The sequence below is a fragment of the Rattus rattus genome, chromosome 9 (genome assembly GCF_011064425.1).
Source record: "Rattus rattus isolate New Zealand chromosome 9, Rrattus_CSIRO_v1, whole genome shotgun sequence".
NCBI classification, from domain to species: domain Eukaryota; kingdom Metazoa; phylum Chordata; class Mammalia; order Rodentia; family Muridae; genus Rattus; species Rattus rattus.
The window spans coordinates 85,482,765-85,738,668 of NC_046162.1; the positions used below are offsets into that span (position 1 = coordinate 85,482,765).

Here is a 255,904-nt window from a genome sequence, read left to right on the forward strand (position 1 = left end):
TACTGATGCCTGTGAGCTAACCTGAGGTGGTGGGGCTCAAACTTTGTTCTTCCAGAAGAGCAGTCAGTGCCCTTAGGCATCGAGCTTTCTCTCTAGCTCCTAACACATCCAATTTTGTTTTTTTGTTTTTTTTTTTTTGTTTTTTTCCGGGGCTGGGGAATCGAACCCAGGACCTTGCGCTTCCTAGGCAAGCGCTCTACCACTGAGCCAAATCCCCAACCCCCAACACATCCAATTTTAAGGCAAAGAATTCAGATGCTTTCTCTCTCTATGATGGGAACTCATAATTAACCATAGTTGAAAACTCACATGTTTGGTGTGGTGGTGAACACTTTTAACCCCAGCACTCAGGAAGTAGAGGCAGGAGGATCTCTGAGTTCTAGATCAGCCTGGTCTATATAATGACATCCTGTCTCAAATGTCTCAAAATACAAAATAAAATGAAAAAGGAAACAAGAAAACCACATCTTTCATAATGTACAGGATTAGCATCTCAGGAACATTTTTAAAGGATTTTAAAAATTATATCTATGTTTTTTTTTTTTTTTTTTTTTTTTTTTGAGCTGGGGACCTAACCCAGGGCCTTGCGCTTCCTAGGTAAGCGCTCTACCACTGAGCTAAATCCCCAGCCCTATGTTTATTTTTTTATGCATATGTATGTTTGCTTGCATGAGTTTATGTGCAGCAGCATGTGCATGTAGAGAGAGGCCTGTGGAAGCCAGAGAAGGCACTGGATTCCTTGGGGCTGGAGCTGTAGGTGGTCATGATCTGCCATGTGGATGCTAGGAACTGACCTCAAGCTCTCTGCAAGAGGCACAAGTGCTCTTAGCCACTGAACCTTCTCCAGCCCCACATCAGCAATGTTTTAGTGCCAGGCTTGGTCTTAGGATATCTCTGTGTATGGTATTTCCTGGCAAATATGAAGCTATCAGCTATTAAGGCTTAAAGGTAATTTGATGAGCTATACATTTAGCTTTGTAACATAAAGCTTCATCAAAACATGTAGCTTAGCAGGCCTCTTCTGTACCCCATGGTTCTGGAGCAGGGAACTACAAAATTCTAGATCTTCTGGCTTGTCCCCTCTGGTTGTGGTCTTTCTGATTCATGTATCTCATCCTTTTTTCTTCACTTTCATCTCCTAGATAAAATCCAAGGATGTTACTATCACATATAAGCCCCTTTATGAGCTGGCCCCAACCATCAGGCCCCTTATCAGGCAGATTCTATGCTACAGTCTAAAATATCAAAATCAGCACTGCATTACTATTCGCATTTGTTGGGATCTGGGGATTGCTGCCTAAACTACTCAGACACTGATCTCAGTTAAACAGAGCTGGTTTACTGAATTCACACCACAGGACTGATTGGTCAGACTGGGGAACTGAACTTCCAATCTGGAGCCAAGATTCTACAGAGCATGTAAGCCTGAAATCTACAAACATCTGTGCCAATTATTCCACCAATCAGGCTGTAAGGATAGGAGACTTCCTTAGGAACATGTCTTTGTTGAACATTTATCCTGCTCTTATTGGTTGGGGTATTCAGTTGTGGCAGGGGACTTGCCTTGCCTAACATTCATGTTGTAACTTGCTAACCAGGATATCAGTTACCCATATACATGGATGTATATGGGATGTCTGTTCCCAGGGAGGTCTTGGGAATTCAAACTTTATTTGTCCTCTATGCAAAATGGAAGTTTTACTCCAAATGGCTTCTTAGGGCTTGGTGCAGGTATCTCTCTTATGTTGGGTGTCCATCCCAGGGCCAGCTTCCTTCTTAAGGCAAGAAACCATAAAAGCTCACACATAAGTGCATAAAGCGCTGTTGGGGAGTTGCACTGGGCCAAGCTTATTGTGGCTAACCATAGAAAGAAAGCAATTCTAACTGACTTCTATTGTGATTGATTTCCAAGAACATCAAAGCACAGACTATGACAGAATCTGCAATCAACCCGGGCATGAGAAAGTTTTCTGGTAACAGCCCATGAGAATGAATGGCTAGATAGGCAGCAGTTACCTAGGCCTTAACAAGTTCGAAGCCTTGTTCTGATAGATCTTATACATCCCCTGGGGAACAAAGTGTTTACTCATTTGCTAACAGTCCATTCTAAAAACTGCTTCATTTCCACTGAGTTCTCTCTTTGGTCAATTCTTGGGGGCTCAAGCCTGCAAATGAATCCTATGGAGTCACTGGCCTTCTTTAGTTCTGAAGCCTCTATATAGTGTCCTGTGAGCTATGAGAGTGTCGGGGCATTGAAGCTGGGTCCTCTGGAAGAAGTCCGTTCTCTTACTGACTGAGCCATCTCTCTAGCTCCTGCAACTCTGTAGATCCTCCTGCCTTTACCTCCTGAGGGTGTGCACCACCACTACTCACCCCACTGGTGACCCAGGCTGTGTCCTCTTGACCAAGGCTCTCAAAGACACCTCATATGTTTTTAATAACTTTGTTTCAAATCTGTAAAGGAATCAAGAAGTCTCTTCCTAAAATAAAGGTGGCGTTCAAATCTAGAGCCTTGTGCATACCAGGCCCTAGCTTCACCACCAAGCTACTCCTAACTCTATTTTTAAATCTCTAATTTTGACTATCAGCATCTAAGATTTTACAGGGATGGCGATGGATATGTTTGTCTGACACCCTCCATCTACTCACAGAATCTGTGTCCCAGTTCTGATTCTGACTAAATATCCTAAGGGATCTGCATTCTTTCATGCATCCCTTGAATGCAGATGCTGGGTAAAATATAGCTATTCATTTAAACTGGAATTGCAGATAGATAATAATGTTTTTAATATGTCGTAATGAATAGTTATACATTTTTATACGAAAGGGCTCCAAACATATATTTGAGCTTGGAAATTAATGCAGGATTTGCTAAAGGAACTTTGTTTTTTTTCTTTTTTTCTTTCTTTTGTTGGTGTTTTGTTTTTTGGCACAGAATTTCTCTGTGTAACCCTGGCTGTCCTTTGTAGACCAGGCTGGACCAGGCTGGCCTTGAGATATGTGGTATGTGCCACCACAGCTCAGCGGAACTATGTTCTTTATGACTCCAAAGGTATAGGTAAAACTACATCATGGCTCACACATTTTATTTTTTTATTTTTATTTATTTATTTTATATATAAGTACACTGTAGCTGTCTTCAGACACACCAGAGGAGGGCATCGGATCCCATTACAGGTGGTTGTGAGCCACCATGCTGGGAATTGAACTCAGGACCTCTAGAAGAGCAGTCAGTGCTCTTAACCGCTGAGCCATCTCTCCAGCCCTGCTCACACGTTTTAAAAATGTTCAACTTGACTGCAGGAGACTGTAGCCCTAGCTTGAGCAGACTGAGACAAGGCTGCCTGTTCTATGTCAGGCTGGACTCTAAAGCAAAACTCCAGATCTAATTCTGACAGATAGACAAACAAACAAACAAACAAAAACCCCACAAAACAAAACAACAAAAATTTGAGTTCACTTCTATCCACCTGCCCCCACACCTATCCCTTGTCTTGCAAGTTTAAATTCAAGGCAAACAAGGTGTTGTTCCAGGCCAGTCATGCCCATAAGTGGGACCCTGACTCAAAATAATCAATCAATCAGAGGGCATTTTTGAGGTTTCTATGTAATTTTTTTTTAACTTGATAAGTCTGTTAACCCTATTTTGAGGCTGACTACAGCCTTCCCAGGTTTGTCAATTGTAGAATAAGAAATCACGAAGACTGAAGAAGTTTAAATGTGTGTTATGATTAATTGGTTTCACTGGATTTAAAGTGCATTCCTCCATTTGTTTGGCATGCATTCTCAGACGACTAGAAGAATTTGGTAGGCAAGCCAAAACATAAATACAATTACTAATTTTTTTTTCAGTGTGAAACGGGGCTTGAATGGTTGCTCAGTGGTTAAAAAAAAAAGCTTGTGCTCACGAAGTGACAGCTTTGGCAACCATCTATGATCCTAGCACTAGCAAGGCAGAGGCAGCTGGATCGCTGTGAATTGAGGCCAGCCTGGTCTACAGATAAAGTTCTAGGAGAGCCAGGGCACGTGAGACAAATGTTGATTGACTGCAAAATTTTTTTTTTACTTCTTTAAAAAAATAAATGAACATGCCAAAAAGCTACAATGTTAAGTGGTTTTACAATGAAATTCAAGCTTCCCCTCCCCAGTGACCCCTAGCTACAGTACAAGTCGCTTAATAAAATTTAAATGGGGTGTGAGGGCTGGGGGTACTGGGCCTAAGGAAGGATTTGTAGCGTTAAGTGAATTCCTCGAATGTGTAATTTTTCAATATTCAGACTACCATGCATTTCTTTTCTCTTGAGACCAGGTCTCACTACCGCCCAGACAGGTCGGGAGCTCACAGAAATCCACCTGCCTCTGGAGTGCTGGCATAAAAGTGATGGACCTCCACATCCCTCAATACAGATTTTCTTTGCGACCGTGAACTCAGGAGATAACCCTGCCTCTGCCTCTTAAATGAGAGTGCACCACCACGCCCGGGCCCCTCTGTGCACTTTTGTGAAAAAGATCAGTTCTAAAGTTAGTTGATCTAGGGGCTGGGGATTTAGATCAGTGGTAGAGCGCTTACCTAGGAAGCGCAAGGCCCTGGGTTCGATCCCCAGCTCCGAAAAAAAGAACCAAAAAAAAAAAAAAAATAAAGTTAGTTGATCTAAAAGATCAATTCTTAAAGTTGAAGAGAGCTCTCGCCTAAAAACTCATTGAAAAGAGGCTGTGCTGGAAAGCCACAGCACAGTGAGTATGCCATCCCAACTAACGCCAAGTCTCCTCAGTGCCTCGCCCTTTAGGAACTCGCACCCAGTGCCTCCCCGGCGGTCCCGGCTCTTTCTCCGCAAGTTTTCCGCCTGCCGCATTCCTTCCCGGGCGCGTCGGCGCGCGCTGACGTCACGACGCCGCACACGCAGCCCCGCCCATGCAGAGCTGAGCGCCTGGACGGAACTGGGCTCGTTCTTCTGTTGGGAATGTGAGGCTCTCGGTTCGGTCGTGCTCTGCGTTCGTCCGGATCTTCCCTGTCCGCCGCTGCCGCGCCACTGCCACCGCTAGCACCGTCTGCCCGTAGTCCGCGCGTACACGCGGAGGCCGGGCAGCCGGGTCCGAGAGGCGCGCGCCTTCGTGGTCGCCGCCCCTCGGAAGCCTCCGGAGCCTCACACGGGTTCGCTACGGAGGGAGGCGGAGGCCTGCGGGAGGAGGCGGAGGAGGAGCGAGGGAAGATGGCGGCCGTGGAGCTCGAGTGGATCCCGGAGACGCTCTACAACACCGCCATCTCCGCTGTCGTGGACAACTACATCCGCTCGCGCCGCGACATCCGCTCCTTGCCGGAGAATATCCAGTTCGACGTTTACTACAAGGTACGGCCGATCTGCTCGATCGGACCCTGCTGCGGCTCCCGGGCCGCACCCCCTTCCACGTCCACGTCCCGGCCGGTAGCCCTCCAGTCAGGGTCCGCTGAGGTGGCCGCTTTCCGCTATCCCACCACCCTCCACCCTCGCGTCTGCCTCCGGATCTGTGTGGCCCGGGGGTTCTTGTGCGAGTGCTACTGGCCATCCCCTTCGGGGCCCCACGGTAGGCCTGCGGGAAATGCCTGGCCCGGCCCGGTCCCACCCGGTCCTCTTGTCGCTGGGGTATTTTCTACCCTGTCCTCTCTAGGGTTAGCATCAGCTGGACTTTTTTTGCTCCGCTTGACTCTCAGTTCTCCCTACTTTGTCATCTCGGCGGTCCTCTTTACCCGAGTAACTGCTTTCTTCTTCTTTTTTTCCTTCCCTTCACTCTTCGGAGTTCCGTCCTTTTTCCTTTCTCTCAATCCTAAGTGATAGTTAGGGATTATTGGAAGTGGTCTGTGGGCTTCATTTGCATACCCTTGAAAGCTTTTGTGTGGTTTCGGGTTTTGTTTTGTTTTGTTTTTGTTTACACTTTGTGTTGGATTGGGAATTTTGTTAATAGACTGGCTCCTTAGAAAGGACTCTGGGAAATTTTCTGAAAGCAAGAAGTAGAAATCTAAATTATGCCCATGTGTATGAAAAGTGCGATTTTTGAGTCGCTCCCCCTCAAAAGTCTGAACAGAAAGTCTTAAGTTGCTCTCCAAGGAGTTTCAAGGGTAAGTGTCCTTAGACGTGGACAATTTTTGCAGTGTTCTGAGAGGGAGGAGAACTTTATGGACTCGGAGCCTCCCTTTTCCTCTCCCCCACATTTGAGTGTGAACACTGGCCTTATTCAGTGATCCTTGCTTTGAGTCAGCGAGAACTTCAGTTTCCAGTAGCCACTTTTGCAAAATATGACCAGTAAAGGTTTTATTTTATTTTTAGATCTTTAGTATTACTTGATTAGTTAGTTGTCTCCCAAAAGTGTAATTTGATATTTAGCAGATTTGTATGTGCTTATATTTGTTTGGTGTTTTAGGGCGTTTGTTTTATTAGAAAGATTGTCTGCTTTTTCCAGCTTGAGGACATTTTTTCAGAATTAGCAACTGACATACTGCAGTCTATAAAACCCTGCTGCTTTGCACCAACTCTTAACAGGTAAAAATCAGTCCCCTCCTAAATATCTGGAGAAGATTCATTTTGACAGCATGTGTTAAAATTTTTGGATGTAGAAGGAAACTTCCCACCATTCCAAATGGTTTTGATACATTGATCACTTGTGTGTGACTGATGTTAATTTTATGTCTGTAAGCTACGTTGGTCCCAAGGACAAATTAATTTGCTTTTCTCAACCTGGAAAACTGCTGCAGTATATGCTATTTCTGTCGATTTTATTAAGTCATATGCATACATAGGCACCTTCTAGAGCAAATCATTGGGAATCTAGCCAGTAAAAATACCCTTACTCTCTGAATTCTGTCAAAATGCTTTTAGTATCTTTTAGTGCCTTTCACTAAAATTCAAGGTTTCCTTTGAAGATTATAGTTAGTGAATGTGAAGTTAGTGTTTTGGACGTGTGTTCTGTCTCTGTGTAGTTCAGAGTTTTCATACTGCTTTTTTGGGAACATTTTGTTTTACAGTCAGATACTTGATGTGAACCTTAGTGGGGGGGGTTGGAGCTGTGTTAAGTACTGTCATCTGTTACTTTGTTTATAACTAATTCACCATAAGGTAGAGTGTAACCCTGCTAAAACTTTATTTCCTTTTCCTTTTTTCTTTTTAAATAAGAATTATTTGTTTTATTTATGAGTACACACTGTCACTATCTTCAGACACACCAGAAGAAGACATCAGATTCCATTACAGATGGTTGCGAGCCACCAGGTGTTTGCTGGGAATTGAACTCAGGACCTGGAAGAAGTCAGTGTTCTTAACCACTGAGCCACTGAGCCATCTCTCCAGCCCCCCCCCCCCTTTTTTTAAATGCTTTTGCTGTTCTGGAAGTTGAAACTAGAATTTAGCTCATGCTAGGCAAGCATTCTAGTACATCCCCAGATTTTTCTTAACTTTTTTTTAAAAGATTTTTATTTATTTATTATATGTAAGTACAGTGTAGCTGTCTTCAGACACACCAGAAGGGGGCATCAGATCCCATTACAGATGGCTGTGAGCCACCTTGTGGTTGCTGGGAATTGAACTCAGGACCTCTGGAAGAGCAGACAGTGCTCTTAACCTCTGAGCCATCTCTCCAGTCCTTCTCTTAACATTTTATGTATTTACTTTGAGACAGGATTTCAACTCCGTGGCTGGCCTGGAACTCTGTGAAGACCAGACTGGCTTCGTGACTCAGAGAGATACAGCTGCCTCTGCCTCCCTCCTGGTACTGAGATTTAAGCCTGTGCTACAGGGGCTTAGCGCCAGACAAATCTCTGAGAGTTGAGGCCAGCCTGGCCTATATATACACGAGGAGTTCCAAGCTAGTCAGAACCTTGTTTTAAAGGGGGGTAGGGGGAGGGCTTGTTTTAAAAAAAATAAATAGGAGATGTAATCCTAAATTCAAAGAACATACCCTCAGTCATACCTGAAGTGAGCAAAAGATTAGATGGAAGCATTTCTGTTCTCTGATCCCTATACCCTGGGTCTCCTTGACCAGAAGTACAGTTGGGAGCAGCTCCCAGAGCTGCTACAACCCTTCAAGATGGAACCATACCCGGACCTCCAGGATCAAAAGATCATGGCCACCAGACTTAAACTAGAGAAGGAGCAAGTTGAGGCTTGGTTCGTTCAGCGATCCTTGGAGCAGGAAATGTGCCCTCCCTTGGCCAGGCTGCAGCAGTCTGGGATGATACCTCTTCTGCTACCCATAAAGCCCTCTGCTGCCAGCCGCCAAGCTAGAAGTAGAGGCTCATTCCCATCAGTCCGCCTGAGTGCTCAACCAGCTGTAAGCACAGTTGCTGATCCTCCTTCCCCATGGGGCCACTCCAACATGCAGCACAAAAACCTCCCTCACAACACTCCCTCCTTTCCAGACTCCTGGCTGCACCAAACTCACCAAATGGTGGATGCATTCTAGAAACCTCAGGGTCAATGTTTGAATACCTGGGTGCCCTGACAGATGGCATTGGACAGAAATGGTGTGCCAGATGCTGAGTCTCCAACTGGGGCTCCTTTAGAACCTGCAGGGCCACACCCCACAGAGGTCCATCTCTGGCTGAAGCCTATACTTCCAATTCTTTTAACAGCCTCCTCTCAAAGATGGTATACTTCAGGCAGCTATCAACTCAATTCGTAGCGCAGTATGACACTGACTTCTCGCCTCCTTTCCCATGGCATGTTTACAGACTGATATATACTGCCAGAACCACCATTGTCATGAGATTACTAGTTAAAAAGGCTAGCTTTTTTTTCCTCCATGACTTTGATCATTCATTTTGTGCCAATAAGTATTTTATTTGTGTGTGTGTGTGTTTTGTGTGTGTGTGTGTGTGTGTGTGTGTTTTATTGGGGCTTCTGAGGCACCTGCTTGAGGATTTAGATCTGGGAGTGGCTCATTGATAAAATGAAATTGTTGATGAATAAAATTGATTTTAAAAAATAAATAAAAATAAAGGCCTAAACCACTACCATGGCAGCTTTTTATTTTGATACGATCGTTCATGAAGTTTCCTGGTATGGCCTTGGATGAACTCAGTAGTCCTATCAGGCCTTGAAATGCTTCCGACTCCCAAGTAGCTAGGCTTACAAACATGTACCACCATGTCCAGTTTAGGTGGCTTTTTAAAATAGCGTGTATTCTGGCTGTAGAATGGCGAAGTGGTTGAGAACCATCTGTGGTGTTGCACTGAGTCTTTAATCCTACACCTGGACTGGGAGGCAGTCAGATCTCTGTGAGTTCTAAGCCAGCCTGATCTTAGACAGCAAGTTCCAGGACAGCCAAAGTTACACAGAAAAACCCTGTCTCAAAACAAACAAAAACCCCAAACCAACCAAATAAAAGATTTTACTTAGTATAAGAAACATTGGGGGGTTGAGGATTTGGCTCAGTGGTAGAGCACTTGCCTAGGAAGCGCAAGGTCCTGGGTTCGGTCCCCAGCCCCGGAAAAAAAAAAAAAAGAAAAAAAGGGCGGGCTGGATCTGGGGTTGAGGATTTAGCTCAGTGGTAAAGCACTTGCCTAGCAAGCACAAGGCCCTGGGTTTGGTCCCCAGCTCCGGAAAAAAAAAAAAAAAAAAAAAAACATTAATTTTCTTGGGAAAATGAACCAAGAAAAATTTAAACCATCGTGATTTGGAGCGTGCACTAAGATAGCGGAGTATGCTGGAAAGCTACATGTTAATTCTCAGTGACACTGGCATAGTCACAGTTAGCAAGAGGTTGAGTATATAGGACAGCCCAGAAATAAACAAAAACAATTTGAAGTTTCATAACATAATGAAGACATATGTTATATTTCAAATCAAATGGGAAAAGATTTTTGAGATGCTGTATTTAGATAACTTGCTGTTTGGTAAGTTTGACAACTACCTCAGATCATGTACCAAAGTGAACACCATGAAGTTATAGTTTTAAATATACTTATTAGAATCAACAGAATAAGTTATGTCAGTATCTTACTAAAATTTATTTCTTAAAGTAATTTTAAAGATAATTTACAAATTAAAAAATATCGCATAAAAAGGAATGAAAGGTAAAGGTTGCTTGTCTTGCCAACACTGCAGTGCCATCTTGGCATGGAGAAGACTTTTCTAAGTGTGAAACCAGAAGAAGCCTGGAGAAAGAAGTGTGAGGACCTGAATTCAGCTGTCGGAATAGACAGGAGGGTTTTCTGCAGTAACTGGCCAGCCAGCCAAACCTAACTGGTGAGCTTCAGGCCAGTATAGGACCCTGCTTCAAGAGAACGAGGTGGCCTCTGTGTCCCATGTGCACAATTAAAACTTAAGAGAAAAGAAAATTAATAGAAGCCACTAGAGTGTTTGTGGAAATACAAACTGACATATCTTTTTGTTGTTGTTGTTGTTTTGAGACATGGTTTCATTGTGTAGCTGTCCTGGAACTCACAGCTCGACTTCCCTCTGCCTCCTGAGTGCTGGGATTAAAGGCATGTGCCATCACTGCCTGTCTGGCAACATACCATTTTTAATGTTTAAAGTCTATACTTGTGTGTGTTTCATGTATCCATATGTATACCTACATATGGAGGCCAGAGAACAACCTGGGGTATGTTCAAGATCAGCACCCATCTCTTGACACAGTGTCTCATTGGCTACATTGAGCACAGTGTCTCAGGGATCTTACTGCCTCCACCTTCCAGTGCTTCAAGTATTCAGCAGAGGGAGGTCCATACGTGGATGCTAGGATTTTCTCTGGTTCTCATGCTTACAAAGCTAGCAAGCAAGCATGCAAGGAAGCAAGCACTTTGTTGATTGAGCTAACTCCCCTGCCTCCATTTCTTTCCTCCCTCTGCTCCCCTATCTTCCCTTCTCTTTCCATTCTCTGATATTGTTGATATATGGTCTCCTGTAGCCAAGGCTGCCCTAAAACTCATGAGCTGCTAGCCCAGTGGTTCTTTTTTTTTTTTTTTTTCTTTTCTTTTTTTCGGAGCTGGGGACCGAACCCAGGGCCTTGCGCTTGCTAGGCAAGCGCTCTACCACTGAGCTAAATCCCCAACCCCTAGCCCAGTGGTTCTTAAACTGTGGGTTGAGATCCTTTTCCGGTTTCATAGCAGATATCCTACATGTTAGATCTTTACATTATGATTCATAACAGTAGCAAAATAACAGTCATGAAGTAGCAACAAAAATAACTTTATGGTTGGGGTCACCACAGCATGAGGATCTGTATTAAAGGGTTGTAGCATTAGGAAGGGTGAGAACTGCTGATTAGCCGTCTCCTCCTAAGTGGTAGGGTTATAGGCTGATTAGCCGTCTCCTAAGTGGTAGGGTTATAGGTACATGTACTATGCCTGTTGTTTTTAAGAACTTTTATTTACATTTATTTGTTTTAGAGAGGTGAGTGTTTTCTTGCACTTGTGCATTTGCTCTTACGCCATGCCATTTGTGCACAAGCCAGAAGGACAACATACTGGAGTAATTTCTCTTTCCACTCTTGAGCTCCAGAGACCAAACTCTGGTCAGGTTTGGTGGCAAGTATCTTCACCTGCTGAGCTGCATTGCCTGCCACACTTCATTCTTACTTTACTTTTTAAATGATGTGTGCATGTAGGCACGCTTGGAGTGCAGAAGCATGGCATCCCCTGAAGCTAGGTGTTAGGTATGGTTATAAATGAACTCGTGTCCTGGGTAAGAACAAGAACAGTGTGTGCTTCTAACTGCTAAGCCATCTTCAGCTCTCCTTCCCTGCTAGAAGTAGAATGCTTGCTAGCGTGTGGAGGTCCTCTTTAGCTAGATCCATAGTACCATAAAATAAACTTTTCATGTTAAACACACAGACAAATAGAATAGGGTGATGGATGGAGCTGCATTTATCTTGCACACAGCTCTAAAAGTGACCATTTCTTATGTGCATGTAAATACATATATACACGTTTATTTATTGTGTGCATGCGCATGCGGAGATCAGAGAAACCTTGACAGTGGTTGGTTCTCTCCCTCTACTGTATGTGTTCTGAGGAATCAAACTCAGGTCCTCAGCCTTGGCAGCAAGCCTTTGCCCACTAAAACATCTCGTTAGCACAGAGGAACCATTTCTTTTCTTTTTTTTTTTTTTTTTTTTTTTTTGAGCTGGGGACGAACCCAGGGCCTTAAACCTAGGCAAGCGCCTCTACCACTGAGCTAAACCCCAACCCGGAACCATTTCTTATAATCCAGCATGTAATCCTAGCAGTCAGGAGCCTAGGACGGGGTGGGAGTCAAGGAATTAAAGGCCACCCTGGTAGCCTGTGGTGGTGGTGGTGGTGGTGGTGGTGGTGGTGGTGGTGGTGGTGGTGGTGGTGGTGGTGGTGTGGTGGTGTAGTCATGTCCAGCCAGTTTTATTATAGAACCTAATCTCTCACCCATTTACTCCTTCTTTTATTTGGATACAAATCGAGATCATATTTCACCTGTGATATTTTAATAACTAATAATCTGACATAATGCACATCTGATTTCAAATTGCTTGTTTCAGGACCTTGAGTTCCACTACGTAGTGGTGGAACTTTTTTTTCTTTAAATAGATCGTGTAAAATTTTTTTTTTTTTTTTTAGTTAATCATTCCATTCGTTTATATCTCAAATGAAATCCCACTTCCTGGTTACCCCTCCACCAGCCCCAACATCTGCTCTCCCCCCTACTCTTTGCCTGTCTGAGAGTGCTCCCCCACCCATACTCTCTCACCCCACTGCTCCAGCATCCCCCTACACTGGGGTATCAAGACTCCCCAGGACCAAGGGCCTTCCCTCCTGTTGCTGTCAGACAAGGCCATCCTCTGCTACATCTGTATCTGGAGCCATGAATCCCCCCAGGTACACTCCTTGGTTGGTGGTCTAGACTCTGGGAGAACTGGGTGGTCAGGCCAGTCTATGTTGTTCTTCAGTGGAGTTGCAATCCACCTCTGCTCCTCCAGTCCTTCCACCAGCTCCCCCACCAGGTTCCCTGAGCTCCATCTGATGGTTGGCTCCAAGCATCCACATCTGCGTTGGTCAGTTGGGGACTTCCTCAGGACCTGCCACACTAGGTTCCTATCAGCAAGCACCTCTTGACCACGGCAACAGTGTGGGGTTTGGTGTCTGCAGACATGATGGATCCCCAGGTGGGACAGTCCGTGGTTGGCCCTTCCTTCAGTCTCTGTTCCATTTTTGTCCCTGTTCTTCCTTTGGACAGGAGCATTTCTGGGTTAAAAACTTTGAGATGGGTGGATGGCCCCATCCCTCAATTGGGGGCCGTGCCTGTCTGCTGGAAGAGGACCCTACAGGATCTATCTCCCCCTTTTCTGCATATTTTGGCTAAAGTCATCCCTGTTGGGTCCTGGATGCTGCTGGTGGCTAGCGCCACCCCCCAACCACCCCCGCATATTTTTGTTCGATTTTCTAACCTTTTACCTCTCTCACATCTCTCCAGTGGTGAAACTTTTTGGAGACAAAAATCTCATATAGCTATGGTGGCCTTGAACTTCCTTTGTGGCTAAGAATGGCCCTGTTCTGATCCTTCTGCCTCCCACTCAGTGGGATTACAGACCTGCACCACCACCATATGCAGGGCTGCAAGCACTCTCCTCAGCTATATCCCCAGCTCCTCTCAGTGGTCCTGGAATATATCTTTTTGTGTGCCTGTGTTGAATGTGTGTAATGATGTGTAATGTATGTGCACTTGCACACATATGTACACCAAGATTAGAGAAGACATTGGGGGTCCGACTTTATCACTCTGCCTTATTAGCTTGAAAATTTGTCACCAGACCTGGAGCTAGGCTATAAAGCAGCAAGTTCCAGTGGTACAGCTGTCTATGCTCCCACAGTGCTGTGTTATACTCACATGTGGCCATGCCCAGTCTTACGTTGCTGATGGGGATCTGAATTTAGGTCCTCTTTCTTGGGCAGCAGGTACTCTTCTCCACTGAGCACTCTCCTCAGACTAGATATATCTCTTAAGTCTCTTTTTAGCTGTAACTTCATTTTCCTCTTTTTTCTTTTCATTTTTTTTTCCTTTAGAAATGGGTTATTTTGTTCTGTGACCAGAATTTTATATAGTCTGGAATTTTGATGGTCTCTGTATGAAATATCATTATCTCTCCACCTGGGTGCTTTTGTATTTGTCTCTGGGAACTCTGTGTGTGTGAGTGTGTGTGTGTGTGTGTGCGTGTGTGTGTGTGTGTGTGTGTGTGTGTGTGTTTTCACGCAGTGGAGGCCAGAGGTCAACCTTGGATGTTAGTCCTTAGGCTCTGTGAACTTTGGTCCTTTTGTTGTTGTTTGTTTCAGACAGGGTCTTACTATTTAGACCAGGCTGGCCTTGAACTCATAGAGATGATGCCTGTCTCTGCCTCTGCATGCTGGGTTTAAAGGTACATGTGACCATGATCTGCTCCAACTTGGTTTTTGAGAATGGGTGTCTCTCATAGCACAAGTGTATGGATGTGTACTTTTCTTGCATATGTGCTTGTGTAAGTGTGTGTATGTGTGTTTCAGACCGGCTAGCTAGAGCTTCATAGTGAAATCGTGTTTCAAAAAGGGAAAAAAAGTAGGGGAAATGGGGCTAGTTGGCCAGGAGCTCCAGCCCCATCCCCCACCTCCCTGCCTCCCTGGTGCTGGGATTATAGGAGAGGATGCCTTCCCTAGTGTAGATGTTGGGCATTGAACTCAGGTCAACATACTTGCTCTACAGCTGTTTTTGATGACTAAGCCATCTCTTTAGCTCCTTTTTCAATTTTTTTGTTTCTGTTTTTTTGAGACAGCATTAATAGTTTGCAATACTATTAGGCTAATACTAGGCATAATAGTATGCCTAGGATTCAGAATCTTTTCACCAGAATTACAGATGTGCACTACCACACTTAACTTTCAGGCCAGGTTTCTGTTTTGTAGCTCTGACTCTCTTGGAACTCACTATGTAAAACTCAGAGATCCATCTGCTTCTGTCTCCCAGGTGCTGAGCTTAACCATTACCAGCTCAAGTTTTACCTTCTTAATTTTTGGCAACTATAGATTTTCTGCATTTGAAAGCTTCAAAGTTGAGGCCAGCCTAGTCTACAGAGTGAGTTTCAGACAGCCAGGGCTACACAGAGAGACCCTGTCTCGGGAGGAAAAAAAAAGTAAACACCTATTTTTGTCTATAAATTAAATCAGCCATATTCAGATTTTGTTCTTAAGTTTTCCATTTCCATTTTTGTTATTCTCTATATTCTGTCGTAGAAAAATGAGGTTGCTGTTCCACTAGCTACTAGCACTTTGCTCTAAAAAAGTTACTTAGATCACATATGGCAGTTAACAGGGACCCACAACTGGTTATGGTGCAGAGAATAAGGCTGTGGGATGCTTAGCATGCTCCTCTTCCCAAGACTCAGGGCTCATTGCAGAGTAAGGAACTTAAGCCGTAAGGGTCAGAGGAAGGAGACAACCACAGTGAGACAGCAGGGCACCTGCACATGTGGACTTGCAGCATCTGTGACAGCATGTACAAGTCCTGCTCGAGCCAGACTGCATTTCCAGCACGATAGCCACTGGGCGAAGAGTCACTTCTCTTTAAAGATATGTCCCTTGGAGAGCAGCCCATGCACCAGTGGATGGACTACAATTACGAGGATGTAGACAGTGCAGACTGGATTCTGGTCTTTTTTTGTTTGTTTTAATTTTCTTTGAAGAGGGCACAAAGTTGTGTTGGCAAGGAAGGAAACTGGATATGGAAGAAACTGGGAAAAGGATTGAATAAGATCAAAATACATTGTATAATAGTTTCAAAGAATTAATACATATTTTTAAGGGGGCTAGAGAGATGGCTCAGTGGTTAAGAGAAATTACTGTTTTTGTAGAGGACCAAGGTTCAGTTCCCAGCATCCACTTGGTGGCTCAGAATGGCCTGTAATTCCAGTTCCGGGGGATATGATGCCACCTTCTGAGCTCTGTGACTCCCCTATGGATGTAGTTCATATATATACATAGTCATGTAACCCAGATAAATACTTTTTTAAAAAAGAAAACAATAAAGCTGAGTACTTAGAAAAATTTGAAAGTTACTGTGAAAAGTTAAGCATGTAAGATTTACTGTTAAATCTTATAAATGTGTCCAAAGCATGGTTGGGATGACATATCTATGTGTAGATATTGTGGTTTTCCTTAGGATCACATTTCCAACTTCTAAACTGTTTAAAAAAAATAATAGCAGTACTGAAAACTTGGTTGCTAACTATAAGCTATAGCGCAGACTGTCTTGAGTCTGTCTCTTCTGAGTTTCAAGTTCATCCAGTGGTGGTAACTACCAGTTTACGTTATTCATTCCAGAAATTTAAATGCATATCTAGTACCAGGAATCATGCTAAAGATTGAAGATACAATAGTGACTGAAGCCACTTCATAGATTGTAGAATGTTATGGAGTAATGATTGTTAACAATGCCTTCCCCCATTTATTCTTTGAAATATAAATACACGTTTTTTCTTTCTCTATCCCCACTTCCCTTCTCTCCCAGATCAATTCCTCTGCCCCCCCCCAAAAAAAAAGAAAAAGAAAAAGAAAGGAAGGAAGGAAGGAAAGAAACATCAGGCCTGCAGGGACCTCCGCCACACAAGGTCTAAAAAGATACAATGACTGGACACAAACCCTATCACAGCTGGGTGAGGCAACCCAGGAGGAGGAAAAGGGTCCCATGCACAGGCCAAAGAGTCAGAGACACCACCTCCACCCCCATTGTTGGCAGTCCCATAAGAACGCCAAACTATTCAGCCGTAGGGTATATACAGAGGACCTGGCTCAGACCCATGTAGGGTCCCTGTTTGAAACTTGATTTTCTGTGAGCCCCTATGATCCCTGCTTAGTTAATTTAGTGGCTTGTGTCTGTCCTCTGGCTCCTCCAAGCCTTCCTCCCCCTCTTCTGAGGGCTTCTCCTGTTTCTGCCTAGTGTTTGGCTGTGGGTCCATGCATCTACTCCCATCATTTGCCTCTCTGAAGACAATTGGGGAGAAGACAGTACAGTCTGAGTATAGCAGAGTATCGTTAGGAGTCATTTTTGCTACTTGTGTCTGTTTCTATCCTGAAAAATACTCTCTTAAGTTAATTGCTTGTTTGTCTTGAGCCTGCTTCTGCAAGAAGAACACTGCATCATGGGAAAAGTAGAATGAATGGGATCTGAATTGAGAACTCTGAAAGAGCTCCACAAGGAGTGTTAGTAGAGACAACGTGAGTTATAAATTAACCAAAGAATTCTGGTACTTGTTCTTAATGCAAGGCAGTGGCGTTTATACCCAAAAGGCAGACCTGAAAGAGCTAAGGAGGTAGGGATGTAGGAGCCTAGGCCAAAAGAAGGAAAAAAGGTGAAGGCAGATGACTTTAGCAGTTGGTTACATTCAAGATTTTGGATTCTTTCTAAAATGCATAGGGAGTGCAATTACAAGGAAGATTTAAAATGGGAATGGCATGTTTAGGGTGGTTTTGTTGTTGTTTGAGTTAGAGTCTCCCCATATAGCTTCAACTGGTTTGGAACTTGCTGTGTAGACTAGACTGGCCTCCAGCCTCTGTCCTCTCAGGTGCTGGTTTCAGACCTATGCTACCAGGCCTGCCCAGTTTACGGGTTTGGATGTTAGTTTTGGGGTTTGTTTTTGAGACAGGGCCATACTAAGTAGCTCTAGCTGGTCTCTAACTCACTGTGCCCACCCCCATTTGCTGTTAGTGTGATTGACAAGGAGAGTTATGGAGGGACCAGATCCACCAGACTGTTAAAGTAATGGAAGTAAAAGAAGGTGGTGGAGGTGGAGATTCTAAAATACAGCATCACTGCAGATACGTAAACTGTTTAATGTATTTGTTTAGTCTTAGCCAGATTCACGTACACACGGATGTATTGCGAATATATTCACTTTTACCATTATCCACCAATTCTGTTGTCCCCATGTGGCTGAACCTCTGAAGGAAATGGGGGGAGTGGTGTAGGGAGATACCAGCTTTTTATTGAAAATTTCTAAGTTTTATGTATGCATATATATTGTATATATGGTTAGACACAGCATTCAAACAGAAGTGACATTACTCCCAGTTTGGGAGGGTGGTTGGGGGGCCTCAGAGAAAGTGTGGTAGGTATGTATCATCAGGCACCTGCCAGTGGGGTAAGGAGGCTCCCTGTCGTGTGTGTTACCTTGTCCGTATCCCCTCAGCACCTCAAGGGCGGAAGGATAAGAGTTGCTTTGCTGGATGATAAGGTCACCAGGATTGAAATTGAAGAGGGATCAGAGAAGCGAGCATTTACTGAGGAGCCGAGACACTACAGTTCATCAAGGAAACTGTGGACCTAGGTTTCTAGGAAGGAGAGCCTTGAATCAGGTGCTGACTCCAGAAGAGCCAGGTGGCGTTAGGTGTCATCTGGAGATTGGATACCTTTGTGCAGGCATGAGCTTTGATGTTGGAAAACTTGAACTCTGTATAGTTGGGGTTCACTTGCATTACTATTTTATAAAAGAAAGTCTAAGTCTAAGGTTGATAAGCCAGTCATTTGGAGCAGGGGCTTAGGGGGAGCATACTTACGTATGATGTGCATGTATCAACCCTCAGTTGTGTGTGAGTGCATGTGCACATGTGCCATGGAACACTTGTTGTGTGTATGGAGTCTGAGGATAACCTCCGGCAGGTGTCGGTCCTCACTGTCCTTCTTGTTTTTCTGCTGTGTGCTATTTTCCGTTTCCACCTCCTGTCTTCCCCTTAGGGTTGCTGTGATTACAGCCTGGGGATTCAAACTTCTCATGCTTGTATGGCTGATGCTTTACCCACTGAGCCATTGGAAGCTAAGATGTTTGGGGGATGTCAGTATCTTGGTTTGTACATTTTTGGTTCTGCTTTACATTATTTTGCCCATAAAATTGGAATTTGGTTATAAATTCTCAGCTTTATTTTTCCTTAATTATTCTGTAATGCCTAATTGCCAAGTAAGTATAACTGATGATTGGTACTAGCTCTTATTTTTTTGTAGTACAAAAGTCATTTCCAGGGGCTGGGGATTTAGCTCAGCGGTAGAGCGCTTACCTAGGAAGCGCAAGGCCCTGGGTTCGGTCCCCAGCTCCGAAAAAAAGAACAACAAAAAAAAAAAGTCATTTCCAAGAGTAGCAGTTTCCAACTTATGAACCAGGTTTTAGTGGTAATTTGAACGTCATGATTCCACAACATCACAGTTCTACTCCCCTTCCTGATCATGTGGTCCCTCTCCTCACCAGCACTTGTGGGGTCTGTAGAAATGTGTGCACCTGTTTTCACTTTTTTCTTTCATGTTGGAGATGGAACCTAGGGCTTAATCTGACCTTTTTGTGTGACTGATGATCTTATGCCCATGAGTATGCTTAATTTGTAGTTTGCTTTCCTGCACAGAGTAAACTGCCTTCCTCTTTTTTTTTTTTAAACTAATGTTCTCATCAGTTGAGTTAAATATTAAGGAGCTATAAATACAAAGTGTACTAAGATGATAAAATTCTCTTATGTTTTTGTTTTGTTTTGTTTTTGTATGAGTGTTTTGATTGCTTATATATCTGTGTACCATGTGTTTGCCGGGTGCCAAGGAAGCCAGTAGATTGTGTTATAGCCTATGCCATTGGGGTTACAGACAGTTGAGAGCCACCATGTGGGTGCTAGGACTCAAACCTGGGTCTCCTGAAGAGCAGCCAGTCTAACCGATGAGGCTTCTCTCCAGCCCTTCTTCATATTTGTTTCTCTTTAAAGATGTTACTGATTAGTTTGACTGTCTGTACGTTTATGTGCTTATGTGGAGCTCAGAAGACAGTTGAAGGAGTCAGTCCTCTCTTCCTACCCTGTGAGTCCCTGTGCCTGAGCTCCTCTGGTCAGGCTTAGTGACAAAGCTCCTTACCCACCTTGGCAGTCCCTAAACTGTTCTCGTAAAAACCAGTTCTAACAATTCAGACTATATGTATCCTGTCATCCTGGATCTATAGTAGCTGTACATGTAAAGTTAATATCTGTGGGATATATGCAGAGCTAAACTGAGTGTTTGAAATGGGCTGAAGGCCCCATGGAGCATCTCGACAGGCTCTGATTTCTAGATGGTGTCTTTGCTGTTAGTGACTTACTTCCTGCTACTTTACCAACTTCCAGTTGCTTCTGTGAACTGTTTTCACAGTAGTAGTCCTGAACAATTATGTACAATTGTTAAAGTTTTTATATGTCACAGAATTTATTCTTAAATCTTTCTTTGTGGAGCTGGGACACATTGTAAATGTCTTAATTCTAGTATAGGCAGATGGATCCCTGATTTCAAGGCCCACTTGGTCTTGACTTGAGGTCCAGAACACCTAGGACTATATAGACTATATAGACAGAAACCCTATCTTAAAAAAACAAACAAAAAACCTTTATTACAATCCAGTTTTTTTTTTCTATCACAAAGTTGAAAGTTAAATTAAAAAGTTTGAAATAATTATTTTTCTTTTTTTTCTTTTATTATTATTACAGCTTTACCAACAGGGACGCTTATGTCAACTGGGCAGTGAATTCTGTGAATTGGAAGTTTTTGCTAAAGTTTTGAGAGCTTTGGATAAAAGGTAAATTTTGTGTTATTGTGTATAAGCTTGCTTGCTTGCTTCCTTCCTTCCTTCCTTTCCTTCCTTTTTTCCTTTCTTCCTTCTTCATCTCATATGGCTCAAAATGGCCTTGAACTTGGTTAAACTTCTCATCCTCCTGCCTCTATTTGAGTGCTTGAATTACAGATAAGAGACAGGGTCTCGCACCACCACTACAACAACAAAACCAAAAACCTATTAAAACATATAGAATATAAGATTTGCCACTGATATTATTTTAAAATGTATAATTCAAGGACTAGAGAGGTGGCTCAGTGGTTAAGAGCACTGGGTTCAGTTCCCAGTATCCCTTGCCAGCTCACGCCTGTCTGTAGCTCCAGTTCTAGGGCTTCTGACACCCTTATGCAGACATACAAGCAGGCAAAACACCAATGGACATAAAAATAAATTATTAAAAATTGCATATAATTCAATAATATTAAGTTTACTTACTTTGTTTAACCATTAGTAACAGACATTTCCAGAATGTTTTCACTATCAAAACAAAACTTAGGAGTAGACAGAAGCCCACACTGAATGCTATGATAGCAAATTCCATGGTGTGGGAATTATAGCTCAGTGAAAAGTCTTGATAATGACAGCCATGCTTTTTATATCATAGGAGAGATCAGAGAACATGCTTTTACTTTATAAATACACAGAACACTTACTGAGGGCCAGGCGGTTTGGTTTGGTTTTGAGGCAGGGGCTTGTTTTTGGGTGTTGAACAATATCTCTCTCAATGTTCTCTGCTACATTTGCCAGACTAGCTGACCCTGAGCCTCCAGCAAGTCTGTTGTTTATGCCTCCCATGTCCCTCCAGGGTACACTGGAATTACTGCTGTTGTGTTGCTGTGTTCAGACTCGGGTTGTCAGGCGTGTGAGGCGAGTGATAAGCCATCTCCCTGTTTTTTTTTTTTTTTTTTTTTTTGTTTTTTTTTTACAGACTTAGCCTCACTCACCTTATTCTGTTGAGGAAACAGATACATCTCTCTATATGTATTTAATAGGTATATTTAATGGAAACAGATACATCTCTCTATATGTATTTAATAGGTATATTTAATGGAAACAGATACATCTCTCTATGTATTTAATAGGTATATTTAATGGAGCTAGCTCTAAAGGGAGATACAGTCAGTGGCCTCTCAAGAACCACCTTTCTCTTTTCTGCAGACATTTGCTCCACCACTGTTTTCAGGCCCTGATGGACCATGGTGTTAAAGTTGCTTCTGTCTTGGCCTACTCCTTCAGTAGACGGTGCTCTTACATAGCAGAGTCAGACGCTGCAGTCAAGGAGAAGGCCATCCAGGTTGGCTTTGTCTTAGGTGAGTAATGGCAAAGGAGAGGGGCGTTTTACTCTGAGTGGATTTGTAGTTAAACCTTCTAAGTAATTAGAAGGTTTCTTCCAAGAATTCCCAGTCTGTACAGGCAGGTTGTATACAACTCTCATACCTCCATGTGGCCTACTCAAGTTCACTCTGTAAGTCCTAAACCTTTCTGGCATTCTAGCCCAGGGACAGTAATGACAGCATTTACATATGAGGAAGTAGACTTGGGGAAGTTGAGTGAGCGGACCAGCCCATAGCTTTGAGCGAGCTGTGCTCAGCATGAGTTACGTCTGCCGTCCCAGCATGTCTTTCTGCTGTGTCAGGCCATCACCAAATTATTATTATTTTTTTTTAAGATTTATTTATTCATTTATTATATATAAGTACACTGTAGCTGTCTTCAGACACACCAGAAGAGGGCATCAGATCTCTTTACAGATGGTTGTGAGCCACCATGTGGTTGCTGGGAATTGAACTCAGGATCTCTGGAAGAGCAGTCGGGTGCTCTTAACCACTGAACCATCTCTCCAGCCCCATCACCAAATTCTTTAGCTACTTACTGTTCACTGAATGCGGTGGCAAGAAACATAAATCTTTTTCAGGGACCTGTTTTGGTTTTCAATTCCAAAAGTAGTTATTTTTAATTTTGGGTGAGATACTACTGTAAGGACAGCAGAAACATCGCTTTATAATATCCTGGAAAGATTTATACATATAGAAAAATATTGTTTGATAATTTTGTAACGAGTAGTTTCACAACTGTATACATTAAAACTATGTTTTAGGCAATTATTTGTTCAAATTATTATTTCCTCCTTCTGTACCAGAGATTAGACTTTTTTTTTTTTCTCGGAGCTGGGGACCAAACCCAGGGCCTTGCGCTTGCTAGGCAAGCACTCTACCACTGAGCTAAATCCCCAACCCCCGAGATTAGACTTTTTAAAAGTTAACTATATACGATGTAGTATTATGGAGTTTAGTTCAGTTGTTTTATTGTAAGTGTGTCGCTGTAGCAGTTAACTTCAGGCAGTTTATGAGTTATTGACTGTCATTGCTTTTGTTCTTCAGGTGGCTTTCTTTCTGATGCAGGCTGGTACAGCGATGCTGAGAAGGTTTTTCTGTCCTGCCTTCAGTTGTGTACCCTACATGATGAGATGCTCCACTGGTTTCGAGCAGTAGAGTGTTGTGTGAGGTAAGCTGATTAGATCCTGTCATTAAGTGCTACTTAGTTACACTGGTACTTAGTGCTAGTGTACTTAGTACTAGTGCTTTGGGCTCAGAATTCTGTCCTTGTAACTAACAGTTGATTAAATATGTCATGGTTTCATTAGTCCAATCTCCCATCACACGCATGCAGAGATAAGAGTTTTTCTATGTAGTCCAGGCTGGCCTCAAACTCTGCCTCCCAAGTGCTGGAATTAAAGTGTCCAACACCACACCTAGCCTATTTTGTTTTTCTTTTTAAATAAAGTAAAAACTTCCTTGCATGTTGGGCAGGAAACAACTTGAACATGGACTTAAAGAGAATCAGAATTTCATATTTCAATTTCCTGAAGTCCAAAGGTAAATAGAAATGAGAAGCTGAAAGGAAATAGTGGTATCTCAGTGTTAGGAAGAAAATAGTATATATATACCTCACTGAATTTTTAGGACAAAGGAAAACATTTTTCAATCTACCAAGACCCAGCAGATCCTAGTGTACACTAGTAGATACCCTGCGAGTCTTACAAGGCAGAGCCCGAGCCTTTGGTAGCTTCTGAGTCAGTCACTAGCCAGGGGAATGTCATCCCTATTCCAACACTGCTTTAAGGTAGTCAAAGCATTCCTACCTTCAGTCCTGTGCACAAGCTGTAGGTGCTTCAGTGAGCGCAGGCTCTGTCATCAAGCATAGAGAGAGCTGACTGTGTGCTACATCTCTTAGTGATCTCTTTTTTTTTTTTTTTTTTTCTTTTCTTTTTTTTTTGGAGCTGGGGACCCGAACCCAACCCAGGGCCTTAAACTTGTTAGGCAAGCTCTACCCTGAGCTAAATCCCCAACCCCTAGTGATCTCTTTATTAGCTTAAATCCAACTAAGTGAAACAGAGGGAAGAAGTCAGAATTGAAACATGGCTGGTACCTTCTAGAAGTTAAAGCCATAAGGGAATCTTATGGAAAGTTTTACATTATCAATTGGAAATTTAAAGGATCAAGTTTCTAGAAATGCACAAACTATCCAAATGATGGTAGAAAGAAATCAAACATCTCAACAGACCCATAATAAATAGAGATTACAAGTTTCTATTAACAAGTAGAAATTCGGGGTTGGGGATTTAGCTCAGTGGTAGAGCACTTGCCTAGCAACCGCAAGGCCCTGGGTTCGGTCCCCAGCTCCGAAAAAAAAAGAAAAAAGAAAAAAAAACAAGTAGAAATTGCAAATTTTCTTATATCAAAGAAAATCCAGGACCAGAAGGTTTTGCCGGTGAGTTGTTTCAAGCATTTGAAGTGTTAGCACTGGTCCAGCTCAAACTTCCCAACTCATTTTATGAAGTCACTATGACCTCTTTAATAAAAGCCCGGGAAAAACATCATAGGAAAAGACAATTAGAGACCAGTACCTCCTTAAATATAGATCAGAAATCCTTAACAGAATACTAACAAGTCAAACCTAAAGGAATAGCTAAAACAATTTATATTGTGATCTTAATTAAAGTGAGATTTAAACCAAGAATGCAAGAGTACTTCAACATAAAAAATCAAACAATATAATATACTGTTATAATAGACTGAATGAAAAGTATAATTTTTCAACCATGGATGTTGAAAAGTATTTGACAAAATCAGCTGTCCTTTTTTAGTAGAAGCATTCAGAAAGCTAGGACTAGAAGAGAGCCTCCTTGCTATGGCAAAGAGCATTTATGACAGACCTACAAGTCCTGTAACATGTCTCAGAGAACCAAATAGGGTGGTACTGTGCGGAGGCGCTGGGGAGGGACAGAGAAACAAGGGTTAACTTGATAATACACTGGATGGTTTTTCTCACTGGATCAAGAGGTAGGTAAAGGATGTCTTTTACTAGAGGTAGTCAGTATTGGAATTTTTAATCAAAGTAGGAAAGAAGAAAAAAGAGCATCTGAGTTGGAAATGGAAAAGGACTACATTCATTGAACTCAGAGACCTGTGACTGGGACAGTATCAAGACAGTGTTTTACTTTTGTAATCTCAGCACTCAGGGGACACAGCAAGGTCCTGTCAGTTTTCTTTCCTGTCTGTGCACCCAGCTTGTTCTTACTTATTTCCTTTCAGATAGGGTCTCAGTATATATCCAAGGCTGGCCAGAAACTCAGTTCTTCTACCTGAGCCTTCTGAGTGTTGGTACGGGGTACACCATCATTCTCACTGATTTTGACTCAATAAAGACAGCGTGCAGAATGGAAAACAGGATTTGCAAATCAGGTATTGGACAAGGGTCCAGTATCCAGAGTGTATCAAGAAGTACAATTCAACAGCTAGTGACTCAAGTTTTTAAATAGACAAGGGATTGTGTAGACCCTTCCCAATGAACCTGTGTAGATTGCTGTTGTGCTGTGAGGAAATGTTAGTAACAGAACTGTAAGTCTGTAACTTAAGGGAGCTGTAAGTCAAACACATGAGAAGATACCACCTCACATGTACCATGGCCTTGAGGGTTTTGTTTTAAGGAGCTGAGATGTTAGCTCAGTGATAAGAGCTTTGCTCAGTGTGTCTCACATCCTAGGACGGATCTCCAGCAATGCCAAAGCAAGCAGAGAGTTAGTGGTATGGAGGGTGACGAGAAATTGTGAACTTTGATGCAGCTGCGCATGACACAGTTTAGCAGCTTCTAAGAATCTAGGCAGGGAATTACCATGTGACCCAGCAGTTGCATTCCAACGTGCATATTCAAGAGTGGCTGGTGATACCGACGTGGCTAAGAGCACATATTCGGGGTTTTGGTTTTTATTTTTTGTTTTGTTTTTTTGAGACAGGGTTTTTCTTTGTAGGTCTGGCTATCCTGAAACTTACTCTGTAGACCAGGCCAGTCTTGAACTCAGAGATCCACTTGCCTCTGTCTCCTGAGGGCTGGGACAAAGATGTGCTCCACCACTGGTCAGTTTATATTTTATTCTTGTATAGGGCATGAATTTGATCCTAGAACCTCCATCAGATAGCTCACAACTGCCTGTAACTCCAGCTTTAGGATCTCACAGCTCTCTGACGTCACACATGGGTGTGCACATGTACACATAAATAAATGATAAGAAAACAAGCAGAGCCTCGAGATTTGTATCCTGTGTCTCAAGGGCTAGAAGTCTCTATCTGCTGATAAAAAGATACTTGTTCTATGTATGCATGAGATCACTCCATTACCCAGGATGGCCTTCAACTCATTCTGTAACCCAGGCAGGTTATTGTGAAAGACTTGTGCCAACAGTCCCATTCAAGTGTCTGTTGGTTTTTACTCATGTATGCTTCTTCATACTTGAATTCCATGCTCAAAAACAAGTCATTCCACCTACCATTCTAGAGCAGTGCGATTAATTAGCGCCCCCCCCCCCTTTCTGCAGAGTGCTAGGGAGTGAACATAGGGCCTCACACATGGTAGGCAAAGGTTCCACCGTAACCTACTTATGCCTGCCTCTTAGGTGGTTTTGTTTACTTTTAGGCAGTTTCATTATTTAGGTCTAGCTCTGTGTCTAGAGTGCTGGTATAAATGCCCTGCTTGGTTTTCTTTGAAATGTCTTTCATGCTTTTATTGCCTCTGGGTTCTAAGCATTTTCAAAAACATGTATTGGCCCTATAGGTGATTGTGGCGTTCAACCAGCAATGGACTAGAATTGTTCTAACGACCACTCTTCCTGCTTCATGTAGTCTGCATATGTCTACTATGCCTAGAGTTTAGTCTGATCTAAAGCATGTTGGTACTTGTTCATAATTTGATTGTCAGTAGGGTGCACTTCATTTCGTGTAGTGTACTCAGGATTTTCTGCCGTGGGGTAGAGGACAAATAGATCTCACAGTTGTGTCATTGAATTTGCCTTAATGGGCCAGTCAGCAGAAATGAGCGTGACTGGGAGCAGTGGCAGCTGCTGAAATTATGATACGGGCAAGAGAGTAGAAAAGTAATGGCAGGTGGAGCTGGGTCAGATTCATCTGTCCTCACTATCTTCTGTGTTAGATCTAAATTTGGAACAAAAGGGTTTTTTTTGTGTGTGTGTGTGTTTGCTTGGTCAGCACATGTTGAGTACACAAAATATTTGAATATTTAGAGAATGCAAGAAATTGGACAAGATTAATCACAAAAAGCTTTCAGCATTATTAGTGCGCCATTAGTTAAAATGGTCCTTTCAAATGCAGAAGTGCAGCCTGGCTCTCACGTCTCCTGCCTTGCGTTGTTTAGGTGCTGCTGTATCATTTTAAGAGGTTCTCAGTGTCACTGTCCTGGTGGCACCAACAGTAAAGGACTTTGTCTTTTGCAGGTTGCTTCATGTGCGAAATGGAAATTGTAAATATCACCTAGGTGAAGAGACATTTAAATTAGCTCAGACGTACATGGACAAGCTGTCTAAACATGGCCAGCAAGCAAATAGAGCTGCTCTCTATGGAGAACTATGTGCGCTCCTGTTTGCAAAAAGCCACTATGATGAGGTAAGTTGGCTCATGATCCTTCTGTTTCTGCCTCTTGAGTGCTTCAGTCAGGTTAAAGGCCTGTGCCACTGTTCCCGGCTTTCGTGTATTAGGTTCATATAATAGATTTTATTGCAAAGTGGAAAAATACTTAATTTGCTAATGAAATATGTAAAAATCAAGCAGGAGTTTGTGAGGTGGACCTTAAGTATTGCAAGTGAAATATAGGGCTTTTAAATTTTTTGTACAGGTGTTTATCTACTCAACTTGTTTTAACAGAAATTCTGATTAAGATTGAATTTTTTTTTTTTTTTTGGTTCTTTTTTTGGAGCTGGGGACCGAACCCGAACAGGGCCTTGCCCTTCCTAGGCAAGCGCTCTACAACTGAGCTAAATCCCCAACCCCGAAGATTGAATCTTAATCAATGCATTTGGTTATGTGTCATTCTGGGTTAGCCATTTAAACATGAGTTCCAATATAAGTATTTAATTTGCCAAGCACCCTCCACCGAAATGTTTGAAAACTTCCTTGTAGTTAACATAGTTCTAGGGGTTGGGGATTTAGCTCAGTGGTAGAACGCTTGCCTAGGAAGGGCAAGGCCCTGGGTTTGGTCCTCAGCTCCGGAAAAAACAAAAAACAAAAAACATAGTTCTAAAAATGTTCTTGTACTACTTTGAAACAAAGTTCGCAGTCCTGGTTAGCATTTCTTTTGTGGAGATAAAATGCCATGAGGGAGAAGCAACATCAGGGTAAGAACTCAAGGCAGAAAAAATCCTGGAGGCAGGAGCTGCTGCAGAGGCCATGGTGGGGTGCAGTTGGTTGACTTCCTCTCCATGGATTGCTCAGCCCTCTTTTTTGTAGTGCTCAGGTCCTCCAGCCCAGGGATAGTCTCACCCATATCAATCATCAATCAAGAAAACACACCGTAGACTTGCCCACAAGCCAGTCAGGTGGGGCATTTTATTAAAGTTCCTTCCTCTCAGGTACTCACCCGTGTCAAGCTGACATAAAAACTACATAGCACAGTCTCTTAAAATTGTAAAGCAGGGGCTGGAGAGATGGCTCGGTGGTTAAGAGCACTGACTGCTTTTCCAGAGGTTCTGAGTTCAATTCCCAGCAACCACATGGTGGCTTACAACCATCTGAATGGGATCCGATGCCCTTTCTGGTGTGTCTGAAGACAGCGACTGTGTACTCATATACATTAAATAAATAATTAAAAAAGATGTAAAGCAGGTTTTGGGGTCCAAGTCTGGTGAAGTTAAAGATTTCTTCTTACTTACGTATTTACACATGTGTCTATGTGTTGCTATGTGCACATGAGTACAAAGATTCTAGAGGAGGCTAGAAGAACTTGTTGGGTCCCTGTTACAACAGGCAATGAGCAATCTAATCTGAATGCTGGGAACTGAATTTGGTTCATATGTAAAATCAGCAGGTGCTCTTAACCACCATGCCATCATGTGTGTGCATGTTTAGTGTGCATGAGTGTACATGTATATATTCACGTGTGTAAGAGCATGTATGTGGGCAAGTATATGTGTAGATGTGCAGGGTTTAGACAGGAAATCTCAATCCCTGTTCTACCTTGTGATGGGGTCTCTCAGTTAAACCCAATATTTATCAAAATGGGTAGTCTAGTCAGTCTGATTGCTGGCCAGACAGGGATCCCCTGTCTCCACCTCCTGAGGCTAGAATTAAGAGGTGGGTCCCCCCGCCCTCCTCCAGCACTTAAGACAAATTCTCTTACAGGTGCCTGGTGCTCCATGACCAGGCTCAGGTAAAGTACTCTATACGTCTCTTGCTTAAGTGCATACCACCTCAGCTTTATGCCTGGGTTTTAGGGATCAGACCCTCAGGTCCTCAACTTGTGCAGTATATACTTTACTGAACTATCTCCCTTGTCCCCTTTTGTTTCTCGATATAATAGCAATTGTCACTATCAAGGATAATTTATTTTGCCTTTATTTTTAACCTGCTAATCACTAAGAAAAGGTCATTTTTGTTTATTTTGCCTCATATTACACAGATGCTAGCTCATTGCCTGCCACTTGACCTTTATGCCAGGCCTCTCCGTCATCCTGGTTCTCTTGAAAGAGCATGGACAGGGGCAGGAATTGGTCTTATGAGAAGTTAGTGTTGCCTTTTAATAATAAAACAGTTACCTGTCTCAAGTCTAAGTCACTTTGCCGCGGTAGCTGACCCACCTGTCTTGAGTTCCTCTGAGTCCAAAAATTGCAGAGTCTTGGTGTTTAGCACCTTATCAATAAACAATGGGGTATTAAATAGAGGGTTAATTGTTAGGATTTTTTTTTCTTGTCCAGGGAAGGTTTGGAGCAATAAACTTTTATTGAACCAAGAGAAGAAGGAAATTACAGAAGGAAAAACTTTTACACAAGTAAATATGCATAAACTCACATATACAAATTTGTGAATACATACTCATACACCTTTATGCAATCCAGTTGGGTTTGGCTACTTAACTTATCTCACAATTACTTACACACACATCCATACCTACATGTGCATGTGGAGCCAAAGGCCAAGCACCAGTGCAGAAAGAACTCGCTCATTCTGGATGAAAAATGAGTGAGCTCCAGTCTTTATTGTATAGACAAAGAAAAGCTTCTACCCTTTTTTACTAAATGAGTCAAATTGAAGTCTATAAGAAAAAAGCTTTGTCCTCTTTAGTAAGACTAAGCCTTCCTCGCTGTTAAGAAGAGACCTGTTCTGTCCCTGAGGGGAGAGAAGCTGGCCTGCTCTTTCTGCCTGCAGCTTCTTTTCCCTCTTTCTCTTGCATTCTGCAGATTACTCTCTTCTGCTCCTGCTCTAATGTCCTCTGTTTTTAAGGGAAGTAAAAGGGGGAAAAATGTACCAGGATATATGCTATCTAAATTTCTAAGTTACTTTTTAATTTCTGCTGTCTTCTCCTTCCTCTTAATGTTGTAATCTCCTCCTGCTCTGATACAATAATGCCATGCAATGTAATTGTACCCTTTCTAGGAGAGTAGATCATATGGTTTTTTAGTAAAAGTTAGCTGAAAGTTCAAACATAAATTCAAATCATAAATTGAATAAGAAATTTACAACAGAGATGTATACATGTGTTTATATTAAGACTAAACATGGTCTCACTAGCTTCATACGTTCATGGAGAATCTTGTTTTTTGTATCTAAGTTGACACTGAAGTTTTGTATAGATAAACTCAGTCAATATTTTCTTCTGTCCTTGTACTCACAATAAATTGATAGTTCCCTTTTATGATATTTGGTTAATTGTTTTACAACCTCTCCTAAGTTGTAAATGCCTGCTTTCTATCTCAGAAGCAATTAACTCTTGACACTTGTAGACCATTAGCGTTCTAATTGCAGTATTCATATCAGAGAAGGCTTATAATAGCAGTCCTATTACAGAGGACTTAATAATTACTAGTATAATTTTAGGAATTCTTATAGGATCATTAAGAATTAAGAAATCTTCTATTTGTCTAAGTAGCATCACTACAAGTCTTTACATCTTCATTAATCTATAGAAATCTGCCCAATAGGGTGAGCTAACACCTAGGGGTTGTCATATATATTTAATAACAGGGAAGGCATAGTAATAGCAGGGATCTTCCCTAAAATATGGCACCCATTGGAGTGTTACAGACCACAGTGAGACCCTCTCAGGAAGAACATCTCCTAGTTTTTAGACTCTTCTAGATGTCTCCTGGCATCTCTCTACCTCAGGTTTGTTTTTGTTGGTTTTTGTTGGTTTGGTTTTTTCTTTGTGCAACCCTCACTATCCTGGAACTCACTGTGTAGACTAGGCAGGCCTCAAACTCAGAGTGTGGGGACTAAAGGTATGAGCACCACTTCTAGCTGCACCTTAGTTGTTGGGTTGTTTTTTATGTTAATAGTGCTTGTCATGATGCTTTGGTATTAGAACAATAGCATAAAGGAGGCATACTAGACAGACATAGAGAAGAATAGCTGGGTCTAATAGCACACACCTTTAGTCCTGGCATCTGGGAGACAAGCCACCCATCTTGGATCTCTCTGAGTCTGAGGTCAGCCTGGGCTATATTATATAGCAAGCTCCAGGCCAGCTAGGGCTACATAGTGGACTCTGTCTCAGAGAGAGAGAAGAGTGGACACGGGTAGGGGAGAGAATGATCAAATGTTACAGAAGAGAGGGAAAGGCAAATACAGGAAACAGTCCAGGGCTGTAGATGAGCTTGATAGACTAAAGTGCTAGAAGGGAAATGTTTCCTAAGGCAGTGGGGGAATCCTATATACAAAAACCTCTGGGAAAAATAGAATATGCCTCATTTTCTGAGTGTGACTGTAATATTGTGATTTAGAAAAACTGTTTTCGAGGGGGAGTGTTTGATAGGACTCCTAGTCCTAGGCTCATCTCCCCTGAGCTCAGGAAAACCCTCCTGCCTTGACCTCCCTGATTCTGGAATTACAGGTGTGCACCACCACACTTGCCTTGAGAAAACCTGTGGATGTAAAAATAAAATAGGGTGATCAGCTCATACTTCCAAAAAAATTGTCTCAGAGAATTTCATTTGTAAATATTCTGTGTGTGTATTTAAGTAGTTGAAATCTTGTGGGGTAACTTCACAGCTTCATTAACTGCTGTCACTTACTGTGTTGCCGTTTCTTTTCTTTTCAATTCTTTCAAAGGCATACAAGTGGTGCGTTGAGGCAATGAAGGAGATTACAGCAGGCTTACCAGTCAAAGTTGTGGTGGATGTTTTAAGACAAGCTTCTAAGGTAAATGATGTTTACAACATTAAATGTATTATAAAACTTATTTGACTTTAAGTAGTTAATCAAGTCTTCACAATAACTTAGTTGATCTATTAACTTAATCTGTTTTCTAAGCTTCTCTGCTTAGTTTTAGAAACTTAGTTTCTAATCAAAACTGTCCCATGGCTGTCTCATCCCAACACTTGGGAGGCAAAGGCAAGTGGGTCTCTGGGGTTAACGGTTTACATAGTGAGTTCCAGACAGCCAAGGCTGTATAGAGAAATCCTATTTCAAAAAAGAAACTTAAAACTATCTCATCTGTTTTATCTAATTTTCCTTTATTAAAGAAACCTGTGAAAGTAATTGTTTTGTCTCACAAAGTTTTCATGACTGTAATATTTGATTAATTTGGCTTGAATGATTGTTTTTCCTAAATCTGTTGTAGTAACCTCAATTTCTTATTCAGAAATCATGTGGGAGCTGATGACATTTCTGTTGGCTGAGGGCGGGATGTCTAGTGTATTTAGCTTTCTCCTAGGATTTCACTCAAGATAGTTTGTTACATTTGATCTGTTAGACAGTCTTTGGGTTTTTTCCCCCTTCTAGCTTCTTTTTCTGTAAATAAGTATATGAACTTTTTGAAGCTATTTAAAAGTTACTGCTTCGGGGTTGGGGATTTAGCTCAGTGGTAGAGCATTTGCCTATGGCGCAAGGCCCTGGGTTCAGGGTCCCCAGCTCCGAAAAAAAAAAAAAAAAAAAAAAAAAAAGTTACTGCTTCAGTATGCACAAGCCTTAAAGCTATGAACTTTCACACACACTGTTTTGTCACACACACTTGATTATTCCATTTTGGTTGGTTTTATCTTAGTTCAAAATTTTGGATTAGAAGACACCAGTGTTTTTGTGAAATACTAAAAAGTTGTTTATTGGTCTGTAACCTTGGCTAGCATTCAGCTTGCTACATAGTCATAATTGCCCTCAAATTGTAACCTTCCTTAGGTTGCAGGCATGTCCATCATTCACTTTAGAGGAGGAGAATTGCAGCATACTCAGATAGCATCTGTATGAGAAAGATATTAGCATGTTTAATTTAAACATTAAATTTGTGTTTGCATGAAATAATAACATACAGATTTTATATATGCACATGATACTAGAGTTTAAAAACTGGTAATCCTCATGGTTCAACTTTTTAAATAGTTGAAAACTGGAATTTCTTCTGTACATATAAAAATTATCATGTGAACCTGTGGCCACGATAGCTTTATGTCCCAGATCTTGTTTGATCTTGTAAGCTAGCGGGGAAAGCCCTGAATAGCACAACCTGTAACCAGCAGGTAGTATTTAGCTAAAAGGTCCAGTCAGATGGCTCTGTGATGAAGACATTTATTTGCCTCTGAGCCAGGCAATTGAGTTCAGCCCTACAAGACTCATGTGGTAGAAGGAAAGAACCAGCTACTGTGAGCTGTCCTCCGACCATCACAGGTTCTGTTCAGTTGTGCTCATGTGCTGTATGCGCTCAGCAGTTAAGCACTCTCTGCTTCTCCAGGGGACCCAGATCTGATATTCAGTACCCACGTGGCAGCTCACAGACACCTATAACTCCAGTTCCTGCAGCTCTGACATCTAGTATACTATAGGCAAAATACCTACACATATAAAACCTCCACACACACACACACCTATAAAGAAAGTGAAAAAAAGTTTATTAGAACCCATTCCACAACTGAAGTGTGTGTATACACTTAAAGATACTATGCTGAATCCTCCCCACGACGTTTTATTTTAATATTATAAAAGGGGTGACCATGCACTAGCATGGGATTACCTTTGTTATAACAGGATTATTGGTTTGGTTTGGTTTGGTTTGGTTTGGTTTTTTGAGGCAAGTTTTCCTTCCTGGCCCCAGCTGTCCTTGGGCTTGCTCTTTTAGACCACTGTAGGCCGGGCTTGATCTGAGAAGTCAGTCTGTTTCTGCCTTCTGAGTGCTGGGACTAAAGGTGTGCACCACCATAGCCCAGCTATCGTAACTGATACTGGAAATGTCTATCAGAATTTCCCAAATCATTTATAGATCTGTTCCTTATAAAATTATTAGAGATGTGGAAAGAAATTACAAATTGAAAGAATAGTTGAAGTTTTTTTTAAATTGTTAACTATTGTAATGTGAACTCAAACTGTAGCACACAATGAAGCGTTTGAGAGTTATTTAATAATTTCCCTCTTCATTTTTAGGCTTGTGTAGTCAAACGTGAATTTAAGAAGGCAGAGCAGTTAATTAAACATGCAGTGTATTTGGCACGGTAGGTGATTGTTACCCAAGGTGCTGTTTTGATGCGATTCTCAATTTTAGATATTAATACTCCTGTATCTTTTCATAGAGATCATTTTGGATCCAAACACCCAAAATACTCCGACACACTGTTAGATTATGGGTTCTACTTGCTCAATGTAGACAATATCTGCCAGTCGGTTGCAATTTACCAGGTATGTTAGTGGTTATTTCTCTCTGCTTTAACCTAAGTTTGTTTACCTTTTTGTCAACAGTTAACAATACTGGCTGCTCTTCCAGAGGACCAGGTTCAATTCCCAGTACCCACATGGTAGCTCACAACTGTCTGTCACTGCAGTTACAGGCGTCTGGGTCTGACATGCTCACACAGACATACATGCAGGCAGAACATCAATGCATATTTTGAAAAAGCAGTAGCAGACCAATTTAAAAAAAATAAATAACTCTTTGAGCCCTGCTTTTTCCTGTAGGCTTCACCATTACTAAGTGTTCCTCCATAAAAGGCTTAAAGTCAATGTTTTAGGAATTGAAAAGAATCGTGTAGGAGTAAGACCATCAGACTGTGGGTCTAGGTTCCACAGTGCTTCCTTACTATAATTTGCCCAGATGATGGCTTAACTTTTCAACTGTCGATCTAGCCATAATTTCAGATCTTGCAACCGTTATTTCAGGTAGAAGTCCTCTACCATGACACTAGACAAGATGTCGCTGACTTTACAGTTGTTTGAAAGAAGGGTGTAGACGAAGCTGTTAGGGCAGAGGCAGAGGTGGCGCAGCTTGTGGGTTCTCTTCCGGCTTGACTTTCCAATTTGAAATGTAAGGGATTAGGTGCATAGAGTGTTAGGTGCACACCGTATTGCTAAATGTCTTTATGATTCTTTCAGGCAGCCCTCGACATTCGACAGTCAGTGTTTGGTGGCAAAAATATTCATGTAGCAACAGCTCATGAAGACCTGGCTTACTCTTCGTATGTGCACCAGTACAGCTCTGGAAAATTCGACAACGCGCTGTAAGTTCCACCTTCTTCTCGGAGGCAGTTAATACTACTCTCTAGTGTAGTCTTCCTGCTGGGATAAAATGTTTTTGAAGTCATTTCAAAACCATCCCAATTTTTAAGACATCCATTTATGCTTCTCTTGGTTTTATATTAAGATTTATATATTTCTGTATCAGAATGAACCTCTGTGTCAATGGTAAATTTAACAACTTACAAACTTATTGCTGAAAAAAACCCACTAGTGGGTCAGACACACTCACTGGTTTATTCCTGTCCTGTGGCTGTCTCATGCCAGGACAGCAGAGTTAAATGGCTGTGAGAGAGTATTGCCAATGTTAACAGTGTTTACTGTATAGCCCATAACAAAGGAAACTTTCTGGATCTGATTTAAAAAAAAAAAAAAAACCTGTAATATTTTGGAGGGAAATTAAAGCCAAAAGTAGGCCAACCAAAAGTTGCCTGTAATCCCAGCCCTGGTGCTGGGTCTGGAAGATTCCTCCTGCCAAGCACGACAGCCTGAGCTCCATCCCTGAGACCCACATGTGGAGGAGAGAACTGACTCCAGCCAGCTCTCTTCTAACAGGGTCAGTCTGGGCTGCACAGTGAGTTCCAGGCCAACTGAGGCTACACAGCAAAACACCTTTCTCCAGAAAAACCCAAACATTTCCAAAGGCAGACTTGCCTTTTTTTCAGGAATTCTAGCTGTCACCAAGGCTGACCTTATACTCTACTTGCTTCCTTTTGAGAGCTGGGAATTTTAAATGAAACAAGATAAAAAGGATCACATTCTTGTGATTTAATCTGCTTATGTCCAGAGTGACAAATTTAGAGACAGAAAGGGAATGATTGATTCTCAGAGCAGGGGTGTTGGAAGGATAAGATAATAAAGATGTCCTAAAATTGATTGCAGTGGTGGCTGTACTCTGAATATACTAAAAAACTAGCGCTCGGGGTGGGTGGGGGAGAATTGCCATGAACTTGAGGCCAGGCTAAGCTACTAAAGAAAATCATGACTCAAAGAAAGAAAGCAACAGAGCTGAGGAAAAGACGTTGCCGTTAGACGGTGTAATTAATAACTAAAGTTGATTAGTGACTTGAAAACAAGTGGAGAAAAGAAGTTTGAGGAGCTAGAGAGATGGTTTGGTGGTTAGGAATGAATAATGTTTTTTCAGAAGACCTGAGTTTGATTTGCAGCACCTTTATCTGGTGACCTACAACTTCATGGAACCTGTGCACAGGAAAAGTGCAACACCTCGCCTCTGCGAGCTTCTCACATGCACATACTCACACTCAGATACCTAATTTTAAAATGTTAAAAATGCTTTTATTTTTAAAGAAGTTTGAGTTGTAAGGTATAACAGGCAAGCAGTTTACCTTTTGTTTCGTGGGCTGGGCTGTGAACAAATAGGCAGATGTTACTCTGCACAGAAAGTTAGGTGAGGGTTGGGGGACTCCATGTGCACTGTTTAGTGACCACCCGCACGTGGAGGGGAACATACCACAGAGTAAAGAGCAGGTGCTGGAGCGAGCACGGGCTCATCCAGTAAAGGCCAGGCGTGTGTGGTGGGGGGCTAGGAGGGTTGCTGTGGGGATGGCAGGGAATAAAGTCAGGGAGGTGGCAGAGAGAGATTGTGTCTTGTAGACCATAATAAGGTCCTTTATCTTGAGGGAGCTGAGAATACATTGGGTGTTAAAAGTTTAATTCACGGGTTGGGGATTTAGCTCAGTGGTAGGCAAGCGCAAGGCCCTGGGTTCGGTCCCCAACTCTGAAAAAAAGAAAAAAAAAAGTTTAATTCACAACAAATTGAAGTTTGGGGGCTGAGTTTGAACTTTCGTCGTCGTCCATCAAAAAAAAAACCTTTTTTTTTTTTTAAAAAGATATATGTGTATGTATCAGAGAGAGAGATTGAGATTGAGAGAGAGTGAGAGATTGAGATTACAAGTACCCACAGAGGCTAGAAAATGGTGCCATCCTCTGGAGCTGAAGTGACAGCCATTTGTGAGCCACCCAATCAGTGTGCATGCTGGGACCTGAACTTGGGTCCTGTGGAAGAGCAGCAAGTGCTCTTAATTGCTGAGCCATCTTCTGACCCAAAAACTCTTTGATTCTTTTTTATAGTTTTATTAGTACTTTCTGTTAATGTCATAATATGTGTTACTACTTTTTTTAAAAAAAGAATACTTTTAACTAAAGAGAGACACTAAACTATGTGTGTATTGCAGATTTCATGCAGAAAGAGCCATTGGTATCATTACCCACATCCTACCTGAAGATCATCTTCTTTTGGCTTCTTCAAAGAGGGTGAAAGGTACCCTAGACTCCAATGATTATAAATTGATATGTGGCATAAAATAAGGCTGTTAGAGTGTATGGATTATGACTAACATAGTTCCCTCAGCTCTGCTTCCCCTCTTTGACACAGCATTGCTGTTTAGTCATGTGTCTTCTTCCCGCCCTCCATCCCTTTCCTCTGAGTATTTGTGTGCAGGTGGCTGAGTCTAGCCCTAACTGTGGGTTACCTCAGTTCAGTTGAACACTAACAATTAAGTTAGTGAAGAGAAAGAGTACAGTTACCCAAAGCCTTATTACTACTGAATCGCCATCTGGTTGATTAGTTTAGTCCTTTCTTTCTCTACATAAGTTAATGAAGGAAGGTCCAGTGAGATGGCTAAGGGGTGAGTGGACGGCCACCAGACTTATACCCTAAAGTCGGTCCCTACCACATCCAGGCGACAGGAGAGAGCTGACCACCTCCTTGGCTTCCTCACCTCACACACACACACACACACACACACACACACACACACACACACACACACACACACACGTTGGGGGAAAAGTTAGTGACTCTTCCAACTTTATAACCTGATATTTTTCACCTCTTCTATCTATCATGAGTGTTTTTCCATTGTGATGCACATAGGGGTCGTACTTTTCCTCTACGCTCCTTAACCTGCTCTCTGATACTGAAAGCGTTTTTTTTTTTTGGTTCTTTTTTTGGAGCTGGGGACCGAACCTAGGGCCTTGTGCTTCCTAGGTAAGCGCTCTACCGCTGAGCTAAATCCCCAGCCCCACTGAAAGCGTTTTAAACAAATGCTGCCATGAGGTAGCTTTGTGTTCATTGCCTTTAAGCAAGTCAGTGCTAAGAAATAAAATTAGCTGATAATATCTATATTCTTAGGGTTCTGTATTGAGTTTGAAATCCTTGAATGGAACTTTGAAATTAAGATGTCTGGCCTGGGGGTTGGGGATTTAGCTCAGTGGTAGAGGCTTGCCTAGGAAGCGCAAGGCCCTGGGTTCGGTTCCCAGCTCCGGAAAAAAAAAAAAAGATGTCTGGCCTGACTGAGGTGGTTGAATGAGTAAGAGGAAGGGAGCCAGGTCTTGTTGTTTGTTTGTTTTTCATTATGTTTGTTTAGAGATTGTTTTATAAAGGCTGGTTGCAGAATTGTCCTAAGTGCTGAAGGCACTCCTTGGCAGTTGGATAACTTTAACGTTCACATTCCTATCATTTCACTCTGTTTTTTGTGTATTTCTTTATTTGTTTAGTTTGGTTTTTTTGAGGTGAGGTCTCATATAGTCTAGGCTGCCCTTGAATTTGTCTTGTAGCCAAAGCCCCCAGTCCTGCTGCCTTGGCCTCCCAGTTGCTTACATAGGCATTCACCACCATTCCCAGGTGACCATTTTCTTTTGAAAGCAAATTTCCATCTATAAAAGGTAGCAGGCTAATACAGTAGAAGCCGATCCTGCAAAATAATTTAAGGTACACCATTTCCCTTTAATTTAAATGTATATTCTCTATGGATAGAACAACTTTCACAAAAGTGTACTGTTGAAAGAGAGTCGTGGGGCTGACCACAGCTGCACACATGTGGAATCGCAGGCTAGAAAGAGGTTGAAATATGAGACTTGCTATGAATTCAAAGGAGCCCAACTCAAAGAAAACAAACCTCACAAATGTGGAAAGCTTTGCCCGTGGCCAGTTCTTAACCACTGTCAGTTACACAGTACTTAGTATTCAGTACTCAGTAAGCATTACAGTTATGAATTTTCAGTTAAAGGTCGGGCCCTTGGGAAGTGGATTCGAGGTTTGTTGATGTGTCGCTTAATTTGTTCAGCACTTATATTAGAGGAGATTGCAATCGACTGTCATAACAAGGAGACGGAGCAGAGGCTGCTTCAGGAAGCACATGACTTGCACTTGTCCTCACTGCAGCTAGCTAAGAAAGCATTCGGAGAATTTAATGTACAGACTGCAAAGCACTATGGGAACCTTGGAAGACTTTATCAGTCAATGAGAAAATTTAAGGTAAAAAAGGTTTTATATTCTTTATCTCTGAATAATTAGTAAATTTAAAGAGATAAATCTTCAGTAATAAAGCATACAATTACTTTACCTCACCCCAAAGGCGTTGAGAAAACACCTGTATGTAAACCCTGTGGTGAAATTATAAGTGAGATTACAGAGACAAGACCATGAAAAGTTTTCAGATCCAAAAAGCTGATACTATCGTAGACAGGCTCAGCTATAGCTCTTAGCTCTGAGTGTTTCTGTTTAGCAGAATGTCTGACCTGTAGTGAGTATTCAGAAATGCCAGATTCCAGTAGTGACAGTAGAGTTAATTCCATAGTTACTAAGAATCAGGAGCTACGGGGTTGGGGATTTAGCTCAGTGGTAGAGCGCTTGCCTAGCAAGCACAAGGCCCTGGGTTCGGTCCCCAGCTCCGAAAAAAAGAAAAAAAAAGAAAAAAAAAAAGAATCAGGAGCTACAAAATCTAGCAATACACTTACATGAACTTTTCTTTTGAAATTTTCAGTTCTAGTTAAAAGCAATAGTACATTACATCCCTTTAAGTTTAATACTTGGAAGGCTGAGGCAAGGGGATTATTGGTTTGGTGCCAGTCTGTGTGGTGGAGGAACTCTAACACTCCTCCCCCACTGTCTCTCTAGAGCACCACAGCTCATGCATGTCATTAAGCAGTGAGAGCAGAGAACATCACAGGCCTTTTCTGAAAGCTGCTGATGACAAACAGGACTGGTTTTGGTAAATTGCACCAAGTTGATGGCAGTCCGAAAGCCTAGGGTAATAGAGGTAGAAATTATATGACATTCCAAGCTAGATGTGGGGATACATGTCTGCACATATGTGTGCATGCACATGTCTGCATTAGTCAACACCATCTTAAGAAGTTTAAGTTAATTTTGGGGATGTGGTAACTCAAATTATTATTATTTTGTTTGTTTTTTTCAGACAGGGTCTCACTGTATAGCTCTGGCTGTCCTAGAAATCACTATGTAGACCAGGCTGGCCTCAAACTCAGAGACTGGTTTGTGTCTATGCCCATCTACCCATTCATTTCAGGAAGCTCTTTTTTGTTGTTTTTGTGGCAGCATTTTCTCCATATAGCCCAGGTTGGCTTTGAACTGTCAGTCCTGCCTCTGCCTGCCTGCTGTTGGAAATAGACATGTATCCCCACACCTAGCTTAGAATGCCCCAGGCTTTCGGACCATCACTGCCATCAACTTGGTGCAGCTTACCAAAACCAGTCCTGGGGTTGGGGATTTAGCTCAGTGGTAGAGCACTTGCCTAGGAAGCGAAAGGCCCTGGGTTCGGTCCCCAGCTCCGAAAAAAAAAAAAAAAGAACCAAAACCAGTCCTGTTTGTCATCAGCAGCTTTCAGAAAAGGCCTATGATGTTCTTTGCTCTAACTGCTTAACGACATGCCTGAGCTGTGGTGCTCTTTAGAACAAATCCTTAATTGAGTAGAATTGTCCTAAGGAGAAGTGCAGTCTAACGTTCCACCTGGCCTGTTTTCCAGGAAGCTGAAGAAATGCACATAAAAGCAATTCAGATTAAGGAGCAGCTCCTTGGTCAAGAAGATTATGAAGTGGCCCTTTCGGTGGGACACCTGGCATCTCTGTACAATTATGACATGAATCAGTATGAAAATGCTGAGAAACTGTACCTTCGGTCGATAGCGATTGGTACGTTACTTTTCTGCTTTCCTTAGTTGGGGTCTAGAGAGCATGCTCTTAGATCCTGCTCACAAGTGAGGGCCACACGAGGCAGCCAGAGGTGAGCACAGAGCTCCCTGCACTATTCACGTCTTCCTTGGCAGCATTTAAGGGGTTTGTCCTGGTACTGCCCCTGTGCCTCCTGCCACGTGGAGGTCTTACATCTTTACCTGAGTGCATTGTGCCTCAGTCACTTGGTTACTGTGACAGTAGACTCTGGAGGAGTCGGATGGACATTTTGATACAATGAGTCATCCATATTCTTCAGTTGCTTTCCAGATCATACTGGAATCCCATGTGAGAACAGAACTGGGGAAGCAGAGGCTGTGAGAGATCTTGAGTTTGAGGCCAGCTTGATCTGCATAGTGAATTCTAGAACAGGCAGGGCTACACATAAAGATTCTGCAAATCCCCCATATTATTTTAAAGAATCCTTAAAACATTAGTCCTAAACCTGAACTTTTGGACTGGTAAATATGGGTCATCAACCTCAATGACTTGAATACTTTGGTGAGAACTCACGTGATAGAAGGAAAAGAGATTCCTGAAAGGTATCCCTAGGCCTCTACACACACATGCTGTAGCTGGAATACGGGAGCGTACACACACACACACACACACATGAATTAAGTACAAACTTTCTTTAAGCCTGTGAAATTCATTTTTCAATTCTAGTAAAGCCAATTCCTTGAAGTTTTAGAGATGTTGCACGGATGAGAGTAGTTAAGAGGCAACGATAGTGGGATTGGATCTGTTTCCTTCCATAGGACTAAAACCAAGCCAGCCTACTTACAAACCTGTGCCAGGTGGTGGTGGCACGTGCCTTTAATCCCGGCACTTGGGAGGCAGAGGCAGGTGGATCTCTTGAGTCCGAGTTCGATCTGATCTATAGAGTGAGTTGTAGAATGGCCAGGGCTACACAGAGAAGCCCTGTCTCAAACGAACAGATAAGCCACTTGTATTGAAATGTGACTAGAAAGGTATTGTGGTTACTTGCTCTAAGTGTTTCATGCTGCTCTAGGGAAGAAGCTGTTTGGCGAAGGCTACAGCGGGCTGGAGTATGACTACCGTGGCCTCATTAAGCTCTACAACTCCACTGGGAACTATGAGAAGGTGTTTGAGTACCACAACGTCCTGTCTAACTGGAACCGGTTGCGAGACCGACAGTATTCAGTGACCGATGCCCTTGAAGACGTCAACAGCAGCCCCCAGTCCACTGAGGAAGTGGTGCAGTCCTTCCTGATGTCTCAGAATGTTGAGGGACCAAGCTGCTGAGGACAGCCTCAGCTAACAATTACCTTTTCCCAGATTCCAGGGAATTCATACTGTGAAATCAGAACCATGTTGTTTTTAGGGCTGGCATTTGCATTGAAACACTGGTCCAGTCCACAGAAGACCCTGTTTCGGGTAGTCCTGCATTGCAGTTCTGTAGAGTAAGCGTGTCTTGTTATGTCAGCATGTGCCGCGTGTAAGTAGTCCCACACTCTCACCCTAGTAGAACAACAGGAAACGTTTTTTTTTCTTTTTAAAAAATAATTCATTTTTCAGAAAGTCTGAAAGAAAAAAAAAAGAACCCCTAAATAAAACTATTTAAGAGTTTAAAAGAGTTGCATTCTTATTATGTAAGGATGATTTCAAAAACTTTTTAACATATAATTCTTCCATGTGGAGGCATTCAATACTGTATTGTAAGGAAATTTTATGGAAAACTCTTTATATGCAGTATGGAAAAGTAACACAGGTACTAATAAGGGGGAGGGGCACCCTGACATAGATTTGGCCATCTTTCCCAGATCAGGGCATGCAGCCATTCCAGAACTGTTTCAGTGACGGACTGTCAGATTCATCTGACTGGACCAGTGTTGATCTGTCAGTCTCAGGACACCAGCAGTTCTAACTGTTTTTGGTACCATGGTGAGATGCTCTCAAGTGTTTGCTGACAGGACCAGAAGGATCTACGAGGACCAGGCAACCGTGGAAGGTGTTCATTGGACCAGCGGCTTTAGATTGTTACTTTAGTGACTGCACTTGCCTTTTTCAATAAAATGATTTCATTTAGGTAGAACTAGAACGCACAGTACTAATGCAGGAGTTTTATTTGCATCGTAGATACCAAACTGTGGGATGTGGCAGTGTTGGTGGCAAGTCTTTAGTCATGGTACATAGATGGCAGTGTCATAAGCACGTCTGTGACCATCTCCGCAGCCACCCCCGTTTCGTCTTTGCCCTGATAGTCCATGTTGTTAGCAAGCACACTGGCTAAGAGTCAGGAAGTGAGTCATGTTCAGATGAGACTTTAGGCTTACTGTATGGTTTGTGGGGATTAAAACGATGAATGCACACAAAAGAAAGTCTTAGAAAATTCATTACTGTTGAAAATAATAGTACAACTAGTCATTTTAACTGACATCCAGGACTTCAATGGAAAAATCCTCCAGTTACAATGTCTGTTTTACTGATTGGGGCTTTTGGTTTTTCTAAGTTTTTAAAGCTAGCCAGATTATTTAATGTGGAGCTAACACTCAGTTCCTAAGTTGTGACATGTAATAAAAAGAAACAAAAAGATCTTCTGCTGTTACCTCAATTCTTAGCACAGTGGCCCACCTGGTCTGGTACCTCTGTGGTTAAGAATCTGGGTTTCCCCCTATTTTCAGGGGCTTCTGACTTGGCTGTTAGATGCACTGCTCCTGGTATTGCTTGGAGTGGTGGGTGAGTGGGTGTGTGTCGGTCAGGCTTTGTTCTCTTAGCATGCTTGGTGGGTGAGGGGAAAGAAAGTTATCATGGAGAGACAGAAACGTTAATTTAAAGACTTAAGAACTTATCTTAAACATTTTTTTTTACTTCCCAATTTTACCTTTGTCTGAAATTCTCTTTTCAGTCTTAGTGATAGGCCAGTGGGTTAGGCCTTAGAAGGGACCTTAGTGGGGTGTCCCCCAGCAGGTGAGGCAAGCTCTCACCCTGACACAGCAACCTGGGGTTCAGACTTGAATTTACTCCTCGAACCGAGCTTCCTTTAAAATTCTTCAAAGAATTAAATTTGGCAACGCTTGCAGTTTATGCAGCTGGCTCCCCTCCCTCCTAATCACAGTCTTGTCAGAGTCACCTTTATTACCAAGTAGTCCGTGTGACCCAGGAGTTGCATTTCTAAGTGACTCAGCTGGAGCCTCACAAGCCTATATATTTAATACCTCCAAAGACAGTTTCACGATAGGCTTTTTGTATACTTTTATTTGGATATTTAGAGTCCTGTGGTATGTTTGTGGTATAGGAATGTCATGGTAAATTGTTTCTTAATAAATATTTTAAAACAAGTTTCCACATGGATTATTTTTATTTAATCTGCATCTTTGGTGGTGTGCACTTACAGCATTTTGTATAATTTACACTCATCTTTCATAGCTCAGTCAACCTTAACTCATCCTCAGTGATAAAGTAAAATGACCCTGTGCTTACAGGGTGACAGTGTCAGGTGACAGCCAGCCCCACCCCCACCCCCAGCCTCATTGTCAGCTGCTCCATCTGACCATTCCTTAAGTACAGTTTTCTGTAAGTTAAGTCAATCTAATGCCTACACTCTAGCACTCTGTCTGCTTAGTGATATGACTTGATATGTTCTGATTCTAGTGAAAGTAATGCCCTAATCATTTCAAGGTGGGATTCATCCCTCGGCAAGGATGATGTGGTGAGAAGAATGCCACCGTAATTTTATTTTGAAAAATTATTAACGCAGAGTGTGGTACATACCTATTATGTCAGTATTCAGGAGGCTGAGTGATGTAAGATGTTGAGTTTCAGGCAGCCTGGGCTACAAAGGGAGATTGTGTCTCCAAAATCTCAAAAGGAAAAACTGAATAAAATTTACCTCAGAATAATCAGTAGCTTGCATGTAATTTTAAGTAAGGGCCTATGATCTCACCCTCCCCTGAATTCTCTTATTTCTAAAGTCTGGTGCTATTCCATTTGGGGGCATGAGGGAGCTTGTGCATGTGACCCAGGTGAGCCAACAGTTTTTAGTGTACAGTATTTATGGGTCCTCAAACTAGACTGCCCTGAGGCTTTAGATCTTTCCATCACTTTGCATTCTTTATAAACAACTCACCAGCACCCTGCCCAGGTATTGCTGCTCATGAGAATCGATGATTTGAATAAAGCCCTTTGTCCAACCGTGGGAATGACTCCTATGTGAGCATTCAGTTCAGGAAGCTGCATGTGCTGGCACAAGGTAATCGCAACTCCACAGGAGGCCAAGACAGGAGTCACTTGAGATCCCCCAGGACAGCCTAGTAAGACCCTGTCTGAAGAATGCAGGAAGTCCTGAAGGCCATGGACCTTGTCCTAGTAGCACCAACAGCAGAGGCTAAACTTGATGCTAGCTTTGGCCAAAACTCCGCAAATTCATGGTTTGCTAAGTAACAGGTGTTGTTACTACCACCTTTTTTTAATATTTGTTTTCCCCTAGAGTTTTTAGCCTTGCTGCTTCCAATCTTCTTTTTCTAGATGACAAAGTTACTACTGGAAAAAAGTTATTTATAATTACTGAATTTTAAGAGTTTTATTTTGTTTTAAAAATTAACATTTTTCACCTCTTGGCTTTAGAGGACTTCAGATTAGCTGGAAGGCAGATTTATTTTGTGTAGGACATTTGGGTTAGTGTACAGATCTTAACACAAGGAGTTCTTTTGTCCCCAAATCTCAGGAATGTTTTAGGCAGAAAACTGGCTTTTCCCATGATGGCGATTTGAGGGAGAGTGCTTTAGGATTTATTAAATAACACTATTGTTAATTGCAGTCTAGGTATCTATAGCATGAGTGGCCTTAATGAGTTTGTTGAAGTGCACATGTTTTTCAAAAGTAAAATTTAAGATTAAATATATATGCTATATATAGAGATATCTAGGAAACTTGGTTGTGGTGCACAAAGTGTGGAATCACTGAATCGCAGGTACCATTTGTATAACATTGCTCGTTTCTGTATATTCCTTTTATGGGAAAATATGTTGCCATGGTGACTAAAACTTTTCAATTTAGTTTTACTTTTATGTGAATGAATGCTACATTTTATTAAATAATACCAGGTCAGTACTATTTTTATACCTTATTAAGTAACAGGGGTTTTAGTTTAATAGGCTCAAAATAAAAAGAAAAACCCTTAATGGAATAATTACAAACGAATCACTATCATTCTTTACAGGAATCCCCACTATCGTGCCACAGTAATTTCTATAGTAGAATCTCTGGTCATTAATAAATCCTGAAGACAGTTCACTGGGTCAGAACAGCCTTTCCTACCATCCCCACTTGTAGTGCCCGCCATTATTTGTAATATTAAACCACACTAAGTATGTTTGTAACCAGCATTGTGATATATTCTGTACTTGTATTGCTAAATGAACTATTGACCTAATAAATAGTGTTCCTGCATTCCTAGTGTGTGTTTCCAGTTGAGTCGTGATTGCTTTGGGTTCGGATTTTAGTTTGTAGACTGAGAAAAACCTGAAGCTGGAACAAAAGTGCTCCTGCTCAAGAGATGGAAGTTGGGCTGCAGGGGCTCATGGCGGCAGATGGTGGTGCCATGCTCTTGGCAGCCCTGGAAGTGACAGCTTTGGAGGAGAGTAGCCATCACTGTTCAGTGGCCTTCGTGCTACAAAAAGTACAGTTGAAATGATGACAATTCTCCAGTTCCCCCATGTTCCAACTGCCCCTCAACTGTAAGACCCTTTTTTCTACACATGAAGTAGATCTTTCAAAGAGAACTCTACCATGAAACAACCAGTCAAAAGAATAACAGGAAATGAGGCCATGTTTTAAACGTTTTGAGATGTATGTGCATGCAAGCCACCTGTGTGCAGAAAGTTATGTCAGGTACCCTGGAGCTGGATGTCCAGGCAGGTGGTTGTGAGCCATCATGATACGCCGTGAAGATGCTGGGCACCAAACTCGAGTCCTCAGAAGAACAGTTTCTTACCTACTTCACTACTGTGGCTGTCTTCCCAGCCCAAAGGCCTCAGTGTGAAATAATGTGAAGCCAAATTAATACCTTAGACAAAAACCTGCTCTCTACCTGCACGTCACTGCTTCTTCCTCTGCAGTATTAAACTTTCAAGTTTGTCTTTAATTGTCACCAGTGCAGCATGTCACTCCAAACTTTGTTCAAGCACTTCCTATGTGGTCTCAGTAGCTGGTCATATTCCTGACATCTTTATATTTTAGCTCTAAGTGTATTAGCAAACTACAGATCTTCCCATACACAGATAAACTCAACATGGTCTGGGTGTAGCTCACTTAAATGCATGAGGCTCTGGATTGCATCCCGAGGCACTGCCTCCCGAGTGAATGTCAACATCTTGTTAGCAGAGCTGTCTTAAAACGAGTGGTGAGGATATGGAGGAATTAGGTCCTGTGCACCTAATTCCTGTGGGAATGTGAAATGGTCACTGAAAACAATACGGAGGATCCTCAAAGACGTCTGAATATATTTGCCGGGTGATCCAGCGATTCTACTGGAAGGATTTCAAACCACCTTTACATCCAGGTCTATAGCAACATTAACAGTCAAAGAAGGGCCTCAAGTATCTGTTCCTGTATGAACAGATAGAATGTGGCATCCTTAAAGTGAAAGCTACTATTTAAAAGGTTAAAGAGGGGCCTGGCAGGATAGCTCAATAGGTAAGGATGCTTGCAACCAAGCCTGATAACTCATTCCAACTCTGAAGACTCTCAAGTTGTCCTCTCGCTACCATGCACCTTGCCACACCTCCCTCGCACCCATACAATATATAATATATTGCATGGACTTTAATATGCTAAGAAGCCAAACAGCTAAGCAAGAGTCAGAGGCATGAGGATCAGTCCATGATCATCCTCGGCTATATACCAAGTTGGAAGCCAGTCTAGTACATGAGACCTTGTCTCAAAATGACAACAAAGCCAAATAAAATTACCATATAATTTTAGTGTTATGTTCACAAAGCTGAAAGAATGAAGATTTGTCAGAAGCTGTGGGGAAGGGAAAATGGGAACTGGTTGCTTAACGGTTTTCATTCACACCATGAGGAAGTCCTGGAGATTGGCTGCACAGAAAACGGAAATGTAATTACAATAAAAATGGTTAAGACGCAACTCAGGAGAGGCAGGAGGTAATACGGTAAACTGTATGTATGCTTAGAACTTGTTTTTATACATTAAGATTTTTTTTAAATGCTTTCCGTCTTTCTAGGCAGGGCAGGCAGAGATGGTTCGTGGGTACAGTCTGACCTCCACAAGCATGGCCTTGTAAGTGTGAGCGCGCAGTCAATGAAGTACAAAACATTCCTCTTACAACTTGCCTGGCAGTTAAGTCAACCATGATCCATTTGGAAGGGCAGCCGTGAGGACCAGGAGCAGGTATGCACTCCCGTTGAGAAACAGGAGTGGGGTGGGCGGGGTCGGGTGTTTATGCCAGCTTTGGCCACATAGTTTTAGTCCAGGCCAGAGCTACGCACACTAATAAATGCAAAACAACAACAACAACAACAACAACAATCATTTTCTTTCAGAATCTGTTACAATTTTGTTAGGGTTTGTGCTCATTCCTTTTCATTAAGTTTCAACACAAAATACAACTAATCCACAAAATAGGACAGAAATTTCGAGAAATAGACCCAAGTAAGCCAGGAATTTGATATAAAAGAGCTACATCTAAAAATGGTCATAGAAAAGATGGCTTTGCCCTAAATGCTACAGCCTATAAATACACTCTCTCACCCGTGCACGAGTGTTCATCTGATTGAAATGCACACACGCTGGATTCTTAGTGCACGTTAACCAAAATAAGTTTGGTAAGCCAGAGTTTAGAGTAAGCACTGAAACTGGAAAGCCAGGAGAAAATGTGGATTTTAAATATTCTCAATGCAGACCTCCTTTCAGAGAGACCATAAAACAAAAGACATACAATTTAACTATAAAAAGGGCAGTGGTGTGTGTGTGTGTGTGTGTGTGTGTGTGTGTGTGTGTGTGTGTGTGTGTGTGTGTGTGTGTGTGTGTGTGTGTGTGTGTGTGTGTGTGTGTGTGTGTGTGTGTGTGTGTGTGTGTGTGTGTGTGTGTGTGTGTGTGTGTGTGTGTGTGTGTGTGTGTGTGTGTGTGTGTGTGTGTGTGTGTGTGTGTGTGTGTCCAAGAGAGAGGAGGAGGAGGCACTAAAAGCTTAGAGAGTTGGGAAACCTTGACGGTGGGGTCCTGTCTCAGCTGTGCCAACCCTGTCTGCCATGGGGAAGTCTGGCTCACGAGTTGGACGCAGAAATCTGATGAGGAGCAGCACAAAGCAGCCCTCCTTCTCCTGAACGACTGCCAGTGTGGACGAAGAGTTGCTCTGGAGAGACCATGGAGCAGCCATGCTGGCTGGGTCAGCGTGGGCGGGGTAGTGATGAGCCACCACAGTTCTGGCTGGGAGGCTTCTCCTCTCCCTGTTAGGGAGGAGCTGGAGATTCAGCTCAGGTGGAATAGTGTGGGCCTAGCGTTCATGAAGCCATACGTGTGATGCCTTTAAGACAGAACTGGAGAGATACGGCGGGATGATTGAAGTTCAGGTTCACTCTTGACCACTCGGGGAGTTCACGGTCAAACAATTGCAGGTCAATCCGCTTGGGAGGCTAAAGCAGGAGGACCATTTGAACTAGGCTGTGAAAGGCTGGTCTGAATAATTAAACCAAAGTTCACTCCCACCTCCACCCCCAAAAAATCCTTTGGAGAAGCCCTCTTCTCTGGAAGGTTCCCTCTTGAGGCCTGCGGCCAGGACACTGGTGAAACCTTTTTGTTTTCTGTGTTTTCTCCCTTGGGATTAGCTTTACCATAACAGCACAGAGCAACATGTTAACAGCTAACTCTTCTTCCATACAGTTCCCAACCTACTCTCGGGCATCCTTACTGCTACCACTTTGAGTCGGAGACACCTTAGCTGAGAACATGCAACTAACTTTAGGAATAATGCATTCAAGTGCTGAAGAAGTGGCTTGGCAGTTGGGGGCACTGGTTGCTCTTGTAGAAGACCTGGGTTCAGTTCCCAGCTTTCACATAGCGGCTGACACCTTAACTAGTTCGTTCTAATTCTCGGGGATTTGGCGCCATCTTCTGGTCACTGGGGGCACCAGGCACACACGCCTTGGGCTTAGATTCAGGCCCACAACACACATCCACTTCAACCAACCAACCAACCAACCAACCAACCAACCAACCAACCAACCAACCAACCAACAACCAACCAAGCAATCAAAATACATTAGTCTCCCAGTTGTTTACATGTCATGAAAAATGTCGGCTGGCTAAGATCAGGAGTTACAGTGTCACTATGTGCTGCTGTTTGCAGCCAGTAGGTCATCAGCACCAAGCCCTAGTCCCTACACCGATTTCCAGTACAGAAGACACCACCTTTGTTCTTGGGGCTTTCTTTTCTCCTCTAAACAGTAGCTGAAAAAGTTGGGTATGTCCTTTCATTTGTTAATTCAACAGAATTTTAAGTGACCGATATGGGCTGTGCACTATTATAATTGCTTAGGCTATGCCGATAAATAAATCAGTTGTCTTCTGGTCACAAGAAAATAGAATTTAAAATTTTAAAACTGTCCTCTTTGTAAGTTTATTATATCAGGTATTTTGTCACAGTAATATAACATTGAAACGGCGACATGCTTGACGGGTTTGAGAAAGCAAGAGTTAGAACAGCTGTGGGAGTGGATCAGAGACGATCTAGCAGACAACTTGGGCTTTCTTTGAATTGTTTATTTTGAGACAGGCTAAATTATGTTGCTCACGGAGTTCTAGAACTCCCCATCCTCCTGCCTTACCTCCCCATCACTGAGATTAGAGGTGTGCACCACCAAGGCAAAGCTGACACCGACTTCAGATGAATTGAGGAACCTTGGAGTTTTGAGCAGAGAAACCTGTGATCTGCCGTTTTAGATTTCTAAGACCGTACTGAGTTTGAGGAATGAGTTAAAAGGACACCAAACCCAGCTTCCTCTATTGCCTTTAGGGAGAACTCCCCAGCCCAGAGACTTTTGCGTGGGGCAGCCAGGTTGGAAGGGAGCGTTACTCCTCACAGTTCCTGTAGGTGGCGGTGCCGCCCCACGCATGATCAGCGCGCTCTATTTTTCTGGGAGCCCCTCAGCATCACGCAGTTTCCGGTAGGCGCCCCTCTCTCCCAGGTCCTCCTGCTTTGTCAAAATTGTTGTGAACCAGCGGGGCAAGGGATCCCGCGGCCCCTTCTTGAGCTTAGGGGGAGCACTGGGTTAAAGGAAAGGTGCGTGTTGCGCCCGCACCATGTGACCCTCCTGCTTCACAGATTTACCCTGGCCCATATGTTCCCATATGCTGCTGCCTTGGGCAGGGTCCTCATTAACTTGTCGCTTATGTTTACAAAAAAAAGAGAGACAGAAGGGAAGAGAAGAACAAAATAAAAAGGAAAGCTGTAAGTGGCTCATGCCTTTATTAACAGCACTGGGGAGGCAGAGGCAGGCAGACCTCTGTGAGTTCGAGGCCAGCCTGGTCTACAGCGCGTCAGGTCAGCCAGAGATACACAGGGTTTAGGCCCTGGTTTTGATTTCCAGCACTATAAAACAAAAGAGGACTGACAAGATGACTTAGCAGGTGAAAGTGCTTGCCATCAAGCCTGACCATCTGGGCTCCATCTTGGGACCATGTGGCAGTGGAAGGAAAGAACTGATTCCCTAATGTCCTCACCTGGTCCTCACAGTGTACACAGCCACACTGGGAGAAGCACACACACAGTGAATAAATAAAATGAGAAAATGAATGAATGAATGAATGAATGAATGTAGCAAAGTATGTTGGAACCTACATAAGGTCTTAAGTTCATCATTCTTGCTGCACACCTGTGTTGCTTCTGTCTCCTTCAGGGACATCAGATACTAACGGCCCCAAGAGTGGCTCAGGTGGTGTAGATGTGCGAAGTCCTCTGTGCAAGGTACGAGGGTTGGGAGGAGACACTGGTAAACTCGGAAGCCGATGCAACTGCTCCTGGCGGCAGCAGCCCTCACAGGATACAGATTCAAATGTAAGCAGCTGTATGAGAAGCTACAATGTGACTTTGCATTGACTGGGAAATGACACGGTTATAACATTGGCGAGTAACATTTTTAAAATGATGTTTGCAGGTGGGACTCCTTGTTGGGAATTAAATCCACTAGTAGCTGCCAATTTTTGACCACTGACCCAAATCACCATTCTGCTAAGACTATTGATATTTCTTCTTTTTTTTTTTTTTTTCCGGAGCTGGGGACCGAACCCAGGGCCTTGCGCTTCCTAGGCAAGCGCTCTACCACTGAGCTAAATCCTCAACCCCTTGATATTTCTTCTTTGAGATTCTGTTTCTAGCCTCTCTCACTCCCTATACTTGGCTCACGGCCATCTGGAAATCTTCCCAATACCCCAAGGGCATCAGTCCATTCCATTGTACCTCTTCCCTTGTCACCATCTGCCGCATGCTATCCATGGGATGAAGTCTAGATGATTCCGAGGCTGCTAGACTTGTCACTGGCTGGCTCCATTCAACCAGTTACCCCATCCTGGGCTTTCCTATGGCTGACATCAATAAAATCCTTTGTTCTTTCCCTCACCGGACTCTGATAATCCTCCACACAGGTGACCACATCTATTTACTTTGCAAAGATAGGCGACCTGCCACGTAGGAAGTGGCTCCAAATATTTTTTGGTTTCAGACAGGGTTTTATTGTATAGCTTTGGCTGTGTAGACCAGGCTGGACTTAAACACACAGAGACCCAACTGCCTCTGCTGAGATTAAGGAGTGAGTGACCACCAAGTCTGGCTTCAAATATTTTTTTTTCTTTCTTTCTTTTCGGAGCTGGGGACCGAACCCAGGGCCTTGCGCTTGCTAGGCAAGCGCTCTACCACTGAGCTAAATCCCCAACCCCGGCTTCAAATGTTTTTAAGCAAATAAAAGATGAATGCGGTTCAGACAAGTAAAGTTCAATTGTCTCAAGGATTATTATTTCCCAACCCATTTATTTATAATTAAAAATTGAGTATCCTTTTGATAAAGTAAATTGTCTTTACCCTCTTCAACCCCCTCCTTCTCCAGAGTATACATGCGAGTGCTCAGGGAGCCAGGGGAGCTGGCCTCCATCCCTGTGGATCTTCCTATGAGTAGCTCTTGGGAGACTCTGGTCTTTCCTTAATCCTCTTTTTCTTCAGCTTTGGTTTTTGAGGAAGTTTCGTTAAAGAATCTGAAACAACAGAAGCCAGAGAGGGGCCCGATGACACCACAGCTTATGAGAAGCCTCGGTAACATCTGCAGGGTAGAAAGGATAGTGATAAGGACATTCTTCTCACTGCCGATGTGTCCCTTGTTCTTGCTTTCCACTGAGATCTGGGAGGTGGAGAGATGGTATCGCCCTCAGTTTACAGGTGAGGACGCTTGCCCAAGCAAAGAGCAAGGCTGCAGCAAGTCTGACGCTTTATAACAAGCTAGACCCGAGGTCAGGACCAAACCCAAGTCTGCTTGACTTCCCCTGCGCCCCTCTCAGTTCTCAATGCTAATTGCAAGTGATTTGAAAACACAGGTCTGCTGGAAGACGACACTGCCATGTTTTAATCAATAACTGGTTTATGAACACAGTGCCAAAGAAACATGTCTGTCCCTGTAGGTAGACCACAGATGAAGGGCCCTCCTCATGTAACGTGGGGAGGGGAATTCCATACCATTTCTAACCTCTAACATTTTCATTAGCCGTGTGCGTGTGTGTGTGTGTGTGTGTGTGTGTGTGTGTGTGTGTGTGTGTGTGTACTGGGGATTGAACCCAGGTCTTCACATATACTACAAGCATTCTACTACTGAGCTATGCCCACAACTCCCATCTCCAAGCTCCAGCACTAAGAAACACACTTTGTCCCCTCCCCACTTGGCTACATATTTTAAAGATTCTATAGTGAATATATCTGGAGAGGAGCCAAAATTGAAAAGAGACTGAAGGGAAGGAAAGGACAGAGGGAAGGGACAGTAGACTGGAAGGAAGAGAGCTGCCAGGCTCACAGAGGAGGCTCCACCCTCACTCTCTTCCACAGCCCCTCGTTCAGGTAGTGGGCATCACCTCTGGAGCAGTGTGAGGACCTTGACTCATCCAGCAAGATAGCCTCTTGGCCAGGGGCTTGCATCTTGGACAACCTCTCCTTCATGCCGCTGATATTTCCATGCAACCCCCAGGCACTGCAGAGCCTGGGGAGACTGTCCTCCTGGTTGGCGAGCAAAGATCTCTCTGGTGCATCCAAGGGGCAGAGCGCGACCTGAAATTGGGTCCATCGTTGAGGAGACACTGGAGAGGATCACCCAACCGCACCCCCAGCTGTTGAGGTAAATATTAAAAAGTCTGAACCTTTTATCCTGCGCTGATGCCAGCACCATTGGGTCACATGGCACTGCAGGGTACTTTTATCTCAGCAGCTCCACGCTGCCCCCAATTACTCTCAGACCCAGGTGGTCCCTACAGTTAGTTCTGGCACGGGAGAGCCATATGGAACTAACCATAATTATCTCTGGTCACTATCCCTCCCAGCAGCTCTCTACTAGCCGCGAACTCTCTGGTTCCAGCTTCCCGGTAAAAGCAGGGCTCTAGAAGTCCAGCAGTGGCTGGCCTATCACGGTTCCCTGCCACGGACTCTGCCCACGCTCCCAGCAACCTCCCCCTGGTAGTTAAGGTGCAAACTCCCAACTACCCAGTGAAATCATGACTTAGTAAGCTGTAATTTATCAATCAGATTTATGTGTTAAATTCTCTGTCCACGGGGTTGGGGATTTGGCTCAGGGGTAGAGCGCTTGCCTAGCAAGCGCAAGGCCCTGGGTTCGGTCCCCAGCTCTGAAAAAAAAAAAAAAAAGAAAGAAAGAAAAAAAAATTCTCTGTCCACAAATACAACCACGCAATAAATTCACAACCAACTAATAAAGCCGAAAACCTCCCACCTAGATAAGATACATTTACTTATAGAAATCCATCCCTTAACAAATATACATAACCACCTAGGGCCATTTAAGACCACCTGGATCTGGGTCAGGCTTCTCCGTCTCCATCTTGATTCTTCTCTCCCTCCTTCCCCTTCACTCCTGCCTTACAAAAGCGTTGTCCCCGCCTTATTTTTTACTGTCCAATCACGGGCCTTGACCTGGTTTGTGCCAGCCCTCACCTACATATAGACATCAACCTGCACCCAGCTGCTGAGAACTATGGGATCTTTTTGCTTAGCCTAAAGAATGAGGTGAGAGTCACAGAGACTGATGATGTGGGTGGGCCAGGCTGCCACCTGTGTCTTCCGGGTGAGGCTCTCCGTGCTGAGTTGTCTAAGCACAGCCCTCCCGTGTCCACCCACAGAGTGCAGTGACCTCGGCACCCAGGTGCATCTCTCCCTTTGCTTCCTGCAGTGCTGAGGGTGGACACCAGGGCTTCACGTGCCAAGCAAGTGTGCTGCTGCCCTCACAGCCAGGTCACCTTTTATTTCATGGCCGTACCTTCCATTTCTTTTGAGAGTGACGTGTCTTACTTCCTTATTGTAACGAGACAGTTGTGCTTGTTTTGTTTTTAAAATAAAAAGGTTTTAATTTAAACTGAGAACCTGAAGATATATTTTTGAAGTTTTTTCTGGCCAACGAAGCCAAGAAATCCAGGAGTCACTATAATGGCAACTTGTGTGTGGTGTGTGTGTGTGTGTGTGTGTGTGTGTGTGTGTGTGTGTGTGTGTTGTTGTTGTTGTTGTTGTTTGACACAGGCTTTCTCTGTGTGGCCCTGGCTATCCTGCAACTTGCTCTGTAGACTAGGTTGGCCTTGATCTGAGAGATCCACCTGCCTCTGCCTCCCAAGTGCTAGGATTAAAGATATGGACCACCCCACCCCCACCCAGCAATGGCAACATTTTATAGTTAGAAAAGGAACTACTAGAGCCAGAGACATGGAGTCAAGTCACCACTCAAGCCCAGGAGTGAGAGTCAGCCTGGACAACACAGCAGGACCAGTGCCCTTCTCTTAGAGAAAAGATGGGGCTATGTAGGTAAATCCGAAGTGGCATTTGCCTACTTGTGGGAGGCCCTGAATTCAGTCTCAGCATTGCAAAAATAAAAATAAGAGGAAAGAAAAGAAAAAGGATTAACAAAACAATCTAAGCATTCATGTTCAAGAACAGCAGAGATGCAGAGATGGGGAGGGGCTGGCAAAGCAGGTTAGAGCAGACAGCCATACAGGCAGCCTGGGGCTAGGGCAGGCAGCCATACAGACAGCCTGAGGCTAGGGCAGGCAGTCACACAGACAGCCTAGGTTAGGGCAGGCAGTCACACAGAGAGCCTAGGCTAGGGCAGGCAGTCACACAGGCAGCCTAGGCTAGGGCAGGCAGTCACACAGACAGCCTGAGGTTAGAGCAGGCAGTCACACAGAGAGCCTGAGGCTAGGGCAGGCAGTCACACAGAGAGCCTGAGGCTAGGGCAGGCAGTCATACAGACAGCCTGAGGTTAGAGCAGACAGTCATACAGACAGCCTGAGGTTAGGGCAGGCAGTCACACAGAGAGCTTGAGGCTAGGGCAGACAGTCATACAGACAGCCTAGGCTAGGGCAGGCAGTCACACAGGCAGCCTGAGGCTAGGGCAGGCAGTCACACAGGCAGCCTGAGGCTAGGGCAGGCAGTCACACAGGCAGCCTGAGGCTAGGGCAGACAGACACACAGACAGCCTGAGGCTAGGGCAGGCAGACAGTCACACAGGCAGCCTGAGGTTAGGGCAGGCAGTCACACAGGCAGCCTGAGGCTGGGGCAGGCAGTCATACAGGCAGAGCAGACAGTCCACACAGACAGCCTGAGGCTGGGGCAGGCAGTCACACAGGCAGCCTGAGGCTAGGGCAGGCAGTCACAGGCAGCCTGAGGCTGGGGCAGGCAGTCACACAGGCAGCCTGGGCTGGGGCAGGCAGTCACACAGGCAGCCCAGGCTAGGGCAGGCAGTCACAGGCAGCCTGAGGGCTGGGCAGGCAGACAGTCCCACACAGGCAGCCTGAGGCTAGGGCAGACAGACAGTCACACAGGCAGCCTGAGGCTAGGGCAGGCAGTCACACAGACAGCCTGAGGCTAGGGCAGACAGTCACACAGGCAGCCTAGGCTAGACAGACAGCCTGAGGCTAGGGCAGGCAGTCACACAGGCAGCCTAGGCTAGGGCAGGCAGCCATACAGGCAGCCTGAGACTGAATCCTGGCAGTCTCCCACTTGTGTGCTCTGGCACAGTTGTCTCACCTCTCTGTACTTGGATGTTTCGTTTATGAATTGTGGGTAATAATTCTAATTGCTACTTAGAGTTACTTGTGAATATCGCGGGAAGGAACAGAAAGTGCTTGACACAAAGGCCACTTACAGTGTTGTCATGTAGGGTGTTTATTCGAGTGTAGCCTTGCTTGTCACAAGTAGGCAAGTGCACACTGCAGTTTTACCTACATAGCCCCATCTTTTCTCTAAGTGAAGGGGCAAGGGGTCCTGCTGTGTTACCCTGGTCTGTAGACCATGCAGACCTAGAACTCAGAGCTCAGCCTGCCTCTGCCTCTGGAGTGCTGGGATTGAAGGTGTCAGCCTCCAGGCCTGGCAGGCTTCTTTTGAACCAGAGTCTCAAATCAAAATCCGTACCGAAGCTTTGAGAGAGGCCTGGAAGTGAGGTCTGTTTAACATGCAAACGACTGAGCAGTGGATTCTGAGGAGACAGGACAGAGTTCATTAGCAGAGCCCTGCCCAGGTGTGTGTTGTACCACCTCAGCGGTGAGAGCTCCAGGAAGGCAAAGCTGTGAGTCACTGAGTACAGCAGTTTGCCAGGAGCTCTCAGGAAGCAAGAGGCTCACACAAAGCTGGGGAAGGCTACCTACTCTGGAAGACACAGTGATGGTAGGACATCCACCAAACACATATCAAACCCCGTGACAGGAGTGGGGGGTGCTGCATGCCTATAACCCCACCGCTTGGGAGCCTGAGGCCAACCAGGACTCAACAGCAAGATCTGTTTAACATATAAAAAAAAGGGGGGGGAGCTCACAAGCCCTCGCCCCCTCCACATACAGAGAGAGAGAGAGAGCAGGAGTGAGCTGAGAAAGGACCACTTGGAGAGTGCTGATCCGAGAACAGTGTGGAGAGTGAATATGATCAGAGCAACAAACCTCGATGTATCATTAGCATGTTAATTTTGTTAATTTAAAAAGTTTTAGAAATTAAATAGAGACTGAAGAAAATGTACAGCATGATTACCAAGTCGTAATGTAAACAAACGAGCTGCCATCTCTGGTAGGAATCTATCGATGTCTCACTAGTGTTGACAAATGTGCCTAAAGACAGGCTCTCGGGATGGGGAGGAGCTTCATATTGACTTTATATTCCTTTAAAGTGGTTCTGAGTTCATTATCACTAATGTTGTTGTTGTTGTTTGAGAAGGGGTCTGTGTACTCCTGGCTGGCCTGGACCTTGTTATGCAGACAAGGGTGTCCTCAAACTTGTGGATCACAAAACTCTGCTGGCTTCTGCTTCTCGGTGCTAGGATTGAAGATGTGACCAGCCTACCTGGCTAGAAGTCTATTTATTTTTAGCTGATCAGAGTAGCACACTCCCTGGATCCTAGCACTAAGCCCAAGGCGGGCAGACTGCAGATCTGACGCCAGCCTATGTGATACAAAGTGGGTTCAAGTGAGACCTTCTCTCAAAACAAATAAACAAAGTCTATTAATTTTTAAAAAAGTTTATCAATATGGTTCAAATTCCACGTCACAATTAAGAAACTACTGTAAGTCATATTTTTGGAATGACAGCAAAGAAGAATCTCTGTTCTTTCCTACATAAGAGACGGACCACTGAGGCTGACCTGCGAATGCAGCTGCCTCCGTGAGCTGGATGCTAGAGAAAGCTGCAAAATATAGCACGACTACTTTCTGAATTTTTTTTTTGAAAAGCAGTTACTTTTTCATAAATATTTTTCATAGAATATCTGTTTATAAAATAGTTATTTTCATTTTCAGGAATTTAGTAAATATATGCTTAAGATTTCCTTATCTATAATCTCTAGTAAATATTAATAGCTATAATATAATCTAATCACATCTTTTGAAGTTCTTTCTGATTTCAAGAAGTAAGCATGTCCGCATGTCCAGGAGCAAGGGATCTGAGAGCCACCGAATGAGGATTGAGCTAGGGTCCTACCCTCATTATCTAAGAGCACACTGACCAAACTCCTACTCAGAGGAGTTTTCTGGGATGCCTCACCAGGAACTTGGCCGTCTGGTTCGTTTTGGTGTACTTATAGAGCCGGCGAAGCTGCTTTGCTTCCAGTTCCGAGAAGAGGGAGACAAACCGCCAGAGCATTCTGCAGAGAGAAACCAGAGGCCAGGCTGAGAGAGGCTGGCTGGAACCTTGTCTCCCTATGCTCTGTCCTATGACCGGGATCTACCTGGCAGAAATAGGCTACAAGGTGCTTCCTCAATTTCAGTTTGAGGTGCTAAGGATGGAGACCAGGACAGAAATGCCATGTGCTGGTATCAAACGCCTGCACCCAGCAACTCTTCACCCAGAGGGGAAAGGGCTCTTCTTAGGAGAAGCTTAAAAATGTGTGTGTGTGTGTGTGTGTGTGTGTGTGTGTGTGTGTGTGTGTGTGTGTTTGCCACAGTGCATGTGTGGAGGTCAGAGAGCAACCAATAAGAGTACATTTCTCCTACCACATGAGTCCAAGGGCTGGACCTCAGATCATCTGGCTTAGTAACAAATGCTTTGCCCACTGAGGCACCCGGAGGCTCTCCGGAAAGGCTTCTGTCTACTGTGTGTACAGCTAAGGTACAATCAGTGCTACCCTGACGGCTAGAGGACTTGTTCTTTAAACATCAGTTATCTCCCAGGATCTCAACCCTCTCCACACTTGGAGACTCTTGGCAATAGCATATCTTAAACAGAGGTGGGATAAGGCGAGTGAGCTGCCTACTTTTTCCAGTGCTTGATCTCCCAGGCTCGGCAGTAATGCTGCAGAAAGGTGTTGATGTGGTCCCCTAGGGCCTCAAGGCTCTGCTTCGTGTACTTTATCCTTTTCTTCTGGGGAAGGTCCTTGGGCAGGTTCAGCTTTCGAAGGAACTTCTTCAGAGGCCTCAGATATTCTTTACACTGAGGAGGTCACAGGCATGGTGAAGGGCTGAGGGGTATGGAGAAAGGCAGGTGGACAGACCCAAGTGCCTGACAAATTGGCCTAACGGACCACAAAGGGCTGTGTGGTCACGAGACTCTGGTGAATTTCCCACCCCATTTCCATCCTGCCTGTGACAGCTCAGGTGGTGGGATATACAGGTCAGAATCCTCCTGGTTCCTCCCAGGCTAGGGAAACAAGGTTTCAGGCTGGCTCCTTACAATTTTGAAGGTATCCTGGCTCAGGCCCTTGGCATGACGGACCAGAACATCTCCGGCGGGCACGGTGCTGGAGCTCCTCTCTAAGCAGGGAACACTCCCCACCTGGAAGGAGGTGGCACAGTCAGAGAGGGGCATGGGCCAGTGCTAGGAAGATATTGGCAAATGACACCCAAGGCCTTCTTCTTTTTTTTTTTTTTAATTTATTTTATTTATTATATATAAGGACGCTGTAGCTGTCTTCAGCCATACCAGAAGAGGGCATCAGATCCCATTACAGATGGTTGTGAGCCACCATGTGGTTGCTGGGAATTTAACTCAGGACCTCTGGAAGAGCAATCAGTGCTCTTAACCACTGAGCCATCTCTCAGCCTCCCCCACCCCCAAGCAATATTTTGAGAGACAAATCACAGGAAAATAAAGAAGGGCTTGGGGCTGGAGAGATGGCTCAGCAGTTAAGAGCACTGACTGCTCTTCCAGAGGCCCTGAGTTCAATTCCCAGCAACTTACATGGTGGCTCACAACCATCTGTAATGGGATCTGATGCCTGTGTGTCTGAAGACAGCTACAGTGTATTTATAATAAAAATAAATAAATAAATAAATAAATAAATAAATAAATCTTTTAAAAGAACATTGCTAGGTCAGTGAGCCTGACTCCCCTCAAAACAAACAAACAAATCAACAAAAAAAAAAAAAAAAAAAAAAAAAAAACCTTTGAAAAACCTCTGCTTGGAAAACCTAAAATATTTTATCTATTTTTTCATAATAATTCTTGGCTATACTGGCAAACTTTGTAAAGCTCCTGACAAACACTTACTAATTAATTTTCTTGCCCACAAATTCTGTGAGGTTAGCTATCATTACCTCTGCCTATAATTGAGAACTCTGAGGCACTAAAAGAATTCTGTGACTCCTCAGGGGGATGGGCAGCAGTCACTTCTGTCATCTGTACCTACTGAGGTGCCAGGCCCACGTCTATGCTGCTCTAAATTTTAGCATCATGGCGTGCACCCCGAAGGGCACTCAATAAAGAAAGGCGGTCGTGATAACAGGGGTCTTGTGACACAAAGTGAGCAAAGGGAACTGAAAGTTGGTGGTGACGAAGTGTCTGAAATATTCCTGACTTAGAGAGCACAGTGTTATTGGACTGGTGTCACTGGGTTTGAAACTTAACATTTTCCTTTTTCTTTCTTTTTTTATTTTTGTTCGTTTATGTTTTGGGATTTTGTTTGTTGTTAGGATTTTTTGTTTGCTTGTGTCCCCGCCCCAAAACAATGAAACAACTTTCTCTTTGTAGCCCTGGCTGTCCCTGAACTCACTCTGTAGACTAGGCTGGCCTTGAATTCACAGAGATCCATCCACCTCTGCCTCCACCTCCTAAGTACTGGGATTAAATTCGCTCGTGCCCCACATTTTCAAAGCCTTTCAGAACGATTGGATTACTTGCCATTTGTGTTCAGGAGAGGAAGACCCGCATTCAGAGCACGCTGAAGGGAAGCTAGTGGAAAGGGAAAGACGGACGACAGGTTCCTCCCAACTGTGGAGAGTGTGGACCCTGGCTAACTCCATAACCACAGCCACGGAACTGTATGCAGGCCATAACACATATGTATGCTCACATGGACATGGGTAAGCCTTTATAACTAATGATCAAATGGGACTTCTCATCATCTTGGCAGAAGAAACACATCTTTGATAAACATGTCTACTACTTATCCCTGCTTTGTGGTTCTGGGGAATGAGACCCAGGACTAGGGCAAGCTCTCTACTACTGAGCTATACCCTAGCTTAACTGTTTGAAGAAATTGTGTTCTCTTGTTCTTTGGGGCCCTTGCTAACTCACACAAACTACCATTTTCTCTTCTTGTCTCCTTCCTTGAATTTCATGTTCGTAGCTTCCCAAAACCAGCCCCTTCCTACCTCCCTCACGTCCCAGCCTCACTTCACCTTCTCTAGTGGCTTATCTCCTTCACCCACTTGCCAGTCTGAGGCTTCCATCTCAATAGCTGGGCCAGCAGACTCCAGGATAGCACTCCTCAGGTCCCCCGCAGACTTCTAACTTACTGCTTCTGTGACCTGAGTGCCCCAGGTAGTGGGCAGGTTGGCTCCAGAACTCGGAGCAAAACCATGGCAACTGCCAACACAGAGCTCAGGCCCCTCTCTACCCTGTCCACTTATGCCTCAGGGTGGCCACCAACCATCTCCTTCAGCTGGGATCTGGGCTGGGTGAGTAAGTGAGCCAGGTGTGCTGCCCCCACCCCATGTTTTTTGGGGGTCAGTGCTCACAGCTGACTAGGACCAAATGGCACACACGTCTGGCCAGAAGCTATTGATTTTAAACCCCGGTAAAGTTTCTCAAGTCATTTTCCTGGATAAATACCACTCTGTAGGTAATCCGGAGGCTTATTGAAAGTGTGTGTGTTGGGGGCGCGGTAGCGGGGAGGGGAGAGTTGTAACAGTCTTTTCCAGAACAAAGGACTAAAGGGTGTGCTGAAAGAGCGAATGGAATATAATAAAAGTCTACTGAAATACACTGCTAGCCCCCTGTAGCCACCGAGTTAATAAACTGATTTTGCTCAGGGATGTTTGCTTTAAGGATATTTACAAAAGTACCAGCCGTCATGTATTTCATTAATCTCACCAAAACCTTCCTGGGAGTAGGCGCCAAATGGTGACCTTGTTTCGTAATGAACCTGGGTGGCTGAGGTCCTACCACTTGCCTTAGGTCAGTGGCCACTGAAACAGATGCAAGGCTTTTGGTTGGATTCGGAGCGCTCTGTCTTTTCCTGCATGCCAGCCGGAGGCCTGGGCGGTATAGCGAATAGGAGCAGCAGCGTCTTGATCCGTAGGAATGGCTGGTGGGCACTCAGATGCTCAGTCAGGACCGCTTCGTCCCTACCGGGGCACCAGCGCCCCCTCGTGTCTTTCATCAGCTAGCGCAACGAGTTGCCCGGTGCAAAGACCGTTGCAGCTGCAGTTTACTCATTTAAGACATGTCTTCCCTGGAACGCTGGATTCCGTCACCCGGACCTATTGCCTGTCGCTCAGTTTGATCATGTTCTCTCTCTTCTTTAGTGGCCTCTGGTTCGGCCAATAGAACTTCCCTCTGCCCATCTAGCCGCACAGGACAGGGCATGGTAGCTCTTAACAGCTCTAAGGCTGGAGGCCAGGAGGCCCTGGGGTTTTGGTGAGTTCCTTTTCTGTCCAGAAACTCTTAAACTATTCTCTGTACTATTATGTTTAGCAAATTGTGGGGAGGAGATGGGGACAATCAAAGCCCTCACTTCTCTGCCATAACTTTGGAAGACCTGCTCCCTGAGGATTATCTCACAGCTGAGGACAATTATGTTGGTAAGAGGAAGGCAAAAGAAAGCCTCCTAGATACTTTATAGAGAATAGTATCTCGGTAAACAATGTGTTTGGAAATGGGGAACATGCATCGCCCTGTCCATTCTAGGGATAGCCTCAAGGAGAAAAAGATTTGATAATCTGGCATTCTGGAAACTATTCTGGAAATGTCAATGGATAAATAAAATGTTATGTCACATATCTGTCACACATGTTCAAGTGCTAGTCTATGGCTAACCCTCCTGATCTGTGAGAAGCAGCATGTGTGGCCCAGTTCCTCTTTTGGATATGCACTGAAAAAGGTGTTAGAGTGTACGCTTCAAAATACCCAAGAGGATTTTTTTCATTCTGCTTCTTTTTTTTTTTTTTTTTTTTTTTTTGTCCTTATAAGCTGGCCAGGGCAGGGATCTTGTAATAGTAGTGTTCAGGAAGGTGGAAGCAGCAGGACTGTTGCAAGTTCAAGGCCAGTCTGGTCTACACAGCAACATTCTGTCTCAAAAGCCAAAATTTAAAAATATATTGTTAGGGGGTTGGGGATTTAGCTCAGTGGTAGAGCGCTTGCCTAGGAAGCGCAAGGTCCTGGGTTCGGTCCCCAGCTCCGGAAAAAAAAAAGAAAAAGAAAAAACAAAACAAAACAAAAATATATTGTTAGGAAGAGACAATGGGGAGACTGGAGTGGGAGGACAAACTGAGAAGGGGATGGAAGAGAGGGGTGAGGGAGGGAAGATGGAGATGAACAATTAAGACCCACTGAAGGCCGTATGAAAGCCTGCTACTGTTAGAGTAAAATACGTACATGAAAGGAATCTAAATGGAATCACTAAAAAGTGGGGGAGGCAGCACTCTAACTAGACGTCTTTAAAAAAAAAAAAACTATGCATGAGAACTAAATAGCATTATTAAAAGGTTTAAAACCTCACACGGGATTCAGGAAGTCGCTCAGTTAGCACAGTGCTTGCTTATCATGCAGAATGTCCTGGGTTTCATGCCCGGCACTATGGAAACCAGATGCGCATGCCTGTGATCTCAGCTCTCTGGAGGAGGGAGGAGGAGGACTGGTACAAGTTCAGGTCCAGCCTGGCCTATATCGTCTGCACAGACTGAGCTCTAGTCAGGCTATATGGATATTGTCTCAGAAAAAAGAAAAGAAAGAAAAGAAGAAAGCCCCAGACCACAAACACAAATTGTCACACACATCATCCTAAAAGTGACATGTAATATGAAGTAAACTGAAAAAAAAATCTTAAAAGATTTGAATAAGCACATACATGTGTATATTGCTTGTGTGTGCATATGTGAACACACAAACAGACATCTACATTTGAAAAGAATCAAAAGTTTTAAAAATAAAAGGCTTAGCCATTGTGGTCTCTTCATTCATTCTCACCTCCCTTTCACTCCAAAGGCCTCCAGCAATGGCTGCCCTGCTCACACAATGGTTTTATTATCAAGCACGGGGCGTAGCCTGAACAGACAATTGATAACAGCCAGAGAAATGGCTCAAATACAACAGTAAAACCAAACACAAATCCAGTGCTTTTGGGAAACTTTCTTCAAAATTCAATTGATCAGAATAAAATTACTCTGTAGGGCAAGTTAACTCATCTAGCAATGTTATTCATTGCAACATATATTCCTAAAAGCTATAAATCATGGGATGGTGAGATGGCTCAGTGGATAAGGGCTTTGCCTCCAAGTCTGACAGTCTGAGTTTGATCACTAGGACCCACATGTGGAAGGAAAGAATCAACTCTCAAAACTGTCCTTTGGCCAGATGGTGGTGGCACACGCCTTTAGTCCCAGCACTTGGGAAGCAGAGACAGGAGGATCTCTGAGTTTGAGACTAGCCAGGTCTATAAATGAAGTTCCAAGACTGCCAGCACTGTACAGAGAAACTCTGTCTCAAAAAAACAAAACAAAACAAACATGTCCTCTGATTTATACACACACACACACACACACACACACACACACACACACACACACACACACACACACACACACCCTCCCCCAAAATGTTTTTTTAAAAGCTACTCACCATGTTTATTAGATATCCATGAGGTGGGTGTGAGAGCCGAGGCCCATTAGTTTCCTGCAGTTCACTTTATGCAGGCTGGCATCATCTACTATACAGACTGGTCTCGTAGTAATTGTGTGCCTCCTTACCATAGGTCCACAAGGCAGAGCTTCCAATTCCCTTGTTATATTATTTGAATTAAGCATAGAAAGCAGTTCTGAGTATCTTCTTGAACTTTGCCTTACAGATCTGAAGATCTGTTTCTCTTCTTATCTCTGAGTGGCACAGAAACTTTGTATTCCCCCAAAGAACTCTCCTCTATCCCTTTCCTTGGAGAGAAACTCAGGGGTATATTTAGACTTGCTAAAGAAGGTGTTTTGATTGTAAGGAAAACTATTCAATCATGTAACTAAAGTTTTATCAAAACCCCTAGAGAAGAAAGGACATTCAATTCCTATCACAGCTGTAGTACTGTGATCAGCAAACAGTGCTGACAGCTCCCAGATGAGGCCAAGGCACCCTTACTCCAAGGTCACCAGGGTCTGAATCATTACTTAAGATAGGGCTTGAGGGAATCAAGAAAGCTCTGAAACTGTATGAGAGAACTCATTAAAGACTTTAGGAAGCAGGCCACAACAGCTATAATCTAGGTGAGTGCACTTTTCAACAGTGGTTTGGAGGGTTTAGGTAGGTCTTAAAGACTAAGTCATGGAAGCCCTCAAACAGAGGCACTGGGGAGTGCCCCACGCAGGGCTAGTGTTGAGAGGACAGGTGCAGGGGAAGACAGAAAGATTGGCAGTCTAGCTAGCCATATTTCAGGCTCAAATCAAGTATCTGGGGGATTAAAGTAAGTCCGAGCCTTCATGACCACATTCAGTGAAGTTCAAGTGCTATGGGGCTTTCCCTGGCGGTGTTGGGGGAGGGGGATTGGTTTTGCCTGGGCAATCAAGGAACCCAGCCAGGCCTGTCAGAACAGGCATAAGGCTAGGGCCTTACCTCCCTGGCTGACAGGATAGAGATCTTTCCAAGCACACAGAGCATAAACAACTCTTTATCTCTGATGCTGCTGCTCTCCGAACAGTTCTCACAACATATTTTGTAGTTGTTTCCCCTGCTTTTAGCTGAATTTTTGCTGTAGTTTTTCATTTAATGAAGGTTCACTTAATTTCACTTTTTTGTCATAATGTTTTTTTTCTTTTTTTTTTTTTTTATTAACGAGTATTTCTTATATACATTTCGAGTGTTATTCCCTTTCCCGGTTTCCGGGCAAACATCCCCCCTCCCCTGTCATAATGTTTTAATTTGGGCTCCTTGCTCTAAAAATATCTTGTTAGGGTATCAAAATGACATGGCAGAATGACAACCTCAGAACTTCAGAGCATGTTTCTAAATATCTAATAAAATGTATATGTCTAGGGTGCTGTCAAACTGCTGGGCCTAAAGATTTCTAATTTCCTTTTACAGGAAGATTTTCTTTCTTTCTTTTTTTTTTTCTTTTCTTTCTTTCTTTCTTTTTTTTTTAAACAGGGGAGAGCGCGAACGATGTCCCCCACTACCACAAATTATGCAGTCCAGTTTCCCGCAATTGGGGAAATCGCAGGGGTCAGCACATCCGGAGTGCAATGGATAAGCCTTGCCCTGGGAAAACCACCTTCGTGATCATGGTAGAAGATTTTCTTTCTTAAGATGAGGTTTTTTTTGTTTTTGTTTTTGTTTTTTTTATTTATTTATTTTTTTTTGGAGATGAGTCAGAATGAGTCAGAATGAATGCAGAGTAAACACTTAACACTTGAGTTGGGAATGATTTTAGAGGGAAAAAAATCATCTACAATTTTGCAAACATTTCCCCCAGGAAAGAGTTTGCCTCCTCTCTTCCAGGGTACTGGATTTTGCCTACCAGATTAGTGGTTCTACGAGCAGTGTTAATATCAAAGTTTTCTAGACCGTGAAAAAGAAATTACCTTGTAGACCACGGCAGGAGAATCCTGTTTAAATCAGCAATCCATGATACCAGTTTCTAGCCCAGAGCTCAACAAATATTTGTTGAATTGAATGAATGACTGAATGGATAGATGTTCCTGGTATTAATGAAGAGAAAGTTGTTAACCGCTGGTCCCAGAACTCCTTGTAGGAAGTAGCTTCAAAAGCTGCTGAGGCAGAAGATACCTGAGGCTATTGCCAAAGAGCGTCAGTTGAACTAATCCGAAGCAGAAAATCAGAAACTGGGCTGGGTTTTTTAATTTGATCTGGAAAGTTTCCAGAAGAAACGGAAGCTAGATGGGCTCTGTAGAGATAAAAGATTTCAAAGCAGACAGGATGAGAAATGTCGGGGAAGCTGAGCATAGGTTGGGTAAAACACTCCTGGGAGCTGGGTAGCTGAACACATTATTAGTGTGGATTGTATGTGTTTACTGTGTGATAGAAGATATACCATTCACCACAATCCACAAATGTCCATTTAATTCCCAGTCTAGTGGAAAGCCTTGGACATGTGTTTGGTTTGGAATGGGATGAATTAACTTCTATCTGAGAGATAAAAAGGTAATGTTGGGGGAGGGGCAGGAGACCTCTATAGAGGAGGACTGCAGGGTACAGACGGTATAAAGGGGCAAATGAAACAATGGGAGGGGCTTTAGCTAGGGAATGAGTGCAATATAGAAGAGGAGGACAGAGCAATAAATAACACTGGGTGTTTGGAAAAGCCATAGAGGAACATATTATTTAATAAACAAGTGATTATATATGTTACATATATAACATAATATATGATATATATATACTATATGTTATACATGATATACATGTATATATATGTAGATGGCTATCAGTAGTCAGGCCCAGCATAAAGTCTATGAAGAGTAACAACCACGAGTCCAGCAAGACACCTTCAATGGTGCTTTATCTTGAGGATGACCAAGAGTTGTCTACCTAGACGACAGGCCCACTTAATAGGAGGGAGTTCATGTCTGGCATTATTAGCCTAGTTAACCATCCAGAGCTGGAGAGGTCATGGACTCTGTTAGAACTGCTGGTTTCCTATCAGTCCATCCTTATGTCCACAGATTAGTGTGGTACTGCCTTTCACCAAGGAAGCTTCTTTTTGCAGCAGATAGAGATTATTATAGAACTCGACAACAGGTCACAATAGAGAGTAAGTAGCCAGTGGGGATCTTTAGCTCCAAATGTCAGAGTGCAACCATGACACTTAAGGTTCCGAGGGCAGAAAGAGCGTATGAGCCAGAGGACCAGGACTCCTGCTGCTAGAGTCTCCTACTCATACCAGGGAAACTGCTCTCATGAATCTCAACAATATGGTTCTCTAAAAGAGACTTGCACAATGACTTTCCAATGTTGGTGGGAAACTTAACGTGGCCCAATGCCTTTAGATGAAGAGCTATTGTGAAATCAATGGCTGCTGAGAGGAAGAATCAGTCTTCTCCAAGGGTGAGTCCTCTGACAAGTTATCCAGTCCCAAGTTGTCATCCGCAAGCTATAGGAGCAACACTAAATGGATTCAGTAGGTGTACATATCTGTCTATCTGCCTGTCTGTCTGTCTGTCTACCTATAAAGAAGAGGGAGTCATGAATTTGAGAGGAAGTAGGAGTAGATGCAAGAGAAGTTACATTAAGGGGGGTAGAAATAATGTATAGTAGTAATATAAGGAATACTAAAAAATTAAAATTTAGAAGGCAATAAAAGGACAATGATAAGAAATGGTGGTACAGAGCAAAACAATGCAGGCATCAAAAAAACAAAAACAAACAAACAAAAAAAACTAAAGCAGGAGCAGGAAGCAATCGAAGACACCGTCATAATGAGATAAATTTCTAAGAATTTAGAGACACCTTGAGAAGCACTTTAAGCTTCCATGATCTATGGGTTGGTGGCCCAACTCAACTTCTCCAGAATTTAAGGAGCTGGGAATCCAGGAACTAAAAGGTTACATTTAATTATCTTGTAATTTTCAGAGCTATATAATGTTCCATTGCTTAACCAGTGTGCATTAATACACTTTGGCCCATTCCTTTGTTCAATGAGAGGATTCTTTGTCTTTCTGAACTCCGGGTATGAATTAGGCATGTCTTGAGTAAATCTATAAACCCGAGGTCATCATAGGGTCAAACAGCATTCTCCTTTGAAATTGCTTTTGATACCCACCAAAATCTGATGTTGGGCTGTGAGTTTGAGGCCAGTCTGGTTTATATAGTGAGTTCCAGGACAGCCAAAGCTACACAGTGAGAGCCTGTCTCAAAAAAACCAAACCAAACCAAACAAACAAACACCCAAACAACAACACAAGTCAGAGCTATATAGCACCTGTGGGCACAGCTCAGTGGTGGAGCATATATGACACCCAAGTATAAGCCGGACAATGGTGGGGCATGCCTTTAATCCCAGCACTTGGGAGGCATAAGTAGGTGGATTTCTGGGAGTTTCAGGCCTGGCTGGTCTACAGAGTGAGTTCCAGGACAGCCAGGGCTACACAAAGAAATCCTGTCTTAAAAAACCAAAACTAGGGGCTGGAGAGATGGCTCAGTGGTTAAGAGCACTGGCTGCTCTTCCAGAGGTCCTGAGTTCAAATCCCAGCACCCACATGGTGGCTCACAACCATCTGTGATGAGATCTGATGCCCTCTTCTGGTGTGCATGAAGACAGCTACAGTGTACTCATATAAATTAAATGAATAAATCTTAAAAAAAAATCCCAAAACTAAACCCAAAAGAACAACAACAACAACAAACTATCTGAATAGGAAAAGGGAAGGATGGTGGTAAATTTTCAATTGAGAAATGGAAAATACTACAGCTACCAAGTGATAGAGGATAAATGCCAACCATATCTTTTGGTCACTCTGTACTCACAAAACGTTCAAACACGGATGAGGACACCTCTGCCCTAGTTGTCTAAAGACACACACACACACACACACACACACACACACACACACACACACCCTAAAACCTAAATGAAAACAAAAACCATTGCCCTAGTCTAATTATGAGAGAAACATTAGATTAAACACAGGTTAGGAGATAGCCTGGCAGTCCTACTTGAAACAATAAAGGACATAAAAATAAGAAAAGAGAATAAATTGTTGCAAAGAAAAGATAGGGCAACACAATGGCTAAGCTACAAGGCAGAACCTTGAAGTGGAACAGAAAACAAACATCATAGAAAAAGCTGTGAAATCCAGAAGAATCCTGAGTTACTTAATAATATATCAATGTGGACTTCTAGCTTTAACAATTGTATCGTGATACTGTGTTAACAGTGGACTAAATGACTAAGGCATATTATTACAGGAACTCTATATAATCCTTATACTTTCCCCCCAAAAACTCTTAGATGTTTGTAAATCTAGGATTATTTCAAACTTCAAAAAGAAATTGGAAATGAAAACTAGCTGTGTCATATAATCCAGCCACTCCAGTCCTGGGGGACATCCAAAGGAATAAACCCAGCTTGTAATAGAAATGCCTGCACACTGATGACAATGGCAGCCCTGTTCCCAATGGCCGAATGGTGCAGTCAGCCTGCATACCTATCAAGAAATGAATTGGTAACAAAAATCTATACATACACAATGGACTATTTCTCAGCCAAAATCCCATATAGAAAAATGGATGGAACTGGAGATCATTGTATGAACAAGATAAGGCAGACTCAGAAAGAAGCCACATTTCTCTCACATGTGGAATCTTGATTTAAAAAATAGTTCCCACCCACATACACATACATTCCTGTGCATGCATGAGTAGAAGGGGAACTACGAAAGGAAGGGACATAAGTACAGTGGGAGCAGGATGCGATCAAAGCATACTATATGCATGTAGGGAAATGAATATAACATCACACAAATCATTTTTTAAAGATTTATTTATTTATTATATATGAATGCACTGGTGTAGCTGTCTTCAGACACACCAGAAGAGAGCATCAGATCCATTACAGATGGTTGTGAGCCACCATGTGGTTGCTGGGATTTGAACTCAGGACCTCTGGAAGAGCAGTCAGTGCTCTTAACCACTGAGCCATCTCTCCAGCCCACAAATCCATTTTTATGTATAATTAATATGTGCAGTTTAAAACTTTTACAAGTTTGGGATTGGGTTCAGCTCAGTGGTGGAGGGACTTGAATTCATGTTCAAAGTCCTAGGTTTGATCCTCAGCACCACAGAAACCCAAAATAAAACTTGAGCTGTATAGCCTTTGGTCAGGCTCAGAGAGGACATATACTGTATGACCTGAACTTTCTGCTTTAAGGGGCGGTACACTAATCTGGGCTATGTAGCAGAGTAGGTTTGAAGGAATCTCCATTGACAAAGATTCTCAGGTTACAAAAATATTTGGGGTTCAGGGTAAAGCCTAGAGGTAGAGTTCTTGCTCACCCATCTAAGGGTCCTAAGCTTGATCTTGAGTGGAGAAGAGACAGAGAGAGGAACAGAAAGAGGGAGGAAGGGGTGTTGCGTCTCTGTGCCAAGGAAGATGCTCTTTATTTAAGGGGTTAAATCTGGTCTCCTTGCTGCACTATGGAGGAATTTAGCCATAGAAGTTTTCTGTGTGTATCAATTTCATATTGAGGTAGCTTACAAAGCTGTAACTCTGCCCAGAATAGTTGAACAAAAAGAAATTGATGGGCTGGAGAGATGGCTCAGAGGTTAAGAGCACTGACTGCTCTTTCAGAGGTCCTGAGTTCAATTCCCAGCAACCACATGGTGGCTCACAACCATCCGAAATGGGATCTGATGCCCTCTTCTGGTGTATGTGAAGACAACTACAGTGTACTCATATACATAAAATAAATAAAAAGATCTTTTAAAAAATTTTTTTAAAAAAGAAAGAAATTGGTGTACTAGACAGAGGCAAACAGGCTCCATCTGGGGGAGTTTAGAGTTAGTGGAAAGTATCATAATTACATATTAATCTATTATGATACAAATGCATGGTATAGTTAGAAATGTGAAGTCCTTGTGCCTCATGTCAGATGGATACAAAAGCCTGGGAGAAGGACAGCATGGAGGTTGAAGGGTGTTAGCCAAGGATGTTTTTCTAAAATAAAACACAGAGCAGCCAAATTTGATAGGATGGGTTGGCAAGGAGCAGGGAGAACATGATCATTTCTCTGGTGGAAGGAACGGCATCATTACATTACAGAGGTGGTGTGGTGGGGAAGAATGGTGTCGAGGAAGTGGAATCTCTGTATTTTCACTGGAGTGGAGAAACCAGATCAGAAAACAATAAGGTCAAGGAAGGAGGTCCCCAAGCTAAGTCTTAGTTTGATCTCTAAGCTGACTCCATGGGTTAGAGCAGAAAGATAGTGTATGGAAGAAGTGAGAAGGCTAAAAGGAAGGAGATAAAAGGAGCACACACAGTACACAAGTGTGACAGAGTTAAGTGTTTGGAGACAAAAAAAAGTTTCCATCGCATTTGATTCCTGGAAAGGTTTTTTTTTTTTTTTGCCACTTGGGAAAGGAAACGGACTTTGTTTAAAAGCTTAGTCGGGACCTTTTATACCTTGGAGAACTCACTCATCAAATATATATTGACTGAATACACACTAAGGATGTAGGAGTGAGTGGCAAGCTGTTATTTGAAACATTTGCCCCTGGAGGAAGGAGAGAGGCTCCTAAGACTCAGGAAACTAAGGAAACCCATCAGGGTTGGGGATTTAACTCAGTGGTAGGCTTGCCTGGGAAGCGCCAAGTCCCTGGAGTTGGTCCCCAGCTCGAAAAAAAAAAAAAAAAAAAAAAAACCCATCAGGCTCAGAGAGCTTGTGGGACTCAGAGAACCTTATAGGACTGGGGTAGTTACAGGAGCTTCAAGGGCAGTCTCGAGGCCATGTAGGCATTGTAGCGATTGCTGGAAGAGAGGAGACTCTGAGTAGAGTTGCCGACACATTGAGCAGGGAGCTTCAGGATGGTAGGCGTGAGGGTTATCTATGCTGGGTGATGTTTTTGGTGACAGAGCTGCCTTTGAGTCACACATGCTAAAATGACCCCTTGGTGACGTTTGTGTAGGTGACCTTAGTAAGTTTGTTGGCTCATCAGGGTAAACTTCAGTGAACTGTTTCCTTGTCTGACATTGCTCTCTTTCCTGGAATGAAGAAGATTTTCAGATCTCCCAGGAAGTGTCGAACAGCTGTCACCTGACAGAGAATGACAGAAGAGGTTGTCGGGGAGCATGTGCATGGCACTGTGATGGAGATGAGGCATGGAACTGAGGCCGGTCTGTCTCGGGTAGAGTATCAACGGGGGTAATTTCAGCACAGCTACCTTTCCTCCTGTGGTATGGGATGATGTATGTGTCCCTGTTGTAGTGGCACTTGCACATTCTCTGGAACATGTAGCAAAGGCTGAGTCATCTGAGAATGGAGCATCCACAGGGTGTCCATTTTTCTCTACAAGCTTGGTGAATGGGATCTGCATGGGAGTATGGGGATGCCCTGCAATGGCTGATGGGATAGTGGATATATTACAGTTTCCGGAAGCAGCGTGGATAGGATGGGATGAAATCATTAGCAGGCTGTGGCAGCAGTTGTGTGGCCTTTGCTGTGGGTAATAAGGCATGAAACTGTGGCCCCGACATCAGTCCAGAAAGCCCTTTCCTGTAGAAGGGAGGAATCACAAAGACAAAAGGACAAATGCTAATATCCACATTCATCTTTGATTTGGCAGGAAAAGGGGAGGATGAAAGGGAGGTGTTGGCTTGACATTTCTCATGGCTTGGCAGAAGTATGGAAAAGAAACTACAAATTAGATCTACAAAGTCCTTCCTGAGATCCAAGACTTAGAACCCGTGGGAAGAATCAGGAGGAAGCACTAAGTAGAAATGATAGGAAATCTCCCTCAGGGCTATCTTTAATGGAGGAGGAAGGAGAAGCATGACTTAGCAAACGCTGGGGGCTGCAATAAGGGCCCAGAACAGGAAACCGTTGTAATCATGGAATGTTCTTCAGCTGAGAAATTGGGGAACAAGGGATCCAAGAGCCTTCACTGCCTGGTTTGTGATGCTGTGGGACACAGGGTGAAAGACCGAGTGTCTCCTTGAGACAAAGGTTACATAATCTGAGGTAGTATGAGGATAATCAGTACCTGATGAGCTGGCTCAAATGAGACCGTAGGGATACTGGGTTATCAAGAGCTGAGATCTTTGTGGATGTTAAGTGTGACAGGAAGTCACAAGACAGTAAAAACAGGCCCGGACATATAAGTGGGAATGTTTGATCCCTACTTCACCAGAACTGGTAGGATCATATTCACAGAATAATTAAGGAAACTTGTTTCAGCATGAACTCTGGGACTGGCGTAGGACTGCAGTGGCTTTGCTGGGTCCCATGGTGGGACATGATCTTTATGAGGTATAGCTCCAGGAGATTTCAGTGACTTCGATGGGCAAATCAAAAGGGCTCATAAGGTGCTAAACATTCAAGAGGTTATAGGGATGGTGGAAAAGGCTGAACAGACAAAAAGATATCTGGTTCATTCAAAGGCAAATGGAGTAAAATTAGCGTTGAACTAGAGTTTCTAGGATTTGTGAAATAATTCAGAGCCTGGACAGCAGTTCACCAAAGGACTGAAAGGAGTAAATGATAGAGGTATAGAGGAAAGGATTTAAGATTCTTACAGTTAGACATTCAGACTGTGCTATATACATTTCTCTCCTGCAAGAGAGTATACTGGGGACAGATATTGTTCATCAGCCAAGTGCCCTATGTAAAGCCAGGTGTGACGGATAGAGACAGGGTAACCCTTGCACAGGAGCCTATTAGACCCCGGAGCAGGATCTAGCAACAAGCACAGTAGTCACAGACATAGCCCTGCCCCCTTTCGGCCCTGGGCCAGACCAAGCAGTGTTAGCAGGCTGTGGTGACATCATTAGGTCTGGGGGACTGTGCAGCAGCTGCAGAGCCGTGCTCCAGGGTGAGGAAGCTGGATGACTAATGTAAAATGACTGTGAATGGTGGAGGGCCTTGTAATTTAAAAAACATTCCCTCCCCCAGCTGATGAATTCCAAGATCAACCGGCAGTTACTTGGAACTTGAAAACATTATTTATGAATTGTGTGTGCATTTTATGTGCGGGCATTCATGTGCCACAGGGTGTCCTGTGGCCAGAAGACAGCTGAGGAAGCTGACTCTCTCCCTTCACCGTGTGAGTTCTGGGAATTGAATTCAGGTCATCAGGCTGAGGGCGTGGAGGCAAGACCTTTACCTGCTGAGTCATCTTACCAACCCTTTCCTTGGGAGTTTGAAGGTGGGCCACACGCTCTGTAAAAAGGTTTCAATGCTAACCCTTGATTTCTTATAGATTTGGAAAAACATCTGAAAGAACTGGTGAAAATACCAGTTAAAGATTTTTAAAGAAGATGTCATGCTTGGATAACAAAACAAAACAAAACAGAAAACTCTCAGGAGCCATAGATTATTGAGTACAATCCAGAAAGGAAGAACGTCCAGTGCAGAAGTTCAAGGGTTCTTGAGATGACCACAGCAATCGTCTATTGCCACTGCTGCTGCATAGCAGACCTAGAGTGTTAGACTCAGTTTCTGAAGATACCACACTATATACTTTGGTTATAGAAAATGGAGAGAAGAAGCCGGGACTGAGCTGGAAGCTCTCTCCCCTGTTGGCTGGCTTCCATGGACTGGAAGGTGACTGTAGGCTGCTGGGAATAGTTGATGGCAAACCTCGGTTATGAACCCTGGATTCTCTCCTCTCAAGCTTCTAGGCAAGGTGTGCTTAACTGACTGGCTCAACAGTGCCACAACCACTATGGATGTGACCACCTAGTTTTCCAACTGGACCTAAAGTTCATTCATGCCATAGGAGGAAAATTATGATGAAAAATTGTGCTAGAACACCATGACCAAAAGCAACTTGGGAGTGGGGGGAAGGGTTTATTTCAACCTCTAGGTCCCGAACACAGTCCATCATGAAGAAAAGTCAGGACTCAAGGCAGGAACCTGGAGTCAGGAGCTGATGCAGAGGCCATGGGGGAGTTCTGCGTACCAGCTTGCTTCCATGGCTTGTTCAACTTGCTTTCTTGTAGAATCCAGGACCACCAGCCCTGAGGTAGCACTGCCCACAGTGAGCTGGACCCTCCCACTTCAATGGGAGTCAAGAGAATGCACTATAGGCTTGCCTACAGAACAATTTGCTGGGTGTAATTGTCTAGTTGAAGTTCCCTCTTCCCTAATCACTCTGACTTGTTGACAAAAAAACTAGCCAGGTACTGTAAGCCAAGACAAAATCCTGTAACTGGGAAGGTCATAGGTCCTAGTAGTGAAGTTTACTATTGTTGTTTTGCTTAACAGATATGGTATGCTGTCAAATTATCATATATACGTATATATAGGTATAATATAGATATATATGGATATATATAGTTATAGTTATGCCAACAGATTACTGCTGCCATCAGATTTGTTCATAGAGAATAACATTTCACAGTGGTTGATGGTTACTACAGAGACTTACAACTGGGCAGTCTATTGTGAACAAGTGACTATTGTTATGACACAGGGGCACAATGCATAAACCTTTATAAATGAAGAAAAATATTCAGAGATTTGTATCATGTCCTCCGGGGGCATAATATAAGAGGTGGCAGACAGAACAAAAGAGCTGGAAGGAAGGGTAGAGAGTTGTATCGCTATTTCCTACAAGTTGAAACAGTCCCTTCTGAACCAGGTGCCGGGGACATTATTATAATCCTGGAAGGAAGAAGCAGAGGGCCAGGAATTCAAGGTCATCCCCAACTACACAGTAAGATTGAGACCAATCTGTGTTAGATGAGATCAGGGGGGCAGATATGTGAAATGGAAGGGAAATGAAAGGGAAGGGAAGAAAGAGAAAAGAGAAAAAAGGTAAGGGAAGAAAGAAAAAGGAGGAAGGGAGTCTTTACAAGACTCGGGAAGCTAAAGAAACAGGATCAAGAAACTTTTAGAACTCTCAAGGTAGCTAGGTGTGGTGGTACACATCCTTTATCCTAGGCCTTGGGAGGCAGAGGCAGGCAGATTTCTGAGTTCCTGGCCAGCTTAATCTACAGAATGAGTTCCAGGACAGCCAGGGCTACATCAGAGAAACCTTTACATAAGAAGTAAATAACTGCTGGGAGAGAGGAGACTCTCTGGTAGAAAGAAGCTGTCTTCAGGGAGAGCAGAGAGGACCAGGGCTGCAGTTTTTGTGAATCATCACACATGCTGTGGTGGGGCTTTCTAATGAATCTACCTCTGAGTTGTGTTTGCTTCTCTAACCCCAATAAACTCACTGGCTTGGGGAGATAATTTCTTTGGTCTGACACAGGTGTTTTAACCAGAACGAACAGACATTTGTTCATGCCTCAGAAGCAGTCACACAACACAAGTCTACACAACACTAGTCTTTGTTCTTAGAGAACTGTCTGTCAAACTAGAGGAGAGAGACGAGGCTAACTACCTCAGAAATTTGTGACTATGAGAAGCTATGAGTCATATTGTAGCTCAGTTGGTAGAGTGCCTGCCCAGTAAGCAGAGTATTCTGAGTTTGATTCTCCAGGACTGCCTAAACCCGGTGAGATGGTACTCCTGTAATCCCGGCTCCCCAGTGACAAAAGACTCAGCAGTCATAGGAAGGAGGGTCAGAGGTTTAAGGTCATCCTCGGTCATCCTTAGCTCTAGAGAGAGAACAATGCCTTAAAAATAAAAGTTAAGGGGTTGGGGATTAGGCTCAGTGGTAGAGCGCTTGCCTAGCAAGCACAAGGCCCTGGGTTCGGTCCCCAGCTCCGAAAAAAAGAAAAGGAAAAAAAAAAGTTAAATACAAGATAGTTAGTTTCTTTCACAGGATATTTTTCATTATTTTTGGTTTTTTTTAAAGATTTATTTATTTATTACACTGTAGCTGTCTTCAGACACACCAGAAGAGGGCATTGGATCTCATTACAGATGGTTGTGAGCCACCATGTGGTTGCTGGGAATTGAACTCAGGATCTCTGGAAGAGCAGTCAGTGCTCTTAACCACTGAGCCATCTCTCCAGCCCTACTTTTGGTTTTTGAAACAGGGTCTCCCTGTACAGCCTGGGATAACCTTAAATAAACAATTTTCCGGCCTTGGCCTGTCAAGTGTTAGGATGTGAGTTTAGCTGTTTTGATTTGTTTTCAATTTTTAGAAAGTCTTTTTAGAAGGTTAAGGCAGGATGATAACTTTAGTCCATTCAGGAGCTCAAGACTATTCTGGTCAACAATAGCAGAATCTTATGTCCAGAATAAATAAAATGAAAAAAAAATTAAGTGTAAAGATCAGTGGGATATGCACACAGGCATACATACATACTTACACACACACAGACACACACACACACACACACACACACACACACACACACGTACGTACATTTTGAACAATGTCTCATTTATTCCAGGCTGGTCTTAAAGTCATGTAACTGAGGATGAATTTGAAATTCTGACCCTTCTGCTTTTACCTTTTGGTGCTGGAATAGAGCATCACACCATATCTAGTTTATGGGGTCCAGTGGATCAAGCCCAGAGCTTCAGGCATGCTAGGCAAAGCGGTGGTTTTTTTGTTTTGTTTTGTTTTTTAAGATTAGTTTTTAATGTGTGTGGATGTTTTGCTTGTATGTTCTGTGTAACCAGGTGTTTCTAGTGCCCTTGGAAGACAGAGAAGGGTGATGGGTCTTGTAGGACTGAAGTTAGAGACTCTCAGTCTGCCATGTTGGGTGCTGGGGAACCAAACTTAGATCCTCTGGAAAACCAGTGTTCCTGACCCCTGAGCCATCTTTGTAGCCCCAAATTTTCCACTGTTTGAGCCACATCCCTGGATAGCACTTATTCCTATTTTTGAAATAGGGTTTCAAATGTTGTGTAGGCTGTTTCTAGAGCAACTGAGCCCAAGGCACACCTGGGTCAGTATTTTAAGTGTAGAGCTTAGTGAGTTTTAGCAAACATGTATTTATAATTTGAGCAGTCACAATCAAAGTGTAGCGTGTTCATCAGTCCCCAAAGTTTTCTCCCCTTTCTCTGCCCTTCTGCTCGCAGCTCCGTGTAACCTTCACCTTGCATCTCATTATTCTAGGTCAATTTTTTTCTAAAAGTTCAGCTGGATAAACCAAACACAATAAACTTTTCCCTATCTGATTCATTTTGCTTTTGGTTTTTGTTGTTGTTTGTTTGTTTGAGACAGGGTCTCATGTAGCCTCAACCTCTTCATATAGATAACACTGACTTTGAACTCCTCATCCTCTTGTTTCTACCTCTTAAGGGTTAGGATAGCAAGCAAAACTCACTAAGCCTGCCTGGAGCATAATGTGTTTGACATTCATCCACGTTGCTCATGATCATTTAAGTGTCCTCTACTCTTGTTTCAACACAGGATCTCTTCTAACCCAAGCTGGCCTCGAACTTTGTAGTCAAGGATGACTTTAAACTCCTGATTCTCCTATCTCCACCTTCCAACTGCTGTGCTTATAGGAAGGTGCCACAATATCCAGTTTTAAGCAGTACTAGGGATAGAACCCAAGTTCTCATGCATACTAGGTGTACTGGCTGGTTTCGTGTGTCGACTTGACACAAGCTGGAGTTATCACAGGAAAAGGAGCCTCAGTTGTGGAGATGCCTTAATGAGACTCAGCTGTAAGGCATTTTCTCAACTAATGATCAATGGAGGAGGGCCCAGCTCATTGTGGGTGGTGCCCTGGGCTGGTGGTCTCGGGTTCTATAAGAGAGCAAGCTGAGCAAGCCAGGGGAAGCAAGGCAGTAAGTAACATCTCTCCATGGCTTCTGTATCAGCTTCTGCTTCCTGACCTGCTTGAGTTCCAGTCCTGACTTCCTTTGGTGATGAACAGCAATGTGGAAAGTGTAAGCTGAATAAACCCTTTCCTCCCCAACTTGCTTCTTGGTCATGATGTTTGTGCAGGAATAGAAACCCTGACTAAGACACTAGGCAAGCATTTAACCAACTTACACCGCAAGCCCCTCTCTTTCCTTATTAACATCATTATTTTGAAACAAGTCTTGATCTGTGCTCCATACTGGTCCGGAGCTTACTTTGAGCAATTAAGTCTGGCCTCAGCCTCCTGAGGTATGAGTCAACATGCTTGGCTTAGATTATAAATACACACAAACACAGGTGTGTACACACACACACACACACACACACACACACACACACACGGCTAACTAGCTGCTCCAGAGCCTTTTCTTGAAGACAATCTTGTATTTGCTATTTACTGTTAGGGGACAGATCATTTAGTTTAAAACAGTAATTTTCCCATGGCAGTGGCTCAGCTTTGTGACTGAATTCAGTGTTGCTTTGACGTTGCAATCAAGATAATAGCCTGAAAGGGGGGAGGGGCAGCCATCTGAAGGTTGGACAGGATCTAGGCATCCACTTCCAACGTGCCTCACACACATGCCTGACAACTTACTACTGGCTGTTGGCTGGAGGCTTTAGTTCTTTACTACACTGCTTTGTGCATAGAATTTATTCCAGCGCCTTCCAGCACTACAGCCACGCCAGGTTTCTAGAGAAGGTAATAAATTGGTTGGTGGCAAGCCATCGAGTTCGTGGTACTTTATCATTCAGTAGACAACCAACGCACTGGATGGGATGTAGCTCAGTGGTGGAGTGCTTGAATAGCATGCCTGAGGCTCTGGGTTTCTTCCCCAGCACTGAAAGAAACAATAAAATGTAATAGCCTAATGCCACAAAAGGTGTGTCCTCATCTTTTCTCCTCTGTGGGCACTTGCTTTGGGTGAGAGTAACTGCCACACTAAAATTTTCATCTCATATGATGTAGTTTTCTTTTTTAAAGATTGCTATGTTTATTTTACTTAGCGTGTGTGTGTGTGTGTGTGTGTGTGTGTGTGTGTGTGTGTGTGTGTGTGTGTACATAGGGAGATCAGAAGACAACTTGAAGGAATAGATTTCTTTCCTTCCATGTGGGACCTCAGGTCCTCAGGCTTGGTAGCAAGCATCTTTACCCGCTGAGCCATTTTGCTGGTCTTATGTATTTTTTTCAACTCTAAAAGCTTTCTTCTTTTTTATGTCTTCTTTTCTATACTTTTAATACTTGAATATAAGAATTGCCCACTGATTATGTGTCTCTTTCTGTTGATTGACTTTTCTCCTTTTAGTTTTTGTTGTTATCTTGCTTCTTGGCATATATAGTATTTTATTTATTTTTTAGTATCTGCTAGAGTGTGACACAATTAAGGGTCTGTACTCTATAGACTTGTCTTAAAGACTATAGGTTTTGTTGTCTTTGTTTGATTGAGACAGGGTTTATACATAACGCTGGTTAACATGGAACTATGTAGGCTAGGCTGGTCTCACACTCTTGCTAACACACCTGCCTTAGACTCCTGAATGCTATTACAGGAAGGAACTATTGTGTTCAGGTTTTGCCCTGAATTTTATTATTTCTGGCTACTGCTTTGGGGTTTGGTTTGTTTATACTTTTCTAAGACCTTGAGATGCATCACCAAGTTATTTTTTTTTGAGGTCTTAACTTTTTCTTTTTTCTATTCTCTTAAGACAAATTCTCATGTAACCCAGGCTGGCCTCAAAGTCCTTATTGTAGTTGAAATTGGCCTTGAACTCTTGATCCTCAAGGACCCTACCTCCAAAGTACTGAGATTACAGGTATGCACTACCATGCCCAGCTTTTAACTTTTTAATAAAAAGCATGCATATACTAAACTACCTGTGCTGTGCCTGAAATGTTCTGATAACTTGTGCTTTCATTTTCATTTGATTATAGGAATTCTTTAAAATTTTTTAAAACAATATTTATTTTTTCTAAGGATTTATTTATTTATTATAAATACACTGTACTGTACACTGTAGCTGTCTTCAGACACACCAGAAGAGGGCATCAGATCTCATTACAGATGGTTGTGAGCCTCCATGTGGTTGCTGGGAATTGAACTCAGGACCTCTTGGAAGAGCAGTCAGTGCTCTTAACCACTGAGTCATCTCTCCAGCCCAACAACATTTATTTTAATTGTGTCTGTGTATTCAACAGAGAGCACAAGCGTCAGATCCCTCAGGGCTGGATTTATAGGCAGTTTTTAAGTGGCCAAATGTGGAGGCTTGGAACTGAACTTGGGTTCTCTACAAGAACAATGTCTGCTTTTATCAGCTAAGCTATCTTTCTCCAGAACAGATTCTGTGAAATCTTAAAATGTCTTCCTTGGGTTTTTCAATCACCCAGTGTTCATGTAAGAGTCTACTGTTCACTATCCAAGTACCTGCTCAATATTTGTGGTTTTTCTTATTGCTGGTTTCTAGTTTTATTCCACTGTGATCTGATAAGAGATAATACGTTATTTTAAGTCTGTATTTGCTAGATCTAAACTATGATATATTTTAGGGAAAGGTGCATGTGCTACTGTTGCCATGTATTCTTTAGTTGTTGGATGGAACTTTTTTGTACCTATGTGTTAAGCCCATTAGAGCTATGATGCAGTTCAACTCTGAAGTTCCTTTGTTGAGTTTAAGCCAATGCCTATCTGTTAATGAAACTGCCTACTATTTTATTACTCCATCAGGACCAATATGTTCTTTTATGTACGTTACATTTTTATCAGGTTGAAGCTTCAGTGTTTGGTCCACATATATTTACAATGTTATGCAATCTCTCTCTCTCTCTCTCTGTCTCTTTCTCTTTTTTTTCTTTTTTTTTTTTTTTTTCCGGAGCTGGGACTGAATGGCTAACCCCGATGGCTATGTATCTTAGGCTGGTCTTCAACTCAGGTCAATCTTCCTGTCCTCAATCTCCCAACTATTGGGATTGAGTTACTATTCCAGCATTGTAGTATCTTCATTTTTCCCAAAATATTTAAATTATGCGTATGTCTGACAGTATATATGTCATGAGTGCAAGTGCCCATGGAGGCCAGAGGCACTGGATTTGTAGCTATAGGCAGTTGTGAGCCTCCTGAAGTGGATGTTGGAAATGGACTCAGGGCCTCTGGAGGAGCAGTACATACAACTTTTAACTATTGAGCCATCTCTCCAGTCCTATATTATCTTCTTCATGAATTGTTTCTTTTGTTAGTATATACTGACTTTTTTTTTTTTTGGTTCTTTTTTTCGGAGCTGGGGAGCTGGGGATCGAACCCAGGGCCTTGTGCTTCCTAGGCAAGCGCTCTACCACTGAGCTAAATCCCCAACCCTATACTGACTTTCTTTATGTCTTCTACTAATTTTGTCTTTGTCTAATTTATTACATCATCTATGCCAGATTGCTTTAAGATCCATTTGCTTGGTAAATTTTATCTCAATCTGTCTTTACCAGTGAGTTGAGTTTCTTAGGAACAATAGATAAATGGACTTTTAAAATCCAGTTGACTAGTCCTTTTTTTTTTTTTTTTTTTTTTTTGGTAGCATCTCATCAGGTAGGCCCATCTGGCTTGGAACTTGCTATGAAGACCAGGCTTGCCTCAAAGTCAGAGAGACCTACCAACCTCATACCTGTTTGTCTTTTAAATATCGAATTAAGACCATTTGGGGTTGTTATTTACCGTGTGTATTAATTAATTAATTTTGCTGAGATAGAATACCCTGACAAAAAGCACTAAGGGAAGAAAGGGTTTCTTTTGCCTTCTATTTTCAGAGGTGACTGTCAACCATGGTGGAGTAGGTGTGGCAATAGAAGCATGAGGCTTGCCTAGCAGTAATGAAGCAAATCATTACATTTCATCAGCACACAGGGAACAAAGAAAGAGAACAGGAAGTGAGGTGAGGCTATAAAACCTCCAATCCATCTCCAAAGACATAGTTCCTCCCACAGGGCTCCATCTCTAAAAGGTCCCATAACATTCTCAAAACAGTGTCACCAACTGGTAACCAGGTGTTCAAATGCATGCCCCTAAGGAAGGATGTTTCTCATTCCGACCACAACACAGAACACAGCGGTTTGTTAATGCCCGCAATGTTCAGTTGTCCTTCTGGTTGGTTGGATTGTTATTATCTTTCCCCCTATTTGTATTAGGGGTTAGGTGTTTGTTGGACATGATGGATTCTTTCCTAGTTCTCCTATTCAACTATGTTCTTTTCATGAAATGTATTCTTTTGTGTGTTCTATGATTAAGATTCTTCTCCTGTTTAGGATGCCTTTGTGTATTTTCTGCATTGCTGGTTTGATTACCAGAAATTGTTTTAGTTTATGATCATCTTAAAATTTCCTTATTTCTCTGTCAATTTTTAATTTTTTTGAGGTCATGTTATGTTGCCCTGACTAGACTGGAACTCAGTCTGTAGATCAGGTTGGTTTATAACTCACAGAGTTATAAACCTTTGTCTCTTGAGTACTGTGATTAAAGCACCAACCACATGGAATTTTAAATGTTTAAAAAGTGTGTGTGTGGGTTGGGGATTTAGCTCAGTGGTAGAGCGCTTGCCTAGGAAGCGCAAAGCCCTGGGTTCGGTCCCCAGCTCCGAAAAAAAAAAATAAATAAAAAGAGTGTGTGTGTGTGTGTGTGTGTGTGTGTGTGTACGTATGTATGTTTGTACATATGAGTGTGGATGCGTTGTAGGCAAACACCATTCACCCAAAACAAACTAAACGGAGGACATGAAAATGTAAGAGATATAACAGCAGGAATTATTGGGGGCCTGGAAGATAGATATGATCAAGATAAATTGTACATATGTACAAAATTATCAAAGAATAAACAAAAATGTTATAAAAAGATAATCTTAGGGTCAGTGAGATGGCTCAGCAGATAAATCAAACCTGCTGACCAGAATTAATCCCTGGGATCCACATCGTAAAGGGGAAAGGAGACTTCTGTAAAACTGTTCTCTGACCTTCCCAGGAGCACTGGGCAGGAGCATGTACCTTTCCTGGCTTCCCTGACATCAGGTACTAATGTGGAGTACCAACATTAGTGTATGGGTGTACATACAGGTAAAATAGTCATAAACAAAACAGTATCTTAAAACTATTAGGATTGGGGATTTAGCTCAGTGGTAGAGCACTTGCCTAGCAAGTGCAAGGCCCTGGGTTCGGTCCTCAACTCCGGAAAAAGAAACTATTTTTAATGATGTACCCATGTGTGTATGTGCATGTGAGTGAAGTCCCAGGGAGAACAGAGGTGAGGTACCAGATCTTCCTGGAGCTGTAGTTACAAGTAATCTATGTGGATGTTGGGACCTGAACTGTGACCTTTTACAAAAGCAGTTGAACTCTTTAGATGCTGAGTCATTTCTCTAGCCCCAATAAATGTTAAAAAAGATTTATTACTGCCGGGCATAATGACTTTAATATCAGCACTGGGGAGACAGAGGCAGGTGGACCTCTGTGATTTTGAGACCAGCCTGGTCTATACAAGTGAGTTTCAGAACAGCTAGGGCTATGTAGAGAAACCCTCTCTCAAAAAAATTTAAAAAAAAAAAAGACTCACTAATAATGAAAAATACATAAACAAAATCAGGTAAATCTAAGAAGTGGAATAAAAATTTAAAACAAAGCACTTAAATATAAAGTCAAAACACTACTAGAAGTTAACATAAAGAAAATGGGAGATGGTAAGGGAAAAAGATTACTCGATAATGATAAATATATAAACAAAATTAGTTAAATAAATGTATGAAGGGAAATAGAAAATAAAAATATAAATCCTTTACAAATATCAGATTGAGCCGGGAGATGGCTCAGGGGATAAAAGTACAAATCATACAAGCCTGAATACTTGAATTTGTTCCCTAAAACCCAAGTAAGAAGCCAGATATAATGTCATGAATCTGTAATCTTAGCAATTCTATACTGAGATGGGAGGCCGAGACAGGAGAATTGCCAGCATACCACAGCAGCAAAAACAAGAGAGATCCTGCCTCAACAGAGGAAGGTGAAAACCAATTCCCACAAGTTGCTTTGTGACCTCTACAAGTATGCGGTGGCATGTAGGTGCCTGTAACATACATACACATTCATCAAAATAACATTTCAAACGGTCAAAATGTTAGCTAGCATAGTATAAGAGGGTAGGAGGACACAGGCACAATAAAAATTTAAAGTGTCCTTCTTTCTGGGTCCTTGAGAAGTAATGGAGGCTTCATGTGTGTGATTGAATTTGGAGGCTTTTGTCTATGCTGAGGCTGTATTGGGAAGTATCCAGTTCTGTCTTCATTTTAGTCGTCTCCTCTTTACTGGGGATATACCCGATCACACTTAGCTTTGCAGTCTATTGGCTGGATTCTCCAACTCTCCCAGACTGGCCAGTTTGAATACCCTTGGATGGCTTTAGGTTCTAGTCCCAGTCTGACAACTGAGTACATTGAGAGTACAGGAAACAAACATATACTGAATTTGGTACCGGAAGACTTGTCCTGCACTTGGAAAATGCCCTTAGCTTTAGATACTCCATCAGATGAATGACAGTGTGATGTAATGGAGCCCACTGGAGCTTCAGGGTTCCCAGTCTTTACAGCAGTGAGCTTTGCAGAACATAGGTAACTCCAAGAGGCCTCTGACTAGGACTACCCAGTTATTCCAAGGGTGGGACTACCTCTCCCTACGTACTTTACTTCTTGAATCAATCCTTTGGCCTCCTGAACTAACACTAGTCAATATGTGGTTCTCCCACTCCCCATGACTGACTCCCAGAGCTATCTTTTACCCAGGGTTGAGGCAGGTTGACTTCAAGCTCCTGGACTTATGATCACTCCTTATTCTTATACCCAAGTTAACTCAATGTTCAATGAGTTCTCTCCCAAGATGGCACCAAGCTACAGTCCTCTGAGACATGGTGAGTGACAAAATGAAGAGCCTCTGGCTGGACTGGAGGCTAGAGAGAGCCGCAGATCTGTACTCACTTTTTGGGCGAGGACTCTGTTCCTCTCTTCCTAGGAAGGGAGCTATGCAGCTGGACCCTTATCTGCTTCCTTATTGTTGAGTGGCCCTGCTTTTTCTCCCTCGGGAGTTTTTACCTGCTCTATCCTTTCGTGAATTTTCAATGTGCTTCCTCTGTTTCTCTTTGGAATAATAGTCTGTGCTGTTGTCCTGTCTTCTCATTTCCTGTATCACATGGAGTTGGCTTCTAATTTGCCATCTTACCTGAAATCTCCTATTTTTTTTTTTAGAGAATACCTTTGATGTAAGAGTAACCATATCAAAATAATCAGCCCCCCAACTCTCCACTCCCATCAAGTGCCTTTTAAAGATAGTAAACATTTATAAATTGAAGTTTTTAGTGGTGCTAAGTCCTTGTTTGGGGATTGTGGCACTAGTTAAAAAGATTTATTTAAGTATGCTTGAACTAAAAATATGAAGTTGTATCTCAGCAGCTAATATTTTTGAGACTTGAGGGCTGTGTCTCTGTTCCTAGGCAGGGAGCTAATACTAGTCTACTTGCAAAGAGGACGACAGTTTCCTTCTACAACTCTACAATTTCACTAGCTAAAGCAAGATTCAAGTTGTCTTTACTATTTCAGGTAATTAGGAGTACTGTTTCAATCTAGCCAACTTTTTCCTCTCTAAGAACTGTTTCCAGAATGGGACATTTTCTTGTGTACATATTTTATATACAGCTGGTAAAGTGCCTTCTGTTAATCCCTAATGTTAATATGAAAGCCAAGTCATAATTTGACTCTGATTTAAAAATATGAAAATACTGATATTCAGGACTTATTTCATGTCCTTGTGATGGACAAGAACTTTTTGTTTGGAAAGAATGTGGTTTATGGGAAAGATGCAAGAGAACAAACCAAAGAATGCATGTCCAGATCCAAAAGAACTAACATTTTCTTCAATTATTTTTTTCTTTTTTTTTTTTTAGGATCTGGGGGACCGAACCCAGGGCCTTCTTGCTTGCTGAGCAAGTGCTCTACCACTGAGCTAAATCCCCAACCCCCTTCTTCAATTATTTTTACCATATGAGTTCTCTCTTGGTATACATTTACATACACACACACACACACACACACACACACACATATATATACATATATATATATATATATATATATACACACACACACACATATATATCCATTTGACTAACGCCAAAAAGTCTTGCTCAATTGGAGATTTATAAGCAATATAAGTGTTATTGTTTTGTGTGTGTGCAGCAACGATGAGTCAGAATATCACAGAGAGTCACAGATATTCTCATTTATATGAACAAAGAATTTTCTATTAGAATGTGATTTTGATTTCAGAGGCAAGATTAAGTTGGGTGTTGCTATTTATGCCCGTGATCCTAGCACTTGGGATGCTGAGACAGAAAGGCTGCCCTGCGCTTGAATCTACTCAGTATTATAGAGACCCTGTGTCAACAAACAACCTAAAAGGTTAAAAACTAGTGCTGCAGCATTGAGGATGAAGGAGACTCTGTTCATCTATCAGGACATACGCCCCTTCTGAGAGTCAGCTGCCAGAATGCAATGTCTTTAGACAGTGTTTGTATGAGAAATTTGAGTTAATAACTGTATACATTGACCTCTTAACTACAATTAAAGCAGGTCCTTTCCCCCATTATGTATGTATAGAAACTAGATAATTTGGAATAATAGAGCAACTTTTAGCAGAAAGAATACCCATGGGGTTGGGGATTTAGCTCAGTGGTAGAGTGCTTGCCTAGCAAGCGCAAGGCCCTGGGTTTGGTCCCCAGCTCCGAAAAAAAGAAAAAAAAAAGAAAAGGAAAAGAAAAAAGAAAAAAAAAAAGAATACCCATTAGGAAAGTGTCTTAGTTAGGGTTTTTTGCTTCAACAATATATTATGACCAGAAAGCAAGTTGGGAAGGAGAGGGTTTATTTATATAAAGGCTTACATTTGCAGATCATAATCCATCACTGGAGGAAGTCAGTAAGCAACACCCCTCCATGGACTCTGTATCAGCTCCTGCTTCTGGGTTCCAGGCCTGCTTGAGTTCTTGTCCTGACTTCCTCCAATGATGCATTATGATCTGGAAGTATGTGCCAAAATGAGAGTATATGGTCAGAGCTCCTACGCTGGGCAGTTTGTTTTGGTGGGGGATATTTGAACTCTTTCCTTAAGGACTTTTTGGGATAATATCTACAGGCTTAAAATTTTTGAACGGAGTGGGTTATGAATGCCTTGCATTAATGTATGCAAAAGCTTGAGCTTGAGTTATAACAATATCTTCTAGTGACATCTAGGTTGAAGTTTGTGCATAGTGAGTATGTTAGATGGTTTTTTTTCCACAACTGGTTGAAAACTGTTATATCACACAAGTTATTTTTTTTTTTTTTTTTTTTTTTGTGCTGGGGGCCTAACCCCGGGCCTCTCCCTTTTTTGGTGAGCCCCCTCTCACTCTCCTATAACCCCCACCCCCCAGCTTTTTTTTTTTTTCTTTTTTTTTTTTTCGAGCTGGGGACCCGAACCCAGGGCCTTGGGTGCTAGGTCAGCTCACCCTGAAAAAAATCCCTAACCCCCACAAAAAAAAATCTTAAAACAAACAACCTAGGGCTGGAGAAATGGCTCAGTGGTTAAGAGCACTGACTGCTCTTCCAGAGTCCTGAGTTCAATTCCCAGGAACCACGTAGTGGCTCACAACCATCTGTAATGGAGTTCGATGCCCTCTTCAGGTGTGTCTGACGACTGCAACAGTGTAGTTACATATATAAAATAAATAAATCTTTAAAAAAAGTATTTGTAAAAAAACAAACAACCTCTTAAATTTATTAAGTAGAGAAATTTTTGGTAATTATCTGTACATTTATATTTTCTCGTAATTTTTGGGAGGGAGTGGTAGTGAGACAAGGTCTCATGAAGCCTAGTCTGGCTTCAAGCTCCTTATATAGCCAAAGCTGACCATGAACTGCTTGTCTTCCTGCCCTGTCTTCTGAGTGCTAAGATTATAAGCACATCAATCACTATGCTCCATTCTATGTAACTTTACTTTTATGCTGTTCCAATGGTCTTATGTTCTTCAAGGTCCCCTAATTTACCTTAATAATGACATCACTACTGGTAAAGCAACCTGAAAGGGTAATTTTAATATCTGTTCTCTGATACAGCAGGAGTTTATGTTCACTGTTGAATAAAAAGACATTAAAGTTTATGGTAATAACCCTTCCTCAATGTTTCCACTTAGGTGACAATTTTTATTGGTCTCAGCCCCAATTTTCATCAACAAGAATATACTTCTATGAGTTCGCCTTGCTGCTCCTAAAGATGGCATTTATTGCAAGTAGCATTACAAAATATGTGACCTATTCTACCATACTTAGATATGAGTGAACCTGGGCATCTTACTGTCTTACTCTTTTTAAAAGTCTTGTGTGTATGTGTGTGCTCGTGTATATGCATGTGTACACACACACACACACACACACACTCTCTCTCTCTCTCTCTCTCTCTCTCTCTCTCTCTCTCTCTCTCTCTCTCCATGTATGTGAAGGTCAGAGGGCAACTTGGTGGGAACCAGCTCTCTTTTGATCTTATGTGCATCTTAGTATTGAACCCATGTCATCTAGGCATTGGGGCAAGTGCCTTTACCAGCTGAACTATCTTACTAGCCTAGCACCTTACTTTTTAGAATGACATTTAGGGTGTATACTATCCCTAGGACCTGTCAGGTGCTGTCATTTACAGATTAAATATCACAGCAAAACAGAAATCTGGAAAAAACCAATGAAATACTTGAAGACTAAAAGCATTCAACTACTTAGAATTCTTAACAAGTGTTAAGTATACCTTGCTGGTTAATAATGGACTTTGTTTTATGAGTTGTTTTAATGGGTAGCTTTGATTTTTGTCTTTGCCAAAGGCATCTATGATGATAATAAGCTTCTCTGAGTTCTCTTTTATATCCTGAGCCTTCACTCAAAATTTGTTTTTCATGGCATGTTCTTACCCCATGTTTGTTTTCCTACCTTACGGGTTTTGTCTTCTCAATCTTCTTTCTAGTTCCTTACCTTCTAGGATTCTGGTTGTTTTATTTTATTGAGACGGGGTCTCTCTAGGTAGCTGTGGCTGTCCTGGAGCTATGTACACCGGGCTGGTCTTGAACTCACAGAAATCCACCTATCTTTGCCTCTCAGGGCTAAGGTTAAATGTGTGTGCCACCAAGCCCAGCTCAGAACTATTCTTGTTAAAACATCCAATTACCAGGTTAGTATGGTGGCTCCCACCTGAAATCCCAGCACTCGGTAGCTGAGACAGAAAAACTAATGAGGTTGAGCCCAGTCTAAGCTATGTAGTAAGTTTCTGGTTAGCCTGACCTAGACTGAGACTCTGTTTCATAAAACAAAAAAAAAATCCCATTCCTTTGGGAGAAGACTATGTCCTTTGAAACCTTTTAGACAGATAGACATCTTTAAATACCATCAACCTCTAATGACTTCACTCATATCTCCAACCTGGACTTTTTCTCACTTCACATTTAAAAATCTAGACCTCTGTGATTTAAAGGACAGCCTGGTACACACACACACTCATACACACACACACACCCCACAGACACACAGACAGACAGACACACATACACACAGGGTTCTAGGACAGCCAGAGCTACACAGAGAAACTGCCTTGAAAAATAGAACAAACAACCCCCCAACAGAACAAACACCCCCCCCCGCAATACTCTATTTAAAATCTCGACCTGGATGTCTAATAGTATCTAATAGTAATGGAAGAGCCATTGAACCATAAACTTTCTCTTCCCATTGTCTTCCTTCCTTCAATAGCAATCCTATCCCTCAAATTGCTGACACCATCAACTTTGGAGTAATCCTTGGCTAATCACCCATCTCAGTCTATACTCTGGACACATTCATATGGCATTTATGTGTATGTGTGTACTAATGCACAGAGGCCAGTATGTGTCTTCTTACTCTCTGTCTATTCCTTTGAGGCAGGTTCTCTCTCTGTACTTGGGGCTCACCTTTTAGCTAGGCTCAGAAGCCTAAACTCTATCAATCCATGTCTCCACTCATTTCAAAGTTGGGATTACAGGTTTGCACATGATGCCTGTCTTAGTATGTGGGTTCTGGGATCTGAACTCTGATTGTACAGCAATTACTCTTAACCACTGAACCATTATCTCCAGCCCAGTTGGCTTTTAGTACAAAATATCTGGAATACAACCTTTTACCCATAAACCTCATTGCTTGAAGAGAGTGGAAATGACATCCTAATCTTGTTCTTTTTCTTCTCATTCCAGATTCTGTGTGTTTGTGTATATGTACTAGGAAATATATTCTTTTAAAATATCTGATCTGTGGTTATAGTTCAATGATGAGAATGCTTATCTACCATCTGAGTCTTGGGTTTGATGTCCATCAATATTTAAAGAAAAGTATGATATATTTTTCATTGGAAATCTGCAATAGCACCCTAGTTTCTAGAGTAAGAACTGAAGTCTTAGAGGAATGGCTGCTATTCATTTTCCTTGCTGCAGCCATGCTTGCTGCTTTGTTGATTACACCTGTCGGAGATGTTTCACTGTCTTCCCTGGGCCATCTACAGGACTTTCCTGTCTCCTTCATACACCCAGCCCATTCTACTTTACATTGTAACTCTCAGCCCAACATTTTCTGTCTCCTCTGGAATTTTTTCCATAGCATTTAACTGACTTCCTAACCACTATTAATTTTCTATGACTTCTTTTACTACTAGAGCATAAAATCCATGTGGGAAGTTCTCCCTCGCTCAGTTCTAACAAATAACAGGCACTTTGGATTTGTTGGCATGAATGAAGGGCTGATTTCTTATTGTTCTTCAAAGAGTCACATTCCACAGGCTTTCCTCCTTTACCCCACTCCTTTAACTTGAACTAATACCTTTGACTACTGTAGGTTCCCACACTGCCCTATACTTATCTTGGTTATAGTAATTCCAAAGACAAAACAATATACACACATGCACACGAACACACACGTATACACCTTCTTCTGGGGCCGGTGAGATGGTTCATTGGAAAACGTACTTGTCAGCAAGCCTAACGGCTTGTTTGATTCTGGGAATCCACATGGTAGAAGAAAGATCTGACTCTCGAAAGTTGTCTTATGACTGCAACAGACTCAACAGGTGCACCATGGCAGAGTCAGGCTTGCACACACACATACATGCACACACACATGCATACATGCCCACACAAGATTAAACCAGAAAACTTTTTTGTATTCATTATGACTTAACATACGAACATTTCTTTATACATATTAAAATGAATTACTTTCAACATTCATACTAAATGTTAGAGCAGTGGGAAAATACTGAGTAGGTACAAGTGAAGGCCCAGCCAGCATCCTCTTTTTTACATTAATTTCCTTCCTTCCTTCTAGGAAATCCGCATTTGATTCTCTCCTTTACCTTTACTGAAATACTAAACTTACACAGAATTGCCAAATCAATTTTTTTGTCCAAATGCTATTTTCTATTTGTTTTGAGACAGGGCTTCTCTGTGTAGCTTTGGCTGTGTTGGAACTCACTCTGTAGATCAGTCTGGCCTGGAACTCAGAGATCTGCCTACCTCTGTTCTCAAGTGCTAGGATTAAAGGTGTGAGCCACCACCACCCTTTTTTTTTTTGTTTTGTTTTGTTTTGTTTTGTTTTCTATTTTCTAGCTTTAAAAAATCTACTTAGAGGAAAATACTAGGATCGATTGGGTTTGGGATATTAATTGTTATCAAGCAATGCTATCAATAAAAAATTCACCTATTATGTAACTTAATTTCCTAAGTCCATTAGAGTCCTGTAATTTTTTTGTCTTTACTTTCATTGGAGTTACCTGGCAGTTCACAAATTATAGCACAACCACTGGCTGTTAAATGCCTTTTTGTAAGTGGGAACATAGCTGTCTCAGTTTTTTTACATGTGCATGTGTGTATGCCATATGTATAGGTGCTGGTGGAGGCCAGACTCAGGTCCTCTGGAGAGCAGGAAGTGCTCTAAACATGAAACCATTTTTTGTGGTCTGTTTGTTATTATGTCCTTGAGTATCAGGTTGTTGTTTTTGTTGATATCTTTGAGACAGGTTCTTACATACCACAGACAGGCCTAGAACTGGATATGTAGCTAAAGATGACCTTGAACTCCCCGTCCTCCAACCTTGACCCACCATGTGCTGGAATTTTACAAGTATATGTCACATACTCCACAGAGGAATAGTTACTAATCAAAAGGAGATTCAGTCTAAGAAGGAAAGATAATTAGAAAAAAACACATGTACTGGCTTTTTATGCATGTTTAAAAGATTTACGATCTAAAAAGAACTAGAATCATATTATAGAAAAAGTTTGAGATACAGGAATGGATGAAATAAAAAAACCCCTCAGTTCAGTATGTAGACTAGGGAAGGTGTAATAGTACAATATTATATACATGGAAAATATGGTGTCTGCAATCATGGAAAATACCTACCTTAGTGAGTAAGACTCAGTGAAGCAGTGCAGTTTACATTGTAGACACTTGAATATCAATTTAAAAAGTTGTTTTTGGAGATAAGGTCTTGCCATTTTGTTATGGCTGGCCTGGAACTTGGAATTCGGCATACCTTTGCCTCTTGAGTGCTGGGGTTAAAGGTGTGTGCTACTGTACTCGGCAGAAAATATTTTTTGAGATGTATTATCTACATAAAATAGCTGAAATGCTGTACTGCAAATACAATTATAATATGAGTGTCTTCATCTTCAAGCTGTGTAAATTTTAAGGTAACAAGTCCATAATACTGAAAATCAATTCACTTACTGGATAGTCAGATTTCATAGGGCACTGGCCTGAAATTACTCATAGAAGAGATTGGTCTGCCCCTCTTTATTGTATTGGCTTATCTCTGTTGTAGCTATGCTTCTTTGGCAAGTACTAAAATGACTCTGTCCTCCTCTTATGTCATTCTCCAGGAATACAAACTAAGGAACGTTGTCATTTAGGTTGTCCGCTCACAAGCACAAATGACATACTAATCTCCCATGCTTTAAATCTTTGTAGGGATAACCTTTTCACAGGCATGTAATTATAGCTAAAGGAATGGTTTCCTAAGTACAACTTAATACTTAAAGTGGGGTAGCTGGCTAACTCAATGGATTAAGTAAAATTGAACAAACTAAATGATTAATAGAATTTCTTCAGTGAGACAAGATGACTTTATATTTTCTGCATCATCAAACACAAGTACTGTATTAATTTTAAGTTATAGGGAGATGTTTTAACATTTGACTACATGACCTGTGATACAAACCATAGGCAGGTTCTTATTTCAGCTTAATGTTTAAAATTCTCATCAGACATAACTATTCTTACTGCTTTCTTCAATGATGTGTAATTTAATTCAAAGGGTTTAATCCATAATGGAATGAAATATTTTTTATTGTATTTGGGAGAAGTCAGGTCTGAACTCTAAGAATAAAATCTTTTTTGTACATATTATTTTGTGTTTTGAGGCAGGGCATTGTTATATATACAGACTGGCCTTGAACTTTGTGATTCTCTTGCCTCTGTGGCCCAGGTCCTGGGATTATAGGTGCAAGCTGACACTCCCAGGAAAGGACAAAGTCTTGAAAGTTGCTGTGTGTTAGCACTACTTTAAATTTAAGTTTTAATCTAGTCTTCTCTGATGTTTTTGTGGTAATCATCTCATAAGCCAAATTCTAACAACAGTCCCAGTTTTCAAGTGGGGTAGTGCCACAAGAGGAGGAAATAATTTGCTCTGAATCCACTGTAATTCAACTGTGCATTTATACACCCAGACCCATGCTTAGTGAGATTACCTTAATGTACTATTTGGAAAAGTGGTAATGCAAACTGTATCTTGCTCCTCAAATCTGAAATCTTTAGTTTCCCTTCAAAATAAACTAATTCAGAATTCACACTGTACAGGATGACTGTTTTGTCTGAGGACACACTGAACGGATGACATGGAAATTAGAGGGTTTGGAATGTCCCCAACCTCCTGATTCATGGGCTCTTAGTAATACAACTAGTCTCAGGTCTTATTAACTGCCTCAGAGAACTGGAAAGGGCAGTGTTGTGACTAAGACTGTCACGCTGTAGATCTGGTCTTCCAGGAAAGGTAAGTAGAGAAACACCTTTCTCTGGCAGGGCATGTGACAGTCAGTTGGCTTCAGAAACTTTTGCTGGCCCTAAATGATCTCATTGGCATCTCTAGTCTACTGTAATCCAAATAGTTATTTTTTTTTCAATTTTGTTTCCTTATTGAGAAGTTTCATTTTATAACTTTCATGGTGAAGATATATACAAATTAAGAGTTAAAATGAAAGGAAATGGAAACCAGGTATGGGGCACATGTATTCAATATCTGGAAGCAGAGGCAGGATTGTCACAAGTCCCAGTCCAGCCAACTTCTAGAACTTGTCTCACTGACCCCCAACACAGAAAAAAAAATGGAAAAATTCTATTTATTTATACACATTTTGTTTACTAACTTATGACATTTTAACCTTTTGACTATTGTATATACTATTGCTATAAATGTTCAGTGCATAAATAGTTGTTCACATATCCCTTTAAAGACATAATTTGAGATCACATACTCAGAAATGGAATTGCTGGATCATATGGGGAAGCCTGATAAGCTATAACACAATGAAATAAGCCAATCACAGGAGAAATATAGTTGTCTTGAGGAACTAGCATTATTGTTGAGTGAAAAGTTTCAGTTCTCAACTAGATCAAGTAGTTGATGTAAATGTTCTTAATGCTATTACATTCATATATATAATATGCATTTTGAACTGTTTTATTTCTAGAGGGCAAGTGTTAGGCTGAAGCATGAAGGAGGTAGGGCCTGGTGTGGTGGTGCTCCTTATAGGACCAGTACAAGGAAAACTGAGGCATGCGACCCTCCAAGTTCGAGGCCAGACTGAGTTACAAAGCAGATCCCTGGGTCAGAAACAAACACCCAACCCAACCGACCAAAATGACACGAGGTGGCTTAAAAAATTGGGGGAGGGAGGCAACAGGTTCAGAAGGAGATGGGCCGACATAGTGGCTGGGACTCTGAAAGAAAAGCTAAAGCAGCTGCGTCCGGAGAATGGGAAGGCGCAGAATGTAAAATAATTCTGTGACAAGGTTCACTGTCCTGTCTTTAGGATCCATCTACTAGATGGAAAAAAATGGTATCTTCTCAGAGAAGCCTTGAGATTCTCATCTTCCACTTCTCCCAACATCCCCTGAACGTTAGGGGTTCCCCGCCTGCCCGCTCCTCTGTCGCCCGCACCGCTTCCCTCAGACCCCGGCTCCCTAACATTCCCCGAATCTTCCAAGGTGGGTCTCGGCCGCCGCAGGACCAACCGTCATCGCTCCGGCCCCGCCCGTCAAACGCCAGAACGTGGGGGCGGGAAGAACCGTCCTCGGGCGCCCCGGAAGTCACTGCCCTCTTGGCCAGCGGAGCGCTGAGGCGGGATTCGAGGCTTAGGATTGGCGGGAAGATGAGGATGACGCGTTACGTGAGGCGAGGCCGCCCCGCCCCTGCGCTGCTGCGCGCTGTTAGCGTAGGGTGGGGCGGAGCGTGGCCCCGGGCGGCCATTACCCGGAACAGTCCTGGGCCTCGGGTCAGGTGACCCGCGGCGGTGCTGGCGGGAGGGGGGGCGGAAGGGAGGAGAGGAGGAGTGAGGAGAGACGCGAAGGGAGGAGAGAGAGGAGAAGGGCGGAGTAGGAGGGAGGGGTAGGGGGCGGGGTGGGAGCGCGTCACGTGACTCGGCATGGAGGAGGCGGCGGCGGTCGGGAGGAGTCGCTGGGGCAGAAGCCGCACTTGTTAGTGTTGGGGGAGGAGGGGGCCGGGGACGCCGACACCGTCAGCCGGCGACGCCGCGAAGAAGGCGGGAGGGGGGTGGGGGCGAAACCAGGCTCCGACCCCCGGCCGAGGGGATGAGGGGAGCATGGGCGCCAAGGAGTCACGGATCGGATTCCTCAGCTACGAGGAGGCGCTGAGGAGAGGTGAGGGGGAGGGGTCGAGTGAGCTGCGGGGAGGCCAGCGCGAAGCGCCCCGGGGTGGGTGGCCGGAGGGAGGGGAGGCTGGGGCGTGGGGTGCTTGGCGAAGGACCGAGAGGCCAGCCGTGGGAATAACGAGGGCAGGGAGGTGGAAGGGGGAGCGGTGTTTGGGAATTGGGGCTCTAGGGGAGGGGGCGAAGCTTTTGCAGTGACGGGGTACCGGGCGCTGGCTGGCCATTGCCGGTGCGCTCGGGTGGCGTTGTTATCTTGTGTAGGTGCAGGGACGCCCTGACCATGGGTGGCTGAACCCTTCCAGGTCTCCTCATTTTTCTGTGCCATTTTCTCATATCACTCTTTCATTAAAAAAAAAAAAAAAAGCCTCCGACAACATCCTAATCTGATTTCCAACAGCTTTGGCTGGAGAAGAGAGGACAGGGCTTTTTCTGTTTTGCTCCTGGGAGTCCTTTCCTGGGAACCTCTGGTTTTCCCAGGGTCTTTGCCTCTGATGAGGGCGATGACCATCCTTTCATTTACTACTGCCACCCTTCACCCTTTGAGTGGTTGACTTTGATTAAGAACGACCTGAAGTGAAGTTGTGTTTAAGGTGAGACGAGACTAGACAGCTGATGTTGCCGTAAAACCTTGTCTTAGGTTTCCTCTCCTCAGACATTGATCAGACGGTTTTAGTACACTTGATTCCCAGTTCCTACCCTCTCGCTCCCTTAAAATGGCATTCAGAAATCCAGCATTGTGATACTGTGTTACAGCTCCCTTCAGAGAGACTGGCCTTGCTGTTAGTCCTAGACTACTGCTGCTCTTGGCTCTGATTCACAGTGTTGTTAATAGCCCCAACCCCCTACCACTTACTCTGATATGGTTGTCGGTGTAAAGCCCATGCTAACTGGAAGTGTCTTGCACAGTTTATGGCCGGAATGTGACTTAATTTTTCATGACTGAGATTTGAGAGTGTATCTGTGTGGTGCTTGTAGTTCTCTTTGATTTTTAATGGATTTTCTTGGTAAGAAGTGAAAAACATTAAGCAGATTAGAGGCCAGACATTATTGTTAACAGATTTCTAAGATCTAAATAAATAAATAAATACTCAGCCACTCGCCAGGTGTTTTTAGTAGCTTGGGATAGAAAATTAAAATGTGGCGAAAAAGACATTTTAAAGTGAGGATTTAGAAGTGAAATCTAGTTCATATACAAGGAGAATTAAGTTCAACTACCTAGTAAACAGAAACTAATGCAGTAATACAGAATTGTAGCTGCATCAATTTTGGACTGAGCAGAATAGGGGAAACACGCCTTTTAGTGGTACTTTCTTACCAAATCATCGTGATGGTTATTCTTAAGTGCAATCTTACTTGACCTTTTTCTGTCTGTTTCAGTATGAAAAATATTCCAAATTCTTGATTTATTTCCAACCCTAGTAGACCAGTCACTTCCTGAATGCTGTTGAGCCTGACAGGTCTGGGGGCAACTAGTCTTTGGCTTACTTGACATGAAATAGGGCACAGTCAAATGATTTACAGCTGCTCAGAAGTGTTCCTTAAGTTTAAGGGTGTGAATACCAGTGATATACCTGGCGTTAAGAAATTCTAAAATTAAACTTTTATTCTAGCTCTTGTTGATTTACTTTATATCAAATTAAGGTTGTATATTTTGTTTTTTCTTTTTTGAGGCAGGGTTCCTCTATGTAGGCCTGATTGTCTGGAAATCATTTTGTAGACCAGGCTGGCCTTAAACTCATAGATTCACCTGCTTCTTCCTCCCAAGTGCTGAGATTAAAGGCATTTGACACCATGCCCTGCAAGACTGTACATTTTAAAATATAAACAGAATTGATACATTTATAAATGATCCAGTGAAAGTTTTTTGTTTAATGTGTTATGAAATGTGCCTGTGAAAATTTAAAATGCTTCTTTTGAAGAAGTAGCAAAGTATGAATTAAAGTCTTAGTGAAGGTTGTTTGGGTTTGTTTTTGTTAGTTTTGCTGCAGGAAAATTAAACCAAAGAGGAACAAGTTGATAAAGTAGTTTCTAAGTGTAAGCTAGGGTATGTTTGAAATGGGCAAATTAGATGTCAAACTTCAAGGTAACTACAGAAAGATTTTGTAAGCTTTTGTTGGAGCTACTGAATGGTTTGAGAATCTTTTGGGGATGTCTGAATAAACAGGTGCTAATATCTGCATCAGTTTTATTTATCTGTTTACATTGCGTAAGGTAAGTTGGGGCAGATAGGATTTGTCAAGTAGAGAACAAGCTTCACAGAACCCTTTGGCTTTAATTTAAATGAGCAATGCCTACTACCTATCCATAATTACACATTTAAAAAAGTCTGATGCATTAGTGCAAACAAGAAATTTCAGGCAGTTTATCTAGTAAAGTGGGGCCTTGAATTCAGTGTTAGTGACAGATGACAGTGGACCTGAGTGGAAGGCCAGTGTAGTAAGCTATGTTGAGGTTCTAGAAATTATGATGAGTTTTGGGTTTATATCCTGTTTTGCCTAGATTGTCAATTGTTTCAACTTTTACTTCTCTGAAAGTATGCAGCTTTAGACATTTTTCAGAAGATGGGTTAGTAAGTAGCTTTTATTTTTAGCTGATATCATAAATATCTTGAGTAGCATACAAGAGGCTTGACTTTTTATTAAATATTTATAATTATTTGTATGTGTTTGCTTGCCATAGTGTATGTGTGGAGGTCACACGACAATTTTTGGGACTCAGGAGTCAGTTCTCTCATTGTACACTGCAAATCCCAGGGAGTGAACTGAGGTTATCAGGTTTGACAGTGAGGACCTTTATTCTCTGATCCATCTCACTGACCCAGCTTAACTTTTTTTCCCTTAAATTACTTATTTTTATTTTATGAGCATTGTTTGGTGTTTTGCCTTCCCTCTTCTCTTAAAGAATTCATATGTTATCTAGGGAATTAATTATGCCTGCTTTCATGGATGCTGAGAATTTTAATGTCTTTGCTTGACATGTCTTTATTTTACCATGTTACATCAGTTTAGAACCTTTGTGTGTGCTAGGTATGTGTATTGTTTTAGACAAGATCTATCTATGTAGCCCTTTTCCTCCTGGAATTCACTATACAGACCAGGGTAGCCTTGAACTTTACATAGATCTGTCTGCCTCTATCTGCTAGTGCTGGGATTACGGGTGTTTACCAACAGAACTGGGTTGTAGTTTATACAGTCTCTCTCTCTCTCTCTCTCTCTCTCTCTCTCTCTCTCTCTCTCTCTCTCTCTGTGTGTGTGTGTGTGTGTGTGTGTGTGTGTGTGTGTGTGTACTTGGATGGATAGATAGGCTAGAGGACAATCGTGAATCTTCCTCAGGTGCCATTCATCTTTTTCTGCCTTTCACACCAGTTTGGGGCTCAGTGATTAAGCCAGTTTTCAAAAGTGTCAGCAGTATCCACCTCCCCAGCACACAGGCTACCATGTTTAGCTTTGTTACTTGAGTGTTGGGGATGGGTCCTATACTTTCACGGCCAGCACTTTACCACCTGAGCTACCTTCCTAGCACTTGAAGCTTGTATATTCTTTTTGGAAGGAGATAGGGTCTCTATGTAGCCCTGGCTGTCCTGGATTGCTATATAGACCAGGCTAGCTTCAAACTCACAGAGCTCTTCCTGCCTCTGCTAAATCCTAATATTAAAGGTGAAGCTTGTATGTTATTTTAGTCGTTTGTTTTTTGAAGACAGTTTGTTTGTGTAGCCTTGGCTATCCTGGAATTCATTCTGTAGACCAGGCTGGCCTTGAACTCAGAGAGGCCTGCTGTGCCTCCTTAGTGATGGGGGTCAGAGGTCTGTGCCGCCGCTACCACCACCACCATCACCACCGGGCTAAAACTTGTATATTTTTAAAAAGTATGCTAAGTCCTCAGAGCACAATTAAAAAAACACTGGATGAGGATTGGGTATAGTGGCATATGACTAATTCCAAGCACTCAGAAAGCAGAAACAGATCTCTCTGAGTTTGAGCCAGCTGGTCTATATAGTGAATTTTAGGTTAGCCAGGGCTTCACAATGAGACCCTGTCTCAAAGAAAAGTTGGGTGATAAACATTTTAGAATTCAAATCAAAATTAAACATTTTCCATAATTATTTTTTCTCTGTACCTCCTTCCTTTCATCTTTGTGGAAACAGGATTATTTCTCCCCATTTTATTCAAGAATTGACAGATTTAAAACATTCTTAACCTGGGTGGTGGGGCTTGCCAGCACTTGGGAGGCAGAGGCAGGAGAATCTGAGTTCTAGGCCAGCCTGGTCTACAGAATGAGTTTCAGGACAGCCAAGGCTAAACAGAGAAACCTTGTTTTTATTTTATTTTTTTTATTATTATTATTTTTTTTTTTGGTTCTTTTTTTCGGAGCTGGGGACCGAACCCAGGGCCTTGCGCTTCCTAGGCAAGCGCTCTACCACTGAGCTAAATCCCCAACCCCAGAAACCTTGTCTTTAATTCCCCCCACCCCTCAAAAAAAGCTTTTGATTGTATAGAGAGTATTGATTTCTTTTTTTAAATATTTATTTACTATGTATACATCATACGGCTTTCTGCCTGCATGTGTGCCTGCAGATCAGAAGAGGGCATTGAATCTCAATACGGATGGTTGTGAGCCACCATGTGGTTGCTGAGAATTGAACTCAGAACCTCTGGAAGAGCAGTCAGTGCTCTTAACCACTGAGCCATCTCTCCAGCCTGAGTATTGATTTCTTAATTCTTCCTTTCTCAGTGTTGGGACTCTAACCTGGGGCCTTGTGCATCTAGACAGGGACCTATCCCTGAGCGACTCTTCTAGCTCTGGCTTTTTTGATACAATCTTACTATGTAGTGCAGATTGAACTTGAATTTGTTATGTTATCCAAGCTGACCTCTAGTCTTCCTGCATAACTAACCTCTTGATTGCTAGGATTACAGAGTGAGCCACTGTACATAACTGCAAATCACTTTTTTTCCTTCCTTCCGATCCCATTGCAGATGGTTGTTGTGAGCCACCTTGTGGTTGCTGGGAATTGAACTCAGGAACACTGGAAGAACAATCAGTGCTCTTAACCACTGAGCCATCTCTCTAGCCCTTAAATATGTTTTTTAATTGTAATAGAATTGTATCATTTTTCTTTTTTCAGACCCTCGCACATTTCCTTTACTCTGAAGTTCATGGCCTCTTTCTTCGATTTTTGCTGTTATGTATATGTGTGTATGCATGCATGCATGCATATGAGCAAATACTTATCCTGTCAAGTTTGCTATTGTTTGTATGTGTATAGTTTCAAAGCTGACCACTCTTCTTTTTTTTAAAATTATTCTTTTTTTTAAAGATTTATTTATTTATTATATATAAGTACACTGTAGCTGTCTTCAGACACACCAGAAGAGGGCATCAGACCTCATTATAGATGGTTGTAAGCCACCATGTGGTTGCTGGGATTTGAACTCAGGACCTCTGGAAGAGCAGTCAGTGCTCTTAGCTAGCATCTCTCTAGCCCAAAGCTGACCACTCTTTATTGAACCAGTAAAAGGGCTTGTCCCTGGGAGAGGCTAATTCTCCTCCCAGCAGTCATTAGTTACCTGTAGTTCTTTGTCTAGGGAGTAATGGGGGAGGTAGGACAGAACCCTATGAAATTTTCTCCCTTCATGTTAACATTGATATTGCCATTGTTCTGGTATTGTTTATGCAGCCATTTGTAGGAATGACCGTTTTACAGCTGACTTGCTTATAGTCTTTCCCTTTCTCTCAATGCTTCCTGAGCCGTGGATGTAGAAGCTATGACACATACGTTTGGACTGGGGTCCCGATGATCTGTTGATCTCTGTATTGTTTTCAGTTGTTGTTTTCTATGTTTGTCTTCATTTGCTATAGAGAAAGGGTTTCTTGATGAGGAATAGTAGCTACACTTATCCAAGAATGGTAACTCAGCACAGATTGACATTTTAATGTTCCTTTGCCCATTCATTTTATATATATATATATATATATATATATATATATATATATATATATATATATATATTTTTTTTTTTTACTAAGTCACTCTCTGTAGGATTAAATGGTCTGGGTCAGTAGTTTTCACTAAAATGGATATGTAACATATCCAGAGGTCCTGAGTTCAATTCCCAGCAATCCCATGTCTCATAACTATCTATAATGTAATCTAATGCCCTCTTCTGACATGAAGGTGTACAGGCAGATAGAGCACTCACATACATAAAATAAATCTAAGAAAAAAATCTATAAGGAGTGGGAATAAAACATCAGAGCTTTAGTTATAATTTGAAATATTTAGTAATGTACATAATTATTAAATAATATTTGCATGTATCACTTATAAACTACTGATATATAGTATCTTTAGTACTAGAGAGAGGTAGAATGTGGGTAAATGGCTATAATGGCTTGGAAGTACCACGGCGTTGTACTCATTTCCTAGTATGTGCTCAATAATGACCTGTAAAGAATTTACTTTCCTAGTCTCGTAGAGGTTGGGTTTGTAGACAATGATTTAGCATGGAGTAGTTGAAGTTCGAAGTAAGATTTTGGTTGCTAGCTCTTTGTTCTCTTCCCTGCTCGTCCTCTCTTCCCTGTCCCTTCTCTCTACCCCCACCCCTTCCCTCCACGTGCTCATGGCCGGCCTTTCCTCTCCTCTACTCTTCTCTCATTAAACCTCTCCACGTGGGGGGGAAAAAAAAAGATTTTTGTTGCTAAACTTCTCAGTGTTAATTGTAAACTTTTACTAGATTAATACTACCTATGATTCAATAGGTAGTTTGCCATAGTACATTATTCTGTAAGGGGAAACTGAATTTCATACCTTGGTACCTTCTGTAGTGTACTAGTTTTTGTTTGTCTCTTTGCATTTGTATGTTTGAGACCGGGTCTTATGGCCTGGAGCTGAATATAGCTAACTAGCTCAGCCTGGCCTTCTGCTTCTGCTGGCCACACGCTGGGATCCCAGGTGTGTGCCACCACAGCTGGCTGTAATGTACAGTTTATTCTCCTCTCCTAAAGCACCAATCTTTCATCACCTGAACTTGTTAAATTCATTAGCAAACTCTTTGGTGTTAGCATTGTAAAAGAAAAAAATAGAGCAGTTTTAAATTAATGTGCTTCTAAAGCACTCTCTAAGGAGTTACAGAGGGTGCTTTTCCCTTTACAGTCTCAGTACATTTGGGATATGTGAATGACAAAGAGGAGATAAATTCACTGATGAAGCCACAGTTTAGAGCATCAACAGAATGATGTGACATTACTTGCTGGTCAGTGACCTTCCCATTTACTAAACTGGACAGCTGTTATTTGTTTTTTGTTTTTCATTTTCTATCTTAAGAGTTTATTTACAGTGACAATACTCAGTGTTGCTTTTCAAAATGATGGGTAATTTTTTTTATTTTTATTTTTTTTTTTTTTAATTTTTTTTTTTTTTGGAGCTGGGAACTGAACCCAGGGCCTTGAGCTTGCTTTGCTAGGCAAGCGCTCTACCACTGAGCTAAATCCCCAACCCCATGATGGGTAATTTAGAGTTGGGACCGTGATGCCTGACTAAAAGCCAGATAGATTCTTTCTCTGGAAAAGGGAGATTTTTGGCACTTGATTATATGCTAGATCATAGGAGAAGTTAGGGGATTTATTACTATTATTGAAGCAACCATAAAAGATCTGCTATCGCTTTAGAAGTATTGATACAGGCTGACAGTTTGGTAGTTGTAATTTTAAGCAGCTGCAATGGTGAAGGGATTTTTACTTGTGAATTAGAAGTTGGTGGTTTGAACAGAAACAGTGGTACAGATCTTTAATAGTCCTCAGGAGGTTAAGGCAGAAAGTACTAAGTTCAAGATTAGCTTGGCTCACATAAGCAAGATCCTGTTTCAGGCAACAGTTTAGTGGTTTATAGTGGTATTTAAAAGACCAAGTAGGACTGGCAGGTTTTTTTCATACTGTATCTAGGAAGTATGACTTCTCTTTTCAGGACTTACTTATGCTTCTGCTTTTCACATTTGGGCCTGTGTATTTGTGTTTAGATTGAGCTATTCCATCTCTTTTTCTGAATGCCAATCAGTGTGGACCTTTACAAAGTTAGTGATAGGTAGTTAATTATTGACACAGAAGCCTGATAAAGCTAGGTTCTTCAGTATGTACTATTATAATTAGAGGCCTAAATGTTCTAAGACCTATTCAGAGATAACCAGTACTCAAGTCCTGCTCTTACTGCCTTTCTTTATTAGGAATTTAATAATCACTAATATGAAACTTCCAAGCTCACTTTCAAGTTTTGATCCTTGATACTAAATTGTTTTAAAACAAAATCATACAGAATGTGGTTTTGTAGTAGAGGTTTTATAGCTTTTCCATTTTTGAAAAGGAGGTGGTTGTCTAGTTACCTTCTATCTGTGGGAAAAGCCATTTAATTCTGTTTCTTGTGGTGTGTCAAGGTCGAGAATTGGACTTGCTTGACCTTTTTTTTTTTTTTTTTTTTTTTTGAGCTGAGGATCGAACCAGGGCCTTGGCGCTTGCTAGGCAAGCGCTCTACCTCTGAGCTAAATCCCCAACCCCTTGCTTGACCTTTTATATCTGGGCAAGTGTTCTACCACTGAGTTATACCCCAGTGCTTGCTTTTTGAAACAAGCTCTCGTGAAGTTGCCTGGGTTGCTGTCCTCTTGTCGAATCTTCTGAGCTATGGTATTGGTGTATGTTGTGATATCTGGCAGAATAAGTCTTTTAATATTCACTGTGGTTGACTTTTGATAATGAAGTATGAATGGTTCTGGAGAAACTTCCTTTGTGGAAATGATTTTTTTTAATTAAAATAAGCTTCTTTTAATCTTTCGTGACTATAAAGGGTATCATTGTCCCCACCCTGTTGTGTATGGCCAAAGTATAGACATGCCTGCATATCTTTAGTTCCTCCCTGCTCATCTTGTTCATTTGGTGTCCTCTCTGTTCATTTCTGCCCAACTGTCCTCTCCCTCTCTCCCTCTCACTTTCTCCCTCTCTCCCTCTCCCTCTCCCTCTCCTCTATCTAGTCTCAGCTGCCATTGTCTCTTACTTAAGTTACACAATAGCCATTGTGCTCTTAAAATCCAAGTCTTGTAATCCCTTCCCTCCTGCCTTTTTTTTTTTTTTTATTTTAATGTATCCCCAGTTAGTTTTGAATTTTGAATTCTGCTTCAGTGCTGGGGTTATAGTCTTGCACCACAATAACAGATCATAAATTCTTTATTTAAAGCTTGTTTGTTGTTACTTTAGGGGAAATAAATATGTACCTCTTATAATGATCTACAAGACCCCCCAAATATTCAGTTTCTGCTTCAAATTCCAGCCTATTCAGCCCCCCCAACACACACCCACACACACACACACCCACACACACACACACACACTTTTGAAACATAGTTTCACTTTGTAACCAGGGCTGGCCTGGCTCTCTTATGGACTAGGCTGACCTGAACTCACTGCTTGAACTCACTGAGATCTGCCTGCTTCTGTTTCCTGAGTGCTGAGAGTGGTAGCGTTTACTACCACTCTTGGTCCTAGTACTTTCCCATTTACTTATAAACACTATGGTTTTCTTTTTGTTCTTAAAGATAGTTCAAGCTTGCTGCCTTTGTATTTGACACTGTTAGATAGGAAAGGCTGTTGTTTACTTTTGTAATTGTTTTGAAGCAGTTTCTCATGTCACCCAAGATTGCTTCTTTGAGAAAGACATTGGACTCCTGATTCACCCTCTCCCTTTTTAAAAAGAAGTGATGAGAATTCTTCTGAGTTGGTTATTCCTGGAACTCACTCTGTAGACCAGGCTGGCCTTGAACTCTGCCTCTTGAGTGCTACCACCACCAGCTAGTGCTTATTAATGCGTATGGATGTTTTGCTTACGTGTATGTCTTTGAACTATGTGTGTGCCCAGTGCCCATGAAGACCATATAGGGTGTTGATCCCCTGGGACTGGAGTTATAAACAGTTGTGAAACATCATGTGGGTGTTGGGAATTGAACCCTAGTCCTCTGGAAGAGCAGCCAGTGCTCTTAAGCTTTGAGCCATTTCAACCATCCCAGGAGGTAAGGTTTTGTGATGCTTTGTTGTTTTGTGACTGGCTTGAGACTATATTGTAAGACCCTGTCTGTTTCAGGGAAAAAAAAATCTCTGTTGTCCTCAAAAACCATCATTGCATCTATTCTTGTGAATGTACACATGGTAGCATCTAGTAGTCTTTACCGTATACAAGAGAAGTGTTTTGTATCTTTTATGAATTCAGAAACTTAATTTGTTGTGAGGGCCTGTGGTTTTTTAGTGTTAATGGTTTAGAGCCTACATGGAAGTTAAGAGGAGTTCTTAATGATGCAGATGACATAATTTCCAAAATCTTTTGCTTTAGGCTTGCCTCAAATTTGCAAGATAGTTGAAGAGGACCTTGAGTCATTTTGCTTCTTCCCTAGAGCTGAGTTACAGAATACTGCCCGATCTTAAGAGTTCTGTTTTATTTTTCTGTTTCTGATGCTTTGGAGTGAATCTAGGGCTTTACACTGCTAGGTAAGAACTCTACCAGAGTTCTATCCTCAGCTATAAGAAGTGTTTTTAAAATATGTAACCTTTTGAATGTAGCCCTTTGTGTAACAGATTTTATTATAGTGATGTTCTTTGTGTGCTTTATTAGAGATTGTCAGATGTTCTTATATTGTTCCAGTTTTTATCTTTCACATTTTAATACATTTCTTTATTTTTTGTGTCTATGCACATATAAACAAGAGTGTGGAGGTCAGAGGAGAGCATTCCAGAATTGGTCCTCCTTCCACAAGTTGCTTTTGAAACCTGAGCACATGTTGTCAGTCGGGGTGACTGTGAGCACCCATAGCTATGTGTGGGCCCAAGCTCTTCATTTTTCTTTTTTCTTTCCTTTCTTTATGTTCCCTTCCCTTCTCTTTCCCTCCTTTTCTTTTATTGCTGGTGATAGAGCCTTTCGTACAAGTTAGGAAAGTATTCTGCAGTGCACTCAGCTGCATTTCTCCCAGAAGTTTCTGTTTCTTGGTAGTAGGTGCTTTACAGCTTCATGTATTAGAGGAAACATTTTCTGCACTGTGGGCTGATATGCCAGTGTGTGTGTGTAGAAAACTTTGCACACATTCTGAACATTGTTTGAGTGGCTTTGTTTAATAATGGATTAATACTGTGTATTAAGCATTAATGTTTAAGCCATTTCAATATAGGACTATTACAATAAAAATTTCCAGAGAAGTTAAGATTTTAATCATTTTTTAGAACATGTTCCTTTTCGTAAGAAACCAGGTATAATTGGCAAAAAATTGGGTGTATGTGAAATGCAGTACATACTCTGATTTATTATTTTTCATCACATGTATCAAATTAACTTAAAAATTAAATATTTTTTGGAAAAATTACAGTATGTAAAAATAAATGTTTTCTTTTCTAGTACTAGTGATTGAATCCAGGGCCTTTACACATGCTAGGCAAACACTACCACTGAGTTACTTCCTCTATTTACTCTTTTGCTTTTCTGATTTTGTATTTTTTTATGTATGTATGTATGTATGTATGTATGTATGTATAAATATGTGTATATGTGTGTGTGTGTGTAAACCAATTCTAACTGACACACTAAACTTAATCTGGCCTCAAGTTTGACTTTATATACTGGAATTAGGATTTACTTAGCTCTTCTACACCTCAAACAAGAGGCACATAATATTAACAAAGATATTTTCTATGCATACTTCTTGGGTTTGCATATATGTATTTAATTTTGTAATAAAATCTCAGCATTATGCTATATGTTTCATAGTACATTTGTAGATAATCCCTCTACATGGTCAATAATAATAAAAATGTTAAATTACTAAGATGAAGAGTAAATCTCCAAGTGTGATGATGAGCATCTGAAATTACAGTATGAGGAAGCTGAGACAGGAGGATCTAGTGTTAGAGGCCAGCCCGAGTGACTAAATAACTAGACTATCTCAACAACTAGCAAAGTCAGGCCATGACAGGGCTCAGTGGGAAAAGCACCTGCTGCCAAGCCTGAAGACCTGAATTTGTTCCCTGAGCTCACACAGAGGAAGGAGAAAAGTGATTTCTGAAATTGTCCTCTGATTTCCATATATGTACTGTGGCATACACGTTCCCAAACAAATAAAATGTAATAATTAAAATAATTTGTGTAGACAGTTATTGATTTGCACAGTAGTGTGGGACTGTATAAAGGATCTTACAGTGTGAGGCCATTCAGACTTATAATAAATGGGAAAAATTACTGTTATCCTATTTTTTAAAAGCATTAAAGCATTAAAAATGTCTAGAAGTGTTATATATAGGGAAATTAATTTTTTAAGGTTTTTTTTTTTTTTTCCTTTGAGATAGGTCTCATTGTGTAGCTCAAGTATTCCTAGAACTGACTGTGTATTCCAGGCTGTCCTGGAGCACAAAGTAATACTCTTTCAGTCTTCCCCAGGACTGAGAATGTAAGCCTCCATACCTACCTTGTGTGTGTTTGTCTTGAAATTCAAAATAATATATACTGAATGTCTTTTCTGCCCATGTACCTTTCTACATTTAGATTAGCTTTTTTTTTTTTTTTTTTTTTTTTCCCTTTTCTTTTTTTCGGAGCTGGGGACCGAACCCAGGGCCTTGCGCTTGCTAGGCAAGCACTCTACCACAGAGCTAAATCCCCAACCCCTAGATTAGCTTTTAAGATTAATACTTAGATTTATTTTATGTGTATGGAAGCTTTACTTGCATGTATGTATGTGAACCACATGTGTGCCTAAAGAGGACAAAAGAGGGTGTCAGACACCAGAGAACTGCAGTTACAGATGGTTGTGGGTACTAGGAATCAAACCAGGTCCTCTGGTATAGCAATTGATACTTTTAGTTATTGAGCCATCTCTCTAGTTCCAAGCTTTCATTTTCACTTTCAGTGTTGCAAAATACTTGTGACAGTTCCTTTAATGTTGTTTGTGCCAACATTGCTACCTCTTGTCACCTTCATACTCTTTTCTCACCTTCCTTTTCTTTTAACCACAGACCTCACTTATAACAAGATTACCTTTCATCAAGTCCCTCTGGTTGTATACTAAGAGTCTTGGCTTTCTTGACTGCATTTTTCATGTTCGTTGGGCTATTCCCTTTATTTTTTATTTTAAAATCACATTGTATTTGTGTATATGCCACATGTACATGGGGAATGCAGAGGATGCTTGCAGGAATCAGTGAGTGGGCACATTAACCCACTAGGTCATGCTTGCCCTCTACTTTGTCTTTTGAGGTAGAATTATTCGCTGGCCTAGAGCTTATCCAAATAGAATAGGTTGTGGGGATCTATCTGTCTATCTCCACCTCCCTAGTTCTGGGTTTATAAACTTATGCTATCTGATGGCACTAGGCCTTTTATCATAGATTCTAGGGATTGAGCTCAGGTCCATATGCTTGCTGACAAGCATATTCCTGACTGAATCTTACCCTTTTTTTTTTCTTTAAAGAAAAAAGTTGTGTGTTTATGTGATTAATTTTTTTTTGTTGGTTCTTCTTTGTGTGTGTTTCTGTGGGATTGTTTTCCTTTTGTACATTTTGGGAGTTTAGTTTTTTGTTTGTTTTAGACAGAGTCTCTCATGTATCCTTGGCTGTCTTGGCACTCACTATAGTTTGGCCTCTAACTTCTGCCTCTGCCTCCTTCTGAGTGCGGGAATTAAAGTTGTGTGTCGCTATGCTTGGCTAACATTTTTTTCAGGTTCGTACATGCATACGAAGTTGCATGTACATGCATATTTAAGAAGTTGTGTATAAACTTCTTAAATATTTGTTGTAATGTAAATGAAAAAAAATTTAAAAAGTTGAAAACATTCAATATGAGTTTATAGAACTATTTGGTAGCTCTTTGATTAGTGTGTAAAGGATTTATCTGAAGAGTTTAATATATTTTAAGCTTATCCTTAAGGAATTCTAAATATTCTAACACAGATTTGAAAAATACTATGCCAATCTTTGTTCTACAGAGAAGTCAGAGTTTATATTTAAACTTTTTGGTTTTTTTTTTTTTTTTGGTAACAGGGTCATTCTGTGTGACTTTGGCTGTTCTGGATCTAGTTCTATAGATCAGACTGGTCTCAAACACTGCCTCCTGATTATTCTGATTAAAGGGACATGCCCCAAAATACTATGCTTAAAATTGCATTTTATTTATTTTCTGTATCAGGAGGCAATGGTGTACCTGAGCATTAGCACATGTTTGACTGTCAGAAGACAACTTGTTAGTTCTCTGTTTACATCATGGAGAACCCTAGGTCCTCAGGCTTGGCAGTAGATGGATGCCTTTACCCACAGACCTATCTTGATGGCTCCAAATACTATTTTTAATCAGTATTATATGTGTATGTAAAATATTAAAAATAAACATGTTAATAATAAACATATTAAACTTAAAAGATTTGTTAAATGAGGGCTAATAGAATGGTCGCCTGGGTATAAGTGTATCAGTGCATGCTGGGTGACCTGAGTTCTAGCTCTAGAACCCACTTAGAAGTGGAAGGAGAAAACCAACTCCACAGAGTTGTCACTAAACCTCCTTAGGCTCTGTTGAGCATGTCTCCCTTGCCTATCATAATACACAGACACATACAATAATAATAAGTTTTTAAAAAACGTAGAGTACCAGTTTTCTATATGTCTTGGCATTTTGTCCCTTCTGAGGAGACTATTGTATATTTTGATAGTTGAACTTTGAACTATTCAGATTTAGGTATATTCTGTTGATTTATCACTTTGAATCATAGCATAAAAATAAACTTACATTTCTCTTGACCCTGCACTACTTCCCTCCTTCCTTTCCCTACCACTTCATTCTAACAATGGTCGCATGGTGGCTTTAGTTAAATATTCATCGTTGGCCTTATGACCACGTGTATGGTATATACAATGTGATTCACATGTGAAGTTATGTAGCAAGCTATGATTACTTTTTTTAGATCATCCTTTCTTTCTCCTGGAACTAATATTTGTTGTGGTTTTATTTCTTTTATTTGGTATTATTTCTAACTTACTCGTCACTCCTTCTAATGATGTCTTATGATTTATAATCCCAGCACTCAGGAGACAGAGGCAAGCAGTTCTCTTGAGGCCATCCTGGTTTACATAGCCAGTTTCGGGTCAGTCAAAACTGTATAGTAAGACTTTGTCTCAGAAAAACAAAACCAGAGCAAACAAACAAAAAAACAAAGCAACCAAAACAAAACGAAAAACAAAAACAAAACAAAACCCAACCCCAAAAACCTAACAAACACCTACCTACAAAAACTATTATTTTATGTATATTGGTGTTTTGCCTGCATGCACATTTATGAAGGTGTTAGATCCCCTGGAACTGGAGTTATGGATCCTGTGAGCCTACATGTGGGTATAGGAATTGACCCTGGGTCCTCTGACAGTGCTTTTAAGCACAGAGCCATCTCTCCAGCCCCTACATACTAGTTCTTATTCTGCAACATAAATTCTGACATTCGTTTGCTTATTTGAGAGAGGGTCTCATATAGTTCAGGCTATATTGAAATTTATGTGATTGAGAATGACCATGAATTTCTAATCTTTCCACATCTACCTCCCAAGTGCTGAGTGAAATAGGTGTATGCCATCAAGTCTAGTTATGAATTGTTTTTCTATATATAGTCTTGCATCAGAAACTTGTGTTTTTCTCTGAGAAACTTGTCATTGCATCATTTGAAGTCCATACTTCCTTATTTTAATTATTTTGTTCTGCTTTGGTTGTTTGTGAAATGTTTATACAATTTTACTTTAATCATCATTATCATCATCATCATCATCATCATCATCATCATCCATCATCATCCACCACCACCACCACCACCACCATCATTTGAGACAGCATATTACTGTGGCATTAGCTGGCTTACAACTTACTCTGTAGACCAGGCTGGCTTCAAACTTGAAAATTCGAGTTCCTCTTGTCTCTGCCTCCCGAGTGCTGGGACTTAAGGCTTGTTTACATGATTTGGCTTTTATGTAATAGAACTTCAGAATGTTGTCATCTTGAGGTTGTGTGTAGAACTATGTATAGGTATGAGGAAATTGTTGACAAGCACAGAATAGTATATGCAGTGAAGACTGTAAGTCCCTAGACTTACTATGCTTTTGGTAGCAAGATTTAATTCTTGAAGTTTTTCTGTTTTTAAGCCATGGTTTTTTTTTTCTTGTTTTGATCTGCTCGTATGCTAATACACACCTGTGTTTTTGTTCACTGAGGGCAGAAGAGGATGCTTAGTGTTCTGCCTTTTCACTTTTAGCCGTATTCCTCTAAGATGGCCTTCTACTGAACTGGAAACTAGAATGGGGCTGATCCCAACCATCCTCCTGTCTGTCCACCACAGCACTAAGGTTACAGATCTGAATGTGGCTAAGCCCAGCCTTAGTTTGTTGATTGATTTGTTTGAGACTGAGGCTCATTGTGTAGCCTTGGATAGCCTTAAATTCATATGTTCATATTCAGACTGGCCTCAAACGCCCTTTTTAAGTGCATGTGCCACCAATCCCAGCACCAAGCCCAGCTTTTTTTACATAGGTGCTGAGATCTGAACTCAGATCCTCATGCTTGCATAGCTGAGGTCTTACTGAGCTGTCTCTACAGCCATTTTCTTTTTTCTTTTTTTAAAGATTTATTTATTTATTTATGTGCGTTTGGGTGGGGATTATTCATACTAAGGTGCCTTAGCACATGTATGAAGGTCAGAAAATGACCCCCAGGAGTCTGTTCTGTTCTTCTACCATGTGGGTCCTGGGGATTGAACTCAGGTTACCAGGCTTTGTGGTACTTGACCTGTTGAGCCATCTCCCTGGTACCAGTCCCCCCCTTTCCCCTTTTCTTTAGGTTTTTCTTTTTTAATCATTTTATGCATTTACATTTCAAATGATATCCCCCTTTCTGGTTACCCCTCCACAAACCCCCATCCCATCTCCCGTCTCCCTCCTCCCCTTTGCCTCTATGAAGGAGCTCCTCTACCCGTCCTGCTTCACCCCTCTAATATTCCCCTACACTGGGGCATCAAGCCTCCCTCCCCTCCCATTGGTGTCAGATAAAGCCATCCTCTGCTGCATCTGTATCTGGAGTCGTGGTTCTCTCCATATATACTCTTTGGTTGGTGGTTTAGTCCTTGGGAGCTCTAGGAGGTCCAGTTAGTTGATATTGTTCTTCATATAGGGTTGCAGTCCCCTTCGGCTACTTCAGTCCTCCCCTAGCTCTTCCACTGGGGTCCCCGGGCTCAGTCTGATGGTCGGCTGTGAGTATCTGCATCTATCTGTATTGGTCAGGGGCTGGTAGAATCTCCCAGGGAACAGCCGTATCAGGCTCCTGTCAACAAGTGTTTCTTGGCATCAGTAATAGTATGGGGGTTTGATGGGGTGGATCCCTAGGTGGGGTGGTTTCTTTTTTTTTTTTCTCTGTCTTTCCTTTGGACAGTAACATTTCTGGGTTAAAAATTTTGAGCTGCATTAGGTGACCCCATCCCTCACCTGGGGGCCGTGCCTACCTACTGGAGGTGGTCTCTACACGTTGTATCTCTCCTTTGTTGGGCATTTTGGTAAAGTCTTCGCCATTGGGTCCTGGGAGCCTCTCTCTTTCCTGGAGTCTTGGCCTTTCTAGTGGCTACCCTCAGTTCTATTCCCCACTGCTACATGTTTCTACTCAATTTCCTGACCCTCTGTACTTTTCTCCTGTCCCTTCCAATACCTGTTCCTGCCTTGCCTTTTTTTTTTTTTTCCTCTCCCCCTCCTCTCTCCTTCTTTCTACCTCCTGTGATTATGTTGTTCTCCAGTCTATGTAGGATTGAAACATCTATACGTTGGTCTTCTTTTTTCTTTTTTTTTTTCTTTTTTCTTTTTTTCGGAGCTGGGGACCGAACCCAGGGCCTTGCGCTTGCTAGGCAAGTGCTCTACCGCTGAGCTAAATCCCCAACCCCGGTCTTCTTTTTTCTTAAGCTCCATATGGTTGTGGGTTGTATCATGGATATAATGATCTTTGGGGCTGATATCCACTTATCAGTTAGTACAAACCATGTGTGTTCTTTTGTGACTGGGTTACCTCACTCAGGATGATATTTTCAAGTTCCATCCATTTGCCTAAGAATTTCATGAAGTTGTTGCTTTTAATTGTGTAAATGTACCACATCTTCTGTATCCATTCCTCTGTTGAGGGACATCTGGGCTCTTTCCAGCTTCTGGCTATTATAAATAAGGCTGCTATGAACATAGTGGAGCATGTGTCCTTGTTATATGTTGGAGCATCTTTGGGGTGGGTATATGCCTAGTAGTGGTATAGCTGGGTCTTCAGGTAAAACTATTTCCACTTTTCTGAGGAACCACTAGATTGATCTCCAAAGTGGTTTTACCAGATTGCAGTCCCACTAGCAACAGAGGAGTGTTCCTCTTTTTTCACATCCTTGCCAGTATCTGCTTTCGCCTGAATTTTTGATCTTAGCCATTCTGACTGGTATAAGGTAGAATCTTAGGATCATTTTGATTTGCAGTTCCCTAATGACTAAGGATGTTGAACATTTCTTTAAGTGCTTTTCAGCCAGCCATTCTAGATGCCTCAGTTGAGAATATTTTATTTAGCTTCATACTCCATTTTTTTTTTTTTTTTTTTTTTTTTTTTTTTTGGAGCTGGGGACTGAACCCAGGGCCTTGCATTTGCTAGGCAAGCGCTCTACCACTGAGCTAAATCCCCAACCCCCATACCCCATTTTTTAATAGGTTTCTTTGTTTAGACTTGACTGTCGTAGAATTAGCTTTGTACACCAGGCTGGCATTGAACTCACTGAGATCTGCCTCCTTCTGCCTCCTTTTGCCTCCCCAGTGCTGGGAATAAAGGTGTGCACCACCACTGCCCAGCTCTAGCCCCTTTTGATTTTTTAACTGGGATTTATTTCTTTAGTGTTTTTTAGTTTTGTTTTTATTTTCCCTTAACAACACTATAAGCAATCTCCAGGACTTTTGAATAAATACCAGGTTTTGCTCTGGTAGAATTAGATCTCCTTTTCTTTTTTTGTTTGATACAGTGTTTCACTATAGCTATGCTAGCCTAAAACTTACTATGTAGCCCAGTCTTCAAACTTGGCTACACAGCTGAAGCTTGGCCTTGACCTTTATTCATATCCTTCTGCCTGTGCCTCTCAAGTGCTAGAGTTACAGATGTATGCTACCATACCTAGTTTCTCTTGGGTATTTATATTGGATCTCTTACTAGCTATAATTTTATACTTATGAAAAATAGTTATTTCATTTTGTCTTTTTTTTCCCCCAAGAGCTGAGGACCGAACCCAGGGCCTTACCACTGAGCTAAATTCCTAGTCCCAAATATTTACTTCATAAAGGAATAAAAAGTGTCCTGATGTTTATAATATAACGAAAGGGTGATTCTTTTCTTTTTCTTTTGTTTTGTTTTTTTGAAACAGGGTCTCATATATAGGCCAGGTTTTGAATTTGATATAAAGCCAAGGTTAGCTTGAATGCTATTGATCCTTCTGTCTTTGCCTCTGAAATTCTGGGATAATTGTTTGTCCATCCATGCCCACATTCATTTTTTTTTCTTTTTGTGTGTGTGTGTGTGTTGTGTATATAGGTGTGTGTGCGTACACACATGCACATGCACGTGTATATGTATATGTCTGTGTCTGTCTGTCTGTGTCCACGTATTCATGCCTGGCTTTTTTTATGAAGGTGCTGGGAATTCAAATTCAGGTACTCATGCTTGCATAGCATGTGCTCTCCTGAGCCATCTTTCCAGCTCATGTTTCCTTTTATTTTATTTAGTAATATGTTCTTAATTGGAATAGAATTACATCATTTCCCTCCCCCTTTTTCCACCAGTCTTCTCAGGTATGCTTCCTCCTAACTCACCTCTCAATCCTTCCAAGTTAATAGCCTCTTCATCGTCGTCGTCATCATATATATGTTTGCATAAGTTTGTTTCAGGTTGACATAAAACTAGCTTGTGCATCTATATTTTCAGAATTGTAGATACTAGGAATCATAAAAGACTTAACAAATCTTAACAATCATGATCAGATCATGAAGATAGAATTGTCACAAATAAGGTGATGCATTTTGAACTTTTGATCCTCTGCCTCTATTTCCCAAAAGCTGAGATTATAGGCATGAGCACAACACCTGGCTTGGAATGCTTTTTAAAAAGTGAAAAGGTAAGTTAGGTGTAACTTTTGTTATTAATTCTGTTCAGTAGGTTAAAGACACTGAAGACATCCTATTTCACATTTCAGTTAGATTTATAAAGGAATTTGGGCTACTAACTGTTCCCTTCCTCTCTGCTGGAGGAGGTGAAGATACTTGGAAACATAATGCTGCTGAACTGATGAATGTTATGTTGCTGATAGCTTCAGAAGTTTATGGACCAAGAAAATGATAAATCATGTATTTGGTTTGAGAAACTGCGGAAAGCAAGTGAATAAACTAGAAAACGTATCAACATGTTTAATAGTCATCTTGTTGTATTGCAGAGAATGAGTTAATGAAGACTTAAGGACATTTTTTTCAGTCATTTTTTAAAATTCTATTTTAGTACCTAAGCATACAGCAAATTTCCTGTGACTGTTAACTAAGTTAGGTCTTTTTTGATTTATGTTCTGCTCTTATAGGCAGTTTTCAAAGATACGATCTTCCTCAGAAATTATTTTAAGTTAACTTTATAGTGGCATATTTGACATGTTTCAGAATGGGAACTGTCACTCTTATAGAAAAAAATTGTACAGCTTGACAATGTTTCTTTCTGTGCCCTAAAGTTTGCTATTACTATTTCAATTCATTGACAAAGTAGCTTGGTTTTCTGACACAAAGTTCCTAGTCTATATTTTTTTCTTCACATTTTTATACACTAAACAGAATTTTGTAACAGGAACAAGGAAGCCAAAGTTTCTTTTAGATTAGTTCAGTTTTTTTATATGATATAGGCAAGCTCAGACCATGCTTGGGAACAGAAATAGAGGCAGATGGATGCTGATGCTCTGTAAGGATGGCATGGCTGGCTCTTTTCGATTACAGATTCCAGTGGTCTGAGAGGTGAAGATAGGGAGCCACAATCCATTCACAGTCGACACTAACCATGTGTGCTGTGGTAAAGCCAAGAGCAACTTCATTTGTCAAGTAGCGAGCTACTTTTAGTTTCCTAGTACAAAGTTTCCTAGTATATAACAACCCTGGCAGCTCTATCTTTGAACATTGAGGCCATGCTATAGAAACTGCTGTACCTTAATTCCTTCTTTGAATTTCAGATGATTTGCTCTGAAATGTTAACTGGAGTGTAATACCAGTGGACCATTTTTACCCTTTTTCAAAAATAAAACAGCTCCTTCCTCCTCCTCCTCCTCCTCCCTCCCTCCTCCCTCCCTCCCTCCCTCCCTCCCCTCCCTCCCTCCCTCCCTCCCTCCCTCCTTTCTTTCTTTCTTTCTTTCTTTCTTTCTAGATTTATTTTTAGCTGGATGCTGGTGGCGCATACCTTTAATCCCAGAATTTAGGAGGCCCAGGCAGGCTGATCTCTGAGTTCCAGAATAGCAAGGACTACACAGAGAAATCCTGTTTCAAAAAAAAAACAACAACAAACAAATACTTACTTTTAAATTTTTATGTGCCTGGATACTTTGCTTCTGTGTTAGTCTGTGTACCACTTGCATGTTTGGTGCCCTTGGAGAGCAGAAGAGGGTATTGGGTCCCCTTGAACTGGAGTGAGTTTGTTGCCAGTTGTGGGTGCTGAGGATTGAACCTGGGGCTTAATGAATGCTGGGTAAGTACTTTACCAACTGAGCAACATCCCCAGCTCTATTTTATTTTATGTATGTTGTGTGTTTTGCCTGCATCTGTCTGTGCACTACAGGCAAAAAGAAGGTGTTGGATCCTCTGAAACTGGAAGTTACAGAGAGTTGTGAGCAGTTGTATGGGGGTTTAAACTGAACAGGGGCCAAAAGAGCTCTTAACATCTGAGCCATCTCTTGCCGCTGCCCCCCCCCCATTTCAGTGGGTGCTACAGTGCTACAGATTAGAACTCAGGACCTTATGCTTACATAGCAAGTATTTTACCAACTGAGTCATCTCCCTAGCCATAATATCTTTCTTTATAAATGTTTTTTTTATTTTGAAATTGTGCTTTTGCCCTTTCTGTAAAAACCTGTGACTATAGAGAAATAACTCAGTGTTCAGAGCATTTGTTGCCTTTTCAGAAGACCCAGACTCAATGCCTAGAACTAACATGGTGGTTTACAACTGTTCCAGCACCTTCTGGCACCAGGTACATACATTCATGGTACACAGGTATAGAAAATATACATATAAGCAGAATACCCATATACATAAAATGAAAAATATTTTTAAAATTATGAGAAAACTATTAACTTTCTTTTTCTTTATCTTTCAATTTCTTCTCCACAAATAACATGGCTGTTGCCTTATTAAGTAGTATACTTCTTTATGGAACTAATTAAGTACGGGAAAAGATTCATATTAATATATTATTATCATTATTTGGATAGGGGTTTCTTTTGCAATAAGTTCCTAAAGAACTCATATAATTTCCTTTTACAAATCCTGTCATGACAGCTTAGATATCTAAGTACTGAAGATAATGGTACTCTGCAAAACAGTAGTGCTATTGCAGAGGGCTTATTAAAAAGAGTTCAACTGTTGGGGTGGTGGTTGTGCATGACTTTAATTCCAGTACTTGGGATTAAACTCTGTGAGTGAGTTTGAGGCCAACCTGATCTATAGAGTTCCAGGATGGCCAGGGCTACACAGAAAGACCCTCAAGGGAGAATGGGCTTCCCAGGGATATCAATCAAATAGCCAAACTCAGTAAGACCAGGCACATACCATCACATCAAACAAGGCCAGGAAGAGGCAGCCCCAGTAAGAGAAGTGTCTGAAAGTAGGCAAAAGAGTCAGAGATAGCCTCTCTTCCATTGTTAGGAGCACCTACAAGAGCACCAAGCTACTCAGCCATAGCATACATGCAGACGTCAGACCCCTACAGGCCCCCTAATCTCTGCAAGCCCCCACAAGTCCTGGTCAATTGATCCTGTGGCCCCTGTTCTTGTAGCATCTGTGACCTCTCTGGTTCCTCCTATTCTTCCTCCTGATGTGTGACTGTGGAACACTGCATCTCCTTCCATCAGTTGCTAGATGAAGTCTCGGGTCTTTGATAATGATAATGGTAGATTCTCTAGTGCAAGGGAAACTCCGTGGAATCTATGAGAGTAACTCTAGCAGAGATTCCTAGTAACGAGGGACACAAAGCCTGAGCCAGCTACTTTCTGTATCAGGCAAAGCCTCAAGGGGAGGGACAAAACCACTCACAAAACCCTCCACCTAGGGGACCTAGAGAGGTGGCTCAGTTAAGAGCATTGGCTGTTCTTCTGAGTCCTGAGTTCAATTCCCAGCAACCACATGGTGGCTCAAAACCACCATCTGTAGTGGGATCTGATGCCCTCTGCTGGTGTGTCTGAAGACAGTGACAGTGTACTCCTATAATAAATTTTTTTTTTTTTTTTAAAAACCTTCACCTACAGTTTGTCCTGCAGAATGTTTTTGGTGTTCAGCTTTTTAAAGTGGGTACTGGAGAATCTTATTTAGACCCTATGCTTGTGCAGCAAGCACTTTATCACTGAACTATCTCCGAAACTCCTCCAAATCCTTTCTTGAAGCAGGTCTTCTTTGTAGCACAGAATTCTTTGCATTAGCCTCCAGAGTGCTGGGATTACTGGTATCTTATCCCAGTTTCCTTCATATCTTTTGTTTAATGTTTTCTGTGCATTGTTTACTTTTTAAAACTTCGTTAAGTTTCTTAGCTTCTGTTTTCTTTTGGTAAAACATGTTCTAGAACAGGAATCCCATTGAATTTTTCTCTTTTGTTACCAGAAAATGAAAAGAATGGGAAGTAGTGGATTCCTTACCTCTGTAGGCTTTCTTTTTCAAAATGTCAACTTTTCCATTATGGAATATTTTATATATCTATGAGCATCAAACATTTTAATAGAACATAAAAGTAAGATTTAGTTTTTCTGTAGGTTCTAGAGTTATTGAAAAAAATTTGGTGGGAAGGGACAGGGAAGAGAGGAAGGAGGGCAAACTGTGGTTGGGATGTAAATACGATTTTCTGTTGTCTGTCTGTTTATTATGACAGGATCTTGCTACTTAGTGCTTCATGTTCTCAAATTTGCTTTGATGCTCCTGCCTCTGGTTCCCTAGTGCTGAAATTACGATTTGCACGACTAGGCCAGGTTTTTCCCTGTTGATTTATAAAAAATTTTGTCATGTGAGTTTCCATTTTCCAAGATAGTTTCTTCATCTGTATTCCCTTTGCACTTTGCATTATGTTCCTTATTACTTTGTATAAACTTGTGTTATGTTACCATGCATTTGAACTCTAGTGCCCTTCTTCTAGCAGACATGTCCAACCCACTGCTCAGGATAGCTGTGGATGAAGCCCATCATGAACTTGTAAATTTCCTGTAAAATTATGTTTTGTGAAGAAAAATCAGTTGGCAACTCTAATGTGAAGTTCTTAAGTATGACCTTTGTATTGTTTGGTTGGGGCAGGGGTGTTGGACATCAGTTCTTTTAGATACTCATCAGGTGATTGTCATTGTATAGCAGGGAAAGATCTATTGAAATAGTTGTGGTCATTTCACAATGTATGCATACCTAAAGAAAAGGGGAGCTACTAGACTAAAGAGATAAAGGCATAACAGTGGCTGATTTGGAATAAGACTCAGATTATCGACATTTATCTTTGTAGCTCCCATAGCATCCAACATACTATTGCCAATTATGATTTGACAAAATCTATTCATTTTTGTGGTATCTAGGCTACTCTGAATGTAATTTAGTTTACTTTTTTTTTTTTCTTAGATAGGGTTTCACTCTGGCCCAGAGTGGCTTTGAACTCCAGATCCCTCTGTCTGTAATTTCCCCAATGCTGGGATAACAGGGATGCACTACCATGTCTGGCTTGAATAACTTTTGTAGCAGAAATTATCTGACTTCAAAATTGTGACGTGCCTTTAGGAAAAAACAAACAAAAACAAGGTCTTACAATGTAGCCTTGGCTGTTCTAGAACTCTTTTAGGTACTCATCAGGTGATTGTCATTGTATAGCAGGGAAAGCATTGTATAGCAGGGTCATTATATAGACCAGGAAGGCCTTGAAGATCTGCCTGCCTCTACCTCCAGAGTGCTGGGATTAAAAGCATAGACTACTAAAATTTAAGACCAATGACCTCTTCTTTTCTTCTTTGATGCATGTTAATTGCTTGTGGTAGTTTTTTGTTTGTTTTATGGTGTTGAGAACTGAACCTAGTGCCTTTGATAGCTTTCCTAGATAGCTTCTCTACCACTGAGCCAATACTAGCTTGTAAAATTTATTTTTTAAAAGGTTTATTTATTTATTATATATAACTACACTGTAGCTGTCTTCAGACACACCAGAAGAGGGCATCAGACCTTATTACAGATGGTTGTGAGCCACCATGTGGTTGCTGGGATTTGAACTCAGGACCTCTGGAAGAGCAGTTAGTGCTCTTAACCACTGAGCCATCTCTTCAGCCCCGTAAAATTTATTTTTTCATCTTTTTTTTTTTTTTTTTTTCCGAGCTGGGGACCAACCCAGGGCCTTGCGCTTACTAGGCAAGCTCTCGACTGAGCTAAATCCCAACCCCGTAAAATTTATTTTTTTGAAGGAGATTCATTTACTATTTTGTGGACTGTTAGTTTTTGTTTAGTGTTGTGAGTGTTCAATGATGCAACTTAACTGTCTTTTTTTTTTTTTTTTTTTTTTTGAGCTGGGGACCAACCCAGGGCCTTGCGCTTTTAGGCAAGTGCTGTAAACACTGAGCCAAATCCCCAACCCCACAACTTAACTGTCTTTACAGCACTCTTGTTTAAATCTAAAATGATGAATTCATTCTTTACAAAACTTATGATGTGTGTGTGTGTGTGTGTGTGTGTGTGTGTGTGTGTGTGTGTGTGTGTGCAAACATTCAAGGAGGCCAGAAGAAGACTTCGGGTTTCCTGTTCTATCACTTTCTGCCTTGTTTTCTAGAGATAGGGTTATACTCATTGAACCTGGAGCTATCGAATCTGGAGCTCCACCAACAACCAGCAAGTCTCTCAGTCCCTTTCCCTACCTTGGTGCTGAAAATACAAGTGATGGGTAGTTATGCCTGTATTTTTACATGGGTACTGCAGATAAAAATTAAGTTCCTCAGACTTGTGCAATAAGTGCTCTTATTCATTGAGCCAATGCTGACTCCTTCCCTCTTTGTAAAAGTAAGTTTTTATTTAGTTACTATTGCGTGTTTGTATATATGATGCATGGGGTGCAAGGGTTGTGCACACATGCCATTTGCATGTGGAGATTAGAGAACAACTTCATTGAATTGCTTCTTTTCCTTCCACCATGTGATCCTGGGATTGAACTCAGATCATCAGGCTTGGTGGCAAATGCTGAGCCATCTCACTGGACCCTGGCCTTTCTCTTTTTGATACTCCTCTTTTGCTCTTTCTTTTTTTTTTCCCTTTCCTTTATTTCAGTGTTTGTTTTGAGGTACTGCTGTGAATTCAACCTACATTCTTATGCATGCGAGGCAGGAGCAATTACAGACTTAAATTCTGAATTTCAAGCCCTAAAAATTATCTTCTCAGTCCCTAAATGAATGTTTGTTTGTTTGTTGAGACAGGATCTTGTTTTATATTCCTGACTGGCTTAAACTGTCTGTAGACCAGATTTCTCTCAAACTCACAGAGATCCACCTGCTTCTACCTTCTGAGACCTGGCATTAAAGGCATGCACCACTATACCTGCCAAACCAACGAACATTTTATGCATTTTCTGTCTGTTGATTGATAAAATGTTTATGTCCAATTTTTGTAAAGAAAAATGTAATTTTCAATGAATTTGGATCTATGGCAACATTTTAGTGTCTGTAAAATATTTTGAGTACATCCAATAATTTATTTGATCTTTTTGTTGATGGGACATTATTTGCTTATTATAAACACTTTAAAAGGTTTCTGTATACATTTTATTCTCCATTATTAGTGAATACATTTGTTATTCATCAGTTTGATGTCATCAACACACAGTGGGGGTTGAAACCAGGGTCTTTAGAGTACTAGTTAAGTACTCTATTGGTAAGCTGTAGTCCCATCACAAGCATGCTGATTTTTGAACAGAAACTAATAGCTTTTCAAATAATTTTTAACCAACAATAGACAATTGCAGTATTATATTCTAATATAATATTCTAATTTATTTTGTCTCCACTAGATCAGAAGCAACTTAATTTATTACTAAAGCCATTGATGAGTTAGATAGCTTGAAGAAATATAATAGTTCTAGTAGCAAAGTTTTCTAATTACTATAATTAATGAGATGAGTTTTGTTCTATAATCTGTTTCCACATCTAGAAATAAAATACTGAGTTGGTGTTGTAGATGCTTGTAGATTTGATTCCTGGTGAACTACAGTTTGGAAATTATTTGAATTATATTGGCTTTTTTTTTTCCTTTTTTAATCATTGTGTCACATGTTGTTGAACCTGGAACCCTCCCTGCATATGACAAACATTTATTGAGTGATTAGCTGTGTGCCAAGCCCTTTCCATCTTTATCTTGCTGGCCATTTCTGCCTTGGAACTGCTTATCAGGAACTTCTTTCTGGCCTTTGGAGAACATGTTTTTAGGATCGCTGAACTTTTCATTATCATTTTGCCATTTTTTCATTTCCTCCTTTTCAGACATTGTAAATTTTGGTTTCTTTCAGTTTTATGGTTTTTACCCAGTGTTTTAGTTATCTTTATGCCAAGGACAACCAATAAACCTTTCTAACTTTATACTCAAGGAATTGAAAAGCAAATGTAATTTCCCAAAGTTACCATAGTCTTTCCCAGAGGTGCCTTTTTAGTTTGACTTCTTCTTTTGCCTTCCTTCAAGTTTCCAAGGGTGGAAACTTAGTGTTGCTCTAGACCGCTTCTATTCTCAGAACAAATTTTCTGTCTCCTCTTCTAATAATGGTCTGTTTTTTGCTCTCTTCTGCACTGTTTCAGAGCGAAAGTTCTGCACTTCATGCCTTGTTTCCAGTTGTTTTAGAGTTTGTCTGAGTCGTATCCCTCCCTCTTAGTAAAGTAACTGTAGCTTGATCTTCACGGTTATAGACATCCTCTCCCTGCCTCTTTTTCGCCTCCTCCTCCTTCTTCCTTCCTTAGCCCTCCTCCTCCTCCTTTCTTCTTCCTCTTCCTTCTTCCTCCTCCTTCCTCCTCCTCCCCACTCCTCATCTTTATTTGCTTAAGCCTGCCTTATGTTGCCATAGTACAGCATATGGTATATTCCACACAGTAATGTAAAATGTTCCCTCTGTTTAGGATGCTCTTGACCCTTTTACATGGCTTTACTTTAATCCTCTTCTGCATCTAGAAGTCTTTGTTTCTTCCGATTTGAGCCAAAGGCAACCATTTTTGTATCTTTATTGGAACTGTTACACATTTCTCTTTTAATTAATTCATTTTATTAATTTTTATTAATTTTTTTTGTCAACTTGATTCAAACTAGGGTCATCTAGGAAATTCACTTCAGAAAGTGCTTCTGTTCTTTTGGCTTGTGTGCAAGCTTGTGGGGAATTTTCCTGATTAATGATTGATAATGATGATATGAAGGCCCAGCAAACTATGTAGGTGGTGTTATTGTGGACAGGTGGTCTTGAGTTTTATAAAAACTGAGCAACCCGTGGTTGGCGAGCCAGTAAACTGTGTTCTTCTGCCTCAATTCTTGCCCCCAAGGTTTCCTGCCTTGAGTTCCTGTCCTGGATTCCTTAGATGATCCCGTGTAAACCAGATTAAACCCCTTCTCCATGTTCCTTTTGGACATGGTATTTTATCATAGTAAGAGAAACCAAACAAAGACAGTGCCAGTGCATGATATGTGCTGGCAGGCAGTCTGTGCTCCACATCTTGGGTCAAGGTCAGAGGACAACCTTGTGGAGTTGATTTTCTACTTCCACCTTTATTTGCATAATTGCAGAGCTCTAACTAAGGCTACCAGGCTTTTGCAGTGAACACCTTTACACAATAAACTATATCACTAGCCCTTCTTTGTTTGTTTAGACAAAGGTTGTGGTATAACCTAAATGCCTTAAATGCCTAAAGTAATAGGATGCATAATTTAAATAGACAGACAGACAGGTAAGTAGATAGAAATGTGTGTGTATGTAATATATGCCTATTTGTATTAGGAGTGCTTACCTCTTTTTGTGCCAGAGGAGAGTGTCAAATGTCCTTTTCTCTCACTTCCTACTTTCTTATTTTGCTCTAGGGTCTCACTGAACCTGAACCTCACATTTTTCTGGCCAGCAAACCCCAGTGATCCTTTGTTCTACCCACCACAGTACTGGGGTTACAAAAGTATTTGTATATAGGTGCTGGGATCTGAACTTCCTCTTAATTGTTTAGCAATGCTCTTAACTTTTTAGACTAGTTCTGAATATATATTCATTATATATTTATAAATAATATATTAATATATATTCATAATTAGATTAAAAGAATTTTTAAAAATTATTATGTGTGTAGGTTTGTGCATGTGAGTACAGGTGTGTCCAAGAAGATCAAACGTTTTGGCTCTCCCTGGAGCTAGAATTACAGATGGCTATGATTCACCTGACAAGGTACTAGGAACCTTTATATGTTCTTAACCATTGAGCCATCTCTCCAATTTTAAATTATTAGTATCATCTGTTTATAACTTTTTGTGTATGCATGAAATAGCCAGAATCTAAATTGGAGACTGTTGAAATAATACACTATTCTTACAAAGGAAATGCGTATGTTGATGCCCAAAAGTATTGACACTAGAATCAAATGCTTGTTTGTGTGAAATATATGCTATTTTTTGTTTTCCCTGGCCTGAAGATTCTATGCATTAAGTTTTGTCTTCTTATTTAAAATAAAAATTTATGTGTATGGGTGTCCTCTCAGACCGGAATTATAACTTTGTGGGCCGCCATGTGATTGCTGGAAGTTGAACTCAGGACTTAATGGAATAGTAGACAGTGCTCTTAACCACTGAGCCATCTCTCCAGCCCCACCCCCTTTTTAAAAACATATTTTTATTGTTTTTTTGTTTTGTTTTGATGTAGGGTTTCTTTGTGCAGCTCTAGCTTCCAGAAACTCATTGTGTAGGCAGGCCACACTGGCCTCAGACTCAGATCTCCTTTCCTCTAGGATGAAAGGTGTATGCTGCTATGCCTACTCCTGTTCCCCCACGCCCCCTTTTCAAAAGACATTCTATGTAGCTCGAGTTGGCCTCAGACTCCATTCTTCTCTCAGCTTCCAAGTACTGGGATTATAGGTGTGTGCCCTCATCTGACTGTGAGGAGCTGGGTTTTGAAAGCCTTTTTTCTTTCTGGTTTCTTACCCATCTTCTGTTTCTGATTTGTAGTTACAGATGTTGAGCTGAAACGACTCAAAGATGCCTTCAAGAGGACCTGTGGACTCTCATATTACATGAGCCAGCACTGCTTCATCAGGGAAGTGCTTGGGGATGGAGTCCCTCCTAAAGTTGCTGAGGTAATCTCTGTGGTGCAACCTTTCTCTCATAGTTGTCCACCAGCTTAAATTTAAGTGGTTTTTTTTTTTTTAATTTCAGATTATTTTACTTCTTCTCTGATATTAAATGTTTTGTATTGAGAGAGGGTCTGGTAACTCAGACTGGCTTCCTACTCACTGTGTAGCTAGGGCTGCCTTGAACTTGTTATGCTCATGCTTTCATCTTCTGAAGCTGGGTTTACAGGTGGAACCTGCCCTCCCTGTGTTCTTGTCCTTTCTGCCTTTAAAATTCTGCAGGAGTCTCCTCTTAAAATATTTCATCTTCCTTACAGTTGTTTTTCTTGCTGGGTGGGTAAGAACTAAGTCCTTGTTTAGATGTGTTTTATTCTTGAAGGTTAAATGGGAACCCTCTACAGCCAGCCACACTTTTGTTTTTTTGGTGCTTTTGCAACTGATAAATAATTATATGAATTGTTTATATGATTGTTTTCTTTTTTAAATGTCATCTGTGACATTTAACTTTTATGTTGTATGTTTTACAAATTTTGTATTGAATAAAAAGTTGAGTCCTTAAATCTTGTAAATAAAGTAAGAACTTATTAGAACATACTTAAATTCTTATTTAAATCGTAAAATGTTTAAATAAAAATAAAATAGGCTTGCTGGTGGTGATGGCACATGCCTTTAATCCCAGTGTTAAGGAGATAGAGGCAGGGGGCTGGAGAAATGGCTCAGTGGTTAAGAGCACTGATTGCTCTTCCAGAGGTCCTGAGTTCAAATCCTAGCAACCATATGGTGGCTCAAACCATTTGTTATGGGATCTGATGCCCTCTTCTGGTGTGTCTGAAAGCTACAGTGTACTTATATATAATAAATAAATAAATGTAAAAAAAAAAAAAAAAAAAGAGGTAGAGGCAGGCAGATCTCTGTGAGTTTGAGGTCAGCCTGGTCTAGAGCATTAGTTCTAAACCAGCCAGGGCTATTTAGAGAAACCCTGTCTAAAAAAACCAACCAAACAAATAAACAAATAAGCTAAGCTTGTAACCATTCTCTTTCTACAAATAATATTATTTTGTAGTTATGGACACAGCTACATTGTTAATTCTAAGTATGACTAAGAATAAAATTTATAAAACAATAAAAGTTATAATAGGAATTTTGAGCTTGATATAACATGGAACTTTTAATTTCTGCTATTTTTTTGTTTTTAGCCAATTTTTTAGGTTATTTTATTTTAGGTATATGAACATTTCGCCTGAATGTATATATGTATACTATATGTATGCCTAGTGCCTATGGAGGCCGGAAGAGGATGCTGGGTTTCCTGGAACTGGAGTTATAGGTAGTTGTCAGCCACCATATGGGGGTTGGGAATTGAATCCAAGTGTTCTTAACCATTGAGCTATCCTTTCAGCCCTTTGCTTTTAAAATAAACTTTGTTTTTTAAAACAAATAAATAAATAAATATATTTTAATTAAGTAACATTTATATTTCTAAACTATGTTCTATACTTTGGTCATTTAATAGATTATTACATTTGGTTTTTATTTTGTTTTTAAAGATTTTTATTTATTTTATGTGTATGAGTACACTGTAGGTGTCTTCAGACACACCAGAAGAGAGCATTGGATCCCATTACAGATGGGTGTGAGCCACCATGTGGTTGCTGGGAATTGAGTCAGTGCTCTTAATTGCTGAGCCATCTCTCCAGCTCTAGTTTTTGTTTGCTTGCTTGTTTGTTTATTTGTTTGTTTTTAATGTTATGGGGTTTTTTGGTTGAGGATATATGTTGTTTTATACCTCCTTACATGTTTGTTTATTGCATCTCTTTACATTGTTTATTGGGTTCTGTTTTAGTATGGGTTCCTATAGCTCATAGTCTTGCTTTCTTTTCATAAGTTTGTCTTGAGTACTGGTATAGTACAAAAATATTGACAAGCAATTTAATATTACAGTATGACCTGCCAACTAGAAAAAGGGACATAGCCAGGTATGGTGGTGCCTGCCTTTAACCCTAGTACTTGAGAGGCAGAGGCAAGTGAATTTTTTGACAAGGACAGCCAGGCCTACATAGTGAAACCGTGTTTCAAAATTAAAACAAAATAATGAAGGGACTTAAAGTTCATAGTAATGAATAGAAAATGTTTCCAAATTCAAAGATTGTTTAGCTGTTTTTCTTCTCAGCTCTTTTGCTTAAAATCAGAACTGTCTCATGGTGCTGGGAGAAATTTAGGTCACATTATACGATTTCTTTGGATTGTGTATAAACATCTATCTGTATACATACATATGTACCTAAAAGCAGATTCGTGTCCATTTTTAAATTGGATTGTCTTTTTATTGGAGTATAAGACTAAATATAGTCTTTTTTATATATGTTGATTGCAGACATTTTCTCCCATTCTTTAGGTGATTTCTCATTCTCTCAGTGGTGCCTTTTGAATCGCAAAACTTAAAATTGGTGAAGTCCATTTATTACTTGTGCTGGTTCTTTTTTGTTTACCAAACCATTGCTTTACCTAAGATCTACTCCTGTATTCCTTAAGCGTTTTATGGTGTTAACGTTCATGTATTTAGTGCTAACTTTTGTATATTGTGTAAGTCCAAGTTCATTGTTATACATGTAGATGTGCAGTATCAGGACTCCTTGTTGAATAGATTATTCCTTCTTCATTGAATTGTTCTGATAGGGTGGGTGAGATGGCTCAGCAGCTAAACTCACTTGAATTGTCCTGATACACTTGGTGACTCTCAATTGACGGAAAGTATAAACTAAAACCTTTATGAACTATAGCTCTTGTTTGTTTTTTCAAAATCTTTTACCAGTACTCCATTGTCTCCCTGTCCCCACACAATCTTGGTAATGGTAATTTTGTAGTATGTTTTAAAATCAGAAGGAAAACATCATTCTTTCAACTCTATTCTTGTAGTGAAAGATGATTTTGCCTATTCTGCATCCCTTGCATTTCCATAAGAATTTTAGGATCAGCTTACAGTTTCTGCAATACTAAATTACTAAAGATTAGGGGCTAGATGTTATATTTATATTGTAAAATTTCCATATGACCCTTTATATCTTCTTTCTATGATGTGACATTCATCTTCCTGCTTATTTTAAGAGTATTTGCCTTAATTTCTTTGGCCATGTTTCTGACAGACTTTTTTTTTATTAACTTGAATATTTTTATATACATTTCGAGTGTTATTCCTTTCCCGGTTTCCGGCAAACATCCCCTTCCCTCCCCCTTCCTTATGGGTGTTCCCTCCCTGACCCTCCCCCCATTGCCGCCCTCCCCCAACAGTCTAGTTCACTGGGTTCAGTATTAGCAGGACCCAGCGCTTCCTTTTCCACTGGTGCTCTTACTAGGATATTCATTGCTACCAATGAGGTCAGAGTCCAGGGTCATTCCATGTATAGTCTTTAGGTAGTGGCTTAGTCCCAGGAAGCTCTGGTTGTTTGGCATTGTTGTACATATGGGGTCTCGAGCCCCTTCAAGCTCTTCCAGTTCTTTCTCTGATTCCTTCAACGGGGATCCTATTCTCAGTTCAGTGGTTTGTTGCCGACATTCGCCTCTGTATTTGCTGTATTCTGGCTGTGTCTCTCAGGAGCGATCTACACTTCTGCACTTCTTTGTTTCATCCATCTTGTCTAATTGGGTGGCTGTATATATATGGGCCACATGTGGGGCAGGCTCTGAATGGATGTTCCTTCAGTCTCTGTTTTAATCTTTGCCTCTCTTCCCTGCCAAGGGTATTCTTGTTCCCTTTTTAAAGAAGGAGGAAGCATTCACATTTTGATCATCCGTCTTGAGTTTCATTTGTTCTAGGCATCTAGGGTAATTCAGGCATTTGGGCTAATAGCCACTTTATCAATGAGTGCATACCATGTATGTCTTTCTGTGATTGCTTAGCTCACTCAGGATGATATTTTCCAGTTCCAACCATTTGCCTACAAATTTCATAAACTCGTTTTTTTGATAGCTGAGTAATATTCCATTGTGTAGATGTACCACATTTTCTGTATCCATTCCTCTGTTGAAGGGCATCTGGTTCTTTCCAGCTTCTGGCTATTATAAATAAGGCTACATGAAACATAGTGGAGCACGTGTCTTTTTATATGTTGGGGCATCTTTTGGGTATATGCCCAAGAGAGGTATAGCTGGATCTTCAGGCAGTTTAATGTCCAATTTTCTGAGGAACCTCCAGACTGATTTCCAGAATGGTTGTACCAGTCTGCAATCCCACCAACAATGGAGGAGTGTTCCTCTTTCTCCACATCCTCGCCAGCATTTGCTGTCACCTGAGTTTTTGATCTTAGCCATTCTCACTGGTGTGAGGCGAAATCTCAGGGTTGTTTTGATTTGCATTTCCCTGATTACTAAAGATGTTGAACATTTCTTTAGGTGTTTCTCAGCCATTCGGCATTCCTCAGCTGTGAATTCTTTGTTTAGCTCTGAACCCCATTTTTTAATAGGGTTATTTGTCTCCCTGCGGTCTAACTTTTTGAGTTCTTTGTATATTTTGGATATAAGGCCTCTATCTGTTGTAGGATTGGTAAAGATCTTTTCCCAATCTGTTGGTTGCCGTTTTGTCCTAACCACAGTGTCCTTTGCCTTACAGAAGCTTTGCAGTTTTATGAGATCCCATTTGTCGATTCTTGATCTTAGAGCATAAGCCATTGGTGTTTTGTTCAGGAAATTTTTTCCAGTGCCCATGTGTTCCAGATGCTTCCCTAGTTTTTCTTCTATTAGTTTGAGTGTGTCTGGTTTGATGCGGAGGTCCTTGATCCACTTGGATTTAAGCTTTGTACAGGGTGATAAGCATGGATCGATCTGCATTCTTCTACATGTTGACCTCCAGTTGAACCAGCACCATTTGCTGAAAATGCTATCTTTTTTCCACTGGATGGATTTGGCTCCTTTGTCAAAAAATCAAGTGCCATAGGTGTGTGGGTTCATTTCTGGGTCTTCAATTCTGTTCCATTGGTCTATCTGTCTGTCTCTGTACCAATACCATGCAGTTTTTATCACTATTGCTCTGTATACTGCTTGAGTTCAGGGATAGTGATTCCCCCCTGAAGTCCTTTTTATTGTTGAGGATAGTTTTAGCTATCCTGGGTTTTTGTTATTCCAGATGAATTTGCAAATTGTTCTGTCTAACTCTTTGAAGAATTGGATTGGTATTTTGATGGGGATTTTTTGTATTGAATCTGTAGATCGCTTTTGGTAAAATGGCCATTTTTACTATATTAATCCTGCCAATCCATGAGCATGGGAGATCTTTTCCACCTTCTGAGGTCTTCTTCAATTTCTTTCTTCAGTGTCTTGAAGTTCTTATTGTACAGATCTTTTTTACTTGCTTGGTTAAAGTCACACCGAGGTATTTTATATTATTTGGGTCTATTATGAAGGGTGTCGTTTCCCTAATTTCTTTTCTCCGCTTGTTTCTCTTTTGTGTAGAGGAAGGCTACTGATTTATTTGAGTTAATTTTATACCCAGCCACTTTGCTGAAGTTGTTTATCAGCTTTAGTAGTTCTCTGGTGGAACTTTTGGGATCACTTAAATATACTATCATATCATCTGCAAATAGTGATATTTTGACTTCTTCTTTTCCGATCTGTATCCCCTTGACCTCCTTTTTGTTGTCTGATTGCTCTGGCTAGAACTTCAAGAACTATATTGAATAAGTAGGGAGAGAGGGCAGCCTTGTCTAGTCCCTGATTTTAGTGGGATTGTTTCAAGTTTCTCTCCATTTAGTTTAATGTTAGCAACTGGTTTGCTGTATATGGCTTTTACTATGTTTAGGTATGGGCCTTTGTATTCCTATTCTTTCCAGGACTTTTATCATGAAGGGGTGTTGAATTTTGTCAAATGCTTTCTCAGCATCTAATGAAATGATCATGTGGTTTTGTTCTTTCAGTTTGTTTATATAATGGATCACGTTGATGGTTTTCTGTATATTAAGCCATCCCTGCATGCCTGGGATGAAGCCTACTTGATCATGGTGGATGATTGTTTTGATGTGCTCTTGGATTCGGTTTGCCAGAATTTTGTTGAGTATTTTTGCGTCTGACAGACTCTTTAAAGTTCTTGTCTAATAACTAGAGTATCTGTGTCAGCAGTTTGTTGGTACCTGTTATTATTTCCTAAATGGCTGTAAATTTTCTTGGTTCTTTTATATTGAGGAATTTTGAATTACAGTCTAGACATTTGGAATGTTTAGAGACTCTGGTTCTTGGAAATATTAACACGTTTTATCAAAGTATGATGACAGTGGACTTAGGCTGTAACTTCTTGTCATCATTGTTTTTTGTTTTTTTAAATAATGTCAGTTATATTTCAAAGTCTATGTGTCCCCATTTGGATTTATCTCAGAATGGCTAGTATAGATTCAATTTTAGTTCAGACTGGTTTGCCTTTTAGGATTTAGTCAGAGCCAGGAGTTACAAAATCATCTTCTCACGCTTCTTCAGAGAGATGGAGACTTATTTCTCTAGCTTGTTGTGCTACATACTTGAGTTTGTCTGTATTCAAGGAGGAGGTATAGGAGGAAAGAAGACAGAGAGGAATGAGGAAACAATGGGAATTCTCCTTATTCTCTTGGAAGTATAGCATCTGTTTTTAGAGACTATGGTAGACTAAATAATGTCTCCCAAAGATTTCCAGGTCCTAGTTCCTAGAAGTTGCATCTAGTGTGTGTCCAGAATTCTGGGGGATCTTTCATGTTTGAGAGTTTGAAGTTTTCTTCTTACTCTATGTGAAACATTTTTGTTTTTGTTTTTGTTTTTTTAAGAATCAGAGAAACACCTTTTTAGCACTATAAGTAGATTCTTGAAGCCACGAATGCTTTGTCATTTGCTTAACTATCAGTTTGAGATATTCATCATACTACTTTGAAAATTTTTTGGTGGGTACATTATTCTGCTGCTAATACTGAAGATAATTATTTACCATCTCTTGTGATGAGTGAAGCAGTATAGTTGCTCTTGTGATTGAATCAAATAAAACTCTTCTGTTAATAACTGGTATATACTGTCATAAAATTTATTAAGTCTTGATTTTCCTCTTATATATATTTACTTAATAGTTGAGTAATACAATGTTTAGATCAGTACAAGATACTTAAGATTCTAGGTAAAGCTATGAGCTGGTGTGGACTTAGAAAGAACTTGGCTTGAACTTGCCTGCCTGTTACTTTGGAAGGACAGGTCAAGGTAGTAACTACAGTGCACTGTAATTTGCTTAATGCTTGTTTAAAGAGGACAGTTTTGAGTATATTTTGACTCTTGCTTGCTATAAATTTTACATTTAAGAAAATAAGAACACTGAGGGTGTAGCTTAGTAATTAGAGCAGCTTGACTTACAGATATAACCTCCTGTGTTCTCCTCCCAACACTGAAAGAGAAGGTAGGGGAAATAGTATGCCACTAGATCAAGTATTTTTCTGTTCCAAGGGCTTGTGAAAACTTAAGGGAGTAAACCAGTTTACCTTTAGAACTGGGAGGATTATCAATGAGATGAGGAAAATAGTGTGAAAATGTGGGGGTTGTTTTGGTGGTAGTAGTGGTGGTGGTGTGGTGCTAGTGGTTGGCTAGCTTTTAGATGTTTGAAACTTAATATATGGCAAGATGTGACCTTGAACTACTTACTGCTGATCCACTGCCTTCTGCTTGGATACAGACATCCACTACAATGCCACATTTTCAGAAGTCTTTTTTATTTATGTACTTTTAAAAAGATGTATGAGTGCTCTGCTGTATGAGTGCTCTGTCGGTATGCCTGCATGTCAGAAGAGAGTGTCTGATTTCATTATAGGTGGTTGTGAGCCACCATGTGGTTGCTGGGCAATTGAACTCAGAACTTGTGGAAGAACAGTCAGTGCTTTTAACCATTAAGCCATCTCCAGCCCCCAGTTCTCCCTCCTCCCTCCCCCTCCCTCCTCCCTCCCTCCCTCCCTCCCCCTCCCTCCCTCTCTCTCTCTCTCTCTCTCTCTCTGTGCGTGTGTGTGTGTGTGTGTGTGTGTAGGCTGTATGTGCATATATTAAGTTCTATACAGTTTTTATAACTCAGTCTATGTCTGAACTTCATAGTTTTTATAATCTGTTTTCTGTTGAAAAGTGTAGGTCTCTTAGTAGAGTGGTTTGCTACTATTCAATCATTGCTTTTCTCCTAGCAAAGTTCTTTTGGTTTTTGGTTCTCATTGGTGTTGGGTTTAGAATACTTATGAATGACACTGTTTTGCATGTTGGAATTTCCCATCTAAGTATGTTTGAGGATTCTTCTGTTTGAATATCCCAGAAGAGCCACTAACAACTTTTTATCAATTTTACTGATACTTTGAAGGCTATCTATTAAAAAGGATTTGTTGTTGTTTTAACATACAACTGACATAATTTCTACTACTAATTTTCATTGAATTTTCCCCTCTCCCATCTCATTTTTGAAGCTTAAGACTATCTTTGTAATAATTCCTAGGAACAATATTAAGTTCTTACCAGCCCATGTGTTTGAAGAACAGTAAAATATTCATTTCATGTCTTTGAGCTGTTTGCCATTAGTGACAGACAATATTAGTTACTTTTCTTGTTGATGTAACCAAGGACCTGATAAGCAACCTAAGAAAGGAAAGTTTTTATTTTGGTTTATAATCAGAGGAGGCACTGGCTATTATAGTGCAGAAAGTATGGCAGCAGGAGTATGACAGTGTTGTTTACATTATGTCTTGGGTCAGTAAGCAGAGAGACATGAGTACTAATGATCAGTTTTCTTTCTTTTTATTTAACACAGGTCTCTAGCTTATAGGATAATACAGATAAGCCCAGAAATATCTTCTAGCTAATAATAAATTCATCAAATTAGCAATGAAGACTAACCATCATGCTGCATTTTATCATTAGATTTATATGTTTATTAGTTTTATTGGCATATATTAATTATATCAATAATAGATTTTTATTCTCACATTTTTATACATGTATTTAATGATTTTGACCATTCATTCCCCATTATCATCTCTTTTCCCCTGCCATACTCTTAGATCCCTTTCCTCTTCCCAGCTAGTCTTCTTATTTATTTATTTTTTATCAAAAATTTTACCTTTTGTTTGTGTGTGTGTGTGTGTGTGTGTGTGTGTGTGTGTGCACACTCGCGCGTGCGCGCGATTGTTAGCATACACACCTGTGTGAGTTTTAGTGCATGTGGAGGCCAGAAAAGGGTGTCAGGACTCCCAGAGCTGGAGTTATTGGTTGTTGTGAGACATCCAACATGAATGGTGCGAACAGAACTTGAATCTTCTGTGAGAGCAACAACATCTCTTAACCTTAGAGCTGTCTCTCTCCAGCTTTCAACCTTAATGTTTTTTGGCTTTGTGAGCTAGTGAGTTTGATTAGGGCTACCCCCAAGAACGTTGGCAACTCGACAGTGGCTGTACCACTGAAGAAAATGACTGTTCCTCTCCCCAGTAAACTGTTAATTGCATACTCTGAATCCCTTCGCATCTCTAATGATGGAATGTTGACAGACACAATCTTGTGTAACATCACAGTTACTGAGAAAGTTTTAGGCTGTGTCATGACCAGAAAATGTGATATATATTCTATTCCTTCCTCTGGATCATGTGTTCTTTCTGCTTCTTTGCAATGTTCCCTGGACCTTGGAGAGGATGATACTGATACACATTTATGACTGCATTATACCAGTCACTTGTTCTCAGTGTTACACACTTGTAGTAATTGCACTGCAACAAGAATCTTCTCTGATTAAAGCCAATTATAGTACTGATTTATGAACATAAAATATAAATATTTAGAAGCTAGTTTGATGGATATATCGTTTAGCAAAACAGCAGTAGTAGATTCTCTACTGGGGCCTATGGTCTTCTTAGCCATACACTTTTTATTAAGTGCATGGTTTATAGTACCACCTACTTAGGTCTTCAGAGAGCATCATACTAAAATAGCCAAGGTAGTTAGTTTTTTCTTCTAACAGCTAATAGCAGTTAAATTCAAAACTGACGATAGCATAGTTAGCAGATGATATAGGAAGCTCAAGCAAAAGCAGTTTACTTGAAAGTGAGCTTTGGACCTGGGGTCATAGCACCTGACTTGTAGCACTTGAGAGACGAGGGGAAAGGCAAATAATGTTCTCATCTCTCTGCCTCCTGAATCTTTGGATAACTAACTGGTTTGTGCCCTCATGCCTGAGCATTCCTATACTTACTCTCAAACTTAATTAGTTTATATTATAGTGTCAGGAGCCATCTAGGAAAGGCTAAAGGCATGCAGGTAAGTTTTCTGGAGCTGGCCCACCATTTTGCATGACTTCGATGGGTAAGCTCTGAACTGTAGGGCCTTCAGAGATTTTTATCCCAGGATTGTTTCTTGCTACTGATATGCCTTTCCTGTCACTGTTACATAGCCTAATGAGTCCTAGGTACTAGCCCACCCTATTGGGAAGATTTTCTACAGATCAATGAAGATGTACTCTCATGCTATGTAGACAAATCGATGATTCCAAAATTTCTAATAATGATTCTATAGAATTCCTAAATCTATACAAGTAATTTTGAGCCCTCTGTAGTATGTAAGCTGCAAATAGAGCTCTGTAAAACTTCATGTGTCATGGCTAACTGCACTAGGACAAGAAAGCAGCTTGGAACAATTTACAATCAGGAAAAACATTCTTTCTAGGTTAGCTGTGTGATCACTGTCTGGTACCTGAAGGTCATAAACTGGGAATGGATAATTTATTGTAGGTGCAAGGACATAAAATAAAATATTGACTTGCTTATATATACAAAACTTCCAAACTAATGAGACACAAGGAAGATAATCTATCTCCTGGCAAAATCATACTCACTTATGAATAAGAATTACTGCTTTAAACTTTTAACAAATATATGGAGCTACTAATAGATAATGAATATTTAGTCAGGTACTAGTCTTAATGGAACATATGTAAACATTTCTGCTGTAAATCCTTATATGACTTGAATTAGTGTCTTAAACTTGCTATGTAAACTTACAGAGCTTACAGAATGTAAAGCTGCTTGGAAAACTATGTGATCAATTATCCTGAGAAAGTATAAGAGCTAAGAATGACATTAATGGAAAGTGTTTCTTTGTCTCAGCAATAAAAGTTGGAGTAGCAGCTGCTGCCCTCCTCCTCCTCCTCCTCCTCCTCCTCCTCCTCCTCCTCCTCCTCCTCCTCCTCCTCCTCCTTCTCTTTTTGCTTCATTCAGAATAAGTGAGTTTTTCTTGCTGCGAGTGTGACTTTCTTTTCCTTATTCTTTGGCTCACAAAAAAATTAATGAAACATTGAGCCTGTAGCTGATCAACTGATCAACTGTGGCTCCCATGTAAATGAACAAAGAGCCTGATTAAACTAATTCCTTTTCTTAACCCCTTAATCCCTTGCTGCTGAACAGCAGGAGTTAATTATCAAAAGCCAGCAGCTTCTTACCTTAGAATAGCAAAGAGTTAAAGAAAGATAAATATTACCAAAAATAAACAACTTTTAGTTTTGTCCATGAAAACTACCCATCTCTACTTTCCTTAATAGAAATGGCACTGGGCTAGTTCCCAGCAATATTTGTGAAAATACATACAAACATTTGTAGTAATATGCTTTTAAATCATCTTATAATTATTATTGTTAGTTACTCGGTATTTTTGTCACATTATAATTCAAATAGAATTTTGGGGTTAGCCAGGGGAAATCTAATTATAAATGATTAAAAAATGTTTCCTGTATTTTAGTCATTTTAATAAATGACTATGCTTTAATAAATTAGTATGGTTGTAAGTTGGGAATGGTTGTTTTTTTATTTCAAATAATTAGAAAGATTTGTGAATTACTTTGGTTAATGCTTGCTTTTGCTTTTCAGTCGTTCTGAATTATTGAAGTAATTCCATGAGTCCATATATTTGGACAGGATGAAACTGACATACAGTCACTTCTTTTTATAGGGACTACTGAATTTCAAGAGGACAGAGAAATATACCATGTAGAATGTTCTATTTCTAAAATTTGAAAACTTTGTAAGTGCATTTTTCTTTCCAAAGCAAAGTATACACTTACAACAGTTGATTGACATTTTTGTATGATGTTATTTAATAAATGTAGAAATAATTCTCCTGTCCCATTTTAAATGTCCCAGATTTATATTCATATAACCAGGGTTTTTTTTTCTGTTTGCATATTTCTTTCTAGAAATATAATTATCAAGATTAGACACTGGAGAAATGGTTCAATGGTTAAGAGTACGTCTGCTCTTCCAGAAGACCTGAGTTCACTTCCCCACATCCACATCACAGCTGCCTTTATCTCCAACTCCAGGGATCCAGCTCCCATTATGGCTTCTGTGAATACACACACACACACATACACGCACGCACGCATGTAGATCTTTTTTTTAAAAAAATCAGATACTATAAAAATATTTTTTGGGTTGGGGATTTAGCTCAGTGGTAGAGCACTTGCCTAGCAAGCACAAGGCCCTGGGTTCAGTCCCCAGCTCCGAAAAGAAGAAAAAAAAATATTTTTTGAGTTTAATAAATATAGGCATAAATTTTTTGCAACCTACTTTTAATAAGGTTTAATCTTCTCCTCTCTCCCACCACCTAGCAGAGGCAGTGGAAGAAAAAGGTTATTAGGATATGGGGAAAGTGAACCTGTTCAGCAATAATTCTTTGACAACAGTTCACTCCCACAGCAAACACCAAATACGATTCTGCAGCTGCTGAATCTAATCCTCTAGTCAGGCAGACACCAGGCATGAACTGGCAACTACAGTATAGTCCTTAAGAAGCCTCCAGGCTAGCCAATTGGGCTGAGGTGAGACCACAGAAGCAAGCTGCAAGCTGCTGCAGGAACTTCAAGAGTAGTTCTTGGGCAAGTTTCTCTGAGGTGGTGTTATCACAGTCGAGCTCAACAATGCTATGTAAGGCAAACCAATACAAGCATATCTTTGAGGACAAATAGTGAAGTGGAGCAAACCAAACCAAAGCTTAGTACTTGTCTCCCACTGTCTGTGGGGGTCATATTTATACTTCTTCACCCAGAGTCTTTCGAGTGTTTGCTATGTCAAAACATTCTTTCACCTATTTACTTTAGCAAGATACCCTTTCACCTGTGTGCCCAAGCAGAACATCATTTAACATAACTTTCCAAAAAACCTAGAAGTTTCCACTTCAAGTAAGTCTTTTTGTTTTCCACTTACCTATTTATTTATTTATTTATTTACTTTAATTTACATCTACATCCCAGTCAAAGCTTCCCTTCCCTCCTCACCTCCTAGTCCCTCCCTCCCATATCCCCCTGCCCACTTCTCCTAAGAGAAGAGGCAGTCCCCCCTTGGGTACCCTAGGACATCAAGTTGCAGCAGGACTAAGTACATCCTCTCCCACTGAGGCCTGACCAGGCAGTCCAGATAGGAAGAGGAGATACAACAGAAGTCAACAGAATCAGAGCCAAGCCTCTGCTCCAATTGTTAGGGGACCCACATGAAGACCAAGCTACTTCATTCATATGCTACAAATGTGTAGGGGCCTAGGTCTAGTGCCAGCATGCTCTTTAGTTGGTGGTTCAGCTTCTCTGAGCCCCATGGGCCTAGATTAGGTGACTCTGTAGGAGTCCTTGACCCTTTTGTCTTGTTCCATCCCATCCCCAATTCTTTCACAAGACTCCTTGAGCTCCGCCTGATGTTTGGCTGTAGGTCTTTGCATCTGTTTCCATCAGCTGCTGGATGTAGCCTCACAGGAGACAATTATGTTAGGTTCCTGTCTGCAAGCGTAGCAGATTAACATTAATAGTATTGGGTTGGCTCTCTCCCATGGGACGTATCTTAAGTTAGGCCAGTCATTGATTGTCCATTCCCTTAATCTGCTCCATCTTTATCTTGCACATCTTCTAGGCAGGACAAATTTTGGATCTAAGGTTTTGTGGGTGTGTTGTTGTACTCCTCTCTCCATTGGAAGTCCTGCCTGGTTACAGGAGGTGGCCACTTTAGGCTCCATATCCCTGACTGTTAAAAGTCTCAGCTGGGGCTGGAGAGATGGCTCAGTGGTTAAGAGCACCCGACTGCTCTTCCAGAGGTCCTGAGTTCAATTCCCAGCAACCACATGGTGGCTCACAACCATCTGTAAAGAGATCCGATGCCTTCTTCTGGTGTATCTGAAGACAGCTACAGTGTACTTATATATAATAAATGAATAAATCTTTAAAAAAAAAAAAGTCTCAGCTAGGTCACCATCATAGACTCCCTGAAGCTCCCCAATCCCAGGTCTGCAGCTAGTCCTAGAGATGCCCCCTACCAATTTCCATTCTCTCTCCTAGCCCTCTCCCACCTCCCCTCTCACCACACCTGATTCTCATCCCCGGTCCCCTATCCCCAATCCCCAGTTCACTCCCTCCATCCACCTCTGATGTCTGTTTTATTTCCCCTTTTAACTGAGATTCATGCATCTTCCCCTGGGTCCTTCTTATTACTTAGTTACTTTGGGTCTGTGGATTGTAGCATGGTTATCCTGTACTTTATGGCTAATATCTCTTTATAAGTGAGTATCTTTCTGAATCTAGGTTACCTCATTCAGAATGATATTTTCTAATTCTATCCATTTGCCTACAAATCCATGATTTCATTATTTTTAATAGCGGGGTAATATTCCACTGTGTAGATTACCACATTTTCTTTATTCATTCTTGAGGGACAACTAGGTTGTTTCCAGTTTCTGACTGATATGAATAAAGCTGCTATGAACATAGTTGAGCAAGTATCCTTGTGGTATAGTGGGGCATGTTTTGGGTATATGCCCAGGAATGGTATATTTGGGTCTTGGGATAGAACTGTTCACAATGTTCTAAGAAACTGCCAAATTGATTTCCAAAATGGTTGTACTAGTTTGAGCTCCTACCAGCAGTGAAGGTATGTTCTCTCTGCTCCACATCCTCCCCAGCATGTGCTGTCTGTTGAGTTTTTGTTCTTAGCCATTCTGATGTATATAAGATAGAATCTCAGAGTTGTTTTCATTTGTACTTCTCTAATGACTAAGAAATTTTCTTGTATGATTTTGTTGACAATGCTTTCTGGGCCTTGTAGCTGGGAATCTTCTCCTTCTTCTCTGTATTATTTTTAGGTTTGGTCTTTCCATAGAGTCCTAGATTTCTTGAATGTTTTGTATCATGAATTTTTTGATCTAGCATTTTCTTTGACTGATGTAATGATTTCTTCAATCGGTTCTTCTCTGCCTGAGAGTCTCTCTTCCATCTTCTGTATTCTCTTGGTGATGCTTGCACCTGTAGTTCCTGTTCTCTTCCCTAGACTGTCCATGTCCAAGATTCCCTCAGTTTATGTTTTCTTTATTGCTTCTATATCCATTTTCAGTTCTTAGTTTTATTCATTTTCTTCATCTGTTTGTATTTTCCTACATTTCTTATTTTAAAAGATTTATTTTATGTATATGAGTGCTCTATTTGAATGTACACCTGCATGCTAGAAAAGGGCATCAAATCACATTATAGATGGTTGTGAGCCATCATGTGGTTGCTGGGGATTGAAGTCAAGACCCGTGGAAGAGCAGACAGTGCTCTTACCTTCTGAGTCATCTCTCCAGCCCCTTCCTGTGTTTCTTTACAAGATTTATTTATTCATTTCCTCTTTAAAGGCCTCTATCTTCTTTATAAGATTGAATGTAAGGTCATATTCTTGTGCTTCTGCTGTGTTAGGATATCCAGGGTTGCTGCAACAGGATAGCTGGGCTCTGGTGGTGCCATAGTGCCCTGGCTCTTGTTGATTGTGTTCTTAGTGTCCTTTAGCCATATGGTTGTCCTTGGTGATGGCTGAATGTTCTTGGTGCCAGCAAGAATCCTCTGAGAGGCAGGCAGAACCTGACAGTGGATCTCAGGGAGCAGGACAGTGCTCACATTTGCTGGTTATGCCCCAGGTGGCCTGGTGGGTAGGGATTGTCTGGATAGGGGGTCTAAAGTGGATGCTCCTAGAGGCCTCACAGACCTCCTTGGAGAAGCAGGACACTCCTGGGGTCCCACAAGTTTCCTCCTGATGGCAGGACCAGAAGATGGAGGTCTAGGGACAGCACACAACTCACCTCTGCTGGCTGTGCCCCAGGTAGACCTGGCTGGCTGGAGATTGGTACAGGGAGAGGTGTAAGCTGGATGAGTACCACAGACTTCCTCTGGAAAGCAGGGAAGCCATGGGCCAAAAGATGGAGGTCAGGGGACAACCTGGTACTCAACCTCTGCTGGCTGTGTTCCCAGTGGACCCTACTTGTGTTTAATCAGTCTTATAGCAGTGACATCTAGTACAATAATTGAGCTAGAAACATGTGATATCACTTCAGTTATAAGAAATCTGGGCCTCCATAGGCTTGTTCAAACACATGAGTCTATGGGGACCTTATCTAACCATAGCATAATAAAAAGTACATTAAAAAACAGGAATCTGGATTTATATCTGAAGGTATTTATTAGGATTAAGAGTATTTAATTTAATTAAGAGTTCAAAATAAGAGATATTTTCTCTTTCATATTTTATTGAAAATAGGGGGGCAGTTTGTACAATATATTCTGATCATAGTTTGCCCTCCTCATCTCTTTCCAGATCCTCCACACCTTCCCAGTCTTCTAATTCTATGTCTGTTTATCTGTTTAAGGAGAACAAACAGGCAGCTGGGTAGCGGTGGCACACACTCCATTAATTTCGGTGTTTGAGAGGCAGAAGCAGGAGGAACTCTGAATTTGAGGCCACCCAGGTCTACAGAGTGAGCTCCAGGACAGCCAAGGCTACACAGAGAAACTGTCTCAAGAAACAAAACCCATAAGAACATAAAATCTAAAACTAGTATGCAAGTAAAGGACCAGTAAGATATAGGGGGGAGGAGGAAGAAACAGAGAAACAGAAACAGAGAGGGCAGAGCACCCAAACAAAGCATTATGAGACAAACAGACAAAAACAAACAAACAGAAAAGCTCTAAAAATACCTTAGAGTTCACAACCTTTGGCTGTCTACTGATGGGCATGGGGCCTGCTCTTAAAGTATTGTTTGTATACACAGTGAGACTCCCTTGAAGAAACTAATTTTCCCTTTGAGAGTGGTTGTTAATTGGTGGTAGTGCCTTGATTGGGAATGGAAGCTTGTGTCTACTTCCCCATCTCAGTGCCGGGACACCCATTTAGTTTTGGATCTGTGCAGGCCGTAGTACAGTCTTTGGGTTTATATGTGTGTGTGTGTGTGTGTGTGTGTGTGTGTGTGTGTGTGTGTGTGTGTGTGTGTGTGTGTGTGTGTGTTGGGTGATGGTAGTGTTATGAGTACCCTTTGGCCAGCTGCCACAGTCTTTGAGTTCATATGTATATCAATTTTGTTTTCTCTGCAAGATAATGTTTTCTTCTTATCATCTATCTCCTCTATTACAATCTCCAGCTTCCTTATTTACAGACTTCTCTGTGCCCTGAGGGGAGAGTTTGGTTAATGACATCCCATTTAGGACTGAGTGTTTCAAGATCTCTCAATCTCTGCACATTGTCTAGTTGTGGGTTTCTGTATTAGTTCCTGTCTACTGCAGCAGGAAGCTTCTTCGAGGATGGCTCAGTGAGACAGTGATCCTATGTGTATAGCAGACCATCACTAGGTATCATTGTTATGTACCTTTAATACAGAAATAGTATTTGGTTTTCCCCTGGGTCCATGGCCTATCTAGTTTCAGATTACTGCCACCTGAGCAGTGTCAGGCATTATTTCCTTCTGTAGTGGCCCTTAGATCAATCAGATAGTGGTTGGTTACTCCCACAATGTAGGCCAGTATTACCCCAATGATCACCCTGGTACATGGAGGATTTGTTGCACAGTTGGTATTACCTTTCTGCTCTGGAGAACTCATGTCAGTAGTGGGTAAAGACTCTAGTTAGGTACCATCTCAACTTGTTCATGTTCAATGAAGATGTGTCATCTTCAGTAGTAGGGCCTTCCACAAACTTAGGTAATAGCCTAAGTTGTTTTGGGAGTTTTCTATGAGTACCGTTCAGCCAACAACTCAATCAGATATAACCCATTTTGAGTACTTGGTGGTGAGAGATGTATGGTTGGGGCTTTTTCACCCTGTTATTTGCTGGCTCCATTTAGATTTCTTTCATAAATGCTTTCTCATAATTTAGTTCATTATGTACCTCTATGAGCCTTTGAACATATGCAAGTTATTTCTTTGTGAAATATTAGTCTTTCAGGGCATAACAGCCACCGCCCAAAAAGAGAGCATCCTCTTTGTATTAGTGCTCTTGTCAATAAAACTCTTAGCCTTCCTAAAAACACTAACTTAATGGTCAAAACTCTGATTTTTATGTTAAACTGCAATATTTCAATTCTGTTTATAGGGGTACATAATCAGAAATTTTTTCCTTGATTTGAAGGTAAAACTATAAAATTCTTTGGAATTTGAAGTTAATGTCTCAGGAGCTTATTGTTTTCTTTCCTAATTGAACTATGATGCTTTTATTGTTTTTAAGAATCCATAGTTAAGACATGATATTGATAAAGTAATCCTTCTTTAAAATGTACAAGGACTAGATAAATGGTAAGAAAGCTTGATGTGCAAGCACAAGGACAAGAGTTCAAAGCCCACTGCCCATGTTTTTTTAATTTAATTTATTTATTTTGAAAAAAGGGGGGGAGGCAGACATGGCAGCATGTGAGCCTGTAACCCTAGTGCCTTGGGGGAGGAGAGAAAGTGATTGCTGCCCATCAACCTGGCTCCAGGTTCAATGAAAGACCCTTCTCCAGGGAAAGAGGACAGCAGAACATGCCACCTAATGCCTCTCTCTAGTCTTTGCACACGTTTACACATACATCAAGCACAAAAAAAAATTATGGAAGCTTTAAAATGTTGTCTTAGTTTTTAACTTTTTTTTTTTTTTTTTTTTTTTTTTTCTTTCTGAAATAAGGTTTCTCTTTGTATCTCTTGCTGGTCCATAGACCAGCCTGGTTGGGGATTGGCTTACCTCTGCCTCCTGAATGTTGGGACTAAGGATGGATGTGAAACCACTGCCCAGTTAATTTTTTACTATTCTTACTCATACTCTAGTTTTGTGTGTGTGTGTGTGTGTGCGTGTGTGTGTGTGTGTGTGTGCGTGTGTGTGTGTGTGTGTGTGTTTCTAAGACAAGGTCTCTCTACATAGAGCTGGCTGGCCAAGAGCTCAGGCCAGGTCACCCTTAAACTCACAGAGATCCTCCTTGTCATAATCAAATACAACAAAACTTTAGAAGTGAGTAATTTCTTACCATTCTTAATGTATAGTTCTACCATATTCCCATAATTTTTAAAGAAGTCCTTAAGCTTTGATTTGTCTATCTCATGAGACAGGTTGCCAATGAAAGATCTCTTGAAGTTCCTCAGGAGCCAATATCACCTTTCTCACCAGCCTCATGGTTTGGTCTGGTCCCCTAGGAGATGACTATTTATTGCTCTTGCACTGTTTTGATATCTCTGAGGCCTCTGCAGTGGAATCTGAGTTTTAGGCTTAGATTCTGTGCTGCTTTAAAAATCATGAGGTAGGTTCCCAGTCACCAGAACAACACTATTGGAAAGAAGGCTCTTAATGGTCACAGAGGCCCAAGATGTCCTCAAATCTTCATGTACTTCTTGGGCTATCTTTCTTAGTGCTAGAGAATAGCTAGTAGGGAATATTTCTTTTTCCTAATGTGCTTGTGCGCTCGCTCGTTCACGCTCGCGCTCTCTCTCTCTCTCTCTCTCTTTTTCTCTCTCTCTCTCTCTCTCGTGTGTGTGTGCGTGTGTGTGTGTGTGTGTGTGTGTGTGTGTGTGTGTGTGTGTGTAGTTTATTTTTATTTTTGAGACAGAGTTTCTCTGTGTAGTCTTGACTGACTCTCTGTAGACCAGGCTGACCTTAAACTCAAAGATCCCCCTGCCTCTGCCACCCAAGTGCTGGGATTTTCTGTTTCCTTTCCTTCCTCCAAATCTTGTTTATGAACTTCACTGTGTCCACAGACTACACCTGCTAGCTTTCAATTTTAATCTAACCCCTTATGGATACAAAGAGTTCTTTTTATAACATATTTGCATTTTGTCACAAACCCTACCCATTCAGCAGAGGACTAGGCTTCTTCATGACCATTGTTCTGGTTAATTCAACCTGAGTGAGGGAGAAATAAGCTTTGTGTATGAAGGATGGCAGGAACCCCTCATACAACTCTGCCTCTTAAAGCTTAGTATTGATTAGGTATTTCCTGAAAACTCATTTCTTCATTCAGAAATTTAGATTTGCCTGATAGGCTATTTCTCCACCTCCGCCGCTGATGAAATGAGCCAATCCAAGCCAGATCAGATTATGTTAAAGGCAGGGAAGGTGCTTTTGGGCTAGTGAGTTCATTGGTCCCAGGAACCGAGGGGAGTCGGGGTAGGGAGAAAGAGAGAAAAGGCATGTTCACAAGGGAGAGGAAAGGAAGGAAGGAAGGAGGGAGGGAGGGGGGACGGGAGAGAAGAGGGGAGGAGAGGCACAAAATATCTGAATATATAGGGAAGAACCTCCTCTGGGGAAAGAACAGCCTAGTTCTGAGCTGGAAAATTCAGGGTTGGGAGCAGGGTATGCCAGGTAGGGACTGAGGGATGCTGGGAGAACCTGGAGGCCAGGTTGGTCTGCTTTGGTATATAAAATATGCACTTTAGTCCCTTGTCCCCCAAACACTGCCAAATTTGCTGTGAGAAATTGATTTAATAAATTAATATTTGCAAAAGATTATCTAGAAAAAGGTTTTGTAGATAAAAATGAATTGACAGATCCCATGTTCACTAAAAATTTAAATGGAAAAGTATTCTTTTGAAGATTAAAGTTTTGAAAACATCAACTATTTAATTTTCCTTCAATATTAGGGACTGTGCCAGTGCCTTGACCATGCCAGTCTGGTGCTCTTGATAAAGTTAAGAGATATATAATATATATATTATTAATATTAAAATATAGCTTGAAAAAATATATATCTCCAAGGCCTGTCGACTTTTAGCCAGGTGCTTTAAAAGATATTTTAAAGTTTACTCAGAAAACAGTATTTTCTGAGGCAAAAGTCATGAATATAAATTTATATCCCAAATAGCGAGATTATAGGCCTGCACCACCATGCCAAGTCTTGCTCGTTTTGTTTTGTTTTGTTTTGTTTTGAGACAGAATCTCACGTTTATAATTCTGGCTGGCCTAGAACTCATTATGTAGACCAGACTAGCTTTGAAACTCGTAAAGATGTGCTTGCTTCTGGTTATTGAGCATCTGGATTATAGACATGGCAATACGATATTTGGTCCTTGTTTGTTTTCCATGTATGGCCATACCATGGCACACATGTGAATATTCAGAAAACTTACAGGAGTTGTTTCTCTCCTTTTGCTTTGTGGGTTTCAGGGATTAAACTCAGGTTATCAGGCTTAGTGGTAAGCTCCCTTACCCACTGAATTGTCTCACTGGCCCATAAATAATTTTTAACTATATACGTTTTTTTTTTTTCCTTTTTCTTTTTTTCAGAGCTGGGGACTGAACCCAGGGCCTTGCGTTTGCTAGGCAAGTGCTCTACCACTGAGCTAAATCCCCAACCCCAATATATATAAGTTTTAATAATGAATGAGTAATGTAATAATTCTAAGTAATTTGTAGTCATTGCTGATACTGTCCCTTTTGTGTCTATAGTTTTTATTCTATTATAAATATTGTAATAAATTTCTATTAATAAATGTTTTTTGTTGTTTATTATTCTGAACATTAGGGAATGTCTTTCATTCTAATCAAAATAATATATGTGTAAGTTCGGCCGAAATTAAAGGACACTCTATAATACAAAATTTTAATCAAACTATTGCAGCTATTGAAGGGAGTTTTGTTCCCTCTTTTGAGCCTTGATAAGGATCCAAACAAACTAACTAGTCAGACATGTCATCCTGTAAAGTGTGTGTATATAGGGTAGGTGGATATATCATCTGAGTGCTGTAATAAGGTACAAAAGAAGAGAGAGAATTGTTAATGGCATTTTAATAAATGTTTGTTGCAGTTTTTCTCATAACCCAGTTAGTTCTCAAATAATGGAGACTGGAGTAGTATATTTATCAAGTTCTAAGGGCACAACAACTGAGCAGAGTTATTCTTTTTTAATCTATGCTAATCTGGCTACCTCCCAGACAAAATCCTTAAAATATTTGCATTGTATGGAGTTCTCTACACTTGAGCCTTTGTCTCCTAGATTCTCTACCCTTGGCAATCCCAGCTTCCTCTCTCCTGCCACCCACTCCCCCAACCCCTGGCAGGGAGGAAGTCCAGCATTAGCTGATCAACCTCTTTATTGACCAATCAAGCAAGAATTAGGGAGCAATGTTTACACAACATTGAGACAGGAGATTTCAGAATAAGGATTGCAACCAGATGTGGGGGCACAGAAATCAACATTCAAATAATTATACAGGGAACAATAACATGCCTACAGAAAGTCATTATATCACTAAAATTAATCAGAGCATTGTCTATAGGTGGAGACAAGGCTAGTTTAGTTAAGAATGATGACACCTCATATTTTTGTTAACTGAGACATCTCTTAAGGTTGGCTTTCTCTCGTTGTTTCTTCAGGTGATTTACTGTTCTTTTGGTGGAACATCCAAAGGGCTGCATTTCAACAACTTAATAGTTGGACTCGTCCTCCTTACAAGAGGCAAAGATGAAGAGAAAGCAAAATGTAAGTTCTTCTTTTATCTCGAGTGATAATAGTATCACATGTGTAGAATAATCAACCTCAAAATCTAGAAATCCTAATGGCTATTACTCCAAAGATACAGTGACCAGTAAGCACTTGACAATGTGGCTATTCACATAGTGAACTAAAACTATTGTGATATCACCTTTTAAATTAAATGTAATGACTGTACTGACAAGTATTTATAAAAATTTCAGTCCTTAATCTTTTGCTGTTGAGAGTGTAAAATGACAGTGCAACTACTTTTAGGGCTTTTTTTGGTTTGTTTGTTTGTTTCTCCACTTATTGTTTGTTCTGGGAATTAAACTCACGGCCTATCTGGATGAATAAATGTCAATTTTTGCACAGTAAAACCTTATGTATAAGGAAAGGAAGTAAAGTACTGATCCATGTTTAAACATTGATAAGCCTCAAAACTATTTTACTTGAGGAGCTGGAAAGTTGGTTCAGCAGTTAGGAATAAGTGTAGCTAGCTCTTCCGGAGGACCTGAGCTCAATTTCCAGCACCTGTGCAGCGAGTCTAACAACTGCCTGTAACTGTAGCGCTGGAGTATCTAACATCATCTTCTGGCCTCTGTAGGTGCTAGCCTTCCCATATTTTTAAAACATATGTGTACATATTACTGAATAATGGGTGCCATTTAGAGTAGATCACACATTATGATTATAGTTATGTAATGTTTCTAGAATAAGCAAACCAATAGAGGCAGAATATAGTAGATGATATTGTCAAGGTACTTGGTGGACAGGGAAATGGAGAATGAATAGCTCCTGGTGGGTATGAGAGTTTCGGTTTATGTTTTTGCTTTCTCCTTTCTGTGGTATTGGAGATTGACATGCTATGAAAGTGCCCTGCCACTCTGCTCTATTGTTAGTAGGTATAAAATTTCTTTTTAAGTTGATGAAAATGTTCTGAAATTAGTGGTAATTGTTGTACAACCTTGTACATATACTAAAAATTACTAAAGTATACTAAGATATATGTTTTTAAAGATTAATTTTTCAGAATGTTACCTATATCACTAAGGCTATTAACATTAAAAAAAAATATGGCTGGGTGCGGTGGTATATGCCTTTAATCCCATCAGTTGGAGGCAAAGGCAGGTGGTATCTATGAGTGTGAAGCCAGTCTGGTCTATATCATGAGTTCCAGGATAGCCAGGGCAACAAAATGAGGCCTTGACTCAGAAAACTTAAAACAAAACAAAATCAATCTCCCCCCTCCCAAAACAATCAATAAACCTGGGGAAAAAGAAGGAAAAGAAAAAAATGGGAAGATATAAACTTAGTAGTCTGTTTTTCCCTTACTTTATAAAACCAAAAGTTAATTTATTTCTGTAAATTACCTATGGTCAGAAAGTGTAGGTCTTCCTTTCTGTAAGTTTCATTATGTAGCCTAGATTGGCCTGGAATACTCATGTATCAGCCTTCTATCTTTCCAGGCTAATAAGGATTTAAAATATAGAGAGCTAACCACATATGGAGACACATACTGTCATTCCAGCACTGGGGAAGCAGATGCAGGAGAATGGCTTAGCAGTCTGGGCTATCTAGTGAGACCTAAGTTAAAACAACAACAACCACAGAAAACACAATAAAGATAAAACAAATAATGCTGGGAATGTGGCTCAGTGGTAGAGTACTTGATATGTACAAGGTCCCTGGTTTTTATTCCCAGCAGCAGAAGGGAAAGGTCTAATATACATAAATTATATGTAAGTACTGTACTATTTTATGTATTTAGGTACATTTTGGAATGCTTAAAAGGTCTTAGAACCAAGCCCCATGATCCAAGAAGACTAGAACTTCAGTTCACCTCTCTTTGGGACAATGTTCAAGCCCTAACAATATTTCAGTAATACATGAGATGTGTATTTTCACCCAGCTTATTATTTTGTAAAATTCCGTCATCTGCATCTGACATCTTGATGTTTCAAAAAGGAAACAGTTTGCTCTGTTTGGTAGCACAGTTGGGAGATAGTGGCAAGAGGATTGGATTAGCAGTACTTCAGGGTTATCCTCAGCTACATATCAACTTGGAGGCTATGTGACACCCTATCTTTAAAAACAGAACAACAAAAAGAGAAGAATGATGTATTATCCTTAATTCTACAAAATCCCTGAATTTCTGCCCTTCTCAGAGATAGTATTCTAAGAGAGTAAATGACCTCCTTTATCTTTTACACATTTTTATGTATTTGTATTTTTATTTCTGTAAGCATATCTTCAACAGTTCGGCAGGTTTTGAACTTTTAAAATGGCTTATAGTTATTTTGAAATTTGTTTTTCTCCCACTGAATATATATTTCTTTATGTTTACTCACCTTTAAGAACATACTCTGTTTAACTGCTGTATGGTATTTCATTATATGTACTCATACATCTGTTTATTTTGTTTTGTTTTTTGAGACAGGATTTCTTTGTGTAGCCATGGTTGTCCTTGAACTAACTCTATAGACCAGGCTGACCTTGAACTCACAGAAATCTCAATTTGTTTCTTAATAAATATTTATCTTCTTTCTAAATTTTGTTACAAATAGTAATTAAATAAACATCTTGGGTTTTGTGCACAGGTGTTAGCATCTCTGAATGTTAAAATGGTATTGTTTAGAAGTAGAGTTTCTGACACACATCTTTTTCTAGATTTTTGACAAATATAGACTGGTTACATTTATTTATATACTCATCACATTTTGTAAGAGATCCTGGCCAGGGGCTAGTGGTGCCTTTCATCTCAGCACTCTGGAGGCAGAGGCAGAGAGAGGCAGAGGCAGAGAGAGGCAGAGGCAGAGACAGAGAGAGGCAGAGGCAGAGAGAGGCAGAGGCAGAGGCGCAGAGGGGAGGCAGAGGAGAGGCGCAGAGGCAGGAGGCAGGAGGCAGGAGGCAGGAGGCAGGAGGCAGGAGGCAGGAGGCAGGAGGCAGGAGAGGCAGGTGAATCTTTTGAGATTAAAGCCAGAAGCCAGCCTGATCTATAGAGTGAGTTTCAGGACTACCAGGGTTACACAGAGAAGTCTTGTCTTGAAAAAAACTAAAAGGGGTTGAGGTTGGGGGCAGAGGGAGGGAGGGAGGGAAAGAGGGAGAGAGAGAGAGAAAGAGAGAGAAAGAGATCCCATTTTTCCTGGTCTTTGCTAATATTTGGTATTAACCTCATGTATGAAAAAATACTTCAGTTATGCTGAAGACTAAATTAAACAGACAGGCGTGGTGCACACACTTGTAATCATAGCTCTCAGGAGACTGAGGCATCAGAATTGAGTACTGTGACCCCAGACCTGGGTTCTGTAGTACTAGCCCAGCCAAGACTGTAGAACAAGACCATCTGAGGAGGATGAAGAGGAGGAGGAGGAGAAAGAGGAGGAAGAGGGCCAATGAAAATGACAACAATAACAAAGTGTACTTATGAAGTGCAATGAATTGTGCCTTTCTCTTCTCTTTCTACTTGAACTAAACTGTACTTTATATAAAGAATACTTTATTTTTCTTTCTTAGATATTTTTAGTCTTTTTTCAAGTGAATCTGGGAGCTATGTTGTGCGGGAAGAAATGGAAAGAATGCTCCATGTGGTGGACGGTAAAGTCCCAGATACACTCAGGAAGTGCTTCTCGGAGGTACGTTTACAGATTTATATTTCATTTCTTTGTGTTGATGAAGTGTTAACACTTTCTGATAAATGTGGCTATGATGGGTACTTATATACAGAGTGCTCTTGGTATTTTTTTATTTAATGATTAATATTTCAGGTATTATGTATTCAATAAAGGTATGTGATGTATTCAATAAAGAATACTTGTATTATCTAATAGTCCTATAGGAAAAGAGACTAGAATGAGGAAACTGGAGAAGAGTCAGTTGAGTATTGCTTTTTAAGATAATTAGGAAAATCTGTCGGATAGAGTGAAAATCAAGAGTTCATGTTTCTTATTAGTTCTATGTTTATGAATAAAGTTTCTGATTCTGGGACCAAAGAGATGGCTCAGTGGCTAAGAGTTCATGTTACTCTTCCAGAGGACTCTAGTTTGGTTCTTAGCACCCAGTTAAAGTGATTCACAGCTTCACAGCTGCAGTGAACCTGACAGTTGTACTCTCTGGGGCACCTGCCCTCATACACACATACTCATACGTGTGCATAATTTAATAATAATAAAACTGAGGAAGAAAAGAGACAATCCTCAATTAATAAGGGCTATTAATTTTTTATACTTATAATGTTACACTTTCCCACACAGGTACACTGGCACCATTGTACACTCAGGCTCCTGAAGAGATATAGGTGTAACACCACAATAGATCTATTTAGTGTTTCTATGTGTTAGGTGCTAAAGGATAGACTGCCTATATTTTTGGTTCTGTTATACTTACTTGAATTTGCTGTAATAGTATTTTAACATAAATTGGGCTATACATTGTTTTTCTGGTAACAAAAAGTTAATGGTCAGGAAAAAAGTCTTTGCAAATCAAAGTAATGGATTTTCGCAAAGATAGCAAATGCATTAATATTCTGTTCTTTTTTCAGAGAAAATATATAGTCTTACATTTAAATAAGGCTTATTTAGACATTCCTATTTTGTTGATGGGAACGAGAAGTATTTGACTACGTGTTTCTTCAAATTATTGGTAGTAGTGATTAGTACTATAAGGAAATTAAATGGACTGAGAGGTAGGTGCTGAGTCATCTCTCAAGCACCCCTATAGTGACAATATTAGAGTTTTGCTTTCTTTGAAAAACACAAAAATATTATAGGAATGTATTTTCATTTTATCTCGGATATGGCGATGTGTGACTGCTTTAGACTGTTCACAGCAGCTGACTGTGATTTGTTTCATACTGTAGTAGAGGTGTGGTTTGCCCCCTGCAGATAGTTTCTGTGATTGTGTGATGTTTGGAATTCTGGGGACTTTTCAGAGGGTGTATAAATGCTAGGCCCCAAGAGGCATGGTGAGTTGTTGGTTATTTTGGTTGCTGTTTGTTAAGTAATTGTCATAAAGAAGAAACAGGAAGAAAAAGAAATCACATATCCTGACAGCAAAGATCAAACTTCTCCAAGGAACTCAACACCCCTAATCATCGAGAAGTAGTCTAACGATAATGTTGCCCCCTTTCTGATTCCTGACTTTATTCAGAGATCTCTTTTCTTTCTTCTCTATCCTCCTTTCTCTCCATCTAGTGATCAGGGATAAAATGGCGGAGGGTGAGGGGGATAAAAATAAAGAGTAGGCAAAACAACCCACAAGGTAGCTAAAGGACAGCTACACATTCCCTTTTGGGTTTTTATAAACGTTTCATAGCCATGATTGATTACATGACCTTTGGTGATGAATGTAGCCTTCCTCCTCCTTCTTCTCTAGTGTTTGGCAGAGGAGCTTAAAATTAATTATTATTCTCATGTACTAATGCTGTAATCAATATTAGTGAAGCTACTCAGTGGCTGTGAGCTGTCAGCCTAGTAACACACATTTTATAAAGCTCAATAATGTCAGGGGAAAGGAAGGAAAGCCAAGTACAGAACTGTCTTTTTAAAAAGCTTATTGTAGAACTTCAAGACTCTGAAGAAAGAAATTGAAGAAGATCTCAGAAGATGGAAAGATCTCCCATGCTCATGGATTGGCAGGATTAATATAGTAAAAATGGCCATTCTACCAAAAGCGATCTACAGATTCAATGCAATCCCCATCAAAATACCAATCCAATTCTTCAAAGAGTTAGACAGAACAACTTGCAAATTCATCTGGAATAACAAAAAACCCAGGATAGCTAAAACTATCCTCAACAATAAAAGGACTTCAGGGGGAATCACTATCCCAGATCTCAAGCAGTATTACAGAGCAATAGTGATAAAAACTGCATGGTATTGGTACAGAGACAGACAGATAGACCAATGGAACAGAATTGAAGACCCAGAAATGAACCCACACACCTATGGGCACTTGATTTTTGACAAAGGAGCCAAAACCATCCAATGGAAAAAAGATAGCATTTTCAGCAAATGGTGCTGGTTCAACTGGAGGTCAACATGTAGAAGAATGCAGATCGATCCATGCTTATCACCCTGTACAAAGCTTAAGTCCAAGTGGATCAAGGACCTCCACATCAAACCAGATACACTCAAACTAATAGAAGAAAAACTAGGGAAGCATTTGGAACACATGGGCACTGGAAAAAATTTCCTGAACAAAACACCAATGGCTTATGCTCTAAGATCAAGAATCGACAAATGGGATCTCATAAAACTGCAAAGCTTCTGTAAGGCAAAGGACACTGTGGTTAGGACAAAACGGCAACCAACAGATTGGGAAAAGAGCTTTACCAATCCTACAACAGATAGAGGGCTTATATCCAAAATATACAAAGAACTGAAGAAGTTAGACAGCAGGGAGGCAAATAACCCTATTAAAAAATGGGGTTCAGAGCTAAACAGAGAATTCACAGCTGAGGAATGCCGAATGGATGAGAAACACCTAAAGAAATGTTCAACATCGTTAGTCATAAGGGAAATGCAAATCAAAACAACCCTGAGATTTCACCTCACACCAGTGAGAATGGCTAAGATCAAAAACTCAGGTGACAGCAAATGCTGGCGAGGATGTGGAGAAAGGGGAACACTCCTCCATTGTTGGTGGGGTTGCAGACTGCTGCAACCATTCTGGAAATCAGTCTGGAGGTTCCTCAGAAAATTGGACATTGAACTGCCTGAGGATCCAGCTATACCTCTCCTGGGCATATACCCAAAAGATGCCCCAACATATAAAAAAGACACGTGCTCCACTATGTTCATTGCAGCCTTATTTATAATAGCCAGAAGCTGGAAAGAACCCAGATGCCCTTCAACAGAGGAATGGATACAGAAAATGTGGTACATCTACACAATGGAATATTACTCAGCTATCAAAAACAATGACTTTATGAAATTCGTAGGCAAATGGTTGGAACTGGAAACTATCATCCTGAGTGAGCTAACCAAATCACAGAAAGACATACATGGTATGTACTCATTGATAAGTGGCTATTAGCCCAAATGCTTGAATTACCCTAGATGCCTAGAACAAATGAAACTCAAGACGGATGATCAAAATGTGAATGCAGATCGCTCATGAGAGACACAGCCAGAATACAGCAAATACAGAGGCGTATGCCAGCAGGAAACCACTGAACTGAGAACAGGACCCCTGTTGAAGGAATCAGAGAAAGAACTGGAAGAGCTTGAAGGAGCTCGAGACCCCATATGTACAGCAATGCCAACCAACCAGAGTTTCCAGGGACTAAGCCACTACCCAAAGACTATACATGGACTGACCCTGGACTCTGACCTCGTATTGCAATGAATATCCTAGTAAGAGCACCAGTGGAAGGGAAGCCCTGGGTCCTGCTAAGACTGAACCCCTAGTGAACTAGACTGTTGGGAGAGGGGCAGCAATGGGGGGAGGGGGGGGAGGAACACCCATAAGGAAGGGGAGGGGGGGGATGTTTGCCCTGAAACTGGGCAAGGGAATAACACTCGAAATGTATATAAGAAATACTCAAGTTAATAATAAAAAAAAAAAATAAAAAAAATAAAAAGCTTATTGTAATAAATGATGCCAGTACTATTTAGACTTATCCCAGTATCTTAAGAGTTAACTGTGTAAATGTGTACAAATCTGTGGACTTTATACTTCTACTTTATTTTTAGACAAATATGGATAGAGTATGAATAGGATAGAGTCCTTAATCTACAACATGTTTGCAGTATCCTCTTGTATCCCTGTCTCCAATTTGAGACAAGGCTGTCAGTATTGTCTCCATAGTTTGCATTGCATTGATGCTAAGTGTTCTCAAACTAGTAGGCTAAGCATATGATTGTACTTAGTAGGATCCTGCTGAACAATGTAGACAGTGTTTTATGTCTTTTAACATTTCTGTTAGGGTTGGACTTGTTAGGTCCCTGAATGTCAGTCTTTGTTACATTTCCAAGGAGTTGTTTTTTGTTTTTTTTGTTTTTTTTTTCTTTTTCTCAGAGAAGTATCTATTCTTTATTAAACTTAAGAGCTGCAAGGCCCTGGGTTGGTCCCCAGCTCCGAAAAAAAGAGAAAAAAAAAACCAAAAAACTTAAGAGCTGTTGCTCAAGCAGAGGGCTTGTCAGTACACTTTTTTTCAGCCTAGATAGTTCTCTTCTCTAAAGATTTAATAAAACAAATATTGTAATGATAGAATTATAAAGATAGAAGTTGAGAAGAGTATATGTGGAGAGGATTTAGAGAAAGTTAGAGGGGTAAGGTAGGAGATCAGGATGATCACATTTTATTTCTTAAGAGGAAAGCAAAAGATGAAAATGAAATTGTTTCTTTAGTGGGGGGTTGTTGAGATGTGGTTTTATTATGTATTTCTGACTGTCCAAGGACCTGTCATTCCTGTGTAGACCCAGGCTGGCCTAGAACTCATAGAGATCCTCCTGCCTTTGTACTGGGATTAAAGACCTGTATCTCTAAACCTGTCTAGTTTGTTTGTTTTTTAACTCTAATTGATGTATGGAATCCTTATTATCTATTCTAGGCAAGACTTCTGAATAAATTTTTAACTTGCAAATGAAATTTAAATGTTTTAATTTAGGCAACTTTAGTTAAAATATACTAATTTAGATTACAGAGTGCTGATAGATAAGGGATAAGTGAAAATTTGGACTAATTAAATTTTCTTAAGAATAAGAGAAACAAATTTTTTTATATTTTTATTTTATGTGTATGCCTCATTGCCTACATGCATTTATGTGTTCTACATGTGTGCCTGGTTCCTGAAAAACTAAAAGAAGGTTTTAGATCCTCTGAAACTGGAGTTAAGAATATTGTGAGCCACTGTGTAGGTGCTTAGAATTGTGCCTGGGTCCTCTGCAAGAGCAGCCTGTATTTGTAATTATCAAGTCATTCCTCAAGCAGTAGGTTTACTATAAACTGAAACAAATATAAATAGAGCCTTCGGATCTCAGATATATTATAACAAATAAAATGTAGTTTATAATTGGCAGTTGACTACCAAATTGATAATAATTTACAGGTAGCACATAGGTTTTATGCATAGATGTTAACTGAAGTACAGCTGTTTTATTTTTTAAATAACAGTTTGCTTTCCAAGTATGTGTGTTTTGTGGTGTTATTTTAGTAGCGCTTAGTTTTAGGTAGTAGATGGGAAAATGCCAACCACTAATAAGTTTTAAGTTGTTCGGGTTCTAAGTACTTTACCCTAAAATTGTACTAAAAAATGTTTTCATGTTTCAATTTTAGGGTGAAAAGGTAAACTATGAAAAATTCAGAAATTGGCTTCTTCTCAACAAAGATGCTTTTACCTTCTCTCGATGGCTGTTGTCTGGGGGTGTATATGTGACCCTCACTGATGACAGTGACACTCCTACTTTCTACCAAACTCTGGCTGGAGTCACACATTGTAAGTAATGACATTGTATTGTTTCCATTCACCTTTAATAATTTGCCTGATGGTAACAGAATATGCTTATAAAGACGAAAGGGGTTGGTCACTGCTTGTTTCTTCCAGTAATCATTGAGATGCTGGAGCATAGAACGTATAGCCCTCTACTGATTGTCCTTAATAAAGCTGTAGTAGTTTCTTGAGCTGTTTGCTGCTGATTAGCACGATTTATAAACCAAAACAAGAGAGAAATCTAGTATCCAGGAGTTCCCCTGGTTGAAAGGATTCCTGGTAGAGGAAGAACTCATCTTCCTGCCTTTAGTAATCCTAAGCGTTCCTTATCTGCTTCTGGTTTTTGTTTGTTTTGTGTTTTTGGTTTTTTAAGACAGAGTTTCTTCTGGTTGTCCTGGAACTCGTGCTACACACCAGCCTGGCCTGGATCTCAGACATCTGTCTGTCTCTTCCTCCTGAGTGCTGAGATAAAAATTGTGCGTCACCATTGCGTGACTACATGGCTCTTTTAAAAATACGGTTTTAGGATTGAACTCTGGTCCTCATGACTGCACAGCAAGCACTTCACCAACTTAGGCATCTGACCTAGCAGAAGGTCATTTCTTCTCTGTCAAGTTTTTTTTTTTACTTTTTAATTTTATTTATTTACGTACGTACACACCATACCACATTTTTATTACAAAGATGGAAATATGTTTTTACAGGAGGTTAATGAAATTTTTTCAAAGTTAAAATCAGTTAATGTAATTTTTTTGTGTTGAATTTTTTCATTTTATATATTTATTTTTAATGTGTATTGGCGGTTTTTTGCCTATACGTATGTTGGTGTAACTGATGTGTGCCTGGTGCCCTTGGTGGAAAGAAATGGGCATTGGAGCCCCTGAGACTGGAGTTACCAACAGATGTGAACCATCATGTGGGTGCTGGGAATCAAACCCAAGTCCTCTAAAAGAACAGCCAATGTTATGAAATTTTAAAATCATTATGCAAAGTAATATATGCTTCATTGTGGCATATTCGTACATTTTATTTCACTCTTTATCTTTCACCTTTATACCTCCCCCCATCTCTCATCACTTCTCCCCTTCCTTCCTCCAGATAGCCCAGTCTCTACTGCCGTGGCAAATGGAAAATACTGTCTTATTGTTGTTTTGACATAGGGTTTCTCTGTTAGCCTTGGCTGTTTTGGAATTCACTCTGTAGACCAGGTTGGCCTCAAACTAAGACATCCACATACCTTTGCTGTGATTAATGGTGTATACTACTATGTCCAGTTAGGAAGCAATATTCTTAAGTAGAAGTTTTGTGTTTTAAAAATAGTTTTCTTTCCAGTGACTTTTACAGTGTTGTCTCCCCAAGAGGTTATAATGTGCAGTGTGTTTGCTGTTTCCTTAAACCACCTGCTCATGAGTTATGGTCCAGCTTGATTCCTGAAATTCTCATAAAGATGGGAGGAGAGAACTGGCTTCATAAAGTTGTCTTGTGGCCTCAACATGCACTCCTTCTACCCCCATATACACCTACCAATAATAGCAATAATAAAATTAAAGATAAGAAACCTAGGGGCCCAGTTGGTTAAGTTCTTATTCCATAAACATGAATTCAGATACCCACCACCCATGTGGTAGTGCATGTTTGTAATCCTAGTACTGGGGAGGCAGAGACCGAAGATCCCTAGAGCTTATTGTCCAGTTAATCTTGCTAAATTAATAAGTTTCAAGTTCATGGAGAGAGACTCATTTAAGAGACCATGTCTCAAAACATAAGATGGAGGAGGCTAATGAGATTGCTCATTTGGTAAAGTACTTTCTGTACACACATGGAGACCTGAGTTTGGATCCCTGGTACCCACTGAACAGACAGGTGCTGTGATACAGTTCTGTAACTCTGGTGTTAGTAGGAGAGGGCAGAGACGTGAATTCCCAGGGACTCACTTATCACCCAGGCTAGCCAGAAGGCTTAGCTCCAGGTTCAGTGAGAAGGCTTGTCTCACAAAATAAGATGGAGAGCAGTAGAGGAAGACACTTGGCCTCAACCTCTCCATACATGGACACAGGCACCTACATGCATATGTCACACACCCAAATGTACATAATTTTTTTAAAAGTTATCTGATAGTTTCATATATTTATATATTAAATTTTAATCATTTTGCCATTCCTTCCACAGTTCTGTGACTCGCGCCCTCCCTCTTATTTGAACTCTTCTTAACAACTTTCCTGCCTACTTTTTTAAAAGATTTATTTATTATTTATACAGTATTCTGCATATATATATATATATACATACACACACATACATACATATACACACACACACACACACACACATATATATATATATATATATATATATATATATATATATATATATATATATATATATATATATATGCTGGCCAGGAGAGGGCATCATATCTCACTATAGTTGGTTATGAGCAACCATGTAGTTTGCTGGGAATTGAACTCAGGACCTCTAGAAGAACAGCCTGCACTCTTAACCTCGGAACCATCTGTGTTTCATGCTAGGAAGTAGGAAACAGACAAATACTTTTACTGTCAAGTATAATAAAGTAAAATAACCCCATAAGCCAACTTATCATGCTCCTTTAAGGCCACTGAAGACATGCAGATGCAAAGAAATCTGTAAAGAGCAAAAGCTGAGCTGCACGTGAGTGGCGCTTCCTAAGCAGTGTGAAGGGATGTAGGAAGCTTCCATCTGAGAGCAGACGCTGACCTTCCAGGAAGGCGAGGGAACCATAGCTCTGGCTAGGAGGCAGAGAAACTTTTCTCGGATTTGAGTTTGAAGAAACACCAAATGGAGAGACTATCCTCTCTGCTCATTTAGTCTCACAATTAGAAACATTGCTGTAACTGGATTCTGTCTAAAAACTAAAAAAAGACATCTTATGGGAGAAAAAAAAGAAGCACTTTCCCAGGATCTAATGGGGAGGAAGGGTAAGTAGGAAGAACACAGAGGATTCATAGGGAAGTGTAAAGTAACTCTGTGATTGGACAGGAGTAGATAATATATCATTTACCCAGACCAGTAGATACACAACACAAAAGAAGTCCAAGGTAAATATGGACTTGGAGAGAAATTGTATCAGTCAGTGTATTTTCAGCAGTTATAAGATGTACCATGCTGGGGGAGGGGGGTGTCACAGTCAAAGTGTATGAGGATAAGGGTATGTGGGAAATTGCTACCTTTACTCCATGTTGCTGTAAACCCAAAATGTCTCTCTAAAAAGATAAGTCTGATTTATAAAACAGAATGACCTTGCAATCTTACAGTTTCAGAATATCACAATTTTAAATTTAAACTTTGTCTCATGACTTCATGGTTCTAAAGTCTAGATGTTTTATGGTGTCTTACAGTTTTACAGTCTGCAGTTTCAAAGACTTAAAAAAAAGACTTACCAAATATTTTATTTCTTTTTGCTTTTTGTTTTTTTTTTTTTTTTTAGTGATTTATTGTTATGTGTACTGATTGGTGTTTTGACTGCATGTATGTCTGTGTGAGGGTGTTGGATCCCCTGGAACCGAAGTTACAGACAGTTGTGGGCTGCCATGTGGTTGCTAGGAATTGAATCTGGGTCCTCTGGAAGAATAGCCAGTACTCTTAACCTCTGAGCCATCTGTCCAGCCCCTCAAACATTTTGGCAAATATTGATAAGGTTGTTCATAGGATCTCTGTGGCAACCTAAAAGTTTTCCTGTTGTTTTCTATGTGTTTGTGTGTTCCATGTTCTTTTCTGTAGATATTGATTAAATTAGTGTTTCTCTTCTATCTGAAGAATGTCTTTGGTATTCATTTTTGTACACTTCTGTTATTGTTAAATACTGTGTTGTCTCACAAAGCCCTCATATTTTCTGTATTTTTAAGAATGATGTTGATAGTTTTTGTTGTTGTTTTTATTACTTTGCCTTTTTACTTCTTGCCCTTTTTCTTTGAAGCTATTTATCTTATTTTCTTTGCTTATTTTGTAATATTTATTTTGATTTTGTTACTATCCCCTCCCTAGTCTTCTTCCCAAGAGTTTGCTTTGTGGAGCCCTAGTTCTCACTCTGGGAATTTTCCTTTAGTTCCTAGGCAGGTTTCAGCGGGTTTCATTCACTCTATCTAACACACATTAGCTGCCAAAACAACCTACAGCTGTGCAGGTCTCTGGACTTCTCCGCACAATGTTTTCATCATGTTCTTCTCCAATGTTTCAGCTACCTCAACCTCCTTGCACTGACCTCCATTCGTAAAGAGTGAAATCTCTGTATTGAGACTCCTTACCTTTTGCCACTGTGAAGATGTAGGCACAGGCAAAAGCAGGACAGTAGATTGCTCACCTGATATAGTAGCTTCTTGATCTCAGGATCGAAGTCCTGCACTGCCTGCTCTCGAATTCCTGTGACTGCTTGATTTATATAGTTGTGTAAATAGTTGCTAGCCATTTATGGACAGAGGGCAAGTCTGAGGCCAGTTGATATTTCATTATGGCCAAAAGGGAACAGTCCCAGAATTATATTTTAGTAATATAACTTTGAGTACCATGCTTCACTGAGAATACAATATTTGCATGCTTCCTAAATTTTATTTTAATTGCTTGGGAGGGAAACAGAAACATTTAAAATGAGCATTCACCAGGAGTGATAGCACATGCCTCTTAATCCCAACATTCGAGAAGCAGAGTTCAAGGCCATCCTGCTCTGCTCTACAAAGGGAGTTCCAGGACAGCCAGGGCTGTTATACAGAAAGATCCTATCTCAAAAAGCAGAAGGAAAAAAATAAACAAAAGTAATCATGCTTGGAATTTGTCTCTTTTCATATTCATCCTTTCATGATGTTACTGTTTGATATTGTGCATGTTGTGTTAGCTGTGCGAATTAAATGTGGGCCCTGCTATAGTTACCATCTGACCAGGAGAGAAGATAATGCACACAAAATTTAAATCTAAGATGGAGTTTGAAAATGACTGGAATGGATTAGTAGTATATGATTTTAGATTTTAGTAGTCTGTTTAATGAGAAATTATAGTTTATATTTCTCTGAGTTTTAAAAGTCTCTTGCTTTTGTTATTTTTATTTCATTTTCTTAAAAATTTTAGTTATGATTAAGTTTATTTTTTTAATGTGGTATTTGTTCATAATTGGTTTTAGTAGTTGAATTGAAAGAATATGCCCTTTAAAGATATATCAGGATAATAAACTAATGGCCCAAAAGGGCGTTCTGAGTTTATAACCTTGTTTTATTTGCTTCTTAGTGGAAGAGTCAGACATCATTGATCTGGAGAAACGCTATTGGCTACTGAAGGCCCAATCCCGTACTGGACGTTTTGACTTAGAGACCTTTGGTCCATTGGTTTCACCACCTATTCGCCCTTCTCTGAGTGAAGGTAGGAAATGTTCCTTGGTTTTGTTTTGTTTTGTTTTGTTTTGTTTTGTTTTGGTTTGGTTTTTTTGTTTGTTTGTTTTTTGCTGTTTCTGTTTTTTTTTTAAACAAAGCCCAAATGTCCATTCAGTAAGTAAATAGACTGAATCAAGTAAATAACCTGAATCAATCTTATTTCTAACCAAAACAAATTTAACTCTCACAAACTATATTCCTGTAGATCTCATAGCTCTTTGCTTAATAGTGTAGTGATGAGGAGAAACCTAAGGTCATTGTCCTTAGCTTCATATTTTACTTGTGTGATCTTGCCTAAGTCAGTTAGCCCTCTGTCCTTCCATGTACAGTTGATGTAACCATGCATCAGTAGTATGACAGTGCTCTACTAAAGAGTGTCAGTGGGTGGGATGTGCTCAGGTTTCCTCACATGATCTATTTCTTCCTCAGCCACCTGTTTTCATTCATATAAGACTTCACTGGTCTTCCTGTCCCTGAAAAAGAGAATAGAAGCTTCTAGATAAAAGTATCTTTGAGGGACCCAGCTAGGCAATCACTCAGGCTTCCCCAGGCTAGAGAGTGCCGAGTATGGAAAGCCATGTCTGGGGTGGCTGCAGCAGTGGAGGAGGATGGGGGGCGCTACGACAGAGTGAATGACATACATGGCCTGGGGTACTCTTTTGATGAGCCTGGCCAAGGCCCGGGGTCTGTGTGAAGAGGACTAAGGATTAAGTAGGATGTCAACTGAGACAGAACTTCAAGTAGCTGTGAAAACCAACAATAAGAAAAGACTCCAGGAAGAAAGTTCAGGAGCACAGTGAAGCCACTTTGATAAAGAGATTTAAAGGCGAAGTGATCCCATACAAAGCCAAGCCAATTGGGATTGATGAAGTGTCTGCAGCTCGGGGAGACAAGTTATGCCTAGAGGAGAACATAAACAGAAATCTTTTTTACCATCTTCTTTGGAGGAATCAAAATCTCATGCCCTTCAGCATCACCATACTGTTCACAAAATTTCCTACATTGTGAAGGACATCACAGATCACCAGGCTTTTGGATCTGTTTGAAGGAAGGAAGGAAGGAAGGAAGGGAATCACAGATTTGTGGCCATCCAAACAGCCCAGGTGGCTGAACCTGTTATCCTGGACTTGAGAGATCTTTTTCAACTCATCTGTGAGCTGAAGCAAAGAGAAGAATTGGAAAAAAGGCACAAAAGGATAAGCAGTGTGAATAACCTGTGTACCAGGTTCCCACCAGCCAAAAGAAGGAAGGTGTTTATGATGTGCCAAAAAGTCAACCTAATGGCCAGCTGCTGGCAGATTTCAAAGTGCGCTTTGCTGCAGCCACGCAGAACGGAAACCTATTAGTGGGCTTTGATGAGCTTCTTGAGGCAGCCAAGGCTGTGACCCAATTAGAACTTTTTGGAGACATGTCCACCCCTCCTGATATAACCTCTCCCTATTCCTGCAACCTAGGTAATGCCTTTCTCTCATTGTCATCCCAGGTGCTTCCAGGGAGTGCAGATGGGTTTGACTCTATGTCTTTCGGCGCTGCTGCCATATCCTCAGGTTATGTCACTATGGGCACTGTGCTCCCATCCTCTGGGACCAGCAGCCTCTTGTTCAACAGCACATCACCATGAGTGCTCAGCCACCCATCACTCAGGTGATACCAGGAGCTCAGCCCATCTCGTGGGGCCAGCCAGGTCTCTTTCCTGCAACCCAGCAAAGCAGCCCTGGCCAATTGTGGCTGGGCAGTTCCCACCAGCTGCCTTCATGCTCACACAGACTGTTATTCCTTTACCAGCTGCCATGTTCCAAGGTCCCCTCAGCCCCTTGCAACCGTCCCAGGCACGAATGACTCTGCCAGGTCAAGTTCACAGAGTGACAAGCCCAAGCAGAAAATGAGGAGAGAAATGTTTAAGGATTTCCAGATCCAGCTTCTACCTGTACCCTCCCGAAACCCTGACCAGCCCTCCCTGACCTGTACCTCAGAAACCTTCTCTAGTTACTTCAATAAAGTCAGGGTGGCACAGATACAGACAACTGTGATGACTTTGACATCTCCCAAGTGAGCTTATCCCCTGTGACTTCTACTACACCATCTACCAACTCACCTCCAACCCCAGCCCCTAGGCAGAGCTCTCCATCCAAATCATCAGCATCCCACACCAGTCATCTGGCATACATGACATCTTTGAAGAAGGCTTTGAAAGTTTCTCAGCCGGTTGGGGATTTAGCTCAGTGGTAGAGCACTTGCCTAGCAAGCGCAAGGCCCTGGGTTCAGTCCCCAGCTCCGAGAAAAAAAAAAAAAAAAAAAGTTTCTCAGCAAGAGTGAAGAACAAGAAACTCCTGATGGATCACAGGCCTCCTCTACCAGTGATCCATTTGGGGAGCCCAGTGATGTGCCAGCCCAGTGATGATAATATAAGACCACAAGACAGTAGCTAGATAGCGTAGGTTTGGGAGCCAGAGCCTCTCTATGTGCAGATCAACAGACCTAAGAAATAGCTTCATGACTGACATGGGAATCCACAGTGCAACAGGCTCTCCTTGGTCTCTCACCTCACCTCATCCCACAGAAAAACTCACAGTTGCCCAGTGAAACCACCAAAAGAGGGAACAGAGTGTTTTTTGGTAACCAATGGCAAATACTTATGGCAGCACAAAAAAAAAAAAAAAACACCACCACCAACAACAACACCCCACAAAAGTACTTTTAAAAAAAACCAACAAACAGAACCCAACATTAATCACAAGTCAAGCCAAAGCTTAACCAACAAATACCTTGAGCTCTCTCAGCCAGGTCTAAGACGCCCCTGGATTTGAAAACGTTACTGTGTTTTCCTTTTGCTACCTGTTGACCACTGTAGAGACCACAGATTGGGAGTGGCAGGCATCAGAGAATTGAAACAAGGTTGGCACGGACTCAATTTAGGCCAAAGCAAGGGCTCCTTTGTGACCACAGTGTCATCCTCCATATGTCTTTCGGTTGTGGTGACGTGTACGTGGCGTCTCTCCACAGGGCCTAGTCTGCTTTTAAGAATTAATGGATGTACAAATTTTTGTATTGCTTTTGATTTTTTTAGAAATGGGTGAAGAAGTCTAAATGGGGGAGGGAAAGCCTCTTATGAAGTGAATTAACTTGAAATCACAAGACAATTAAGTGGTTGGTGATTCATTATGATCAAGAAGGTTCCCAAAACAACTCTTTAGTGTCTTGCATCCTGGTGAAGAAAGAAGGCTTTTGAATACAAACTTCATTCTGGGGGTAGGAAAGGACGTCAGATCCCATTGATGAGAAAGATGGACAATGCATCCAGTTTCCTCAGAAAGTCTGACCTCTTGAGGACAGTAAAACGATGTCTTTATTTTTCTGATAAAAAAAAAAGAATATCTCTGAGATCTAGTATAGCTCCAGTATTTTTTTTTCCTTTTAAAAATAAAATAAGGAATATTGGGTGTTGGTGGTACATGCATTTAATCCCAGCACTGCAATGGGATCTCTGAGTTTGTGTCCAGCCTGATCTACAAAAGGAATTCAAGGACAGCCAAGACTGCACAAAGAAACCCTGTCTTAAAAAATCAAAGAAATAAAAAAATAAATAAAAGAATATAAAGAACCATTGTGGATGACACTATAAACATCATATTTGAAATCTGAATATTTGGGTTTTGCTTTTGATTATTATGTCATTTTAGTTTTTTACTTCTTTTTCACTTATATTTATTATGTTATATAAGTTTTGCCTGAATATATATGTATATGCACCATGTGCATGCCCGGGCCTCTCAGATGGGATCCTCTGAAACTGGAGTTACAGCTGGTAGTAGCCACCATGTAGGTGCTGAGAATTAAATCTTGAGTCCTCTGTAAGAACACAATGCTGTAACCAGATGAGCCTTCTTTCCAGCCTAGTTTTTAACTTAAATTTTTGAACTCTTCTTGGGAAATTTATCTTTATAATTTTATTATTTTGTTTTTGTTTTCATTTTCTTGTATATGGGTGTTTTGTCTACATGTATATCTGTGTACCGTGAATGTGCCTGGTGCCTTCACAAAGGTCAGAGGAAGGCATTAGATCCCCTAGGACTGGACTTAAACATGGTAGCTATGAATGACCATGTGAGTGCTGGGATATAAGCCCAAGTCTTCCAGAAGTGCATTCAGTGCTTTTAACTGTAGAGCCGCCATCTCCAGCCCATTTTTGTTGTTGAGACAGGAACTCATGTGACATAAACTCACTTCAAACTCAATATCTAGCTAAGGATGATCTTTAACTCTGTCTCCCTAAGTGCTAGGATTATAGACATATACCACTGTGCCTGGCTTACATAGTTCCCTGAAATTGAAACTGAAACAGTAAGTTAAATAGATTCTTGAAACATAGGATCTACCTTTTATTTTTTTTTTTAAATACCTAGGATATTTCAATAGTATTCCTTAGTAGAATACTACACTCTTGGTCTCTCTCTCTCTCTCTCTCTCTCTCTCTCTCTCTCTCTCTCTCACACACACACACACACACACACACACACACACACACACACACACACAGAGAGAGAGAATGAGTGTGTGTGTTTGAATTTTCACTTAAGCATGTGCACACACATGCTATGGTACACATATGGAGCTTAGAGGACAGCTTGTTGAGAGCAGGTTCTCTTCAACCATGTGGATTTCAGTAATCTAACTCAGTGATCTGGCAGCCTTAGCTTCCTCAGCCATCTCTCTGGCAAGTACCGAGGTTTCTACCCATTCAACAATGTAGTTCTATTTTTATCTTTTGAGAATTAGGTGATTGGTGTGTTGGATTGTTGATGTTCTTGGGGACAGTGTATGTAGAGAAAGGTTGGAAGTGGATATAATTAACATATATTGTTTACACATATGAAATTGTCAAAATAAGCTAAAATTAAATTCTATTGGAAAGAAACTGGGAGATTTATACATAATTTTATTTGAAACTGTACATAGTTTATTTTAAAAAATGAAAAATCAGAAGATGAAATTTTAAGTTTGTGTCTTTTTCTGAAATTTAAAATACTTACATGTGAAAGATTAAGTTTTATAAAAAAAAGGTACTATCGTAGAGTTTCTCATAGTAATGTATTTGCTTTTCCAGGAAAAGTTTTATGAAAGTTTATTAATGATGCAGTAATATATATTTGAAATATTCACATAATATGCTCAATTTTCTCTCTCCTTTTGCTCTTTTCTCCTGTCTTTATATGGATAATTGTTACAATTTCTGACCTTTCTGTATTCTTAATTTTCATTTGTCACCTTTGAAAATGTAGATGTCTTTAAGCTATTAGATAATTTGTACTAGAGGAAAAAAACAGACACAAGCAAGTATTAAAGGAGTGTAGGGGTTGGGGATTTGGCTCAGTGGTAGAGCGCTTGCCTAGGAAGCGCAAGGTCCTGGGTTCGATTCCCCAGCCCCGAAAAAAAAAAAGAAAAAAAAAAAAGGAGTGTAATGTGTCCTGCTGGGGGAATGGGTTTCAGTTGTAATTATACTATAGGAAAAAGAAATGTTTCCTTAGAAAATTGGAAGCTTTTGTTGTTGTTGTTTGTTTTGTTTTGTTTTTTGTTGTTGTTAATGTAGCTACTTGTCTTAGGGTTTTATTGCCGTGAGAAGACACCATGACTACAGTAATTCTTTTTTTTTTTTAAAGATTTATTTATTATATATGAGTACACTGTAGCTGTCTTCAGACACACCAGAAGAGGGCATCGGATCTCCTTACAGATGGTTGTGAGCCACCATGTGGTTGCTGGGATTTGAACTCAGGACCTCTGGAAGAGCAGTCGGGTGCTCTTAACCGCTGAGCCATCTCTCCAGCCCGACTACAGTAATTCTTAAAAAGAAAACATTTCATTGGGGCTGGATTACAGTTTCACAGGTTTAGTCTGTTATCATCATGGGAGAAAGTGTGGCAGATACAGTGCTGGAGCTGAGAGTTCGACTTTTTTTTTTTTTTTTTTAAAGATTTATTATATATTAGTACACTGCAGCTATCTTCAGACACACCAGAAGAGAGCATCAGATCTCATTACAGATGGCTGTGAGTCACCATATGGTTGCTGGGAATTGAACTCAGGACCCCTGAAGAGCAGTCAGTGCTCTTAACCACTGAGCCATCTCTCCAGCCCTCAGGTTCTGCATCTTGATCCACTGGCAGCAGCAGGAGACTGTGTGACACATTGGGCATAGCTTGAACAAAGGAGACTTCAAAGGCCATACCATAGTGACACAGTGACATAGTGACAAGGCCAAACCTCCTAATAGTGTCACTCTCTATGAACCAAGCATTCAAACTCATGAGTCTGAGGACCATTCCTATTCAAAACACTACACCATACATTCTTAACTTCATAAACATGTTTGCATAACATTAGGAAGTTTGTTGACTGTGATTTATACTATCTTTATTTTTATCATTTTATAGGTTTATTTAATGCTTTTGATGAAAATCGTGACAATCACATAGACTTCAAGGAGATATCCTGTGGATTATCAGCCTGCTGCAGGGGCCCCCTGGCTGAAAGACAAAAATGTAAGTGTGTTAAACAGTGTCTGTGAAGTGTCACATTATGATGTTCTGTAAAGACAGAATTAGCTTTCATCCATTTAACATTTGTGAGTTAAGGATTGAGTTCCTTAACTCTTAAGTTGCCAAATAGTGATCTTGTAATTGGTGATTAGTGAGTTAAGTCTAAGGAAGCATCAACATAGTTTGGATTCTTTTATGTTATTAATAAAATCGATTTTCCTGCAAAATCTGTAATTCATAATAAATTACAATAAATAGGAAAACAATTTTTTTTGAGACAGGGTCTTACCTTGGGCTGCTCTGGCACTCTTGACTTTCCTCTCTCTGCTAGAATACTAAAATTGAGGTTCAAGCCACCATGCTAACTGAAAATTTTAAATATTAGGAAATATGTTGTTAGTCTATAGAGTATTTTGTTTCCTGCATAATTTGAAACATAGCTCATTGTATTTCATTTATGTACATTAATATTCTATTCACAAGATAAGTTTGTAATTGGACATAATTTTCTCAAAATCAAAAAAAAAATCGGCATCTTTTACCTAACAGTCTGAAAGCATAATTTATAAGCATAAATATATATTATATTAAATAAATCATAACCATTTTGAGGGATTGTGACAATTTACTTGGGATTTAGCATAAATATATTTTCAAAGGTTCTTTTTGATTTCTTAAAATGGAGCTTCACAAATATCTGTTTTGGTATTGTGTTTGATATTTTTTAGATCTGTTATAGTAATGTAACCTGAATTGATTTACTATAATAATTACATATTAGAAGGGGTTAAAGAGGCCTCTTCTTTGCTGGGGGGTGAAGGGGTGTTGAGACAGGATTTTTCTTTGTAGTCCTGGTTGTTTTGGAACTCTTTTCTGTAGACCAGACTAGCCCTAAGATTTGCTTACCTCTGCCTCCCAAATTCTAAGATTAAGTCATATACTACTATACTGAGTTTATGAAGGGATTTCGTTGTTTTTGTTTTTGTTTTGTTTTGTTTGAGACAGAGTTAATCTAAATAACAGTCTTGTCTGACTTGGAATTTGCTCTGTAGACCAGGCTGGCCTCGAACTCGGAGATCTACCACTTTCTGCCTTCCAAGTGCTGGGATTAAAGATGTACAGATCTAGGGTTGTTTTTTTTTTTTTTTTTTTTTTTTTTTTTTCATTGTTCCAAACTGGTTTTATGGAAGATGGTTTCTTATTAAAATATCTGTATTTACTTATTTGTTAATTTATTCATTTGTTTTGTTGAGATGAAGTCTTAACTATGTAGCTCAGACTGACCTTGAACTCATAAAAATCCAATTTCCCAAGTACTAGCATTAAAGGCATATATTAACATACCCAGCAAAATTTTTTTCATTGAAATTTAATGTCTTTAAGAAATTAAAACCTCTGTTGCTCACTTGATGTTAATTATTGCCTCTCAAAATTTAAAGTTTTGGGTCAGTGAAGTGACTTGATGGGTAAGAAAGCTCACCACCAAGTCAGACAACTTGCATTGGATCAGAGGGAACTTCCCACATGGTAGAAAGAGAGGACTGACTCACACAAGGTGTCCTCAGACTTCTATGTACACTCAAATACATACACTAAATAAATGTAATTTAAAATAGTTTTTAAATTTTAAGTCTTCTTTGGTGTTTTGTTTTGTTTTTGCTGGTCAACTAGAAGTTGACAAACCATAGTGATTTATGTAGAGTTAATTAGTTATGTGGTAATTGTCTAATTCTTTCCATATAAAGTTTGTACATAAACTTTACTAAGGAATTGAGATTACACCTTACAAAATATTAAATGTAAATTATATTCTCTAGACAGATAAAGTAGAAGTTGGGAGTCTAATTCTCAACGTAGATGGGAATTTCAAGCATAGAAGAAAAAGATCTTCAATGATCAGTCTTGAGTGAGAAACTAACTTAAGGGAGGAAATACAACTGACTGAGTGTAAAGACTAACTTAAGAGAAGGGTGTGTAGCTGAGTGTAAAGAAAAGAATATGCACAGATGTCCAAGTCTCGAGTTTGATTCAGCAACACCAGAGAGAAATTCAAAGATTTATGTTGCCTCTTGAAAATGTAATGTTTCTTATAGAATGACTTAGCCCTTTCTTTCTAGTGTATAAGAAAGGTAGCTCTGGATTTGGCTGATAGATAGGTCTTTTTAACCTGGGTAGGGTAGTCATGAAGTCTGATCACAGTTCCACATGTTACAATAATGCTAATAATATAATGCTATATATAGTATGGCCTCCTCCTGATGAGAACTGCTACAGTACATACTGGCTTAGAAAACTAAGTAATTGTACAGAGTAGCTTCTAATGAAATGCATCGTATTTCAGGATCTAAAAGTGATTTCCCTTCATAAGAGTTTCTTGTCATTAGTTTGTTTCAAGGTGTTTGATATTGACCGTGATGGAGTTCTCTCCAGGGTTGAACTGAAAGACATGGTGGTTGCTCTTTTAGAGGTCTGGAAAGATAACCGCACTGATGATATCCCTGTAAGTTCTGATTCTTTTTGTTTGTTGGTTGGTTTTTGAGACAGGGTTTTAATGTAGCTAAAACTGACATGTGCTATGCCCCATGTCCTGCTAAGTTCTGATTTTTCGATAGATAGATAGAATGAATGTTTGAAAAAAAAAAAGGAAAAATGAATTGTTTTTTATATATGGGGGGACTAAAAAATATACATTACTCTTTTGAATTTCTTTTTAAAGGAATTACATATGGATCTATCAGACATTGTAGAAAGAATATTGAATGCACATGATACCACAAAGGTGAGACTGGCTATAAGTAATTTAATTTTTCTAAAAATACTATGTATGCTAAATCAAGATGTATAGTTTAAACAATAGTCAAATGACTCTTTTGCATTATCACCACTTACCTGGTCCTGTGGTAAAATACATCCACATAATCTCTAAAAATAGAGATCTATTCCATCTTAAGCAGCAACTCTATGAAGTCTAATATATGAATTAAGTAGACTCCTCCCTTGACAGCTTTAGTTTATAGTCTTTATTTCTTCCATTTAATAAATTATGCTAAGATTAGCTTTATTATTGAATAAAGGAAACCAAACAGTATCTGTTACTTAACTCTATTATATCAGATTTAAAAACAGAAGGAAAGCTAACAGTGGCAGAAGCTGAGGTTGGAATTTCTGGGGTGAAGAATCTTTTAGATGAGGCTGTGAGACTGTGAGGCCAAGGAAGTTTATTTACAAACAGTCACTCCTTGGAATTAGTTAGTTTGGTAAGACTTATTGGTAGCAGTATCATAACAGACTTACTTCTGTAGCCTGAAAGTTTTATCTGTCTCTGAAAAATTGAAAATTATGTGAAAAAAATATGTGAAGTACATTTGAAGTAATTTAAATCTTTTCATTCAAATACTGACATGTACTTAGTAGCAGGCGAGTAAAGAATAGGCCATAATGGTGTTGTATAATTGAAGTTTAGAAAAAAATTAAGTCAGTTTTCTTGTTTGTTTTGCTTTTGTTTTTTGAGAGAGGGTTTCTGTGTGTATCCCTGGATGACCAAACTGGCCTTGAACTTAGAGATCTGCCTGCCTCTGCCTCCTGAGTGCTGGCATTAAAGGCATGAGCCACGACTTCCTGGCTTTAGTATTATACTTTTATGTTAAATGGAGTTTCTCTTTCTGGCTCCAGTGACCATTGGGATTGTTTAGGGACTCAAATTGCCATGTAACCATGACAGTTTAGAATATGACTTGGATATTTTACTGACTCGACTGGTGCTATACTATACACTGTGCCAACGATATCTCACAGTTTATCTAAAACATCTATTTTTTTAAAAGATTTATCTATTTATTATATTTTAGTACACAGCAGAAGAGGGCATCAGATCTCATTACAGATGGTTGTGAGCCACCATGTGGTTGCTGGGATTTGAACTCAGGACCTCTGGAAGAGCAGTCAGTGCTCTTAACCACTGAATCAGTAGCTCAGGTTGATCTTTGCTCTGGGTAACCAGAAGTGACCTTGAATTTCTGATCCTCCTGCTGCTTCTCCAACTATAGGAATTGCAGATTTGTTTAACATTTTATCACTTGTAAACTCATACTAATTTTGATACTTCTTATGTGAGCCCATCGTATCTTCTGTACATTATGGTTTGCTTTTTAAAATATTTTATTCCTGTGCTATATAGTAATTGACATTAATGACAGGCAGTCAATTTGAATGTCCCTATTTTAGATGGGCCATCTTACTCTCGAAGACTATCAGATATGGAGTGTGAAAAATGTTCTTGCCAATGAGTTTTTGAATCTCCTCTTCCAGGTATGTTTAAGGCAAATGACAGATTTGGAGAGGGTAATGGTATACTAGTGATTCTGTGTCTTCCGTCATGTGCCTGTGTTAGCACATCCAGATTACAGACCATGTCTTATAAAACACATAAGTTCCATTATCTTGAATTTAATGATTATTTTCATTTTTAAAATTTTCTCTTTTAAAATGCTGTAAAGATCATAATGGTTAGGTATGTTTGTATTTCTTATGGTTTATGGTTTTCCATTTTTAATGAGGGATAACTTCCATGTAAAACAGTTGTGTGAATAAATGGTCTCTTCTTGATAGCTAATGTCTAATTGTTATAGATCTAAAACATATACTACTCTGCTATTGGAGATTTGGAAGTTAGCCTCCATTTTTAAAAAAGTTAAAAACTACTCAACTAAGATAAATTTTCTTCAGGTATTAATTAGTTCATCAGTTATGAGATTCCCATCTAAAAAGTAGATTTCAGGTAAATAACATCAAATATCATATGGTTTAAACATTAGCACCCCCAGTAAAGTGTGATTATCCTTTTGTTTTTCTCTAGGTATGCCACATAGTTCTGGGGTTAAGACCAGCTACTCCAGAAGAAGAAGGACAAATTATTAGGTAAGTTTATCGTTTCTAGGTTTTTTATTGCACAGCTAAAATTTTTAACACTTGAATACATTAGTTACTAAGGAACAGTTTATCTTGCTTTAATATTACAGTAAAGCTGTTTCTAAAATTACATTTAGAGACCAGTATGTTGGCTCATGCCTTTTTTCTCAGCACTTGGGAGGCCAAGGTAAATGGATCTCTGTGAATTCAAGACCAACCTGGTCTACATAATGAGTTCCAGGACACTTACAACTATGTAAAGAGACTCTCTCTCTCTCTCTCTCTCTCTCTCTCTCTTCTCTCTCTCTCTCTCTCTCTCAAAAAAAAAAAAAAAAAAAAAAAAAAGCCGAGTATGGTAGTAGGGACTTTACATCTTGAATCTCAGCACTGGCATAGCAGAGATTAGTACATTTTTGCATTGGAAGCCAACCTAGTCTACCCTTGTGAGTTCCAAGAGAGCCAGGGCTACACAGAGAAGTCCTGCCTGAAAAACAAACATTAGAAGTAGAAAAAAACCTTTTTAATTATATTCCCAGTGGGTTGGCAGTATGGTGCAGGCTTTTAATCCCAGACTGGGAAGGTAGAGGCACAGACAGATCTCTGAGTTTGAGGTCAGCTAGCCAGTCTAAAGAGCAAGTTCGAGTACAGCCAGGCCTACATAGAGAAATCCTGTTGGGAAAAACAAACGAACAAATAAATAACTCCCTAGCTAAGAAATTAGAGTAGCTTAAAAGTCACATTATGTTTAGCATTGAAATTGTACTGGGGATGTCTCTCAGAGGTTTAAAAACAAAACAAAACACTCAAAACCTAATAAAATTACCAAAAGAATTTTCAGAGCAGAAAGAAAAAAGCAGTTTGTCCTAGTAGAAGAACTTCAGTAAGAATAGCCAACGTTTTCATCAAAAGGCATGGAACTAAGAAGGATAGAAAAAAACAACTAAGAATTTTATATTTAGCAAAATTCTTTAAAGTGATTTGGACAGGAATAGGGGAGGAGATGAAGGTCGGTAGGAAGGAAAAAGAAATGATTTAGGTTTCCAGTTGATTTTTAGATATGTTTCCAAAAGCATTTGCTTACAAAGTAACTTAGACTTACAATCTAAAACTTCTGTATCTAAAAGACAACCTAAAAAATGAAAGTTAATATTAACAAACTGTACCATCCATAATTCTTTAATAACTAGAATGTATAAAGAACTGCTATAACTCAACAACAAAAAGATAAGTGGTTAAAATATAGACAACAGGAAACACCATTAGCAGTTGCCACCACTGGAGACAATCAAAAATATCTAGGGGAATACTGTATGGGGCAAGTGACTTCTCTTATTTTTGTTTTGAATGTTATTCATATAACACGTGTCTGTGTGAGATATAACTAAAAAAAAATAGAGAACTACCATGGTTACATAATGTTTTCATTGCATTAGTGGATTTTTTTTTCCATCAAAAATGTTCAAACGCTGTTCACCTACTAGGATGGTTTTAAATTTTTGTTATTTTTAAATTTATTTTTGCTAGCATATAATGAATTAGGGTTTATTATTATGGTATTTTTCTTTTTTCCTTTTTTTTAAAAAAAAACAAAACAAAACTTTTTCTTGATTATTTGACATCATGCACCCCAGTTCCACTCTTCTCCCTGTTCTTCATATCCTCCCTTCACTCTTGCAACCTCTCCCCCAAAATAAGAAACACACAAATGAACAAACAAAAATTAAACAAAGCAGAATAAAGAATAGAAACCATCTCATCAGGGAAGCTGTAGTGTGTCCATGTGTCCTACAGTCTACCCCTCTGTCCACACATCTTCACTTGCAGATGTTCATTGCAGTGAGTCACTGGTCTAGTTTGAGGTCTCTGGCTTCGTGACTCCATCAGTATGCTCCCTGGGTTCCTCATTGGGACACATCTTGGTTATCCTGTTCTTGCCCTCTGTCATGGAGATCCTGTAGCTTTGGATCAACAGGACCTGTCCTTTCATGCACCCCAACAGTTCACAGATGATGTGGATTTTGGGGTGGGCCAACTCAAAGCCCTGAATGCCTGGGTGACAGCTGAGCTGATCAGCCCTCTGGGTCTCCCTTATCCACACCACCAGGGTGAGCTCTCCCTCTCTCATGCCCTCAGGGCCAGCTCAGCCCAAAATGTGCTTGCAGAGCCAGCTCTAGTCAAGCCGTGAAGCCCACTCACAAGCACTCAGCCAGCCAAGTAGAAAAGGGGAGAAAGACTGATCCTGGTAGAGGCTTTCCAAGTCTCAGTGCCCACCCCAATGACACACCTCCAACAAGGCCATACCTCCTAATCTTTTCCAAACAATTCCATTAACCGGGGACCAGGCATTTAAACATACAAGACTGTGGGAGCCATTCTCATTCAAACCATTGCAATCATCCATTGGCTACACCGTTTGCCTGCAAGCTCCAGGAATCTACCTATTAAAACCTTTGTGCTTGGATTTTAGGCATGCACTATTCTGAAACCTGACTTTTCTATAGTGCTGGAGATCCAAAGTCAGGTCCTGGTACTTGTTTGTTAAGTACTTTATCCACTGAGCTATCTTTCCAGCCCCAAATTGTATGTGAATGGTATTTCATAGTGGCCTATAACTATTTAGATTGACTTACTGGTGGAATAGTGTTCCACTCCACTAATTGAAGTGGTGGCAGTTTCTACTGACTTCATTTTCTTGTTTTGTTTTTCTATTTTGAAATGTCTAAGGAAAGAGAAAAGGTTTCTAGTGATAAATTGCAATCTTGCATTCAGTTTCAAAATTTTCTTCTCATGTGTTGGATTTCTTTTGTATGTGCAGAGGATGGTTAGAACGAGAAAGCAGGTATGGTCTGCAGCCAGGACACAATTGGTTTATCATCTCCATGCAGTGGTGGCAACAGTGGAAAGAATATGTCAAATACGTAAGTTAAATTCCTGTATATATACACTTTAAGATTTTTGAACTATAACACTGTAGAACTACTATGCCAACTCAGACCAAGATTTCAAGGAAAAGGAAATGAATATTTATGAAAATTGCTATGGGGCAGGCTCAATGTATGCATTTTTTCACAGATTTTTCTCGTCACCAACTACATGAAAAAGATAGTGCCTATTTATGTTACATGTTGTTTAGGTCATTTAATTCTCACATCTCTGTGAGGAAGAGGATATATTCATTGTACCTGTGAGGAATTTGGTACTGAGAGAAAAAGAAACTTGGGTATCTTCCTCAGTGTAGACCTGGGATCCAGTATCGGAACGGGTTTTTAAAGTTTATATTGTCAACACATCATTGATATTGTTTTTCACTTTTTCCATTTAAAAAATTGAGGTAGAGGTTGGGCCATGATGCCCCACACCTTTAAATCTAGCATTTAGGAGGCAGAGTCAGGTGAATCTCTGTGAGTTTTAGGCTAGCCTGGTCTATGTAGGGAGTTTTAGGGCAGCCAGAACAACATAGACCTTGTCTCAAAAAACAAAGTAAAAGGTGATGGTATCCCACACCCTTAATCCCAGTACTCAGGAGGCAGAAGCAGGTAGATGTCTGTGAGTTCAAGGCCAGTCTGGTGTACAGAGCAAATTCTAGGGCAGCCAGGACTACACAGAGAAACCCTGTCTCAAAAAATAAATAAATAAGTAAAAATAAAAGAAAGAAAATAAGTTAATTGTTGGAAATTAGTAAGTGTTGATTGATTTCTTATTCAAGTCTTACACTCTTATAACTCCTGTTTGTGGGTCTGTGTTTAGATTTCATGCATTTGTGTATTTTTTTTTCTATTTGTATTGCTGTTGATATTCAGCTTTAATCTGAGGCAGTCAAATAAGATGCAGGTACTATTTCAGTTTGCTTTCTTCCTTTGTTGAGACTTGCTTCATGTTCCACTATGTGATTGGTTTTGGAGACAGTTCCTTGGGCTGCTATAAAGAAAGTATAGTGCTTAGGTGCTTATAGTATGCTTGAGTGGGGTGCTCTGTAGATATTTGATAGGTTCATTTGATTTGTGATATTGTCCAACCTCTGAGTTTGTGTTTGGTTTTTCTCTGGATGACCTGTCTATTGGAGAGAGTGGGGCATTGAATCAACCATTGTCATTGTATTAGGCTCAATGTGTTATTTTAGATCTAATATCTAATAGTGTCTCTTATGAAATTAGGTGCCTTGTATTTGTATATAAATGAATTGTATTATCCTCTTAATGAATTTTTCTTTTAATGACTATATAGTGTTTTTTTTTTCCTATCTCTTCTATTTAGTTTTGATAAAATAGAAGTCTGTTTTATCAGATACTAAAACAGCTGTGCCTACTTGTTTCTTAGTTTTGTTTGCTTGGAATACCTTTTTCCATTCTTTTTCCTCTAAGGTAGTATCTGTCCTTATGATAGAGTATGCTTCTTGGAGACATAAGAAAGATGAATTGTGGTTTCTTAGCCAATCTGTCTTTTTGTTAGGGAATTGAGGCTATTAATACTCAGATTTTGTTGAACAATGTTAATTCCTGCTCTGTTGCTGTGGTGGTTTTGTTTTGTTTTTAAGACCTCTTTTGGTTAAATGTTCTGAGATTATTTCTTTTGCCCTCTTAGAATGGTTAACCTTCTCTTCAGACTGAAATAGTCCTTCTCGTGTCCTATGTAGAACTAACTTTTTGGACATAAATGTCTTAAATTTGTTTTTATGATGAACTGTTTTTCTTCTCCTTTGATTGTGACTGTTTTGCTGTATGTAATATTCAGGGCTGACATCTCTAGCCTTTTAGAGTTCGTTTATGTGGTACAGTGTACTGATGAGTATATGTGACTATGTTATATGAATAGATTGGGGGCATTGTGTATCTATATGTATATACACATACTCATTCCTCCCTTAAGGAAGTATCATTTAATTATATAGCAAATGGCTTTAGCAACTCATAGTGATCAAATAAATAGATATTTATGATATTTGTTGTATTAAGATTAATCCTTTGAGAGGCTGGGAAGATGGTTCGGTAGTTAAAAATACTCTAACTCCTCTACCATAAGACCTAGGTTCAGGGCTGGAGAGATGGCTCAGCGGTTAAGAGCACCCGACTACTCTTCCAGAGGTCCTGAGTTCAATTCCCAGCAACCACATGGTGGCTCACAACCCTCTGTAAAGAGATCCGATGCCCTCTTCTGGTATATCTGAAGAGAGCTACAGTGTACTTATATATAATAAATGAATAAATCTTTAAAAAAAAAAAAAAAAAGACCTAGGTTCAATTCCTACGTCCCACAAGACAATTTACAACCATTTATAATTCCAGTTCCAAAGGATTCAATATCCTTCTCTAACCTACAGGGGCACAAGTGTTACACAGACACATAGAAGCAAAACAGCCATACACATAAAATATAATAGAATGCATTTTTTAAAAAATTAATTCTTTAATAGCTACATACTTGTCAGATTGTTAAATTTGGGTTCTCTGTGGTTTTAGGATGCCAACCCTGTTGTAATTGAACCATCATCTGTTCTAAATGGAGGAAAATTTTCATTTGGAACAGCAGCACATCCTATAGAACATGGAGAAGATAGAATCAGTAACAACCTTAGTTATATGAATACCACAGAAGAAAAATACTCAGACAACATTTCTTCTGCATCTGAAGCCTCAGAATCTACTGGCAGTGGTAAGTATAGCTTGGCTCCCATGGGTCTCAGTAATGTTTTTGACCCAGATTCTCATATAACCCAGACTAGCCTTGAACTTGCTCTGTAGGAGGTCCTGAGGTCCTGCGGAGGATCTTGAACTTCCGAAACTCCTACCTTTATTTCCTAAGTACTGGGATTACAGGCATGTACTACAATACAGTACTCATGATTATTCTTAGCTGATCTATTTTTGTGGTTAAGAGTATTGAGATCACGCTTCATTCAAAGAAATATGTTTTGAAAGTATTACAGCTTTTTAAGTAAACTCATAATCTCTCAATATGAAAAGTCTTCACCTTTCATTAGCCAAGGCCTATTGCTATTTAATCTGCTTTGCCAATAAATTCAGTATAGTGAAAACATATTTTAAGGAAATAAAATTACCAATCTCCAGAACTCTTTAACCGTAAACATGCCTTCATTAGATTCAGATCTTCACAGCAGACTGGCTCAACACCTCAGTCCAGAATTGTGAAGGTTTTTTTTCTAAAATACCATACTGTCATCTGTACTTACCTGAAACTTAATGGTTCTGTACTTACCAGAAAGATAATTTGGTACTACCGAGATACATCCAATTGAGAATGATTCCTCTTAATTGCCTATAAATTAACAAAACTCTCAAACCATATCCTGCCTTTATTTTCTCTTCTGACATTTTTTTCTCCCCTTTTCTGTGGGAGTAGTTAGCAAACTGGCCAAGCTAGCATTCTCCTTCATTCTGAATAGAGTCTTCTGTCTACTGTTTCTCTTCCTTGTCTGACACTACAGAAATCATTTAGCACTTCTAGAAGTATTGTGCTCTGCTTTAACACCACATTTCATCCTCATATTTTCTCTTCATTTCCTGATTCTTTTCCTTCCACTTTTGATGCTAAGAATTGAGTCTGGGGTATCAGATGTGCTAATGACTTCATGCTCTACTATGAATCTTACTAGAAACCTTAGCTCAACTTCTAAAAGAAACAAGATTATTTCTTAACCCTGTCTAGGTTTCTGTCTGATACGTATTTTATTATATAGCATTGCTACCCACAAGTAAAAGTTTACAAAGCAATTGATAACTAGAATGTTTACCAAAGATTAACATGTAGTTGAATTGAAATATTTTATGTGAGTACACTGTAGCTGTCTTCAGACACAGCAGAAGAGGGCATCGGATCCCATTACAGATGGTTGTGAGCCACCATGTGGTTGCTGGGATTTGAACTCAGGACCTCTGGAAGAGCAGTCGGTGCTCTTAACCGCTGAGCCATCTCTCCAGCCCCGAATTGAAATATTTTAAAATATCAGGTTCAGACTCTGCCATCATTAGTCATTTTTCTCTGTGTTTTCCTATTATAACATCTTTAATCCCAGCACTTGTGAGGCAGATGCAGGCAAATTTTTATTAGTTCAAGGCCAGCCTAGTGTACAGAGCAAGTTCCAGGACAGCCAGGACTACATAGAGAAAGAAAACCTGTCTTGAAAAACAAAAACAGGGGTTGGAGATTTAGCTCAGTGGTAGAGCGCTTGCCTAGAAAGTGCAAGGCCGGGGTTGGGGATTTAGCTCAGTGGTAGAGCGCTAGCAAGCGCAAGGCCTGGGTTTGGTCCCCAGCTCCGGGGGGGGGGGACGGGGGGACAATAAGAAAATAGTGTGTGTGGTGGCACATGAACCCCTTTAACAGGAATAGTAGGCAGGTAGATCTCTGAGTTCAAGGCCAGCCTGGTCTATATAATGTGAGTGTCAGGCTAGCTAGAGATACACAGTGAGACCTTGTCTCAGATAAAGGGAAGAGAAGAAGAGGGGTTTAGAGGTCTCCTAATGCTGTTTTCTGCCAAGAGTATTTGGAGTAATGATTGCAGTAGAAGGCTTTTAGGGCCTGCCTGCCTTCTTTCCTTCCTTTTCTTCCTTCCTCCCTCCCTCCCTCCCTCCCTCCTTCCTTTCTTTCCTCCCTCCCTCCTTCCTTCCTGTCAGGAGATATATAATTCTCATTATGAATTACATATTCTAGGAAGGTGGGCAAGTATTTGCACTTGGTAACATTTTTGAAAACTCTAATCCTGTTACTGTCTTTTGTCTAGTAAAGAATACATCTGTCCTTTCTATTGACTGTGTATTTATCAAAATGTAAAACTTTAGTGACATTCCAGGATAATAACATTAACACAGTGCATTGACATCTGAATTTGTATTTTCAAACCTATGTATATATAAAAACAAAAAATAAGAAACTCCATCATTGTTGTTTTGTTTAAGAAACTCCATCATTGTTTTGTTTTGTTTCTTGATAGGATTTCTGTATTCTGCCACACCAGGGGCAGATATGTGCTTTGCAAGGCAACATAACACTTCTGACAATAACAACCAGTGTTTGCTAGGAGCCAATGGGAATATCCTTTTGCACCTTAATCCTCAGAAGCCAGGAGCTATCGATAACCAACCACTAGTAACTCAGGAACCAGTAAAGGTAGGTGTTTGATATCAAACCTTATTTTCTCTTGCAAGTAGTCATTAAATTTCAGAAGTTTTAGCATAAAGGAAGGCATTGTAGTTTATCTAGTTTTACCTCTTGTAGGTATGATGTCTTCTCATAGTACACCTCTATGAGAAAGAATATGCTATAGAGCCCTAGTTGTCCTGGAACTTGCTGTGTAGACCAGGCTTACCTGGAACTCAGAGAGATTCACCTGCCTTTGCCTCCTAAATGCTGGCACTAAATGCATGTGCCATCATACCTAGCCCAGCGTTCCCTTTCTTACATAGTCTATTGGAAAGTAAAACCTGAGAAAATCCCATTTTCTCAGGGTTGGGCCTGGGATGTAGCTCAGCAGCAGTTACCTTGTTTACAGTACAGGATCCACTAAAAACTGAAGAAAAAAAAGTATTTTTCAGCAACATTAAACTAGGAAGTAAGATGAATTTGTTCTATGTCTAGTTTTTTGGGGTTTTTTGATGTACAGGAAACTATGAAATTAAAACTCAGTTTAACCCAGCCCTGGAAAAAAAAAAAAAAAAAAAAGAAAGAAAAAAAAAACTCAGTTTAATTTAATTCTTTCTAAGGCTACATCATTAACACTAGAAGGAGGACGATTAAAACGAACTCCACAGCTAATCCATGGAAGAGATTATGAAATGGTCCCAGAACCTGTGTGGAGAGCACTTTATCATTGGTATGGATCAAACCTGGCCCTCCCTAGACCAGTAAGTATAGCTAATAGTGCCTTATATAAGAAATAGTCATAGAAGAATGTGCATGGGTGTGTGTGCTGTATGAAGACCAGAGGTTGATATTTCTTTTCTCTGTTAATTTTCCTAGTTACAGTTCAGTTCTTACTTTATGGTAACAGAGTACTTGAAGCATGTTCAAATTATTTGAACAAAACCTGTAGGTTCCTTTACACTTTATTTATTCAGTTAGCATTTAGGTAATATTTAAGGTTTTAGAAGGGTATTAAAATATAGCTATTTTCCTCCACCCCCTTTTCTTCCACCGACACTCATTCCATCCCAATCTCTGGGCCTCTTTCTCGCCAATTGTTATTTACAGACATGTTCATCTTAATGCATATGCACACTCAATTACGCGAGTGTGAATGTGTCTTGCTAAGTACATTTAATATTGCATTGCATGATTTCAGAGCTGACTACTTAGTGTTAAATAACCAATTAGCAACCTCCTCCATGTTGGAAAACTTTTTTTCTCTCTTTTAGCATGATTTTGTTGCCTATAGTTCTTTTGTCTAGGGGTGGGGATGCTTTAGTTTTTCCCTTTCATGTTAGCATGTCTTGGCATTGTTGTCCTTAGTCAGGCCTTGTTTAGGCACCCGTATTGTTGAGGTGTCATGAGCAGTTGTGAATTTTTTTTGTAATGATCTGACTGTTTTGAAAAGAATCTTTGAGGGTTGGGTGTGTTGCTTATATCTGAGATTTGGAGGTGGGTTTTTTTGTTGTTTTGGGATGGAAGGGTTCTAATAATTCTTACTTTATGTGTATCAGTGTTTTGTGTGAAGGAGTCAGACTCCCTATAACTGGAGTTAAAAACAGTTGTAAACTGCCGTATGTGTGCTGGGAATTAACCCAGGACCTCTGGAAGAGCCGCTAGTGCCTTTAACCACTGAGCCATCTCTCCAGACCTGCCCCCCTTTTTAACTCTTAATTTTGCTTACAAATGAAAGATGGGATGGAAATGTCTACAAATTCTAATCTTGAAAGATTAATTTAGGAGCAAAAACTTGAGCATATTCAAATCTATATAACTTAAATGTATTAGTAAGCTACTAAAATATAAGGAGTAAACTCGTTAAATATTTTAAAATTGGGGTTGGGGATTTAGCTCAGTGGTAGAGTGTTTGCCTAGCAAGCGCAAGGCCCTGGGTTCGGTCCCCAGCTCTGGAAAAAAAGAAAAAAAAATTAAAATTAGTATCAGAGCTTAGCATGGTGACACCTGACTATAATACCAATACTTATGGGTCAAAGATTCAGGGCAGGCTACTATATAGAGCAACACTGTCTTTAAGAGAATCATAGGTTAAAAGCTAGAAATATATCTCAGTGTTTCGAGCAATGGCTCTTAACAAAAGAACTTGGGTTTGCTTCCTAGCACCTACATGGTAGCTTATGACTATCTGACACTTCAGGTTCAAGGGATCTGACAACCTCTTCTGGCCTCTGTGGGCACCAGGCACACATAGGATACATTTATGCAGGCAAAAAAAACCCATACATACATGGGGACAGGAGTGATGGCTTACTGGTCAAGAATACCAGTTTCTTGTTCTTCTAGAGGACATGAATTTGATCCCAAACATCCACATGACTCAACCAGTCTATAGCTCCAGCTCCAGGAGATCCCCTCCTCTGGGCCTCAAGGGCATTGTATTAATGTGGTGAACAAGTAAACACCATACGCACAGAATAATAATTTAAAAGACCTTTTGGTTGGGGTAAGGTAGAGTCTTTTTACGTAGCTCTGGCTTGCCTGGAATTCCCTCAGTAAACTAGGCTGACCTCTTAACTCATGTGGATACACCTGCTTCTGAGGCCTCTGCCTCTGCCTCTGCCTCGAGTACTGGGGTTAAAGGTATGAGCTACCATACCTACTTAGGAAACTTTATCTTAAAGAATATATATATTTCTTTTTAAAAATACTCATAAAATAAAAATAGTTTTTAAAAACTGCCAAAGGGGCTAGAGAAATGGTTCAGAGTTTAAGAGCATTTACTGTTTTTTCAGAAGACCAGGTGTGTTTCCTTAACTACATGGCAGCTAACAGCCATCTGTATCTCTGCTTCCAGAGGATCTGATGCCTTCTTCTGGCCTATGCATGCACCAGACTCACATGTAGTATACATACATACAGGCAAGCAAAACAGTCATACACATAAATAAATCTATAAAACTTTTTAATAGAGGCTTAAGTTTGATTAAAGGGTTTTATTTCTTTTAGAGTCATCACTACTTTTTTTCTTTCATACAAATAGGTAATCAAGAATAGCAAAACGGACATCCCAGAACTAGAGTTATTTCCTCGCTATCTTCTCTTCCTTCGACAGCAGCCTGCCACACGGACACAGCAGTCTAACATCTGGGTGAATATGGGTATGATGAGCCTGAGAATGTTTCCTCAGCATTTGCCTAGAGGTAATTTAAGAATGCAGCAAGAATACCATGCATTTCCTTTAAAATAAATGAAAAATCACATTGCTCAAAGTTTGGTGCCACTATGCTAATATGTGCCCTCTGCTTTCATACAGAATCAGTAAATCACTTGTGAGCTTAGATCTGTGGTCATGCACAAGATTGGATGGGGATAAAGACAACCTCTTAGGAGCAAATTAAGACAGAGAGCCAACCTTCCTTCCTTTCTTCTTTCCTTCCTTCATTCCTTCCTTTTTAGGTTATAAGCTTTTGAAAATAGATAAAATAGATTTACATACTTTGTTGGTTTTGAGGTAAGCCATTGTAAATTGTCATTATAACTAAGCTATAGTTCACTGATAATTGGTCTTTTCAGCCTCACTCTAATTTATTGAAGTAGTTTCTTCTGAAGTTTTATTTTGACAAAATGAGAAACATTTCTCATGCTCTAAGAATGTTTTGTAAGAGGCATATTACAGAGCAAAAAAGTTTATTTCAAAATGAAAGTGATACATTTGTTATGAATTTTGAGAGTCCAGTTTTGTGTTTTGGTTAGTTTTTTGTTTGTTTTTGTCATTTTTGGTTTTTTTTGTTAAATGTTAAACCCAGGGCCCATGTATGCTAGATATCTGTCTATCACTTAATCATATCCCCACTTAGCCTCATACTGTGGCTTTGAAAAGTGCCATGCTGTCCCTCAACAAAGAAGGGGAGAGCCCTAATCAATCAGTAGCTCTCTATCTCTGTCTCTCTGTCTCTTTTGTCTCTGTCTCTGACAAAACATACACCACACCACACCACACCCCACACACACACACACCCAGGAGGTCCAGTAGCACATACCTTGAATCCCAGCAAATTGGGAGGCAGAGGCAGGTAGATCTCTGTGAGTTCAAAGCCAGCCTGGTCTATATACCAAATTCCAGGCCACTGAAAGTCATGTAGTAAGGCCTTTAATATATGCCATTCATAAGGTTCCCCTTTGATTTTGAGCTAAAGTTAAATTTTATTGATGAAGAATACTTGTATACTTTTCCCTTGCAAATATTTGAAATTATTCTTCAGTAACAAAACATTAAAAAATTTGAGCTGGCTAGATGACTCCATAGGTAAAAACATTTCCCACCAAGTCTGACAATCTGCATTTGATCCCCAGACACACATGGTAGAAGGTAAAAACTAACTTTTAAGTTAGTTTCTCTGACCTTTACATGCACACCTGGTGCAGTTGAACACACATAGATACATACTACGTAAATAAATGTAAAATAAAAATTTTTAATTAATTCATCAATTCACAGAATATTAGGCTATGCTTAATGTTGTTAGAATGTTTTAGCTGTCTCTAAACTTAAACTACCACTCCTGTGTAAGTACTAGCTCTCCTATGATTTTGAACAAGGTTATTTTCCTGAAAGAATTGGAGAGATGGCTCTGTGGTTAAAAGCATATGTTGTTCTTGCTGAGGACCCAGGTTCAGTTCCCAGCACTCTCACGGTGGTGCCTCATAACCATCTTTAACTCCAGTTATGAGAGAGCTGACACTTCCTCTACTATCTACAAGCATCAGGTACACATATACATGTATACATAGAAGTAAACCATACACATAAATAAATCATTCAGATAGTACATGAAGATGATTTCACATATTGTTTGGTAACAACTAGAACAAAACAGTGTTCATTATCTAACTAAACTTTGGGAACTTCGACTTTGGGAAAACTGTCAGAACAATGAAATAGAATTTATGAGACATTCTTAATTTAACTTTCTGATAAATTGAAATGTTAGCATACCTTCCATGGCATCCATGGCTTGTTTTTTTGTTTTTTTTTTGTTTTGTTTTGTTTTGTTTTATGGTTTTTTTTTTTTGATTCTCTTTGAAAGATAACATGAAAGGCAAGATGCGTTGTTGCATTTTTAGTAAGTATTTATAACTCTTGTGCTGATCCTAGATTTTTGCTGCTTGTGTAAATTCCTGATTTGCTGGTTTTCTTCAAAAGCAAAAAAATAAGCATAAGTGGCTGCCTTGCTTAATGAGCTGAACTGTGTAGACTCTAGAATTCAGTGTTTCTTTCTGTGCCCTAGGACAGTGGAGTTTGGCTGGGCACTGTGCTTGCTGGTGCTTCTAAATCCTAGAGTTGGGGTAGTTCTGATGCTCCAAATTTCTTAATTTGAAATTTTATTCCTGACTAATTATGAAATCAAAATTAATCATTTTGAATTTTATAAAACTGCTTTCTTGCTGTAATCTTAAAATTAATCCTCTGATGTATAATTGGAGAAATCTGTTCTTTTGTTTTAAGAGTTATTCTTTGCTTGCTAATAGACAAAGATTTGCTTTGCTACATGTTTAAAAATCATGTTTAAGTTTTTTTTTTTTACATGATATGTATATTGGTCAAATACTTAGTTATTACTTGTATTTACTGGGCTTTTTAAAAATCACTCCTTTCAAAGTAAGAAGTCTGCAAACCTTTCCATGGCTGTGTTAACTTAGGTAGGATAAGTCATTCCTTAGATGGCTTTTCAGCCTCCTAGCTGAGTTAAGTTCTTCTTGGAAGATGTTTTTCTTTTTTTTCTTTTTTTCGGAGCTGGGGACTGAACCCAGGACCTCTAGGCAAGCGCTCTACCACTGAGCTAAATCCCCAACCCGGGAAGATCTTAAAAAGAAAATGATGCTTAATAATTAAGGACTCACTAGAAACATATTACATGAGAAGAAAAAAAAAATAATGAATGGGTAAAAAATGACCTGGAATGTAAACCTGTACTCCAGCAGGGCTACATTGACATGTTAAGTTTGTACTTTTGCTTGGAGTTGCTTAACAAAATCTAGCCCCTTTCAGGCAGAGATAGCCATTGTAAACTCCAGCTTTTGTGTAGGTTTCCCAGACCTAATGTATTTAGTGCATATGTATGTAGAGTCCTAACCTCAGCCCCTCTAAGAGTCTGAGAGGCAATTAATGCCAGTCTTTTCATTTCTATTTTGAGCACTTCAGGGATATAAGGTCATCGTGTTGCTACCATATTGGGTAGGCAAAGATGATTTCCTCCTATTTTCCAACAGAATAATTGTTTAGTCACAAAAGCTTCTTGGCTTTATTTAAAAATACTATCTGGCCATATATAACCTGAAGCAATTTCTTTTATATATGATTGCTACCATATAATTGGGCCACTCAGTGATAGAGAGTGATGAAATTAGTAATTCTGAGTTTTAAAATCTAGATCAAGTAAATTTAGCTAACTGTGGAGTTCAAATTCCATTGTTTTTTAGCCACTTTTACTCTTCATTTTATTTTCCACTTCTGGGCATTAAGCCCAGGTCTTTTATACATGTTAAGCAAGCATTTTACTTCCTGAGCTAAATCCTCAGCTCCCTCCCAATTCCTAAGTAGAATTCTACTTTATTTTGCTATTGAGTATGACCAAATTGAGGACAGCCATATATTGATATCAATTTTTTTATCAGCATAGATTCTTGGGATCTAATTTAAATTATTTAAATATCTATGCTATTATTTTTGTTCTTCCAGAATTAAAGCTTTGAGATACTTGGGTCTCCTATTTTCTCAAACAGCCCCCCACTTTGGTTTTTTTGAGACAGGGTCAGACTGTCTTTATGTAACTGAGGATGACTCTGAACTCAATTCTCTTATGCTGGTATTATATGCCCATCCATGTTCAAGTTTTTATATTATTCTTTATTTATAAAATTTTTTAAATCTATACTACTTAATTCTCATCATTTCCTAAATTGCTATGGTCACTGTTGCTGAGGCCGATATGTTATGTTTGTTTGTCTATTTTTTTTATGTCTTCCTTTTCCCTTATGGTGATTATTATAACTATAGGAAATGTACCCTCTCCAAATGCGCCTCTAAAGCGGGTGTTAGCCTATACAGGCTGTTTTAGTAGAATGCAAACCATCAAGGAAATTCATGAATATCTGTCTCAAAGGCTTCGTATTAAAGAGGAAGATATGCGACTGTGGCTATACAATAGTGAGGTAAGCTTCTCAGAGTCATGAAAAATCTGATGTTAAAATCATGTCGAGGATATAGGCCAGTGGTAGAGCATTTGTCCACTATATACTAGGCTTTGGGCTTTAAAAAGAGTTAAATCATATTCCATAAATATGAGAGTTTGTATGTAGTAGTTATGCTAAATGCCATGTCTGGGGTATCAGTGAAAACTTTGGACTTTTAAGTTGTGCACATATACATGCAAACATTTGTCTCCCAAGATCATGACTGTTGATCAACATGAGCTGTACCATCTTATAACATTGCTGGTGCATTATAAAGTAAGAGCAAGTTGATTTTACATTGTGTTTTACCTGCATGTATGTCTGCTACATGCCTGATGCCCATGGAAGCCAGAAGAGATGGTCAGATTTTCTTAGAGTTATAGAGGGTTGTAAACCATCGTATGGGTGCAGGAAATGGAACCCTGGTAATTCGCAAAGAAAAACAAGTGCTCTTAACCACTGAGCCATCTCTTTAGCCCAATTTTTTTTTTAAAGGTAAATAGATTTCTTGTTAGATTTATTTTGAAGTTGCAAGTACACAGTAAAAATTCTTCATTTCCATCTCTGACCTTTGTCTTCCTCAGAGGCAATGCTACAAATGCTTTAATGTTTTTCCCATTATTTCATTATTGCATATACTCTGAAGCTAGTTCAAAAGTACAGTTTTTCCCAGTTCACTGTCCCATAGAACATTATGTCCTGCTTTAGTCATCATTGAGAAGCATAATCTTACAGTAATTAAGGGAACAGTTTGTGTGACCAAGAAAGGAAAATGTGGATAGCAACAGGTAAATTCAGTTGCAAGTTACAAAGTTACATTGCCAGAAATTAAATTCAGACTTTGCCACTTTGTGTAACTGAGGCAAGTCACTTAATGCTCTATACCCTGGTTTTCACAGAAAGGAGAAATGAAGATTTCTGCAAGTTCTGTAGTCTCTGTGAACTTCAGTTCGGTCTTTGATGACCGGTCTACTCTCTCCACAAATTACATATGATTTTGTTTCAACAACATGAGACCATTTGTAAAATGGTAGAACACATTAGCATTCCTTCACTTTGGCACCTAAACTATAGATTTGAATAACTAAATATCTGTAACATGAATTATGTAAGTGCAAAGGAATAGTAATTGTCATTCATTTTTATTATTGGATTTGTTTCAAAATAACAAAAACATTCCCCCCTCTACAGAACTACCTGACTCTTCTGGATGATGAGGATCATAGGTTGGAATATTTGAAAATCCAGGATGAGCAGCACCTGGTAATTGAAGGTACAGAATGGAAATGCACATCTGTATTAGACTGGGGAAACAGTTGTAGTTACAGTACTGTATGTGGGGGAGGGGTTGGTTTTGTTATGGGATTTTTGGTAGGTTTGGTTTGGGGTTTTTGGTTTGGTATTTATTTTTGTATTTTTGAGATAGAGTAGCCCAGGCTGGCCTTGAACTTCACAGATTAGATGAGGAAAATCTTTGACTTCTGATCCTCTTGCCTCTGCCTCCAAATGATGGCATAGAGTTTTAGTTTAGGGTAAGACTTGGAAATCCCATCTTAATTTTTTTTCTTCAAAATAGTATTATATTTTTTTATGTTAAAGTAGACCCACAGAACTTCTAGTATCTATTACCTGCTAGATTTTTTTCAAAAGAAGAATGGTCTGTCCGTCTGTGGCCTTAGGCTGACCAAGAAAGGATAATGTGGGTGGCAACAGGTAAATTCAGTTGCAAGTTAATGAAGTTTTATAAAATTTTTAGGCTACTACTTTAAGTTTCAGTGAATATATCAATATTTTCCTCCCATACTGGAGATTGAACCTAGGATCTCATGCGCGTGAGGCGTCCCACTGTGCTATGTTCTGAGCTCCTCCCTTAGACTTCCATTATCCATCAGCACTGGCCCCTCACCAACAGTGCAATTTCTGAATTCAGCCATAATTTACACATGGGCACATTCATGTTTTTGAAATTGTGGTAGCTTTTCCCACAACATCTCATGAAGATAACTGCTAGGTGCATCTGACCAAATTAATGGATTACCTCAATCAGTGATTGTAAGTTTAACAAAAAGGTTTTCTTATTTCTGATGTTTTAAGTTTGGGAACTTTTACTTTATCTAAGCTTGAATTAGTTTTGTAGATGGTTAATGTTATGGGTTGTATGTGCTCAGCCCAGAGAGTAGCAGAATTAGAAGCTGTAGTCCTGTTAGAGTAGGCGTGTCACTGTGGGTGTGGGCTTTAAGACCCTCACTCTAGCTGCCTGGAAGTCAGTCTTCCACTAGCAGCCTTCAGATGAAGATGTAGAACTCTCAGCTCCTCATGCACTATGCATGCCTGGATGTTGCCATGCTCCTACCTTGATGATACTGGATTGAACCTCTGAACCTGTAAGCCAGCCCCAATTAAATTTTGTCTTTTATAAGATTTGCTTTGGTCATAATGTCTGTTCACAGCAGTAAAAAATAGAACTTTTCGGGCTGGAGAGATGGTGACTGCTCTTCCAGAGGTCCTGAGTTCAAATCCCAGCAACCACATGGTGGCTCATAGCCATCTGTAATGAGATGCCCTCTTCCGATGTGTCTGAAGTATACTCATATACATAAAATAAATAAATCTTTAAAAAAATAGAAAAAAAATAGAACTTTTCTTTAAGTTAGTAGTACATTATAATTTTAAGATGCTCAGAAGAGGGGTTGGGGATTTAGCTCAGCGGTAGAGCGCTTGCCTAGCGAGCGCAAGGCCCTGGGTTCGGTCCCCAGCTCCGAAAAAAAGAGGAAAAAAAAAAAAAAAAGATGCTCAGAAGAAAGAGTAACAGTGAACAAACTATAATAACATATATGTATGAAGATGCCCTGATAAAATCCACCACTTTGTATACTAACCTTAAAAAAAAAATCAATGAAAAAAAAAAGTAATGTTGTAGCTCAGTTAGTAGAATACTTGCCTAGCATGCACGAATTTTACTGCTGCACCATATAAAGCCAGCTGCGGTGGTGTGTACCTATAATCCGAGCATTCAGGAAGTGACGTCTGGTTAACTTTGGCTACACATAGCAAGTTTGAGACTAGCCTGGGCTACATGAAACACTCAAAATAAAAAAAAAGGCTTGCAATGGTTTCAGAGCTAGTTACTAAAATATTCTTGATTTTTTTTTAAAGTTATGACTTAGCAGTAACTTTTATAACGTAGAACTTGAATAAATATGAATTGTTTGAATAATACATTCCAATCTGTCTTTTTAGTTCGCAACAAAGATATGAGTTGGCCTGAAGAAATGTCCTTTATAGCAAACAGTAGCAAAATAGATAGACATAAAGGTAAGTCAGTACATCGTTCTTACAGTCTTATTTGTTGTAGTTGCAGATGTTCTCACTGTGTCGTCTAGGCTAGGCTTGAACACTTGGTCCACCTCCTGCCTCGGAACAGCTAAGGTACAGGCGTTTGCCACCACACCTGGCTTAGAGACAGCGCTAAACTTACTGTCTTGTTCTTGTTGAGTAAACTCTGTCAAGTTACTTTTCAAATTTCTTTCTGACTCTGCAAATAAATAATTTATATACCAGATGATATACTTTTGGTGGTGATATACTTTTGTAACCCTATCTTTTGAGATGAAGCAGCATTCTAGACCAGCCTAGACTCAAAGTAAGACCCTGTCTCAAAACAAAATTAATAAGAGCCAAGAAGGTATCTCAGATGATAAAGTGTTCAGCATACAAGTGTGAGGGTCCAAATTCAGATCACTAGCACCCATGTAAAAATTCAGGGTGTAGTATACCCTTTAAATCTCAGCAGTGGGGAGACAAAATTAGGAGTCCAGCCAATCAGTGAGCATAATTTCTGTGACCCTGTCATAAAAGTGAAATGGAGATGCTATTGAGGAAGAAACCACATCAACCTCTGGTCTTCAAGTACCACATATACACATACAAGTAATTATTCACATACATATTTTTTGTTGATTTGTTTTGTTTTAAAACAGTGTCTGTTAGGAAATATTAAAGTGGTTATGACCGGATTATGTTGTTGTATTACATGCATGAAATTCTCAAAGAATAATTTTTTTAATTTTTAAATTTTACTTTTTTTTTTTTTTTTGGAGCTGAGGACCGAACTCAGGGCCTTGCGCTTGCTAAGCAAGCGCTCTACCACTGAGCTAATCCCCAACGCCTAAATTTTACTTTTTTACTTGATGTGTATGGGTGTTTTGAATATTATGTCTGTGTACCACAGGTGTGCCTGGTACCTGCAGGGTTCAACATTAGTAGATCCTTGGGTCTGGAGTTACAGACAGTTGTGAACCTCTACATGGGTGCTGAGAATCAAAACCAGGTCCTCTGGGAGAGCAGCAAGTGCTCTCAACTATTGGACTACCCCTCAGAGAATAAGTTAGGTAGTTTGTTAGTTGCTTGGATCACCCCTCAAAGTTAGGTTGTTTTGTTTTGTTTTGTTTTTTTTTGAGACAGGGTATTTTTTGTGTGTCCCTTGCTGTCCTGAAACTCACTGTGTAGGTCAGACTGCCTTGAACTTAGAGATTAGCCTGGCTCCATTTCCCAAGTGCTGTGATTAAGGCACGTACAATCACTGCCTGGCTTTAATTATTTTAAATTTCTTTTTCTTTTTAAATCTAAGATTTTACTATATGGCCTAGAGTACATGATTTTTCCAGAGAAACCTTCCTAGTACTAGGATCACAGGTGTGCACAGGTGTGCTAGTGCCCAGCTTTAAAACATCCTTGGAGAACTTAATTCTAGGGTCTTTTTCTTGTTGTCTTAAACAGGATCTCATATTAAACTCCTACTCTTCTTGCGTCCACCTCCCAAGTGTTGGGATTATGTGTGTGCTGCCACAATTAGCATGGATACCAGCAGCCACAACAATAAAAGCATTTCGAGGTCACAGCGAACAAGGATCATCCTGCTTGGCAAAGAGACTCTGTGAAAAACTTACCTAAAAGACCCTGATTCGATATATTTTAAATGATTAACACCATTTATCTGACTAAAAGAATTTTTTAAATCACCATGTTGAAAAGTGTGATAACACAAGCCTATAATGCCAGTACATGGAAGGCTAATTCAGGAGGATTCCTAGTTTGAGGCCAGCTTCTACTATTCAGTAAGTCTCTGTCAAAAAAAAGAAAGGAAGGACGGAAGGAAGAAAGAAAGAGAGGAAAAAGAAAGAAAGACCAGAATAACTAAATTGAGTACAAATAACCATCCCACAGCATGTTACTATTGCTAGGCTTATCTCGTGTTATTTGTTGCAGTTCCCACAGAAAAGGGCGCCACAGGTCTGAGTAACCTGGGAAACACATGCTTCATGAACTCCAGCATCCAGTGTGTTAGTAACACACAACCACTGACACAGTACTTTATCTCAGGGAGACATCTTTATGAACTCAACAGGTAATCTTTTGATCCACTGGCAGTTTACCTTCTGTAGCTTTAATCTGAATCTAGTATTGATTAAATCTCGTCTTCCTTTAAGGAAGAAATGTTATGCCATTGCCCTATCAAATATGAAATAAGGGTCTATCTCTTAATAGATAGTTTTTGTGCCCACATGATTGTGAATTATGGAGAACCGTTTGGCAACACATTTTTCTCTCAAACTTCTAGGACAAATCCCATTGGTATGAAAGGCCATATGGCTAAATGCTATGGAGATTTGGTGCAGGAACTTTGGAGTGGAACTCAGAAAAATGTTGCCCCGTTAAAGCTTCGGGTAAGCAGACTAAATAAAATACTATGAAAATGTGTAATTACTTAGTAGTTCTTGTATTATTCTTATTACATTTTCTCTGTTTAGCTTTTTTAATATCTTTTTTAATCTTTCACTAAGTGTAACCTAGATACCCAGTAGTTGTATGTGTTCAAGTAAATGGAAAATACTGTTGTGAATGTAGTTAACAGGAAAAAAAGATCAAAGAAATAGTTCCTCTTTGAAATACTGTTCATTTTACAAACTTACCAACTGCTTTACTTGTATGAAGAGAAAAGCCCTTTGGTACTCTTTGCCTACTAGCATTGCTAAGTTGTTTGTAAATCCTGAAAGTTACACACTATGCTCTTAGGCCTTTAACCGTAAAAGCTGAAACAAGACAAGAATAGGTAAATAGAAGAAAACATTTATATAGACTAGGAACTCTTTCAGTGTAAGGAATTGCCATTATTACTTTTTCTGTTTTTTTTTTTTTTTTTTAAACCAGAGTTGGTTTTTGTTTTTGTTTTTTTTTGTTTTAAGATTTACTTATTTTATGTGTATGAGAACACTGTTGCTCTCTCAGACACCAGAAGAGGCATCAGATCCCATGACAGATGGTTGTGAGCCACCATGTGGTTCCTAGGAATTGAACTCAGAACCTTGGGAAGAACAGTCAGTGCTTTTAACCACTGAGCCATCTCTCCAGCCCCCATTTTACTATTTCTATAAATACAAATTCTAAATATAAATTAAATATCTGTGGGAATGAAAAGCTGTTTGCTTCAGTAGTGTCTTAGGGTTTTATTCTGTGATATAAATTAAATATCTATGTGAATAATGAGCTCTGTGCTTCATTGGTGCCTTAAGGTTTTATTATTGTGTTGAGACATCATGACCACAACAACTCTTACAGAGGGAAACTTTAGCTGGAGCTACTTTACAGTTTAGAGGTATCAATCATGGTGGGAAACATGGTAGCCTGCAGGCAGACATAGTGCTGCAGAAGGAGCTGAGAGTTCCACATATCCATAGGCAGCAGGAAGACAGAGCAGTATTGGGCCTGGCTTAAGCTTCTGAAACCTCAAAGCCCACCTTCAGAGACACATTTTCTACAACAAGGCCACACCCCCTAATAGTGCCACACTCTATGGGTTTATGGGGACCATTTTCATTCATATTACCACAGATGGTATCATTGGTTACTTGAGATTAAAGTTAGAATAAACTCTTATCCAGAATTTGTTTGCTGAAATAGAGGAAAACTTAATATTGTGCCATTTATTTTCTTTTTGATGCTTGTCTATGATCGAATTATGGAACATGCTCATTCCAAATTTTATAGGATAGGAAATAGTTATAGTTACTTCTCATTTTTATAGTGGACCATAGCAAAATATGCTCCCAGGTTTAATGGGTTCCAGCAGCAAGACTCCCAAGAACTTCTGGCTTTCCTCTTGGATGGTCTCCATGAAGATCTCAACCGAGTCCACGAGAAACCATATGTGGAACTAAAAGACAGTGATGGCCGACCTGACTGGGAAGTGGCTGCAGAGGTTTGTTAGTTTTGAGTGTTATTTGTTATTGTTTTTAAAAAGTTTTGTGTTCTACCTACTTAGCTGGGCAACTCTTTCTTTCTTTCTTTCTTTCTTTCTTTCTTTCTTTCTTTCTTTCTTTCTTTCTTTCTTTCTTCCTTTCTTTTTTTTTTTTTTTCTTTAATGCCTTTTGGTGGGCAGTGTATATGTGCACCAGCAATGTAGAGACTAGAAGTTTATGTTGGATGTCTTACCTATGCCCCACCTTATTTTGGAGATGTGTCTCTCACTGAACTTCACTGCTTTGGCAGACTGGCTAGCCAGCAGGCTCCAGGGATCCTCCTGTCTCTACGTCTTAGCACTGATATAGACATGTACCCAGATCCAAGGTTAACATGGAGTCTGGTTTTTGTTGGCCAACTATTCCTGAGTGTGCCTGCCCTGGAATGTAGTTAACATACCCAGTGTCAATAACTAACTTTGACACTTCTAGTATCTATCAGCTGCAAATAGCTTTTTGATTGGGGGTTGGATTTTATACCCTAACCCTTCTCTGTGCTAGCATGTTATATCTTGAACTTGCACAGGTCTTGTATGTACAGTCACAATTTCTGTGACTTTTTATGTGGATCCAGCCCTATTGTGTCTGGAAAACACTGTGTTTTTTAAGTTCATCTTTCACCTCTTAGATCTCGTAGCCTTTCTGCCCTATCTTCTTCAAAGATTCCTAAGGCTTGAGGAAAGGGATGTGATAAAGACATCCTATCTAGTAATGAACTCTTCAGAGTCTCTTACTCTATGCATGTTGTCTAATTATGGATTTCTGTCTTAATTCTCATCTGCAAGAAGAGGCTTCTCTGATGAGGACTCAGTAAGACCTTCTATGGGTATAATAACAGTATGTTGGTGGGAGTCATTTTGCTATGTTCACTTAATAGAAAATTATAGGTTTTTCTGTAGGGCCTATGACCTATCTGGTCTCAGATTCTTAGCCCTATTGACAGTGTCAAGTATGGGCTCTATCTTATGGAGCAGACCTTCTATCCAATCAAAAGGTAGTTGGTTACTCCTAATATATTTATTCCACTATTGCATAAGTTGGTGTATCTTGCAGGTCACTTACAGCTCACAAGGTTCATAGTTGAGTAAGATTAAGTAAGATTAATGTTTACTTTTCCTGTAGCTTTTATAGTGCCTTCCAACACTGTAAACACAAGTCAGTAAAGGTGAATGTGGTATCTCCAGCAATAGGGTCTTACCATCAGGTTGTGGAGGGTAACCACTAATAGTGGCAACAATGTATAATATTTGGGGGGGAATCAATGGGATAACCTTTGGCTAACAATTCAAAAAGATAAAACACATTCCTGTAATTTATTTGGTTTTATTTAGTAATATATGATGTGTAATTGGAGCTCTCCATGAACCCCTGGCTGTCTGGGAACTTGCTGTGTAGACCAGACTGGCCTCAAACTCACAGAGATCTGCTTGTTCTGCATCCAGAGTGCTAGGATTAAAGATGTACACCAGCCATGCTCTGCATGGTTTTGAGTTTCTTATAAAAAGCAATAAATGCAAGATTCTGACCACAATTATATGTGGCACAATTTATATTTGAACAAGAGTGTTCTGTGGTTAGAGTTTCAATTCAATATATTTAACCAGTACTTTTAGATTGTATTGAAAGTCTTATCTTTTGAACTTTGAAAATAAAATTTTATGATTCTTTCCTTGATAGGCCTGGGACAACCATCTAAGGAGAAATAGATCAATTGTTGTTGACTTGTTCCATGGTCAGCTAAGATCCCAAGTCAAATGCAAGACATGTGGGCATATAAGTGTTCGATTCGACCCTTTTAATTTTTTGTCTTTACCACTACCAATGGACAGTTACATGCATTTAGAAATAACAGGTAGGTCACAGAGTTCAGAAAAACTGAATCATTTTCTTTATTTGGTAGCCTGAATTCATAGTTAATATATTTGCAATGAGTTTTCATAAATATGAGAAGTCAGCATGTTATATATAATCCACATTAAGGTACTATTTCAGGTTTCAAAGATATGGAGGCTGTTGCTGTGATCATTGATGCTTTTCTTAAATTCCAGAGATGGAAAAAACTTTGAAAAGCTTGTAAAGCCAATCAGACTTCTTTATCAGATAAACATAAAGAAATTCTTGTATTATTCAGAATTATTCCTAAGTTTTATTTTAGTGTTTATGTAAAAAAATTGTAAGCTTGAATGTTTTGCTGTTTGCAAGTCAGATATATCCATTATGTAAGGCTTTCATTGTAACCTGCATCTTACTAATATAAGGTTTTTTTCTTTACTAGTAATTAAATTAGATGGTACTACCCCTGTACGATATGGACTAAGATTGAATATGGATGAAAAGTACACAGGTTTGAAAAAGCAGCTGAGTGATCTCTGTGGACTTAAATCAGAACAAATCCTTTTTGCAGAAGTGCATAGTTCTAACATAAAGGTAATATCAATTGTTCTTTCTAGGAAATCTAAGTCTAATCTTTGAAGATAGGTTTCTCAATGATTTCAGTTATAATGTTAATATCTTACTCAATATTCTGTTGCTGAGTTCCTAAAGTCCATGTTAACCTCAGCACCACTGTCTTCCATGCTCCTACTAGAATGGCCCATTAAGTGGTCAACTGCTTTCCTAAGACCTAAAGTCTACATTCCACCAACAAGCAGCATGGTTAGGTTCCACACCTTGGTTCAGCTTCTGTTTTGATCAGTGTTTTGTTTTGAAGAAACACCATGACCACAGTAAATCTTATAAAAGAAAGCATTTTTTTTTTCGGAGCTGAGGACTGAACCCAGGGCCTTGCGCTTGCTAGGCAAGCGCTCTACCACTGAGCTAAATCCCCAACCCCCGGTTTAGTCCATTATTATCATGGCAGGGGCATGCAAGCAGATGTGTTGCTGAAGAAGTAGCTACTACATGATCAAAAGACAACAGGAAGAGAGAATAACAATGGACCTGGCTTGGACTTTTTAAACCTCAAACCCACCTCCAGTGATACACTTCCTTCAGCAAGGCCACACCTAATGCAGCAAGGCTACACTTTCTAATCCTTCTCAAGTATTGCCACTCCATAATCTCTCTCACACACACACACACACACACACACACACACACACACACACACACACACACACACACACACACACATATATATATGCCATTTTTACTCAAACCACCACACTTAAATAATCAAGGCCAGTGAGATGGCTGAGTGGCTAAAGGCCCTCAAGTCTGATGACCTGAGTTAATTCTCTAGGGCCCACATAATAGACAGAAAGAACTGACTCCTGAAAGTTGTCCTCTGACCGACATACATGGGCTCACACACCTAAACCAGAACAAAAAATGTGTATACCTGCCCCCCCGTCCCCCCTTCCTTCCTTCCTTCCTTCCTTCCTTCCTTCCTTCCTTCCTTCCTTCCTTCCTTCCTTCCTTCCTTCCTTCCTTTCTTCTCTTTACTTTCCTTTTTTATCTTGAGACAGAGCCTCACTGTGTACCTCTGGCTGTCCTGTGCTGGCTATGTGAAACAGGCTAGCCTTGAACTCTTAAGAGGCCCACTTGCTTCTGATGAGATTAAAGGTATTCACCATCACACCCAGATTGTATACCATTTTCTAATCAAGAAATTTGAAGTGTTGTCTACCAGAAAGACAAATAATAAAGTGATGGTGAAATTTTGAGAGAAGGTTATAATCTAAGACTGCTTATATGAAGGATAGCTATTACAGTATAGTGTTATTCCCCCATCAACTGTCACTAGAATTTTTCTTCAGTTATTTTCTATACTTTAAACAATTTTATTCCTTTTTCATGTTATTTTATTTTAAATTATGTATATGTATGTATGTATGTCTGTGTAGGTATGTGCACTTGAGTGGAGATGCCTTCAGAGGTGTCCCAGGAACTAGAGTTATCTGATATGATTTCTGGGATTTAAACCCAGGTCCTTTGAAAAAATATGACTCTTAACCACAGAGCCGTCTCTATGGCCCTTTTTCTTTTTGATGTATGGGTGTTTTGCCTACGTGTATACTACAAACAGTTGTAAGCTGCCATGTAAGTTCTGAGAGTCAAACTTGGGTCCTCTGAGCCATCTCTAACTCTTCATTTATGAATATGTATTTGTAAACATAAATCATCCCTTTACACTAGAAGCCTTTGTTTTAGTCTCTTACTTAGTCACAGATCAAAGATAATTTAGAAAATAAAATGCTGCATTGAAACATGTCTAGATTTTTTTTCCTTGTCATTACTTCTTAAACAATAGTCTTTATTTACATCATGTTTTTTCTATTAAGTATTAGGTAATGGTAGAAATGGAGTACATAAGCTTTATGCAATAGTATTCCATTTTATAATGGACTTGCATCTACAAATAGTACAAGGTCAGCAGAGGGCATTGAATCTCCTAGAAGTGCAGTTCTGGTGATTGTGAACTGCCATGTCAGTGCTAAGGACCAATTCTGGATTGTCCATAAGAACAGCATCGTTTTTAACTGCTGAGCCATCTCTCCAATCCCCATCGACTGTTTTACTTTTCAGAATGCTAATGAATTAGAAACTAAGTAAATTCACCTTTCTCCTACTTCAGCCTTCTAAGAAGCTGTGATTACAAATTTCTGTCCTCTGAACAGAGCCTCACCAAGTTGACATTTTCGTTATTGTTATTTTTTTGAGACAAGAGTCTCACTCTATGTAGACCAGGGACCTTGAGTTCACAGAGATCTCCCTTCTCTGTTGGGATTAAAGGTTTGTCATCACACCCAGGATACGTTGATTTTCTATTATTATTATTATTATTATTATTATTATTATTATTATTATTATTAAATATAAAGAGATCTGTCAGGGTTTGCAGTTTGGATAGTTGAAACACAAGGTAAAAGTTACAGTCACCCACAGCATACTTTTTTCCGTGGATGGAGACAAGTGGGGTTTTTTTGGCAGGGAGGTGAATTTTAAGTTATTTTATCTAGCATTCATCTTCAGTTAACCAGAGAAGATTGTTTTTACTAATGTGGCTCACATTAATCCCAGCAGAAGTAGAGGTAGGCAGATCTCTGTGAGCTGGAGGTCATCTTGGTCTACATGGTGAGTTCCAGAGCTGCATAATGAGAACTTGTCTCAAAAAAAATTGCTATACATCGCAGAGATAATTTTTCTATTTTATATAAAACCTTTTCTTTCTTTCTTGTTTATTTGCTTGTTTTTGTTTTGTTTCTTTGTTTTTCTTTCTGTAGAACTTCCCTCAGGACAACCAAAAAGTTCGACTCTCAGTGAGTGGATTTTTGTGTGCATTTGAAATTCCTATTCCTGCATCTCCAGTTTCAGCTTGCAGTCCAATTCAAACAGGTAAGACAGAACTAAAGTTCATTCTCATAAGTGCGGTGTTAAATGTTGATCTAGGGCCAGCAAAATAGCTCAGCTAGAGACTTGCAGCTAAGCCTGATGAGTTTAGACCTCAAGACTTCTAAAGGAGAGAACTGAGTCCTGCAAACTGTTCTCTGACCTTCACATGCATGCCGTGGCATGTGCTTATACATACATATGTGCATACATATATAAATATAGTAAACACTGGTCTAAGAATTAAAATCTTTTTTTTATATAGGTTGTGCTCAAAAGAATTTTTGAGTCCAGAAGAAACCTTTGACAGGAGATTTTTCTAAGAATTCTAATAACCATTTAACTCAGATTTTTCTTTTGATTGATGGGAAATCTAAAATTCAGAAATAGTATAAAAAAATTAACTAAGTAGCTCTTAACTCATATATATACCATTAACATTCAGATCTCTTGTAACTCTTTGTAATGGTAAAATGGCACAGATGGTATGAAAGGAACCTACTATCAGAAAATATAAACAACACATTTAGCTAAATAGGAATTTGTCATCCAGTTATTACACATGCTTTAATATGATTGGTCACTCAGTCCTTTTGGCTTCATAAACTTTGTCCTTTTGTTGCGGTGCTAAGGGTTTAACCTAAGGATTTAGATATCCTAGGACAGTGCTGTGCCTCTTGGCAGCCTGTGGTGTAAGAGTATTTTCCCAAGAAGATGCAAACAACATGCACATGTCTACTTACCCCAAAAAGTAAAACCATGACAGATCAAAAGTAATGACAGCACCAAAGTCCAGTTTGGTGAACCAATAAGTTTTTATTGGTGTTACTACAGGACTATTGGTAAGGGGTTACTTACAGGAGCAGGAATGATTCAAAAAAGCAGCTGCATCATCAAGAAGCCCACCTTAGCCCTAGTGAAGACTCAAGAAATCCGTATCTGGAAGCTCTCTGCACAGCTCGAGGCTGCTCCCAGAGTCTAAGAAATCTCTACACTCAGGAGATTTGCCTTTCAGTCTCCTTCCCCAAATTTACTTACTGCTTCTGCAAGGCTGCAAAGGGGCCTTCAAGAATATCACAAGTTTCCACTTTGTCACACATATGACATTTTGTTTGTTGCCTGATCTTCTGGGCCTCTTGGAAGAATGTTTCAGTTAGGAGGAAAAATGCTATACAACATGATCTTAGGTTTTTGAGACAGTGTTACACTGTGTATCTCAGATTTACCATGAGCTTATGATCCTCCTTCCTCTGTCTTCTAAGTGAAGAGATTACATGTATAAACCATCACACCCAGGGATTCTTCCTTGACAACTTATCATTTGGTTGATTCTCCTACTATAAAGTACTTCATAGAAAGTGAAGCTGGCATGTGACAGTTACAGTGAAGGTGAGTCAGTAGGTGATTTCATGTTCTCTTTAGCACATCACTGTTGAATGATGGAAACTATCATCTCTGTTCTCCAATACAGTGTCCATCAGTTACATAGGCTGTTGAGCATTTGAAAGGTAGGTAGCTATTTAGACTGAGCCTTACTCACTAAGGGAATGCATTTTTATCTTTTTTTTTTTTTTTTTTTAGCATGTATACCAACATGCCCAGCAGCTTCAGAAATCTTTTTTTTATTTGTTTTTTTATTTATATGAGTACAATGTAGCTGTCTTCAGACACACCAGAAGAGGGCAGCAGATCCCATTACAGATGGTTGTGAGCCAAAATGTGGTTGCTGGGAATTGAACTCAGGACCTCTGGAAGAGCAATCAGTGCTCTTAACCACTGAGCTATCTCTCCAGCCCTTTATCTTAATTTTCATTTAAAAATTAACAACTGGCATATAGCCAGATTGGATAGAATATTTTGAGAGAATTGGAGAGTTTTAAAGGAGAAGAAAGGGCAGGTAAATGGTAGAGGTGTTTGTGCATCACATACTCATGGGATTGTTGAAGAAGCTCTACCACAGCTGGAGAAGTTACCACAGTTCTTTTGTTGTCCTTTAATCATAAGCATGAGTTATGAAAATAAATTCTAAACTTTAAATTTGCTAATAAATTTAGAATTGTTAATTGGTCTATGCATTCTCTGTCCTGAATTAGGAGAGTGAACACTATCAATGTTCAAGACTCTCAAAATACTTGAAAAAAGAGCAAAGTTATAATGATACAAGGTTATGATACTGTGCATATCTCTGAATTTATAGATTGCTCCTCTTCTCCATCTACAAATGGACTGTTCACCGTGACTACCAATGGGGATCTGCCTCGACCTATATTCATCCCCAATGGAATGCCAAATACAGTTGTACCATGTGGAACTGAGAAGAATGCCACCAACGGAATAGTGAATGGTCATATGCCACCTCTTCCTGATGACCCCTTTACAGGCTACATCATTGCAGTCCACCGAAAAATGGTTAGTTAAATATTACACGATTTACTATTGGTCATGTCAGCTATCAATGGTGAAATGGAGTTATTTTGTTTCTTTCACATGTTTCTTGAATATACATTATATGATATATGCTTATCCATAGCCTATGTGATTGCTGTTATAAGAAATGACATTCCTTACTGTACGTTAAGAGGCAGCAGAATGCTGGGTGAGAGGTGATGTCCACCTGCAATCTTTTTAGCATTGGAAAGACTGAGACAGGAGAATCGTGAGTTGGAGGCCAGACTGGCTTGCATAGCAAGTTCCAGGCTAACCCAAGCTAAATATTAAGACTGTGTCTCAAACGTACCAAAACAAGAGAGTGCTGGATAGCCACACACAAGTAATGCTTTTTCTCAAATGTGTGTTGCACGTGTATAAGCTTATGATGTCTCTGCCATGTAAATGTGAGTCTCTTTGTTAAACACTTTATTATTACCATTGTGTGGTTTTTGGAGGATACAAGAATGTTCTTTGAGGGTTGGGGATTTAGCTCAGTGGTAGAGTGCTTGCCTAGGAAATGCAAGGCCCTGGGTTCGGTCCCCAGCTCTGGGGGGGGGGGTGTTCTTTGAGGGGTTGGGGATTTAGCTCAGTGGTAGAGCGCTTGCTAGGCAAGCGCAAGGCCCTGGATTCGGTCCTCAGCTCCGGAAAAAAAAAAAAAAAAAAAAAAAAAAAATAAGTTTTTTGTAAGTTCTCCCTTGCTAAACTAACTCCTTCCATTGAAGGCTGATTTTTAAAAAAAAAAAAAAAAAAAAAAACAAAAAAAAAAAAAAAAAAAAAAAAAAATTAAAAAACTTGAGGGTGAAACTGAAGAGACTGTTCATTAGTTAAGAGCACTGACTGCTCTTCTACAAGACCCAAGTTTGAATTCTAGTATCTACATTGCAGCTCATAACCTGTAGTCTAGTTACAGAGGATCCATTGCAGTCTCTGGGCCTCCATGAGCACTGCATGCATGTGCTGTACAGACATACATGTGAGAAAAACACCTATATACATAAAATAAAAATAAATCTTTTTTTAAGGTGTGAGAAGGGGAGGTTGGTGAGATGTCTTAGTGGTTACAGCACTTGCCAGAAAACCATGAGGACAAGTTCGAGCTTGGATTCCCACAACCTGTGTAAATGCCAGCTGGAGAGGTCTTGGCCAACTTGTCATTCATTTCAGCTCAGGAGACAGAGACAGGGAATTCCCAGAGCAAACTGGCTAGTAAGACTGGCTGTATCAGCCAATTCCAGGTTTTAAGACAACCTGCCTGAATTCCTAGCACTTAGGGAGCAGAGGCAGGCAGATCTCTGAGTTTCAGGACAGCCTGGTCTACAGAGGGAGTTCCAGGACAGCCAGGGATACACAGAGAAACCCTGTCTCAAAACAATACAAAACAAAACAAAAAAGAACCTGCTTCCATGAACAGGTGTAAAAGTGATCAAAGACTGTTTCCACCATCAACCTTGGGCCTAAATGTGTAGCACACATGTAAAAAGGGGGGGGGAAAAGACTCGAAAATTGGTCAGAAAGTAATTGGGACTTAGTGGCAACTTAGAAAAAGAGAGTGAATGCCAGTAATTGCACAGACTGTGCTGTAGCTCTAATTCTGCTACTGGATAGTCAGTTGAACCCCTTAGGTTTTGATATCAGCATCTTATAAAACAAAGGAGTTGGAGCGATGTACACATTTAATCCAGCACTCTAGAGGCAGAGGTAGGTGAATATCTCTGAGTTTGAGGCCAGCCTCATCTACACAGCAAGTTGCAGGCCCGCCATGGCTACACAATGAGACCCTGTCTCAAAAAAATAAAATTAATAAAAGAGTTGAGTTGCTAGGTAATTTCTAAGAGCCATTTACCCCTGCCACTGTTTAGAATTCACTCTTTGGTTAAGGGGTATTGTTTAGTAGTAGAGTATTTGCGTAGCACCAAAAAGTGGGGAGGAAACAGAAAAAGAGAACTAATCATATCCTTATTTATTATATTTATTGGCTAAAATATACCCTGCTCATATAAGAAGAAAATAAAAGTCATTACATACCTCTAATCTCAGCACTTAAGTTGCTGAAGCAGGGTGACCTTGAGTTCCGGCCAGCCATGGCATACATAGTAAGACTCTGTTTTGAAAAAAAAAAAACAAAAAGAAAAAATTTCAGAGGCTGGAGAGATGGCTTAGTGGTTAAGAGCACTGACTGCTCTTCCAGAGGTCCTGAGTTCAATTCCCAGCAACCACATGGTGGCTCACAACCATCTGCAATGAGATCGATGCCCTCTTTTGGTATATACAGACACTCAAGTACATAAAATATAAATGAATTTTTAAAGAATAATTAAGATGCTCTTATAAAGGGTAAAACATAAGTGAAGCTACCAATTTAAAATTTATTTTATAAGCTAACATGTAAGTGTGATATTAGTGTAAAGTGGGACACAATTCAGTGCAGTAGAGTGTAAAAATCAAAAAGAACCTGTTTTCAAGCCCATGGAACTCTTCTAGCCTCAGTCTCCTGAGTGCTGAGATTATGGGCGTGAGCTACTACCATGCCCAGCTTGAAATAAAATCTTAATTACAATTATGTATTGTAACTAAGTGTAAGTGAATAGTGGGAAAATAAAATACCTGAGAATTACATAACCTATAATCTCTTCATTTAAGAGGTGGAAACAGGGGATTTAGCTCAGTGGTAGAGCCCTGGGTTCGGTCCCCAGCTCCGAAAAAAAAAAAAAGAGGTGGAGACGGAGGATCTGGAGTTCAAGAACATCTTTGGCTGCATACTAAGTTGAAGCCAACCTGGCCTACATGAGACCCTGTGTCAACAATAAGTAAATAGGGCTGCGAGATGGGTCAGCAGTTGGGAGTGCTCATTGCACAATCATGGGACCAGAGTTTGGATGTTTGGATTGTAGTATATACATGACAGCTAGGTGACCTACATACAGCTGTGGCCCCAGCTCTGGGGACAGAGGAGAGTAGTGTCAGAAACAGGAGAATCTGGGACTTGCTGGCTTCCAACCTAGACAGGAAAGCACAGGCCCTAGATTCAGGAGAGAACACCTGATGTCTCCACTTTTGTGTGCCCAAACTCAGATGTGCTCAGACTCACACATATATTCATATGTAAAGTATTTTAAATAAGTAGTATAGGGGTTGGGGATTTAGCTCAGTGGTAGAGCACTTGCCTAGCAAGCACAAGGCCCTGGGTTCGGTCTTCAGCTCCAAAAATAAATAAATAAATAAATAAATAAATAAATAAATAAATAAATAAATAAATAAATAAGTAGTATAACAGATCTTTATTATTATATATTAAGGACAAAATAGAAACAAAGTAGATTGACAGCTAAGTATAGTTGGGTGTTCATGAGGAAGTCTTTTACAAAATACTCTAGATCAACAAAAGACCACCCTTGAGAGTTCTCCAGGATGGTTGGGTTTTTTCACAGCTGCTTTCTCCAGTATCCTCCCTGCCTATACTAGTGATTATTTTGGTCATTGCCACCATGGGGAGGCTTTTACTTACTGGTATTTTTTAAAAAGAATGAGCTATGCAACTGTGAATACTCTTTACGTATGATTCATTGTGTATGAGATTTATCTGAATTCCTGGTTTGATAGTTAATAGGTAACTCTGAAATGAGCAGTACCTCAGCCTTTCAATGGGTCTCCACTTTACATAATTTTCTCTACTGGTAATGGTGTCATACTTTTAATCTCGGTATTTGGGAGGCAGAGGCAGAGGCAGAGGCAAAGGGATTTCTGTGAGTTCAAGGCCAGCTTGGTCTACAGAATGAGTTTCAGGACAGCCAGACCTACCCTGTCTTGGGGCAGTGGAAGGGGGAGAAAATGGGTATAAATACATGTTAATTGGCAGCCTGTTTTGTTACCTCTCTTCTCTTGTTTGTACACATAGATGAGGACAGAACTGTACTTCTTGTCATCTCAGAAGAATCGCCCCAGTCTCTTTGGAATGCCCCTGATTGTTCCATGCACTGTGCATACCCGGAAGAAAGATCTCTATGATGCAGTTTGGATTCAAGTATCTCGATTGGCCAGTCCACTCCCACCTCAGGAAGCCAGCAATCATGCACAGGATTGGTAGGTTCTGGATAAGCTAAGTCCTGTGATTTCTTTCTTTTTTTTTTTTTTTTTTTAAGATTTATTTATTTACTTAATGTATATAAGCACACTGTAGCTGTCTTCAGACACACCCAACCCCAGATGGTTGTGAGCCACCATGTGGTTGCTGGGAATTGAACTCAGGACCTCTGGAAGAGCAGTCAGTGCTCTTAACCACTGAGCCATCTCTCCAGCCCAGTCCTGTGATTTCTAAATACTAAGAGTAACTTTTATGAATATGTTGTGATAAAAAGATCTGTTTTATATATCAACTAACCATCCTAGTATCTGATGACTTTTTTCATTTTTTTATTCTTACCTAAATCCCTCCTATAGTGCCTCAAGTAATATCCTTATCTTTTCTTGTTGTAAAAGTCAAAAGTATGAATTCACCAGGAAATTTAAATCATCTCAATCCTCTGAAATTTAGAATGGTGGTGACATATCTAGAAATGAACTCTGAAAAAGACTCGTGCCATAACATGATTCATTTGGGATATGTCCACACTTTGCCTTTTCAACAGAAAATATCATAAACCTAGCAGAGAGTGAACCTTTTTCTGTTTTCTTTGAACTCTTTTTGTTACCGTTCTGTGAGGTCAGCATTCACTTAGAGCAATCCTTGAGACTCGGTGTCATCTATTAAAGTTGAATTGCAGCTCTTTTTTTTTTTCCTGTTCTGGCAGTGAAAAATTAGCCTCTGTAATAACAGTTGAAAAAAGTTATGTTCCTTATGATATATTCCTTTTGATATTTGCATACAAGGTTAAGGTGTGTCTTCAACCTGTGAATAAATTCATAAGCAAATTAGTTAATGGACTTGTTTTAGTAGAAGTGACATCTGGATAGGATCAATTTGAGTGAAGGGACTTCTGGGTGAAGATGTTCCTGGGTTTACTACTGAAGTAGATGTAGGTTTGCTACTGAAGTAGGAGTGGGTTTTGAGGGAAAGGGTGGCTTCCAGCATGAGCAGCAGCGAGTAGATGACCCTGTCCTTGTGAAGTGAGGGGACTCCACAAGGGGCAGATCTTAGCAAGGACAGAAAGCAAATTAATTAGAGATAGCTGTTGTGCATGTGGGAAGCGAATTGAAATGTCCTTTGCTGGAGATACAGATGTCAACAACAAGTGGAGATAAAAAGCTCTGTTAGCTTCAGAGAACCGGATCCACCCATTCCGGCTGCTACTGTGCCATGCGGTCTGCAAGCCACTGGACTCCTGGCTGTCTTTCTTTTAGCTGCTCTTCATGCAGTCCCCTAGGCGGTAGTTACCATGCCTTACACACGCACATCTCGTTCTCTGGGCCCTGAGCTTTCTTACTCCATGCAGGCAACAGAACCAGATCCACACACTCCAACTGCCTCTCAGCCATTTCTTTCACATACCATCCTCTTTAGCCCAGTAGAATCAAAGTCCTAGAAACTTGTAATTTAGCAATTAGATTTACATGTTAAATCCTCAATCCGCAATTCATCCACACAATAAATTCACGGTCAGTTGATAAAGCTATAAACTGCCAACTTAGACAAGATAAAATAGATCTAAATCTGAACCATCCTCCTCTGTAGACTCCATCTTGATCACCCTCCTTCCTCCCTCTCCCCACCTTACAAAACTTTGTCCCCTCCCCACTCTCTGCTGTCCAGTCATGTATCGCTTTGGCATCAACCTACACAGTAGAAGTTAAGAGAGGAAGGAAAAGGAAGCATCCAGTAATGTCTGATCAGTCAAGACTAAATGGTTGAACACCTTTAATTCCAACAGTCAAAAGGTAGAAGCAGAAGGATCTGTGAGTTCAAGGCCAGCCTGGTCTACATAGCTAGTTCCAGGAGAGCTGGGACTACATAGAGAGACCCTGTCTCAAAAAAGCAAACAATCAAAAGGAATAAATGGTTAACCAAAAGAAAATGACCAATTGTTCCAAGTCAGAGAGACTGAATAAGAAGACGACTGAACACTACCCACTGTGTTATTCCCACTGAAAAAGAGTAAAAACCACTGACCCAAAATTTTTTAATTTAATTACACAAGCTTTATTTTCTGTCAGACAGGGCTATCTCCCTAAGGTGGGATTTAAGAAAATAGCGTCAAACACAGGAGAATGTGGGATTTATATTAACACTAGAACTGCAAGGCTGGAGTTTTTCAAGGGTTGGGAGATTTCAGGAGGAATTTGGTTATATAGGAAATTGGCTGAACATTTCAGAATTATTTTGCAGAAAATTTGCCTGTCTCTGCCCCTCCAGGGCTGGGTTTAAATTAAAAGCATGTGCCACTATATACCTGAATAGCTTTACTTTTCAAGAGTATCTGTAAGAAAATATATAGAGACAGAAAATAGAGAAGCAGGATCTAGGGAAGTTGAAGGGCTTCAGCTACAAACACATGAGCTAACAGAGTTTAAAGAAAGGTTTGTTTTGGCTCATACTTCTGAGCTAGTCCTAGTCCATGATCAGTGGCCTCAGTGCTTTACATCTCCTGTGGTATATCTTGATGGGGAGTGTGCATTGAACAACTTGCTTGCTTCAGTGTGGCCAAGAACCAGGAGGATAAAAAAGAACCACGATCCCAATATCCACTTCAGGATATGCGACCAAACTTGTTCTTCAAGGCCCAAAATCCTAAAGGTTCCTCTGCTTCTCAGTAGTGCCACAGGATGGGAACCAGGTCTTTAATATATGGTCCATTAAAGGACTTTGTGAACATCTCATATGAAGCTAATCCTAGTAACTCATTCTCATGATTCCAGCTGCTCCCCAGACTGAGGTAATAGGATAACGATCTTGAGTCTTTCCTCTACTGGAGTAAGTTTGCAGCTAGCCTGGGCTCATAGTATGAGACCCTATGTCCAGATAAAAATGAAAGGAAACCTAAAGATACAGCTCAGTGATCTGGTGCCAGCCTAGCAGGCACAGTAGCCTGGGTATAATCCCTTCTGCTAAAAACTATCCAACTGTAACAGGAGGGAAAGGGCTGTCTTAGCTTGATATCTACTCCATCCTCTGTTATGGTGCTCCTTGATCATTTTTATTCCTTTCTTTGGATACTTGGATGTCTTGGTTTGCTGCTCACTTGCTTTGAACATGCTAGTAGATGATAAGGTCCATTAGTAGTTATTTGGGTTATACAGAAAGAGCTTCTTTGCCAGAAACTCAGGAGGCAATAGCAAGTGGATCTCTGTGAATTCGAGGTAGCCTGATCTACAAATCAAGTTCCAGTACAGCCAGGGCTATACAAAGAAGCTTGAAAAACAAAACAAACAAATTGGACTATTAAAGACTTGTGGGTGGGTTGAGGATGTAACTCAGTTGGGAAAGAACTTGCCTGACAAACAAAAGACCTAGGGTTCACTCCATGACATTACTTAAACCAGGTGTAGTGGTGCACACCTGTAATCTCAGCAGGGGTACACTACTGTGGAAAGTACATCTTCCTCAGAATAACTTTAAGACTTCCAAACTAGAAATGCTTCTTAGACTTTGGTATGTTTCTTCTTCCAGTGATGACAGCATGGGCTATCAATATCCATTCACTCTCCGAGTTGTACAGAAAGATGGAAATTCCTGTGCCTGGTGTCCATGGTATAGGTAAAGTCACCTGTAAAACCAGTCTCATAGAGCCAATTTCAAACAGTACTTTATTATAAGATTTCTTGATTTAGAATGTAATCATGAATAATGAGAAGCTTGATATAAAAATGAGAATTGTCCATCTCTTCTTTGTGAAATCCAGAGTACAAGTTTGTTTTTCAGACATGTAATTTTACAAATTACATTCCACCCCGAATTCATAACCCATGATAAGCATTTTATTCTTTTCTTTAAAGATTATTTATTTATTATGAGTACACTGTAGCTGTTTTCAGACACACCAGAAGAGGGCATCAGATCCCATTACAGATGGTTGTGAGCCACCATGTGGTTGCTGGGAATTGAACTCAGAGCATCTGGAAGAGCAGTCAGTGCTCTTAACTGCTAAGCTATCTCTCCAGCCCCATGTTTTTATTCTAAACTTTGTCTTTTTGTTATTTTGGTTTTTTTGTTTTTTGTTTTTTTTTTTTTGGGGGGGGGTGGCCCTTTTTAAATAGAGTCTCATTTGTGTTGCCCAGGCTGATGTCAAACTCCAGTGCTCAGCCTCCTGAGTATTGTGGCTTGAGTCATACACACATGTTTATTATTAGTCTAAATGTTCTTTCTAGGCCAGTAGACCATAATCTGTTCGCTAACCTGACTGGTAATCTTTGCTGAGGTTTTACAGGTCTTTGATAGGTCACTGCTCTTACAGTAGGGACAGTACCTGATGGTACTAAAGTCAGCTTGCAGGAAGCTGAACAGATATAACAACAAACGAAGTGCAGTAGCCATTGGAGCAATGGCTGTGTCTTGTCCTTGTACCTGCTTCCATAAATGTGTCTACATATTTACTTAAGATGCAACTTTACAAGAGATAAGCATTGTTACAGCACTCATCTTACAGCATTATAGAAATGAATTTCTAACTTCCTTCAAGTCAGTGTATATCAAATACCAGCTAGTTTCAGTATTATTTTACTTAACATGAAACCCGTATCTTTCTATATATTAACAACTGTTCTGTGCTTTATGAAACCAAAGACTTTGAAGTTATACACATGATTCCTGAAATTCTTAACTTATGTTACAGCATTTATCAGAAACTAGAATTTGACAGATTAAGCCAAGAGACATATTAACAGTATTCCTAATTGAGAAAATTTAATTCCTTATTATTTATTCCTCTGTGAATGCTTTCCCCTTTTAGATTTTGCAGAGGCTGTAAAATCGATTGTGGAGAAGACAGAGCTTTCATTGGAAATGCCTGTATTGCTGTGGATTGGGACCCTACAGCCCTTCACCTCCGCTATCAAACATCACAGGAAAGAGTGAGTGCTGGGGGTGGATATAAGGTGGTGGGTTTTATATGGAAAATGTTCCCTAGTTTAACTGTATCATAACAAACTAAAGTCAGAAATGCAGCTAATTACATTCTCTGTTGTACTTGATATATTGGCGTGTTCGCTTAACTCTCTACCCCCAACTTCTAGAGTCGATTGTATTAGGGTATTAAATTGCAGAAATATTAATAGCAAATCTTGGAACAGAACAGTATAATTAAGAAGTTTATAGGTGGGGTTGGGGATTTAGCTCAGTGGTAGAGCGCTTGCCTAGCAAGCACAAGGCCCTGGGTTTGGTCCCCAGCTCTGTAAAAAAAAAGGGGGGGGGGAGTTTATAGGTGGTACTAAAGAAATGGCTCAACAGTTAGGAACACTTTTACTCATGGAGAGGACCTGGGTTTGGTTCTGCAAAATTTGAAAGGGGAAAGCATTCACAGAGGAATAAATAATAAGGAATTAAAACATCAACTAGGAATACTGTTAATACAGAATCTACATGCCAGCTAATAGTAGGAGTTTGCAACTCCTGTTCCAGAGGGTCCAATACACTCTTGTAGCTTCCAAGGGTACAGCACGCACACAGTATACAGCCCTACATGCCAACCAAACCAATGCACATAAATAAATCTTTTTTAAAAATTTAAGATTTTTAAAGGAAGTTCCTGAGACTAGAGAAATGGCTCAGCAGTTAATATTTGCAGCATTCACAGAAAATCTGGGTTCAATTTTGGCACACACATGAGATGTTTCCAACGCCTTTGTAAACCCAGCTTCAGTGGATCCAGTGCTCACTTATGGCCTCTGTGCAGATACTCAGCCCAAGAAATACATATAACACATAAATAAATAATATTAAATATCAATATCTCTTTAGATTATTAAGTAATACACATCTGTAATTCCACTGTGCATGAGCAGACCTCTAGATTAAATTCCCAGCATCGTAAAAAAAAAGGAAAGCCCAAAAAGAATTTAGGGAGATGTGTAAACAAAATCAAAGGGTTTTCTAATGGATTGTACTGAGTTTATTATACGCCTCTTAACTTGTCAGAAATTTACTTATAAAAAGCATTTTCTTTAGGTAAGTTAATAATAGTAACTGATTTTTCTGACTCTTATTTTTCTTCTGTTTATTTATTATTTCTTGGTGGGGCATATACATGTAGATGTCAGAAAACAACTTGAGAGAACATCTTTCTCCTTCCATGTAAGTCTTAGAACTCAGGTCCTCTGGCTTGGCAGCAAGCCCCTTTATTTTCTTTTTTTTTTTTTTTGGTTCTTTTTTTCGGAGCTGGGGACCGAACCCAGGGCCTTGCGCTTCCTAGGTAAGCGCTCTACCGCTGAGCTAAATCCCCAGCCCCAAGTCCCTTTATTTTCTGAGCCATCTCACCAGCTTTACTTTTTTTTCTGACTTTTTATGCTGTTGAGGAATGGGAGGATTACCAGTTCCAGGCTTACTTCTTTATTTAGATCCCCAAATTATTTACCACCACAAACCCAGCTCTTTGTACCCAAAAATGGATGGATGTACTGTGGATTTTTCCTTTTTTTTTTTTTTTTTTTTTGTTTGTTTGTTTTTTTTTTTTTGTTTTGGTGTTCAAAGCAGGATTGCAGGATTTTTCGGTGTGGCCTTGGCTTTCTATATGTATTTAGAGATAAAGTTTTACGGTGTGGCCCTGGCTGTCCCGGAACTCATTCTGTAAAGCAGGCTAGCCTTAATTTCAGAAATTAACCTGCTTTTGCCTCTGGAGTGCTGGGATTAAAGGAATGTATCACTTCCTGGATACCATAAACTCTTGCCAAACAAACAAAAGGTCTTTATGCTCAGCTGGACAAGGTAGTATACCCCTATAATCCTAGCACTCAAGAGATTGAAGCAGGAGGATCAAGAGTTCAAACCCTGGAATGAATATACAGCAAGTTCAAGGCCAGCCAGGGTTGCATAAGATCTTGTCTCAAAACGAGGATAGAGGAAGAAAGATACTAGACTAAAAGCTAAGGAAAATGTGAAAAGGCATTATAGGTCGGCTCACTGTAGCAAGACATTTCAGAAACTTTAGCCATGCATTTTCTGAAGGAGGAAAATTTTAGCACTGGATGATTTACAAGTCTCTGTCATCACAAATTATAACAGGACATTATCCTAACAAGGTCCCTATCAAAGATAGGAATTTCTTAGCCTTTTTAAACTCTTCCCCTTTTTAACAAGCCTGTTGTGCAATCTGAGAGGCTGTGGAGGACATCACTGACAGGAAGAGCCGACATGTGACCTCACCCCACTCCCACATTCAGTAATACAACATAGTGGAAACTCTGGAGCTATTGAAATATCTCGCTTTACTGGGGAATGGAAACATGACTAATCTGGGCTCTTACTAAATGCAGTTCCTGCCCCTGCTTAGCAGGTCATGTAAGAGTGTGGTACACAATCGGGGTTATTACTCATTTGCGTTATATCTTTTTTTTCAGTGATTTCCCATCGAGGAATTTTCCTTGGGAAATATTCTGTGCACTGTGTAGCACTTTTTAAAATAGTAAATAACTAGAAATGTGTTTGTTCCATATTAGAAGTATAGTTAAATAAAGTATGTATTCTTTATATAAATTATTATGTAGTCACTGAAAATGATTACTGGTTTTTTTACTACATGATATCAGCTTTCTAATTTTGTAAAATATTAAAAATATTTTATTCATTGATAATTTCATAGATGTATACAGTGTATTTTAATCATATCCACCTTCAATTCCCCTCTTTCAACTCAAGACTTCCTACAACAGGTCTCTTGTTCTCAACTTTGTGTTCTCTGTCTTTTTTTTTTTTTTATGCATTTAGATATTTTACCTAAATTTATGTCTGTACACCACTTGTGTTCCTAGTACTCACGGAGTTCAGAAGAAGTTCCTTGGAACTCAAGACCGTTTTGAACTGCCATGTGGTTCCTAGGAATTGAACCCCAGATCCTCTGGAAGGAGCAGTCAATGCTCTAACCTGTTGAACCATCTCTCCAACCCCTTTTTAAAGTCAGTGTGTCGTCTGTGCATTCAATGGCACATGTTACAGTCAGAGGACAAAGCTCAGGAATTAGTTTTCTCCTTCTATAGTGTGGGTTTCGGGAATTGAACTCAGATAACAGACTTTAGATGAGATGGCTAGTGCTTTTACCCACTGAGCCATCTCATCAACTTATGAGTGAGGTTTTGGGTTTTTGTTTGTTTAGTATCAAGCAGTTTGTTTGTTTGACTGGTTGTCTTAGTTAGGGTTTCACTGCTGTGAACAGACACCATGACCAGTGCAAGTCTTATGAAGGACAACATTTAATTGGAGCTGGCTTACAGGTTCAGAATTCAGCCCATTATCATCAAAGTAGGAGCGGCAGTGTCTAGGCAGGCATGGTACAGACAAACCTGAGAGTTCTATATCTTCATCTGAGGGCTGCTAGCAGAATACTGGTTTTAGGGTCTTATAACCCACACCCACAGTGACACACCTACTCCAAAAAGGCCTCACCTACTCCAACAGGGCCTTACCTTCTAATAGTTCCACTCCCTGGTCCAAGCATATACAAACCATTGCACTGGTTGTCTTGTTTTTTGAAACAGGGTTTCTCTGTATAGCCCTAGGTGTCCTGAAATTCACTATATAGACCAGGCTAGCCTCTGACTCAGATCTACCTGCCTCTGCTTCACAGTGTTGGGATTAAAGACATGTAATACCACACGTGTCAGAAAGCACAGGTTTAGAACCTGCAACTCCAGACCACTGAGAATCATTTGGGTTTTTTAACACCCAATATTATGGGCTGAGAGTGTAATACAGTTTATAGAGTGCTTGCCTTGTATGTATGAAGCCCCGGCTTTGACCCCTAGCACTAAAAAACCAGGCACAGTGGCAGGTCCTATATATAATCCCAGCGCTGTGGAGGCTAAGGCAGAAAAATTATGAGTCCTGGGCTATACATAAGACCCCGTCTCAAAGATGGAAAAAAGAAATGGAAAGAATGAAAAGAAAATCTATCAGTTTCTCTCTCTCTCTCTCTCTCTCTCTCTCTCTCTCCTCTCCTCTCTCTCCCCCTCCCTCCCTCCTCCTCCCTCCTCCTCCCTCCTCTCTCCTCCCTTCTCTCTCTCCTTTCTCTCCTCTCTCCTCTCTCTCTTTCTCTGTGTCCCCCCCACCGCCTCGACAGGCATTCTCTATATGTAGCCCCAGCTGTCCTGGAACTCAAGTTGTACTTGATCTCTCAGAGTTTTGCCTGCCTCTGCCAAGTGGTGAGATTGAAAGCTTACACCACCAGGCCAGGTCAGTATCTTGATGATGGTTTTCTTTTCTTAAGGATATAGGGCCATGAATTGGTCAGCAGATAAAAGCACTGAACATCCAAACCTGACAGCCCAGGTTCAATGCCTAGAATTCACATGATTGAAAGGAGAGAACAGATTCCTGCAGATTGTCCTCTGACTGCCACACATACTGTGACCAAAAAGACAGATAAAGAAAGAAATTTATTTTAGAAGAATATGACAGGCCAGGCATAGTTTTTACACTTTTAATTCTAGAACTTGGGAGACAGAGACAGACAGACTTTGATGTACATAGAAAGTTCTAGGCAAACCAGTACTATACAATGAGATTCTGTCTCAAAAAATTTTTTAAATTGTAATTAATATTTATACTGCTTATATATTATACATATGGGGCTGTAAAGAAGGCTCAGTGGTTGAGAGCATTTACTGCTATTTCTTTTTTTTTTTTTTTTTTGGTTCTTTTTTTTTTTGAGCTGGGGACCGAACCCAGGGCCTTGCGCTTCCTAGGCAAGCGCTCTACCACTGAGCTAAATCCCCAGCCCCTATTTACTGCTATTTCAAAGGACCCAGGTGACTACAACCACCTGTAACTCCAACTCCAGGAAATCCAACACACTCTCCTGGACCCCACAGGCACTTTAACTCATGGGTACACATTCCTACACACAAACACACACATACACATGATTTAAAATAGAATAAAAACAAAAGTAGTAAAAGATTTCTATGTTTTAAAATTTCGAAGAGGGGGTTGGGGATTAGCTTAGTGGTAGAGTGCTTGCCTAGCAAGCACAAGGCCCTGGGTTCAGTCCCCAGCTCCAAAAAAAAGAAAAGAAAAAAAAATTTGAAGAGGCTGTTCATAAATAATGTATTTGAATAGTAGTAGAGGATCTAGCCATGAATCCCAAGAGGTAAAATAAATTTTATCATTAAGGGAAATTGTATTAATAAACGTCCACAAAAATTTTTTATCAGTCTTTCAGTCCTCAACTACCTTTATAGCCCCAAGTAGTCAAAACAAAAAACAAAAAAGCAAAAACAAAAAGCCAGCATTCTTCACTAGTGTGTCATAGCATGTCACAAAACATCCCTGATTAAGAGAATAGACATAACATTTCACTAGCTATGAAAAAGAGAGACATTACAAATATTTTGTACACTTACGTTTCTGCAAAGCGTACAGCCCTGATGTAGTGTGGTTTTGTGTGTCTAAATTCATGTTGGGGGCCAGAAGTCAGCCTCAGGTGTGATTTCTCAGTAGTTGTCTACCTTGATTTTATTTTGTCTGTTTGCTTTAAAGACAAGGCCTCTCATTTACTAATTGAATTCAACAATTAGGCTAGGCTGGTTGACCATGGAGGCCCAAAGATCTGTCCTCCTGCCTTCCTAGCACTGACTTTACAAGCACATGTCATCATATTAAGGTTTTGTTTTTGTTTTTAGAGATTAAACTCAGATTCTCATGTGAACACATGGCCAGCACTTTTTATAAACTGAGAGCCATCTCCTAACTTGATATATTTTTTGTTTTATTGAGACCTGCTCTCACTGTATAGCCCAGGCTGGTCTTTTTTTTTTTTTTTTTTTTTTTGGTTCTTTTTTTTCGGAGCTGGGGACCGAACCCAGGGCCTTGCGCTTCCTAGGCAAGCACTCTACCGCTGAGCTAAATCCCCAACCCCCCAAGCTGGTCTTAATATAATAGTGATCTGCCTACCTCAGAGTCCCGAGTGCTAAGATTATAGGTTTGTGTATCCCACCCATGTTTCCTTAGCATATCCACTTTTCCTTAAGGTGACCAGCTCGAAAGATACTGAGAGAGCTGGCCACAGCACCATGTTCTTAATACCCGCTCTCAGGAAGTTCAAACAGGAAGATCTGACCTAAGATGGTCAGTAACAGCCTGAACTGAATAGCAAGAGAAACAGAAATAGGCGGAGAGACTGTTAGTGCATTATTACTATGGATTTTGTTTTCAGAGCCAGTGACCCAAACAAAATATCCTTTTAAATATAAAAGCATACTTTCCCCCTGAAGTTCCTCTTAAATAGAATTCTTTAGACCAGACGGTGATACGTTGTTAAAACTTTCGTAGCCGTTTGAACTCCAACCTTGATAGTTTATTGGCATATTTGACACCCACAGTAAATGAAATGGCCAATTTATAATCCAAGCAGCCCAATGTTCCCAAGAGTTTTGGTAAAGCTCACAGATATGAAATTGCCTGGGGTGAAAATAAGCAGTTCACCTGCGGAAGAGGGGCAGTGAGTGGCTGGTGGACACTGGGAACTTTAACAGGAAGAAACAGGCATTGTTGGGCTCTGCCTGGGAGGAAAAAGGTCAGTATTCATATGTGAAGTCTCAGAGAGCCTTCATATCACTGATGGCATGCCTTTCCTACCTTCTCATTCAGAGTAGAGACAAGCAAGTCTCATCTCATGGTTCTGATTGCTTGTTGGGTTGTAGGCAAGAGTATGGGACTGGGGAGAAAATCCTCGACTGCTGCTGTCTTGGTCCTTCTCTCACTCCTCTGTTCTACTTCACTCCTTCCACCTTTATGCTCTCTCTTTCCCTTTCTCTTTGTTTGCACTTAGGGTTTTCCTTTATGATGCTAGAGATTGAAGCCAGAGCCCCAAAACACCCTAGGCAAATACTCTACTGCTAATTTACACTCCTAGCCTTTGCACTCTCCTCTTAAACTTAACTCCTTCTTGTCCAAAGCTTATCATACTAGTTGTCTGGACCCAAAAGTTTTGACCAGAAATTAAAGGTTGTGTCAGCAAATGCATATTCTTTTTAAGTTTGCTGTTCATTTTATTGCCATCCCAGAAAAAACAAAAAACTTGCATTAAACTGAGGTGACTCAGTGGTAGATGCATAGTATAGTATGCATGAGGGATTCAGTCTACCTTACTCTCCTATACCCCTCCAAAGCTACAGTCATGAAACATAATGTCGATATGCAAATGAGTTTTATATTAGGGTTTAGTGTCTAGTGTATTGTTTTCTCATGATGAGGTTTTTTGTATCTTTATGAGGATTCCTTTTTATTTTTTATGTGCATTAATGTTTGCTTGCATGTATGTCTGTGTGAGACTGTCAGAGTCCCTTGAACTGGAATTACAGACAAGTGTAAACGACCATGTGGGTGATGGGAATTAAACCCAGTTCCTCTGGAAGAACAACCAATGATCTTAATCTCAAGCCATCTCTCTAACTCCTTCTGGATCTTTTTTTAATTCATCCAGATCTGGCATCAGTATTCTGTATTATTTCTCCTAACTCTATCATATATGCGGAATACTTCTTTCTGCATAAAATAAACTTACTATTTTTCTTGAAGGCTACTTCACATTTAAACTGTCTTAAGGATTTCAAAATTGTGAAGTAAACAGGCATTTTAACTCTTGGGGTTTTTGTTTGGTTGGTTGGTTGGTTGGTTGGTTGATTTGGTTTGGTTTATCATTTTAAGGATTCAGAAAAAAAATTTATGAGAAACTATGGTTAGAGACTAGAGAGGCACCTCATTTGATTGAGTGCTTCCCTAGTGTTCATAGAGCCCTGGGTTCACTTCCCACCACAGCATAAAGTCGTGTGGTGGCACACACCTGTTTCCCCAGGGTTATGCAGCATTCATGTTCACCTATGCACCCCAGAAAAAGATCCCACCACAAGCAAAAGTAACAGTTACACCAAAGTCCAACTTGGTGAACCACTGAGATTTTATTGAGATTACTAACAGAGGTATGGGTGAGAGAAATAGGTACTGAATTACACAGCTCTATCAGGGGTAGAAAGTGGTTAAGATCACTACTCTCTTTCAGAGGACCTGGTTCAATTCCCAGTACCCACTTGGTGGCTACAGGATCTGCCCTCTTCTGACTTCTGGAACTTGCTGCCCAACCTATAGGCAGCTAGTCAGGTCCAAAAAAATCTCTTAGCATTTTGGTTGGTCAGAGTCTTCTCAGGCAATTGTTTGTGGATTGTACACAGTTGTTGGGAGTTGGAGTCGGGCACATTGAAGATCTTGCAGGTTTCAGTTTTATGTAAAGTTTGTTTAACTGAATCTCATGAGCCTCCTGCCTACCTGGAGGTAATGTGAAGGTCTTTTGCCTGCATGTGCTATGCTTGCAGAGGCCAAAAGAGGGCACTAGATCCCCTTGGACCTAGAATCACAGGTAGTTGTTATACATAATGTGGGTACTGGAAATTAAACCCAGTTCCTCAGAAAGAACATCCAGTGCTTTTAATGGCTGAACCATCTCTTCAGTTCTACAGGGAGAATGTTTCAGTTCTGAGGAAATTGCTATACAACCAAACAGGAGAATCAGAAGTTCAAAGTAGTCCTCATTTACATAGTGAATTCTGGACCAGCCTAAACTACATGAGACCCTGTCTCAAAAGAAAAAATCTGGGCTGGAGAGATGGCTCAGTGGTTGAGAGCACTGACTACTCTTCCAGGGGTCCTGAGTTCACATCCCAGCAACCACATGGTGGCTCACAACCATCTGTAATGAGATCTGATACTCTTTCTGGTGTGTCTGAAGACAGCTACAGTGTACTTATATATAATAAATAAATAAATCTTGAAAAAATGTTTAAAAAAGAAAAATCTAGTTGCATAAATGGTCATTTAATTCAGGATATTATTGACAGGGTGTGTGTTTTGTATTGCTCAAAGACTAATTTAAGTTTTACTTCACCTCCACATGTAGCCCATGTATGAGTTTGTGACTAAGAAGATGTTGTATATCTAGGTGTTAATTTTAAAGACCCTCAGCACAACTCTGGTGCATCCTGCTTCCTCCTCATAGGTTGTAGAGGAGCATGAAAGCGTGGAGCAGAGTCGGCGAGCACAAGCCGAGCCCATCAACCTGGACAGCTGTCTCCGTGCCTTCACCAGTGAGGAGGAACTGGGGGAAAATGAGATGTACTACTGCTCCAAGTGTAAAACTCACTGTTTGGCAACCAAGAAGCTGGACCTCTGGAGGCTTCCTCCAATCCTGGTATGTTAATGGCCCTGCGTCTACAGGAAGAGTCTAGTGTGAGTGAGAGGAATCATTAACAGGATTTAGGGGCTATTTTTGAGGATAAGATATTTCCTGTAGCTATGTTTAGAAACTTTCTACCTGGGTATGGTGGCATATGCCTGTAATCCCAGAATTTGGGAGGCTGAGATGGGAGGATCACTAAAAACTTAAGGCAAGCCTAGGCTAAGTAGTAAGTTCCAAGATAGCCTAGATAACATAAGGCCCTGATTCCAAAAAGAAAGAAACTGAGGTGAGGGGATGTATAAAAGTAGCTTTTATTCGCCTGAAGTAATTGTGGTCTCCAAGTCTTTCTTGTCTGCTAACATAGGCCTCGTCCTGGAAGCTTCTAGCCTCTTATCTAGGCCTAGGATATTTTCAGCCTCAGAGACTTAGTGCTGAGTAAACTCAACCTTTCTAGTTATTTCAGTCTTTGGATCTGATCCTTTGCCAGAGCAGCCATGTTGCTGGTCAAAGTTCCTCTACAGATAGAATCTTACTATGTAGTCCTGGCTAGCCTGAAACTTGCTATTTAGATCAGGCTGGTCTCAAACTCAGAGATCCACTTCTTCTGCCTCCCTACTGCTGGGATTAAAGGTGTGCACTACCACACCCTGTTCCAGTATTAGGAAATTTTCTAATTTTATATGTATGAATGTTTTTGCCTGCATGTCTATGCACTGCATACCATCATGTGCATGCAGTGCCCCCCAGAGGTCAGAAGAGGGCATTGGATACTCTGAAAATGGATTATACTACCACGTGGGCACTGGAAACTAAACCTGGTTCTTCCTCAAGAGCACAAGAGCAGTAAATGCTCTTAACCAGCCCCAGTATGAGGATATTCTAAGAAGATTTTGATTTGTGTCATCATCCTAGTATTCTGTGAACATAACAGCTTCCCAAGAATGAATACACAAGAAATTGATGACATTCATTTGGCTAGTTCCAGAAATGAAAACTGAAAGAAAGACACAGGCAAGGGCAGACTTGGGAACCAAGTAGGTGAGGAAGAGGGAATTTATATAATTGGTATAATTAGTATGCAGTTAAATGCATAGATTTTTGAATGTCAGGCTAGATGACTTTGCCAATTGCATATATGCATATAACAATGACATAATTCAAGGAATAAAAGCACTTATTTAAAACATGCACAAATGTTACATGTTCTTCAGAACTCTTGATTATCCTTACCTTTTCTTTTTCAGATTATTCACCTTAAACGATTTCAGTTTGTAAATGGACGGTGGATAAAATCACAGAAAATTGTTAAATTTCCTCGTGAAAGTTTTGACCCTAGTGCTTTTCTAGTACCAAGAGACCCAACTCTTTGCCAGCATAAACCACTCACACCCCAGGGTGATGACGTCTCTGAGCTACCGATCCCAGCAGGAGATGTGAAGAAAGTGGATGTCCAGAATCCAGCAGGGGAGGAGGATGTACTCCTGAGCAAGAGCCCGTCTTCACTCAGTGCAAATATCACCAGTAGCCCAAAAGGTATGGGGAAAGGCTTTCTTTCCTTCTCTCTCTCTCATTCATTCCTTTCTTTCTTTCTTTCTTTCTTTCTTTCTTTCTTTCTTTCTTTCTTTCTTTCTTTCTTTCTTTCTTCTTTTTTTAGTCATGGTCTTGTATATCTCCAGCTACCTTCTTTTCTGGGCCTGTAGTTTGATGAAGTGAAGAAGTGAAGAAACCTATCTGGAATCAGCAATGTACTTTGAGCACAAGAGAGCAACCTCCTTAAATCTAGATTCTCGTTTGTCATTCGTAAAATTGAGAAAATACCAAGTTACACCAAGAGGATTTGAAATTCCAGAAGTAGTGGTGCAATAAGTCACAAGCCAGAGAGACAGCAATGCTGGTGCTCAGCTGTGGGGGCGGGGGGGGGGTGTTGTAGTTTTTTTTTTTGTTTTGGTTTGGTTTTTGGTTTTCCCCATTTTTGGCTTTAAGTTTGGGACCCAGCCCACAAGATGATAAAACCCACATTCATGGTGGGTCTTCTTTTCTTAATTAAACCTTCCTGGAAACATCCTTAAGCACACTCAGATGAGTGTCTCCTAGGTGATTCTAAACCTACTCAGATCCAAGCTGACAATGATTAACCATCACAAATACCAAAGCCATGAGTGTTCAAGTCCCTTACATAAAGTATCGTGTTATTTACATAGAACCTACTCACATAGGCTCTGCACACTTTACATCATCTATTATGATACTCAATACAAGATAGAGGTAGGATATAATGCACACCTATAATCCTAACTCTTGGAAAACTAGGACAAGGAAATGTTAACATTTTGTTTCATTTTGTTTTTTGTTTTAAAGATTTATTTATTGTATATATATGAGTACACTGCAGCTGTCTTCAGACACACCAGAAAAGGACACCAGATCCCATTACAGATGGTTGTGAGCTACCATGTAGTTGCTGGACTACATACATTCTGTCTTCAAAAATGTAGATAAGAGCCAACAGAATGGTTCAGTGGATAAGAATATCTAAGTTCGCAGAGCGCTTGCCTAGCAAGCGCAAGGCCCTAGGTTCGGTTCCCAGCTCCGAGAAAAAAAAAAAAAACGAATATCTAAGTTCAGTCCCTAAACCGCATGGTAGGAAAGAACTAACTTCTGTAAGTTGTCCTTCAACTACACATAAGCACTATAGTATGTATGTGCATAATAATAAATGTAAATATATATACATGTATGTATATATACTTATGTATACTTACATATACATATGTGATTGAATTTATATGTATATGAATAAATTGCTGTGTTCTGTAAATAACTGTTACAGTATTTATAAAATCATATGAAAGAAGTCTATGTTTTAGTACAAATGTAGTTTTCTTTTGTTTTGGGGGAAATGTTTGTATGGTTAGCTTGTTTGTGTATCCCTGGCTGTCCTGGAACTCTGTAGGTCAGGCTGACCTCCAACTCAGAGATCACCTGCAACTACCTCCTAAGTGCTGGGATTATAGATTTATACCACCAGTGCCTGGCACAGATGAGTTTTGGTTTTGTTTCTGTTTTTTTCTTAGTAAGTCTTATCTGGAATTATCTAGATCTTGTGGGTCCCACAGATGAAGACTGAGCATGTGTGATTCTTTTTACCATCTCTCACTAGCTACAGCTCCAACCCTATATGTGAACTTTATTTTCTTTCTCTCAAAAATGTACAGTGCAAAAAGGGACAATTTCATATAGTTAGACTACCCTTTTCATCTTTTTTTTTTCTTTCGCGTTTTTTGAGACAGACTTTCTCTGTGTGGTCCTGGCTGTCCTGGAACTCAGGCTGGCTCATAGTCACAGAGATCCACCTGCCTCTGCCTCCTAAGTGCTGGGACTAAAGGCGTGCACCACCACTGCCCGGCTCCTCTAATCCTTTTTAATCTTAATCTAAGGAAAAGATGGTTGAGTATTGTATAGTTTTAATTCTTCAGAATTTTTATATGATTTGGTGGGTTCTTTTTTTTCTTCCTTCATTTTGCTAGGTAATAAATCCAGGATTTTATACATGCTAGACAGTGCTTTACCACTTGAATACATCTCCAGCCATTTTTTATTTTTATTTTGAGGTAGTATTTCACTAAACATCCTGAACTGAACCCAGCTTAATGTTGCCCAGACTGACCTTGAACTCTTAAGTCCTCTTCCTTGCACCTCTTGAGTAGCTGGAGTGACAGGCATGTGCCACCAGGGCTTGACCTCAGTTTCCATCTCTAACATGAGAAATAATTACAAGTAAGTTATATACAGATTCTAAGGTTCCTTGGTAATTTGTTTGGTTTTCTTTGGGTTTTTTGTTGGTGGTGGTGGCGGTTTTGTTTTGTTTTTTTGTTTTTTGTTTTTTTGTTTTGCTTTTTGAAATAGGATTTTGCCTTGGTGGTATAAATTGGCCTGGAACTCACTGTGTAGCCCAGGCTGTCCTTGAACCCCAAGTCCATCTGCTTTAGTTTCCTGAGTGTCAAGATCACAGGTGTGCCACTACACCCAATCTAAGAATGTATTTATAAAGTTCATTATTTTGAGTTGAATGTGACATAAATCACCTTTCTGTGATTTTTTTTTTTTTAATTCCTACAATGCATTCTTCCCTCTTTCTGCTGCTGCCTATTTTATTAGCTGTTCTTATTAGGGTCTCTAGAGGGATTAGAATGACTTACACACTGTGGTCCAGCCACCCCAACAATGGCTCTCCATCCGTGGAAGGTCCAAGAATCAGTAGTAGTTTAGTCCATGAGACAAGATGTCTCAGTTGGTCTTCAGTAAACACCAGAATCCAAAGAAGTAGGCACTAATGCCAGTGAAGGAATGGAGTTACCATCAAGAGCGAGAGCAAACAGGCAAACAATGAAAGCTTTCTTCTTCTGTGTCCTTTATATAAGTTGCCAGCAGAAGGTGTAACCCAGATTGAAAGTGAATTTTACCACCTCAAAAGATGTGGGTTTTAGGGCACTGGTGGCACACATCTTTAATTCTGCCACTCTGGAGGGAGAGGCAAGTGGATCTCACAGTTCTAGGCTATCCTGGTTTACAGAGCATGTTCCAGAAAAGTCAGGGCTATACAGAGTCTTAATTTACATATACAAGCTAAACCCTATCTCAAAAAACAAAAATTGAAAGTCTGGGTTAAAGGTTTATCTTCCAGCCTCAAAAGATCTAAATTAAATCAGTTTTAAAGGTGTTGCACGCCTTTAGTCCCTGCACTGTGGAAGTAGAGGCAGGCAGATCTCTCAAGTTTTAGACTAGCCTGGTCTACAGAGTGTGTTCCAGGACAGCCAGAGCTACACAGAGAAACCCTCTTTTGTGAGGATTAAAACAATTTAATGAGGGGCTGGGGATTTAGCTCAGTGGTAGAGCACTTGCCTAGCAAGCGCAAGGCCCTGGGTTTGGTCCTCAGCTCTGAAAAAAAAAATTCAATGAAGGTAATTTAAAGAAAAACCTTTTTACATGTCTACACTTCAGTTTTAGTAAATTCCAGATGTAGTCACAATTACGCCAAAAATAACATCACAAGCTCTGTAATAAGGAATAAGAGTGGGCATCCAGCATCCCTATCTTTGTGTACTTTAGGAAGCTAGCTTCAGAGTTAGCATTTGGTACCAAACTTAGCATTTGAACTTAAAATCTCTCCCTCTCTTTTTCACAGGTTCACCTTCTTCATCAAGAAAAAGTGGAGCCAGCTGTCCCTCCAGCAAAAATAGCAGCCCTAACAGCAGCCCACGGACCCTGGGGAGAAATAAAGGGAGGCTTCGGCTGCCTCAAATTGGAAGCAAAAATAAATTGTCCAGTAGTAAGGAGAATTTGGATGCCAGCAGAGAGAATGGGGCTGGGCAGGTCTGTGAACTGGCTGACACCTTGAACCGAGGACATGTGTTGGGAGGCAGCCAGCCTGAGCTGGTCACTCCTCTAGATCATGAGATCACTTTAGCTAATGGATTTCTTTATGAGCATGAGACATGTGGCAATGGCTATAGCAATGGTCAGCTTGGAAACCATAGTGAAGAAGACAGCACTGATGACCAAAGAGAAGATACACACAGTAAACCTATTTATAATCTATATGCAATTTCGGTAAGTGATGTATTAAATTGATTTGAACAAATATTTCTGAAGCTGGGCATGCTTTTTAATCCCAGCACTTGAGAAGCAGAGACAGTCAGATCTCTAAATGCAAGGGTACACTGAGAAACTGTCTTGAAAAACAAAAAACAGGGACTGGAGAGATGGCTCAGCAGTTAAGAGCACTGACTGCTCTTCCAAAGGTCCTGAGTTCAAATTCCAGTAACCACATGGTGGCTCACAGCCATCAATCTGTAATAGATCCGATACCCTCTTCTGGTGTGTCTGAAGATAGCAACAGTGTTACTCACATAAATAAGTCTTTAAAAAAAAAAAAAAAAAGGAAAAATAGAAAAACAAAACCATCCAGGGACTAAGCCACTACCCAAAGACTATACATGGACTGACCCTGGGCTCCAACTGCATAGGTAGCAATGAATAGCCTAGTAAGAGCACCAGTGGAAGGGGAAGCCCTTGGTCCTGCCAAGGCTGAACCCCCAGTGAACGTGATTGTTGTGGGGAGGGGAACATCCATATAGAAGGTGGGGTCTTAGGGGGATGTTGGCCCGGAAACCAGGAAAGGGAATAACAATTGAAATGTAAATAAGAATACCCAAGTTAATAAAGATGGAGGGAAAAAAAAGAAAAAAGAAAAACAAAACCAAGATGACCATGTAATTATATATGTATACATATATAATTACATACATATTTAATTCAAATAATCCTATATTAAGTATTTCTAAGGAATACTTTTCTTTCTAAGTAACTACTACAGGGCCAGACCTGGTGACACAGGCCTCTAACCTTACCACTTAAGGATCTCAAGTTTGAGGCCAACCTAGGCTATATAGCCAGATACTGTCTTTTAAAAAAAAACCACATGTGAAATAGGATTTGTTTTTGGAAAAATTGGGTGATTGTAAACCTATTTTCCTTACTACCTAAATAGCCAGTTTGCTTAGATCTTAGCACTATGCCCTGCTGAAGTACTGTTAATTACTAACATACCACCACTTTCTCTTTCTTTAGTGCCATTCAGGAATTCTGGGTGGGGGCCATTACGTCACTTATGCCAAAAATCCAAACTGCAAGTGGTACTGTTACAATGACAGCAGCTGTAAGGTAAATATTCTCAATCTTTAAATGACAGTTAGAAACAGAATGCCAACAACTTTGGGGAACATAATTGAAATGACAGCCCTTCCATGAGCAGGAAATATTGTCTGTATGGAGGAAGTCTCTACATTGATGCTGCTCAGTGTTAAGGAAGCCGAGGTTACAGCAAAACTAGGGATGGACAGCACATATGAAGAGTGAACAAAAAGAAGGTATATAATGCTGTATAACAAGAAATTGAATCTTTTGGGTTTGAGTTGGTCATGCCCTGTCCTCTGTGTGCATCTATCTCCCCATGCTGACCATAACACCAGGGCAGCACACGTTAGGAAAGCACTTACACCAAAGACTTAAACTCTAATGCTAATTTTTTTTTTTTTTAACCATTAGAATTTGATGGGGTTTGCTGGGTATGGTGGAAGTGGAGGCAGGAGGATCAGGAGTTCAATCAAGGTCATGTTCCTCTACCTAAATGAATTTAAGGCCACTGGGTTACATGAGACAGTGTCCCAAAAAAAACCTCTCACTAAAAACCATACACTAATTTGATGAAGTTTAGAGCATTCATTTGCCCATGATTAGAATATTTTCTAAAAAAACAAAAGATTGAAAGTAGTGAGACGTGTTTTCAGGGCAGGTGTGAGATAATTGATTCTGGTCAGTCAGTCTAGACTAACAGAGAGAGTTGGTCTTCCTGACAACACTAAGAGCCAACACAGGCTCTTTGTTAAAGGCCTTTCTTGTCCTTTTAGGAACTTCACCCCGATGAGATAGACACCGACTCTGCCTACATTCTTTTCTATGAGCAGCAGGGGATAGACTGTGCACAATTTCTGCCAAAGATAGATGGCAAGAAGATGGCAGACACAAGCAGCATGGATGAAGACTTTGAATCTGACTACAAGAAGTACTGTGTGCTACAGTAAAGCTACACATGGGCTGCTAGGTGGGCTGCTGGGAAGGGAGGTGACTCCTTGTAGCTGGCATTTGGCAGAATTGTCCCTGAAAAGCAGGCTAAGTGTAGTTATTTTATCCTGTGACCTGAAGCACAAAATAAAAGTCCTAATTAAAATAGCAGTCAACTTTAAGAATAGTAATAATTTTGTTTTGAAGTCTCTCACAAGCTGTGTGGTAGAGAACTTTAAGGCAGATCCCACCATTAGCCTGTAAACAAGAGGGTTTGGCGCCAATCACCTGGGACCAATTAAGGATTTAATTGTGCTTGTCCAAATAATGAACAAACTTGTAGTGAGTATAGAGTTTACCAGTAATCATAACAGGATACTAAGGATTTCCTTGGACTCAAAGTTAAAAAAAACAACAAATACCATAATGTTGTCTGGGGACGACATGATATGCTACCTCCTTTTTCCTGAAGTCTCATTCTGTTGTGTTGACAAATGGAGAAAGCAAGACCATGTAGGAGTGCAGACAGCTTTTAGGTATGGACACAGAGTTTTCAGTTTTTTGAACCATTTCCCCACTCTTTCTATGTTTTTTTGTTTTTCTTTGTTTTTTGGGTTTTTTTTTTTTTTTTTTTTTTTTTTTGTTGGGTTTGTGTTTGAAACAGTGTTTGGGGGCAGAGGCATATGACGGGGGTTTGAACCGAAGTCTCTGAAGACTGTGTGCCTTCTACCCCGCTCAGTTCTGAGACCCAGGAGAAGGAAAGGCAGCCAGCGTCCAGCTCAGACCGCCCTCCTGCAGGCGCACTGCTGGGTGTGGCAGCTGCCACGGGTTTGCACCATAGGCCCTAAGCAGATGTTGCACAAAGAGCTTCTAGGAAGGTAGGAGGCTGCAAAGCCAAATGTGTTTCCTGTTAGTGGTAGGATTTTCTTACCCTTTGCACTTTAAATGAGAGAACACATGCAAACAATTGTGCTTGGACTTTAATGGCTCTAAGGGCTATAAATTAACTTCATTAGAGTATAAAATTTAACAAAAATACATCCAACATTAATAGTTCCTAAGAATTGCTTAAGAAACTACTGGGTTTAGAAAGCAAACTCTAGTTGTTTGCCTGTCTGTTCCTTATCAACTTTTTTTTTTTGCACTAGTTATCAAAAGTTACATTTTTTTTTTTGCTCACTTTTTTCCTAACTATTCAAAACTGGAACAAAAATATAAATGTTATTTATTTCTAGCAGGCATTTTTCTCTTTGTTGTGTTTTAATATATAGTCAAAGTAAATTTTTACCTTATTTTTAGTCCATTAAAAAAATTTATCAAGACCCTGGGAGTTGATTCTCATTGTTGTCAGATCCTCGTATCCCCTTCCTCATGGTAGTAAATGCCAGTGCAGTTAGTGTTGGAGTTGTGATGGCTGAGACTAGTTAGTAACTACCCAGTCCTCAGCACAGTTGGAAGAGTTGTCTTAAACAACTGCCTGGGTTGACCCCCTTTCCAGAAGAGTGAGTACACTTAAAAGGAAGGAGTGGCCTAAAGGAGTGATGCATATTTCACAGATTCAAGGTTTTCAGTGTATGAAATCTCCATTCCTACCTAGACAAGTCCCATGAAAAAGTAGATTTTCAATAATTTCCTTACAGATGTTTTAGTTGAGCAGGTAGCACAATCTACTAATGTTGTTTGATCTGTGTTTGTTATATTGGTTGTAATTAATTTTTTAATTCAAGAACTAGCAGAAAATTTATTAAATTAACTATTAACTACATTCACCTTGTAAATTTCTGTATAAAACTTGTTGACAATGCACTGACTTTAGGAAGACATTAATGTACATAGAATGTAAATAAGATAGTGTTGATGTACTGAAATATGAACTGTATAAAAAGTATTGGTCATTGTATATGGTGTGTACCTGTTTATCTGTAACTATTACCCAAACAAATTAAATACTGCAGATGTCCAATGTGGTTTTTCCTTGTACAAGTAAACACAAAAAGTCTGTTTCTTCAGCCTTTCTCTCTGTGATCCTGTTTTAATTCTTCTATGTGCATAATATCAATCCCATTTACAAAGAGGATGTTTCACTTTAGAGGGGGTAGAAATTAAGGTAGAAGAGGAACCTGCAGTGACAGGTGGATTTTATTTACTTAAGTAATAGCTTACATTCATAGGGTATAGAATTATGATAAACTGAAAATTCCTGAGAGATAGTTTTCAACTAATCAAGAGATAAGATGAAGAAACTTTTCATTTGCATAATACGTTGAAATGGTCCTAATTGTGGGTACAAGGAGTTAGGGCACTAAGAAACTAGGAATGTCCCTCATTGCTTTTTCTTTTCTTTTTTTTTTTCGGAGCTGGGGACCAAACCCAGGGCCTTGTGTCGTTGCTTTTTCTTAAGATTTCTTTTATGGCTGGTCATGGTGGCACATGCTTTTAGTCCCAGCACTGGGGAAGCAAAGGCAGGCAGACCTTTTTTAGTTCAAAGCCAGCTTGATCTACACAAAGCAAGTTCCAAGACAGCCAGACCTACATAGAGAAACTCTGTCTTGAAACCTTTCCAAACAATTTGTTTTGTTTATATGTCTATCTGGGATGTATATGATTGTCCAAGGATGCCAGAAAGAGCTGTTGGTTTCCCTGGAGTGGGGGTTTATGAGCCCCTGACAGGTTCTGGAAACCAAGCCCCAGTCCCTCTAAAAGAGCAGCAAGTGCTTTAACCACTGAGTCAACATTCCAGCACCATAGGACTTATTTTATGTTTAATTATGTGTATTTGTATGTCTATATGGGATGTGCATGTTTGAGTGCAGGTGCCATGGAGTTGAGAAGAGGGCATGGGAAACCTGAAGCTTGAGTTACAACACTGGTGAGCTAACTCTTGTGGGTGCTGGAAGCCAAAGACTGAGAACCGAAGGGGAGTCTTCTGCAAAAGCATCAAGCATGAACCATCTCTCCACGAGCTCTCCAAGGACATTTGGCACTTTTACTAACAATGAAGCGCTAGGGCAGTCAATTACCCTGTGCTCCTATAGTAATTTTGTTTAAAATTCAAATATCTAATAAATACTCAAGTTTACAGGAAGTGAACTACATAAATTTCATGTAAGAACTCAGTGTAAAAGGCTATCCCTGTGAGGTTTGGTCCTGTTTTGCAAGGAGGTTTGGACTTTTTTGCTGTTTTGCTTTTGTTTTTTGTTTTTTTTTTTTTAATATTTTATTTATTTATTATATATAAGTACACTGTAGCTATCTTCAGACACACCAGAAGAGAGCATCAGATCTCATTACAGATGGTTGTGAGCCACCATGTGGTTGCTGGGATTTGAACTCAGGACCTTGGGAAGAGCAGTCGGTGCGTTTAACCACTGAGCCATCTCTCCAGCCCTGCTTTTGTTTTTAAAGCCTTAACTATACTGGCACTAGGAAACTTTAATGACTCTCAGCTCACATTCTTCAGAAATAGGCATACATATTAAACATACAAACAAACTGTTCAATCAGTAGCAACTGCACTTTGAAGAGCAAACAGGAAGTAGATCCCAGAAAACTCTATGAGCATAGTTTTTCAAGTACCAGTCTGCATTCCCAGCTTCAAAGGGCCTTGAAGGGACCAGCTTTGGTTCCTAGCTTTTGAGCGATCCTCATTTAGAGGGCCCCCAGCTCTGAGGGTCTCTCCACCACTTGGTGGCATTGCTTAATGTCTTTTTTTTCTTTGTTGCAGCCTCCTTGAATTGGAGCAAGTAGTTGACTTGTCATGTTGTTTCTGGCTACTTATTAAACATTATTACATAATTTATTATTGGGCCAGGATGTACTCATGGGGAGATCAGAGTATAGTTTGCAAGATTTGGGTTTTTTTCCTTTCACCCTGTGGGTCCAAGGGGGATTGATCTTGGTTAAAGCTTGATGGCAAGGGTCTTTACTGAACCATCTTGCCAGCCTCTACCCACTCCCTACCCCAGTCTCACCCCTGCCCAGCTACTTTAAAGGTTGAGTACAGAAGCCGCCTGGAATGAGCCAGGATATCCAACTTGAGAAACGGGGATCTCAGTGTTACCTGATAATGTACAGTAGATTCCTTAATGTTTATATTGTAAAGTCAAAGATGTCATTCCTCTGTGGGTCAGACCTGTCTAGGGCAAATCAATTTTAAAAAGCCATCCTTAGGTAGTAGGCAAATGGGAAGACATACAGGAGACATAAATTCAGACCTGTAGAAATTAGGTTGGCAAATGAGGAGCAAGTCTGACTGGCCATGGGTGAGGTGAGAAGCAATGGACCCGAAAATATGTGTGTGTGTGTGTGTGTGTGTGTGTGTGTGTGTGTGTGTGTGTGTGTGTGTGTAAAACTCCATCTGATTGTTGTGGAAGAACATTGGTTAAAAAAAAAATCCAAAATCCAGACATTAATGTAAAATATTTCATTTAGAAATGAAAAGCTTCAGGACTGGAGAGATGGCACAGTAGCTAAGAGCACTGACTGCTCTTCCAGAGGTCCTGAGTTCAATTCCCAGCAACCACATGGTGACTCACAACCATCTGTAATGAGAGCTAATGTCCTCTTCTGGTGTGTCTAAAGATGACTACATTGTACTCCTATACATAAATAAGTAAATCTAAAAGGGGGAGATAGCCAGTAATTCCAACACATTTAGGAGGCAGAGACAAGAAAGAGGATCACAAGTTTGAGGCTAACCTGGGCTATATATAGCAAGTTCTGTGACAGCCTGGGCTATACAGAGAGAACCAAGTACTTGTCAGCATTTAGGAGCCCGAGGCAAGCAGATCTCTTGTGAGTTTAAGGCAAATCTGCCTTATATAGGTGCTTGTCAGCCAGAAATACAAAGTGAGACCCTATCTCTTAAAACTTTCTTGACTACTGTCGAAACATCCTCTGATCTAGTACTAGGAAAGTTGAAATAGGATCTTTTGAGCACTAGAGTTCAAGACCCTAATCTCAAAAGCAATTTATAGTTTTAATTTTGCGGTAGGACTGAGACAGGGTTTTTCTACATTGCCCTGACTGTCTTGGAACTTTCTATGTAGACCAGGCTGGCCTTGAATTCAGAATCAGTGGTTGTCAAGTTTATTACCAATTGAGAGGTTTGTGCTAAACAACACATGAGGACCTATTTATAGGGCGTGGTACTGGACTCACTGGGTACAGTCGTTCCCAGCCAGTACCTCATCATTAGAGTCGGGAGCTTTTAAAACCACTGATCCAAGTCCCCATCCACCAGTGCCATCCCTTCTGTGTTTGTGGCCACTTTGCACACGGCCTTACAAGCCTGTCCAGGGATCTGGACTTTTAATACACTCTCCAGGGGAGAATCTTTTGCAACAGTCTGCAGATTGGTCATTTATGGAAACCACTGCCCCAAGAATGGAGTCATTTCTTCAGTCTACCTGGGGAAAGATGACAGCTATGCTAAAGGTGCATACAGGAGAAGTGACAGTAATTAACCAAGACAAAATGGCTGTAATGAAGTGCTGTCCATCTGTCCTTATGAAGTATTGACTCAAAACATCAGACAGTAGGCTGTTGACAGTGCTTAAGGGAAAACTAAGTGGAAAAGAGAAGCAAGTATACTGTGAGGAAAGATCAGGTTTACATTTTTCAGAATTAGCATCTCAGACAGCAGTGAGACAATCCAAGGACAGTCTGTTTGAGATGTTAAAGGCACTTAAATGTAGACCACCAGAAGGCAAGAGCTATGATCTGAAGGCCTTGAAGGATCAGACCGGTTCAAATGAAGATAGTTCACAGTGCTGAGTATTTTGGCATAGCTAAGAAATATTTCCATATTTTATATGATTTGCTGTAATTATATACACAGTGCTTTTGCTAGTCTGTCTCTGTTTCTCTCTTCCCTCCTCCCTCCTGTGGAGATGGAACCCATCTTGGACACTACACGAACACTCTTAACACTGAGCCACACCTCCAGCCTTAGAAATGTCTCTTGGTAACAAGCTTTTCATCTTCCTACAAGACCAAGAACTCATCACTGAGCACTTGCAGTACTCCAAGGAAGTATTGAGTAAGTAAAGGCAAAGGGAAAATGAGATCAGACAAGGGGAGGGAAGGAAGGTGAAGGCATGCCAAGGAGGGGGAGCCTAGTCATAGCCAAGTGTGGCCCACAAGGGTGTCTGGCCGGTGGAACTTGTGTGATGGCCTTTTCAGTGCCGGTCGTTAGCAATGTCCCTTGCTGAATTGCTAAAGCACCATGTCCACTAAAATTGCAAATTAGGCAAGAAGAGACTTCATATTGGAGATCAGGAATGGAGTAGGATACACTCGTCCTCAGAGGCTGCTGAAACCCCAGTTTCAGTGCTGGATTACTGTGAAAAGTAGAGATGTAGAACTTCAGGTCACGGACAGGTCACTTCCCTCTACACTTCATGACCTCTTGGGAATAATTATGATGTTGTACTAGATCATAGATCATCCATCTTTACTTTGGAAACAGCATCAGAACTGGATCCTTGCTTCCACATCATAATTACTAAGGCAGCTCAGGTTGGGATCTCCAATATGTACAAGTGGGAAGTAGGTACTACCTGAATATGAGATCAAATATCATTAAAGCACCTTTCACCCCCTACCTTGCAAGAAACCCATGGTGCAGGGCTCCAGCAACCTTTGAGGTGCTAGCTTCCAGAATTGGAGTGGCCTCTTGCAAGAGACTTGTGAAACTCTCAAGAGAGGCCTGGGGAACACCACGGTAGCTCTGTGGGCTTTGCAGAGGGCATTTTGCTTTTCCAATTAGTTTCGAGCAAGAGAGGAAGAGCAACCACGGTAAAACCAGGGCTGAATGTGACAATGCAGAATCCTTTACAACCACTATAGTTCTGCAACTGCACAATGTTGTTGCTTCAGACCAGATAAATCCCTTATTATGGAGATGCAGACAGCACCTGGAGCAGCCTGCTGCCTGGCAGCTGTCCTAGGGGCAGGGCACCTGTAAATAACCAGCCCATGACCTGTGTCCTTTAACTGTACCAGCTGGAGAAAGTCCTTGCAGCCACTCCTTGTTTGCAGAGCTCTCTGTAGCTTGGAGTTGCAAATAAACATCATCTCATTTTTTTTTTTTAAGAGAACTTACTTTGGGCCTTGAAGATAGTCCTGAGGCTAGAACTGGGGGGAAGTGTGCTGCTTAGTTTTTCTGTCAGCTTGACACTAGCTAGTATCATCTGGGGGAAAGGATGAGAATATGCCTCCATCAGACTGGCCTGTAGGCATGTCTAATGTTTGATGTAGAAGGGCCCAAACCAACCGTGAGCAGTGCCAACTCTTGGGAAGACAGTCCTGGGTTCTAACAAATGCAAGACATGTGAGTCTTAGGAAGCAAGCCAGTAAGCAGCAGTCCCCCATAATCTGCTTGAGTTTCTTCCCTGGCTTCTCTTGGTGATGGACGGTAAGTGTATGGTGAAATACACTCTCAGCCCTTTCTTCCCCCAAATTGGTTTCAGTCAACATTTTATCACAACAAAGAACCCAACTAAGATGGGAAGAAAAGTTGGAAAGCCACTTAAATCTCAAATGATGCTTTGTTCTATTTTTGTTGTTGTTTAGTTTTGATTTGAAATAAACTCACCCATATCCCAGGGTAGATTCGAACTAGCTATGTAGCCAAGGATTGCCTTGAACCCCTGGTCCTTCTGCTCCACCTGCAGAGTCCTGGGATTACAGGCAGGCACTACCATGTCTGGATTATGCAGTGCTGAGTGTCAGCCCTAGGGCTTCCTGCATGTTAGGCAAGCACTCTACCCACTGAACTACATCTCCAGGTCCTATTTAGAAGATCTATTTGTATATGCTATGTGTGTTCCACTGAACTGAACACTCAGCATGCTTAGCTCTGTGAGGGATGGACTTCATCCCTTTTCGTGGATGAATATGAAGCTAGGTGAGCTTCCTACCACCTGCCCAGGAGGTTGGTGTCACACCGATAGAGTGTTTCTGAGCTGGATGCAAACCAAGATTCAGGGAAAGAGATAGCATGGACTCAAACCCAGTTGCTGCTTTGCACCCCATTCCTGGGAAAATGGTTGACCCACACTGAATTTCAGTAGCTTCCTCTCTGACAAGGTCACTATGCCCTTGACTATGTCACCATGTAGTGATAACACAGTAATCATGAACAACCTTCGCAATCAGTTCCACTTGTGCAAATGCAGCACTGCAGCATCAGGAGAGGAAGTGGATATCCTAATAGCAAAGCCTTCCCCAGTTCCCGGAAGATGACAAGGCTTCAGATCCAGGAAGTCTTCAGTAGCTTCTGAGGGATACTTAACATCTTAAGTTTGTTCCTTGCCTATGGTGGCCCAGAGACCTCAGGAAGTGGATAGAAGAAGTGGGGAGTAGACAGGAAGATGGAACCAGGACCCTGGCTGGGGTAAAAAGTCACTTGTTCCCAGCTGCATTCTGGAGCACCTGTGACAGATGCCATCTAGGAAAGGCTATGTATGGCAAGCAGTGAGTTTCCTGGAAATGGCCCACCATTCTGCATGGCTGTGATGGGCGCACTCTGGAGAGGCACAGCCCCAGGGACTTCCTCCCAGGATTGCTCCTCGCTGCTGCTAAGCCTTTCCTGCCACTGTTGAACAGCCTGATGATTCCTGAGCATTACCCACCCTGGTGGGCAGATTCCCTGCAGATCAAATGAAGATGAACTGTCATGAATTAATGTTGTCTAGATAAATTAACGACTTTATAGAATTCCTTATTTGATTCAAATAATTTTAGGAAGAAAGTTTAAGGAGATGGTTTTAGTAGTTTTGCCAGAAAGGTGCACTAAAGTTAGAATCAAGAATAGCGTGTGCCCCCTCCTCAAAGAATAGTAAGTGAAGGTCTAATAATAAGGAATACAATGAGCTTCATAAATGCACTAAGAAGAGAAGTAGGCTTGGGGCAGATTTGTGATCCAGGAAAAACATTCTAGGTCAGGTCCAAGGATGATGCCACAGGCGTGCACTATGATAAAGTGAGGCCATGTGAAACTGTGGCTTTGAACTTATAATGAGCTTACAGAATGAACACTGCTTTGAACTTACTATCAACATCCTTCTGTAACTCCCCTTTTGTGTAATATTTTATCTATGAGGTAATTTTATTTAAAAAAAAACTTGTATCTAAGAAGGCTGAGAAAAAATAAAGTGTGGCTATTGGAGCTCTGTTCCATCCACCAAAGGTGCCTGTTTGTTTGTATGTGCATGCATATATATTTATGAGCATACATGCAATGCACAAAGAGGCCAGAAGAGGGCATTGGAAACCTTGGGACTGGAGTTAGAGATGGTTGTGAACCACCATGTCAAACCTCTCCCAGGAAGGAAACCCAGGTCCTCTGCAAGAGCAGCCAGTGCTCTAACAGTTGAGCATCTCCTCAGTTCCATCTGCCTGCTTTGTCCCCTGAGAGGTGTCAATGGAGGTCTACCATTTCTACATCATCAACAGGGAAAGGGGAGGACCAGGTATGGTAGTACCTGTCTTTAATCCTGGTACTTGGAAGGCAGAGACAGATAGATCTCTCTGTCTGTTTGAGGCAAGCCTGGTATACAATGTGAGACCCTGTCTTCTAAAAAAAAAAAAAAACCTGGAGCAAGGGAGAAGAGAGAGCCAAAGTTGGGCTCAATGCCGTACAGAAGAGGCACAGCTGGCTCTCCCTATGGAACTCAGCAGTTAGCACTAAATATACGCAGGTAGCTGGGGAGTTAGCATAGCTGACCTGCCATGGTGGCCGGATGGACATATGGTATATGTGTTAAAGCCCAGGCAGCTGGAGATCTACAACTGGGGACAAGGGGTCCAACTCAATTGTTCTCCATCCCTTCTCAGGAAGAGCCAGGAAGGAAAGGGCCCCAGTTGGAGAAGCTATTGTCTTCAGTGGGTTAAGCATCATGAGGTAGCCTGGCTGGCATGGGGCCAGTGGGAACGCTTTGATAGGCACTCAGATGTCCTTCAAGTTTCACTCAAACCCCTGTCTTTCCCATGCTGCCTCTGAGACTGCTGTAAATCTCTGATAAGATACTATCGGGTGTGCAAACGGACAGCTCGGACACCACAGGGTAAACTGAGATCTGCCCTCGTGCCCCACTACCAAACAGGATTTTGCTATATAGGCATGACTCTCCTGAAACTCACTCTGTAGACCAGGATGACCTCAAACTCACATAGATCTGCTTGCCTCTGCCTCTCAACCACATGTGCCAGTAGGCCCATGTGGTGTTCATACATGCTAATGAGGGGTTGGGGATTTAGCTCAGTGGTAGAGCGCTTGCCTAGCATGCGCAAGGCCCTGAGTTCGGTCCCCAGCTCCGGAAAAAAAAAACAAAAACAAAAACATACATGCTAATGAAACAGTCACACACACAAAATAGATTATTATTATTATTATTATTATTATTATTATTATTATTATTATTATTAGCAGAAAATGACCAGTCTAGGGAAGTAGCCAGTATCAATTTGAAGAAAACTCCAAACTCTTTGTATGACTTGGGAAGAAATATTAGAGTTCAGGGCCTGCTGCACTGCCTGGCTGGCATCCTTAGCACCCATCCAAAAGGACAGCATGGGCTCTGTGCCTGCAGAGTCTTAAGACATCTATCTCAAGATAGATACAGTTCCATTTGCATTGATCATGGGCTCATCTATTCTCACCAAACCCCAAACATTGACACCTGCTATTGTACCCCCTCCCGGATGCAGAACTTATCTCAGCCACTGTGAGTCCGACCCATCCCCCTGCCAACTCCCACTGCCCTCTAAGCATTGAGGGCAGCCTGAGGACATATCCCAACCACATTTTTTTAATATTTCTTTTTTATTATTTTAGATGTATGAGTGCTTTGCCTGCTCGTACACATGTGCACCACATATGTGCCTGGAGCCTAAGGAGGTGGTGAGCCTCCACATGGGTTCTGGGAATTAAACCTGGGTCCTTTGCAAAAACAAGTGCGCTTAACCACTGAGCCAACTCTCCAGTCCCTCAAACACACTCTTAAAGTAGTTCTATCAGCTGCCATGTAGTGTCCGCTGTGCATGCCTGCTTCATCTTCAGGGTGCTCCCTAACTAAGAACACCATTACTGCCCCCTCAACACCTCACAGACTGGGCACCTCATGCTTCATTACTTCTCAAAGCGAAGCTGCTGTCTCCACAAGTTACTGTCTCAGTGAAATCACTCTTTCACGAGTATCTCTGACCCTTGCTACTGTAATAAAATGCCTGAGTCAATCAGCTTTAAAAGGAAGAGGTTTATTTAGACTATCAGTTCTAGAGATACAAGATTAAAGGCATGGCAGAACCCAAGCTGGTACTAAGACTGTGTGTATGCATGTGTGAGTGAATGAGTGTGTGTGTGTGTGTGTGTGTGTGTGTGTGTGTGTGCATGAGAGAGAGAGAGAATGTGTGTGCATTGCACTCATGAACATGTGTGTGCACATCTGAGTATGCACATGTGTATGCATGTGTGAGTGTGTGTATGTGCATGCGAGAGAGAGAGAGAGAGAGAGAGAGAGAGAGAGAATGTGTGTGCATTGCACTCATGAACATGTGTGTGCACATCTGAGTATGCACATGTGTATGCATGTTGTATGTGTGTATTGGGGGGGTGTTATTCTGGTTTTGGTTTATCCTTTCTCTTATAAATCTCTCATTATTTAGCCATGGGGAGGTTTCACCCTAACAACCTTATCTACTCCTAATCACCTTTCAAAAGCCCCAATTTGTTTTAAATGTGTTGTCTACTTTGGGGGGGGGCACATGCGGATGCACATAAATATGTGTACATGTGGAAACCGCTGGCCCGGGGCTCACCGATTAGGCTAGAATGGCTGGCTAGTGAACCCCAGAGGTCCTCCTGTCTCCACCTCCCAGAAGTGGGAGTACAAAACCACATCACATGGCTGCCGTTCTTATGTCGGTGTTGGGGATTGAATTCAGATCCTCCCTACAAGGTGATCCCTTGGCTAACTGACCTATCTTTCCAGTCCCACCAAAGTCCTACTTCTTATTTAATTGATTAACTTGTTAGTAGGTGAGGAGTACACAGCTCAGGGGTAGAGGTGAGGGGACAAGCTTCAGGGGTCAGCTCTCACCTGTCTCACCCTGTTGAGGCAGGATCTCTCTTGGTATGTCTGTCGCTGCAGAGTACTATCCTGTCTCTCCTCCTGTGCTCGCTGTAGGAGCACTGGGATTACAGATGTATGCCACTGCAGGCCTTTATGTGGGCTCCGGGGACTGAACTTGGGTTGTCACACTAGCACAGCAAGCGATACCTGCTTAATCCCAGAAGCCCCGCTTCGAAATACAGAGACCGACTGTTTCTGCCCTCTTACTGCGTTACATGTGAACCCTTCAGAACGCACCAAACCCTATCCAAACCCTATGCTACTGCCATCTGCCTCAAAACTCCATGAATCCAAGAGACGACAGCACTCCACGCCTCCCTTCCTCTGCAGTTCTGAAGCTTGACTCAGACCCTCGTCACATCTAAACCTATTCCCTCATGAGAATGTCCCGAAAAGCCAAAAGCAGTCTCAAGCAAGTCCGTCCTATCCCACATCAAGCAGTTCCTCTTGTAATTGAACTCATGCCAGAATGTGAATGGTCAGCTTAAGCTACATCAAAACTCCACTTTGACCTGCAGCCAGACGAGGAGCGCAGAACACATTACTGAAGCCTCCTTGGGGCACAACGATCACTCAGCAGATTCCCTGAGGGCTTGGAGAGCAGAGGCACTGAAGATCAAATATCTCCTATGCCCAGGCCCCATGTGTGGAAACAGGTGTTCAAACTGTAGTATGACCAAGTTGATTATGTCTGCCACTGAAGGCAGCATAAATAGGCCTTAGAAAACCAGGCTTATCCAAGGATTTCCCGATGAGCAGGGTAAATATTTGGTTCCAGACTCAGAACGATGTCTGACAACCCCATTCCCTGCTATCGGTTTTTCCCTTATTCATCCATCCTGCAAACCTCTGCTGTGCCTGCCCTGCTCTGTGCGGTCAGCATTGACCCTCACGCTTGAGAGCGAGCCTTTCCTCAGGGTAGGCAGAACAGAAAACAGAAAGCCACATAAAGTGGAGCTTACACTAGGGCTGAGCTGGTGTGCAGGTGAGGGACAGGGCAGAATATTAAGCTCTGGGTGGGGAACATGTGTCCTGGCCTGGTGTTCCCTACATTCTCCCTTCTCTCCAAGTGGGGACTGCCAGAAGGAACTTTCAGGCCAGCATCAGTTTGAGAGAAACAGCAAGGACCGTGGGGTTTGTAGATCTGGGCTGAGATACCAGCTTGTTCATTATCCAGCAAAGGTGATTACTTTACTTCTCCAAGAGCCTGTTTCCTCTGAAAGCAGATGTTGTGTAGCTCAGATCGCCAGTGTCTCCCACAGGGCTTAACATTTCGAATGATGGATCCCCAGCTTGCAGCACCTTGCAGCGCCATTCAGGATTCTGTGGAGCCTTTCAGAGGTGGGGCATGGCTCATGGAAGCCACTAGAGCCCATCCCTGGTTATAACCATCCCTGGTTCCAAGTAGGTCTTGCTTCCCAGTTGGTCCCACTCATGGCCACACAGAGGAGCTACAGACAGTACCTCTGGGTCATATCTTCCCAGCTGTGAAGGACTAAAGCTGTATGCCCAATGAGTCTGTCTTTCTGATGATTCTGTCCAGGATGGTGGTCACAGTGACACAGAGATAGGTAACATGCCTAGATTCTAGAAAGCAAACTCACGTACCGATGTTCTTCTGTTTGTTTGCCCTGTGTCCTGTACACCTAACTGCCTTCGCTGAAAATGAGAGCAGGCACCCAGGCCTCCATTACTGGACATGGGTTGAGATTTTAGCAGCTTTTAGCCCAGTAGGTACTAAGCTATGGTTACTATACTGTTCCCCAGCTTTCTTCCAGGCCACTGTATTTTTAGAAACTGCTGTGTGTTTTGTGTTGTTCTGGGATTGCTGGGCATATAGCTGCTGTGGCATTTATTAAGGATGATCCCTTGGACCCGTATCTGAGTCCAAGGGAGGGGAAGAAAGTGGAACCAGGAACAGGGAGAAGCGGGATTGCCACACAGCGCCAATGGTGACCTTGACTGGCCCCATGGAAAGCTCCAGGGCTGGAATGGGCCTCTGGAATCATCTCTAATCAAGCCACACATCCATCTGAATCCGGCCACCTCAGAGTGAAGGTGGTTTTGAGCAAAGAGGTTGAAGTCTGAAGGCATCCATACCCTGGTGCTACCCACAGCAACTGGGGCCACCCTTTCTGCACATCATGGTGCCCACAACAAGCAGTAAGCATGGATAACACCTGCCGCCGCCAAGGGGAGCCTGTTCCAGTAGTTTCTGCTCTAAAGGTTGCTGTCAGAATCAGTCAGACAACCAATGTAAAGTACCTTGCAAAGGGCCTGGCATAAGATAGTGTGTGTGTGGATAATGGTAGCGGAAACAGCAATCTCGATCAACATTGTCAGGTGAGAGGAGTTGCAAGCAGAACTTTGAGTTTGAATAGGAGGCGCTCAGTTCCCCCCTGGTGACTGCCTGGCATCCACCTCGCACTCCAGGCTGTGATGTGAACACGCAACTAAGTGTCTCCGGCTTGTGAATGAACCCTTGGCATCAAGCCCTTCCTCACTGTACCCAAGAGGGCAGCTAGGTGCTGCCTGGGAGTTTTATTACACAAGAAGGCAGCTGTGAGGGTAGGTGCTGCCAGAAGGTAGCTGTGAATCCTCCCGACAGAGCCAGGCTGGAGTCAGGCCAAGGCCAAAGGATAAGAAGCAAGTCCTGGCCTCTCCCAGTTACTGGGAAGCTGTAGGAGGAAATCCTCAGGCAGGTGGGCCTGCTCCAATGCAACTCGGCCGGCCGCCCTCCTCACAGGTAGCCCCACACTAGAACTGCTCTGGAGGGGAAACCCCTGAGTCAGCCTGCCTTCTGTCTATTCCTGAAGGCATGGCGAGCAGAAGAGAGCACAGGAAGCAGTGGGAGTCTCAGTTGGTGGGTGCCTCAGCCCCACCCCTCTCACTCTCCTCTCTATCTCAGCTTTCCTGAGACAGGTAGAAATGGCAATAAGGCTACCAGACCTAAAATATGTAAGTGACAATAAAAGTTACCACAGCCACCCTCTTGTGTAATAGAACTCCTAGGTAGCACCTAGCTGCCCTCTTAGGTCCAGTGATGAGGGGCTCGATGCCAGAAGGTTAGTTATGAACCAGAGACTCATCTGTGTGCTCACCACACAGCCTGGAGTGTACTGTCCCCCACTGTGAGGGGCATCTGAGGAGATGGCCCAACAGTTAAGAGGACTTACTGCTCTTCCAGAGAACCAGAACATGGTTCCAACGCCCATGTTACACAGCTCCCAGTTCCTGGATCTCCAACACATTCTTCTGGCTTCCAAAGTCACCCATATGCAGATGGCTTACCTGCACACACAGGAAAACATAAAATAAAAAAGTAAAAATAAGTCCAAAAAAAAAAAGTCACCAGGCCCCTAGTTAACACTAAGTTTCAGATAAACAAGAAACAATGTCTTGGTGTAAGTATTTCCTAAGCACTATTAAAGACACACCGACAATTCATGGTTGTTTCTCTGAAAGTCAAAGGCAACCAGGCTTCCTTTGTTTACATAGATGGGCCCAGGCCTTGGGCTGCAAGTCTGGGTGGCAGACTGTGGAAGGGACATCACCAGGATGGAGGGGAGGCTATGCAAAGGGCGCCTTTGTTGCCCTGTGGCTCCCCATGGGGCAGTCAAGGTTATGATTGGCCCTATGTGGCAATCCCTCTTCTCCCTGTTCCTCCCCTCCCCTAGTCCGGCTGCCCCATCCTGCAGCACAGTCAACGAGCATCCAGGGGATACCTGGAAAAGAATCCCCTCCCGGAGAAAGCAGGTGGGGCCCAGGTCGGAAAATCTTTCCTTTCAGAGATATAGGTTCATCCAGGCGCCATTCCTGACCCCACTGGATTAGTCAAGGACTCCCTGAACCACCATGGGGCCCATTCTTGCCCCTGATATATGGGGTGAAACCTGTGCAAACGTTGGGCTGAGACGCTTGCCTCAGTAGGCACTGGGAGTCCCTGTCTTGAATGGAGAGTGGCTTCGCAAGGACCCTTGATGTTGCCTACCTGACTGGAAGAGGAGCGAGAGAGGGCAGCACACTCCTGCTGCTTCCTGTTTCTCGTCCCAGAAGCCCAGGCTGTATCATGCCTACCCTTTAACACTGTCTCTATAAGAACAGTAGTGACCATCAGTACTGAACATACTCTCCCTCGGGCATTTACTCTATTTCAGAGCAACCTCTGAGATAAACGCCGTCAGAATCTCCTCTTGAGGCGGAGGAGTTCTCTGAGTTCGAGGCCAGCCCGGTCACAGAGTGAGTTCCAGAACATCCAGGGGTACACAGGAAGACCCTGACTCAAAATAAAAATAAAAATAAAACAAATCAAAGAAACTGGAGACAAGCATGGTAGCACACTTTAATCCCAATGCTTGGAGGCAGAGTCAGGAGAAGCCTGGTCTACAGAGGGACTCGTGTATTTAGTGAGACCCTGCCAATTAAATTCTCTTAAGGTTTGAGCTTGGGAATTTAGTTTAATGGCCCAGTGCTCTGAAGAAAATAAAAAGACAAAAGCCATGTGTAGGCATTTGTATACTTACGTGTGTGCACGTGTGCTTACATGTGAGGGTGGCATACATGTTGGTGAGCACACAGGCACATGTTATGTTATGAATATGTATGTGGAAACCAGAGATCAAGTGGTCACCTACCTTGCTGGCAGTTATTTTTTTTAAGGAGTGTGTGTATGTGTGTGTGTGTGTGTGTGTGTGTGTGTGTGTGTGTGTAGACCAGAGAGGTCAATGTAACATGACTTCCTCAATTATCCTCTATCCTGCTTTTTTTTTTTTTTTTTTTTGAGATGGGGTTCACAGTGGTTAAGAGCATTGGCTGTTCTTCCAGGGGTCCTGAGTTCAAATCCCAGCAACCACATGGTGGTTCATAACCATCTATACCTGTCATGCAGACAAAACCCATATATACAATATAAACAGATAAAACCTTTTAAGAGATGGGGTTCCACAACTGAGCATGGTGGCAGAAGCAGGCCAGTCTCTGAATTCTAGGCTAGCCTGATCTACATAATGAGTTACAGGACAGCCAGGGCTGTTACACAGAGAAAGCCTATCTCAGGGTGCTGGGGAGAGAGAAAAGAGGGTTTCACACCGAACCTGTAGCTCACTGACTAGGCCAGGCTGGGCAGCCTGCAAGCTCTAGGGATCTACTTGCCTTTGCCTCCCCTGCACTGGGATTATAGCCAGTCACCACCGTGCCTGGCCCTTCATATGGGTGCTGGGGATTGAAGTCTGCAAGCCAAGTAAGCAATCTCAGCAGCCCCCACCTTCTCTCAGAGAGTCTCTCCATTAGGAGAGGTTGGCTATCTATCTGTTTCCATGGCACTGGGATTACAGTGAGGGTAGTCACAGCCTGGCTCTTTGACTTGGGTGCTGGACAGGGCACTTACCTGACTACCTCCTCAGCTTCTGTCATCCCCCATTTAATAGGCAAGGAAACTGAGGTTCTGATGACCTTAGTAAAAGTACCTGGCTAGTTTTCAGTAGAAAAGGGTTCCACCCAGCTCTGTGTGTCTCCGGGAGCCTAGGCTGCAGGCTATGGGCCTGTTCCCAGCCTGTTCCTATACCGAGCACCATTGTCTTCACGCTGTATTAGGAATTCACTGGTTAGGAATCTTCCAGGAAAGTCCTGAGCTGGGCTCCTTCTGCCTGGATCCCCGTTTCTAGCCTGAAGGATATAGTAACATTTGTTGGAAGATTAAATCTTGTTGAAAGTAGACGGTTCCAATACACACTCAATAACCCTTCCTGTGTGCTCTGCCTCTAAACAACCTGCAAAACCAGCAGCAGAGGAAGGAACCAGCCTGTGACTTATCTGTCCTTCAGCCTCCTCCAGAGGAAGCCCTTCCCAGAGCCTGCCTAGCATCCACCCGGGCACATCACAGGAGGCCAAGTCTTTGTCCCCACTCAGATAAACAAACAAAGCCACTGAGACATGTGTAACGCAGAAGCTCCAGGAGCTATGCCCCACCCGCAGACAAGCTTGGCCTTCCTCCTGAGGTCAGCAGCGAGCGGCCCAGGGACAGTGAGGTCAGTTAGGCAGAAGGGCTAAGCTCATTCCCATCTGCGAATGGATAACTCAAGGCTCCAGGGAAGCCTGGCGCCCTGCCATTTGGGCCATGAGTTTCTTTGTCTCTTCCCACCCAATGCACACATAGCTTGGCACCTATGGGTTACCTCACTGGGGAGCAGCATTCAGTGACGGTCGGTCTCCAAGTGGATATGTCCTGAAGTCTGTGACTTAGCAGCCTCTTCAGTCCGTGCCCACACGAGACTCCCATGACTCTGGGTCTTGCAGACCTTCCATTCCTACCTTCTTTTCCCCTCCCATACAGGCAGATGAGAGCCACAGGAAGACGGCCAGCAAGTGTGCAAAATGAGAGCCAAGATGGGGACGTTTATTCTCCAAGAATCATCTAAACACATGGGAGAGTATTTTTAGCCCACGGCTCCTACCGGGATGCCAAAGCTAAACACAGGGAAGGAGAGGTGGTCCCTTGGGGATAGAAGCAACCCTGGAAATAGGGTGGGAAAAGGTTCAGCAGACCACACCCTGTCCCTCAGAGTAGCCTGTCTGTCTGGATGCTTTCGAGATGAAGAAAGTTGGCTATGGAAGCCACAGAATGACCCCGGGTTGTGACTCCAAGGTCTGACAGATTTCTTACCTCTGCTGTTTTCCGGCTCCCTCATCCATACAATGGAAGAAGACCTCACTCACAGAGTGGTAGAGAGGCCCATAGTCAGCACTTAGTAGGCCTTCAATAAATGTGCTTCATAGTCTGTGCTGAGAATCTTCCAGAAATGGGCCAGTGGACTTCAGAGAAGTCTTTGTACTTTTTCCAGGCTTGACCTCTGCAGGGAAGCACACATGTGCTAGTGTGTGTGTGTGTGTGTGTGTGTGTGTGTGTGTGTATGAATGTGTGCATCTAATGCAATCAGCTAAGGAGATGAATGAAAGAAAGTCCGGGAGGGGTTGGCAGAGTAGACCTCCCTGTAAATAAAGAACAATTGGTAGGCCCCATGCCCATGCAGAGAACTGGCTTACAAGCCAGGCAGGTTGGGTCTAAAGGTACTTAGGCCACCTTCTCCAGGTGAGGGTCAGCATAGAGCCGATGAGTTTACTCAGAAGAGGAAGCTCTTCAATGACACACACTGACAGGAAGAAATGTCCTTCAACTCTGTGTGGGGCCCCAGTCAAGAGAGCAAACTGCCCACCCGTGGTGGCCAGGACTGAGTAGTTTTGCTAGGAGTGCCTCCAGGTCACGCAGAGCTGGTCTGAGGTGTGCACAAACACAACCCCATTCTGGCTTCCACTAGGTCTGTTATGGAGTCAGCCAGGCAGGAGACAGGCCTGTGCCTTTCACCTGCGGTGGGAAAGCCAGACCTCCTCTGACCCACTTGCAGAGAGCTGGAACTTCCTGGTTCTGCTGCTACATTATTTACTGAAGGCCACATGGAGGACAGGGGTATGGAGAAGGGAAAGGGAGAGAGAAGGGGGTGAGGGGGAGAAAGGCAGGAGGAGGGGGGAAGTTGTCCAGAGCAGGAATGGTTGTACTGACCTCAGAGCTCAGACTGGGGAGAAGGCGGCTGAGATCCCCTGCAGGCCTGGTGGGAACTAAAGGAGAATGGGCCTTGAACTACATACCCCCTGCTGACACAGGCTGCCTGCTGTTGCCATGACTACACAATACCCATACCACCTTCCCAGCTGCATGGTCGTTGGTGAAGCTGGAAGGTACTTATTATTGGTCACAAATAGAAAAGGATAGTTAGGGGAGTGGGGAGTGACCATTAGTCTTAACCTAGGACGATTGGGGGTGCTGGGATAATCACCCACTCCAACTAGATACCCCCCCCACCAGGTTACCTGCAGCAGGACCTTCTAAGCTCAAGTGTCCCAGTGATTTGTGCCTTCCTATAGGGGACACATACCTCAGCTTCAGCTAGAGCAGCCTGGCTCCAGCTCTCCTATTTGCTCAAGACCTGTGACTTATAGGCACTTCTCATGGTTTCTAACTCCAACACTGCCACAGATGGTGAGTATACACACACACACACACACACACACACACACACACCACACACCACACACACACACAGCCCTCCACAGACATCATAGTGGGAGAGGAAGCCTGACTTTTCCTGTCCCATCTATTGCTGACCCATGAATAGATTCTGCCTAGGACCTGGAAACTGGAACTGGCTTTGCCCTGCCCTCACCTCTGCAACCTTGTAGAAGAGATATTACATCCTGGGCACAAGATCACCGATGGACCGGCATCTGAAATGCCCAGATGCCCACTCCCACCATCTAGTTGCCATTCTATTCTCCCCTCCTTCCTTCTCTCCATCCTCCTTGCTGCTTCCTGACAGGACCCCTTCCTCCCTCCCTGCCTGTGCATGGCCTCCTTCTCTGGAAGATGCTCCTGGCTCTGACCATCCACGGGAACTGCAGCTGCTCTTCCTGGTTTGTCTCTCCTTCTGACCTCTCAGTGTGAATCTTTTGTTCATGCACTGGGCTGAGAACCCCAGGCCCAGGCATCTCTCTGGTTTGCTCCTGTAACCTGCCCAGTTATAGGGCAAGTTCTAGAGGTACTTGAGCAAATGAGTGAACCAATTCCCCACGACACACAGTCCAATGTCCCACCTTAAGGGTGGGCACCCAGGACCTCAAGCTCCACTCCGGCTCC

At 40.8% G+C, this 255,904-nt stretch overlaps 3 protein-coding genes, 1 non-coding gene and 1 pseudogene across 6 annotated transcripts; 3 read left to right on the plus strand and 2 right to left on the minus strand.

Annotated features, from left to right (window-relative positions):
- The first annotated feature begins 4,897 nt into the window (after positions 1–4,897).
- On the plus strand, positions 4,898–44,860 carry Appbp2 (amyloid beta precursor protein binding protein 2). Its single transcript, XM_032911766.1, has 13 exons — positions 4,898–5,348; positions 20,447–20,535; positions 21,730–21,881; positions 22,953–23,076; positions 27,359–27,527; positions 32,181–32,270; positions 34,482–34,549; positions 34,628–34,733; positions 35,424–35,548; positions 37,760–37,845; positions 39,653–39,843; positions 41,354–41,519; positions 42,571–44,860. Exons 1-13 carry the CDS (start codon positions 5,211–5,213, stop codon positions 42,822–42,824), a joined length of 1,758 nt encoding a protein of 585 aa, XP_032767657.1. The 5' UTR covers positions 4,898–5,210; the 3' UTR covers positions 42,825–44,860.
- Positions 44,861–53,542: 8,682 nt separating this feature from the next.
- On the minus strand, positions 53,543–62,933 carry C9H17orf64 (chromosome 9 C17orf64 homolog). Its single transcript, XM_032913430.1, has 6 exons — positions 62,883–62,933; positions 60,937–61,038; positions 60,521–60,696; positions 59,812–59,911; positions 54,648–54,840; positions 53,543–53,783 (listed from the first exon to the last, which is right to left on the minus strand). Exons 1-6 carry the CDS (start codon positions 62,931–62,933, stop codon positions 53,698–53,700), a joined length of 708 nt encoding a protein of 235 aa, XP_032769321.1. The 3' UTR covers positions 53,543–53,697.
- Positions 62,934–67,824: 4,891 nt separating this feature from the next.
- Positions 67,825–67,994, minus strand: LOC116910669. The gene has a single exon (XR_004389201.1). It is a non-coding gene; the product is annotated as a U1 spliceosomal RNA (small nuclear RNA).
- A 30,995-nt stretch (positions 67,995–98,989) lies between these two features.
- Usp32 (ubiquitin specific peptidase 32) lies at positions 98,990–237,090 on the plus strand. 3 transcript variants are annotated; one of them, XM_032914005.1, is made up of 35 exons: positions 98,990–99,162; positions 129,666–129,793; positions 152,398–152,503; positions 156,011–156,129; positions 161,774–161,933; positions 167,181–167,312; positions 173,755–173,862; positions 176,244–176,359; positions 176,576–176,638; positions 178,084–178,167; positions 178,715–178,776; positions 181,583–181,685; positions 184,224–184,416; positions 186,713–186,888; positions 187,482–187,622; positions 189,902–190,061; positions 191,949–191,984; positions 193,919–194,073; positions 195,286–195,367; positions 197,335–197,409; positions 199,363–199,501; positions 199,715–199,820; positions 201,179–201,352; positions 203,070–203,244; positions 203,668–203,819; positions 206,618–206,729; positions 208,921–209,132; positions 213,049–213,233; positions 216,754–216,840; positions 218,033–218,153; positions 227,279–227,470; positions 228,703–228,991; positions 232,644–233,068; positions 234,089–234,181; positions 234,928–237,090. In XM_032914005.1, the coding sequence occupies exons 1-35, from the start codon at positions 99,105–99,107 to the stop codon at positions 235,099–235,101; spliced, it is 4,893 nt and encodes a 1,630-aa protein (XP_032769896.1). In that variant the 5' UTR covers positions 98,990–99,104; the 3' UTR covers positions 235,102–237,090. The 3 variants fall into 3 exon arrangements, with proteins under 3 accessions (XP_032769896.1, XP_032769897.1, XP_032769898.1); XM_032914006.1 differs by lacking the exon at positions 191,949–191,984; XM_032914007.1 differs by lacking the exon at positions 191,949–191,984 and having other exon boundaries at positions 98,991–99,162; positions 189,902–190,019.
- Positions 167,412–170,682, plus strand: LOC116910152 (annotated as a pseudogene).
- Positions 237,091–255,904: the final 18,814 nt, after the last annotated feature.

Excerpts from the sequence above, each read along its gene's own strand:
- Appbp2 (XM_032911766.1), top strand. The coding sequence starts at position 5,211 with ATGGCGGCCGTGGAGCTCGAGTGGATCCCGGAGACGCTCTACAACACC. Across the intron at positions 37,846-39,652 it reads TTCTTCAAAGAGGGTGAAAG|CACTTATATTAGAGGAGATT; the intron begins GTACCCTAGACT and ends TAATTTGTTCAG. Across the intron at positions 39,844-41,353 it reads AGTCAATGAGAAAATTTAAG|GAAGCTGAAGAAATGCACAT; the intron begins GTAAAAAAGGTT and ends CCTGTTTTCCAG.
- C9H17orf64 (XM_032913430.1), bottom strand. The coding sequence starts at position 62,933 with ATGGAAGCCTCAGACTGGCAAGTGGGTGAAGGAGATAAGCCACTAGAG. Across the intron at positions 61,039-62,882 it reads GAGATAAGCCACTAGAGAAG|GTGGGGAGTGTTCCCTGCTT; the intron begins GTGAAGTGAGGC and ends ACCTCCTTCCAG. Across the intron at positions 54,841-59,811 it reads ACCAGACGGCCAAGTTCCTG|GTCGCGCTCTGCCCCTTGGA; the intron begins GTGAGGCATCCC and ends ACCCAATTTCAG.
- Usp32 (XM_032914005.1), top strand. The coding sequence starts at position 99,105 with ATGGGCGCCAAGGAGTCACGGATCGGATTCCTCAGCTACGAGGAGGCG. Across the intron at positions 186,889-187,481 it reads TAACTCAGGAACCAGTAAAG|GCTACATCATTAACACTAGA; the intron begins GTAGGTGTTTGA and ends ATTCTTTCTAAG. Across the intron at positions 218,154-227,278 it reads ATCAAACATCACAGGAAAGA|GTTGTAGAGGAGCATGAAAG; the intron begins GTGAGTGCTGGG and ends TCCTCCTCATAG.